This window comes from Mya arenaria, chromosome 9 (genome assembly GCF_026914265.1).
Source record: "Mya arenaria isolate MELC-2E11 chromosome 9, ASM2691426v1".
NCBI classification, from domain to species: Eukaryota; Metazoa; Mollusca; class Bivalvia; order Myida; family Myidae; genus Mya; species Mya arenaria.
The window spans coordinates 49642100-49930457 of NC_069130.1; the positions used below are offsets into that span (position 1 = coordinate 49642100).

General features: G+C 35.4%; 9 protein-coding genes, 3 long non-coding RNA genes, 1 other non-coding gene and 1 pseudogene across 19 annotated transcripts; 9 read left to right on the plus strand and 5 right to left on the minus strand.

Moving 5' to 3' along the window:
- Positions 1–14221: 14221 nt before the first annotated feature.
- LOC128202970 (2-phosphoxylose phosphatase 1-like) lies at positions 14222–28809 on the plus strand. Of its 4 annotated transcripts, none has more exons than XM_052904184.1 (4): positions 14222–14240; positions 18119–18234; positions 23724–23921; positions 27431–28809. In XM_052904184.1, exons 2-4 carry the CDS (start codon positions 18171–18173, stop codon positions 28645–28647), a joined length of 1479 nt encoding a protein of 492 aa, XP_052760144.1. In that variant the 5' UTR covers positions 14222–14240; positions 18119–18170; the 3' UTR covers positions 28648–28809. The 4 variants fall into 4 exon arrangements, with proteins under 4 accessions (XP_052760144.1, XP_052760141.1, XP_052760140.1 ...); XM_052904181.1 differs by having other exon boundaries at positions 14233–14366; XM_052904180.1 differs by lacking the exon at positions 14222–14240 and adding an exon at positions 14251–14401.
- A 1134-nt stretch (positions 28810–29943) lies between these two features.
- On the plus strand, positions 29944–34501 carry LOC128245429 (uncharacterized). Its single transcript, XM_052963566.1, has 4 exons — positions 29944–30157; positions 30816–30917; positions 32492–32596; positions 34114–34501. Exons 1-4 carry the CDS (start codon positions 30094–30096, stop codon positions 34386–34388), a joined length of 546 nt encoding a protein of 181 aa, XP_052819526.1. The 5' UTR covers positions 29944–30093; the 3' UTR covers positions 34389–34501.
- Positions 34502–38714: 4213 nt separating this feature from the next.
- On the minus strand, positions 38715–44042 carry LOC128245320 (uncharacterized). The gene is made up of 4 exons (XM_052963446.1): positions 43698–44042; positions 42488–42612; positions 40001–40097; positions 38715–39592 (listed from the first exon to the last, which is right to left on the minus strand). The coding sequence occupies exons 1-4, from the start codon at positions 43753–43755 to the stop codon at positions 39306–39308; spliced, it is 567 nt and encodes a 188-aa protein (XP_052819406.1). The 5' UTR covers positions 43756–44042; the 3' UTR covers positions 38715–39305.
- Positions 44043–49893: 5851 nt separating this feature from the next.
- On the minus strand, positions 49894–68647 carry LOC128203596 (uncharacterized). Its single transcript, XM_052905085.1, has 18 exons — positions 68475–68647; positions 67512–67557; positions 66538–66728; positions 65385–65467; positions 64615–64830; positions 63924–64037; positions 60682–60737; positions 60324–60409; positions 59256–59346; positions 58685–58787; positions 57921–58098; positions 55233–55373; positions 54432–54571; positions 53397–53609; positions 53008–53105; positions 52187–52314; positions 51937–51999; positions 49894–50890 (listed from the first exon to the last, which is right to left on the minus strand). The coding sequence occupies exons 1-18, from the start codon at positions 68569–68571 to the stop codon at positions 50502–50504; spliced, it is 2433 nt and encodes an 810-aa protein (XP_052761045.1). The 5' UTR covers positions 68572–68647; the 3' UTR covers positions 49894–50501.
- Positions 68648–70060: 1413 nt separating this feature from the next.
- LOC128246870 (anoctamin-7-like) lies at positions 70061–119638 on the plus strand. Of its 4 annotated transcripts, XM_052965371.1 has the most exons (23): positions 70061–70215; positions 73998–74114; positions 83950–84052; positions 91241–91368; positions 95920–96027; positions 96457–96593; positions 97858–98026; positions 98753–98921; positions 99631–99721; positions 102506–102672; positions 102917–102999; positions 103487–103624; positions 103962–104157; positions 104980–105091; positions 105754–105808; positions 106040–106137; positions 106791–106915; positions 108216–108421; positions 109225–109358; positions 109791–109881; positions 112255–112386; positions 113329–113400; positions 117797–119638. In XM_052965371.1, the coding sequence occupies exons 2-23, from the start codon at positions 74010–74012 to the stop codon at positions 117830–117832; spliced, it is 2655 nt and encodes an 884-aa protein (XP_052821331.1). In that variant the 5' UTR covers positions 70061–70215; positions 73998–74009; the 3' UTR covers positions 117833–119638. The 4 variants fall into 4 exon arrangements, with proteins under 4 accessions (XP_052821331.1, XP_052821333.1, XP_052821330.1 ...); XM_052965373.1 differs by lacking the exon at positions 113329–113400; XM_052965370.1 differs by lacking the exons at positions 113329–113400; positions 117797–119638 and adding an exon at positions 115256–117702.
- On the minus strand, positions 119554–125435 carry LOC128246872 (xyloside xylosyltransferase 1-like). The gene is made up of 2 exons (XM_052965374.1): positions 124903–125435; positions 119554–122689 (listed from the first exon to the last, which is right to left on the minus strand). The coding sequence occupies exons 1-2, from the start codon at positions 125314–125316 to the stop codon at positions 121997–121999; spliced, it is 1107 nt and encodes a 368-aa protein (XP_052821334.1). The 5' UTR covers positions 125317–125435; the 3' UTR covers positions 119554–121996.
- An 11683-nt stretch (positions 125436–137118) lies between these two features.
- On the minus strand, positions 137119–146206 carry LOC128245491 (uncharacterized). The gene is made up of 5 exons (XM_052963674.1): positions 145956–146206; positions 142354–143324; positions 141795–141953; positions 140325–140382; positions 137119–140039 (listed from the first exon to the last, which is right to left on the minus strand). The coding sequence occupies exons 2-5, from the start codon at positions 142894–142896 to the stop codon at positions 137686–137688; spliced, it is 3114 nt and encodes a 1037-aa protein (XP_052819634.1). The 5' UTR covers positions 142897–143324; positions 145956–146206; the 3' UTR covers positions 137119–137685.
- Positions 146207–148403: 2197 nt separating this feature from the next.
- Positions 148404–178590, minus strand: LOC128203388 (phosphoinositide 3-kinase regulatory subunit 4-like). The gene is made up of 35 exons (XM_052904793.1): positions 178507–178590; positions 176457–176556; positions 175575–175699; positions 175221–175276; positions 174698–174847; positions 173293–173394; positions 172404–172597; positions 171544–171670; positions 170475–170647; positions 169966–170086; positions 169138–169233; positions 168143–168237; positions 167707–167746; positions 167106–167188; positions 166622–166688; positions 165760–165910; positions 165104–165150; positions 164786–164887; positions 163583–163717; positions 163089–163226; positions 162363–162461; positions 161719–161796; positions 161084–161184; positions 160802–160939; positions 159608–159656; positions 158852–159071; positions 158060–158249; positions 157632–157759; positions 156659–156743; positions 156345–156436; positions 155588–155692; positions 154874–154999; positions 154314–154471; positions 153144–153319; positions 148404–150015 (listed from the first exon to the last, which is right to left on the minus strand). Exons 2-35 carry the CDS (start codon positions 176546–176548, stop codon positions 149814–149816), a joined length of 4041 nt encoding a protein of 1346 aa, XP_052760753.1. The 5' UTR covers positions 176549–176556; positions 178507–178590; the 3' UTR covers positions 148404–149813.
- A 7217-nt stretch (positions 178591–185807) lies between these two features.
- Positions 185808–187689, plus strand: LOC128246547 (uncharacterized). The gene is made up of 3 exons (XR_008263273.1): positions 185808–185911; positions 187008–187118; positions 187600–187689. It is a non-coding gene; the product is annotated as an uncharacterized LOC128246547 (long non-coding RNA).
- An 11632-nt stretch (positions 187690–199321) lies between these two features.
- Positions 199322–202640, plus strand: LOC128246137 (uncharacterized; annotated as a pseudogene).
- Positions 202641–216395: 13755 nt separating this feature from the next.
- On the plus strand, positions 216396–218006 carry LOC128245368 (galactose-binding lectin-like). The gene is made up of 3 exons (XM_052963502.1): positions 216396–216718; positions 216928–217325; positions 217558–218006. Exons 1-3 carry the CDS (start codon positions 216402–216404, stop codon positions 217698–217700), a joined length of 858 nt encoding a protein of 285 aa, XP_052819462.1. The 5' UTR covers positions 216396–216401; the 3' UTR covers positions 217701–218006.
- Positions 218007–247682: 29676 nt separating this feature from the next.
- Positions 247683–259378, plus strand: LOC128203552 (uncharacterized). Its single transcript, XR_008255973.1, has 4 exons — positions 247683–247820; positions 252164–252237; positions 257457–257579; positions 257978–259378. It is a non-coding gene; the product is annotated as an uncharacterized LOC128203552 (long non-coding RNA).
- Positions 259379–265670: 6292 nt separating this feature from the next.
- On the plus strand, positions 265671–275369 carry LOC128203693 (uncharacterized). The gene is made up of 4 exons (XR_008256010.1): positions 265671–265786; positions 269988–270146; positions 270388–270575; positions 271561–275369. It is a non-coding gene; the product is annotated as an uncharacterized LOC128203693 (long non-coding RNA).
- Positions 275370–279083: 3714 nt separating this feature from the next.
- Trnat-agu (transfer RNA threonine (anticodon AGU)) lies at positions 279084–279157 on the plus strand. Its single transcript has one exon. It is a non-coding gene; the product is annotated as a tRNA-Thr (tRNA).
- The last annotated feature ends 9201 nt before the right edge of the window (positions 279158–288358 follow it).

Sequence of the window (288358 nt, forward strand, 5' to 3'; positions counted from 1 at the left end):
TCCAAGGTGTACCCAAGACAAAATCAAATGGATGAAAATGAAGCAAAATCTTGGGAGGTATCATTAGTTTTTTCCGTAATGTGTCACGTTATAATTTTAATACGGCCCTCGCTTGCAGTCCCAAAAAAAGATTTCTTGCTTTTCTCAAGCGTCTGGTCGCAATAGTTGCTGATGAAATATAGTTGAAAATCCGTTTTAGTAAACGCTTAGCGTTTCACAGACGTAACCGATGTCAAGAATGGCTGATACAGATGCCATACAAGGTCTCCCCAAAGACCAAATCAATACAATCCAAGGATTACCCAACGATAAAATCATGCAAGGGTTACGCATAGACCAAAACAACCATCATCAAAGGTTTAACCAAATACAAACAAAACATATCTGTCAAAGGAGAAATATTGTACCAAAATTACCACGAGACCTCCGATGACCAATGCCATTTATAACTTTCAATGGGATTGATGTGTCTGTGATAACAAAGTGTGTCTGAAAAGACATAAATACAACATTTTTGGTCACCCCCGGGGAAAAGTAGGACGTTTTAAATTCATGATTTTTCTGTTACCGGAACACAGCTGCATGACCTCAAATAAGTATCTGAACATCACAAGCTTTGAGTATTCGTTTTTATTTCTTCTCTCTAGGGCGCATTGATTTAAATTATATTTCAATTAAACATATTATTAGTAAAATTACCGAAAACATTTTTTTAGGTAATTCATAGGATATTCTACAAAACAGCATTATAGTAGAGCATTTTAAATGTTGATAATGCAAAACAAAGCTTCGGTGACAAGCTAGGTGAACAAATCCGTGATGTTGTATTGTTTTTAAGTAAAACGGTATGCCCAAAGGAGAATGGACCTACTCACAGAAAACAGAAATAATCACAACAAACAATACAATACATAGACAATACAAGCTCGTCAGTAAATAACTGTAACAAAGTTTACATGTTCGTGTTTCATGCCAAAATTTCCATTTTACTGTTCCATGGCAAAGTTTTCATTTAACTGTTCCATGGCAGAGTTTTCATGTTACTGTCCCATGGTAAAGTTTGAATTTCACTGTCCCGTGGCAAACTTTTCATTTCACTGTCCCATGGCAAAGTTTCCATTTTACTGTCTCATAGTAAAGTTTTCATTTTACTGTCTCATTGCAAAAGTTCCATTTTACTGTCTCATGGAAAAGTTTCCATTTGCTATCTCATGGCAAAGAATCATTTTTACTGTCCCATGGCAAAGTTTTCATTTTACTGTCCCATGGCAAAGTTTTGATTTCACTGTACCATGGCAAACTTTCCATTTTACTGTCCCATGGCAGAGATTCCATTTTACTTTCACATGGCTAAGTTCCCATTTTAATGACTTATGGCAAAGTTTTCATTTTAATGACTTATGGCAAAGTTTTCATTTCACTGTCCCATGGCAAAGTTTTCATTTCACTGTCCCATGGCAAAGTTTCATTTCACTGTCTCATGGCAAAGTTTTCATTTTACCTTCTCAAAGAAAAGTTTCCATTTTATTGTCTCATGGCAAGGAATGCACACACCAAACCACACACAAGTGTATCTTTTAAATGCCTGCTATTCACTTCTCCATCATCACTATATTTATTCATGAACAATCAGTCAATATGGTATAAAAAGCAGCAAGTAATTTGTGACGAAGTTATAATTAACGGCTTATTTGTTTAAGTTCATGGGACTACTTTTTTACTTTCGTTTTAGTTCTTATTAACATGTTGACCGTTATTTAAACTGTAGAACTTGGTATGCTTGCAAAGGCAATATATGTTTGGTCAGTCGTTTTAACCGGGTTTTTTTTAAAATTTTCCTTTGCGATAAGACTGTCACAACTTTTCCAAATATCAATCAATTAAGACATATATTTTACTTTAAATCACAAGGTTTATGGATATAGGATTTAAGTAAGTCTTGATGTGTTATTCGCTGTGGTCTTCATATTTTGCTCTTGTTTCTAAATCAGTTTGACAAGATTTCCGATTGAAATCGAATAATTGCAGTGTTTTCCTAAGAACATCTTAAATGGCAGTATCGGCTATTTCTTCTTATGTCTGTTATCTCATTCTCCATATTCCTGTCTGGGCACATGTTAATTTAACTTTGCAAGGAACATATTGGCCAACATAAGCGCGAATAGTTTAGAGTGATTGAGAGATAGATAGTTAAAGCCTAAAGTACCTCATACAGGTAAGATTGTGTTATATTGTCATGTGAGTTTGTTATTTCGTGTATACTTGGAATGTTGTATTTATTTTTGTAGCATGATGTAGTATTTAAGAAATATTACACACCACTGAGGGTCATATGACATCATAAGGACCTGTCAGTCAGCCCCCGAAGGTGTATATGGACCGAGGCGTTATTATACCGAACATTTTATATTACCATTCAATAATTTTAAAGCACTTACGATGTGTTTTATTGAACATAGCTTATAATGTTTACTTGCGACAATATTTGCCGTTGTGAAAAAAGCAAGACACACTTACCAGTTGTATGACGTCAGCGGACCAAAAATATGATATAGACCGCTGGCGTCATAAAACTGGATTTTTATCAAAATACAGTGATATACAGACCGATGGAATTTATATGTATGAAGAAGGGGCACATTTATGTAAGGTATAATATTGTTAAATATTGCTTTCATGTATGATTATGTATTCATCCGTAGTCACCCAGAACTTATATTCATTTGATCATATCATATTGCTATATGTAATATGTTACAGGCTTAATAAATAATTCAGATCTCATATATTTTGTACTTGCTATATTTCAGGATCACGCTCATACTTTTCCCTTGTGAAATAAACTAAAGAACTCTCAGTACTAGACTTATCAAGTGTTATTTAACAATAGATAAGCGCCCGGTAACAAATTGATTCAACGTCGCGTGCAATATTGACTATAATTTAATTTTACGAGTTATTTTCTATTTCCGTACACGCTATTTTAAATTTGTTGGATTTTGCTGATGGAATCGGATAATAATTGATCAAATACATCTATTTAATATTTTATTACATACAGTTTATTGATAACTGAACTGGTAATCATTGAATCTTTAAAATGTTTGAAATAACATATCGGACATTTCTAGAGACTTTTTCGTAACTGTGTCTCGTCTGAATAATAATCGTTTATTATTTGTGTCTGTATGTAAAATGAATTAGAGTTAGCAATTGTGATTTTGATACGTTTTTCTTTTAAACGTTTTATATTGATTAACACCTTTAGTGCAAGTCATTGATTTTACTTTTAAAATGGTTCAAACCGGAAATGCTACATTTAAAGGAATAGCGTGTTGATACTTTGAAAGTGGTAAAATTTATCGAGTAAATAGAGCTCAAGCTCACAGTTTAATATTTTATTAAACAAATATATTTCTCGTTTCTATAAAATACAATTTTTCAGGAGTTTGATACTGAAATTTTAATACCAAAGTTTAACATAAGCTACCCTTAAAATCTAAACCTTCATTAAGCGGTCACCTGTTTCAAACAGTCAGTGTGGTCGTATCCCTTAAAAGGTTTGACATGTATGAAATAAGTAGGGATAAAAAAATTTCCTGCAACAGACATTTGTAATACTGGTACTAATTTACTGCATACATGTAATTGGCCTGAAATGAAATCGATTGATATTTTGAAAAATAAAGTATTCATTAGTATTCATTGAACGGATTATTTTTTTGAAAAGATTCAGTTGAAAGAATATATTAAAATTCCTCCGTTGGGACTCATTGACTGGGAAGAAATTAGGCCACAAAGCAGTCGTTTCTATTCATCTAATGCCGAAAGGATTTTAAGTTTTATTTTTTAAGAAGAAAAAACACGCAAAATTTCATCTCTTCTCTGTTTCCCAACTAAAGCAATGGAGCACGGGAATATTGTAATAAACTCGAGAACTCCTGGTCCCTTGTGACATACAACTGAAGCCTTATTGACTCGTGGCATGAATAATAGACAATTGAAAAATCCCGACGGGAAATTACTGTCGACTTTGATAGGCCACTGTGGTGGAATCTTAGCTCAATGGCTACATTATTTTCGTTTTTCTCGTACATAAATTTACTGTAACGATGCTGGGCTTGACACCTTTCGTTCCTTTAGCATGAACGTTTTATTGGTACCAATAGTTTATAAACGAAATAACACGAAAGCACACTTGTGTTTTTTTTTCCACAGAATAGGGTTGAAAGTGGAAGCGGCATTATCGAATCAGGTCAGTTTGGTATTTTATATTATTTATTTATATTAAGTAAACTGAAGTTGCCTTATATATATTTCTATTCTTATTTGAACCGCTTGGTTTCAGAAATTGTTTGTCTAATATACTCATGCACGACATTGGCTCTATTCTCGTGTTTAAAAGAAAAAGGTTTTTGAGTATAGGAAGAGGGCGTGCATGCAGACAGATTTTCCACTGTGGTATCAAATAAATTTCTCTGTTACTTATATGGCGACAAATTCAATTGTAATTTCAAGGGCAAGCATTTATTGTTTGATTTTTTTTCAAACGTTATACCATTATAAATGCATAATTCGTATAATGCTTAATGGTTAAATGGAACTTTGTTGCTTATCTAGAAATTTTGAAATGTTACATTTAAATCTAAAATGGTATATATTGAATGCCAAGTCCTAATGTCTATAGGTTCAAGGCCATCTTCCAATGAAAAAAGGTGAAATCGTATCGTTCGATGTTGAGAAATCCGTCTGTTGTTTTGTATTTTGTTGATGGGGATGTTTTACAATCTCTAATTAGTAAATATTTCGCTTACTTGGCTTACTTACTTTATTTCGCTGAGTTATTTGGCGCTATACGTCAGTATTGACTTTCGTCCTTTGGTCTCAGGCCAAAACAGCTGACCTCGGAGAAATAACTGGGCAAATATGAAATCACCTTGTTTACTAATAATAGCATTTTAGTATTTAACGGATCTCTCGTTGATAAAATATCCGCATCGTGCGGTCAGTGCTTGCCAAGTTTGTCTTAATAATTGATAGTAAATATACATATTTTCGACAGTCTAAAAGTAGCATTCGGAATTGTTCAGACATTAATGGATGAAAATCTTTACGTATCTTTGTAAAAAAGTTACAATGACATTTTTTCGCTCTCATTTGAACCGTAATGATCATGAAAGTAAATGAACCAAGTGTGTTATCTTGTATGTGAATTGTTTCTTTTTAGATTGTGTAATTTATAAGATACAAGATACACGAATCTTTGTTTAAAGTCAGGTATGTTTACAAAAAGAAACATTAGCACAATGAGCTATTTCCGACAAAGGGGGTACAGAGTTTTGTTATTATGTTAGTATTCACTATTTTTATGAATTCAACACTAGCTCATGCCAATCCCAGACACGAAATTTAGGCTGTTTGCACAAATTTCGCCATTCAACTGTTTATCGTGTGATCGAGTTGGAACCCGTGTGTACAAAACGGCATTGAAACAATTCTTAGGTAGCCTTTGAAGGAAAATAAAACATAGTCATAGTCACTTCATATTAACGTAAAATTATTGTTCAATATTAGACAAAATAAAGAGGATTCAAAACGCTACCTGCACATGTAACTGTGAACTACATTTTGTGCGCAACGTCATGTAGGTATGTGTATATACTACACGTGTTAAATGGCATGCATATATTTCTTTTTATATATAAATAGCTTATAAAATCAAGTAGGGGACAGCACCCTTGGCAGACGAACAAAATATGAATTTATATGTGCGTGTGAGTTTGTGCGTCCAGGAACGTGTGAAGAGTGCTTAAATATACAAATAGTTATTTTTCTTATTTAGAATTGAGTATGTATGTGTTGATTTGTCTTCTTATGTGAAAATAGATGTGAAAACAAATTCATAAATACTTGAGGAAAGTGATGTATGCGGTTATTATGATGCAGCCTTTAACAATATGGTCATCCATTTGTTTTAAAAACGGTTTGATCTGAACTGGAACTGTTACATTTACGTGTTGTTACAAGTTCAAATACACGGACATATGGTGGTATGCATCCTCTGTATTCAAAACTATTCGAACGGGTGACGATAGAGATGTGTGAAATCTGATTGGATGGGGTCGTTTTCAAAAAGCAACTTAGATTGAACTTAAAGGGACAATACACCATATGGTGAAACGTAGCGTAAAAAAGGTGAAAATTGTCGAAAACTTACATAAACTTGGTATCAGTGTGTACAATGCATTGAAACTAACTGACTGAAGTACCACATAGTTTACAATTGATTTATTTTTCGCAGTTTTTCAACATCAAACATAATCAGAGGACCACGAAAAGACCAAATCAAACACCATTAACCCTAACACCTAATCAAAGATCATCAGATGGACACACAAAGACAAAATTTAACATTATTCAGCGTTAACCCAAACACCAAATCAAACAACATCCAAGGTTTATCAAAATACCATCCAATGTGTACCCAAGACAAAATCAAATGGATGAAAACGAAGCAAAATCTTGATTGGTATCATTAGTTTTTTCCGTAATGTCTCACGTTATAATTTTAATACGGCCCTCGCTTGCAGTCCAAAAATTGATTTCTTGCTTTTCTCAAGCGTCTGGTCGCAATAGGTGCTTATGAAATATAGTTGAAAATCCGTTTTAGTAAACTCTAAGCGTTTCACAGACGTAACCGATGTAAAGAATGGCTGATACAGATGAAACACCATATAAGGTCTCCCCAAAGACCTTTAATACCATCCAAGGATTACCCAACGATAAAATCATCCAAGGGTTACGCATATACCAAATCAAGCATCATCAAAGGTTTACCCAAATACAAGCAAAACTAATATAAACAATTTGCTCTCACATGTACTTAACGTACGCAAAATTCGTTAGTTCAAAAACATTGTCGCTGATATGTTATTGTTGTTGAGTTTATATAGGTCTGCCCACGCCCTATAATGGCTGCATTTTTGCCCGTCCCGTCATATCCCAAAGTGTGACTAAAACAAAAAATAAGAATTCGAAGGAAGGGGGGGGGGGGGGTTCTCCCACCGGTTAATAGGATATTTGTCAAAGGAGTAATTGTGTACCCAAAATGCCGCGAGACCTGCGATGAATGGAATCTAGAATGTCGCCTGCATTTAAAACGTTTACATTGATACTTAACCTTGTTGCATCGATGCCTGGGTTGTGAAAGGCACCGTCAACATTTCATTGAATCTTGATGACCAATGCAATTGATAACTTTCGTATACGTCTCCGGATATGCCCTCTGTGACTTAATGTTCAGCAGCGACGTTGAGCGCATTAGACTTTCTAGGGGTTCTGCCAATGGGAGTGATGTGTCTGTGATAACAGTGTGTGTCTGAAAATACATTAATACAACAATTTTGGTCTCCTCCGGGGAAAATAGGACGTTTTAAATTCACGATTTTTTTGTTACCGGAACACAGCTTTATGACCTCAAATAAGTATCTGAACATCACAAGCTTTGTGTATTCGTTCATATTTCTTATGTCTAGGGCGCATTTTTTAAATTATATTTCAATTAAACATATTATTAGTAAATTTACCGAAAACATTTCTTAAGGTAATTAATAGGATATTCTACAAAACAGCATTAGAGTAGAGCATGTTAAATATTGATAATGCAAAACAAAGCTTCGGCGACAAGCTAGGTGAACAAATCCGTGATGTTGTATTGTTTTCAAGTAAAACGGTATGCTCAAAGAAAAATAGACTTACTCATAGAAAACAGAAACAAACACATCAAACCATACAATGCATAGAAAATACAAGCTCGTCAGTAAATAACTGTAACAAAGTTTCCATGTTCTTGTCTCATGGCAAAGGTTTCATTTTACTGTTCCATGGCAAAGTTTTCGTTTCACTGTCCCATGGCAAAGTTTTCATTTTACTGTTCCATGGCAAAGTATTCATTTCACTGTCCCATGGCAAAGTTTCCATTTTACTGTCTCATAGTAAAGTTTCCATTTAACTGTCCCATGGCAAAGTTTCCATTTTACTGTCCCATGGCAGAGTTTTCATTTTACTGTCTCATAGTTAAGTTTCCATCTTACTGTCTTATGGCAAGGAATGCACACACCAAACCACACACATGTGTATCCGAATATTGCCTGCAATTAACGTATACATACTAATCATATTTATTCGTGCAAAATCAGCCAATATGATATCAAAAGCAGCAAATATTTGTGACATTGTCATTTTTACGGCTTATTTGTTTACGTTCATGGGACTACTTTTTTACTTTTGTTTTAGTACTTATTTACATGTTGACCGTTATTGCACTCTAGAGCTTGGTATGCTTGCAAAGGCAATATTTATTTAATCAGTCCTTTTAACCGTTTTTTTTATTTTATTTTTATTTTCTTTTTCGAAAAGGCTGTCACAACTTTTCCAAATGTCAATCAATTAAGACATATATTTTACTTTAAATCATAAGGTTTATGGATATAGGATTTTAGTAAGTCTTGTTGTTTTGTTCTCTGTGGCCTTCATTTTATGCTCTTGTTTCTAAATCAGTTTGACAAGATTTCCGATTGAAATCGAATAATTGCAGTGTTTTCCTAAGAACCTCTTAAATGGCAGTATCGGCTATTTCTTCTTATGTCTGTTATCTCATTCTCCATATTCCTGTCTGGGCACATGTTAATTTAACTTTGCAAGGAACATATTGGCCAACATAAGCGCGAATCGTTTAGAGTGATTGTGAGATATATAGTTAAAGCCTATAGTACCTCATACAGGTAAGATTGTGTTATATTGTCATGTCAGTTTGTCATGTCGTGTATACTTGGAATGTTGTATTTATTTTTGTAGCATGATGTAGTATTTAAGAAATATTACACACCACTGAGGGTCATATGACGTTATAAGGACCTGTCAGTCAGCCTCCGAAGGTGTATATGGACCGAGGCGTTATTATACCGAACATTTTATATTACCATTCAATTATTTTAAAGCACTTAAGATGTGTTTTATTGAACATAGCTTAGTATGTTTACATGCGACAATATTTGCCGTTGTGAAAAAAGCAAGACACACTTACCAGTTATATGACGCATACAGGGACACATTTATGTAAGGTATACTATTGTTAAATATTGCTTCCATGTATGATTATGTATTCATCCGTAGTCACCCAGAACTTATATTCATTTGATCATATCATGTTGCTATATGTAATATGTTACAGGCTTAATAAATAATTCAGATCTCATATATTTTGTACTTGCTATATTTCAGGATCACGCTCATACTTTTCCCTTGTGAAATAAACTAAAGAACTCTTAGTACTAGACTTATCAAGTGTTATTTAACAATAGATAAGCGCCCGGTAAGAAATTGATTCAACGTCGCGTGCAATATTGACTATAATTTAATTTTACGAGTTATTTTCTATTTCCGAACCCGCTATTTTAAATTTGTTGGATTTTGCTGATGTAATCGGATAATAAATGATCAAATACATCTATTTAATATTTTATTACATACAGTTTATTGATAACTGAACTGGTAATCATTGAATCTTTAAAATGTTTGAAATAACATATCGGACATTTCTAGAGACTTTTTCGTAACTGTGTCTCGTCTGAATAATAATCGTTTATTATTTGTGTCTGTATGTAATTTAAAAATGAATTAGAGTTAGCAATTGTGATTTTGATACGTTTTTCTTTTAAACGTTTTATATTGATTAACACCTTTAGTGCAAGTCATTGATTTTACTTTTAAAATGGTTCAAACCGGAAATGCTACATTTAAAGGAATAGCGTGTTGATAGTTTGAAAGTGGTAAAATTTATCGAGTAAATAGAGCTCAAGCTCACAGTTTAATATTTTATTAAACAAATATATTTCTCGTTTCTATAAAATACAATTTTTCAGGAGTTAGATACTGAAATTTTAATACCAGAGTTTAACATAAGCTACCCTTAAAATCTAAACCTTCATTAAGCGGTCACCTGTTTCAAACAGTCAGTGTGGTCGTATCCCTTAAAAGGTTTGACATGTATGAAATAAGTAGGGATAATTTTTTTCCTGCAACAGACATTTGTAATACTGGTACTAATTTACTGCATACATGTAATTGGCCTGAAATGAAATCGATTGATATTTTGAAAAATAAAGTATTCATTAGTATTCATTGAACGGATTATTTTTTTAAAAAGATTCAGTTGAAAGAATATATTGAAATTCCTCCGTTGGGACTCATTGACTGGGAAGAAATTAGGCCACAAAGCAGTCGTTTCTATTCATCTAATGCCGAAAGGATTTTAAGTTTTATTTTTTAAGAAGAAAAAACACGCAAAATTTCAGCTCTTCTCCGTATCCCAACTAAAGCAATGGAGCGCGGGAATATTGTAATAAACTCGAGAACTCCTGGTCCCATGTGACATACAACTGAAGCCTTATTGACTCGTGGCATGAATAATAGACAATTAAAAATCCCGACGGGAAATTACTGTCGACTTTGATAGGCCACTGTGGTGAAATCTTAGCTCAATTGGCTACATTATTTTCGTTTTTCTCGTACATAAATTTACTGTAACGATGCTGGGCTTGACACCTTTCGTTCCTTTAGCATGAACGTTTTATTGGTACCAATAGTTTATAAACGAAATAACACGAAAGCACACTTGTGTTGTTTCTCCACAGAATAGGGTTGAAAGTGGAAGCGGTATTATCGAATCAGGTCAGTTTGGTATTTTATATTATTTATTTATATTAAGTAAACTGAAGTTGCCTTATATATATTTATATTCTTATTTGAACCGCTTGGTTTCAGAAATTGTTTGTCTAATATACTCATGCACGACATTGGCTCTATTCTCGTGTTTAAAAGAAAAAGGTTTTTTAGAGCAAGAGGGCGTGCATGCAAACAGATTTTCCACTGTGGTATCAAATAAATTTCTCTGTTACTTATATAGCGACAAATTCAATTGTAATTTCAAGGGCAAGCATTTATTGTTTGATTTTTTTTCGTCAAACGTTATACCATTATAAATGCATAATTCGTATAATGCTTAATGGTTAAATGGAACTTTGTTGCTTATCTAGAAAGTTTGAAATGTTACATTTAAATCTAAAATGGTATATATTGAATGCCAAGTCCTAATGTCTATAGGTTCAAGGCCATCTTCCAATGAAAAAAAGGTGAAATCGTATCGTTCGATGTTGAGAAATCCGTCTGTTGTTTTGTATTTTATTGATGGGGATGTTTTACAATCTCTAATTAGTAAATATTTCGCTTACGTATTTGACGCGATACCAGGACAATCGTAGAACTAATACATAAAGTGACACTCTTGCGGTAAATCTTATTTGGGAGAAATAGTGCATTTTTAACAATTAACAACAATATATTCAAAAACTCGCCCATTATCGAACACAGTCGGCTAATACGTGTTTCTGCTGTTTTAAATGGCTACTAAACTTGTCAAATACGGGATTAGAGGAATGGGCCATTTTCATTGGCTCTCGAAACTCACCCTAATATAATGCTGTTAATTACTTTAAACGGAGTCATATTACTTTTCCGTTTTACCGACTATTTTGAAAATTGTGTGCCTTGTTATATATCTTTTGAATTACTAGCTTGAAATAAAATTTGAACATTTATAATGTATTATTTATATTTAAATCTAAAAAAAAAAATAAGGGGCCGAGGGCGAAAACAATTTTGAACTATTGGCTTTCAATATACGAAATAATCACGAAACGATATAATTTTATGCTTTCTTAGACATTACAATGCTATCGGCTTTCTTCATTAGTCCGTATAATGTCACTATAACGTATGCATGTCAACATCTAATAACTCAAGTCTATAAAAGCATAATCCATCAATGAAAACTTCATAAAAGTTCAATAATAACTTAAGGTATAACTTAAGGTAAGGTATTAGAATTAGACGTAATAGTTCATTAATTAAATACTCCTTAATTACATATATAGTTAGTTTGATAATGGCTGAGTTATTTGGCGCTAGACGTCAGTATTGACTTTCGTCCTTTGGTCTCAGGCCAAAACAGCTGACCTCGGAGAAATAACTGGGCAAATATGAAATCACCTTGTTTACTAATAATAGCATTTTAGTTTTTAATGGATCTCTCGTGCGGTCAGTGCTTGCCAAGTTTGTCTTAAGAATTGATAGTAAATATACATATTTTCGACAGTCTAAAAGTAGCATTTGGAATTGTTCAGACATTAATGGATGAAAATCTTAAGTTACAATGACATTTTTTCGCTCTCATTTGAACCGTAATGATCATGAAAGTAAATGAACCAAGTGTGTTGTCTTGTATGTGAATTGTTTCTTTTTAGATTGTGTAATTTATAAGATACAAGATACACGAATCTTTGTTTAAAGTCAGGTATGTTTACAAAAAGAAACATTAGCTCAATGAGCTATTTCCGACAAAGGGGGTACAGAGTTTTGTTATTATGTTAGTATTCACTATTTTTATGAATTCAACACTAGCTGATGCCAATCCCAGACACGAAATTTAGGCTGTTTACACAAATTTCGCCATTCAACTGTTTATCGTGTGATCGAGTTGGAACCCGTGTGTACAAAACGTCATTGAAACAATTCTTAGGTAGCCTTTGAAGGAAAATAAAACATAGTCATAGTCACTTCATATTAACGTAAAATTATTGTTCAATATTAGACAAAATAAAGAGGATTCAAAACGCTACCTGCACATGTAACTGTGAACTACATTTTGTGCGCAACGTCATGTAGGTATGTGTATATACTACACGTGTTAAATGGCATGCATATATTTCTTTTTATATATAAATAGCTTATAAAATCAAGTAGGGGACAGCACCCTTGGCAGACGAACAAAATATGAATTTATATGTGCGTGTGAGTTTGTGCGTCCGGGAACGTGTGAAGAGTGCTTAAAAATACAAATAGTTATTTTTCTTATTTAGAATTGAGTATGTATGTGTTGATTTGTCTTCTTATGTGAAAATAGATGTGAAAACAAATTCATAAATACTTGAGGAAAGTGATGTATGCGGTTATTATGATGCAGCCTTTAACAATATGGTCATCCATTTGTTTTAAAAACGGTTTGATCTGAACTGGAACTGTTACATTTACGTGTTGTTACAAGTTCAAATACACGGACATATGGTGGTATGCATCCTCTGTATGCAAAACTATTCGAACGGGTGACGATAGAGATGTGTGAAATCTGATTGGATGGGGTTGTTTTCAAAAAGCAACTTAGATTGAACTTAAAGGGGCTATACACCATATGGTGAAACGTAGCGTAAAAAGGTGAAAATTGTCGAAAACTTACATAAACTTGGTATCAGTATGTACAATGCATTGAAACTAACTGACTGAAGTACCACATAGTTTACAATTGATTTATTTTTCGCAGTTTTTTCGTATTATTTCCATTAAAAAAGAATACTAGGTATGCATACCTAGTATAAATCATTCTTATGCGTGATTGGCTAATCGATGTTATCACGTGATATTACCAAGTCAGGTATATAGCTTAAATAGTCCAACGGTTCAGGGTAAGCCTTTGTAGCACAGTGGATACAACACTGGTTTGCCATTTTGGCGACACTGGTTCGAATCCGGTCTCCGACTCGATTTTTTTTATATTTCGGTGTGTTTGTTTTATAATTATGATATTAAGGAGTAAAACATTTTATTAAATATTTGTCCTGAGATTCGTTACTGAAAAACAAATTTTTTTGGTGCCAATCTGGTGTAAAATCCCTTTAAATTTAAGATTAGAAACTAAGTGTTTTGATGGACGATAAGTTTAAGTTCCTTATTCCTTATTCCGTTTTCGAATAAGGAATAAGGAACTATTCAAAATGCATTATTGTATATATGCATAAAATCACTTCTTTTTCCTGTAGTGTTTTGATTGGCTGTAAAATTAGCTGACCAATAGGCTGAATGAAATCACTGAGGCATGTCTAAGGGTAAGGAAAAGAATATTGGCCCAGCCGCTGATCTCCCCATTCTATGGCTATTATTTGAACGGGTTTTGTGAAGAAATAAACGTTTTGAACACATACACACTGAAAAATCAGAAAGTGAATATATATTGATCCATAAATACTCGTCCATTCATCCTTTTAAATGTTCAGGTGTTACAACGCAAGTGTCATTTATGTAGCAGCTTACAATGTACATGTGCATTCTCGTTAAGGTATTCTCTAATGGTAAAGCATTTGCTATATCTCGTGAGGTTAAATGATAACATGATGGTTGTTATATAGCTTTCCTTTGTTTAATTCATCAAGCTATAAGCACAGATGCTCAAGAGTAATGGATTTAACCGGCTCGAAGTGTGTAGTTTGTTTACAATGGTTTATTTATACAGGTAGTTTCCTTTTAAGTTTAAGGATAAATGTTTCTGTTCACCTGGGATGTAATAGTTGACATATAATGTAATTATACTGGGAGTTATATTTCAAGTTATGAACTACAAAATATGGGGAATAGATTTTAATCAGTTTGAATCATGTTAATGAAAAAATCGTCACTATTTCTGTATTGTATATATCATTACAAAATTAGAGTAATTTGTGTTCTATACCATACCATACCATAGTGTTTGCATTGGTTAATTATTGAATATAAAAATGTGATTTATTCGAACAAATCCGTATATGTTGATTGGGAATCGTGAAGCATTTATGGACATTTACCCACACAAGGTAAGCAAATGGAACCTAAATCATGCACAGGACCAAATAAAGACTTAAAGAAAAATATAAGGTAAAGGAATAATTTTATGAACCTAATGTACTACAGCAGCTCAAAACGTGTTTTACATTAGAAGCTAAGCCGCGCAAAACTTACTTTGTTACATTGGAAACTCAGCAGCCCAAAAACTGTATTACACTGGAAACTCAACAACCCCAAAGCTGTATTACACTGGAAACTCAGCAACCCGAAAGCTGTATTACACTGGAAACTCAGCAACCCGAAAGCTGTATTACATTGGAAACTCAGCAACCCCAAAGCTGTATTACACTGGAAACTCAGCAACCCGAAAGCTGTATTACACTGGAAACTCAGCAACCCGAAAACTGTATTACATTGGAAACTCAGCAACCCCAAAGCTGTATTACACTGGAAACTCAGCAACCCGAAAGCTGTATTACACTGGAAACTCAGCAACCCGAAAACTGTATTACACTGGAAACTCAGCAACCCGAAAGCTGTATTACACTGGAAACTCAGCAACCCGAAAACTGTATTACACTGGAAACTCAGCAACCCGAAAGCTGTATAACACTGGAAACTCAGCAACCCGAAAGCTGTATAACACTGGAAACTGAGAAGCCAAAAACCTATATAACACTGGAATCTCGACAGCCCAAAAACTACATTTTATTCGATGCAGAGCTGCACAAAACCTACTGTATTGGATTGGAAACTCAGCGACCCGTAAGCTGTATTGGACTGGAATATAACCAAACCAACTGTTTTACACTGGAAACTCAACCACTACTGAATCACACTAGAAAACCAGCAAACCTATTGAATTACACTGGAAATCAACAAAACTACTGAACTACATTAAAAAACAGCCAAACCTACTGTATAAAACTGAAATCAGCAAACCTACTGTGTTACACTGGAAACTCAGCAACCCGAAAGCTGTATTACACTGGAAACTCAGCAACCCGAAAACTGTATTACACTGGAAACTCAGCAACCCGAAAACTGTATTACACTGGAAACTCAGCAACCCGAAAGCTGTATTACACTGGAAACTCAGCAACCCGAAAGCTGTATTACACTGGAAACTCAGCAACCCGAAAACTGTATAACACTGGAAACTCAGCAACCCGAAAGCTGTATAACACTGGAAACTCAGCAACCCGAAAGCTGTATAACACTGGAAACTGAGAAGCCTAAAACCTATATAACACTGGAATCTCGACAGCCCCAAAACTACATTTTATTCGATGCAGAGCTGCACAAAACCTACTGTATTGGATTGGAAACTCAGCGACCCGTAAGCTGTATTGGATTGGAATATGACCAAACCAACTGTTTTACACTGGAAACTCAACCGCTACTGAATCACACTAGAAAACCAGCAAACCTATTGAATTACACTGGAAATCAACAAAACTACTGAACTACATTAAAAAACAGCCAAACCTACTGTATAAAACTGAAATCAGCAAACCTACTGTGTTACACTGGAAACTCAGCAACCCGAAAGCTGTATTACACTGGAAACTCAGCAACCCGAAAACTGTATTACACTGGAAACTCAGCAACCCGAAAACTGTATTACACTGGAAACTCAGCAACCCGAAAGCTGTATTACACTGGAAACTCAGCAACCCGAAAACTGTATTACACTGGAAACTCAGCAACCCGAAAGCTATATTAAGCTGGACAATAAGCAGGTCGAACCCTTCTGAATTACACTGGCAAATTAGCAGCCCAACACATTCTGTATACACTGGAAACCAAGTAGCATAAACAACACTGGACAATTAGCAACCTGAAACCCACTGTAACACTGTAAAATAAGCAGACTGAAATTTAATGCATTGCATTAGAAACTAGCAGCCCCAAACGAACTATATTGCACTAGAAGATCAGCAGCTATAACCATACTGTATTGCATTGGAAACTCAGCAACCTCATACCCTACTGTATTGTTCTGGAAACTCAGCAGCCCCAAACCCTACTGTATTGTTCTGGAAACTCAGCAACCTCATACCCTACTGTATTGTTCTGGAAACTCAGCAGCCCCAAACCCAACTGTATTGTTCTGGAAACTCAGCAGCCTCATACCCTACTGTATTGTTCTGGAAACTCAGCAGCCCCAAACCCTACTGTATTGTTCTGGAAACTCAGCAACCTCATACCCTACTGTATTGTTCTGGAAACCCAGCCGCCCCATACCCTACTGTATTGTTCTGGAAACTCAGCCGCCCCATACCCTACTGTATTGTTCTGAAAACTCAGCCCCCAAACCCTACTGCATTGTTCTGGAAACTCAGCAGCCCCAAACCCTACTGTATTGCAATGGAAACTCAGCAGCCCCAAACCCTACTGTTTTGCAATGGAAACGCAGCGGCCCCAAACTCTACTGCTTTGCACTGGAAACTTAGCAGCCCCAAACCCTACTGTCATGTACTGGAAAATCAGCAGCCCTAAATCCTCGGTATTACACTTGAAACTCGGCAGCCCCAAACCCTTCGGTAATGCACTGGAAACTCGGCAGCCCTAAACCTTCGGTAATGCACTGGAAACTCGGCAGCCATAAACCCTTCGGTATTACACTGGAAACTCGGCAGCCATAAACCCTTCGGTATTACACTGGAAACTCGGCAGCCCCAAACCCTTCGGTATTACACTGGAAACTCGGCAGCCATAAACCCTTCGGTATTACACTGGAAACTCGGCAGCCATAAACCCTTCGGTATTACACTGGAAACTCGGCAGCGCTCGATCAAACTGTATGATACTGGAAACTCAACAGCCCAAAACTCTACTTTTTTTGCACTGGAATCTCAGCATTCCCAAAACAAACTGTTTTTCACTTGAAACTCACTCGAGAAGTAAAAGGTCCGGTGAGACTCTTCTATGATTGAGACCCCCCCCCCCCCCCCCCCCCCCCCCCCCCCCCCCCCGGCACTAAACAAAAGTATTAACAGAACTGGGGTAAACACACGGATGTTTATTGGTCCTAATTATGTATTGCCTTCTGGAGTCATTCATCAGGTATCAAAACTCATATCAATGATTATTGTCAAAGCAGTCAAAGCATAGCCGGTGCAGTCTCTTTTCTTTGAGCCCAGCCCTTATAATGATCATTGTCAATACATAACACACTAAAAATTTGACTCCATTTTTGACCGGGGTTGAATAGCTGGTGATTTACAAGTAAGACATTCTTAAAACCAGACCTTTAGATACATATGATAATTGCACGGTGGTATACATCAAATATCGAATATTTGCATTGCTAGTAATATTGTATATGTATTTTGAATGGTATCGAATGACACGTCGTTAAGTATCTGGCAAATTGTGTTTCATTGTCATGGTTTCTTTTTTCCAGGTTTGCAGACAGATGTGGCCACTCACTCACACAGACTGGAATCCTCAAGACAATGATCAGACGAAAACGATTTGTCCTGAAAATAATCATCATTGTTATCTTGCTGGGTTTCGTTGGTAAGTGTCTAGAAGTAAATTATTGTCCCAAATGCACCAAGTCATACATATTTGATACATTATGCCTATCCAGAAACGAATATTTTACGTAATTTGGTCATTATGTCCATGCTTCTAATGATGTAGTGTGGTAGGGTGACGACATATCGTGGTGTTAAAGGGAGTAGACACCAGATGGTCCCAAATTCGGCAAATACATTATTTCCATAAGATAAGCCCAGAACTTTCTAGTATGTGTCCGATAATATATCATTTTACATGATTAAAAGAATATTTTATCGCTGTCTGAACTGAGTTAACCTGTTTAAAATAGACGCAAAATGAGTCCTCATGCAGTTTAAAATGTGTCTAAGCTTAACTTAATATATATAACTTTTCATAGAAAAACAACAAGCAAATTGCTTTACCAGACGTGTAATTGTAAACTTAGCCGGCATGGTACCATATACAATGAATATGAATATAACAGTATTCAGGAGACATACAGAGCCAGTTACAGTACCCTACAAAATGATATTCAGCTGTGACTCGAATCGCCCACGAAAAACCAGAGATAAAAACATAATGAAAAAATTCGCTCTGGAAACGTGTACCCATTTGTCCCTTTCTGCCGGTGAAAGGTTACGAGTCACAATGTCGGGCCTCATCTACTGAATATCTTAACAAAACCAATGAAAAATAATTTCAACAAATAAACATGATCAATTTCACATAAGAAAAATCAATAACATTTTATAAAATATTTCTTGGAAAATTCGATATGAACGGTATGCAATCGTCAGGTAGAATGACCAAATTGTCTAATATAATACTGCACGAAAATCTCGTGCATAAACCAATCAATATAAACCAGTACCGCATTAGACAATTTTTACTTCGCTATTCTACGAAACGCTCGTAAATACACGTATAATTAGCATGTGAAAGTCACGTGATTAGTACTGACACATATACCGACGCTTCGTTTTAAATAAACTTGGATAACGTGTTAGACAACCCCAGTAAATTTTGAATTGGACAAATACGCAAACACTGCGTTAGACACATGTGTTGTAAGCGATGTGATATACATGTAAGTAAGATTCAATGCGTTGTTCACAACGATGTCAATTCTATTTAAATTTTTGAAATATTTCCTTTTTTCTTGCAATTGTATCATCTGGTGTAGCCCCTTTAACAGATAGAACAATATTTTACCTTGGGCTTCTGGCCTTACCTCTACGACACGCGAGTTGAAGCGCGTATGAACGACATATAATGTACTCCTCCACGACACGCGAGTTGAAGCGCGTATGAACGACATATATTGTACTCCTCCACGACACGCGAGTTGAAGCGCGTATGAGCGACATATAATGTACTCCTCCACGACACGCGAGTTGAAGCGCGTATGAGCGACATATAATGTACTCCTCCACGACACGCGAGTTGAAGCGCGTATGAGCGACATATAATGTACTCCTCCACGACACGCGAGTTGAAGCGCGTATGAGCGACATATAATGTACTCCTCCACGACACGCGAGTTGAAGCGTGTATGAGCGACATATAATGTACTCCTCCACGACACGCGAGTTGAAGCGCGTATGAGCGACATATAATGTACTCCTCCACGACACGCGAGTTGAAGCGCGTATGAGCGACATATAATGTACTCCTCCACGACACGCGAGTTGAAGCGCGTATGAGCGACATATAATGTACTCCTCCACGACACGCGAGTTGAAGCGCGTATGAGCGACATATAATGTACTCCTCCACGACACGCGAGTTGAAGCGCGTATGAGCGACATATAATGTACTCCTCCACGACACGCGAGTTGAAGCGCGTATGAGCGACATATAATGTACTCCTCCACGACACGCGAGTTGAAGCGCGTATGAGCGACATATAATGTACTCCTCCACGACACGCGAGTTGAAGCGCGTATGAGCGACATATAATGTACTCCTCCACGACACGCGAGTTGAAGCGCGTATGAGCGATATATAATGTACTCCTCCACGACACGCGAGTTGAAGCGCGTATGAGCGACATATAATGTACTCCTCCACGACACGCGAGTTGAAGCGCGTATGAGCGACATATAATGTACTCCTCCACGACACGCGAGTTGAAGCGCGTATGAGCGACATATAATGTACTCCTCCACGACACGCGAGTTGAAGCACGTATGAGCGACATATAATGTACTCCTCCACGACACGCGAGTTGAAACGCGTATGAATGACATATATTGTACTCCTCCACGACACGCAAGTTGAAGCGCGTATGAACGACATCGTATGAACGACATATAGTGTTCTCCTCCACGACACGCGAGTTGAAGCGCGTATGAGCGACATATAATGTACTCCTCCACGACACGCGAGTTGAAGCGCGTATGAGCGACATATAATGTACTCCTCCACGACACGCGAGTTAAAGCGCGTATGAGCGACATATATTGTACTCCTCCACGACACGCGAGTTGAAGCGCGTATGAGCGACATATATTGTACTCCTCCACGACACGCGAGTTGAAGCGCGTATGAACGACACATAATTTACTCCTCCACGACACGCGAGTTGAAGCGCGTATGAACGACACATAATGTACTCCTCCACGACACGCGAGTTGAAGCGCGTATGAACGACACATAATGTACTCCTCCACGACACGCGAGTTGAAGCGCGTATGAACGACACATAATGTACTCCTCAACGACACGCGAGTTGAAGCGCGTATGACCGACATATAATGTACTCCTCCACGACACGCGAGTTGAAGCGTGTATGAGCGACATATATTGTTCTCCTCCACGACACGCGAGTTGAAGCGCGTATGAGCGACATATAATGTACTCCTCCACGACACGCGAGTTGAAGCGCGTATGAGCGACATATAATGTACTCCTCCACGACACGCGAGTTGAAGCGCGTATGAGCGACATATAATGTACTCCTCCACGACACGCGAGTTGAAGCGCGTATGAGCGACATATATTGTACTCATCCACGACACGCGAGTTGAAGCGCGTATGAACGACATATAATGTACTCCTCCACGACACGCGAGTTGAAGCGCGTATGAACGACATATATTGTACTCCTCCACGACACACGAGTTGAAGCGCGTATGAACGACATATAATGTACTCCTCCACGACACGCGAGTTGAAGCGCGTATGAACGACATAAAATGTACTCCTCCACGACACGCGAGTTGAAGCGCGTATGAACGACATATATTGTACTCCTCCATAACACGCGAGTTGAAGCGCGTATGAACGACATATAATGTACTCCTCCACGACACGCGAGTTGAAGCGCGTATGAACGATATATTTTGTACTCCTCCACGACACGCGAGTTGAAGCGCGTATGAACGACATATAACGTACTCCTCCACGACACGCGAGTTGAAGCGCGTATGAGCGACATATAACGTACTCCTCCACGACCCGCGAGTTGAAGCGCGTATGAGCGACATATAACGTACTCCTCCACGACCCGCGAGTTGAAGCGCGTATGAAGGACATATAATGTATGTACTCCTCTACGACACGCGAGTTGAAGCTTTGAAGCGCGTATGAACGACATATATTGTACTCCTCCACGACACGCGATTTGAAGCACGTATGAACGACATATATTGTACTCCTCCACGACACGCGAGTTGAAGCACGTATGAACGACATATAATGTACTCCTCCACGACACGCGAGTTGAAGCGCGTATGAACGACATATAATGTACTCCTCCACGACACGCGAGTTGAAGCGCGTATGAACGACATATATTGTTCTCCTCCATGACACGCGAGTTGAAGCGCGTATGAACGACATATAATGTACTCCTCCACGACACGCGAGTTGAAGCGCGTAAGAACGACATATGATGTACTCCTCCACGATACGCGAGTTGAAGCGCGTATGAACGACATATAATGTACTCCTCCACGACACGCGAGTTGAAGCGCGTATGAACGACATATATTGTACTCCTCCACGACACGCGAGTTGAAGCACGTATGAACGACATATATTGTTCTCCTCCACGACACGCGAGTTGAAGCGCGTATGAACGACATATAATGTACTCCTCCACGACACGCGAGTTGAAGCGCGTATAAACGACATATATTGTACTCCTCCACGACACGCGAGTTGAAGCGCGTATGAACGACATATAATGTACTCCTCCACGACACGCGTGTTGAAGCACGTATGAACGACATATATTGTACTCCTCCACGACACGCGAGTTGAAGCGCGTATGAACGACATATATTGTGAAGCGCGTATGAACGACATATAACGTACTCCTCCACGACACGCGAGTTGAAGCACGTATGAACGACATATAATGTACTCCTCCACGACACGCGAGTTGAAGCACGTATGAACGACATATAATGTACTCCTCCACGACACGCGAGTTGAAGCGCGTATGAACGACATATAGTGTACTCCTCCACGACACGCGAGTTGAAGCATGTATGAGCGACATATAATGTACTCCTCCACGACACGCAAGTTGAAGTGCGTATGAACGACATTTAATGTACTCCTCCACGACACGCGAGTTGAAGCGCGTATGAACGACATATAATGTACTCCTCCACGACAGGCAAGTTGAAGCGCGTATGAACGACATATAATGTACTCCTCCACGACACGCGAGTTGAAGCGCGTATGAACGACATATAATGTACTCCTCCACGACACGCGAGTTGAAGCGCGTATGAACGACATATAATGTACTCCTCCACGACACGCGAGTTGAAGCGCGTATGAACGACATATAATGTACTCCTCCACGACACGCGAGTTGAAACGCGTATGAATGACATATATTGTACTCCTCCACGACACGCGAGTTGAAGCGCGTATGAACGACATCGTATGAACGACATATAGTGTACTCCTCCACGACACGCGAGTTGAAGCGCGTATGAGCGACATATAATGTACTCCTCCACGACACGCGAGTTGAAGCGCGTATGAACGACATATAATGTACTCCTCCACGACACGCAAGTTGAAGCACGTATGAACGACATATAATGTACTCCCCCACGGCACGCGAGTTGAAGCGCGTAAGAACGACATATAATGTACTGAGTAAAATTGTGTAAAACTGATTAGTTAGAAGGTTGGGTCAAAGTTAGCCCAGATGTTTACTGATTGGTCAATACATGTACTTATACTATAATAGGTTGTAACCAATAAAATCACCTGAATGTGCAGACTACCCGAAAGACACTAATGTTTATGTTATTGTAATAACGATGAACTGTTTATATTTAAGTTAACAATAAATATTCTGTTCCGTTCTGTTCTGTTCTAATAATCTGAATAAACAATCCACTGCAGGCAATTGTCTGCGGCAAGTCGGTGTTGATTCATAAAGATTGATAGATTGACCCATATGATTTTAAAAAAGTCACCAACATTGTCTCTTTGAGTGACTCACTTTGCATGTGTTTTATTTTTCTTTCTTTTAGCATTATTCGCACTCGGGCCGTTATTTCATAGACATAGTGAACACGATGGGCCCGTGATGTACGTCGACACGGAGAAAACAAGACCCAATGTACATACTATGCAAGATGAAGGAACGTATGAGAATGCCAGCAGTGGTGACGTTGAATACATCGAGGATTACTGCAACTCCCCATTTAAGCCGCTTACTGGAGACGAAGGTATTCCACAGTTTCAGTGTCTGCTAGTGTTATGCAGTGTGTGTATACCACGTGATAAATTACGTCATAAATGCTACGTCGGGAGGCAACATTTTGCTGAAAAATGAAGACTTAAATCAAAGATAACTTTTCTTTTACAAAACCATTTCAAATGAAACAAATGGCAGTCTATGCTGCTTCAAAAGCTACGCCTTCGTTTTATTACCGGAGTTTGACAAGGTGATTAGTTTCATCAAACACTTCGACAAACCTGTTTCCAAATTGATGTTTTGACAGTGCTCCGTCAGACAACCGTATTGTGAAACGGTTTGTTAAAGTGTTTTAAGAAACTAAACTCTCAATCAATCTCTGGTAAAAGACCGAAGGCAGGGCTCCTTAAGAGGCATAGACTGCGCTGTGTTTCATTTAAAATGGTGAAGAAATAATGAAGTAATCTTTGTTTAAAGTCTTTTTTCAAATCAACATATTGCCTTCAAACGCAGCATTTATGACGCAATTTATCACGTGGTATACACACACTGTAGTGTTATGCCTAAACCGTGTGCCTCTTAAAGTGCCACTCATGTTTAAAGCTGCACTCTCACATACCATTTTTACAACTTTTTTTTATTTTTTTGTCTTGGAAAGAGCAAATCTTTGCGTAAATATCTGCAAACCAATGATAAAAGATTGCTGACAAAAGATCAGATCGCAGATTTTCATATTTCGGGTTGAAAATTTATTTTTGAACTTAAATATAAAAATCTGTGATCTAGTTTTTTTTGTGAGCAGTCCTATATGACTGGTTTCCATGGATTTTCGCCAAAAATGGCTCGTTCCAAGACAAAAAATAAAACAAATTGTCGAAACGTTCAATCTGTGAGAGTGAGTTTAAAAGTCAATTCATATACATGTATAACAAACATAAATATGAGTGATACATCTTTAACTACGAACTAAATTATGCATTTATGGAAAATATTAATACTGATAACAAGATTGTAACCGTGTATTTAAAAGCTGAAAAACGCACGAGAGTGGTTTAGTGGTATATTTGTTTGCCACTAACTAAAGAGGTTGTGGGTTTGATCCCCACCAGTGGCTACCCTATCACGGTCTCACAAAATTGAACCAGTACTTGTTTCTACATAAGCTTTCGTCACCATCGAGCTTAAATAAGTATAAACTTGTGAATGTGCCTAGATGATTAGCTGCTGGGCTCGTCCCTGTAGTTTAGCTCATGTTTGGCTGCTGGGCTCGTCCCTGTAGTTTAGCTCATGTTTGGCTGCTGGCTTCGTCCCTGTAGTTTAGCTCATGTTTGGCTGCTGGGTTCGTCCCTGTAGTTTAGCTCATGTTTGGCTGCTGGGTTCGTCCCTGTAGTTTAGCTCATGTTTGGCTGCTGGGTGCGTCCCTGTAGTTTAGCTCATGTTTGGCTGCTGGGTGCGTCCCTGTAGTTTAGCTCATGTTTGGCTGCTGGGTGCGTCCCTGTAGTTTAGCTCATGTTTAGCTGCTGGGTTCGTCCCTGTAGTTTAGCTCATGTTTGGCTGCTGGGTGCGTCCCTGTAGTTTAGCTCATGTTTGGCTGCTGGGCTCGTCCCTGTAGTTTAGCTCATGTTTGGCTGCTGGGTTCGTCCCTGTAGTTTAGCTCATGTTTGGCTGCTGGGTTCGTCCGTGTAGTTTAGCTCATGTTTGGCTGCTGGGTTCGTCCCTGTAGTTTAGCTCATGTTTAGCTGCTGGGTTCGTCCCTGTAGTTTAGCTCATGTTTGGCTGCTGGGTTCGTCCCTGTAGTTTAGCTCATGTTTGGCTGCTGGGCTCGTCCGTGTAGTTTAGCTCATGTTTAGCTGCTGGGTTCGTCCCTGTAGTTTAGCTCATGTTTAGCTGCTGGGCTCGTCCCTGTAGTTTAGCTCATGTTTAGCTGCTGGGTTCGTCCCTGTAGTTTAGCTCATGTTTAGCTGCTGGGCTCGTCCCTGTAGTTTAGCTCATGTTTAGCTGCTGGGCTCGTCCCTGTAGTTTAGCTCATGTTTAGCTGCTGGGTTCGTCCCTGTAGTTAAGCTCATGTTTGGCTGCTGGGTTTGTCCCTGCAGTTGGCTGATGTTTTGCTAGTGGGGTTCGTCCCTATAGTTTGGGTGCTGGGCTCGTCCCTGTAGTATAGCTGATGTTTGGCTGCTGGTTTCGCTCCTATAGTTTGGGTATTGGGCTCGTCCCTGTAGGAAAGCTCATGTTTGGTTGCTGGGTTCTCCCCTGTAGTTTGGGTGCTGGGCTCGTCCCTGTAGTATAGCTGGTGTTTGGCTGCTGAGTTGACCCCTATAGTTTAGTTGCTGGGCTCGTCCCTGTAGTATAGCTGATGTTTGGATAGTGGGTTCGTCCCTGTAGTTTGGGTGCTGGGTTCACCACTTTAGTTTGGGTGCTGTGCTCGTCCCTGTAGTATAGCTGGTGTTTGGCTAGTGTGTTCCTCCATATAGTTTGGGTGCTGGGCTCGTCCCTGTAGTATAGCTGGTGTTTGGCTAGTGGGTTCACCCCTATAGTTTGGGTGCTGGGCTCGTCCCTTTAGTATAGCTGGTGTTTGGCTGCTAGGTTAATCCCTATAGTTTGGGTGCTGGGATCGTCCCTGTAGTATAGCTGGTGTTTGGCTGCTGGGTTCATCCCTATAGTTTGGGTGCTGGGCTCGTCCCTTTAGTATAGCTGGTGTTTGGCTAGTGGGTTCACCCCTATAGTTTGGGTGCTGGGTTCATCCCTATAGTTTGGGTGCTGGGCTCGTCCCTGTAGTATAACTGATGTTTGGCTGCTGGGTTCATCCCTATAGTTTGGGTGCTGGGCTCGTCCCTATAGTATAACTGATGTTTGGCTGCTGGGTTCATCCCTATAGTTTGGGTGCTGGGCTCGTCCCTTTAGTATAACTGATGTTTGGCTGCTGGGTTCATCCCTATAGTTTGGGTGCTGGGCTCGTCCCTGTAGTATAGCTGGTGTTTGGCTAGTGGGTTCGTCCCTGTAGTTTGGGTGCTGGGTTCACCCCTTTAGTTTGGGTGCTGGGCTCGTCCCTGTAGTATAGCTGATGTTTGGCTGCTGGGTTCACCCCTATAGTTTGGGAGCTGGGCTCGTCCCTGTAGTGAAGCTGGTGTTTGGCTAGTGGGTTCACCCCTGTAGTTTGGGTGCTGGGCTCGTCCCTGTTGTAAAGCTGGTGTTTGGCTAGTGGGTTCACCCCTATAGTTTGGGTGGTGGGCTCGTCCCTGTAATATAGCTGATGTTTGGCAAGTGGGTTCGTTCCTGTAGTGCTGTGTTCATCCTTGTCCCTGTAGTTTCACTCGTATCGCTTTCTATCTGTTAGATATAAAGAGCAGTTCGCCAATGCATAGCAGATGAGAGTAACATCTTCCAACGATTAGTATTTGTTTAGATATTAATTTACTTTACAAAATAGTTCATCATCATAAACACATAATTTATTGTAACAGACACTCGACTAAAATACATGTCATCCCAAGTAATTTTTTAGCCCGTATGAGGACATTATTGTAATAAGATCTTTTACAGGAGCAGTTCCGGAAGGCTATAAATTACGATTGGTTCACGTTTTCACCCGACATGGTGATAGAACCTCCCTGCACGCACTGTCGGGATTCCCAACCAGCAGATACAGTTGTCACTTTGCGTCATGGTACAACGGTTCAGATCCGAAGATCAGATATTTCCCGCAGTACATGGATAAGATGGCGGGGACGCAGCGTTCAAGGAGTCATTTTAACAACTGGTCACTGTATCCCAACAAGGCCAAATGTGGTCCCTCAGAGCTGACCAGCCGAGGAGCTTTGCAACATATCCGCAATGGACAACATCTGTTTAAGAAATATATTGCTCGGCATGGGCTGATTAGTTTGAAAGAAAACTATTCCAGTCAGGTTATTGTAAAAAGCACGGCGTATTCAAGAACGTACCAAAGTGCTAATGCTTTCCTCTACGGATTTCTCCCACAATACAATGTTTCTATTTTAGGTATTCAGTATTCACAGAGTTTAGAATTTTGTTCATCTAACCCTCTTTCACCGGGGATGTGTTCCTGTCGGAGGGTGCAGACTTTGAGAAACAGACTGGGTCGATTTTCCAGTCTTATTTCTAGTAATAGAGAAAGCCATCGGATGGTGAAGCGGCGAGTGGCTAATGTATTGGCGATAGACTATTTAGCTCTCCCATGGTTATCAGCTATTGGCGATATATTGACACCTGCATATTGCCACAATCTCCCTAAGTATTGCTCTGGTCTCAAACAAGAACATTGCGTTTCTGGACCTCTTATAAACTCAATATGGAAAGAAGTTACAGAAACAGAAAACATCTTACAAGCTGATGTCGAGTCAAAGAGTATTGAATATGCTAATATATTAATGTATCCCGTACTGTTAGAGATAGCTCAACGACTTATTCTTGTGTCACAAGGAAGGTTAGATGTACGGTTTGTGTTATATTCCGGTCATGATGTCACCTTAGCACCTTTGCTGCAAGTACTAGGTATTCACAATGGTCGATTTCCACCGTATGCTTCAAGACTGGTCATCGAAGCGCTGGAGGCAACCAAAACTCATCTGTTTATGCTGAAATTTATATACAACGGCGTTGACACGACTAGAAGGATCCCATTTTGTGAATCGGATCTAGTAGATGGAATGTGCCCGCTAAAAGTATTCCATAGTTACGTGGTTGATGAATTGTCGAATCAATATGAGTTAAGTGGTTGCAAAGTTGAACGAGGTTGATTTACATGCGAAGAAGTTGTCACCCTCTAGCAATGGTCAATAATTTGTCCACTCCAGCCATGGTCAATAATTTGTCCACTTCAACCATGGTCAAGAATTTGTCCACTCCAGCCATGGTCAAGAATTTGTCCACTCCAACCATGGTCAAGAATTTGTCCACTCCAGCCATGGTCAAGATACACGAGATACAAGTACTTTATTTAAAGTCGGGTATATGATAACAAGAAACATTAGCTCAATGAGCTATTTTCCGACAGAACGAAAGAAATTTGTAATGCTGAAGAATATGAAACAGTAATTACGTTTTAGGTGAGAGGTCTTGCTAGAAAATTTAATTCAACGAAAGATCATATATATGCTATTGTAGTGATATTTTGCATCAGCATTATGTGATATGTATCTATTTTACAATTGTTTTAACAGTGTATAAGTGGTCAACATTATATTTTGTCCAATGAGAAGGCAGTATTTCTCAAGATACCCAATAAATTTATTTCAGTAATTCAGAAGCCGTTATTGATTTTAATCAGTTGAAGCGGTATATATAATGGCTGGCCCAGTTATTACGCATTTAAACAATTTAATGTTGACCGGCGTCGTATCAAACCATTTATTTTTGTTACTTCTTATTAACAATCTTTAACCATGGCTAAATCTTTCATTAATTTATATAATAGTTAACGAGAAATTTTACCTAATTAATATTTGATTTAAAATGCGTAATATCGCACTGTCTATACAATGTAAGTAATAAGTGTATTTTAAATTTATCATATTATTATTATTATTATTATTATTATTATTATTATTATTATTATTATTATTATTATCAATTTATTATTATTATTATTATTATTATTATTATTATTATTATTATTATTATTATTATATTATTATTATTATTATTATTATTATTATTATTATTATTATTATTATTATTATATATTATTATTATTATTATTATTATTATTATTATTATTATTATTACTATTATAATTTTTTTATTATAATTATTATTATTATTATTATTATTATTAATATTATTATTATTATTATTATTATTACTTTTATTAGTATTATAATTATTATTATTATTATTATTATTATTATTATTATTATTATTATTATTATTATTATTATTATTTGTTTCAAAGAGAGAAGATATATCATTGACATTTTCATATCAATAATATATTAAAATCGAAGTATATTAAACACTGAAACAGACTTTAGCTGTGGTTGTCACGCTCTGCGAGTTTTTAAAACTACCGGGTTGAATTGAATGAGTTGAATGGAACACTGCGCTTCAAACCAACCGGTGGCTTTCAAATACCTGAATGTACACTTATAATCATCGGGTTACACAGAATAATTATTGGTGAATAAAGGAAGTTCCCAAGTTTCAAAATGGCGTAGATATTTTTATGAGACGAAATAAATTTGAAAATGAAAATTAAGGCGATTATTGCTGGACTTTTAGTCGTCCTTTATTTTGCGGACAATTGCGATGGTAAGTTTTTATTTTAGTTTTCTTAAATATGTTCGACACTAGTTTAGTAATTCCATGATCACCTGGTGTGATAAGTTAAAATGTCATGTAGATGATTGTGTACACTCATTTAAATGTTAAATGATAAATTGTAAAAAGTATGTTTTATATATTTATATGTAGATTTATTATATTGAGATACTGCGAGTGATAACACAGTAAATGTAGTTATATACAAATACGACCTACTATAGTTCATCGGCGATATACTTGAAAGCCAAATCTAACAGATGGGTCGTTTTGACACATTTTTTTAATTTTATTTTTGTCTTGGAATAAGCCAATTTTTGCGTAAAGGTATGAACACCAGTGATGTAAGACTGCATGATATAAGATCGCAGTTTTACTTACATTCATGCCAAAAAAACACAATTTTCTTAAAGCGTTAGTAACGCGTTTAGCCATAAATCTTCATTTTTTAAATAAATGTTAAACTCTTCGATCTGATACTTTGTCACCAGTAATAAATCGCTTGTTTCCAGAAATTTGTACAGAAATTGGTTCAATTCAAGAAAAAAATGAAAAGTTGTCAAAATGGTCAATTTGTGAGAGTGCAGCTTAAAGATGTATAATAAAAAGTAGAATTCAGTTTTTGTATTGATCAATTTCCTACCCACAGGCCTCATGTGTTATTTCTGTGAGGATACGAGTAACGAAAGTGGGAAGAACCAGTGCCAGGCCTGGATGCGGACCTTGAAGTTCTACAGGAAGAAATACAATTGTAATATCACATTTACTCTTCCTACTCTCATTCCCTCGTCAGGACTCACAGAGATTGAATGGCTAATGCTTTTAAAATTCAACACATTTGTTGCCTGGTTTAAGTATACCATTTAAACAGTAATCTAAGAATATATAATTTGTCATACAATTTGTTCATGAGTGACTATAAATATTTTCCAATTATTACATAAAAAAACTAGTTCTATCAAGGGCAGGACATGCCCAACTATGTTTCTGTACTCTACATTTGATCTTGCAGCTAGCGTAACCATTTAACTTCTGTACAAAAACAACATTAAGTGATATTGTATGTAAATTTCTAGTATTCTCGAGTCCTACTCCTCCAGCCGTGGCCAAACTGTCTATGTTACATCTGCCCCCGTTGTCCTCTCCAGCCGTGGTCAAACTAGCTATGTTACATCTGCCCCCGTTGACCTCTCCAGCCGTGGTCAAACTAGGTATGTCCCATCTTCTCCCCTTGCCGCCTCAAGCCGTGGTCAAACTAACTGCCCCATCTGCACCCATTGCCGCCTCCAGCCGTGGTCAAACTAGCTTTGCCCCATCTGCTCCCCTTGCCACCTCCAACCGTGGTCAAACTAGCTATGCCCCATCTTCTCCCCTTGCCGCCTCCAGCCGTGGTCAAACTAGGTATGCCCCATCTGCTGCCGCCTTCAGCCGTGGTCAAACTAGCTATATATCATCTGCTCCCCTTGCCACCTCCAGCCGTGGTCAAACTAGCTATGCATCACCTGCTCCCCTTGCCGTCTCCAGCCGTGGTCAAACTAGCTATGCCCCATTTGCTCCCCACGCCGCCTCCAGCCGTGGTCAAACTATGTTCCATCTGCTCCCCTTGCCGCCTCCAGCCGTTGTCAAACTATGTTCCATCTGCTCCCCTTTACGCCTCCAGCCGTGGTAAAACTATGTTCCGTTTGCTCCCCTTTGCCGCCTCCAGCCGTGGTCAAACTAGCTATGTCCCATCTGCTCCCGATGTCTCACCAGCTGTGTTCAAACTAGCTATGTCCCATCTGCTTCCGATGTCCCGTCAAGACTTGGTCAAACTAAATATGCTTCATATCTTCCCGCTGTCCTTTTTTTTAGCCGTGACCAAACATTGTCAAATCTGCTCATGTTGTCCCCTCCAGCCCTGGTCAAACTAACCATGCCCCATCTGCCCCGTTGCCCTGCTCCCACTGTGTGGTGTTTAAAGTTGGACCAAGCAGCATCCGATCTTCGTGATAGCATTCACTGGGGTTGAAGTAGTCAATAGTTTAAACTCTCATTACAAAATCCAACCAAATGGCTTGCATGCATGCACAGGGTGACGGCAAGACCAGTGTTCCTTTAACACTTCAAAAAATTATAGCCTGGTAATAATTGAAGCCTAGTCTTTTAAGAGCGTTATTGGGATTTGAATGAGCAATTCTTTACTTAGATGCTATTGATTTTTAATGTAGAATATTGTCAGCCTGTAACTTGTGGCGCTTATTGTTCTCATTGTCTTGTATTTGTATAGAAAATCACGACTTTATGGAAATACGTATTTTAACTGTATCTAATATTGATGCATTTTAGCGGAAGGCCAATTCAAATCTGAAAAGTACGTGAAGAACTGTACCGGGTACGCGGATAAGCCGGAGGAGGAGATATACTGTGGCATCTTCGAAACAAAATCAAGGGGTAAGGTTTTGTTGATTCCCATAGGAAGTCCGAACTCGCAGTTGTTGTATTGTGTGTCTGTTTTTATTACATGTTGCACTGGCATTCGATCTTAGTGCCATTCAGGTGTCCGATTTTTAAATAAGCTTGTCAATACATGTATTGAGTTATTGGCGATAATGTTACATTTTGATGCCTGGTTACCCCATATAATGTTGGTGTCATTTGAAAGGTATTGGCGGCCATCTTGTATTTTGGCGGCCATATTGGATGAATTCTGAGTGAGACCTGAGCTTTTTTTAAAATCGTATTCACATTTGTGTCATTTGAAAGGTATTGGCGGCCATCTTGTATTTTGGCGGCCATATTGGATGAATTCTGAGTGAGACCTGAGCTTTTTTTTAAATCGTATTCACATTTGTGTCATTTGAAAGGTATTGGCGGCCATCTTGTATTTTGGCGGCCATATTGGATGAATTCTGAGTGGGACCTGACCTTTTTTTAAATCGTATTCACATTTTGCATGTATATCAAGTTTCAAAATTCTAACCCAATGTGCACATTTTTTCCACAGTATGACTCAACTATAATTTCATTTCTACGATATAAAACAATTCCCAAAAGAACATTTTACATAAAATTATTTCAGTTTGTAATTTGATCTTTATATCAACTATGTATTTCTTTCCTGCTCTTAGAAAACTTTCAAATGATACCTAAAATGTCAAAAATATGAGATCACCTGACATCCGAAATACACATAGTTGCGTATTGGATTCCTCAAATGAAACGATCCAATACACAGTTAGTCTTTGAAGTGTCCCTGGACCTTCCCTCGCATTGGTCTTTTAGGACTATGGACTAACGCTAGATAGATTATACGTTTATACCAAAGTTTCACACAGAATAATTCTTTCAGCTCTATCATTGTAACAGACTGCACCAATTACTATGGGCACCTCTCGCTCTGCAGGCGGACACTACCACGTCGCTATAAAAACTAGCTATATAGCCAGACATTATTGAATTGCGTCGTTATCAATTAAGCTGCCAACCTGTTCCAAAGTCTTTGATGTGCCTATTAATTTATTATCCTATATGTACAAAATTGCATTTTTAAGAGGAAGTACGTTTATTTATATTAACTGCGATTGGTACGCTTTGTTATCAAATGAAAAAAAAGTTTTATGTTTTGTTTAATTTCGTCGTTGCCAACTTATTCCATAGCGTTTGATATGCTATTTGATTTGTTACCCTACATGAAACAATTCTCACTTTTTTAAAGATTTATAAACGTTTATTGATAGTAATTGCGATTTGTAAGTTTTGTAATCAAATGAAAAACAAAGTTTTAAGGGTTTTTTTTACTTGCGTCATTGCCAACTTATTCCATAGTGTTTGATATGCAATTTGATCTGCTTCCCTAAATGTACCAATTCGCATATTTTTAAAGATAAAGCACGTTTATTTATAGAAATTGCGGTTGATAAGTTGTGTTATCTAATGAAAAAAATCGGTTTATTTTTTTTTAATTACAGGTACGACTCGGAGCTTTATACGTGACTGCAGTGATGGCAAAAACTTCTTCGACGATTCGCTCAATGTTCAATTTGAGAACCGAATCTTAGGCGACAACCAGACTACGTGTGTGTATAAAGGAACAAGCGATATTGTGTGTATAACTCTGTGTACTGGGAAAGGCAACGACTTTTGTAACGGTCCTCTTTTATCCTCCGCATCACAGGAAGGGCTGACCAAAATGTTTCTTCTGTGGATTTCAATGTTGTCTGTGTGTGCCTCGTTATTTAAGTGACTTTAGTGATATTTTCCTGTTGTTCTTAAATATTTATATACATGTGGATGTGTAATGAAAACGTAATTGTGATACAAATATCTGAAGTGTGTAATATAAAACAAATATCTGAAGTACTTTGTTGACTTTTTTGTATTAAAAAGCGATATTCACACAATTTCATGTGGTTTATACTTATTCTTATTAAATAAGGTACTCGGATATCTAATTAACGTACTGCAAACATTTATTTGTTGCATTCATGAGATAAAAGTACAGTATCAAAATTTGTGCAGGTTTTAGGTTAAAGGCCACTTTATTAATTTCCGATATATTCTATAATCAAATGACCAACTTGTACGCGGAATAATACTGATAACTAGAGATTCACGTCCCCAACATCATGTATGAGAAGAATGTTGTTCCATTTACATTAACACTCAAAGCGGTGAAAACAAACAAGAAGACAGTGCACTCAATTATACGCCAATTTGTCTTAGAAATGAATGCATTGAATAAATGATTTTATGTCCATCGAGGGCCATAAAATTTGTATTTAGGATAATATAGAGTTATGTAACCTGATTGTGTGAAATATGAAGTCCATTTAATGAACGGTATTGGATAACTCAATTTAAAGCCCGTAGTTGCCACAGACCTTACATTTAAACAAAACTTTCTATGTCGATCACGGCTATATGGCCATAATTTGGTATCATTTAGAGTTGTCCAACTTAATTATGTCATGGCCCTGACCAACTTTTTTAAGTATGAAGTCCATTGAATGAACGGTATTGGAGATCTGAGTTAAAAAACACAAGGTGCCCTTGATATTAACTAAACTGTTTAAGTCGATCAAGGGCCATAACTTGTATTCATAATGATATGGAGTTATGTAACCTAATAATATGTGATAGCCGTGAACTATATTATGGAGAATGTAGTCAATTTTAAGAATGATATGGGAGTTGTAAGTGAAATTCTCAACTAGAACTTTAACATAAGTCGATCTGAGTTAGTAATTTGTATTTAGAGTGGTGTGTAGTTATCAATTCTAATTTATATTTGATCACCTGTATGGAATACTAGTTTGTAATGAATTGAATGAAGGTTGTTCGAGTAATAAGTGAAAATGCTAATTTGCCCAAATAACTTTAATCCAAGTTTCTTAGTCAATCATGGGCCATAATTTGTATTTAGGATAATATAGCGTTATGTAGCCTTACTGTGTGATGGTCTGGAACAACTATGTGAAGTTTGAAGTGAAAGGTATTGGTGTTATAAGTAACTTGCCTTTAAGCTTTAACCGGACGAGGACGCCGGCGCCGGGGCGATTAGTATAGCCCTCCCTTTTCTTCGAATATTCGAGTTAAAGAAGTAGTTCAAGTAGACTCAGCACGTTAAGCACGCTTTTTAACAAATAATTTAGCTTCAAAATCTATGTCGAAAGTAGCTAATCGAAAGTAGCTAATAGTTTTAATATATAAAACAAATATCTGAAGTACTTTGTTGACTTTTTTGTATTAAAAAGCGATATTCACACAATTGCATGTGGTTTATACTTATTCTTATTAAATAAGGTACTCGGATATCTAATTAACGTACTGCAAACATTTATTTGTTGCATTCGTGAGATAAAAGTACAGTATCAAAATTTGTGCAGGTTTTAGGTTAAAGGCCACTTTATTAATTTCCGATATATTCTATAATCAAATGACCAACTTGTACGCGGAAGAATACTGATAACTAGAGATTCACGTCCCCAACATCATGTATGAGAAGAATGTTGTTCCATTTACATTAACACTCAAAGCGGTGAAAACAAACAAGAAGACAGTGCACTCAATTATACGCCAATTTGTCTTAGAAATGAATGCATTGAATAAATGATTTTATGTCCATTGAGGGCCATAAAATTTGTATTTAGGATAATATAGAGTTATGTAACCTGATTGTGTGAAATATGATTTCCATTTAATGAACGGTATTGGATAACTCAATTTAAAGCCCGTAGTTGCCACAGACCTTACATTTAAACAAAACTTTCTATGTCGATCACGGCTATATGGCCATAATTTGGTATCATTTAGAGTTGTCCAACTTAATTATGTCATGGCCCTGACCAACTTTTTTAAGTATGAAGTCCATTGAATGAACGGTATTGGAGATCTGAGTTAAAAAACACAAGGTGCCCTTGATATTAACTAAACTGTTTAAGTCGATCAAGGGCCATAACTTGTATTCATAATGATATGGAGTTATGTAACCTAATAATATGTGATAGCCGTGAACTATATTATGGAGAATGTAGTCAATTTTAAGAATGATATGGGAGTTGTAAGTGAAATTCTCAACTAGAACTTTAACATAAGTCGATCTGAGTTAGTAATTTGTATTTAGAGTGGTGTGTAGTTATCAATTCTAATTTATATTTGATCACCTGTATGGAATACTAGTTTGTAATGAATTGAATGAAGGTTGTTCGAGTAATAAGTGAAAATGCTAATTTGCCCAAATAACTTTAATCCAAGTTTCTTAGTCAATCATGGGCCATAATTTGTATTTAGGATAATATAGCGTTATGTAGCCTTACTGTGTGATGGTCTGGAACAACTATGTGAAGTTTGAAGTGAAAGGTATTGGTGTTATAAGTAACTTGCCTTTAAGCTTTAACCGGACGAGGACGCCGGCGCCGGGGCGATTAGTATAGCCCTCCCTTTTCTTCGAATATTCGAGTTAAAGAAGTAGTTCAAGTAGACTCAGCACGTTAAGCACGCTTTTTAACAAATAATTTAGCTTCAAAATCTATGTCGAAAGTAGCTAATCGAAAGTAGCTAATAGTTTTAATATATAAAACAAATATCTGAAGTACTTTGTTGACTTTTTTGTATTAAAAAGCGATATTCACACAATTTCATGTGGTTTATACTTATTCTTATTAAATAAGGTACTCGGATATCTAATTAACGTACTGCAAACATTTATTTGTTGCATTCATGAGATAAAAGTACAGTATCAAAATTTGTGCAGGTTTTAGGTTAAAGGCCACTTTATTAATTTCCGATATATTCTATAATCAAATGACCAACTTGTACGCGGAATAATACTGATAACTAGAGATTCACGTCCCCAACATCATGTATGAGAAGAATGTTGTTCCATTTACATTAACACTCAAAGCGGTGAAAACAAACAAGAAGACAGTGCACTCAATTATACGCCAATTTGTCTTAGAAATGAATGCATTGAATAAATGATTTTATGTCCATCGAGGGCCATAAAATTTGTATTTAGGATAATATAGAGTTATGTAACCTGATTGTGTGAAATATGAAGTCCATTTAATGAACGGTATTGGATAACTCAATTTAAAGCCCGTAGTTGCCACAGACCTTACATTTAAACAAAACTTTCTATGTCGATCACGGCTATATGGCCATAATTTGGTATCATTTAGAGTTGTCCAACTTAATTATGTCATGGCCCTGACCAACTTTTTTAAGTATGAAGTCCATTGAATGAACGGTATTGGAGATCTGAGTTAAAAAACACAAGGTGCCCTTGATATTAACTAAACTGTTTAAGTCGATCAAGGGCCATAACTTGTATTCATAATGATATGGAGTTATGTAACCTAATAATATGTGATAGCCGTGAACTATATTATGGAGAATGTAGTCAATTTTAAGAATGATATGGGAGTTGTAAGTGAAATTCTCAACTAGAACTTTAACATAAGTCGATCTGAGTTAGTAATTTGTATTTAGAGTGGTGTGTAGTTATCAATTCTAATTTATATTTGATCACCTGTATGGAATACTAGTTTGTAATGAATTGAATGAAGGTTGTTCGAGTAATAAGTGAAAATGCTAATTTGCCCAAATAACTTTAATCCAAGTTTCTTAGTCAATCATGGGCCATAATTTGTATTTAGGATAATATAGCGTTATGTAGCCTTACTGTGTGATGGTCTGGAACAACTATGTGAAGTTTGAAGTGAAAGGTATTGGTGTTATAAGTAACTTGCCTTTAAGCTTTAACCGGACGAGGACGCCGGCGCCGGGGCGATTAGTATAGCCCTCCCTTTTCTTCGAATATTCGAGTTAAAGAAGTAGTTCAAGTAGACTCAGCACGTTAAGCACGCTTTTTAACAAATAATTTAGCTTCAAAATCTATGTCGAAAGTAGCTAATGGTCTGAGATGGAATATCCATGCGTCTATTCATTAGCATGAGAAGGGACAAAACACATGTAACACTGAACTGTCACTTCCGAATTTGAGAATTTGCCCTTTAGACGACGCATGATTCAGAGAAGCACAACTGCCTAACTCAAAAGTATACATACACAGCGTTTGCATTAGTTTAATTACGTCAATATTCTTGCTGATACAAGTGTTCTGATGAAGTATTAAGTAGCGAAAACCCTAGAGGTCATTAGTACAGTGTTACAACACTCTGAAAATAGTGAATGCACAAATAACCAAAAATATACGCATACAGTCGAAACTCGCTTTGTCGAACTCTGTTTTCTCGAAGTTCTGGTTATTTCAAAGATTTTTAACGAACGTGCTTGGGTTTGGTTAAGTAAGACTTTTGTTGTATTTCGGTTATATCGAATTTTCGTTATTTCGACAAAATCCCCGAAGTCCAAACGACTTCGACATAGCGAGTTTCGACTGTATATACATTTACACGCATGTATTTTAAAATGTTCACAATATGGACATCGTTTCTGTTTCACAAAACATTTAAACTTGACTCCATTGATATTGAATTACTATAACAATCATTCATAAAATGTATTTAAATAATATTTTCTCTACTGAAGTATACTGGAGTTCTTCAACAATGATAACCTTTTTATAGAATCTGTTTATACATATCCACAACAATGTTTTTTATCACATTAAGTCGAATGTTTAATTATAGCCAAACACTTAGAACTGCAACAACTTTTGAAAGGTTTTCAGGACTAAACATAAACCAATCATCTCTAGCACTGTCATGTGACGTAAACGACCCCCATCTGAAAAGGGGCCGTTACAGAAGTTTGTATTACACACGGAGACGCACAGATTAGCGAAATGAGTGGGGCTGTATCCACATCCAGTTTGATTGTCAAGTTTGAGAAAACCCCTCTCCACGCTCAAGTGGGTGGCGTTACGGAAATCGGCGGAAAAGTCCGAACCGTTGCTGCAATCTCGGATGTATCCATTCACTTCACCTTCAAAGAGAAATGGAACTATTTTTCCATACACATAATCACTTATGGCAAAAAAGAACGAATTTAATGGAATTGAAAATCATTACATTTCAAAATAAACAGAGTTATTGTGTACAATATAATGTTTTTTTGTTGTTGTTTTTTGTTGTTGTTGTTTTTTAAATTCAGGACCAATCGGAACACCTTGGTCAGTATCCAACAGAATTGTCTATCTCGAAGCTTGCCAGAGATGGCCGAGTTGTTACGATTGATTCAGAACATGAACATCTTACCCTTCCTGAACATTTCTGTTTTAAATGAAATGACTACCGGATATTAAGTGCATGGATGTGTATACTTATTCAAAAAGAAAAGGTGAATTATCTTTAATTAAGCCTATACAGTTTGTGTTCAAGCAAGTGGCCTTACCGTATGAAGATATCACTTCTATTTTGCAGTAAGGTAATATTTCTTTTCCTGTCTTAGGATCCTTGTAGTTGCTACAGTTCTTCAGATTGACAAGTTTCTGAAAAATATATGTAAATAATACAGGCGCGTAGCCAGGGAGAATTTAAGATTACGCAGATCGATGACAGACAACATATTAGCCCCTTCACCCCTACCTTCCAACTTCTTCGGTTTTTATTTCAAATTCGGGTTTTTTGGTATGGCAAAAAAAATTATTACGCAACTGCGTATTTGCGTACAGGAAGCTACGCGCCTGTATTAAGTTAACTAGACTTCGTGATGGCGTGACAATCTTCTGAACAGGCCCAATGTACTATATACATATATATTATACCGAACATTTTTTCATTACCATTCAATATTTTTAAAGCGATTTAAATGAGTTTTATTGAACAAAGCTAATACTGTTTACTTTCGACAAGTTTTCGCCGTTGTGAAAATAGCAAGCCGCACTTACCATTTGTATGACGTCAGCGGTCCATATTTTATGTTTGGCGAGGTCCGGACCGGCCAAAACTATAATGTGAACCGCTGACGTCATTAAACTGGATTCTCATCAAAATACAATGATATACGGACCCACTTCGGGCCATATGGCATTATAAGGACCGGTCATTCAGCCCCAAAGGTGAATGGACCGAGGCGTTATATACACGTTCGGTGGCTGACTGGCCGGTCCTTATAATGGCATATGACCCTCAGTGGTGTGTAATATTTCTTAAATGATTACAGACAGTGCGGCACATATATAGTAACCTTCATGCTCTAGATAGAATGCGTAAACCATGCAAACAAATGATATTCATGTTAGTCACAGGTTATTACACATTCTGATAAGTTAATACTAACGAAACCTGAGTATTACAAGTGTATTCAGTCAGTTTGCTATAATTTTACACTGAAACCTATTCGTTTCGCTTAAACTTTGAGTGACTCGCTCATGGTTCGTAAAATGCACTTTTATAATTACGAAATAAAACGTGGCAAATCATAAGGAGTGTTTAAACAAAAATACTAAAAGCTGGAACGCTTCAGCAAATGTTGATATTTGCTCAACTATCGTCTTTGAAGACCACAATTTTCATTAGCGTTTATAACGCGATTGAAAATTAATAACGGCTGTGGTGTTGCGTGAATGGTTGATTGACATTATAAAGTGATGTTACCAATGTATCCTTAACAGGTCAACATATCCGCTTCTTTTGTTAAAGTAAAATACTTTTTTATACTATAACTGTATGTTACTGCAATTTCGATATAATCGAGTAAAATAATGATAAAATAAGCGTTTTCAGATGCATTAACGGGAAAACAAATTTTTGGTCCAAAAACATGAGCGAGTCACTTTAAACAATTGTGTCGACAAACTGAAATAATGCCTATGCGCAGTCACGGGTATTTTTATAACAATTACGTAAGAAAGGAATGACAAACAAGAGCCCAACATCTCGTCCTTTTTCTAGGTCGGTGAGTGGATGCAATTTGGAGAATGACTAGGCGCCGGGCGTGCTACCGTTAAATTGAGGTGGACATCTTCCGGTGATGAAAGTGTTCGTGCATTTTGACATGATGGAAGTTTAGTGTTATGGGTGTTTTATCATGTTCATACATGTTACCATATATTGCCACCTTGTCGACCTCGTTGTATATACTTAAAAACTGATTGAATATATTTAAAATGATAAAAAAGGCAAATCTCCCTGCACGAAGCATGCACACAGAGTGGCCAGGCAATGATGAAAAGTACGAGAACTCAATCATTAAACATGTAATTAATGATTCAGAGTCATGCAGTCAATTTCTTGGTATACAGCAAACCACCAGTTATCCTTCACTCCTAATAGGTTCTCGGCGATAAATCATAAACGGTGCTGAAGATGTGTGCTCGATCCTGGACGTATATGCTATTCTAACTAATACTGGCTTTTTCCCTATTGTAGGAACACCTACTTTCCATTTTGTCAAATGCACGCCATGCGGAACCCCTCGGTCTTTTTCCAGCGAAATCAATCGGATGTATGCGGTATATCAGTAGAAGTAGTTCGTAAAATTTAAAAAGTAATAATTGATTGAAGTTTGTCTTAAAGTTTTCTGACATTGTAAACTGTCCATATACATCCGAGGCTGTTTTTCATAGGAAAATGGCCGAGGGGTACAAAATGAATGCACGCACATCTCCATCACCGGAAGCCAAACATTTCAATTAAACGGTAGCACCGTCGGAACTGAAAATGTGCTTCGAGTAGGTATGGGATTGTTACGGTCACATGATAAGCTTATGCATCGACACGTTGGCGACGACACAAAGGTTATGGTACTACATGTACCTCGCTCCTCCCCCATACACCCTGCCTCCAATTTACACAACATAAACAGGTACTCTAGATAACATGTAATTTACAATTCAAGGACACATAGACGAGCTTAAATATATATTGACATTCGTACCGAAAGTGTTTTATTGGTGTTCTCATGACTGGATCTCTGTTTGGCGAGCGACCTGATGGCGAACTGACATTTAGCCTGGGCTCTGTCCCCTGTAGAATCTACGCATTGATAGCACAGGATTGAACCTGAAATACTTTCATAATTTTAGCGCCCCGCGATTCAATGTCAACGCTAGTATGATGCTTTTTTTTCAAGTCGAGTAGTGGTTTAAACCGATAGATACTAAAACCAGTTTGGGGCATTGTTACATATTGCACATTGTCTGACAACATATGTACCAACTTGCATAGGAATATCATGTTTTGTAAATTATGGCCAAGATAAAAGGTGTATGCGTGATTAAGTCGACGACAACATGGCTCGACAATGACTACGCTGGTAAAGGAAGGGACACATAGGCAATGGGCGTTTCTAATAGAATACTTCTATTATCGATTCAAGCTATTTATTTTGCTAAAAAACAGCAGAATCGAAGTGTCATTAGAGCGTTTCAGATATCTACTCTCTGAAGTAAGGATCTCTTACGGTTAACGTATATATGGTAATCGTCGGATTCTTACGACGGACCATTTCATTTACTGTACATCCCACGTCTGACCAATTCTCATACTCTACATCCCACGACTAACCCATTCAGTTACACAACCCACGGCTGACCCATTCCGTTACTCGACATCCCACGTCTGACCAATTCGCATACTCTTCATGCAAGCGCTGACCCATTCCGTTACTCAACCCACGGCTGACCCATTCCGTTACTCGACATTCCACGGCTGAACCATTTCGTTACTCGACATTCCATGGCTGACCCATTCCGTTACTCGACATTCCACGGCTGAACCATTTCGTTACTCGAAATTCCACGGCTGAACCATTTCGTTACTCGACATTCCATGGCTGAACCATTTCGTTACTCGACATTCCATGGCTGACCCATTCCGTCACTCGACATTCCACGGCTGAACCATTTCGTTACTCGGCATTCCACGGCTGAACCATTCCGTTCTGTTACTCTTCATTTTGTATGTAGAGAAGTGGAATGACCAGTCGTGGTCATTCGATGATGATTTTATATGTGCCGAAAACAATTGTTAAATCAACAAACTAGCATTTGTTTTCTTGATGTATACATGCTAAACCTAATGGCTACTTAATGTATCTCTTAATTAATAATCACATAATGTGAGATTATATAAATAAACATGCTTACCCACGACCGCTATGCAGGAGAGGAAATAGAAAATGGCCAAAATCAACCGCTGGTCCATCTTCAGCAGTAACAAGTAGTTCCAGTCTCAAAACATGGTGCTCCGTGGATAATAAATTGATTCTTTTTTTCAACTCCGTTAAATCTGTAGTTATCACAACACTTCCTTCATTTAATCTTCTTATCGAACTGTTTAAATAATGTTAAAATACTATATAAAATGTATTCCTTTCTTCCTGTTTGAACTAATTTATTTTTTAGTCAAATGGAGAACCTTCAAATAAATGTTCTTATTCAACAAATATTGAACGTTTCATGTTTAAAGAAGCATACATATACACACTTCGTAATTTCAGATAATGGTGTAGAATTTGATACGTCTACCTTTTCAATAGGTGCACTGAATATGGGAATCTATTGAATATAGCCCGTTTCAAAATTATAAGCGCGGTGTAAAGTACCTCAAGCGTTTATTTTGAATTGAATACTAATATGAGCTTAAATTTCATCTAAGTACATGTTAAAATTGGGTTTCACAACACTGATAAGCACATTAACGAATTATAGGTCTTGCTTCTTTTGCGAATTTGTTGAATGATGCCAACTTGTGTTGCATTGTTGTCGAATGTTGACAAATCGTACTGCACTGTTGTTGGATGTTGACAACTTGTGTTGCACTGTTGGTGTATGTTGACTACTTGTGTTGTACTGTTGGTGGATGTTGACTACTTGTGTTGTACTGTTGGTGGATGTTGACTACTTGTGTTGTACTGTTGTTGAATGTTGACAAATCGTACTGCACTGTTGGTGGAGGTTGACAACTTGTGTTGCACTGTTGTTGAATGTTGACAAATCGTACTGCACTGTTGGTGGATGTTTACTTGTGTTGCACTATTGGTGGATGTTGACTACTTGTTTTGTACTGTTGTTGAATGTTGACAAATCGTACTGCACTGTTGTGAATGTTGACAACTTGTGTTGCACTGTTGTTGAATGTTGACAACTTGTGTTGTACTGTTGGTGAATGTTGACTATTTGTGTTGCACTGTTGTTTAATAATGACTACTTGTGTTGCACTGTTGTTTAATGTTGATAACTTGTGTTGTACTGTTGTTGAATGTTGACTACTTGTGTTGCACTGTTGTTGAATGTTGACAACATGTGTTGCACTGTTCGTTGTTGAATGTTGACTACTTGTGTTGCACTGTTGTTAAATGTTGACAACTTGTGTTGTACTGTTCTTGAATGTTGACTACTTGTGTTGCACTGTTGTTGGATGTTGACAACTTGTGTTGTAGTGTTGTTGAATGTTGACAACTTGTGTTACACTTTTGTTGAATGTTGACAACTTGTGTTGAACTGTTGTTGAATGTTGACAACTTGTGTTGAATTGATGTTGAATGTTGACAACTTGTGTTGCACTGTTGTTGAATGTTGATAACTTGTGTCGTACTGTTGTTGGATGTTTACAACTTGTGTTGCACTGTTGGTTGTTGAATGTTGACAACTCGTGTTGCACTGTTGTTGGATGTTGACAACTTGTATTGCACTGTTGTTGGATGTTGACAACTTGTGTTGCACTGTTGTTGGATGTTGACAACTTGTGTTGCACTGTTGTTGGATGTTGACAACTTTTGTTGCACTGTTGTTGAATGTTGACAACTTGTGTTGCACTGTTGTTGGATGTTGACAACTTGTGTGGCACTGTTGTTGGATTTTGACAACTTGGGTTGCACTGTTGTTGGATGTTGACAACGTGTGATGCACTGTTGTTGAATGTTGATAACTTGTGTTGTACTGTTGTTGAATGCTGACTTCTTGTGTTGCACTGTTGTTTAATGTTGACAACTTGTGTTGCACTGTTGTTGAATGTTGACTATTTGTGTTGCACTGTTGTTAAATGTTGACTACTTGTGTTGTTCTGTTGTTGAATGTTGACTACTTGTGTTGCACTGTTGTTGAATGTTGACTACTTGTGTCACACTGTTGTTGGATGTTGACAACTTGTGTTGCACTGTTGTTGGATGCTGACAACTTGTGTGGCACTGTTGTTGGATGTTGACAATTTGTGTTGCACTGTTGTTGGAAATTGAAAACGTGTGTTGCACTGTTGTTGAATGTTGACAACTTGTGTTGTACTGTTGTTGAATGCTGACTTCTTGTGTTGCACTGTTGTTTAATGTTGACAAGTTGTGTTGAATTGTTGTTGAATGTTGACAACTTGTGTTGCACTGTTGTTGAATGCCGACTACTTGTGTTGCACTGTTGTTGAATGTTGACTACTCGTGTTGCACTGGTGTTGAATGTTGACTACTTGTGTCAAACTGTTGTTGAATGTTGACAACTTGTGTTACACTTTTGTTGAATGTTGACTACTTGTGTTGCACTGTTGTTGAATGTTGACAATATGTGTTGCATTTTTGTTAAATGTTGACTACTTGTGTTACACTTTTGTTTAATGTTGACAACTTGTGTTGCACTGTTGTTGAATGTTGACAACATGTGTTGCATTTTTGTTAAATGTTGACTAATTGTGTAACACTTTTGTTGAATGTTGACAACTTTTGTTGCACTGTTGTTGAATGATGACTACTTGTGTTGCACTGTTGTTGAATGTTGACAACTTGTGTAACACTTTTGTTGAATGTTGACTACTTGTGTTACACTTTTGTTAAATGTTGACAACTTGTGTTGCAGTGTTGTTGAATATTGACTACTTGTGTTGCACTGTTGTTGAATGTTGACAACTTGTGTTGCACTTTTGTTGAATGTTGACTTCTTGTGTTACACTTTTGTTGAATGTTGACAACTTGTGTTGCACTGTTGTTGAATGTTGACAACTTGTGTTACACTGTTGTTGAATGTTGACTACTCGTGTTGCACTATTGTTGAATGTTGACTACTCGTGTTGCACTGTTGGTGAATGTTGACTACTAGTGTTGTACTGTTGTTGAATGTTGACTACTCGTATTGCACTGTTGTTGAATGTTGACAACTTGTGTTGCACTGTTGTTGAATGTTGACTACTCGTGTTGCACTGTTGTTGAATGTTGACTACTCGTGTTGCACTGTTGTTCAATATTGACTACTTGTGTCACACTGTTTTTGGATGTTGACAACTTGTGTTACACTTTTGTTGAATACTTGTGTTGCACTGTTGTTGAATGTTGACAACTTGTGTTGCATTTTTGTTCAATGTTGACTACTTGTGTTGCACTGTTGTTGAATGTTGACTACTTGTGTTGCACTGCTGTTGAATGTTGACTCTTTTGTTGAATGTTGACAACTTGTGTTGAACTGTTGGTGAATGTTGACAACTTGTGTCGCGCTGTTGTTGAATGCTGGCAACTCGTGTTGCGCTGTTGTTGAATGTTGACAACTTGTGTTGCACTGTTGTTGAAAGTTGACAACTTGTGTTGTACTGTTGGTGAATGCTGGCAACTCGTGTTGCGCTGTTGTTGAATGTTGACAACTTGTGTTGTACTGTTGCTGAATGTTGACAACTTGTGTGGTGCTGTTGTTGATTGTTGACAACTTGTGTTGCACTGTTGTTGAATGTTGACTACTTGTGTCACACTGTTGTTGAATGTTGACAACTTTTGTTGCACTGTTGTTGAATGTTGACAACTTGTGTTACACTTTTGTTGAATGTTGACAACTTGTGTTGTACTGTTGTTGAATGTTGACAACTTGTGTTGAATTGTTGTCGAATGTTGACAACTTTTGTCACACTGTTGTTGAATGTTGACTACTTGTGTTGCACTGTTTTTGAATGTTGACAACTTGTGTTGTTCTGTTGTTGAATGTTGACTACTTGTGTGCACTGTTGTTGGATGTTGACAACTTATGTTGCACTGTTGTTGAATGTTGACAACTTGTGCTACACTTTTGTTGAATGTTGACAACTTGTGTTGTACTGTTGTTGAATGTTGACAACTTGTGTTGAATTGTTGTTAAATGTTGACTACTTGTTTTGCACTGTTGTTGGATGTTGACAACTTGTGTTGCACTGTTGGTTGTTGAATGTTGACAACTCGTGTTGCACTGTTGTATGATGTTGACAACTTGTGTGGTTCTGTTGTTGAATGTTGACAACATGTGTTGCACTGTTGGTTGTTGAATGTTGACAACTTGTGTTGAATTGTTGTTAAATGTTGACTACTTGTGTTGCACTGTTGTTGAATGTTAACAACTTGTGTTGCACTGTTGGTTGTTGAATGTTGACAACTCGTGTTGCACTTTTGAATGATGTTGACAACTTGTGTGGTTCTGTTGTTGAATGTTGACAACATGTGTTGTACTGTTGTTGAATGTTGACTACTCGTGTTGCACTGTTGTGGAATGTTAACAACATGTGTTGTACTGTTGCTGAATCTTGACAAAATGTTGTACTCGTGTTGTACTGTTGCTGAATGGTGCCAACATGTGTTGTACTGTTGCTGAATGTTGACAACATGTGTGCACTGTTGTTGAATGTTGACAACTCGTGTTGTACTGTTGTTGAAGGTTGACAAAATTTGTTGTACTGCTGGTGAATGTTGACAACTCGTGTTGTACTGTTGCTGAATGCTGCTAACATGTGTTGTACTGTTGCTGAATGTTGACAACATGTGTGCACTGTTGTTGAATGTTGACAACTTGTGTTGCACTGTTGTTGTATGTTGACAACCCGTGTTGTACTGTTGCTGAATGTTGACAACATGTGTGCACTGTTGTTGAATGTGGACAACTTGCGTTGTACTGTTGTTGAATGTCGACAACATGTGTTGTACTATTGTTAAATGTTGACAACTTGTGTTGTACTGTTGCTGAATGTTGACACCCAGTTGTAGTGGTGCTGAATGTTAACAACATGTGTGCACTGTTGTTGAATGTTGACAACTTGTGTTGTACTGTTGTTGAATGTTGACAACTTGTGTTGCACTGTTGTTGAATGTTGACAACCCGTGTTGTACTGTTGCTGAATGTTGACAACCCGTGTTGTACTGTTGTTGAATGTTGACACTTGTGTTGTACTGTTGTTGAATGTCGACAACTTGTGTTGTACTGTTGTTGAATGTTGACTACTTGTGTTGAACTGTTGTTGAATGTTGACAACATGTGTTGTACTGTTGTTGAATGTCGACAACTTGTGTTGTACTGTTATTGAATGTTGACAACATGTGTTGTACTGTTGTTGAATGACGACAACATGTGTTGTACTGTTGTTGAATGCTGACAACATGTGTTGTACTGGTGTTGAATGTCGACAACTTGTGTTGTACTGTTGTTGAATGTTGACAACATGTGTTGTACTGTTGTTGAATGTCGACAACTTAGTGTTGCACTGTTGTTGAATGTTGAAAACTTGTGTTGTACTGTTGTTGAATGTCGACAACATATGTACACTGTTGTTGAATGTTGACAACTTGTGTTGTACTGTTGTTGAATGTTGACTACTTGTGTTGTACTGTTGTGGAATGATGCCAACTTGTGTTGTACTGTTGTTGAATGTCAACAACATGTGTGCACTGTTGTTGAATGTCGACAACTTGTGTTGTACTGTTGTTGAATGTTGACAACTTGTGTTGTACTGTTGGTGAATGTTGACAACTTGTGTTGAACTGTTGTTGAATGTCGACAACTTGTGTTGTACTGTTGTTGTATGTTGACTACTTGTGTTGTACTGTTGGTGAATGTCGACAACTTGTGTTGTACTGTTGTTGTATGTTGACTACTTGTGTTGTACTGTTGGTGAATGTCGACAACTTGTGTTGTACTGTTGGTGAATGTTAACAACTTGCGTTGTTCTGTTGCTGAATGAAGTTACACACTTGGCACGCTCAAGTGAAAACTAAGTTACACCCTCAGTGAAAACTAAGTTACACCCTTGGCATGCTCAGTGAAAACTAAGTCACAGCCTCAGTGAAAACTAAGTTACATCCTGGGCATGCTCAGCAAAAACTAAGTTACACCCTCAGTGAAAACTAAGTTACACCCTCAGTGAAAACTAAGTTACACCCTTGGCACGCTCAGTGAAAACTAAGTTACACCCTTGCCACGCTCAGCGAAAACTAAGTTACACCCTTGGCACACTTAGTGAAAACTAAGTTACAAATCAATGCATCTGTTTCTTTCACCAATTATGGACTATACACACACACACACCACACACACACACACACACACACACATCACTCAACAAAATGTAAGAAATTGCAATAATTTTATTCTTTATTTCATTCATAAAGCCATTCATAAAATTGGCATTTAAAAGTTCAGTAATCTGGTAAAATAAAATGTCTGTCCTAATTAAAAAAAAAGTTCATCAACAGGTAGAATAATATTGCCCCAGTTGCATCTTAATATCATGGTCTTATTTATATACCTAATTAGATGCTTTAACACACAGCAAATGGAAACCCAAGACAACTAACAAACAGAGTTATGTTCTGTCAAGAATTGTTTAGAAATGTTCTTCAATAATTAGTCAATAACATTGACATTTCTAACCTGAGTAGTAGTAGCCTAACAAGAAAATGATCACATCTTTTAACATTAAATTTTACAATCTTCATATTAGATACAAGATACAAATCCATTTAAGGAACATGTGATGATACAGTTCTGATCAACCATGATTTTTGTTGCAATACATCATAAATTCCATTTGATATATACCTAGAAAGTTGTTCTTTATTTTAAGGTATGACACTATGGTGCTAAACATTCTTTCATAAATCTTAACTGTTTTTATAGTGCCTGTAGTTATAATCCTGACATCATCAACAACAAAGCTTAAATCTTTAACAATTTAAATCAGCATTATCAACTTTTTTTGCCCTTCCCCTTTCCCCCACCCCCTGCCTTGAACCTCTTAAACTGGCCAGGTTTAAACTTGGGAGGCCCTCCGACACCATTCCCCTTCTTATCACTATTCCATTTTTTCTTATTGTGATTAGATTCTTTCTTATTCAACTGTCCTTTTTCGCCTTTATTAGGACTGCCACCTTTTTGTATCTGTCCAGATTTTTTCTGTCCATCTTTAGAACCCTCATCAGCGTTATCAGATTTAGTGTTAGTCTCGTCCTTCTTAGTGCTACTTGATTTGTTATTGGGTTGTTTCTTTTTGTCTTTGTTTTTCTTTTCTGCTTTATCACTTGGTTTGTCACTAGTTGGTGATGTAGTCGAGTCTGCTTCTACTTCTTCTGCATTTTCTAAAATCACACTTTTTTTATTTTATTCATAGTACTTTAAGCAGTATTTAAGTGAAAAAAGGTGTGTGGATTGGTCTTAGATTAGCATTTACACAAAAGAAAAGCAACTTATAACTTCAATGTAAATTTTATTAGACATAGTTTTAATGAAGTAAAGGTTAAAACATGTTGTGTGAATCTGAATTGAGAAAGGCAGAGTGAGTGAGAACTTCTTAGTCATTAAGATTTTACACTATTCAAATGTATGTTCAAACTGACTCATATAACAGGCCTTCTGCAAGCGAGAAAACAAACTATGACGTTTTTTAAGTTGTAAAACTGCATGTCTTAACAATAAAGGGTGGTACTGATAAGCATTTAATTGGCTGTAAATGTAGTTCCTAATATAAATGCTACCAAGTAATATGCCAGAAAGATTTGACCACTTTTTATCATTAAGGCAATGTTTTATCTCATTCTTGCCTTTTTCCTACTGTTTGAGACCATAACATGGAGGAACAGTAAACAAGAGATGCAACACGTGCAGATGCTAACGCTCATCTTTTATTTCTTTATGTTTTGTCCATGCAGATATCTTTAATGGTTTCTTATTTAAGTCAGAGCAATTGGCCTTGCTTTATTATCAGGCCAAAAAAAAAAAATCTTTGTTTAGGGTAACCTTCCCAAAATTTTTAGGTAGGGTAGGTAGGGATTTTTTTTTTTTTTTTCAAAATCTGTTGTAAGTTCAGAGTGTTTCCTTGCACATGGCAGTCTTTCCTACATTACTGTCATTGCCTGACTTTGTTTTATCATATAAACAATAATTCTGATCGTCCAATTCGCATTTATCCGCCCTTCATAACTCTCTATTCGCTAACGAGTATTTTTTTCAGGCCTCACTGGCAACATGTGTACTAAGTCTTATGTAGATATCTTGAATGGTTTCTGAGTAATATTCAAGGTTACCATTTTTGCATGACAACACCACTGACAAAAAAAACTTGAGATTTTCCTTTGAATGACAGATGACTAATGATTACACAAAAACATTTACTTCCATCACATACCTTCTGTTTCCTCCGAATCAAAGAATCCTCCAAGCTCTCCTAGTTTATCGTCAGCCTTCTTGTCTGAAAATGGAATAGGATTGTTAAAACTAAATATAAGCAAAGCTTGATTTAATCAAATGTAATTGCTCTTTTTTATTTTGGCTCAACTTTCACAAATAAAAACCAAAATCCTAGTCAACAAAGCTAGAGTTCCTCTATTTTGTCACCAAATTTTGAACATTTTATTCTTAAAGTAAACACTAAGTACCATCTTTGCCAGGTATTTTGTTAGAGAATTTCTTCAGCTTGGCCACAAAGAACCCGTCCAGGTTGTGGGTGTGGGGGTAGAACCTCTTGGTCAGCTTAAGGTTTGGGTGAAAGTGAAACTTCTCAAAACTGAAAATGAATGTTAAATATTGGTAAAATGCAAATATATCACAGCCCCAGTTCAATATATATACCACTGTGTGTATGTTCATGTGCTAAGGACATGTGTTATTGATCCCATTCACTTGGTCAATTAAAGATGCACTCTTACCCAAATAAGATGTACCACAATTAATATAATCATTTTAATTTACTGAAAAGGATGAATAAATATCAAAAACAGTGGTTCTTATGATGGATACTGTTTACAATTTGAAAGAAAGGTACATAAAACACGGTATTTCTACCTTATGAGAAAATAGTTAACTGTAATTCAATTAGCTCTCACCAGTCATTTAATTTCTGTACATTTTCAGCTATTACATACACAGTTACAATCTTGTTATAAGTGATTAATATTTTTCATAAATGCACTAGATGGTAAGTAGTTTCAGTTTTATCACTCAAAATTTGTGTTTGTTATACATGTGTATGTATTGGTTTTAAATATGTGTGTCACTTTAATTTTTATAACCCCTGAAACACTCAATTTTGTTTACCTAAGATTACGATCTATCAAAGATAATTGTTGAACAAATATCACATAACATTAACAACTGCTCTTGACTGAAAATGAAAAATGAGGGCATTACAAAAAGCATTCAAAAGAAGCATGAAAAATTGGTTTGGCCACAAGTTGCTTCCATCCCCATGTCCACTCACTTGACGAATCCATCCTTGCCAAAGTCCAGCCCCGTAGGAACCAGTTTCACATTTCGCTTTTTCAATGCGTAGTCTATTACTCGCTCATTTTCTTCGACCTAGAAATAAATAAACAATATATATAAAACACCCTAGCAGTGCATGCTGATATTTTTATGTCATAAAGGGATATAACTTCAAAAAGATTTCTTTCCTTTATAAGACTCAATGTACGCATCTTTTCAATTTATACGACTCTTGTCTATTCACTAAGTTGAACAATATAGCTTTTAAGTATCTATGTAAAGATGGTAATATCTTTACAAAATAAACATTTCAAATTAAATTTATTGACAATCTATACCATGATCTAACACAAATCAAAAAAAAATAGATGACACTATACATACCATAACTGAACATGTGGAGTACACAATGTATCCCCCTGTCTTAGACTTGGCATCACAACAGTCTATAGCAGCCAGCAGTAGTTCCTTCTGCAGCTGAGAACAGCGCTGAATGTCCGCCTCATCCTTTGTGACCTTCACCTCAGGATCTTTTGAGATGACCCCTGTACCACTGCAGGGGGCATCTAGCAACACTCGATCAAAACCCTTGATAGTCTAAAAATAGATTTGGATTGTTGCTATGCTATTGTCATAAACAAATGTATATAGTTCAGTAAACTTTACCCCTACATATATATTTCGAGATGTAGCATCTACCATTGCAGCTGCCATTTAGCAAGTTACAGACCATATTGCACATGTGCATATTGTCCCTGGTAACATAATTATACGTACCAGTATCATAATTATATGTACTAGTAACATAGTAATATGTACTAAGTTTTATTGGAATATCTTGAACGCTTTTGCATTTAAGGCCAAGTTGAAAGTTTTAACCTATGTGTGCTAACATTCAAAACCTTAAACAAGAATACCAAAAGCTCATTATTTGCATATTTTTTTAGAAAAGTGTTATTACATGTTTTATTAAACCCGCCTCAGATACATTCTTTTTAAAGCAGTATGGGGTTGTGATGTATGCAGGCATAATCAATTTACTGTGGCATGTTGTTTTCTACTTGTTTTAAGTCATCCCTTGGCTATTAAAATAAATCTTGACCTTCTACAATGCAAACAAAGAATGTAAACCAAGGCCCAAGTTCTGGAACAATCTTAATTAAGGCCATCATAACAGGCTGAAGCCAAGCATAATATTTCTGTTTAGGTAAATGTATAGTGATAAATATTTTTTCTTTGAATAGATTTTTGAGACCTTTAAAGAAAATAATCATGATAAACTACTTCTTGCTTTGTAAAATCAAGTTTAGGCAAGGAAATGGCTAAATTAAACACATTACTTGAACCTGTTACACACAAGATATTTCAAGGAACTTTGGGCCACAATTTTTTACTATCTAAACTGCCATGCTCCTATACCTCCCCAAACTTTCTGCCATCCTGGTCAGAGATGACCGTGTTGGTAATACCCATTCTGTGTACGTTGGAGATGATCGCCTTAACTCTGTCCTTGTTCGCATCATTGGCAAACAGCATGCCTGTGTTCCTCATAAGGGCCGCTGAAAATGGAAAAGATTCAGTCATAATATAACTATCGTTCTTTGATATCTATATCATTTTTCATCTCAATGATAAACTTTTTTAGGACAGATTTTTTTTAATTTCTACATAATTAACTCACTTTGATATTTATTTAAAAATATGATGTTGTATTTAGGGATTTATGACCCTGATGCCAATAGTTTTAACCAGGAGAGATGCAACGGGCTGTCGGTGAAATTCATAATTAACCTAAAGGACACTACTCTAAAATATGTAAGTAAAAAATAAAACTTACTTAACTTATGGGCAATTACATTGAGCTTAGAATGAAGACTTAAAACAAAGATAAGTTTTCTTTTTCTACACCATTTTAAATGAAACAAAGGGCTTTAAAAGCCCCACCTTCCTTTTATCACCAGAGTTTGATTAGGTGATTAGTTTTTTCAACCATCTTGACAAACCTGTTTCCAAAATAATGTTTTGACAGTGCTCCATCAGGTAGCAGTTTTGCAAAAAGGTTAGTCAAAGAGTTTTAAGACTAACTTTAATCAAACTCTGTAAAAGACACACACTGAAACCTATAGGAAACACCAAAGGTGATGATGATTTACCTCAGTAGACTGCCGTCAGAGCCTTAAACATCAGGACTGTGACAATACTTGGAAATGTTATATATACCTATGTAAGTAGTTTTCCCTCCCGGTGCCGAGCACATGTCTAATACTCTCTCATTCTCCTGAGGGGCTAGAGCCATTACTGGAAGAAAACTGGAGCCCCCCTGTAGCATGTAGTGACCAGCTAGGTACTCCGGTGTTGCCCCTAGTAACAAAGGTTAAACTATCTGTTAGATAACATTCACATTTTCATAACAGTCACATTTTTTATTTACATTAATTTATAATTAGTTATCAAAAGGCAATTCTTTTTAAAAGATACAAAAACATAAATGGGGGTTATGAGTAATCACAATTTAATATTATGATTAATCACCATCAGCTATCAGAGAACAATCTTAATTTAAATACTGCATCCCTTAAAGGGACTCGACACTAGATCGGCAAATACAGTACTTCCTCGAAACAAGCCTTGAATTGTCATTACAAACTAGTATGAGCCCGATAATACATCACTTTACATGATTAAAAGAATATTTCGCTGCTGTCTAGAGTTTACATGTTTAAATATAGCGCATAATGGTTTCCCAGTTTATGGTATGTATATTAAAGATGTGAAAGTCACGTGATCAGTACAGAAACTTATACCATCGCTATTTTTAAATTGACTTGGATTTACATGGTAGACAAACCCAGTAAATTTAGATATGGAACAAGAGCTGTCACAGTATGTGACGAATGCCCCCGAATGTGACATTGACCTACGAACAAGGTCAGTACATGAAAAGTTGATCTTGCCTTTACATGTCAAATACATATGGCAAGTTATTTTAAATTGCCTCTGAACATAAAAAAATACCACCCATACTTGACAACTTACACTGTTATGTCCTTATATTCAGAATTCCCTTGTGAATAAACACTTAGTGTATCTTTCACCTAAGAGGTCTTGTCTTGCACACGACACGTTGTCTTCGTATGTGGAACACATGTAGCAAGTGATTTTAAAATCTGTCCATACAAGGGAAAGTAACAGCCCTGACACGACAACCTATACTCTATGTCCTTATATGCAGCACTCCATTGTGAATAAACACTAAGTGTGACCTTGACCTTTGAGGTAGGGACACGGGTCTTGCACGCGACACGTCGTCTTGGTATGTGGAACACATATGTCAAGTTTTTTTAAAATCTGTCCATACAAGGGAAAGTTACAGCCCAGACACGACAACCTATACTCTATGTCCTTATATGCAGCACTCCATTGTGAATAAACACTATGTGTGACCTTGACCTTTGAGGCAGGGACACGGGTCTTGCACACGACACGTCGTCTTGGTATGTGGAACACATGTGGCAAGTTATTTTAAAATCTGTCCTTACAAGAGAAAGTTACAGCCCGGACACGACAACCTATAGTCTATGTCCTCATATGCAGCACTCCATTGTGAATAAACACTAAGTGTGACCTTGACCTTTGAGGTATGGACACGGGTCTTGCAGGCGACATGTCGTCTTGGTATGTGGAACACATGTGGCAAGTTATTTTAAAATCTGTCCATACAAGGGTAAGTTACAGCCCAGACACGACAACCTATACTCTATGTCCTTATATGCAGCACTCCATTGTAAATAAACACTAAGTGTGACCTTGACCTTTGAGGTAGGGACACGGGTTTTGCACACGACACGTCGTCTTGGTATGTGGAACACATTTGGCAAGTTATTTTAAAATCTGTCCATACAAGGGAAAGTTACAGCCCGGACACGACAACCTATAGTCTATGTCCTTATATGCAGCACTCCATTGTAAATAAACACTAAGTGTGACCTTGACCTTTGAGGTAGGGACACGGGTTTTGCACGCGACACGTCGTCTTGGTATGTGGAACACATTTGGCAAGTTATTTTAAAATCTGTCCATACAAGAGAAAGTTACAGCCCTGACACGACAACCTATACTCTGTGTCCTTATATGCAGCACTCCATTGTAAATAAACACTAAGTGTGACCTTGACCTTTGAGGTAGGGACACGAGTCTTGCACGCCACACGTCGTCTTGGTATGTGGAACACATGTGGCAAGTTATTTTAAAATATGTCCATACAAGGGAAAGTTACAGAGTCGGACGGACGGACGGTGCGATTTTAATATGCCCACCTTCGGGGGCATAAAAATACGCAATAACTACTATGCTTGGCTTCAGCCAGAAACATGTGTCGTAAGCGATGTGGTACATCAATAAGTAAGATTCAATACGTTGTACACAACAATATCAATTTTAAGAAAGTTTTTGACAATTTTCATTTTATCTTGCAATTGTATCATCTGGTGTCTAAGTCTCTTTAAGGCCTAAAAAAAATATTGTTTGGTTAGGGTTACATCCTTTTCAAAAATAGGTAGGGTAGGTAGGCTTTTTTTTATTTATTTTTTTTATTTTTTTATTAGGCTTTGTATAAGAATATCATTTTCATCACGGAGAATGGTGTTAAAGTTATCTTCTGTATAAGCATTTAAGGTTAAACTACATATTGAAAAGCAATTATTTTTTTTTAGTTTTTCCTTCTTTTTTTTCTAACTGATTATAAAAACGGCAGGGTCAGCGCCTATTCCGTAGGTAGGGTCGGGTAACCCGAACAAAATGTTTTTTTTTTCTAGGCCTAAGTTAATGAATGCCTACATCAACAAGGTTGTGGACACCAACAATGCATCAACATTGTTCTTCTAATAAAATCATTGCAACAATTCTTACCAATAGGAACCTGTGAGTCATAGACAACCAGTCCCACCTTGGACCACTTCCCGATAGGGTCAAGATTTACACCGCGGTTTATCAACGCCTGTGCCAGGTCACGTCGACGAGTCTTTAGTGTGTTTGTACGGATGGTCACAGGACGTGGAACTTCATTGGATTCCAGGAAATCCAAGATCTGAATATGTGTTATGTAGTTGTAGCAAATATTTGATCTCTGTACATATAAACCTCACTTGATCATTATCAGTTGCATTTATAGTGCTGGTAACACAATATTGATGTCAAAACGATCTAATCAATCATATTCTAGCCAGATTGCTAGATTAGGTGGTGAGAACAGTGGGGAAATAGTATTCCAAACAAGTGATTTTTTATGGTGTTTAAATTTTGGCTTTGGAAATTGGTGTCGGCTTGTAACATTTCCTATGTGGTACATGTAGCACGAATGAGCTAATGGATTTAAAGCCGAATTTCGTACACGGCTAGCCAGACCACAGATCAGGAACAGCAAATATTTATACATATAGGTATATATTTTATTGTGATGTAATTATCCCCCATTGTCACTCTATTACCTATTCCTTGTTTTTTGCCTGTTTGAAAGAAATTTGGAGTAGTTTAAAACTGTTTATAAAAATACATGTACATATGCAGTAGAAAATTTCTTCCCACATTTGAAGTTTGCACATCTATAGTTATTATGATTATTCTGCCTAGTAAATGCTGTTTTATTCACAGTCCAACTATTCAGCCGTACAAACCTCTGTGGGGAAGAGTGCCATCAGCCTTTCCATGAGGTACTCATTATAGCTGTAGTACAGGCACAAGTCCCTTGTCAGGGTAGTCAGGTACTCCGAACGACTCCTGCAAGAACGAGACACCTGGTTAGGTAACTGTAGCACAGACATAGATCATAGTACTATAACATTCCATTTTGTTAAAGGCACAAAAAGCGACTGGTTAAATATAATAAATCAAATATAAAACTTTTTTGAAAATTATAAAAATACATATCAAGAATGGAAGTAAAGACATAAAATTATTCAATAAATATAATGATAAAAAGATACTAGAAATAAAAAGAAAGGCAGCAGGAATTGAAACTTGGTACTCTAGGCATGCAGTTGGGGACCATATCTATTACATGACTGGCCAGGCGAGTGCTGCTTTAAGTTTAACTTTACGTTCAGTTTACTTGAGCAAATAGGAAACAGACAAGAAAAATGATAAGAAATGGTACAGAATGGTACAAGAGAAATGTTTCGTATGGTACTGAATTTTATTCCTTTTTATAATTATCCATCTTAAACTTGTTTCGCCAATGATGCATACCTGCCCTCTTGTCTGCGGCTTTTAAAATCCGCCAACACATGAAGAATATCCTTGATCCTCTGTTGAACCAGAGCTAAGTCAGGCGCAGCAGGTATCAAACGTCAAGGCAAATTACAGATTAAATTTTTCATATCATTTACTAATATAAAGCATCAGTTGCTTAAAATTTGTTTCTAACATATTGTTGGTTCAAAACAGAATTGTACGAAGTCCACATATCAAGCAAACCAAAAAGTTTAAACACTTTATATTTGTTTAACATATTATACACTTTACAAGCTTTTTTTTTATATAATATCAAACAGAACTTTTTTTGAAACATACAAGTTAAATATTGAACCATTGTCCACACACTGTTTGTTCTAAAGTAAAGTCTTTATTCGTAAAACATTTCCTTTTACACAATTTCTGCTCTTCCAAACTGACAAACACAGCCAGTTTTACCCAACAGTGAGAGAGACTGAAACAAACCAGAGCATTGTAATAAGTCAAACTGACCATTTTAAGATTAGTGACACAATTTCATTTATGTTATACTAAATGTTTGTGGTTGAGTCACCAACAAAGTCAAGCCAGCAACTGTCACAACCATGAAACTGTTCTGAGAAAGGTTGTTCTTTGACTGTGAACATATTTGTTTAAAATTGATGGTTGTATGCATGACAGGTAATGTCAAACAAGTAAAAGAAAAACAATCTGAGTAAAAGAAAATCAATCTGAGCAATGAGGGTGACGTGGACTTTACACCCTCGCTGTATGGGTCTTCCATGGAACTTGTGCCCTTCTCATGGGTGAGCCAAAATACAAAGAATTTTGAATTTTGACCAATGATTCTCGAGCGTAACCTTGACCATTGACCTACAGACATAGGTTTTCAAATGACACATTATCACCTCATGGTGAACATTTTTGCCAAGTCATTTTAAATCCCCAAATTAATCGCAAAATGACAGCACAATAACCCAAAATAGACGGACAAATGCCCACATATACACTGAACCGCCATTGTGACGCCTATGTCAAGCTCACCACTAACTCACTCATCAAGAAAGTGTAAAGAAAGGATATCTTCCTTGTGGATCTCCTGTCCGCTGGGCAGTGTGTACGTCTCTGATTGGGCGATGTTTGTCTGTAACTCATCCTCTGCCAATTGCCTAGCAACACAAACAAACAAAATGTTGGTATGAAGCTTTTACCCAGAGCAGCTACATAACAAGAACACTTGTTCATCAATAGAGAAAGAATTTGACTACTGCGAGGTCCGGACCGGCCAAAAATATGATAAGGACTGCTGACGTCATACAACTGGATTTTATAAAAAAAACAGTGATATACAGACATATTGACCTTATATATATATATATATATATATACAAAGAAAGGACACATTTATGTAAGATATAATATATTGAAATATTGTACATACTTATCTTTTTTCTCCTTCTTTTTCAACTTTTTGGCTGCCTTCTCAACTGGTAACATCTGTATGAATGAACAAATGGACATTTTCTTCTATAACTTGGAAGTCTAAAAATAAGAGCTTAGCTGTATGATAACTGAGAATTACACAAATAGGTAAAACCTACTGAAAAGCTACATTTTCAATTTTTAAGGCCTAAATATATATATATATTTGGTTCGGGTAATGTGACCCTCCCTACGAAATAGGTGCCCCACTGTTTTTAAAGTCAATTGGTAAATAAATAGATTTTTTTTTAAAAATTAAATAAATAAATGAATTTATATGAATGTTTTATTAAAGTTATTATTGAAATCTTAAAAGCTTTATGCAGAAGATTACTTAACAAAAGCCGTCGTAAGACAGCGCGCTCGACTACGCCGCTTTGACTTAGAATACAATAACGATGTAATAATACCAAGTTTGGTCTCTTTATGTCAAACCTTACTAAAACTAGAGCTGTCACAGGAGTGACGAATACCCCCAAATGCCGCCTGGACACAGGAATGGCAAACCATTCCTTTGAAAAGAGGCCATAACTCCAAGGTTACTGCACACTGCATCTTCTTTTATCATGCATGTATTGTTTTATTTAAATCTGTTGAGTAATTTAGAAGTTACACTGCTGACAAGAAAATATAGCCTTTCAGGAGTTATCGTCCGGAAACCGTTTTTCTATTTTTTAGTAACAGTGATCTTGACCTTGGCCCGACCAGCCCCAATATCGAACTTGACCTGTATCTTCTGATGTTACACCTGTGTACCAAAAATTGTTCAAATCTGTCTAGCCTTTCATGAGTTATCATCCAGAAACCGTTTTTCTATTTTTACTAACAGTGACCTTGACCTTGGCCCCACCAGCCCCAATATCGAACTTGACCTGTATCTCCTGATGTTACACCTGTGGATCAAAAATTGTTCAAATCTGTCAAGCCTTTCATGATTTATCATCCGGAAACCGTTTTTCTATTTTTAGTAACAGTGACCTTGGCCCCACCAGCCCCAATATCGAACTTGGCCTGTATCTTCTGATGTTACACCTGTGTACCAAAAACTATTCAAATCTGTCAAGCCTTTCATGAGTTATTGTCCGGAAACCGTTTTTCTATTTTTAGTAACAGTGACCTTGACCTTGGCCCCACCAGCCCCAATATCAAACTTGACCTATATCTTCTGATGTTACACCTGTGTACCAAACTGTATCTTCTGATGTTACACCTGTGTACCAAAAAATTTTCAAATCGTTTAGCCTTTCATGAGTTATCGTCCAGAAACCATTTTTTTATTTTTAGTAACAGTGACCTTGACCATGGCCCCACCAGCCCCAATATGGATCTTGACCTGTATCTTCTGATGTTACACCTGTGTACCAAAAATTGTTCAAATCTGTCTAGCCTTTCATGAGTTATCGTCCGGAAACCGTTTTTCTATTTTTAGTAACAGTGACCTTGACCTTGGCCCCACCAGCCCCAATATCGAACTTGACCTGTATCTTCTGATGTTACACCAGTGTACCAAAAAATTTTCAAATCTGTCAAGCCTTTCATGAGTTATCGTCCAGAAACCGTTTTTCTATTTTTAGTAACAGTGATCTTGACCTTGGCCCCACCAGCCCCAATATCGAACTTGACCTGTATCTTTTGATGTTACACCTGTGTACCAATTTTTTTTCAAATCTGTCAAGCCTTTCATGAGTTATCGTCCGGAAACCGTTTTTCTATTTTTAGTAACAGTGACCTTGGCCCCACCAGCCCCAATATCCAACTTGACCGTTATCTTCTGATGTTACACCTGTGTACCAAAAATTGTTCAAATCTGTCTAGCCTTTCATGAGTTATCGTCCGGAAACCATGAAAACCGACAGACACACCGACCGACCAACAGACAGACAAGCTCACTCTTATATACACCTTCAAACTTTGTTTGTGGGGGTATAATTATTTGATACATAAGGTGACTTTGATGCTGCCCTCCCACCAGCCCGCCCAAACAATGACGCAAGTCATTCAAATAACTTGATTTCCCATTATGAAAATGTGGTTATGAATATACAAATATGCCTTTCAAAGGAAATAAAAAAATAATAATAAAAATTTCAAGGGCCATAACTTGTATTTAGGCTTAAAAAGGAGTTATGTTTCTTGTTGTAAGATGGTCGTAAATAATTTTGAATTTTATTAAGTGCATTTAATGAGCGGTATAGAAGTTTTTTTTATTAAAATCCCAACTTGCCCTTAACTTTTACTTGCCTAAAACTTTAACCTAAGTCAATCAGGGGCCATAACTTGTATTAAGAGTATGGAGTTATGTAACCTCATTGGGTGATGGTCCTGAACAAATGTGTGAAGTATTAAGTCAATTGAATGAAGGGTATAGAAATTATTAAACAATATCCCAACCTGCTCTAAAACTTTAACCTAAGTTCCATAGTCAATCAGGGGCCATAATTTGTATAAAAGATAATATGGAGTTATCTAACCTCATTATGTGATGGCTCTGAACATCTGTGTGTAGTATTAAGTCAATTGAATGAATGGTATTGGAGTTTTAAGTGAAAATCTCAACTTGCCCTAAAACTTTAACCTGCCCTAAAACTTTAACCTAAGTCAATCAGGGGCCATAACTTGTATTTAGGATAATATGGAGTTATGTAACCTCATTGTGGGATGGTCCTGAACAACTGTGTGAAGTATTAAGTTAATTGAACAAAGGATATAGAAGTTATTAATAAATATTCCAACTTGCCCTAAAACTTTAACCCAAGTTCCATAGTCAATCAGGGGCCATAATCTGTGTAAAGAATAATATGGAGTTATCTAACCTCATCATGTGATGGCCCTGAACAACTGAGTGAAGTATTAAGTCAATTGAATGTAGGGTATTTTACTTATAAGTGAAAATCCCAACTTGCCCTAAAACTTTAACCGGACGCCGACGCTGGGGCGAGTAGTATAGCCCACCTATTCTTCGAAAAGTCGAGCTTAAAACTATAATCCAATGATGACAATTATGTTCTTATATAAAGCCTAATAATAATAAAAAAAGCCTACCTGTTTTTGAAAAAGGATGTTACCCTTACCAAACCAATTTTTTTGGCCTTAGCAGTGTTACACATTAAAGACATAATCCAATCAATCATGTATCTATAGTTAGAACCTGAACAGAAAGCAAAAATTGCACATTAGGAAATAATTCACATGGTTCTGTACCTGTTCATCGTCATCTCCTTCTTCATCTTCCTCCTCCTCTACATCACTGTCATCATCTTCTTCATCGGAGCCTCCAAAATCGTCCGCCATATCTTCTTCATCGCTACTCTCATCCTGACAAACAGAAACAAACCTTTCAATCAGTTTGAATTATTTATTTCAAGCTTGAAGGTTACCGTACATTCACAGTGTTCTCAATAAGAACCGGCTGCCGGCAAAAATGGACGGTTCAAATGGCAATAGGGCCGGTTCAAATTTGGAAAATTTAATGAATTTTCAGTAGAATAAGTAGAAGCTGGTCGGTTACTTTACCATTTGAGACGGTATAACCGAAACTTATTGAGAACTCTGCATTCATATCATCATAGAGGTCATTTGTATGGACCACTTCATCCGTTTTTTCATAACTGCTAATCACAACCTTTCCAGAAAAAGAAATTATTTAACATATGGTACTTTGCATGCAGATTAGAGCCAATGATACTTACATAATCATATAAGTTTACTAACATTTGCTTACAACCTATTTTCGGAAGCAATTTTTTGCAAGTAATAAGCAGCTAGCATACATAAAGTCATATTGTCTTTAAGCTGTGTTTTCTTAAAAGAAATGTAATTCTGAAATCAGTACTTTGTATAAATATTCAGAGCAACATTCGTGATGGTAAAGAATGTCAGAATAAACACTAACCATAGGCAACTGAGACTTTGATTTCTTGGATTTAGGTTTCAACCAAGACTGGTTTTCATCTGTGTATCCTTTAACATCATCTTCATCATCATCCTCATCATCATCTTCATCAATGTTATCATCACTGTCATCCTCAAGTTCAGGGTCACTTCCAGATTCATCATCCATTTCAAAATCAGAATCATCAGCATCAGAATCATCATCAGATTCAGGTTCCTGAAAAACATTGAAATAAATGAAAACTATGTTTCCATAAACGCTATTTATGCTCTTTTAGATTAGAATAATTAATAATCCAGACTCCAGAGGGAAAACACATCGTCAGCAAAAGAAGAAACAGGAAATTCCCCTTTACGCCTTATTCATTATTACTCTTTATTTAATTTGGATATGCAATTAGATCATTTCTAATTATAACATACATTTAAGACCCACAATATAGATTGATGCAAAAAAGATGAATTGAATTTTAATATATTGTTATGTCTAACTCAATTCATTTAAATGATAAACAAAACAAAAAACATATGATTTAGCTAAAGATAAGAAAAATATAAGTATTTATAAACGTGTTTTTTTTGTATTAATAATTCTGTGGCCCCCTATTAAAAAAGCATAAAAACATTGCTAATATTCTTATATGTGTACCTAAAACATATGCATTTTTTGTTTTGAAAGTCAAATGCGTTCAATGCAATTATGCATTAAAATTAAAAATAAGTTATTTTGGCATCAACTTAGGTCATAAAAGAGAGTCAATTTAAAATTACCTGCACTTGCTGAGGTTTTTTCTTGTTCTTATTCTTTCCATTCACTTGCTTGATGATGCTGTCAATCTTGGCCCTCTCACTTTCTATCATAGAAAACGAAAAAAGGTAATAATAATGAATAATAGCAGCTAAGTAAGTAGATAACAAGAGTACCACAACTGAAAGCCAGTTCTCAAAGGTTTTTCAGTGTACAGGGGTACTTACACCTGATAATTGTCAATCCTGAAAAACAGCCTGATTGTCTGTTTGATTCAAGACCCCACAACACAAGACTACACCCTTGTGTAACATCGTGCCAACAAAAGTGATAAATATAATGTTATAATGACTCGTTTTATAATTGTTGTAATATAAATAAGTTTAAACTAAGCCCAAAGCAGGATAATGGGGCTTTGTCTTTTATTCATTTTAAAGTACTTCCTACTGTCTTCGATGCAAATTACCAAGCAAACAACAATCTTTATACCTGTACAACAGTCTGAAGCTAAAAGCTCTCAATCCTTAATTTGGGATTAATGCTAAAATTTAAAACCCAAAAGTCTGCAAATGGAAGTAATGTAACTCAAGGCATTTCATTTGAAAAAATTCCGGAAGACGACATCAGATTCTTAAACAAATGATTCTTTAACTACATTGTTGATAAAAGTGATTTTCTGTTAAACAAAATAATTATTTTTTACTTTTAAGCGTTGTCTGATAATTGATAAACATTAAATCTTCATTATTTTTTACATCTGGCCGTGAAAACTGTTGTTCCCATCACAAATTTAGTAGAACCAAGTCAAAATTTACCAGTCAGGACCATCGGTTTTCTCAATGTCTGGGCTATTATAATATCTGGCAAAAAAATTATTTGACCTGGATTTCCCTACCATAGAAAACTTGAGTCCTGAAACAATTTTCGTGCTAGTGACCACCAGCAAAAAAATCCTAAGGAAAACCCTGCAGTCATCGAAAAGTAGAGTCGTAGGTGAACAAGCCCAAATTATTTTAGTGTGGTACCAACACTGTTCAACAAGCCCTGCTATATAAAACCCAGAATTTGAGCAAGGAAACAAAGCTTTTTACCAAAACTAATTTTTCTCACTGACTCTGATTCGAGGTTTGCACATTAATGCAAAATAGATAAAATCATGAAATCAAAATTACAAACCATCTTCAACATTGTTCTCCTCTGCATGTTTACGCTTATATTTATTCTTCCCCTCCTTCGCGCCTTTTGCGGCTGCTCCGACCACACCTTCATCTTTTGAAGGAGTGGCTTTCTTATTCTGTTTTTTCTGTACAAGCTGTTCTTTCTTCTCTTCCTTCTTCTGTTCAGCTTTTTCCAATCTCTTCTTCAGTCTGTAAATGGGTAATTCTATTATAAAGTCAATCATTGAAATTAGAGTTTGGATTAAAATGTTTGAGCTCTAACGATATATATATAGTGCTTGGCATCAGATAATTTCAACAAGCCCTTCTATATAAATTATTCAAGAATCGCTACTTTCAACCAATGTTGTTCTATAAGCAATGATACTCAATATAAAGCTGTCATATTTAAACTGTATTTGCATCAAAAGCAATTGAAAAGAATCATAAATAAATGCTTAAATATGAAGTGCTATAACAAAGTCACAAGAGTATTGTCAAATATTTGCCCAATATATATCTTAAAGTTTTTTTTAATAAGTTAAAAGATCATTCACAGAAATTTGAAATGCATTTATAAATGCACAATATTTGGGATTGTTTTTTTTTCATTTTTGTTAAACATAACACGTTAACAACAATATCGCAGAAGTAAAAAGTAGATGGAACCAGTGCTTCATCAGTGGCTGAAATTAGCACATAAGTAAGCTGGCTAACCATGCACAAGTAAAATTCTTTTCATGCATTTTATGGCAAGCACAGCTGGGTCTAATTTTGATGACTGGTTTATTCACTAGCTGTGTAGCATGCAGATAAATTACAACACTTTTCACTTTTACAGCACACTAGTTATTGCACGTTGTCTATGACAACACGGTACATAACATGGTACACATGTACTTCAACCACTACAAGCTTATTAAAAATAAAACTACAACAATAAATGAAGCTGTTCATTTACATGTAGCAGTTATGCGACCTTAAATACTGTACCTTTTCTTTTGTCTACTGCTGAACTTCTTTTCTGAGCTTTCATCATCTGAAACGAGGGAATTAATTCTCATACAGTTTTAACACTATGAGAGATTTAATTACCATACAGTTTTAACACTCTGTCACATATAACTATTTCCTTGTTAAGTTTAAGTTGTTACCTTAAACACTAGACATATAAACCTTAAAAAAAAATAAAAGCAAGTGAACAACAATTTAAAAAGCCATGCTCTACATGTGCTTTTTGAGTTTTACAACATGTGTACCAAGTTTCATTTGGATATCTAGCGGATTATCCAGTTATGGCCAAGGTAAAACTGTTAGCTCAATGGCGCCAGTGTACATGAAAACATGTCAGACAGCCGGACATTGCTAGTAGATTTTCAAACTAACGTTGAATGTTCAAAGAACTTGGGACAGAATTGCCCAACGTATTTCTCACGGTAAATCCAATACATATCCATACTAGAAATTTCCATCACATATGAAGCCTTTTGATAACAAATGTTCATAGTCCAAATCTGTGTAGAGAAGACATGCACACAGACCAACCTCAAATACAGCATCCCAGTATTTCCAGACGTCAGTTTAAATTTTATTTATTCTGAGTGCACCAGAACTCGCAATTTGTTCCTTGTTTCTAAAGCATAAAATGCTACTGCTTTTGTTCTAATTATTGCTCGGTCAGACAATAATTGCTAGATCATGCAATATTGTCTGTTGGGTGAGGTTTCACCAGCCTGTTAAGACCATACTATGAAAATAAGGCTTATACATAGAGATACACTTTTTAACTTGAACTGTTGAATATCCATTTGAAAACGATGTTGCTGTTGTAGGAAACTTTACTGTTGTAGTAAACTTGGAACGAAACTTTTTTGTATTTATTTATGAGCATACCGTTAGGTCGGATTGTCCGAAACCAATCCTATCCGAAATTTGACATTTTTTTAAGAATATTACCTTTCACAGTTTTAGGAATTGTTGGCACGCTGTACTTTTTCTTTCTCTTGCCTTTGTTTTGCTTCTCAAGGGCAGCTGGATCTCTTTTTCTTCCCATTTTCTTTAAAACGGATCAAAATACCAAAATTTGACAAAACAATTCACCACACGTGTTTACATTTAATAAAACGCTACCCAACTGGCTTTGGTCAAAGTGTAGGAACTGGTTTTGATGATGAAGTACAGCTCCTCGTTAGCCTGGGTTATCTGCCCTTACCATTTCATTATCACTCTTGTTGTTACCAGACAAAGTTCCTGGACGAAAATGGATTTGGGGGATTATAACAGGTATCGATGTGGATAAGTAAATAGTAACGTACACAGGAAATAAAATAAAAACACCACAACTACGTTTTTTCCGTTCCTAAATTCGAGGCCTATATAGCTTACCGACCGCTCCACCATAAGGTTCATTGTTGGCAGATTTTGGAGGTTTTAAATGCAATTACACCAACTCGGAAGTGTCTACACATTGTTACATGCCTTGTTATATAGTTAGAGAGTCAAATCGGCCCCTTACCAAAGTAGCCCCTGAAACATTTCGGCCCGGCTATTTTGGCCCCTTGAAAATAATATTGAATCGATAATTTTCGACCCCTTAGTGATTTTTAACTGAGACTTTTCGACCCTTATTTTATGTATATAGTTTACACAGTAGAAATGTTCAAATAACACCGGATTTGGTCACTTAATCGAATGCAGAGTGGTTACGCTAGACAGTCTCCGAGGCATAGTGGTTAAGGCTTCCGCCTACGGAGCGGGAGGACGTGGGTTCGATCCCTTGCCGCCTCATACCAAAAGACGTAAAACGTTGGTACAAGTAGCTCCTTGCCTCACGCTAGGCATTTAAAGGGTAGTGCTTTGAAAAGTGTTGTACTCAGTACTGGTTTAACCCAGCAAAGTTGTACTCCGTGGGTCGGTGCTTCACACCGAGCACGTTAAAGAACCAAGGGTTCTCTTCGAAAAACAGCTAGGATATCCCACCCGAACTTCCTTGTGTCCCACCACAGTCTGATCCGCGCGCTGTCCATTTAGCAAAAAAGGAAGCCAAATAAAAACACACGCACGCACACGCACACGCTCGTACACGCACACACGCACGCACGCGTGCGTTTAATAAATAAGAAAAATGGCTTTTTTCTATCGATGTTTAATGTTTAAGTATACATGTGGAACTTTTTCCTCATACAGTATATGTGTCTATAGAATATATAGGGAATTGATTTAGCAGTACTGGGTGAGTACTTAAATCGGAACACTTTCGGCACTATTTTTGAAATATTTTTAGTTAGACTTGCACCACGACTACAAAATTTTATAATGGGTGTTCCATATTTAGGTACTGTTCCTATTTAGGAACTCACCCAGTACAGTACATCCTCGACACCCAGTGTATTATAACCTATATAATATAGGTTATAATACACTGGGTGCCGAGGATGAGTACAGTATCGATATGTGACCTTTAAGTGAGAACCTTGCATACGAAAATGCAACGCAACATTTCCTATACTGTGACCAATATGCGGTGCAAGTTGTTACTCAGCGGTGCAGTGTTTCAGTCAGAAGCAAAACACGACAGAAATGTTGTTGACATTCGATACGAAATAATTTTTGTCTGATATTTTATAGCGGTTATTGGATATAAATATGAGAACATCCATGTTTTTCCTTTACTTCTAGCATAAGTGAATCGATACAGGTGAGTTGCTATTGCAAATGCAGAAGTTCAATCTACTGTAAGATTTGTTTAGCTAAATAAAAAAAAATTGTTATTTAACGGTCAAGCTGTTAGGGTGCAGCTTTAATTGAAGTTCTTTTTTTTCATTTGTCACATTTTCCTTGGATCCATATGTCGGTGATATCATGCGCTTTGCACTGTTTTTCTATTTCATTTTTTGAAATCTGCTTTTGTATCTAAATTATTTGCATTTTTGGAATATAGCTAAAACTATTTTTTCTAATATTAAAATCAGACATAAGCACCCCGTCTGAATAACCTTATAATTATAGTATTAATGAACAAAGCGTCTTGACAACAGTGATAGTTTTAATTTTCTCATATATATATATATTTAAAGCGGCAGTCTCACAGAATGAACGTTTTGACAACTTTTTTATTTTTTGTCTTGGAACGAGCCAATTTTTGCGAAAATCCATGGGAACCAGTTATATAAGACTGCTGACAAAAAAATAGATATCAGATCTTTATATATATATCTAAGTTTAAAAAATGATGTTTTATCATACATGTGATAACGTCCCGGACGTCTGGGATTCTCCCGGAAATCGTATCTCTGTCACAGAGTCACGGAGGGTGCATATTTGTCCCGGAAAGTCATAAAAAAGAAACGAAAAAAAAATCTCCAAATAGATTATCTTAATTTTACCAATGTAAGTCAGCTATTTTGCCTGTCCGGGACACTGGTCGTTAAACACAGGACATGTTGACACTAATCTGTTAATTGGTACGTGTGTTGTCGAGGTCATCGTCAATCACCCGATAATTGATCTATTGGCCTATTGTTGTGCTTAACGAGTCGGGGAGGGTTTTTGTATACAAATTCATTGTTTTCATATGGATTTGTTTGGTCTTATGAATGATAGCTTTTAATTGATGAATTGATATTTTTCACACATTTTACCGACCATCGAGCATGAAGGTAAGTTCAAAGAAAGTGACAAAATGAGTAAAAAAACAAAATTAAAACACCGAAAACATCCCATATTCCATTCAAATTTTAAAGTCGATACGTCATTATACTTCAAACAACTTTAAACAACTTACGCGTCCATAAGGAATTTTAGTGTTTTGAACTTTTTTTCGAACTATCGTTGCGGTTATCGTTGTGTATTTTTCGGTTTACAGGTGGTTTATAGTGTTTTAATCACGTGACCATGGTAAGTCAAGTGATCGCTTTATACAGCCGATTGTTGACACGTCTCTATCAAAATTGTATGCATCTCCAAACGGAAAAAAGCTCATCGACTGGAAAATATTCTTGATCGTCTGGAAAATATTGTGTGTCATAAATTGCAAACGTTTTAAATGTGATGAAAAAATAAATATTTTGTACCGCATGTTCTCAAAAGCACGGGAAAACAGGTGCCCGTATAGTTGTTTATTTCCTGTTTTGAAGAAACCGAAAGTAGACTGCATAATCCTCCTGGTTAACACTTCATTTAGAGCCTGGGAAAATATCTGGTCATTCTATTTTTCAAGAAAATGCAGAAAAAAACAAACCATGTCAAGTAAAAAATACGTCTTGGCAGTCAAAATAGGTACATTTTCACGACGTTATAAACGACTAAAATAGCCCCAGATATGCTCTAGAATGCACCACAGACGTTCCCCATTTAAAAAAAATCTGGGGGGCATGCCCCCGGACTCCCCCTTGTGTGCATTGACATTACGACGAGTGTCCCGGAATCGACCCAAGAAATTATCACATGTATGTGTTTTATGCATTTTTCTTAATCCGTTAGTAATGGTTTAAGCCATAAAACATTAATTTTCGAAAGGAAATATATGAAAAACTACAATCTGAATTTCTGTCAGCAATCTTATATCATTGGTTTGCATATATTTACGCAAAAATTTGCTCTTTCCAAAATAAAAAAAGTTGTAAAAATGGTAAATCTGTGAGAGTGCAGCTTTAAAATGTTCTAGCTGTTTAGAATTGATGTATTTTTAATCATTTAATACAAAAAAATACAAAATTATTTTAAGCCTTAACTATTTCGCTAATACTATTTAAATTTAATTTTATTTGAATGCATTTATTTATTATCTTCCAATTTCTGTGTTGCATTATTGATAATTTTTTGTTATTTGATTTGCATTTTTATCAGAAAATAGCTCTGCAAGCTAGTGTTTTAATTTCTATATATCTGATGTGAAATAAATTTTCTTGTATCTTGTACTAATATGCTAAAAGTATCCTTTATATATTGTCAAATCATGATTTTTTTTAAGGATTTAATCTTTTTTATCCTTTATGGATTTATGCAAGGGTTACATCATACTTCATTCATATTAACAGGATTTTTTCCCCCGTTTTTTAAGCATATTGAAAATAATATTCTTGTACACTACATTGCATCCTCAGAAAATGCATTTGTTTGTACTTTTGGGAGAACAAAAGATTTGTTGTGCTGACAGTGTAACAGATGGTAGGTGCCGAAGCAAAAAAGCCCAGTACCGGAAAGGTCAGATGAAGAAAGGCTTGGTCCAGCAGGCATGTGATTGACATGGCAGCTGAAATCATTCTGCATGGTGTTTGGGAGAGTGGGGATTGCCCCCTTCTCCATATGAAAAATGGCTTTTAGAAACCCTTTTGAGGGCTCTCCTTGCTTCTGTTTGAAGCAAATTGGTGTGTCTTTGGTAACAAATAAAACAACAACCATATTGATTTCCATTCATCATCAAATACTTTTGGTCACGTTTGAGCCATTGGCTAAAGTCAATCCAGAGTCCAGAGTTATGACCCTTGAATTGGCAAAAACTGAAGCAAATTGGAGTGTCTTTGGTAACTTACATCAAATTAAGCAACAACCATATTGATTTCCTATCATCATCAGATATTTTGGTCACATTTAATAACCAGCCATGTCACTTAAGTCACTCCAGAGTCCAGAGTTATGACTCTTGAATTGGCAAAAACTGTATAATTTACAGTGTCTGCTTTCAAAACTTGGTTTAAGGTACAACCTCTTATCACCAAACTTGGTATCCTAAATTAGAATGCACAATTTTTGTGACAGTTGGCACTCTCTAAATGTTAATATTAAAGATTGATTTCTTCAACTACTAAAATCAAGAAAGTCCAAAGTTAAAAACAGTTTTTAACATGTTGAGTAATAATGTTGAATATGCTTGATGTAACCGTGGATACTCGAATGCTGGGGATTATCCCAACAGCAGCTTTTGCTGGTGTCTCCGAGCTGAGTGTTGTAGCTATTAGAGCCTGTCTGGTCTGTCGATCTAAAATCAGAAATTAGATAAATTAGTCATAATTTTATTTATGAACATCATGTTGCATCGATTCAAGTGCATTTGTTTACCAAAAAAGGCATTTGGAAATGTTTCTACTCTCTAAAGACTCTTAACCCTTTGCATGCTGGGTAAATTGTCGTCTGCTCAAAAATGTCGTCTGGTTTATTCTAAAAAAATTTCAATTTACTTAAAACTTTGGGCATATATTGACTGAGTGGCAAACAGCTTGGAACCTGACCAGGCGCCGAGTTACTCGGCGTCTGGTCTGGTTCCAAGCTGTTTGCAAAGCCTTTAAAATCGCCATCAGCAGTCTAAGGGTTAATAATGAATGATATTCTCTCTGAAGCTTTTACTTTTCACTTTGTTGACGGTGATGTAGTTGACAGCTCTTTATATAACAAGTACATAAATAGTTGGTGCAGATCTTATGAAGGACTTACCAACTGAACACACTGCTACAATTTGCAAATATTTTTTTGTATTTTTAGTCATCCATCACCATGTCAGAGAAGTACTCGCTAAATGGACGCACATATCCATTGGAGACCTATGGTGCGACTCAAAAGAAGCATGAGGATCGAGTTCGGATTATCCCTGATGAACAGGTAAATAACACTTGTTTTACGGAATAACAAGCTATTTCTATAAGGTCCTGAATTGTGATTGGGTAGTTTCTAACTGTTATGCTTCTTGAAGAATACAGTGCTCCTGCCAGGATTTGTAAAGGGTTGGGTTTTAGATCAGAAAGGGCACTTTTGATGCAAATTGAATGGGCCTTATGGGGCACTAGGCAAGGGTCAATGTTCAATTCTTATTTTGTGTTTGTGTTGTAACTACTTTCAATAAAAATAGTTTGCTCTTTTTACTTTAGTTTAGTGTCAAAATTATGTCAAATTATTATCTCTATGCTTACATGTATTTCTGAAAATTGACTCTGTCAAACAAAAGGGTACATCAGAGCATAGTAAAAAGGGCAGCAGGGTGCTGGAAAAGGGCAGCGGAGTGCTCCATCCTGCTATTTAGGCCTAGCTGGAGCACTGGAATAAAATGTGTTGTTATAGCCTTTGTGATGGCCTTCATCAATCATTGTAGGCAGCATAACTTGGATACCATTCAAGATATGAATATATCATTTTGTGCACTTGAATAACAAGCACAATACACAGACATGCAATAATCGAAATTATCATAAGCCCTCAAACCTTGTGCAAGTTATTAAATGCTTTCCAGACTTTTAATGTTTATATTTTACATATTTGTTGTTAAAATGTTAAAACACTAGCGTAACAATTAAGGTTTTGAAAAGTCTAATATTATGCAATTGCACTAGATAAAAAGAATGTCTGCGTGCACATTTTTATTTTATTTCTTTGCTCTCTCTATAAAACTTGTAAGTAAATCATGCAGCAACATATATATTGTAGGTGTTTTAATGATGCAAAATTGGTCATGAAAGCTTCAGGTATAACTTCACTGCAGTGGTAACTGAACCGGAAACCATTCTGTATCATACACTATACATTAACTTTCAACCAGGGTTTAAGTCGAAGTCTTCTCTAAAGCTTAATTTATTCAATGTTAAATTCACTTATATCATTTTTAACCTCTGAATTGCAAAGTGTGCCACCTTCATGAATGTATTATGAATGGAAATACAACGTTTTATCATAAGGAAACAAGATAATTTGGAAGTTTAGATATAGCAACATCTTAAATATTTGATTTAAACAACTCCATCATGGCAGGTATTGAAGACAACATCCAGATTCTCCAACAAGACGTCTTGGTAAGCTCATTGCAGCAAGTTAAATATTCTTGAAACATACTGAACTTATTTTCATTTTAATGTTGCTATTTGTGATATGCTACAATACACACCATGAGTCACAGTTACCCACATTCAGCAGCAATCCCTGACATGCATGGGCTCACACTTTTGCTAGGCCAAAAAAATATAATGGTTTGGTTAAGGTAACATCATTTTCAAAAACAGGTACTGGTATTAGGGTAGGCTTTTTTTATTGTATTTTTTTATAAGGCTTTATATAAGAATGTAATTGTTATCATTGGAGAATGGTGTTAAAGTAATCTTCTGTATAAAGCTTTAAATGCTTTAAATGCTTTTACTTCAATAAATAAAACTTTATTTTTTTATTTTGTTTTACCAACTGACAATAAAAATGGTAGGGTCAGTACCTATTTCATAGGTAGAGTCAGGTAACCCAAACAAATGTATTTTTGTTAAAGGCCATATATGTCTCACTTTATTTCAAGATTTCAAGTTATAACTTACACTTTCTTTGAATATAGCATAATTTATTATCTATACTAGAAATTTCAGTTCATGAACAGAATAAAAACAAAAAATTATGGCGTTCATAAAAAATATCTCTCAAGTAGATCCAATCCCTTCAAAGCTATACAATATCAAAAACTATTGCTATATATATATATATATATATATATATATATATATATATATATATATATATATATATATATATATGTATAGGTTGTCAAAATCAGCATTATATCTCATAAAACCAGAGCATTAGTTTCTGGTACATGTGATTGTCTAGAAATGTCTTCAGGCTTTCCACCGCTGTTGATCGGTAATTCCAATCCAGAACGTATGATTATGACACCATTGATGTTCACAGTAATAGAATTTCCATCGACTGTTTCTTGTCTTGGCAAATTTCCATTTGTCTGAACGGTAAAGTGACAATTTCTGTCACTGGATTAAAGTCTATGCATTTGTTCATTATATTTGTGTTGAAGTGAAAAAGGGCAATATGCACACAAATTTAACAGTTGTCAATTTTAATTTATATTTATTTCTTTTTTCTTAAAGTGACACTCTTATTCAAAATCAATACATACGCAATGATGCATAACAAACATCAATTTTGACTGATAAACCTTAACTACTTACTACCTAAATTGCATTTATGGAAAATATAAATTACTAATAACAAGATTGTAACCATATTTGTTTCCAAAGATTTACTGTGCTCAGCCTATGCTATAGTCTCATAAGGTAAAAATACTGTGTTTTATGTTAATTTCTTTCAAATCAAACTTGGTATCCTTCATAAGAACAATTATTTTATAGTCATTCATAGGAACCATTGTTTTCGACATTTATTCATCTGGCCTTTTGGAATATTCAAACAATATTATTAATTGTGGTTAACCTTATTTGGAAGTAAGAGTGCATCTTTAATGTAATGAAAGCTGATACATAATTATTAATTGTCAGTATCATCTTACTCAAATTGAGGCCATTTTCTAGATATAAATCAGTAATCACACCCAGTGCATCTTACAGTTACACAACTTTTTTATAAGAGTTCAGATATTTCTATTCAATCAATCACAATCACACTTTTTAACCAGTCAGCACATATTTTTTTGCGGAATATCCCATAGTACTTAATGACAGAAATGATGAATGGCGATTTTCCTATGTAATGCTTTAATGGAAAGGAAATGCCACAAGAGGAAAAGTTAGAAGACATTTTGATAGATTCTTTGAAAGCTTTTTTATTTATATTAATGCAAACCTTTCAACTTATCAACCTTATATCTGTTTCTGGAAAAAAAAACACAAATAAGATGTAATATAGTAGCCATGAAAAAGAATACAGAAATACATCCAAAATGCACCATTAGGAACTAGAAATTGTTAAAATTTTCTTGGGTGGTACCCAAAACCCCCAAAATGGATGAGCTTGGACGTGTATTACTCATATTGTCAGACCCTTTAGAACATCCACAATTATCTGTAAAAAATGGTGGTGAGTTTCTTCAGAGTAGTTAATACTGGGTACAGGTTTTGGTGGTATGTTACTTCAGTGTATTCAATAGGGTATAAGTTTTGGTGGTGTGTTACTTCAGAGTATATGATAGGGTACAGGCTTTGGTGGTGTGTTACTTCAGAGTATACAATAGGGTACAGGTTTTGGTGGTGTGTTACTTCAGAGTATACAATAGGGTACAGGTTTTGGTGGTGTGTTACTTCAGAGAATACAATAGGGTACAGGTTTTGGTGGTGTGTTACTTCAGAGAATACAATAGGGTACAGGTTTTGGTGGTGAGTTACTTCAGAGTATACAGTAGGGTACAGGTTTTTGTGGTGTGTTACTTCAGAATATATTTAATAGGGTACAGGTTTGCCAAAAAATGTCAGCCTATGCACTATCAACAAAATAGCTAGAGATGGAAAAATACAATAAAGATCCATGTACACTTATTATATATGTTTTGAATCAGGATATGACATTATAAAACATCCTTTACTTAAATTCAAACCCTATGTGTGTTTTGCATGGTATAAAATGTTCTTGGATAATTTATCAAAATGAAACTAACTATTTAATAACTGTTTGTCTGTACATGTGGAGATTTTCTCTACCACATAAAATGCAATTGTGGACAATGATTTACTCCTTACATTGATCACAAACCTCTCCTACAGTGTTCCTGACAGTAGACTGTCCCCAGGGGGGTTATATATGTCTAGAAATATTGGAACATGGCTGTCCCCAGGGGAGTTATGTTTGTCTACAAATATTACTGATATATGAGACATCAGTCTGTATCTCTCCAATTCAAATTCAGGTACCGGCCATACTGTAGAGTGGTTCAGTTTATTCAATAATGTAGTAAAATTTTGCAAATTAAAGCCTTTCCTTAATCATTAAGTTAATAATACCTATAATGTTAACTGAAAAGATATCTGGATTTTCTATTATCATGAATGTGACACAAATACTTAATCTTTCTATTATGGAATAAAAGCAAATATTGCAATACAAAAAATGATAGAAAATGAGGAAATGAAAGCAATCTGCAATAATAATTGATCGAAAAAAAACCCCGTCAAATTTGATAGAAAATATCAGGTCAAATTCATCCCCAAAACCCTCTCAGTAAAGTTGTGGAAAATCAATACTCTCCAGAAGTACCCTGCTTTTGTATGTAACACTCCAGTATCACATGGTTCTTGCCTTCAGGTCCTTATATGTCACATTCCAGTTTCACACGGTTCTTTTCTGCAGGTCCATGTATATCACACTCCAGTATCACACGGTTCTTGCCTTCAGGTCCTCATATGTCACACTTCAGTTTCACACGGTTCTTTTCTGCAGGTCCTTGTATGTCACACTCCAGTATCACAAGGTTCTTGCCTTCAGTACCTTGTATGTCACACTGCAGTATCACACAGTTCTTGCCTTCAGGTCCTTAATTGTCACACTTCAGTATTGCACAATTCTTGCCTTCAGATCCTCAATTGCCACACTTCAGTATCGCACAGTTCTTGTCTTCATGTCCCCATATGTCACACTTCAGTATCGCATTCTTGCCTTCAGGTCTTGGTATGTCATACTCAAGTACCACACAGTTCTTGCCTTCAGGTCCTGAATTGTCACACTTCAGTATCGCAAAGTTCTTGCCTTCAGATCCTAAAATTGTCACACTTCAGTATCGCACAGTTCTTGCCTTCATGTCCTCATATGTCACACTTCAGTATCTCATGGTTCTTGCCTTCAGGTCCTCATATGTCATACTCCATTATCGTTCTCATATGTCACACTTCAGTATCTCACAGTTCTTGCCTTCAGGTCCTCATATGTCACACTTCAGTATCTCATAGTTCTTGCCTTCAGGTCCTTGTATGTCACACTTCAGTATCTCACGGTTCTTGCCTTCAGGTCCTCGTATGTCACACTTCAGTATCTCATGGTTCTTGCCTTCAGGTCCTCATATGTCACACTCCAGTATCTCACGGTTCTTGCCTTCAGGTCCTCGTATGTCACACTTCAGTATCACATGGTTCTTGTCTTCAGGTCCTCGTATGTCACACTTCAGTATCTCATGGTTCTTGCCTTCAGGTCCTCGTATGTCACACTTCAGTATCACATGGTTCTTGTCTTCAGGTCCTCATATGTCACACTTCAGTATCTCATAGTTCTTGCCTTCAGGTCCTCGTATGTCACACTTCAGTATCTCACGGTTCTTGCCTTCAGGTCCTCGTATGTCACACTTCAGTATCTCACGGTTCTTGCCTTCAGGTCCTCGTATGTCACACTTCAGTATCTCACGGTTCTTGCCTTCAGGTCCTCGTATGTCACACTTCAGTATCTCATGGTTCTTGCCTTCAGGTCCTCATATGTCACACTTCAGTATCTCACGGTTCTTGCCTTCAAGTCCTCGTATGTCACACTTCAGTATCACATGGTTCTTGTCTTCAGGTCCTCGTATGTCACACTTAAGTATCTCATGGTTCTTGCCTTCAGGTCCTCGTATGTCACACTTCAGTATCACATGGTTCTTGTCTTCAGGTCCTCGTATGTCACACTTCAGTATCTCATAGTTCTTGCCGTTCTTGCCTTCAGGTCCTCGTATGTCACGCTTCAGTATCACATGGTTCTTGTCTTCAGGTCCTCGTATGTCACTCTTCAGTATCTCATAGTTCTTGCCTTCAGGTCCTCGTATGTCACACTTCAGTATCTCACGGTTCTTGCCTTCAGGTCCTCGTATGTCACACTTCAGTATCTCATGGTGCTTGCCTTCAGGTCCTCATATGTCACACTTCAGTATCTCACGGTTCTTTTCTTCAGGCGTGTATGTCACACTTCAGTATCTCACGGTTCTAAGTGCCTTCATTTCCTCATATGTCACACTTCAGTATCACATGGTTCTTGTCTTCAGGTCCTTGTACATGTATGTCACACTTCAGTATCGCATGGTTCTTGCCTTCAGGTCCTCGTATGTCACACTTCAGTATCACATGGTTCTTGCCTTCATGTCCTCATATGTCACACTTCAGTATCGCACGGTTCTTGCCTTCAGGTCCTCGTATGTCACACTTCAGTATCTCACGCTTCTAAGTGCCTTCATGTCCTCATATGTCACACTTCAGTATCGCATGGTTCTAAGTGCCTTCATGTCCTCATATGTCACACTTCAGTATCGCATGGTTCTTGTCTTCAGGTCCTTGTACATGTATGTCACACTTCAGTATCGCATGGTTCTTGCCTTCAGGTCCTCATATGTCACACTTCAGTATCTCACTGTTCTTGCCTTCAGGTCCTCGTATGTCACACTCCAGTATCACACGGTTCTTGTCTTCAGGTCCTTGTACATGTATGTCACACTTCAGTATCGCACGGTTCTTGCCTTCAGGTCCTCATATGTCACACTTCAGTATCGCACGGTTCTTGCCTTCAGGTCCTCATATGTCACACTTCAGTATCTCACGGTTCTTGCCTTCAGGTCCTCGTATGTCACACTTCAGTATCGCACGGTTCTTGCCTTCAGGTCCTCATATGTCACACTTCAGTATCTCACTGTTCTTGCCTTCAGGTCCTCGTATGTCACACTCCAGTATCACACGGTTCTTGTCTTCAGGTCCTCATATGTCACACTCCAGTATCACACGGTTCTTGTCTTCAGGTCCGCAAACATCACACCTTCAGTATTGATCACACAGAACTTGACTACAGGTTTTCCACCAGAAATTCTGCTGGATTCAGGAAAACACCTTTACACCTGTTGCTTCATATACTTTTTTGCATTCAAACTAACAAAGTTTTACATCAGCAACAATCAGGATGATGATGCAAATATGAGTGATACACTTTATACCATATCAAACAAGTTAGAAATAAATGTAGTACAGATATATGAAAGTTTTAGCACAATGTTATGATATTCTAATACGTTTTTATCCTTGCCATTTTATTGACCTTCAAGGTGTAGGTCATGATACATTGTATATGTAAATTGTGGTTGGTGCAATATATTAAGTGGAATGACTTTAAAAAGAAAGACTTAGTGTTAGTGTGATTTTGAGACTTGTATTTCTTATCAAATTTGTTTCTTAGCCTTATATAAACGCATTAGTAGAACATTGGTACATGTATATGAAAAACGTGTCATGCTATTGATAAAGCAGCAGAAAGAGACATCTGCCTAATGATTGCTTTTTTGAAGAGTAAATCAACAAACTTGATAGTGAATTGAATATATACAAAGACGGAGACAGTTCACAGTACAGCAGGAGTGATTATCATGGAAGTCAAAAAACAGTTGTGCATCTTCTCTTGTACCAAAAATAGCTCCTTAAATTAGATTCCCCAGACTTTATTACTTCAGACTAATACGATTGTAGGTTAAGGTGCTTGTTAAGATGGCTTCTTTGACAGTTGCTGAAGGGAAAATGAGCGCCTTTTTATGTTCTGTTGGACCATTAATGAAGTGTTGTAGAACCATGTGGTGCCCAACTGCTCTCTGAAATGTTAGGGCAATTAAAGTTAATGCTTCACTATTATTTTGGCTTCTGACCCACTACTGATTTGGTGAACATTGAATTGAGTATTAAACAGTAAAAAGTTACAACACATTTATAAGAGTTGGTAAAATGTTCATGCAGCCAGCTTGGGCAGTTTGCAAACAATATTCAAGGCAAAGGTTAGGTCACCCAATGAGGTCCAATATCACAAGCTCGTTATAAGGATGATTTAGATTGTTTCATCTCTGCATGAATTGAGCATTATGCAGATAGCATGCTTCTGCCAAGGTGAAGGTCATTAGAATGACATCACTTTGTTAAGCATTTCAATGTACAATGTAACCTGTTGTACAAGGCTATGGAGATTTGATGATTTGATTTGGAGTTTGATTAGTTTATAAACATTTTTAAGCTTGATTGCTGCAAGTGTTGATAGCTAACAAAATCACACTCTTAAAAAAAAAGTATTTTTCTTGGTAAAAAACAGTTATGTCAGCAATGTGTGCAGAAGAACAAGCATTTACCTAACATTATCAAGCTGTTTTGTTTTGTATCCCTGTTGCAATGCATCACATACACTGCAAGCGGGGGACCAAAAAGAAAATGTTCACCACAAACATGTTTAACTTATGGCTGGTGTCCATTTTGAGAGTTCTCCTGGTGGTGATTCTACCCATTTCCTCTTTGGTTAAAGGCGGACAACAAATACATGTATTTACCCCTTCACCCTTGTGGATTCCGAATATAGTTGGCATAAATATTTGCTCAATATAAAGACTGCTGCACAGTGTTAAAGACAGAAAATGTGCAATAAAGCAAATTCCAACATGGGCAGCAATAGAAACTCTAGAATGCTTTAATCTATTAGCTTTTATTGATTAGATAAAACAGCAACTGCTGTGGTGAAGATGTGTATGTTTTTTCATCCCTGGCTTTCTCCTGGCTCATACAAACCGCAGGAGTGCATGTCATCTGATCCCGGGGTAAAAACATAGTAATTGGATCACTGTCTGACAACTTGCTTCATTATTGCGTTTTAAGGCTGTTTGTCTTGTAATATATTGTAGTGTCTGACATTCCTGTTTCTGCAAACTGACTGAGCTTATGTTTTTTGCATTGCTGGTATCAAATTGTGTGACTTCCCCATGTATAAGCTAGATTTGTAACAAAAAAAATTGTTACAGAAACTGACATTAATTTCACAAATTATTTACATCCTGTTCAATTTAAACCTTTTTCAGAATTTGCGTTATTGTTGAAAGTATAAATTGCAGTTAGACTCCGACTGGTTAAAGTATGTGTGGTGTCCAAAGGACACCACACACCTTAACCAGCCCAACTGCATTCATACCCCGATAATGACATCACCAATAGTTCATTATTTCATTTAAGAAATGTTGAAAAAAAATCTGAAGAAAACCTGACAGTAATTCTTTCTCACCCATTCTGTAAATAGAACAACCCAACTGAAACCAGAAACAGGTTATCAAATTACATCACATTAACATTGGAAAGAGTGTCATTCAGTACAAATAACTTTCAAACGTAAAATTGAAACACTAATTACAACAATACATTTAACATATCATAAATTAACACTGTCTATGATGTTGATTTAAGTTTTTCAGGGCCTGCTGACTAACAAGATTAACAATTTTCAATTTACATGTTTATTGCTGTGCGATAATTCGCGAGCCGAACATATCCTAAGATGTTACATTTATCTGAAAATGTTCACAATTGCCAAAAGGCAGTTCATTTAAGGATTGGAAGTTGAGGTGTAAATATAATGTGATGGAATCCAATTCCAGTACACAAATTACCAGTTGGCAGAATATTCAATCTTTAAGGGCACACAAAGAATGCCATTAAGATTATAACAGTATTAAAAGAATAGTTATTGCAACAAACACATTTTTTTCAAATTGTTTTGTTACTCACTTTTAGAAACAGGCAACATCCGAAGCAAATATTGCCATGGAAACACATTCCAGAATCCGTCTCTCCAGATTAAGGACAGCATAATTACTTTCTAGGGACACTTTGAAGGAGTTATTATTATTGATGGCTATTACTTGAATTGTGTTTAATTTATGTTAAGGTATCAACCTAAAATTTCATTTCTGTGTATGTATTTTCAGAGTTCTGCAACATCTGACGCAGATATTGCCATGGAGTCACACTCCAGTACCCGACTCTCTGAGGAGAAGGACAACTACTTTCAGGATGGAGAAAGGAAAATAGGTACAAACATGAAATGATATTTTTCAATTTTAGCATTGTTGTTGTAAAACTTAAAGCCGCTGCCCCTCACAGATTGACCAATTTTGTCAACTTTTTTAAGCCCCCCTTCAAAGAATAGGGGTATATTGCTTTGCACATGTCAGTCTGTCGGTAGGTTGGTCCGTTGGTAGATCAAAGCTTTCCCGAGTGATAACTCAACAATTCCTGGATGTATGGTCATCAAACTTAACATGAAGGTTGGACCTGACCAGTAGATGACCCCTATTGATTTTAGGGCTCATCAGGACAAAGGTCAAGGTCACAGTAACCTTAATTGTAAAAGAATTTTAAAGCTTGTCCGAGTGATAACTCAACAATGCCTATGGTCATCACACTTAATATGGAAGTTGGGCCTGACCAGTAGATGACCCCTATTGTTTTGGGGGGTCATCGGGCCAAAGGTCAAGGACACAGTGACCTTGAATGGTAAAAGGTTGTCCGAGTGATAACACGACAATGCCTGCACTCGTGGCCCTCAAACTTGACTTGAAAGTTGGGCCTGACCAGTAGATGACCCCTATTGATTTTAAGTGTCATTGGGCCAAAGGTCAAGGTCACAGTGACCTTGAATGATAAAAGGTTGTCCGACAATGCCTGCACCCATGGCCCTCAAACTTGACTTTGATGTTGGGCCTGACCAGTAGATGATCCCTATTGATTTTAGGGGACAAAGGTCAAGGTCATAGTGACCTTGAAAGCAAACTGGACAATTCCTGGGCCTATGGTCATCAAACTTGATATGAAGGTTGGGCCTGACCAGTCAATGACCCCTATTGACTTTGAATGATAAAAGGTTGTCCGACAATGCCTGCACCCATGGCCCTCAAACTTGACTTTGATGTTGGGCCTGACCAGTAGATGATCCCTATTGATTTTAGGGGACAAAGGTCAAAGTCATAGTGACCTTGAAAGCAAACTCGACAATTCCTGGGCCTATGGTCATCAAACTTGACATGAAGGTTGGGCCTGACCAGTCAATGACCCCTATTGACTTTGAGGGTCAGCCGGCCAAATGTAAGAGTATCCTTTAACGCAATTAAGTTAACAAATCTATTCCCAGTGATATCTCAACAATGCCTGAACCTATGATCATCAAACTTTTTAGAGTCATCGGTCAAAGGTCAAGGTCACAGTGACCTTGAATGCGAAAGTGTTGTTCCAAGTGATAACTCGACTATAATCTTAAAACTGCCTCAACGGCATCCAATGTCAGTGACAAATCAGCTGTCATTTCGGTCCATGCATATTTCATTCAATTGTCCATATAATCCTGACAACATGTCGCTCAGGGGGGCATTATGTTTGACAAACGCCTCTTGTTTTAATTATTTTGTTTTAGAATCTGTCAATTTTTGCGTAAATGTCTGAGTACAGTGAAATAAGATTGCTGACAAAAGGCCAGATGGCAGGTTTCATATTCACTGTTCTTTTTTGTCCCAAAACTCATTTTTCTTAAAGCAAATGTAAATAAGAAAATCGCCATCTGATCTTTGTCAGCAGTCTATAATCAATGGTTTTCGGACATTTACGGTACATGCAAAAAGTGGCTCATCCCAAGACAAAAAATTAAAACTTGTCAAACTGGTCTACCTGTGCGAGTGCAGCTTTAATAGGTTGGCTAAGCAAAACTATCACACTAAAGAAAGAGCCCATTGTTTAGAATTTGTTTAAGTTAACAATGTGTACAAAATAGTTGTTAACTTTTAAAAGAAATTTTCTTTATGTGAGCTAATATATTTAAAAAAACTGAAATAGATGTCTAAAATATCAACTAAAAAACTGATCATCATACTCCATCCATGAAACTTTCAGGAAGATAAGATGCGGTGACATTTAACCTTAACCAAGTTCTGAACAATCAGCCCAATATCTTTATAATGATAAATGATTGATAAGATGCTAAGTTGGATTGTGACAGCTTTCCATAATAACTTACTTTTGTTGAATTAACATTGTTTCCAAGTCCACCAGCATTTTTTTCTATTGTTATCATATTATTTGCATGTCTATGGTTTTAATTACTTTTGAATATTTATATCAAGATGGTTTGGTGTCATGGTGATGTCTGATGTAATCCATTCTCAGACAATACCAGCTTGGAGTGAATAAATTTTGAAACGCAAACCATGTTAAATCATGCAAATACTGCAGCAATGCATCAACCATTAGCTTAGTGTCGGTTTAAAATATCTTTTTCTAGAAAATCTTTCCGTGAATGTCAAAACCAATTTCCCCACTTACAGTTCCTATGGGAGTTTTATCTGACAAGCCATTCTTTATTTCTGTCTTTATAGGCATTTTCGAACTGTATATAAATGCCCTAATCCTGGTTAATGACCATTTACAGACTTCTTCTGAGATTTAAATATCAGGAATGTGCATGTTGAGTGGACAGAAAATTCTTAGGTGACTGCAAGAAATGTATCCATTTGGTTGAAAGCTGCACTCTCACAGATCGACCAATTTGACAACTTTTTCATTTTTTGTCTCAGAAACAGCTGATTTTGGCTTCAGTTTTTTCAAATTAGTCATATAACAACACACAATAGAACAGACCTCAATGGTTGGAAACTATCAACATATTCATTTTTCTGAAAGTGTTTTGCCAAAAAACATCCATTTTCGAGCGTAAATATTAGAAACTGTGATCTGATCTTATCAGCTGAGTCTTTTATCACCGGTTTTCTGACATTTACCCAAAATGTGGCTCATTCCAAGCTAGAAAATTAAAAAGATGTCAAAACAGTCAATATCTGAGAGTGCAGCTTTAAATTCGAATTAAAAATTTAGCTCACCCGATTTTTTAAGAAAATTAATCTCAAGGTATTTTCATAGTCGTGGTTTCGTTGTTGGCAATGTTGTGCAATAATTTGAAGCTTTAATGGATGATGACTCATTTTTAAACTCTTGAAAATACTTCACTTGAAACTTGGTACACATGTTGCCAGAGAAAATATGCACATGTACAGCAAGGCCAATAACTCTGGTTTTAAAAGTAATTGAGTAATGCCCCCTTTTTTTTGACTGAAACATAATAGACATGCATTAGTATTCATTCATTCAACGACTGTTCGGATTTACTGTAGATGGGTGTATGTTCTGTGTTGTGTTTAATAAGAACATAAATTAACAGACCCTTGTGTATGAAAAAGGGGTAAGTCAGACCTTGATTCTTTGTATACATGAATATAATGCGTGAATTCTATTTGCTGACTACTAGCTGGTAGGCGGAGCTTATCAGATCCTCCAGAGGTTATCAGAGACCACTACAATGGATATAAATTCATAGGCAATTAATTTTTGTATTTTTCTTAAATAAATGGGGTTGCAAGTGCCAAACCTCATAAAGTTGATATTATGTACTAAATCTTGGAAATTACCGGAAGGTGGGTACTCCGATTCTACTAGAGTAAATACTTTTATTATTTGTGAGGCTTGCGGACTCATAAATAATTACTAAATTAATCAAGTCTTGTGAATAGTAAAAACAATTAAATGACTGTTTTTAGGATTACGTTACTGACAAATTAAATCATTTTAGTGACAAATTTCACGTATTAAATTTCATTCAGACTTCTTAAATTTACTTGTGTGAAACTTGGAATGGAGCTTAACTTGAAGATAATTTCGTAGACTGAATGTACTGCTGTTAAATGTCTGTGTTTATGTATAATTGATAAACTTTCTGAAATCTGCAAAACTTAAAAAAGCATGAAAATATTCTGGCAAAATTTTCTCATAACTTATCTACAGTAAACAATAACGATTGCTCCCACGGCCTCCTCCCCACAATGAAATGCATAGTTTCGTAATACATTGTATATCAACGTTAACAAGACTCAGTCTTGGTAAAAGACATATTTCATTCATATACAAATTTAAAAAATACACAACAGTTTTATTCCGCCACTCGAGACAAGTCATCCTTCTTCTTATTAGTTTTATTAAGCTTTTATTGGTACTGTACTGTTGACCTATTGATACTGTTGACCAATCTTATTTGTCCTCATGTTGTTATGTATGTATGATCTTAGTGTCATGTACGTATGACCTGAGTGTAATAAAGATTGTATTGTTACATTTAAGACATAATCTGTATATTATTTTGTACATTGTACATTGTTTCATAGACAGCCATAAAAGGGAACACAGATTCCATTACATTCTTATTCCAACACAGTCTGATCATAATAATACTGGGCATGGTTGTTTTTGTCATTATCTGATGCTTGAACTAATCCATCGGTGAAACTTCTGGGGGAAACTTCACACCAGCAATGTTTTACGATGGATGGATATTCTCCAGGGATCAAGGTTTTTCCGTTTTTTCTGTTCAGACAAATCAAATGAACTCCAAACTGTTCATACTGCAAATCATCGGCGCTCATTTCTTAGACATTAAGCGCTGTCATCAAAATCTCTATGGAGGAATAAGCGAAAAAGACAATTTCCTCCTCACAGAAAATGATATTTGTATGTTTGCTAATGATTTTGGACCGTCATTTTTAGCTTGACTATTTGAAGAATAGGTGGGCTATACTACTCTCCCCGGCGTCGGCATCCAGTTAAAGTTTTAGGGCAAGTTGGGATTTTCACTTATAAGTCCAATACCCTTCATTTAATTGACTTAATACTTACACAGTTGTTCAGGGCCATCACATGATGAGGTTAGATAACTCGATATTATTCTTTACACAGATTATGGCCCCTGATTGACTATGGAACTTAGGTTAAAGTTTTAGGGCAGGTTGGGATATTAATTAATAACTTCTATACCCTTTGTTCAATTGACTTAATACTTCACACAGTTGTTCAGGACCATCACACAATGAGGTTACATAACTCCATATTATCCTTAATACAAGTTATGGTCCCTGATTGACTTAGGTTAAAGTTTTAGGGGAGGTTAAAGTTTTCGGGCAAGTTGGGATTTTTACTAAAAATTCCAATACCATTCATTCAATTGACTTAATACTTCACACAGTTGTTCAGGGTCATCACATGATGAGGTTAGATAAATCCATATTATTCTTTACACAGATTATGGCCCCTGATTGACTATGGAACTTAGGTTAAAGTTTTAGGGCAGGTTGGGATATTTATTAATAACCTCTATAACCTTTGTTCAATTGACTTAATACTTCACGCAGTTGTTCAGGACCATCACACAATTAGGTTACATAACTCCATATTATCCTTTATACAAATTATGGCCCCTGATTGACTTAGGTTAAAGTTTTAGGGCAGGTTAAAGTTTTAGGGCAAATTGGGATTTTAACTTAAAACTCCAATACCATTCATTCAATTGACTTAATACTTCACACAGTTGTTCAGGGTCATCACATGATGAGGTTAGATAACTCCATATTATTCTTTACACAGATTATGGCCCCTGATTGACTATGGAACTTAGGTTAAAGTTTTAGCCCAGGTTGGGATATTTATTAATAACTTCTATACCCTTTGTTCAATTGACTTAATACTACACGCAGTTGTTCAGGACCATCCCACAATGAGGTTACATAACTCCATATTATCCTTTATACAAGTTATGGCCCCTGATTGACTTAGGTCAAAGTTTTAGGGCAGGTTAAAGTTTTAGGGCAAGTTGGGATTTTAACTTAAAACTCCAATACCATTCATTCAATTGACTTAATACTTCACACAGTTGTTCAGGGTCATCACATAATGAGGTTAGATAACTCCATATTATTCTTTACACAGATTATGGCCCCTGATTGACTATGGAACTTAGGTTAAAGTTTTAGCCCAGGTTGGGATATTTATTAATAACTTCTATACCCTTTGTTCAATTGACTTAATTCTTCACGCAGTTGTTCAGGACCATCACACAATGAGGTTACATAACTCCATATTATCCTTTATACAAATTATGGCCCTGATAGAGGTTAAAGTTTTAGGGCAGGTTAAAGTTTTAGGGCAAGTTGGGATTTTAACTTAAAACTCCAATACCATTCATTCAATTGACTTAATACTTCACACAGTTGTTCAGAGCCATCACATAATGAGGTTAGATAACTCCATATTATCTTTTATACAAATTATGGCCCCTGATTGACTATGGAACTTATGTTAAAGTTTTAGCGCAGGTTGGGATATTTATTAATAACTTCTATACCCTTCATTCAATTGACTTAATACTTCACACAATTTTTCAGGACCATCACCCAATGAGGTTACATAACTCCATATCCATATAAGTTTTAGGCAAGTAAAAGTTAAGAGAAAACTGGGATTTAATAAAAAAAACTTCTATACCGTTCATTCAATGCACTTAATAAAATTCAAAACTAATATTTACGACCATCTTACAACAAGAAACATAACTTCATTTTAACCCTAAATACAAATTATGGCCCTTGAATTTTTTTATTATTATTTTTTTTAAATTTCTTTTGAAAGACATATTTGTATATTCTTAACCACATTTTCATAATGGGAAATCAAGTTATTTGAATGACTTGCGTCATTGTTCGGTAGGGCTGGTAGGAGGGCAGCATCAAAGTCACCTTATGTATCGAATAATTTTAGTAAGGTTTGACAGAAAGAAACCGAACTTGGTAATATTACATCATTATTGTATTCACTTCTAAGTCAAAGCAGCGTAGTCGAGCGCGCTGTCTTACGACAGCTCTTGTTTCTACAGTAGTTGAAGAATAATGATTCAAATCGCCATAAGAAGAATTAAAGAAATAATCACCAGCCTTTAGGATAAGTTTGTACATCAAATGAGAGAATAATGGTTATATTTAGTTTAAATCTGAACTCTCACAGATAGACTGTTTTTACAAATTTTAAATTTTTCGTCTTGGAATGAGCCAATTTTGCGTGAATGTCTGGAATCCTGTGATCTGATCTTTTCTCAGCAGTCTTATATCACTGCATGGTTTCCAGACATTTAAGCAAAAATTGACTGATTTCAAAACAAAAAAAAAAAAATATAAAAAAGAATTGGACCTTGACCTTATTCATTTGTTGGTTGCAAACTTAAGAGTTTGTTTGTTTTGCAGTGTTTTCATATTTCTTGTGTTGCTTACCATATTGTGTCCATGTCTATCAATGATTTCATGCTAGTGTTCCCTTCTCAAATTAACTTACATTTTTGTACTGGTTTCCTGTTTATTGCAGACTTTGTGCTTGTGTATGAGGAAGAATCTGGAACACAGAAGAGCCTGGAAACACAGAAAGGATCTGTTGATCACAAGAGATACAAGTTTCTCGAGAGTCTAAGAAAAGCAGGACTGCAAACAGAAGAGGTTTGTATGAGCTTGTGGTCCACTCACTTCTTTAAGCTTTTGAGAGTTACTTTTGAAATAATTATTGACAATTCTAAACATTAGCATTGACAGCCCTGAACATGCACATTGACATTTCTGCAGGTGAGCATGCAGTCTTACTAAAAGTGTTTAGTATTACAGCCTTTGAAATAAGCCTTTTGTAAACTGGCATTAAAACTGTCTTGTAAACAAACATTTGCTGTCTGGTAAACAGACATTGACTGTCTTGTAAATGGACATTGACCATCTTGTAAACTGGCATTGACTGTCTTCTCATCAGACTATCTTGTAAACAGGCATTGACTTGTAAACAGGCATAGACTGTCTTCTCATCAGACTGTCTTGTAAACAGGCATTTACTGTCTTGTAAACATCCATTGACCGTCAAATAAACAGGCATTGAACATCTTGTAAACAGGCATTGACTGTCTTGTACTCAGGTATTAACTGTCTTGTAAACAGGTATGAACTGTCTTGTAAACAGGCATAGACTGTCTTGTAAACTGGCATTGACCATCTTGTGCTCAGGTATTAACTGTCTTGTAAACAGGCATTGACCATCTTGTACTCAGGTATTAACTGTCTTGTAAACAGGCATTGACTGTCTTGTAAACAGGCATTGACTATCTTGTACTCAGGTATTAACTGTCTTATAAACAGGCATTGAATGTCTTGTAATCAGACTGTCTTGTAAACAGGCATTGACTGTCTTGTAAACAGGCATTGACTGTCTTTTACTCAGACTTTGACTGTCCCGTAAACAGGCATTGACTGTCTTGTTAACATTTTCATTTGCACTTCTTTAGCGTAATTTTTGAAAAGAATAGAGCAACATACCAGGATATTCGATGAAATTAATTTGTCAAAATAAGCAATAGCTTATTTTATAATATTTGTTGTTTAAATGCCAAATTGCAGGCCTATGTACTGTTGCAATGTGAAGGTTTTGCAATAACTTCTCTATGTTTGATTGATATCTGATAGCCCGGAAATGCAGGGAATATATTTGATCATATCACATTTCTATCACTTGACTCTAATTGGTAGGAGTGGTAGGAGGCTTATGAAATTTTAATGGCAGCTTTTCACATGGCTTCTGACGATCAATATTTCTCGGCAACATTGTATTGGTGATCCTTATACAAGCACAGTTGAAAATTGGAAACGTTGGTTTTTAATTTATATTAATCTGTCAAGCTTAAATTTTGCTTTTCAATTATGTTGAAGTCAGACTACATAATGAAAAGAATATAAAATGTAAAAGTTTCTTGTTTTTTTCAGTGGTTGTTATTTATACATTTTTATACTGCCTGTGTGATTGTTTGCTTACAAGATTTGTCAATGTTTTGTGATCCAGTTTCAATGATCAAAATGATAACAAAGGCCTAGTTTTGCATCAAATTGCCAAGATCCTGTTTCCTAAATGGGTATATCACCTTTATGTAGCTCTACTTTTACCAAATAAACACATTGTCATGCTGAGTCTTCTAATTACCACTAATTATTTTCAATAACATAATCATGAAAGCCATTACAAGCTTTGGAAAAAATCTGTAATTTCCTGCAGAGTTAATTGTGAGATCATGCGACACTTAGTTGACATTTCTATTTCATTGACTTGTTATGGAGATTGCGTGTGGGTGAAGCAATTTTCCTGAAAATTTCTTTAGATCTTGGTGTATGTAAATGAAAAAATTATTTCTCTCAGCTTTTTATGATGGATGATCACAGAGAAAATTCTTTATCACTGTAAATTTTCACAATTTTTTTCTATGTTACTTTTTGGGGCATGCAATTAATTTGAGAGAAATAAAAACATAATTCATTTCATTTTGCCAGCATTGTTTTCTTTTCTTGAACAGACATGTCTTGACTTCATGTTTTATTAGGCTTGTAAAAAATGTAATTGTCATCATTGGAGAATAGTGTTAAAGGTATATTCTGTATTAAAACACAAACTTAAAAAAAAGGAAAAAAAAACTGACTATGAAAACGATAGTGTTGGCGCCTATTTCATCAGTAGGTTCAGAGTTTTGGGCCTATTAAGTTAAACGAAGATTTTCTTAAAATGGCAGCAATTCGGAACATTTCTATTTTATTGAGGTTCTGTGGTAGGATTCCATTAGATATTTATGGAGTTACATTTTCTCAAGGGAAATAAACCTACCATAAGCAGGGATAACATTCACATAAAGTGTCAAATCTCAATACAGATATCGATATAACCTTGACATACAGAGCGATTTACTGGTAAGGAAGCTACAGATTCCACAGAGATTGTGGTTCATACAGTCGAAACTCGCTATGTCGAACTCTGCTATCTCGAAGTTCAGGTTATGTCAAACTTTTTTGAATATTGTGGAGTTAGTTACACATATTTTGTATTTCTGTTATATCAAATGTCTGTTATCTCAAAGTGTTTCCCGAGGTTACAAACAACATTAAATTTTGCATAGCAAGTTTTGACTGTATGTGAATATAATTTTTTTTGTATACTCATGTTTCCATGCAAGAGTTTTATTGTGTCACCTAAGAAAAACAAGACATAAAGACATTATTTGATTTTCTGGCATTATTTGTAACGTAAGTGTTGTCATTGTCATTGTCAGTGCTTTTGGGTATAACGTCTTGGTCGAGCTCAATTGTGAGGTAACACAATCATCATCCAATCATAGTAGAGCATGATGACAGTGTTTATAATGTTCTCACAATGTCCAGGTCAGGTTTGATTGTCAGATGAGTACTTCCCAGTAACATTAGAGTTCTAGCCCTTTTACAGTGAATCTCTGTTGGCTCGAACTCCCTGGGGCCAGCAAAAGTAGCATCGAGCCTCGGAAAATTTGAGCCGAGCTGGAATGCTTACCTTCAGTATAAAGAAACCGGTACTTTACATCCTGAGTTCGAGTCAACGAGGAATTGGAGCCAAGCAAGGTCAAGCAAACGGGGTTCTACTGTATATTAAAAAAGCAGTTGCTTATTTCTTGTTCGGGTATAACTATCAGACATAGTTATACATTTTAAACACAGATTTTTCTTTTACATTAAAATTGGTATTATATTTGGTTTGACAATGATGGGCGCTACCATTCAAATAAAATTCCGCAGAATTCTTGACGATGAATTCAATCAACTTCCTGTTAAACATCAATGAATACCACAACTCACAGGTTATATGCTGCATATAATGTTGCTTCCCAGAGGTGAGATTGTAATGAAGAGTATGGGCAGTTTAATTAATTGAATTAATTGCTTAAGCTCATTTGGTTATCATATGAAAAATAAGCTTACTCATCAATGAATTGACCTCTAGGGAAGTAGGGAAGCTGAGTACTAAGAGACAGGAGTTTAAAGTGACACTCATATTTAAATCAATACATACACATGTAAAACAAACATACATTTTGAGTGATAAACCTTTTACTGCTTACTAAATAATGCATTTTTGGAAAATATTAATTACTGATAACACCATTGTAGGTATGTAATTAATAGCTTAAAATGCACAAATATAAAATGACTGGTGGGTCCTAAAAGATTTACAGTGATCAACTACCATCTCATAAGTTAGAAATACCGTGTTCACAGGACCAGAAGACGTGGGCATTTTTTTTTTATTCTTTTAGTATGAAAATTAAAAACCCATTTGGCATTACAGTACTATAATATTTTTGTGTTCAATTTCATTAATGTTCTCAACATGAAGTTAACAGATGGGCATGATAATAGGAAAATGCATAATGCTGTTATGCACCATGGGAATTTTAAGTGCTGGCTTGTTTTACACAATTAGAGTTTTAATAGGAACAATTTAATCCAGAATTCAATCTTTGCATGAGATTTTCCGGTAATATGAGAATGCTGATGAGAACGCTACTTTATTCTATTTACACTACATTTAACTACCTTGGGAAAACCAACTTTCATCAATTTTAAATATGAATGAGTTTTGGGAGAAAACTACAAATGTTATTTTTCAATTAAATACTAAGTATCTTCAACTTAACAGATTAACCATCACATCATACAGTAGTTTTGTTAGTAAATACGAAGCAATCAATTTGGTCCATGCCTTAGTCTCATGCCTCCTCGTCACCCCAGCGTATCATAACCTTGATGATATCCTAGGAAAATCAGCTGTAAAAATCTCGTACTCATGAATTATTAATAAGGTGAAATCCAGTCGCTTGATTGGTCGCATGAGACACACCTCATGCGGTGCAGAAATGGCTGTGAAGTTACGGATGTAATCTCAGTTTGAAATGATCCAATGAGACCACGACTTACAAATCGATTTAGGCAGGATATTTTAAATATGCCCATAGCTCTTCACAAAGGAGATTCTTTCCTTTTTGTTATTGGCTATTTCATTGGTCGTGAAATGCTTATGAATATTCAAGATTTACGAAGTTTCCTTAGCCAATTTGCCCAGGGTATCATATAGGTTTTGATACATTGGGGTGCCAAGGATGAGTCGCATGATGAATCATGCTTAATGCTAAAATACCAGAACTAGTAATGCTTGTTTTTCAGGAACGGGTTACTACAGAAAAGCGTATAATAACGTACATCAAGCTGTTTGCTCCGTGGGAAGTGCTTATATTCTATGCGGAAGATCTGTGTATGAGGGCCCCGCTACAGGTGAAATGAATCCTCAGTTTTCTTCCCCATCTGCTTCATCATTGTAATGAAAACATTTATCATTATGGTTGATAGTAGCATAGACAAAGTGTGTTAGCTCACCCAAGAAGAACTACATGTATCCGTACATTGACCAAATGTTTTTGTACATCAATGAAAAGCAATTTTGAAAAATTATTTGTTAATATTTATGCTTATTATTTGCCCACTTTCTTTGTGATAGCTCAAGTTGCATTCGTCAGAATGAAAGTATTTACGTTCGTCAAAGAAAGTGCAGTAGGAGTGTTAATACACAGTCTTGTATTACTTTAACATGATTGTAAAATGTGTTAAATGATTAGGACAAAATGAGGCTTGTGTCATAATTTAAATAATCATGTTTTCGTTGAAATTAACAAAATTTTAATGATATATAATCATGTTTTTCAGGCTCATCCAAATCCCTCGTCAAACTGGTCAGACAAGATTCTCCGGACAATCCATGTTCCCAACATGCTCCATGAGGATGTTCCCAATAAACCACTGGATTACTACACATGCCCATTCAAGAAATCAAAATTAGACAGGTATTCTTCCATGCTTTTCTTCACTCTGCCCAAGAACCCACAGGCTCAAGGCTTGCAACTAGTAAAATCTCTTCAGGGGAAGTATTCAATATGCAACTCAGAACAATCTTGTGGTTATACATGATTGACTTAATTCACTCTATTGGTCAGTTATTAATAACTAGTATTCTGATTAGCTACATCATTCTTAGATTCAATTAAGACCAATATTGAATACCAGCCCAGGGCCTTAAGAAATTCCTGGACCAAAGGCCTGATGGGGTTTGTGGTTTTTAGCTCACCTTACCATGAAGTGCTTAAGGATGAGCTTTTAATTGTGATGGGTCGCTGTCCATCCTCATCCGTTGTCAACATATTCCAGTAATTCCTTACTAAACCCCTGATCCCCTTTCAACTAAACTTTAAAGGCATGTTCCTTGGTTGGTCCTCTTTCATATTCCTAAATAAACATGTTTTCATGCAGAACTGTTTGCCATGCCAAAAACTAATTGGAAAATCTTCTCCTTAGAGATTGCTTGCCCGATTTCAAAATATTTCACAAATTTTTTGTTTGAGTAACAGATTTCTTCAATCCATTTTGATTAATTTTGTAAAAAAACATGGCTGTCAGGGGTGGGGCTAGTTTTCACTCTTTGACTGACTATGAAAATCTTCTTGTCAGACACTACTCACATGATTACACAAAATATGCACAGAAATGTTCCTTGTGAAGTTGTGTGACCCTTTACCAAGTTCCTTCATTTGTTACTAGTTTGTAAAACAACATGGCCATCTTTTTTCTAGGTGACCTATGACTTTTTAAGCAGCAGCATTGATTCAATAGCAACCTTCTCTCCCCTTAACAACCATGCATCTTCATAGCAACTATTAGCTTTCTAAAGCAACCATATTTGCTCAGAAAGACCATTTACTATGGTACCTTGACGATGGCTTGCTTCTCCATTAACCATCACATACCTTTGCAACCATAGACTTCCTTAGCAACAACCTAAGCATTCACCTTTTGTCTTTAAGCAACTAGTGACTTCCTCGGCAATAAGTGATTTTTTTGACAATAGCTTGCTTCCCTAGTTCTCCAGGTACTCAGGTGAGCAATATAGGCCCATCTTGGCTCCCTTATTTAAAGGCATTGTACCGTATAAAGCTGTTCCGGCCTATAGATTTCTATTTGCCCACTGAAATGTATGCGTACGGTTTTTCCACAGCTGGCCAGTGCTTTATTCTTATATTAATTATACATTTATATACAATCTTTTTTTTCCAGATTTCTAGGCAGTAACAACCGTGACACCTACTTTTCGACGACACAACGCAGCCGCATCGTATGGGAAATTCTGGCAACAGCCGCGTACGGGAAACGGAAACGAGCAGAAATTGGTATCGAGCGGTTGATAGAAGAGGATGTATATGCAGCAGCATTCCCTCTACATGATGTGAGAAATTAATCCTGATTTTTTTATCAATCTTAAGTCTCTTAATAGTGAATCAAACTCAGCACACAGTTTTATTTGGTATGTTTACATCTTGCATAATTTTTAAGATAAGCATGATAATTTTAAATAAGTTTATTGGCAGAATAAATGTTTTTTTCTCATATACTTGGTGCCATTCACATCTAACAACTGACTTGTGTAAAGCATAACCTTAATAAAACTGTTTCCAAATTTTACATCTGACCTCAATGTTTTTTATTGTCTGGTTAGTGCAGTGGTAATCGCACTCGTTTATCATCAAGGCGACCTGAGTTCTATTCCCGGCCTGGGGGCATGTGAGTTTGGTTAGTGGTCACCAAGCTGGACAATAGGGTTTTCTCTGAGTACTCTGGTTTCCCCCACAACACAAGACCACACTCTCCCGCAACATCGTGCCAACGAGAGTGATTGATATAAGTTGTAATAGCTTGTTTCACAATCCTTGTAAAATTAAATAAGTTTAAACTAATGTTTTTTATTGCTACGAGACAAAAAATTGACTGTTACCGGTATATTTTTTTATCATTTTTGGATACATATTGGTAATTTCACACATGAGTAAGACAGGTAAATATATACCCAGGGAAAATGGTGAGAGTTTTCAGTGTGAAAATGATAGTCATACACAACTTTACTAAAAAAGATTGTTTGTCTTGTTCATTCTAAGCTTTTATAATCTATTTGCAGGGTCCCTATGAGTTGCCTAAGTTCTGTAAGCTGGACCCAGATCAGCTGAATCCCCGCCAGATCCTCTATGAATACTGGGCGAGCTGGGGGAAATGGAACAAGTACCAGCCCCTAGACCACATAAGGGAATACTTTGGAGAGAAAATTGGGATCTATTTTGCATGGCTTGGTATGGTTATAATTTTAATTTTTGGGCCTTGAGGCTCCTTAGTGTCGAGCTAAGCTCACTATTTTTGTTTTGATAGAATTTATCTTATATTCTTCTTTTTATAGAAATTTAAGATAGTTAAAATAATTTATCATCATGATCATCATGATAAACTCATTTTTTGGGGAATTAAAAGTTTAAGTAAGTCATTTTGCTGATCGAAATAAAATGGAAAGCTTGTTAATCTTAAGATTTTTTCCGTGAAATTGAAGCCAAGGATCAACTCAGTGTTGTTCAATACAAAATTATTACATTACGTAAAACTATGATAAGTACAAAGTGTAACCAGTGATGCTTCAAGAGTCTTTAATCTTTAAATGGAAATGATTGGAACAAAATGAACAAACTACTAACACGACCCACATCAATTTTTTCACCATTTACTTGGTAAAAATGTGCTGATATCTTGTGTTGTGTAATTTGCGTAATTATTGCATTATCTTCAGTTACAGTGAAACCTTGTTGGCGTCAACTCCCAGGGACCACCTAAAATACCTCAAGCCTTGGAAAATATTAAATATTAAGCTGGAATGCTTACCTTCGGTATAAAGAAATTTGTCCTTTACATCAAGTTTGAGCCAACAAGGAATTTGAGCCAAGCAAATTTGAGCAACCGAGTTTGACTGTATATCCTCTGACCTTCTGACATGATTTGGTGTTTTGGTTGCAGGTTTCTACACAGCCTGGTTGTTACCTGCTGCAGTGGTTGGTGTGATTGTTTTCCTGTACGGCGTGTTCACCATGTACGACAACATTCCAGCGTAAGTAGTGTACAGAAGGTGGTTGGCTTTTGGTGGAATGCGGAAGGTCTTTGGCTCATGTAAAACATTTGATTCTATCCTATTATTCTTAAGCTGCACTCTCACACGTTGACAGTTTTGATATTTTTAAAATGTTTGTCTCAGAATCAGTTGATTTTGGTATCAATGCATTCAATTTATTCATATAAGATTACCCACAATAGAACAGATCTGAATTATTTGTGAAAGTGCCGAAAATTCCATTCTTTCTTAAAGCTTTAGTAAGGCTTTTATCCATAGAACATCAATTCTCTAATGTAAACATGAAAAACTTTGATTTGAACTTTTGTCAGCAGCCATGTTTCAATGGTTTCCAGACATTTAGGCAAAAATTGGCTCATTCCAAGGCAAAAAATAAAAAAGTTGTCACAACGGTCAATCTTTGAGAGTGCAGCTTTAAAATTTGAAAAAAAAGAAAGATTACTATAAATACATCTGAAGTTGAAACAAATACTTAGCCATACTGATTGAACCTTACATTCATTAAAACACCAGGTAGACAAAAAAAATATATAAGAGTTTAAAAACATGAGCAGGCCAAATGTAAACTATTTGTATTTGTTCTATATTCAGAACAAAAATTTCGCAACAATAAAAAAACAAACATATTTGTACCCCATTAGATTTCATTTTATAGAAATACTCTGCAAGTCATTTATGACTGTTTTAATCTTCACAAAACTGTGAAAGCAATTTCTGCATTGTTTAAAGCAATATTGCTAAACAATAAAGCAGTGTGTGACAAACTATGACAATCAATCGGATTGGCAATATTTGTGTTTATAGAAGTAGGAGTGACCGTTTGAAGATATCAAGACAGCTTCTAAAATTTAAGTGTAGTAAATCAGAAGAACAAAATATCAGTTTGGTGTGGCTGTATAAAGCTACACTTTTTGATTACTAAATTTTCAAGCATTTTCACTGAATTGAAATCTACAGGGTAAAATATGTCATGAAATTTATGTCAAGTCATGTCAAGTTCACTGTAATGAATATCACAGACCACTTAAATTATGCGGGAACATGAGCAATTCACTACTCAAAACAGTATACGTATAGTATACTACAGTCAAATTTTCATGATATGGCAATGTTGATTAAGCATAAATAGGAAATTCCTAACGCTACAGGTGGGGAGAAAAACAAAAGCAAATGGAAATATTCTAAATCTAAACAAACATCCATTTCTATTTTAATCTACATATGAAGTATATATGGATTGGGAATTTTGTTTTACATTTTCACTGCATTGAAATCTACTGGGTTGTCATGATATTTATGAAGGGACAGGCTGTTGTTTGTCTAGACTGTATAACCTGATCATGTTGTTCCATTGTTTGATGTATGTGTCAGCATTATGTCTGATAAGGATGACTAAACTCGAATATATTTAATATCTTATCAAGATGTTGCTTCCTTAAAGCTGCACTCTCACAGATTGACCTATTTGACAACTTTGTTATTTTTTTGTCTTAGAATGAGCCAATTGTTGTGCAAAAGCCTGCAAACCAGTGATATAAGAATGCTGACAAAATATCAGATTTTCATATTTACATTACTAATGCTTTAAGAAAAATCCTATTTTCGGCAGTTTTACAAACGATTGAGATTTGTTATATAGTGACTTATTTGAATACATTAAGGCCTAAATCAGCTGATTCTAAGACAATTTTTTTATATATTTTTTGTAAAAACGGTCCATCCGTGAGAATGCAGCTTTAATGATAATGTAAAATGGATAGGCTGAACTGTTTTTGTGAGTTTACTATTGAAGATACAAAATACAAGAATCTTTATTAAGAGATATTTTCTGGCATGAATAATAAACATACTTGATTACATATCACAACATATCCATGAGCTGGTGACCTGGAAATAAAAGCAAATAGTTTTAAATAGGTACACTATTTGAAAAAAATGTTTACAAAAGCTGTTTCTTGCATACAAAAGAAGATCATCTGTTGATTGTTCAAACCCTATTGGTATCAAACTAACATGATCATTTTCAGAAGGCGTCTATAACATGCATGATTTCTACCTTCCTAATGTTTAGAAGTACTGTATCATTTTTTTATTAATGAAATATTCATCATTTCCCACTAAGATATAAGCAGTGCTCCAGCTTGGCCGAAAATAGCAGGGGGGAGCACCCTGCTGCCCTTTTCTGGCACCCTGCTGCCTGTTTACTATGCCCATTTTTTTCGACAGCTAGAGTCCACTTTGATGATTATAAATTATATTTGATATTTATTGGACATATTGTAAAGTCAATTTTCAGAAATATTTAGTAAAATAGTCATACTTATAGATATACAGAATTTGACACTTATATTAGTAAAAATAAGAACTAAGGTTTTCATAATAAACTATAAGTATTGAAAGTAGTTACAGCACATACCCAATATAAATTGAACATTAACCCCTGCAAGTGCCGTAATACAGCTCATTCAATGTGCATCAGAAGTGCCCATGCTGATCAAGCTGGTATCCATAAAGCATCTTAAGTCATTTTCTAATTTAAGTACTTCATTGAGAAAATGATATAAATATATAATAATTTCTGAAATACATTGTTTTCATTCACCTTTTAAAAAAAAAAGTACATAAATTTTAAAACACACATATATTTCTATTAATTTGACAATAAAAATTGACATAAGTTTTATGAAGACGGCCCCTGATAAGCTTCTTTTACAGGTACATAAGTTGATTTTGAATGTATTTGTTTTATCCATTCTCCTGCAGAAATGAGATATGTGAAAGCAACAAGACGTACAAGATGTGTCCGCTGTGTGAGGAAACTATCGGCTGCCCATACTGGTACCTGTCCGAAGTCTGTATATACACTAGGGTTGCCTACCTGTTTGATCATCCAGCCACTGTGTTCTACTCTATATTTGTGTCATTCTGGGGTATGTAATGGACACTTGTTACAAGCAAATTGATTTAAGTTTCAAAACGCTTATAGCCATAAAACCTCAATTATCAAACGGAAATGTTAAAAACTTTGATCTGATATTATGTCACCAGTATTTTATCACTGATTTCCTAACATTAATGCAAAACTTTGCTCATTCCAAGACAAAAAATAAAAACAAGTTGTCAAAATGGTAAAAATCCGTGAGAGTGCAGTTGAGAAGCAAAATCTATTTCCAGCCGTGACGTTCCTGGAGTATTGGAAACGTAAGAATGCTAGCCTGGCTCACCACTGGGACGTGTCCGATTATGAGGAAGAAGAGGTCTGTTACTTTTTTACATTTTGCCTGGACCAAATCGAATTGAAGTGAAAAAAAAACACCTTCAAAACTGTAAACTTGAAAATGCCAGCCTGACCTATAAGTAATATGTTTCAGATTTTGAGAAAGAAAAATTCTTTTAATTTTGCTATTCACATGCATATGTTAAAGGACAACTGTGCAAAATTCGTAGGTGTTATTCAAGTCCATTAAAATCCCTGATTTTTGGCATTTATTATTTGCCTAGTTAATGGAATTCTGGGAATGATAATGGTCCTCTTTGTACAAAATATCTCTAAAGAAGATCTTTTTTATTTCAATGACAAGCGATAAACAATACAGAAATCATGAATCTTGTTTGCAAGCAAGCTATTTAAAAAACCTACATATATATATGATGTCATTTTCCTAATTGTTTTACTTTAATATTGAACATGAAATATGATATGTTCATGAACTAACTAATACTTATACCTGAACCATTAAACAGGAAAGACCCAGACCAGAGTATGCAGCCAAGGCCCCTACCTATGAAGAAAACCCTATCACACGAGTGAAGGAGCCTCATTTCCCTCCAAGGAAACGTCTACCAAGGATCCTGTCTGGAATTGCGGTCATTGTAGTAATGGTAAGCTTTGGTCAAAATAAGCACAAACCTGGCATTAGAAAAGTTCCTGTAGGGAATAATATGCAAAGTTTATATGCTGAGTGAGTTTTTTTTCAATTTTCCAATATTTTTTTTTAATGATAGTCTTGATTTCTTTATTTTATTCCCCTTAATAAATAAAAAAAAAAATTCTCTCACCAACTGTCCAGCAATTAATGTAAGTATTTATGTATACTGTCTTATTAAGTGACCAGTGCTTGATCCACATTAGCTTATAGCATCCCTATAATGGTAGCATAAAATAATATTAATAATGTCATTTCAATGCTACACAAAACTGCCAAATGAATATTTTCAGATGACCCTCGTCATTATATTCATTATCGCTGTGATCATGTATCGTGTATTGGTGAGCATTCCACTGTTTGAGAACGACACAACGAGAGCCCGGGCACAGATCATAGCGTCCATGTCGGCAGCTGTCGTCAACTTGATTGTCATCATGATCCTGGGTCGGATTTACGAGAAACTGGCTTTAAAAATGACGCAATGGGGTAAACTCATTTTTGTAATTTTTCATAAATGCCTTTCTTCCAGATTTTCCGGTTTCCCTGACAATACTCTTGCAGGGCTTCCTTTAAAGGAAGTTTGGAAGTATATTACTCCCTAGAAATGGGTTAAAACTTCCAAAATTGATTCCTTGAAAGTACAAAAACTTCCATAATTTTGAAGAAAACTTCCAAAGTTGAAAGCTTGGAAGTACAAAAAATCAAAACCTTTTGTCAATATTACTTTTATAGTCATGATTTCAATCAGTTTAAGTGTTTTTAAGTAAAAGGAATTATAATAATATAAGTTAAAGTGAAAATTATTTGATTTTTAATATATTTGTTGAAAAATAGTTGAAAAGATATTGTATTATGGAAACTTAAACTTCCATATTTAAGTGTAAAACTTCCAAAAGTGATTTACAGGAAGTTCATACTTCCAGTTTCAAATTCTTAATGGAAGCCCTGCTCTTGTGTATCATTGCAACAGAGTGATTTATATAATAATGTTATAACTTATTTTCTCAAACGTAAATAATTCCATAGATAATACACATATACCTCCCCTGTTACACACACATATAGCAAGAGCTTTCAACATTTTTTCTGAGTATTATCTATCCTTGTGTACTATGTATAAAACTTAAAGTAATGTTGTTATACATTGTGTAGCAATATCTGTTAAAGATGATAAGTATAAGCTTAACTAGCGTTATTCAAGTTTTGAGGATATGATGTAACTTCAAACCGCCCAGCACTCACAGACAGAGCTCTTGTTTTACACATAGATCCTATATGGCACAATAACACATTCTCCCACCATTTCAGAGATGCATAAGACCCAGACAGAGTTTGAGGACCAGCTCACCTTCAAGGTGTTCATCTTCCAGTTTGTCAACTTCTATTCTTCCATTATCTACATTGCCTTCTTCAAGGGCAGGTAACTGACTGCTCTACATACTATTTTCTGCTTAGTTTTAGCTTTTCTGTTTATGGAAAGCTTTTGCTTTTGTTCTTGTCATTGAAGTGAAAGAATGATCTCTGAAGTTTCATTTTTTTTCATATTCCGAGAAAGAAAGAATTTCCAAAGATGGCCACCAGAAATGAAAATATCCCAATTGTTATGAGTTTCATCTCAATTTATTAAAGGAAAAGAGATACATTCAGATATTGGTGACAGCACTGTAATAAATCCTTTAACCTGGCTATAATTCAGCACCGTTCAAGATTTATTTTCAAATCAGACTTGGTACACCTGTTGCAAGAAAAAATAGGCATATGTATAGCCCATAGCTCTTACTTTAATAATTGTCTAGTTACCCCCCTTTTTTGACAGAAAAAAATAATACTGTTGCTCTCTTATGTAACATTGAATTTTTGATTTCTGGTTGTTTAAACTAGTTATTGAATTTCACAAGATTGTAAAGACAGCTAAACACTGATATGAATCTTTTTTGAGTTGGCTTTCTGGGTAAAAACCAATGTCCATTTTCAAAGGCCCGGAAAACTTCCCTGATTGGGCTTGAACTTAAAATTGACCCCTTAGGTGAGAAACTGACAATACAACTAGACAACTTTCACATTGGCCTTTTGTCTTTTCAGATTTGTCGGGTACCCCGGCCATTACACAAAGTTTTTTGGTCTTCGAAGTGAAGATGTAAGCTATTTCCTTTCACATTTTTTTCACAACATTACATTATTATTTTCAAAAGTGTGAAGAACCCCCCCCCCCCCCAGTTTTCATATGATTGATTTACCACTTGATTAATTTTGCTTAAATGGAATAAAAAGTGTTGTTATTTAGTAAATGAACTCTCAGTAAATAAAGATGTATAGGAAAAGACTTCCACCAATCTGAAATTAAAATTTCCATGTGTGTTATTTTCAGTGTAACAATGGTGGTTGTCTGGTGGAGTTGGCTCAACAACTGGCCGTCATCATGATTGGCAAACAGATTATCAACAACGCACAGGAAATAATCGTACCGTATGTATACTTTGTAATATCCCAAGTTCCTGAATTTCAATTGTTTAAGTAATGAATGCTTAACATGTTGCTCTCATTAGGTTTTGAGTCATTAAAATCAAACCAAGAACAGTTCTCACAGTGTCACTGCTAGCATATCTGATGTCTTTAAAGGGGCTAGACACTAGATGATACAATTGCAAGAAAAAAGAAAACTGTCAAAAATTTAAATAAAATTGACATTGTTATGAACAAAGAATTGAATACTACTTACTGCCTATAACACATGCATCTTTCACAGTTTTTGCATATATTACCAATTCCGAATTTACTATGGTTGTCTACCACATGTATCCCAGTAAGTTTAAAAATAGCGTTGGTATATTTATGATTTTATCTGTACTCATATACAGATATGGTTTAAACTGGGAAACCATTATGTGCTATTTTAAACAGGAAAACACAGATGAGACAGCAACATGATTGTTGTGTTTATTATTTTAACTATGTAAAGTGATGTATCATCAGCCTCCTACTAGCACATGTTTACACAGATGATACGCAAATTCACACCAAGACCCATAACTCTTGCTTGTGTTGAGTGATGCCAACTTTCTTGTCGTAACAAGACAAGCATTGACATTAAAGGTAACATAACCTTGTTTGTTTTTCAGTAAGGTAAAGGCATTTATCCATCGTATGAAGATCCAAGTGGATCGCAGCCACATAAAGGCCAGATGGGAGGAGGACTACAATCTCATCGAGAATGAAGGGCTCTTTCAGGAGTACCTTGAAATGGGTGAGTAGTGAGTACCTGACATAAGTACCTTCAAGATGAGTACCTTGGATATGAGTACCTAAGACTTAATATTGAGGAAACTAGGTTAATATGTTGTATAGACGTTTACCACTATAGCTTAGACATGGTGGAAAGAAGACTTTCATTGATAGACTACCTATGAATTGGGGAGTACTGGAAATGAGTACATAATTAGAAGTCAAGTGAGGTTGAATGAAGATTTAGGTAAAAAAGCCTTAATATGAGGAGGTCTACAGTCACTGTCATAATGAGGGGCTGTTTCACGTGAACTTAAAAATAGGATAGGATTTGAATTACTGCCTAACCTGACATCCAATGTATGAAGATCCAAATTAATTATATCACCATTCAGGGAATATTACTACAGCATCAGGTACGTCTTTGAAATTTTATGGCTGTTTAAGGCGTAGTTGGCAGTATTTGTCAGGGATGCCTCTTTAATATCAATATATTTAATGCCCTCCCTGACCCTTACTGCCGAAATATATTAGTAATGAAGAGTTTGTACAAAACATTTCGGCACAGAATAATAATAACACAAACAAATCTTTGTATTATGTGGGTTAGGTCATGAACAATCACTTCATTTTGCTCTGCATCACATGTCCTATACTATTTGTTTTTCCTTAAAAAACATGTGTTTTTTTAACATGTACATCAGCAGGAAACCTTTTTATGCTCTATTTTGAGTTTTAGATTAGGATGGGGGCAGTGAGAGGGCATATAGATTCACCCTTGTCCGCCCTTTCATGGTTGAAATTAAGTTGTACCATACTTGAGTTTGTATTCTTTGTTTTTAGTTATGCATTATCTTTTATTAGCAGAATGGTAACCATAACACTACTGTGCAGTAAGTAATGTGGAGGTTAAATACAAGGCTATTCACTTATATGCACTCTTATGTATTGAATGCTGCACAGTCCTTGGTACGCAAAGGTTGATACACCCAGTGGGCAAAATTAGCACATGCCGTGCACTCAGTCTGGTAAAATGCTTTCTGGCCTTGCTAAATTTTTGGATTTTATACAGCAGGGCTTGTTCAAAAATGTTATGCCAAGCAGAAATAAATGAACTCGGGCTTGTTCATCCAAAAGACTTATTTCGCTGACTGTACACCTGTACACCCTTGTGATTGAAATTATAAATTTGTTGTTCTCATGTATAATTTTAGTAACTCCTGTTTTTGGTGCAGTAACTACTACTTACTACTTGTGTTAGTGACTTGTTTAAAAACGATGAAAAACAACCATGTTAAGCCATACTTGTATGATATTTCCAGTGCTGCAGTTTGGTTTTATCACCATATTTGTGGCAGCGTTTCCCCTGGCTCCGCTGTTCGCCCTCCTTAACAACTGGTTGGAGATACGTATAGATGCACACAAGTTCACGTGCGAGACCCGACGCCCAGTCGCAGACCGTGCCCAGGACATTGGGGTCTGGTTTTCCATCATGGATGCACTGGCCCAGATAGCTGTTATCAGCAATGTGAGTGCTGACCAACAGTATGATAATAATATAAGGCGATGGATGCTATATTACTTCTTAGTGTTGGTTTTTCTCAGTGTTTAACATAATTGATCAGTTGTAGAGTTGGAAACAGCATCAGATTTATAAAATTATCCATTTATTATTGTAAACAGCATTTGTGATCTAGTGGTTTTTTAACTTTTTTCACGGGCGCCAGTGCCTTGCAAATTGGGAAAATGGTCGACTGGGAAAAATACAAAAACCAGGCCAAAATATCGTATATAATGGCAAATATACATGTTTTCACCTTTATATGCATACATTATGCTGTGAAAGAGTTAGTTTTGGCAAGAAATTCATGGCTTTTTTATTCATTAACATAATCTGCATTTATCACAGTGGGAAACAAATCATAAATATTTAGGAAAATGGACATTTTTTGCAAGGGGAAACAGCTTTTAGAAGGCAGTAAATCGCACAAAAAAATCACTGTGATCAGACATTGGCAATAGTTTCAAACTACAATCGGAAGCGTATATGTAGTCAGACGCTGATATTCCTAAATGTTGATTCAGATACCCCAGTTCTATATAGTAATTTACCGTATATACTACACTTGTTTATATCGGTTAAATCAGGTAAATAATAATAACAATAGCGTTGTTAGATGTGCTGCACTAGCTAGCAATGGATCACTGCAGGTTTCCTCTGAAGGAAAAGGAAAAGGCTTGAAGCCAAGGAGGCATTTACTTCTCCGGGGAAGATGTGGCAGCAGCCATTCAACACAGTTTCATCTTGGAGTGTGTTTTTGTGTATTTCAGGCATTCCTGATAGCATTTACATCCGAATTCTTGCCCAGGCTACTTTACCGGTATCAGTACAACTGGAACCTTGAGGGTTACACAAACTTCACCCTGGCAACAGCCCCCAATGGCACACTTACTCAGACTTGCAGGTTAGAGCCCACTAAATCTTGATTAAGTTTTGAGTGAGTTTCCATTCCTTATGGCATTCTTGAATCCTTCCCAAGTACAGCATCTCAAATAGTCGCTTTTGAGTGTCTGCTGCACTTCGTGTCACTTTACTGATTCGTTTATTGTTATGCAGTCATGCAAGATAACTCAAAATAGAACAATAGAACAGATCTCAGTTGTTTGAAAAACTGCAGAAAATTTCATTTTTCTTTAGCCGTTAGTAACGCTTTTAGCCATAAAACATAAATTTCAAACATACATGTGATCTTATATTTCTTTAGCAGTCACATTTACACAAAAAATGGTTCATTCAGAGATAAATAATAATAAAAAACCTGTCAAAACGGTCTAAATGTGCTAGTTGCAGCTTTAAAAATGTACTATGAATTGACTGTAGAGATGTTCTTTTTCAGGTACAAAGCGTTTCGTGATGATGAAGGGAGCTACACAATGTTTTTCTGGCATTTATTGGCAGTGCGGCTAGCATTTGTCATCATATTTGAGGTTAATATTTTTTCATTATTTTCGTTGTATTAATGTGAAACCAAATTTTATTTTAATTTTCATTGAATTAAAAGTGTACAATTTCAAAATCAAAAATCATTAAAAAAGATATGTTCATGATTTTATTTGACAAATTCCGTTCTAACAACCAATTTTTGCAAAGACAAATTCCCCCTGATCAACAAAAAATGCATACTTTAGACACAAAATTCCCCTACCAACAAATACTTGCAAAAATTAGACAGACAAATCCCCCTTCCAACCAATTATTGAATAGAAGGACAAAATATATATATATACCCCGACTGTCTATTTTTGCATAGATGGACAAAATTCCCCTGTGCTTAAAACTTTCTTTTATGAGGTTTGTGAGTAGAAATGTTATGAAATATAAACTTAAATGAAAAATTGTGAATCTTATTTCTCCCACCTCAGATAAGTAGATAAGTAAATTTAACCATGCTAGAAATTCTTTTCTCCGACCTCAGATAAGTAGATCCAATAATTTAACCATGCTAGAAATTCTTATCTTGCCCACGGGCGAAGATAAAATGCCCATATGGAACTCCTTTTTAATGGTCACCACATTGTAATTACCTCCCTTGTTGAAGACTGTCTGTAGCATCATGGAAACCTTGTCTTGTGGCAATATTTAGAACGCTAATAAATGATTTCTCGCTTCAAATGTCAAGATAAAACAGTTTTAACGCACCTTTCAAGAAATAATGCTTCACTCTCCATAGAACTATTTAAAGACCGATTTGACTATTAACATAATCTGAATCACTGCGCACATATCCATGACAACCAGGAATTATCGCATATCCATACGCAATTATTTTCTCTAAGCACAAAAGAGTTCAAGCAAAAAATACGTTTTTAGCTCGACTATTCGAAGAATAGGTGGGCTATACTACTCGCGTCAGCGTCGGCATCGGCGTCTGGTTAAAGTTTTAGGGCAAGTTGGGATTTTCACTTATAAGTCCAATACCCTTCATTCAATTGACTTAATACTTCACACAGTTGTTCAGGGCCATCACATGATGAGGTTAGATAACTCAATATTATTCTTTACACAGATTATGGCCCCTGATTGACTATGAAACTTAGGTTAAAGTTTTAGGGCAAGTTGGAATAATTATTAATAACTTCTATATCCTTTGTTCAATTGACTTAATACTTCACACAGTTGTTCAGGACCATCACACAATGAGGTTACATAACTCCATATTATCCTAAATACAAGTTATGGCCACTGATTGACTTAGGTTAAAGTTTTCGGACAGGTTAAATTTTTAGGGCAAGTTGGGATTTTCACTTAAAACTCCAATACCATTCATTCAATTGACTTAATACTTCACACAGATGTTCAGAGCCATCACATAATGAGGTTAGATAACTCCATATTATCTTTTATACAAATTATGGCCCCTGATTGACTATGGAACTTAGGTTAAAGTTTTAGGGCAGGTTGGGATATTGTTTAATAATTTCTATACCCTTCATTCAATTGACTTAATACTTCACACAATTGTTCAGGACCATCACACAATGAGGTTACATAACTCCATATCCTTAATACAAGTTATGGCCCCTGATTGACTTATGTTAAAGTTTTAGGCAAGTAAAAGTTAAGGGCAAGTTGGGATTTTAATTAAAAAACTTCTATACCGTTCATTAAATGCAAATGAAAATTCAAAATTATTTACGACCATCTTACAACAAGAAACATAACTCCGTTTAAGCCTAAATACAAATTATGGCCCTTGATTATTTTTTTTTAATTTCCTTTGAAAGGCATATTTTGTATAATCTTAACCATATTTTCATAATGGGAAATCAAGTTATTTGAATGACTTGCGTCATTGTTTGGGCGGGCTGGTGGGAGGGCAGCATCAAAGTCACCTTATGTATCGAATAATTTTAGTTAGATTTGTCATAAAGAGACCAAACTTGGTATTATTACATCGTTTTTGTATTCTAAGTCAAAGCGGCGTAGTCGAGCACGCTGTCTTACGACGGCTCTTGTTGCTTTATTTTGTTACACTGAGGTTGGAGAAAAAGCATCTACCATAGCCTCTTGTGTAAGATAGGTCCATCCCGACCCTCGCTCAGGGTGTTTTGCGGAAACTCGGTAAACCTCGTTTCCACAAAACACCCTACGCTCGGGTCGGAATGAACCTATCTTACACTCTCGACCATGAAAGATACTTATAATCTTATCTTATATCTGGTAATTAAACTTATAAAAGGGCAAGGGAAAAATGAATATTGCATGGTGAGAATTTTGTCTGAATATGCATAAATTAGCGGGGGATTTTCTAGGGTGGATCTCGTTTGTCTCTGAAAGACCTGCATTTCCCTGTGTTTCAGCATGTGGTGTTTGGGGTATGTCGCCTGATCGACATCATGGTTCCAGATGTTCCCGAGTCTCTCTCGCTCAAGATCAAGCGGGAGCGTTATCTGGCAAAACAAGCCCTTACTGACACAGATACAATAATGCAGGTAATTGAAGCAGATTGAATCTGTTAATTCTGTTTTAAATTAATTTGCTTTTCTAATTTAGCAACTTTTTAAGTCCTAATCATTTGACAGGAGACAGATGCTGACACCTTTTTACCTTTATTTTTCACTGAGCTTTGTGTGCGATTTTTATATCTAGCTTATCAGCAAATATTTCTGTGGACATCACTCTTAACATTTCTTTATGATATCTTGTTATTTGACCTTCTTGGACCAGAGTGGTTCATTCAATTAGAAACAGGATATTTGGTTAGTGCAGTGGTTAGCACACTTGCTCCACACCTAGGCGACCAGATTTGATTTGGTACTTTGGTTTCCCCCACAACACAAGACCACACTCTTACGCAACATTGTGCCAATGAGAGTGATTAATATAGTTTGTTATAACTTGTTTCACATTTGTTGTAAAAATAGATAAGTCTCAACTAATGAACAACATGTATGTTTCAAAACTGTTACTATAAACATATTGACTGGGTTTTTTTATTGATCACCAGGCCCAAATTTATAGAAGCTTCTTAAACTGAACAGGCTTAAGTAGTTAATTACAATAGTCAACATTGAAACTTAAATTAGACTTTGATTAATGAAAAATGGCTTTTTGTGATAATCATAAAAATAATTCCTATCTTAAGTATAAAAACTTTTAAAGAAGTAAATATTACACATTGTTGAAAGACAAAAATAGTGAGCTTAGTGTAGCTTAATCCTGTTATAATGGACTTAAGAAGTTTCGAGAAATTGGGGCCAGTCCTCCATTATTAGTGGTTTTCTTAAAACATTTTTCTCTGTTTGTTTCTTTTTGTGTTTTCATATAATCAACACGATTAATTTGAAAAGGCATTATATGATGATTGTATCACAGTATTATATTAATATTAGCCATTTTAAGACGTTTATTCCATGTATACATGTTTGTGTCAGAAAATTAAGGCTGAATGGACAAAGTATGACAGTGATTCTGAGAATGACGGCGATGATGATGTTGAGGCAGCAGTGAGTAACAAACAACAACAGTCCAACAGCTTGCTGTGCACCATATATCATACATGATAGCATGCCATAGATGGTGCAGAATAATGGTGGCCTAGTTTTGTGGATAACATCTATTGTCCTAATGTAAACGCTCATTTTGAACATCATCTTTATGATTTGTTCACTTGTCTTGCATTCCTCATTTATAGTTTTTTAGAATTTTGTCTCCAATTTTCACAAAAGTTGCTCAAGTTGCAAGACTAAGCCATCTGAGTTAAGCCAATTTGTAAAATTTGGCATTATATAAACATAGTAATAAACTTACTAACTTACTGAAATATTCTTACTTTCAGCGACTAACAGCTGCATTTGCTATTTAGCCCATATAACAGAATGTATCAAAATGCTTTTTACTTTTGTATATGATTAATCATACCATTTCAACCAAACCAACAGTCTTGGGGACTTTTCAGACGCTGTCAATTGACCATATTTAGCCCGCCTCCAGATGTTTATTTATGACAGTCAAACCAGTAAGATTATTGGTTCATGTCTGACTAACAAAAAAGGCATGGTCTCTAGTTTCAGTCAATCTTTAAACTCACTTATTTCATTACATATATCAGCCAGTCTCTGAGAAAATTGCACCAATGACTAAAAAACACATTTAGAAAAAATAAGTTAAAACAAAGTCAAATTCTTTATAAATTCTATAATCCATTCCTGAATGTTTGAAAGAAAAATTTAATTCACTTTTTGAGATGTTTAATTTTGAAATAACCTTCTGTAAGTTTTTAAAACATGGCATCTGAAGACCATCATTGAAGAATTTTGACAAAAGGTTTGTGGTAAATGTGAAACTTGAACCTATGATGTTCTGATTCGCAGCCAAGAGTGTCGTTGTCTGAGGTAATCCAGATTACACATATCTATAAAGCTTTATTTTCGAAACAGTTTTTGAATTTTGGATAACTTAAACTTCTCTGATCACTTTCAAAAAGCAGAAGAAGGTCTCTGATTGGCTGACAGAAAGGTCGTCAGAAGATGATGTTCTATGTCCCAACTTCAGATCCACATGCAGACCTACTGAGGCTATGATTTTAATCAGATTGCAGTGACATTTGCTATAGCAACAAACATAAGATATTTAAAAGAATCCTAGTCATTGTTGATCCAAATTTACATAATTGTTGATCCAAATTTACATAATTGTTATGAAACTGTCATTATTACAGGTTTCTCAGAGACTGACTCAAAGAATGTCTCAAGAGAGATTTGTACTAGCAATCACCATCAGACAGTATTACAACACCTATATCCAACTTGTGTAACTCTGGTTATGGTGAATTCCTAACAAGGCTTGGTTTTTGTTTTAGATAATAAACAAAGACACATTTCATTTCAGGAAATACAGTTACATGAACACATATATTACTGTATATTATTATCATTTCCCCATTTTAATACACCTTGTTTGCTAAAATTGAGCAACTACAATTTCCTGGTTTACAATATTAGTGTTCTGTTAAATAATATCCTACACTTGTAAAGTGTATAGAAACTTGATGTCTGCAGATGTATTCCCAGTGTCAAGAGCACCCACAATTTTCTAGTAAAGGTCACCATGACCTAAACCTTTCATCCATCGGCAGTGGTCGAAACTAGCTAGAGAAATGAATCCCTATTTGTGAGCCATGCTTTATAGGGGACAAAAAAGATCAACAGGTGTGCTGTATACAAAATGGCAAATGATATCATGTTAACTGCACCAGAGCAATAAATATCATAGTATACAGCTTTTGTGCATAACTTAAGGCATTGTAGAACGAATATCCCTTTACAATGTTTCTCATATCATTCATACTCTTTACACAAGGGTCTTGATAAAAGCCCTCTTAATGGCAAAGATGGAGTTGCTGGGCCCAGCAATGCTGATGATGACGATGATGATGATGATGATGATGAAATTATTGATGTGAGTGGTAACCCTGTCTGACCTTCTGTCTATTTTATTAATAGTGTCAGTAAAGTTGTGTTTTCTTAATTTCATTGAGTGCCTGTGTAGTCCATTGTAAGATAAAACTTGTTATAAGTTTCGTCAAGTTCCTGTTTTCTCTCAATCTGATATATGTGTAGGTTGTTTTTTTGTGTACTGTTAATAAAGGTAGTAGATGTATTTGTTTCCATACAAATAAACTTGTGCATGATCCAGACAGAAACAAAACAGGTCAGGCAGGGTTTAAGTCATAATGTTGTCATAGAATGTCCTATGTTCAATTATACCTGTATTGTCATCATCAGTATCACGTTCAGAATTGTTTATTAGATATTGTATTGTCATCAATAAGTACAACTCTGAGATATGTGTACTCCCCTCCCCAGAATGATGTTATATTGTCAATGTATAATGTAATATCTTACATGATTCATCCTCAGAATTGTGCACTCATAGTTTTAGATCCTACCATACTGTGTTCGCATTAACTGCCCATTTCCTGTACACATAAGGCGTTGTGCTGTCATCAGCAGTCAAAATGTGTCTACCTATGTCTAGCGTTGCCATCAAGAGTTCATACCTCCTTTTCAACCATACATTATTATGGTGTTACCATCAATAGGTCATAAATTGTTCACCTATAGATAGAGTGGTGGCATTAGTATTTCATACCTTGCAGTTGCCATCAATAGTTCATAAATCTTCAGTTGCCATCAAAAGTGCATACCTTGTTCAGTTGCCATCTAAAGTGCATACTTTGTTAAGTTGCCATCAATAGTTCATACCTTGTTTAGTTGCCATCAATAGTAAATACCTTGTTCAGTTGCTGCCAGTAGTTCATACCATGTTCATTTGCCATCAGTAGAGTATATCTTGCTCAGTTGCCATCAGTTGAGTATATCTTGCTCAGTTGCCATCAGTAGATTATACCATGTTCAGTTGCCATCAGTAGAGTATATCTTGCTCATTTGCCATCAGTAGAGTATATCTTGCTCAGTTGCCATCAGTAGTTCATACCATGTTCAGTTGCCATCAATAGAGTATACCTTGTTCATTTGCCATCAGTAGAGTATTTCTTGCTCAGTTGCCATCAGTAGATTATACCTTGTTCAGTTGCCATCAGTAGATTATACCTTGTTCAGTGTCCATCAGTAGATCATACCATGTTCAGTTGCCATCAATAGTTCATACCTTGTTCAGTTGCCATCAGTAGATTATACTTTGTTCAGTTACAGTCGGTAGATTATACCTTGTTCAGTTGCTTTCAATAGTTCATACCTTGTTCAGTTGCTATCTATAGTTCATACCTTGTTCATTTGCCATCAATAGTTCATACCTTGTTCAGTTGCCATCATTAGTTCATACCTTGTTCAGTGTTGCCATCAATAGTTTATACCTTGTTCAGTTGCCATCAGTAGATTATACTTTGTTCAGTTACAATCGGTAGATTATACCTTGATCAGTTGCTATCAATAGTTCAAACCTTGTTCAGTTGCTATCAATAGTTCATACCTTGTTCAGTTGTTATCAATAGCTCATACCTTGTTCAGTTGCCATCAACAGTTCATATCTTGTTAAGTTGCCATCAATAGTTTATACCTTGTTCAGTTGCCATTAATAGCTCATACCTTGTTCAGTTGCCATCAGTAGATTATTCCTTGTTCAGTTGTCATTGATAGTTCATCCATAAATAGTGTGTTCTCATTAAGAATTCATACTGTGTTATGCCCATTATAAACACATGTATTGTGATGCCATCAAGAGTTCATACATTGCTCACCCATAAATAACATTTTATCCTCAAGTGGTCCCTTCCAAATCTAGATCATCCTAGGTGTTAAAAATCAAAAGGTTCCAGATTTTCACTGTAATTTAAAATGTTATCATTTTCACCCCTCAATTCTGGACTGGTAGGTTAGTTAGTGCAAAAGCATTTATTATATTTTCAGCTGCAAACTATTTAAGCATATATAATGTCTAAACCATTGACATTGCATGCATATATACTTAAAATTTTAATGTGAAGTTGATGACTTTGGTCATGGCTCAAAATAATCATACAGTGAAAAGCATAATCAATAGAGTTTAAAACTTACGGTTACCAATTGGATTCATTTTTAGAATAAATAATATGACTTTCCAGATACATTTTATTTTCATTGATGTGATTAAATGTTCAAGAGAAGATAAAGAGTGCTGAATAAATGTCAAGCCTAGTTATTGTATAGTAAGTGGAAAGATAACCAAGGAAGCATGATTTGCCTTCAGATAGTGTTCAGTTTTCGAAGTACATTTGTACATTTCTAGGGATGAAAGCGACATTAACAATATAAATACTTAATGAATTTTGGTTTTTATCCCTCAGCATCATTATTGTTTTCTTCATTTGTCTTTAATAAGTGTAATTTCTGTATTTTACAGATTGCCAGGAGAGAGGACGTGAACCCGGGGAGATAGCAAATGACATATTCACAAACAAGGGAAGCAACTCTAACCTAAATATGGCCATAAATGAAAGAAATACAGATACTACTGCATATAGAAATCCAAAAAGATTACTCAAGTCACATTTAATTAGTCATTTTACAAAGAGCAACCCAAGTTAAGGTTTTGTATATCATTCCAGTTATCAAGAGGACCATTCAGCCACTGCAATGAAAAACCAATGACTGTTATGCATACTCAAAGAATTGAAAACATGGCTTTTCTTCTAACAAGGGAGACAATTTGGACTTTACTGCATTGGACCAAACAGCTGAATATTGTAATTGTTAACCATGGGTCTTCTTAAATATTTTTGGCTCATAATGATGGCCTCAATGTGTATTTCAGCCTATATTAAAAATCCTTATGGAGCTAAAACATCCTTTACCACACATAAGTTATGATTTTGTATGCATTTTTTTTATAAAACTGGTATGACACAACAACATAAACTTGAGCAAAATCTTATATATTAACTAAAATTTGCTTGAAAAATACAGAAATCTTGCAACCTTAAATCATGCTCACTGCTATGCATAGCTATGGTCTCTTATAATGTACATTAGTTTGGGTTGTGGAATTCCATTTTTATAAATTGTAGTGTTAGATTTTAATAATACTTTAACACAACATATTTTAAATACCAGCAAATGTCAGTAAGTATTTGCATAGATATATGTTAATAATGTATTCTACACTTGATAGACAGTTGGATATATTTGTATATATATGTATATACACAAGTTAATTTTATTGTTACATCCTTTTGGTATTTATATTGTGATTCACATGGTTGTCATCTATTTAAACAGTTGAAAAAATAAACCACTGAATAAGTTTAATTATACCAGTGTATTTATATCCTAGCTTTATTAGATGGGGGTGTAGGAGCATTTGTTTTAATGCTATTCTGTTGGACATTGCATAATGTCTGATTTCCATTGAATGGGTACTGTATATTCCTGCATGAAATTTTATCGTTTATCACTACTCAAAATAGTTGCAATAAGTTTGTCATGTTTTTATCTTGCAATATTTATGTCACTTTGTATCAGTTAATTGTTAGCTTTGTTTAAGCATTTGTGTATAATTAACTATAATCAACCTAAATTTTACTAGTTGTCATTTGTGTTTTAAATGTTTTGTAAAACTCCAGTAAAAAGAAAAACAGTCTTGTTTAAAATGCTCTGAACTTATTTTCAAACTCACAATATATCATCTTTTGATCTTTTAAGCATTTATATTTTGCATTTTATTTTATAGAAGATATAAATTATCAATCATTTTATGCCACAGAATTTCAACAACAATATTATATACTGAATGTAGAGGTTTATAGTAAATAGTTTAACCTTTACTCTGGTGCTTGTTTCATCTTGGTTGTGACTTCTGTTTGGAATACTATACAGCAAGCAATATTGTACACTCTCCATTTTTGTAGACTTATAACAATAGCTCATATATGTGACAACGCCTGTAAAAAGGGCACCAAAGGTGGAAAATTCACAATTTAAGTGACAATTTAAATTTTTAATTGAATCAATATTCTCTTAGGAGCAAATCAGTGGAAAGAAAATCAGAATATTTCATCTTTTGGCGTTGCTATGACAATCTTCACTTAACTAGGTAGGGTACATGAACAATATTGTGAAATTGCTTGCAAAACTGAGGTATTTATCAACCATTAAGTCAAATGATGTTTCACATTTTATTACGAATAATTAAAAAAAACACAATCATACTTTTGAAGAAGATAAAACAAAAAGTGCAATGACAAAAAAAAAAACCATTCATCAATAAAAAATATGTTACTATGGCAACTGATTTCTAAAACCATCCTGAAACAACTAAAAGCATTCTGGTCTCAATAAAAACTAAATTACTTTTGATAGTATTGACACTGGACTTATCTGTAAAATAATATTCATTAAACAAGACTAGTGTCTAGTGTAATAACAAATTTGTTCGTAATAAATCAATCGTACAGGAAGAAGTTCACATGCTACATGTGCATGTGGTGTTTTTTTTTGCTCATGTCTGAGATTATAATTTGTGTAGATTTTGGGCATAAAATTTCTAGGTTTAAGCATGTACTTACGTTAAATTGAATTGCGTATTATTAGCTATACAGCTTTTTTACCGAGGACTGTAATACTATGAGGGATCTGTTTATTAACAAGAATTATCCTAAAATTTTTACACAAATTAAATATAAGTAACACTTACTACAATGTTCTATGTATAGCCATTTTATTTTCACTAATACTCATTTATGGCGTACATAGTATTGGCATTTAATAATTACTAATTTTTGAAGGTTGTCTTAATATTTTTATATAAGAATCTCATGTTTGTTACATTTTCTATTTCTTGTTATTGTCAATACAAATTTTACTATTTAATATTATAAGATTTTGTTGTGCATTTATTAAAGTTTACTATTTTTTCTCTTGTTATCTTGAAATACATTCTATCAAACCCTTAATTGGCTTGTGTTAAATTACTATTCCTATGTGCATGATAACAAATCTTCATTCGGAGCACCTCTGCCATTTTCCATCGAAAACATCGGTAAATTAGTAGTAGTCCGTAAGATTTCAAATACTATAAATAATGAAATTAAATGTTTTAACATGTATTGTTTATTACTAAGTTTAAATTGATTGCCAGTTAAGTGTATTATTGCATAAATAATTAAGATTCTCAAGAGTAAAGTCATTAAGTTTATATGCTCTATTGAAATTACTACTCTATCTACTTGCAGCGTGGTTAAACTGTTAACATTTCTAAAATTGTAAACCATCCATATCCAAGGTTGTTTTCGATGGAAATGGCCAAGGTGTTCCGAATTTAAAAACTTGTCATTGACAGAGCAGGGACCAAATCTAGGACCAGTATGATTTACAGACCAATACCTGTGGCCAACATGAGACATCTTACAACATTTTATGATCTCTACTATTTTGGGGTGGGTAACTCAAAGGTTCTGAAGTGGTATTCAGTATTGAACTTAAGTTAATTATATGGTCACAGGTCATTGACTTCATTCATTCTATTGGTGATTTATTAATAACAGGTAATCCGATTAGCTACATCATACTTAAATCCAATTAAGACCAGTATTGAATAACCAGCCCTGGTCATTTATCATAAGAGTAACATTGAACAAGCCATAAACATGATGTCATATGATAGGATTATCATGATTTCATGATATTTATTACTTAGCATCAAACAAAACCAGGCCCTCTACATTTTTCGCTTTATGTTCAGCAGGTCACAAAAATAGGTAAATAAGAAACTTGCCACGGCACAAAAATTTCATAATTTATGTGTATGATAGAGTTCATTTTGTTGATATACAGAAAATGGTGCAAGTGCACTTAAAGATGACCCTCTAGCTGTGCCCTTCATGTAGTCACCTGCAGCCAATTGTATAAAGTTGGTTAGATAAAACCGCTGGTTAGGACTTATCCACGTTTATACAATTGGCTGCTGGTAATTTGGGGCTTAAGTTAAATCGCCCTGCTGGCACCAATTCCTCGAAACTTCTTAAGGTTAACAGGCTGAAGTAGCTTATTTCAATTAGCCAAAATGCATACTTAAATTTGATTTTGATAATTAAAAGAGGGTTTATTGTGTTTATTATAGAGCTAATTACTATTTAAAGTCTAAAAAAGCTTAAAGAAGTTGATATAACAAATTAAAGACATTCAAAGATAGTGAGCTTAGCTTAATTCTTGTTATAAGAAACTTAAGAAGTTTCGAGAAATTAGTGCCTGGCGTTGGTTTCATAAATGCGTGGCAGGCAATGGTAAATTGTAGCAGCCTTGTAAATATGTTATAAAAGTGAATAAAATGGATTGACGTTTGTACAAAAATGGAAAAGCACGGGGTATAGTAATCTATGAAAAATAGACATCTTGAACAAATCATGTAGATTGACAAAATACGCTCTATGAAAATAAATGCCTCCGCCTTTTATTCACCATAAAATCTGGTCTACATGATATGGAGGTACAGAAAATTTGAAAAAACCTTGATTGTCATTAGCCCACACAAAAGTGCAAACACCAAACGTTGTTAGTCTATACATTCGGAAGTTTGATCATTTTAAATGATGATAACTGCTGCCTGTCATGAGCTTCTTTCCCAATCAAGTTTTGGTATTTCTGTGTTACAATTTCCATGGTAGATATTGATATGGCCTTCACATTTAAAGTACTGATCAAACACGTCAGCGTAACCATGGTCGCGCCACCACGTGCACAGCTGTCTATTCCAAGTGCACGGAAGGACGTAGAACAATTCTTCGTGATCCAAAGAAATCAAAGCATAAAAGTCTTGATCCCCGAGATGCCCTTTAAACATATATTTTTCTGTCAGGTTTTTTATACTTTCTGCATTTATAAGTGAGTTATACAGCCGAGACTTTCGCATTCTGTCAAGATCTAGTAGCAGTACTCCACTGTTGAAGCCTGTAAGCCCATCTGGTGGTGGTCCCCCAGCTCTTGTGTTTTTAAACTTATTCCGGTACATGTGCAGATTATGTCTGTAAACCGGTTGGGCATCTCGTGCAATGCCCATGACATTATTTTCATCAAACTTTTCAAAATGATTGTACAGCTCTAAAATATCCGCATTAAATTTAAGGTCACAGTCTATCATGATCACTCTGTGAAGGTCCGGAATAACCTGATGGACCACTATGGAGAGGAAGAAGAGTGAGTCACTAAAGTAAGCGCCAGGTTTGTAGCTGAAGTACTTCTGCATCTCCGAGACAATTTCATGTACCGTCTTCACTAGGCTGGCAATCTCAAGATGCTTTAGCTGAAAAAGAACACAAAAAATTAATTCACCATTACTATAGTAAAGAATGCACTAAAAATATACACTGAAATTATCCAAATCTTAAAGCTGCACTCTCACAGATTGACATTTTTGACATTTTTTTAAAGTTTTTGTCTTAGAATCAATGCCTTCAATTCCGTCATATCATCTAACTCACAATAGAACACATCACAATTGTTTGGAAAACTGCCAAAAATATCATTCTTCTTAAAGCATTAGTAACGCTTTAAGCCATAAATTTTGAAAGTAAATATAAAAACTGCAATCTGATCTTTTGTCAGCATTTTTGATCTTGTATCACTGGTTCCCAGACATTAACCCAAAAATGGGCTCATTCCAAGATAAACATAAAAAGTTGTCAAAACAGTAAATCTGTGAGAGTGCAGCTTTAAGGAACATGTATTTTACTATTTTTTCTTTAGAATTTCATTTTCTCATATCACCAACGATACAGAAAATCACCAACTGATGATACAGCACATACAGCGAACCCTGTATCTCTTAAAGATAAAATGTCCTAGGTAAGTGGACAATACTGCCAAGATTGAAAATAACCCGGATCTTTAAAAAAAAAAACCCCATCCCAGTTCAGAAGATCTGACAAGGATCTCGGCTGTATAGTCTGGATCTGTGCATAATGGTCTTCAGTCTGAGTTTATCAATCACAGATATACTGTTTTTCAACTCTGTGTAATACTGACACATATCTGGGAGACATCAATGATTGTTAAAAATATATCGCAATGCAAAATATTTTTTTTCTTCAAATTTATTGATTGTTAGAAAAAGTCTTACTTAATCCAATAGATACATACCACGATTTATTCATATCAATTATCACAGCCTCTTGACAAGGCTAAATGGATTCATGTGCCCCCTTTTATATTAATATCAGATAAACAACAGCTGTTGTACGACAGCGCACGACTATACGCAGCTTTGTCTTAAAAATGCATACAATAATGTTGTAAAATGTGCCTGGCCCTATCGAAAGCAATAAAAAAACATCAAATTAAAAGGTAAACAAGATTAGTCAAGTGAATGAATTGTATAGAAGTTATTAGTAAAAATCCCAACTTGTCCTAAAACTTAGACACAATGTGCCCTAAGACCCAAGTTCCTAATGCAATCAGGGGCCATAATTTGTATTGCCAACTAGCCCTTAAACTGGACTCAGTTGCGTAGTAAAGCTCCTTATTCTGTGATTAGTCCAGCTAAAAATGATAAGATTATCACAGAATGCACCGTTTTACACTAGCAATACCCCCCCCCCCCCAAAACCACATTTAAACCATGTGTAAGTTTTCATGTATGAGTAGGTGCACATAAAAAGTTTAACTCCTGAATTATTGCTCCCAAACTTCCAACACAAAATCATGGATCTGCCTTAGTCCAAAAAAGTAGATGCCCATGAGCCTAAATATTAATATTTTTAGTATTTTTAGCAGACTCAAAGCGTCCATGCTCACTGCTGTCAATTCAATTATGAATGCAGCACAACAATTTTAAAACCCCACCATTGGTCCCAATTTTTCCTTGTCTCTTTGGCTAAATGTTTCCTCAGGAAAATAATATAAACTAAATTTAAAATCTAATATAAGGTATAAAAAATTGCAGTCAGCAATGAAGACAACTTAAAAAAAGTCTGTACTTTAATAACTAACTGTATTATAGTCAAGAGTTAATATTATAAATTTGTAAGTTACACGGTTACCATTAGTACACACGTAAGTGACCTGATATGGGATATAAAGGGGAAAGGAACCCGTACGGTTTCCTGCTCCCTGTATACATGTACATGTGTATATCCCATATCGGGTCATCTTCATACCCTGTTATGTATATATCATGATGCGTCAACAAACTGTTTCATTGGTTTTTTAATGGAAATGATTTAATAACTGATCGGAAATAGCCATTTTGGTACTATACATGTACATTGAATAAAGATTAGTGACCCAATATGGAAAATATTTGGGGGCACTTTGTGACCAGTCCAGGACCAACCGTGTTGCATAATGGAGGTGTGATATATATGTATTTGAAAATAACTTATTTCTGTTTTTGAAATTAAATTAAAGCTGGCGGGGGATGGATGCATGGAATTTCCAGTTGAGTTGTGGCATTATAAGTACAATATTAATTTAAAGCAACAATAAACACCAAACTAAGTAGATTAAAGATGTAACTACCACATATTTGCCAGGCTGAGTGACTTCAGCCAGAATGTCCTTGGCAATGGCTTCACTGTGTTCATCTCCAAGAATAAACAGGTTCACAGGCTTGGACGTAAAGTGAAACAGGGACCTCACAGTGGTTCTAAACTTGTTCTGAAGATTACCATTTTGTTTTGCATTTGTAAAAGTTATCATGATATTCACTTGGTCTTTTTCTAAAACCGAAAGCAGATCACCGTCGCCATCACTAACAACAAAACTTGTTTTCTTGACTTTCGTTTTAGTGATTTCACTTTTTAGCAAAGCTGTTATATTCGGTGTGCTTCCAACATTATAGAAATAAATACAGACGAGTAATACCAAGAGTGCAACTGATATTTGGAATAAAAAAGAATTGAAAATTCGTTTGCAACTTCGCAACAGACTCATAGCGAAGGTAAATACAAACTGTCACGTTCTGAGTAAACAGCCTAACCCCCAATGTCACAATATACTGTCAATATCAACTTTCATGTTTAAACTTGATGCTATGTGCACTACCAAACCGAAAGTGCGATACTTGTAAGCCTTAAATCTGTATACTCAATAGCCTTTTTGCTTAGTAAGGGCTATTTAGAATACCGATTTTAACTCTTTAAAAGTATACTGATCTTGAGTCGACGAAATTGTTGTCTGCCGCCAAATGTATCAAATTACAAGAGAATATAGCCTTTACAGAGGAGAATACAGTAAGCGGGGAAAATGGACCGTGTTACCTTTCAGATAGCCAGCAGTGCCGAGTGAATGCGGTGGTTTTGTTTTCGCACCGAAAATAGCGGGGAATGGGCCTTACCTAGGTATCCCAGGGTGCGGGAACATTTGCGGGAATTTTACCAGCAGTTTGTTCCCACAGGGCGGTGATTTTACCCGGGATTGGATGGACTAAAAGTCCCCGCTATTCCCCGGACCTTGGGGAAGGGCGTGGTTACAATTGACTGGTGCATAAATAGAGAAGCATTTAATAATTCAAATCGGCTCGTTACAAAATTTTACATTGTAATACTGAAAATTGCCTTACGTTTATTGGAACTCTATCAATACTGTCAATACCCACTTTCACGTTCTGAGTGACTGTATATATCCTAACCATCAATGTTACAATAAACTGTCAATATCCACTTTCACGTTCTGAGGGACTGTAAATAATACTTCTGTCACTTAATACTCAATACTGTCCATACCCACTTTCACGTTTTGTGTGCCTGTAAATAGCTTAACTGTCACTGGTACTCTCTTTATAGCCTAAACCATCAGTGTAACAATATATACTCTGAATACAATCATTCACATTCTGAGTAAAAAGCCTAGAATCACCAATGCTACACTATATATTATCAATATCCGCCTTCACGTTCTGAAGACTTGATGATGCAAACTTAACAAAGAGACATCATGATACTTTAAAGCTTTAAATTTGTACAATCAATAGCCTTTTTGCTTATTCGGAACATCTCTGCAATTCTCCATCGCAAACAACTGCCGGTACTCTGTAGAAGAAGTTCGTAAAATTCTTAATAATAGCATACATTAATGGACGTGTTTTAATGTATATTTTGTATATATCTAATTTTAAATTGATTGGCAGTGAAGTGCAGTGAAGTGCTTTTGTTGCATGAATATTTAAGATTCCCAAGAGTAAAGTCATTAATTTTGAACAGTAACTTAGCTGCTAAATTGAAATTATTATTATCTACTCGCAGCGTAGTTAAATGTAAAGATTTCTGACATTGTAAACCGTCCACATATATAGGTTACAGGCCACCAAAAGAATCCCCATCTATCACATTAATATAACAACATCAACTTCGCTTTGCTTCACGATCCCCAGCGCCACTGATACATGGATGATTCCCCACCACTAGCTGCTGATGCTCCTCTCCAAGGCCTTTGGCTGCTTACCTCAGGATTTATTGTTAAATACGTGTAAAAAGAAATTGTGGCATTTCTGAACAGTATGAACTTCTCAAAAGTTATCTTTCTAACAGAAAGCAATGTGTTGACATTGGAAAGGTATGTAGTGATAATCAAAACATTATTTGTTAAAGGTGTTCTACAGGGCGCAATAATCGGACTGATACTTTTTAATAATTTTATCGATTATATGTTTTACTTCATTAACAGGAGTCAGTTAAACAATAGTGCAGACAACACTCTTTCTTGTTGAAGTCCCTATTTGACATATTTACTATTTAAGTACATAAGAAACTATGATAATAGCGTAAAACCCTTATAGACCGGTTTTCTAACACTTAGACACAGGCAAACCCCTAGAAATTCAAGGAGATATCTCTTGGCAAGAATCACATCAGCGGAAAATTAAATTAAAATTCCATAATAAAGAAATTTCATATGATGACGAGGAGAAGTTGCTTGGTGTTAATTTAGACTTATTGTTAAGTTAAATTCACATGTACACATGTATCAAGAAAATGTAGAAAAGCTTCCAGGCAACTGAATGTTTTGAAAAGAAGAGGTAAATATATGAATATATATGGTAGACTAACAATTTTTTTGTGACATGTAATAAGGACTATAACATCTGGAAAATAAGGCATAGATTCTCCTTTTTTAGAAGCATAGCACAGTTTTTAATTGAGTTGACCAACCACAGAATACTGTTTCTTTTATTGTTGAAATTACTCCCTAAAACATAAAGTTATGGAGAGAAGAAAACATATATCATATTCCCCGTCAACTTCGCCTTTACAATGAGCAATAAAAGGTCCTTATTTTTTTATATAGTACATGTAGTAGGACCATAAACTTAACTGATGCCTTCTCACCGACATATTGCATTCAATGCGCATAAAATATTACAATCTGTATATTTTTGAATCGAAATGCATTAAACTGATATTAATATTATCCAAAATGTTTTGATCATTAGATATGTTTGAGATTCAAGATCAAGGTTTTGTTTGTAATTGTAATTGTGTAATTTTGCTATGCATATTGTGTTTACCAGTTTGTTCTAATATTGCCGAACAAATGATTTTACATTTTCTGATGTTTCATCAGTTATTTCTTTTACACATTTGTATACTTTGATGCGTGGTGACTTCATATAGTTTTGGTTTCTTTTAAAAGGGTATTATTTGCTGATTTCTAATGTGTAAATTAAACAACGGAAAATACAGTTTATATATATATTTATAAGTTATCTGACTCGATTGGAACCAGTCTGGGCACACACGGGAGGCACACATGCGTGTAAAAGGGTGTTCCAAAATGCCTTTCTGGGGCCTATCACCCGGCTGTTCCCAAATCAAAACGCTTTTGAAACCGGCTTGAGGTCGGACAAAGGTGTCATACATAAGGGGATCGGCCACACACTCAAACAGAACTGGTCCGGACATTCCTTGGTGCGCGCATACCCCCGTTTGAAATCGGTTTGATGTCAAACAAAGGAAACAGTCATTCATTATTATTCATTAATAATAGACCGATATTTCTGTAATACCATGTTAATTCATTGGCAGATCAAAACCTTGATGGTATTTTATGTTCATCTCTATTTATCAAGGAAGTCGAATAATTAATAAGCATAATCACACAGAGCTCTGTGAACGTAATTATTACGGATTTAGTGTCAACCTGTGGCACGTACATACAGAAAAAATCTCATGTCGCGAACAGTGTAATCTGTAGATTACATCAAAATAATGTTCAAAGTATGCAACACATGTCCATAGAAACGCATGTAAGTCATCATTAATAATTTCCATCAATCAAATTTGTGCACTTACATACATTTTTGCACATGCTTTTTTAACTATGATCAAATAGGAACAACAACAGCAATAGTCTCTGATATACTTATATCATCAGTTATGAGTTGAAAAATCAAACAAAGAGTACATGTAGTTTGAAAGAAGAAATATGTTATTAAATAAGACGACCTAAAGATAAAGCCATATTTTGATATCAGATTTTTTTTTTAGAGTGTGTGCACATGTGCGTTTTTGTGTGCGTGTTGTGCGTCCATGTGTGCAACAAACTAACCCTAACCCATAACCTTCGGTTATGGAATAATACTTTAGTTTTTATCCTCAATCAATTTTAACGAAATGCCTTTTTGGAAAGCAAATACTGATGTTACTAATTTCTTTGTCGATAAAATATATTCGAAATTTAAATTTTGAACAAAAATAGTTATAAGGTCATAACTGCAAGAAATATTTATTTTTCAAACGTCAGATGTTCACTTCAGTTTGTAATGCATTCCTAAAGTTATATAAATGTCTAGGATTTAAGCTCTTAAAACAAAATAATTTATCCTGTTATGTTTTACCATTCATTTAGCCGTAGTAAACAATATGGCACTCTCGATGTATCTTCGTCGTCAATATGTCGCTTTTTACGTGGATTTGAAGATAAGCAAGTACACATACATCAGTTTTTATGCATACCAAATGGTTGATGCAACCGTTGCTCGTAAATACGTTTGACATTTTGTTTATTTGTTGTAAGTTTTAAGGTTACTTGTTTAATGATAAATACCGCTTTCTACCGTACTCAACTTAACTGTTGCCATGCTAATGTACGGCTTAAGGCGTTGAAAGGCTTCCGGCCTGCTACGTTTTATTTGTGAGGTCATGTTATTTTTAAAACAAATTAACATGTACATTTTAAGATGATATATACATGCTCATAGATTCCTTCGCACAGTCACTTTAAAAACTAATTGGAAATGTGGGATACCCAAATAATAACATATGTATGGAGGAACACTCAATTGCGTATGGCATCTGGAACTTTGATTTAAGAAACACTGCACTGTGCCATGGATGAAGCATTTTGGCATTATTTTTAGTAAAATCTACTATACCTTTCAAATTTGAGTCGTATTTTTTAATACTAAAAGGGTATACCCGCTGAACCAAATGCATCCAACAAAATTCATTAGACATAATTATAAAGTTTATGTTTAAGGTCTCTTTCTACAATGACGGGATCTTCATGCAAACTCTGGTTCGAATCACCCAACTATTTACTCCCTATATGAATTAATATGGCTTAATATTTCCTTTAACCTATGTTACTCGTGAACAAAATGAACATATTTATATCAATGGTTTATAAATGCATATGTAACAAGCTCATGAATCTGGGCTGAAGTTATTGAGACAAACTCAGAATTTTTCATACACTTTCCGCTCTATGCGACTCCATGATTAAACTCACAAAACGTAGCAGGCCAAAAGCCTGCCAACGCTTTTAGCGCTTTGATTAAATTATAGACTTTGACAATTAAAATCAAAGCGCTAAAAACTTTAAACGACACAGTCGCGAGGTACCTGGCCGCCAGTATTCCAAAATGAAAACACCGGTACGTACAAGTACTTATCCTGATTCAGTACACGTTAATTTCGATACTAGTTGGGTGTTCTACTTTTCATATTATGAAATTATTAAGATGGGGGGCGAGAGATTTGTTGAAAAAAGTTCTGATGATGTTGCCGAGCGTCTTTTTAATATTAGTTGCGCGTAAGGTGCATGATTCGGTCAAGTTCGTGTAAACAATTCGGCCTCAGATATGAACAAAATGATAAACATAAACAATTATAGCCTTAATTGTTTTTGTTTTTTTCTTTTGTAATGAATAGATTCTTCACCCAAACGAGAGCAAGCTAGTGCTTGAAACACGATAGCTTATACTAGTAACAAACGTTAAGTTTTGTTCATTTACAAACGACATTCAGTTTTAAAACAATTTAAGTAAGAGGGTGTTTTTTTATCTTCCGAGTAGGTAGGTTTTCAAACAGTCTTCTGAAGCTCGACATAAACATAACATGATATGGCTTTATTGGATAACAAATACCAATGAAACAGGGGAGTGAGCCGAAAGTAACACATCGGCCACATAAAACAATATACACATAAAACACTACAATTTAGTGATACTATTATTTAAAATTTTACGAACTACATATACCGATCTACCGGCACACCTCCGAGATTGATTTGGATGAAAGAGTTCCGAATGGTGATTGAGCGCGTTGATGCATAATTAATTAAACAACATATTTCTGGCGTAAGCCGTCTCAGCTTCATTACCCACAGTATAAATATCAGTGCTGATTAAGTCAGAGCGCAAAGTTCCGTGATATATTAACTGTGACATTAAAAACCACGATGCATCAAATTTTTATTTTAACACTTGTTATCATCATACAGGGTGAGTTGAAATTCAGTTTACGATAATGCAAAAATGCAATTTTCATTTTATTTGGAATATTGTCAATTTGATTTTGTTGAAGTAGTAAAAAATAAACACATTCCTGAACGTTTTAAGCCGATGAATATCGCCCGTCGGTGAACATAGTAGTTTGATTAGAATGAACTCCTGCTTTGGTGTCATATGACGTGTAGAAATTTAGCGACATTTAACCTTAAATATTTTTTTATTTAGATTTATGAAAGGGGTGACTCCTACCAACGATCTAGCATAACATGACATCACGCGGCATCTGCAATTTCGAATCATAGGATTGTATCGGTCATGAATGTAATTTTATTATGTTATTATTTCATTCTGCTTTAGCTCTCTGCTGGCAGCCATCTTATGCCGAAAATGAAAAGCAAATAGCTGTTGAAGCCCCGTTTCAGTTAACAGACAACGTATTTGACATTCCCATTCGAAATCGAAGAGATACTCGCGGGGAACAACCACAACCCGAGTATACTGCACACTTAATTGATGGTGTATTTGACAAGCACATTCGAAATCGAAGATATGTTCGCGGGGAACAACCACATCCCGAGGAATCCGTAGACTTGATTGATGGTGTCCCTGTCAAGCACATTCGAAACCGAAGACAAGTTCGTGGAGAACAACCACAACCCGAGGACACGACACACCCGATAGATGGTGTACTTGAAAAGCTCATTCGAAATCGAAGACTAGTTCGTGGAGAACAACCACAACCCGAGGACACGACACACCCGATAGATGGTGTACTTGAAAAGCTCATTCGAAATCGAAGACTAGTTCATGGAGAACAACCACAACCCGAGGACACGACAGACCCGATAGATGGTGTACTTGAAAAGCTCATTCGAAATCGAAGACTAGTTCGTGGAGAACAACCACAACCGGATAAAAATGCAGACTTCATTGATGTTGTATTCGAAAAGCTCATTCGAAATCGAAGACAAGTTCGTGGAGAACAGCCACAACCCGAGGACACTGCAGACATCATTGATGGTGTATTTGACAAACACATTCAAAACCGAAGATACGTTCCAGGGAAACAACCACTACCCGAGAACACTGCACACTTGGTTCATGGCGTATTTGACAAGTACATTCGAGACCGAAGACAAGTTCGAGGGGTACCACAATCCGATGATACTGCAGACGTTGGTGATCGTGTATTTGACAAGCACATTCGACATCGAAAATAAGTTCGTGGAGTACCACAACCCGATAATACTGCAGACTTTGGTGATGGTGTATTTGACAAGCACTTATAAAACAGAAGACAAGCTCGGGGTTGACTTTCCAATGAATATTGTAATTATTTATAAGTTCTTAAATAGCTATACTTTCAGATCGTGTACAAATGTAAATTGTGTCCAAATTCGATACAGTTTTGAAAAAATGAATAATATAGAACCTGTTTTTCAATCCACTGAAATTTATTTGTAGGACTATTACTTGAGAATGCTTAAAGTAAGACGTAGAAAAAGAAATGTAAATGGTTTACATCTCAAATCAGCTGCATTTAAACATTTCGGTAAAAGTAATTTTAGAATATGACGGTTTATTGAATATCTACATAGTTATTTGTATTTTTTACAAACTTTTTAAACGTACCACGTACAAATAATCGCAGATTTCATTCCGTTGAAAACATTGCAAATTCCATTTGTACATAAATTAGTTAATTGCATTGCCTGTATATATCTGACACTATCAGGTCACAAGCAACACAATCAAGGTGCCGTTTAAAACATGTTTAACCTTTAAGTCACATTCTTTAATATATTGTGTGTCCGCATGTGTTTTCTGTTCGCCGAGATACAAGAGACGTTCAACCAGGCTACATTGCCTTCCAGTTCATGCAAGCACCGATAAGACTGATATTTCTAATAATGTTGGGACAAGTGCGATTTTGATAGTTCAAAAATTAGTTTAAAACCCATTGACCCTCTAGCTGAGAAATTGAAGGCGACAACCCCAACATTTTGATGAGCGTGTGGTATGTTTGTGGTATTCTGTACGGTACGTTAAAAGTCACTCTCTTTGTGTCTGTTAGAACTTTAAAACGAATATTCAAGACGAGTTACGAGTATTTGGTAACGGGGCTTGTTACTGTATATTCCACTATTAAATCCGTTGATTACTCTGGCCTAGGCAAAACGACAGCAATGCTATGACCTAAGTCAAGTGAATAGCGGACGTACATGTCCAGCCGAAACGAAGAGTCGTTCGTGTATCTTGGTAGAAACAGCAGAACGTGGGGTTCGAAAACGTCATCATTGCAAGGCTGCGCACTCAAATTTTCCTCAATCGGAAGCAAAAAGTATCGTATGGTGCCGCGTGATACCGACTCACACAATAACACTATATCCGGTTAATGAACTGCATTATCTTCCTATCGTTTCCAAGCCTGACGTAGCCCCTCGTGGCTATCCACCCTGTCGGTACAATACAAACATAAATTATATTACTTTAATATTATCTTTATTTCAGTTCAACAAATTAAATGATTAAAATAGATATTGCGTTATGATTGCTTCTTGCTTTGTCAAATCTAGCTCGGTTATTGGAAACATAGCTTGCAATTTATATAGTCTGCACTTTCTCATATATTTTCACTATATATTTGGTGGTATATAGGCAGACGACAAGTGTTACTATTAATAGACATTTATGTTGTGAGTGTCGAGTTTGTGGCTACACTGAACAGGGTTGAAAACAACCCTGTTCAAAAACTGTCCCTACACTACAAGAACTCCACCAACCGCCACATTTACGTCCGGGGACAGATCAGCAGTCCGAAATTGAGAGATCCGGTAGTTCTTCTGTATTGAAAAGTGAGTATAATTATGACTTTGACACATTTACTCACGAATTCTTTGAATACGAACAAGGTTAAAAACACTATTGCTAGGGGCAGAATGATTAAACATGTTAAATTATGGCGAGATATTGGTTGTTATGATTTTATATTATTAGAGAATGGGTATAAAATTTCCTTCTATTTGAAACATTTTCAATCATTCATTAACTATAAAAAAATCTGCTATTTTGGAGCCTGATTTTTAACTGAGGCGATTCAGAACCTTTTAGATATAAATTTGATCGAAGTGTCCTAGTTGAATTCAGAGATGTGAATAAACATCTCTGGCAGTAGTCGGTTAAGTACGAATATGTCTCATTTCTGCGCAAAGGTTATTACACAATAAAATTTGATTTGACTAGCACGTATCATTTTATAGAGATTTTATAGGCCACACTCAGAATTTCTGAGGCTCTCTTGGACTGGTTTTTAGTTTTTGTTCTTCCGTTTGGATTGTCAAGCGAAAGTAACATTTTTTTCCATGGTAACACCTGTTAGTTAGCAAAAAGAGGGGATAAGGAAAATTGTGTCCGTGTTCCTTGATGACGGATTTGGGTGTTACTATAATGATGATAAAGTATTGAGTATGGGACAACAAGTTAAAGGTGATCAGTTGAAGTCTGGATTTGGTAGGAAATATATCGGGGTGCCAGTTCAAGAATTAAAATTGTTGGGGGTCTTATTGAACTCAATGTTTGGGGATTTGTATATTCCTGATCGGCGATTAAATAAGAAAATATAACACGATATCAAATATGTTATAATCTGTCCAACATCATAGGAATATACACGTCAGAAAAGGTGCCAGTTTAAATGGCCAGTTAATATCTATGTCCGTTGTCATAGGTCACGTTTCCCAAATCACGACCCGTAATTTGAGTGAAGACGTTTTCAACACTCTTAATTGGTAGTCATATATTCGTTCAATTGTCTGCTGAAAGCATCGAACAGTTGAAGTTTTGGCAAGCTAACATGCATTTACTAAATGGTAAGAATATGTTCAAAGATCGTTTATTCAGACGCTAGCTGTGTAGGTTACGGATGCTACGAGGTCCTCGAATGAGTGTCAAAAGTACATGACGGGAATTAGTTGCAGTGTATAGAGTACTGCTTTCAATCTTGCACATTCTTGAAAAACAAAGGATAAATTGGTTAACCGACACTCAGTCTTAAAGTTCGATAGCCGCCAACGGTTCTATAAAACCTGAGCAACAGGGTGTTGCTGATGAGTTTTCCAAGATATGTATGGAAAAGTCCATGTTTCTCGCGATTGAGTGGGTTCCATGGAAGTCGGCTGTATTTTGGCCATGTCCGAATGGAAACTTCATTAGTAATGTAATTGACTGGTTTGATTTTCCGAAGAAGAAATATTATGTAAAGAGTAAGAATGGAATTGGCATTTTTGGCAACAAAGATTTACATTGATGTTTTAAATACTACTAAAGGTATGATGTCAGTATTATGAATTGTGTGGCGACATCGCCAGTTATGTGATTATATTGATTATGAACAGTTTGTTTCGATCAAATATGTTTTGAATATTTATTGCATTTTGACAGCCTTGTTTTGCTGAGATCAATATTGTTTTACAGTTGTTTTTATACACGTTTTTTTCAGGTTCATAAGCTTAGGATGAGATGTTCAGGAAGATACAGTGGATCGTCTCCCGGACCTCCTACAGAAGACCAGAGCGGATAGTACTAACAATAAATACGAATCTGCATTTAAACGATTCAAAAAGTGGGCATTGTGAAATGGGATCGGGATTGAAAACGCTTTACCTGTAAAGTTTCACCGGTCGTTTTGTATTTAATGTCTTTAATTGAAACCGTAAAATACTCCTAGCCCTTCTACTTCTTTATATTCGATTGAATGATTTTGTGAAGTGGTAGGGCTACAATCATCCTACAAATTTCAATATGGTTTCTAATGTTCTTGAATCGGCTAAAAGGATTCTAGGAAAGGTTAAAGATAGGAATGGAATCTTTAAATGTCGATATTTGAGGAAAGATTTATGATACGTTGTTTGTACATAAAAATATCAAGAACCAACGTATTACTTGCGCTTGTTTGGTGTCTTTTGCGTAGTTCTGAATTACTATAAGCATTAGAATATTTGATATTATATGTTAGCAAACAAATATGACAATGTTAAATCCATAGAGATCAGTAAAAATGGAATAATATATAGATGGATCATGGGTTATCATAGCCCGAACTGGAACAAAATTGTGTCCTGTTGAAAATGTTATAAAGTCTAAATATTTTGAGAGTTTAAGAATGATTATTTTGTATTGTGCGATTTGATTAAGATAGAGCATGGTTATACACCAAGAAATACAAATGTAAAAATGTCATATTCTTATCTGCGTGAATTGTTTTTGACGCTTTTAAATCTCATGTCACTGATGTTTCGAAATACTGTTTACAATCATTAAGGTCGGGCGGTGCAATAGCTGCCGCGAATAGAGGAGTAAAGGTCAAATGTTTACGAAACATGGACGTTGGGCGAGTGAAGCTGCTAAGGATGGATACGTTAAGGACAATTAAAATGAAAGATTATCAGTGTCTTTAAGTTTGGGACTATGAGAATGTGCATTATTTAATCGGTGATGTTGTATTCATTTTGACATGTTCTAAAGTGTTTTATATCAACCGATAAAGTATTTATTTCCCCCGTTCTTTGATTTTCATTTGGTCGCCCATGTGCTTAAACCAGCATTAAATCAGAAATGCTTGAAATGATATTGGCGTTCTTAGATGCTTTTGACGTTAGAATATGTTCAAAAGGTGTTCATGAAAATTTTCTAAGTTTGAATGTATATGAATAAGTAGAAAAGTAATTTCCGTTCGAATGTGGCGGATAATAGAAGGTTTCGTGCACGAGGAATGAAGTGTAACTGTCATTCAGCTTTGGGCAGTCGACGTGTTTACTTCAACTATTTTAAAGTTTGGATTTTTATATTGAAAATTACTCATGGATTGGTAGAAATACTCAATTAAAAATCAAATATCAGGGTCTGGACACCATTTCAACGAAGTCCTTCCGAAATGACGTTTCGTTCGCTTACAATTTGGCGGGCTTTTCAGAAACAACAACAATTAAATATCATTTTATACCCTTAATACGCATATAATTAAAAGAAAATAAGTTTGTTTCAGTATACGATCACAATATAGTTCACCTCGTGAGCACCAAAGGTACGCCACTCGTGTTAAATAACCCTTTGGCCACACACGGATATCATCATCAATTATCTTCTATTTATTACAAGCTTTTAAATAGATTATTATTATTTAACAGCAAAAGAGATATTTCATTGTTTCAAACGGTGAAAATATTACTGTAATAGTTTTCTTGTTAACACAATTCAACCTGGTCTCACGAAGGGCGCATAAGGTGGGACACAATTTAAACGAAATCATGTCTGAAATGGCGTTACGATCGCATATAATTTGGAGCGCTTTTCTGAACAACTATGGTAAAATGTCACGTGGTATTCTTTTAAGGCATATCATTGTTTCTGCCTTTTAGCACTTCATCTTAACGTACCGACATAAATGTTAATATTTATACCACATGATAAACTTTAACAGTTGCTTCGTAGACTAGATATACTTGTTCAGTGTCTGCGTAATCATTATGATGCAACGGCATCCTTGTTGCAAACATTTTAATGATGTTTCAAGTTCATTCTTCTTCCTCCATCAAAATATTGAAGGAAAAATTGTACGTATTTTCAGTCTGCTTATGTGCTCCTTCCGATTGTTCATATTTAAGAACCCTTAATGTAGCTGAAGATCCCACATGATCTCTGATGGTGTCCATCTCATTGTCAGGTCTCACAACACATTCATCTAACACACATTCAGCATTATGTTGCAGGTTTTCTAACCGCTCGACCAATTTCTTCACAGCTATAGCTGTCATCGTCACCTCCCAAAGTGAAATATGCTCGATTGAATCTGCAGGAATCAAGTGGAGTTCACCAAGGTCTGTTCTATGAATGTGAATGAACTGTACCTGGGAAAGACAGGAAAGTACCTTGCAAAGTAATTGAACATTCTTCACCTTTCCTAATATCAAATGATGTAAATTGCAATTCGTGTGCATTTGCCCGAACAAACTCAGCACGTCATGTTCTACCTTTGGTAACACGTCACATAATTCACATGTTCTGATCGTTGTAGCGTGTAACTGAAGTTGGTCAGTTTTGTGCCCTCCTATAGAGATATACTCAAGATTGTGGCACTTGGAAATATCATAATGACCATTACGTTTGCTGAGTATAACTGCTGTTAGTGACGATGAGGAATGATCGAAAACATCTTGCAAGTCTTCCTCACTGATTGTGTCATTGCATCCAAATATGGACAGTGTCTGAATATGAGACTTGTTAAATACCATTAACTCTCTTAATGCCCATTCATCTTGGTGATGTTTGATCATGAAATGCTTGAGAATCAGACGCGTGTTATTTTGACTACTAGCCGCGGCCTCAGTCTGTCCTGCGACCATTAGCTGTTGAAGTGTTGAAACAGTTTCAGGGTCTGGGAGTGAGATCTCGTACATATAATTTCCAAACAAAGCTTCTTTGCATGAACATTTTGGAGTAAGTGTGTTTATCCATTCAGACATGTCATTGGCAAGATCCTGCTTCATTCCACACATGAGAATAAAGACTCTAGATATTTGCAATAAAACGTCTCCTTTTTCATTAAAGTGCCTTTGCAACTGGGCAAACAACTTTTCATTGATGCATAGATACACAGCCGCTAGAAACTCCTGGACCGTTTTGTGTATAAATGAAAAATGTGATCGTAGATGTATTAAAGAGTTTGATGTTTTCTCAGTAAGCAACCCCGACTTCAACAGCTGAGTTACTTGTTTGCATGAAAACGTTTTATACACAATATCACTGCTAAATACAACAGAGCACACCCTTGATTCTGCAAATAAGGTCTCGTATGCCAACTCGGATAGTGAACTCAATATCGGAGGAAGGTTATTTTGAACAATATGCTCCTTCGTCAAGGACGGCAGGTCTGTGTTGATATCTCCTGGAATACTTCTCTGATTAACGCAACCTCTGTGAAACAGCATTTGTATCAATCCAGCATTAATATCGCAAAGGGAGTTAGTCAAAGCAATACCTTCAAACCACATGCAAGCCAACTGTGTCGTAAGTATAGGTACTGACAGTAGATCATGAAGCCTTTTTCTCTCAATAACCTTCATGAAATCTGTGAACACCGTATCTGCGGAGGAACCATTGTGAAGAATTTCCAGGACGTTTTTGACTAAAATTTCTTGATCCTCAACCCCTTGTATTTCTAGGTATTTGTCTATCTTTGAGTCACTGATACAAAAATGCGACAGTCGCCATGGACGAGTTGTTATCAGAATAGTGGCTTTGTTTGCCGAGTTGCGGAATGGAGTGGCTTTCTCTTCTCTTTTGCAGCCGCAATGTCCTTTCATTGGGTGAGACCATTCATCAAGACCATCAGCTATTATCAAACACGTGTCACTTTCAAGCACTGTCTGTGCTATTTTGTAACTAGAGTTGGCATCCTTTTCGTGGTAGATCTTGTTGATGATTTGATCTCTGATCATCCTGGTTAAATCACATATTTGACAAGAATCTCTCAATGTTATATAGAACAGGAAAGAGAAATTTTCGAAAAAATCAACATCTTTGAAGCTATTGCCGTCTGATTTTTGTTCAGTAGACAAACATCGATTACTCCATTCCAGTGCACATTTTCTTGCAAATGACGTCTTCCCCATACCTGGTTCGCCTACCAGGTACACGTTTCTATGAAAACCGATATTTTGGTGATAAAATATATCACTGAAACTTGAAACGTCCATCGTTCTGATATTATCTTCTTGTTCTTTCTTTACAAAATTTCGATGCTTCCTTTCGACAATTTTCGGTACCACATACAATTGATTGAGTTTCACATCTCTGTTAGGCAGTAAAGGAGCTATTGGCAAGTCACCTAATGTATCTTGGTAGTGGTTTGCCAATCGTAAACGTAGTCCTGAAATTAATACAGAAGTAAATAACTGTGGGCATCAATTCCTTTTTATTCTAGTCATGTATCAACACGTGATTTTCATCAAATGCAATATCTTATGAATATATATATAGACGATATCTTAACGTTAAATGTGCAATTAGATTTCCGTTGTTTATTTCTAGTAAAATGGTATCGGATTAAACAGCGGGTACGTTTCCTTAAAACATACATAACGACCATCATAACGTTTCCCTACAAACAAACAAAGGAATATGAATAACTAAAACACTGTTTAGCAAACATTACCATCCTTCAGCATATCCCATTCATCCTCTGCACTTATGGTAAGCTTGTCCATTTGAAGCTAAAACACAAATAAATAAGATTGCAACACAAACTATATCTTCATCTTTCAACTACTAGAATTCTACATGTAATCCATATATATTACTTAAGTTCGAAAATTTCTTCTTTAGGATTTCAAGCTGTACTCTCTAGTGATGGGCCGATGATCGATTATAATCGAAAATTGATCGGAAAGCTTCAAAATCGGCGATAATCGATTGTAAATTATCATAATCGATTATCGCGGAACATCATACAAATTTATCAAGGGAGGTTACTCAGTATTCATTTACGATTTTTTTTATCTTGCCGACATTTCCGCTCATTTTTCTTTGGGTACAATTCGTAAGAATGGCAGACGACAATGACGATATGCTGTACAATTATCCGGGTGGGAAAGCAAAATCTAAAGTCTGGCTCTTTTTTGCATTTAGAAAAATCAAACCAGGGCCTCCAACCAAAGAAAACCTTGACACAAGCAAGGCGTATTGTTGCCTTTGCAAAAAGGCTTACGCAAAATAGGTATACAGTAACTAGATCACAGGTGATGATCAAGAAGAGATGTAGAATGAACCCATATCTCATTGACCTGACAATATTTCTAAACAAACATTTACTGGTAGATTCATACTGGTGACTTTGAAATTTCTGATGTATACATTTCAGTTTAATGTTTTTTTCTTTTTAACTTAAAAATATAAAAAAAATATGTTTTATGTTTGTTAGTTTCCTGAAAAATGAATACGTAAGTTCTATTGTTTGGTTTATATATTCAATTCAGCTTACATAGACGAAGTGATACCCATTACCTTCAAGTATATCACTAGCAACCACTGCTCTATAATATCCGATTATAGCCGATGTCTAATCGGTTGATGGTCTCCGATTGTAACCGATTATCGATTGTAAAACTCAACCGATTGCCCATCACTAGTACTCTCACAGATGGACCGCTTTAACAATTGTATTCATTTTTGTCTCAGAATCAGCTAATTTTGGAATCAATGCTTTCAAATCTGTCAAGTAGGGTAACATACAAAATAACATATCTCAGTTGTTTGGAAAAATGCAGAAATTTTCATTTGTCTTAAAGCATTACTAACGCTTTGAGCCATCAACATCAATTTTCGAGTGAAATATTAAAAAAAACTGATCTGATCTTTTATCAGCAGTCTTATATCACAGGTTTTCAGACATAATTTTGCTAATGCAAAAACAAAAGAAAACGCAAAAACAAAAGAGAATGATCCATCCGTGAGAGTGCAGCTTCAATCAAGTACTAAGATATTTTCTTAAAATATTTACCCTTTTGGATTAACATAGTTGCTTATACTATTTTCATCAATAACCAGTCTTAACTTCCAAACAAATAAGCTTTGTGTTTCCAACGAGTCACTCTTCATATGGCAATAAACAAGAAACGAAATGTACCTTTTTCAGCTGTTCCACAGCAACTTTTGAGGTTGGAAGATTTGCAAGAGCGGTCGGATCCTCTAATAATTTACTAAGTTTGTAGAAATAGTCAACAAGGTCAGAGTCCTTGACCTTCTGGTCAGGAGAATGACGTACATCGCGTCCTATCTGTCGAATCTGAACCGAAAAAAACAACACAAGATATTTAGTGTGGTGTTAAGAAATACCGCTACTCTTAAATAAAGATATCAAACAGTTTTCTTATCATATAAAACAAAACACATAAAAGACAATATATAGTGAGTTAATTGCAGTTTAAGGTACGTTTATATGTAACTTAGCGACATAATATGTAAACGGGCAATAACAATGACCTTTCTAAACAATGAAATGGATGACTATATGCGCATGTTTGTTATGGCGTAATTATTCCATAAACTGTACACAGAATATAAAGCAATTAACGCTTGCAACATAGGTCGAGTATTAAATACTAATTAGAGAAGCAGCATAAAAGTTTGCAATAGAACGATGGTTTTCTTTTGCAAAAGAAAATCAAACAATAAAAATTGCTTACCTCGGACAGAAAAGCTGATTTGGTGGTATTGCATAAGATTTGCGTATCAAATGCTTCACAATTTATAAGGATATTTATCAAGCCATTGAAATCACAATCGCTGATGGTAGTGACATCTGAGTAACCATCTTTCGGTAAGAAACATTTGCCAATTTCCCATGGATTAGTCCACCAAAAATGAGCATTCGTATTCTTCCATGAAGGCCCTTTATAGCGATGCAGTTTTATGATTTCATCACGCACTACATCACAAATACCCTTTGAACAGGGCTGGTATTTACGTGTATTGTGAAATTTGCAGTTTCTGGAGCATATTCCAGGAGTGGGACACTGCAAAACGTTTTCTGTCGAACAGGCGATACAGTGTTCATGAGGTCTTGGATGCCTTGCAGTTTTAACAGTTTGGTAAATATTGCGATGAACACGTGTTAAAACGTCATCAACAAAGTCTATCAATCCAGTTTTAGTAATTTTCAAAGCCATAAAAGCTTTGAACCAATTTCGAGTTTCTTTGTCCCTTATATATGTTCGATACGAAGCCATTTTGTCCTTTTTCGGAATTTACAATAAACTAGATAATGTATATTTTAAATACATTTACTGCCAACTAGTGAACTATTAATAACTCTTAATATATGTTATCATTCCAAAACAATAGCGTGTTGAATTTCTTCCTTTGAATGAGCTCGTCAAAAATTGGAATACTCAAGGTACTTCTTTTAAGCATAGAATACACATATTAAATGCTTGGTCAGTCGCATGAGCTCCCACTAAGAAAGTCTAAATGAGTACTTGGATATTCGCAAATGCTGCAACTAAGGTGTCTGTATTAACGCTTGGACAGTCACAAAATATTCTTCTGATATTCTGCTAAATGCTTGGCCAGTCGCAAAAACGTCCACAGTTTGCTTGCATGAATACTCGGACAAAAGCTTCATAACATGTATTTTTAAGTATTCCGGCGAGATTTCCTGGAAGCAGAAAAAAGGAATTAAGTAATATATTTTTATAGGATTATATGTGTATTAAAATTCCTACCAGAGAAACTATTCAACACTTCCTTCGAATAATAGTTTGTTTCCCAAACCATATTCCTACTGTAATAACTGTTCACAAGCAAAGTAAATAACATGCCACTGATCACCAATTGACTGGAGACAGTGAGCTTACTTTAATGACCTAAACATCAATATGCTGGTCAATGGCAATCTATAACAGATACATAGTCTAATATTTCACCGGTCTTGATTTATTATGCGGACAACGTTTTCATATGACCAGTGTTCATGGCCTTTGACATAATGATCTCTTAATTAATATGGGTCATATATTGGCCAATGACAAACTACCAATGAAGTTTCATGGTCAGAGATCAAATCGTCCTCAAGATATCAAACCGTTCCCAAGATATTGTGCGGGCAACGATTTCGTAAGACTGCTGACAGTGACCTATGACCTACTTACTCCAAAAGTAATAGGAGTCATCTACTGGTCAAGTACAACCTATTACTGATGTTTCATTGTCCTCGTTAAGACCATTTTAGAATTAATGTGCAGACATTGTTTTCATAAGACAGTTTACTATGTCCTTGCTTAGTAAACCCAAATAATAGGGGTGATATGCTGATCATTTACTGTTCAAGGGAAACTACCACTTTAGCTTTGTGGTCCAACGTAAAACCGTTCTTGTGTTATTGTGCAGATAAAGTTTGTTCCAGTCTGACGCACACCCGGATGGACAGACAATACGAATACTTATATGCCACCCTTCGTGAGCATACAGAGATTACTTGCTTGCGTACTGCGTATTGTGTTCATATGTATCATATTTTAAATACACATAACGGACATCATAAATTTACACTACATGTATTAAAAATCCTTCTATATATCATTTGAATGTGAATCCGAATGGTCATTCTTGGCTGAAGCAAACAATATAAGGGCTCATTCGTACATGAATGGATAATGTGATAATTAACCTTATGCACAAACATAGAAAAGTACATTTTACAACTATACTTGGCATGTAGACCACATAGGAAATACATTTTAAAGCATTAAGAGTTACAAACAGGTGTGGTAAATTTAAATTTTACATATAACATAGACCTGCCATAAACTAAGACAATGGTAGGCACAGCGAACAAACTGCACAGAGGGCAATACAAGGAGTGGTCGAAACTACAAACACATACATTTGCATTTTTAACCACTCCAGGTATGGATAAGTCTTTCGAACTCTTTGACGTCTGTTGGTATTAAGTAATTAGTTTGGTAGACTTTTCCATACTTTGACGGCTTCAAACTGAAAACTGTTCTTACCATATCTTACTGTATTAACACTAGGTACTGCTAACATGTTACTCTTTCTTGTACAAGAGAATTACATATTGTAAACATTTGAAAACTTCAACAGCGATGCAATACGGTAGGGTTGGCATATCAACCATTCTAAAAGTTATTTTCAACCGGAGGAGAAGACATTAAATACATTTGAACCGACAAAACATCTGTAAATAAACATTTTTTGTTTACACGCTTGATAGACGTTTATTTGTCTTGCGGTTTTTAAACAAAATATAACTATGTCAGACTTTACACATCTGGATTTGCCTGCATAAGATTATTTTCAAACCTCTTGATTAAAATATCAGTTTCAAATTATATTTTTATGTTAGTAAAACAATTTAATGAGACAAATTAAGTGTTGTCTTCTGCATACTGTTATAAAGTTTGGCTTGATGGATGAGGTTACATTATCGTATGTTTGGGCTATTAAATATAAATTGCCCTACAATGGATTACTGAAGAAAATCTTTCGTAAAATTCACCCATTCACCAATATTTACCAATGCTTGCGGTATAATAGATAATCCTGTATGACTTAAGCAGCTTGATCAGAGAGCCCGTATGCACAATTGGATATAATAGGAATAATACGGACGGGTCTATATTTTTTGAAAGGGTCATCCTTTTTGGATACAACTTTAGGCAAGTTTTAGGGCATTGGGGATTTTTTTGGACAATCTTATGACAATGTAATATAGGGTTCCCTCAGTGATTCTGCACATTCTTTTACATCCCTAGGTAGGTAAACTTGGGACCATTAACACACCTAATCCTACTCCCAGAGTACATATAGTGAGATAAAAAAAAACTCATATAAGGCCACGTTACATATAATGCTTCCAATACATAAAAGGGATTCGCTTATGTTTTCGGACCCTTTTTCACTCTTTGAAACCGAAGTTGCAGATTCTTTTCTTTTTTAAAAACCTGGTTTTAATGGGGTGCGCACCAATGCCGTATAGTCAATAAAAATCGAAATCTGACAACAAAACCGCTCGCCCACAAGGATTCTTGAGCTAATTTAACCTTTAAGCCTTTTGTTGAAAAGCGTTACTGACGCTTTATTCAAAATAGTTGACTTGAAAGACAATATTTGAGCATTTGTTGAAGTGTTCTGGACAGTCGTCAGTTTCTTAATTGATTTACAATACGTATTTTGGAGTAATTTACCGAACTTTATTTCGTCATAAAAATTATGCATTTTACAAATATGTTTTGAGTGTAAATAATGAGGTATCATTCCATTTTACCATTATGTGGTGAAAGATAGAAACGTTTTTTGCTGGATCCCAAACGTCACCGATCCCGCATACCGGCAAATGTACACCGAAACCAACACTGAAGTTTAGTACGTATTGTTAACTGTTCTTCATATGACATCTATGAACATTTCTTCCAGCAATTAACAAAAGTTAAAAATAAAGTCTATACATATTTTTAATTCCTCTTGTTTATAGTTTATTTAAAAGCATTTGTGAGTGTTTATTACACGTTGCTGAAGGTCAAGGTAATATTACTGTATACTGCATTCGGAACTCTTTGTTGTTTTCGATAGAAAATGGTGCGATACTATTTCCCGGTCTCTCACCATATTGCCCGTTTCACTGGTGTCAAAAAAAAAACGAGAATATGTTTTCAGCGAAAATAAGATAGAAGGGAATATTTAAGATCAGTGTCGAAAATAAATGTTTTGCATAAATATAGGAACACATATAAAAACGGTGAAGCGCTTAATGGTTTGAATTGCTTTTAATATTATTCATATTATGAAGTAAATTTACCATTTCTTACTCATGTTACTAAATGTTTCTATGTATGATCGGCACAAAAATTATTATCACGAATGTACGTTTCATGTGTTCCATATTAACTTAGAAAAATAGCGAAATTTAACAAAGAATAACAATTATTCCGCATAGTTATTAATAATTAAAAGCTAGCTATAGGTCATACACCACTAAATAGGTGTCCTATATATTTTATAGTAATTTGACCGATTTGCATGCAAGATGTATCACTGATGTCTAGTGCTTCACGACCCTTAACACCATAGATAGGGAGAAAGCTCCATGTGTGTACTTCACATTTACATACGTTTATAAAAGTTTAAAAATAAAATTGGCTGAACGTGTATTCGGTGTGTTCGAATGACCATATCCAGTGTACGACGACAAACGTACAAAATGCAGTAAAAATGTAAACAATAGAGTGTAGCTCCAGCAAATTCAGCCTGTTTTTGAAATCACAAACTATTCAACTTTCACAATAATGGAGGGTAGCCAATGGTCTTAGATTGTATAACCATGTTTTAATTCACTGCTCACGTGTGTAGATTAAAATAAATACTTAATTAAGGCATAAAACAATGAGAAGGCACTTCCGTGTAATTTGCGCTATACAATCGATACCTTTCAGGGTCAGCAGTTATTTTAACGATGTTCATGTAAGAACGTTATGGCGATGCAGACCATAGCAAAACGGATCAAGAGGGACAAATCAATTGGAGTTATTGACAAAACCGAGTGTTAAATATTTTAAAGGATTAACTGGTATACAGTACATATATTTTTCCCCAAAAAGCAGTTGGTGCATTTGTGGGGTCCAGTAGCAGGTCCAGAGCCCACTCTTAAAAAATCGTCCAAGAATACTTTTTATGTGAATATCAGAGAAAAGAGTAATACATCTACATACACGCACGCACGAACGCACGCACGAACGCACGTGTACACACGCATGCACATACACGCGCACACACAACGCACATAGTACTGTAAAATTGTTAAACTTCATCGTTTTTTAACCCAATCATTTAACCCTAACCAATAAATGATTGTCTTCCAGATTATCTAGTTGATATCCCCGGTAATAGTGCACCTACAGTGAATGCATATGATTTAAGTATGCTAGGGCTATTATGCCAGTCAGGATTTCGGTTAAAATGATGGAAAATCTAATGTCATACGTTTGAGTCAAGTATGTAGTAAAGTAAGTTTTTAGTTCTATTGAAATCAAAATAAAACTTGCTATTAAAGGTGCGCACCACCCTCTCCCTGGATCCGCGAGTGGTATGTTATTTCACGTTTCTTTTATTTGCTGATCACATTTCCTCACAAATATATGAGTCATTTATATTTATTATTTCAGACAATTACATATTAATATACGATGTAAATATACCAAGGGATACTGTAAAAACCAGGAATGTTAAAACTGTTCATTTGTTAAAATCTAATAAAGCAAATGTTGTGAAGAAATTAGCTATACTGTACTTATATTTAAAACGTTTGAAATAAGAAAGACACATACCTAAATCAAGGCCAATTAAAGTAAGACCTAAATTGCTTTCATTTTGTTGACCAAACTATTAAACCAGTCTCATAAACAGTATTAATGTGTGTGCGCGTGTGTGTGTGCGTGTGTGTCTTTTTAGATGAGAGCACAACTAGTATTATGTTACAAATGAAATAGAGTGTATAACTATTTTATCTCTTAAAATAAGGCTATAACCATACAAAATTTAAAAGCAAAAGAATTGCTTTATATATGTCTGCTGTCAAATACACTTCAGAAATACATTAATTTCAATGACAAGATTTCATGACGGTTACAATAATAACAACCCATTTTTCGATTTATTCTGGAAAAAAAACCAACAACTTTAAGTTACATTCTTTCTACTTCATACCAACCAGAAAAGATACATTTTTACACATATTTATTCAAATAATATTGCACTTGTTGTATCATACAATTAGATCACATTTCAGGATTTGTGGCGCTAATATAATACAGTAAATAAGATATATACACTAACACACACTTTTCTTGAATCATACAATTTTCTTCAGTCATATAATTTATTATGTGAACAATTAAGATTTCTCAGTAATGAAAAACAACATTATTAAATATAAGGATCATTAACCATTATGATTAAAAAAAGGAGAAAAAAGTAAGAACAATATTTTTCTTAAATGATTTTGATTCATCATCATTAAAGCTGCACTCTCACAGATTATAAGTTTTGACAACTTTCTTATTTTTTGTCTTGGAATGAGCCAATTTATGCGAAAATGCATGAAAACCTAATCAGTGATATAAGACTGCTGACAAAATATATAATATATAAGATATTTATTATGCAAAAATTTGGCTCATTCCAAAACAAAAAGTAAAAAAGATGTCAAAACCGTTAATTGTGCTAAAAGAAATAAGTAGAAACTATGTAGATAAATTAGCATTGCTGGAGTGAAACATTGAGACCCAGCACAAGATATCATAGGTTTAACAGAAACAAGTAAGGTAATTTTATCCCTTTGTTCAAATAAAAACAACCCTATTTCATTACTTTAACAATCACATTCCTGGAGACAGTAAGCACATGACAATGAGAGGTTTGAAAATTGGGCATATAGAGGCAAAAAAGACATAAAAAATCTAATAGTCCACAACCTCATCCATATACTTGAAAAATCCCATACCTAGAGGGTGTTAACACAAGATATTGCTAGACCTTGATAGTTATTGATAGTTAAAAGTAACCCTATTAAATGTCGTTAAAACATATGCACCCAATTTTTGCACATTTTGTTGGTAACAAAGTTTTACTAAAGGTGAGTCTTAGGTAGGGTTTTAGCTAAAGAATTATGGTAGGGTGCTTAGGTAGGGTTTTAGCTAAAGAATTATGGAAGGGTGCTGCACCCTGTCCTTTTTTGGTAGCACTCTTCTGCCCTCATGGGCACCAACATGTGCATCCTTCTGCCTCAAGGAGACCAACATGTGAACCCTTTTGCCTTCATAGAATTCAATACTGATGGCTGTCAAATATTTTTGTTGTTTTGATTAAAACTAATACTATGATAACAAATACTTACAAAATTTACGTATTTGGCCGTTGACACAAAATACTACCGTACTTCAATTTAACACATTTTCTAACACTTTCCATCAAATAAAAAAATGTTCAAGTTCTTCACAGCCCTAATCAATGTGCCCTTTTCTTCATTACCACCCTGTCCCTCTTCTGCAGCACCCTACCCAGTCCTTCATAAAACCTGGCTAAAACCCTTAAGGAAGCAACTCCAGAGTTTTTTTTAAACAAGAGTGGCCTATTTCCACACTTTAACAATCCCATTCCTAGATGCCGTAATCACAAGACACTGTGAGGCCTGACAGAGGGACACATCTGTGATAATATCATTGTGACCCTGTGGCGGGGCCTCTGGACCTCGTTTAGGAGTGTCATCATTGGTTGTGGGCTTCTTGGAGTAAGTCTCCTCGATAACTTCAGTGCCTTCAATAATCCTGGATCTGAAAGAATGAAAGGCATCATCTTAGAACAGCAAACCCGGATTTTTTGCAAACATGTTTTCTTTGTTTCCAACTAAGTTTTATATTTTTGCATCATTGATTTTGCTTCTGTAATACAAATAAATATATATATATATATATATATATATATATATATATATATATACAGAGAGAGAGAGAGAGGGAGAGAGACTGAGAGAGAGCGAGAGAGAGAGAGAGAGAGAGAGAGAAAAAGAAATACCCAATGGGCTTGTTCTTCTTGAATCAGTCACTGAAAATGAATTGAATCTGTGAATCTGTTTTTTCCTTTTCTCTGGTTGTCAGAAAGAGGCCTTTGTCTTCGTACTTTTGAAAATCGCCATATTTTTGGATTCATCATCTTTTATCTAGAAATATTATAATTTTGTTTTCAAAGTCAACTTTTCCAATGGGAATCCAATGGGGAAAATGGCGTTCCCATTGGAATTTGGCTTTTTCTATCTAGATGGGTTTGTATTTAATTGAACCTGGAAAATAGTAATCTATGTTTAAAGTTACTGTGGATCATTATGCAACTATTATGATTAATAACAGGGTGTTTGTGAGTTTGGTTTGTGGTCACCATTCTGGGTACAACACTCTTGCATAATGTAACATCAAGCAAACCAGTGTGATACATATAATGTTGTAATAACTTGTATGACAATTATTGTGAAATAAAAGAAGTTGAAACAAAAATAATAATACAGGTAAATCATTTTGTGCATCGTCTTAAACATAACCCAGTATATATTGAGGTGTGATCCTTCATTTCTTACTTATTTTCAACTTAATGTATTGGAAAAATCTAAAAAAAAACTAGAGCTATCACTGAAGGTGATTAATACCCCCGAACGTTGCCTCTCATTATGATTTATCAATGTATGAAGTTTTATGCTATTCCATCTAGTAGTTTTCAAGTTACTGTCCGGACAAAAGTTTGACCAAAAAAAAAACACAGAAAAAGGCAATAACTCTGTAATTTGCTAAAAAAGTGTAGCGATTCATGTACACTGAACTCCTCATTGTGCTGTACCATTGTATAAAGTTTTATTACATTCCATCCGGTAGTTTTCAAGTTATGCTCCGGACAAGAAAAGAGTAACAAAGGGCAATAACTCTGTAATTGGCTGAAATAAAATTGCGGGTCCTGTACACTACACTTCCTCTCATTATGATCTATCAAAGTATGATGATTTATTAAATTCCATCCAATAGTTTTCAAGTTATGCTCCGGACAAGAAAAAGTAACAAAGGGCAGTAACTCTGTAATTTGCTGAAATAGAATTGTGGTTCATGTACACTGCAGTCCCTCTTATTATGATCTATCATTGTATGAAATTTAATTAAATTCCATCCAATAGATTTCAAGTTATGCTCCAGACAAGAAAAAAGTAACAAAGGGCAGTAACTCTGCAATTAGCTGAAATAAAATTGCTGTTCCTGTACACTGCACTCCCTCTCATTATGATCTATCACTGTATGAAGTTTTATTAAATTCCATCCAATAGATTTCAAGTTATGTTCCGGACAAGAAAAAGTAACAAAGGGCAGTAACTCTGTAATTTGCTGAAATAGAATTGCAGTTCCTGTACACTGCACCCCATCTCATTTGGATTTATCACTGTATGAAGTTTCATTAAATTCCATCCAATAGTTTTCAAGTTATGCTCCGGACAAGAAAAAGTAACAAAGGGCAGTAACTTTGTATTTAGCTGAAATAGAATTGCGGTTCCTGTACACTGCACTCCCTCTCATTATGATCTATCACTGTATGAAGTTTTATTAAATTCCATCCAATAGTTTGCAAATTATGCTCCGGACAAGAAAAAGTAACAAAGGGCAGTAACTCTGTAATTAGCTGAAATAGAATTGCGGTTCCTGTACACTGCACTTCCTCTCATTATGATCTATCACTGTATGAAGTTTTATTAAATTCCATCCAATAGTTTGCAAGTTATGCTCTGGACAAGAAAAAAGTAACGAAGGGCAGTAACTCTGTAATAAGCTGAAATAGAAATGCAGTTCCTGTACACTGCACTTCCTCTCAGTATGATCTAGCACTGTATGAAGATTTATTAAATTCCATCCAATAGTTTTCAAGTTATGTTTCAGACAAGAAAAAGTAACAAAGGGTACTAACTCTGTAATCAGCTGAAATTGAATTGTGGTTCCTGTACACTGCAGTCCCTCTCATTATGATCTATCACTGTATGAAGTTTTATTAAATTCCATCCAATAGTTTGCAAGTTATGCTCCGGACAAGAAAAAAGTAACAAAGAGCAGTAACTCTGTAATAAGATGAAATAGAGTTATGGTTCTTGTGCACTGCACTTCCTCTCATTGTGCTTTACCATTGTATGAAGTTTTAATAAATTCCATCTAGTAGTTTGCAAGTTAATGTCTGGAAAAAAAATTGACAGCAAAAAAAACAAATAAAGGGCAATTTCTCAGTAATAAGCTGAGGTAGAGTTATGGTTCTTAAACACTGCACTTCCTCCCATTGTGCTTTACTATTGTATGAAGTTTCAATGAATTCCATCCAGCACTTTTCAAGTTATACTCCGGACAAAAAAAAGTAACAAAGAGCAATAACTCAGTAATAAGCAAGAATAGAGTTATGGTTATTGTACACTGCACTTCCTCTCCAATTCCATCCACTATTGCAACGGACCGACCGACAAACCGACGGACGGACGGACCGACCGACCGACCACAGGGTGATTCCAATATACCCCCTTCAAACTTCATTTGTCGGGGGTATAATGATTTATTCATGTACATTCAATAAATTATGGAGTGTGGGACATAGAAACTTACAAAAGCATGGCATTGCTCATAATGATAATGAGCGTGAGTTGTTCTTTACTTATATCAAAGGTCAAGTATTATATGACAAGCTTTTCAAATTCAATGTCATTATATTAATCTATAAAGATAACAACAATGTACAAGTACATGAACTTTTAGATATTTCAAAATAAAACATTTTAAAGGGGTCCACAGAGAAAATATTCTACACTTCATGAAACTAATCAACCTCTATTTACTTTTTCATACAATTGAAAGATATGTTTGCAACATATACCAAAGGTCATTAATATATATACCTATAGCTGACAGCAGTTTGCTGGGTGGGGTCCCCGGCCGCATTGGCCATGATGAAACTGTTGGCGGGATAACTAAGGTCCCAGAACCTGACCCTCATATCTGAGCCGCCTGTGAGCAGGAATGTACTGCTGTCTGTGATGCCCACATGCATGCCGTACACCGCATGGGGACTCTCCTGGAGATAGAAATGACTTTGTTAATGACACATACAGCATTGCCACTCTCCTGCAGATAAAAATAACTTTGTTTATGAAATATTAGGCAAGTGTACTCTCCTGCAGATAAAAATAACTTTGTTTATGCCACATAAGGCAAGTGTACTCGCCTGCAGATAGAAATGACTTTGTTTATGCCAAATAAGGCAAGTGTACTCTCCTGCCGATAGAAATGGCTTTGTTTATGCCACATAAATCAAGTGTACTCTCCTGCTGATAAAAATGACTTTGTTTATGCCACATTAGGCAAGTGTACTCTCCTGTGGATAGAAATGACTTTATTAATGCCATATTATGCAAGTGTACTCTCCTGCGGATGGAAATGACTTTGTTTATGCCACCCATAGAAATGACTTTGTTAGTCATATACAGCATCGGGCTTTCTGTCTGGAACAAATGACTTTTTTTATGCAAATTGTTTATGCCTGTCATTTAGTTTCAAACAGAACCTGAATATACTAGGTTATAAATCAATTGTGCAGCATCTAGATAGTTATAAATCAATTGTGCAGCATCTGGATAGAATAGCAACCTTAAGTTCATTAATTGCCAAATGGTATATCATCCTTTGATTGGCAAATCAGAAAACAGTATATGAGAAAAAAAAAGATATTTAGCTGTCAAACTATGATTTGAAACTGTCATTTTAAGTTGAGACATTGTATTCAAAGTAGGAACCACCTGATCTTTTACCAGTAAAACTCTGGAAGTAAAATCAAAATTAACAAGCAGAGTTATAATGCGATGCCATATTTCAAATCTCAGTCTCTTAAACTAAAATTTAAATAAAGTAAAGCATTTACACAGCTTCTTTATTTTTGAACAAATAAATAATTATGTCATTTCTGAAAAATCAATCAAAATCATATTATGTATGCCAGTCCAAAATTCCTTAAGATTTCAAATGTGTTTTTTTTTCTTTTGTATTACAGAAAACTCAATAGTTCCCTTTACCTGTGTCTTGGAGAGAGTGGGGACAGAGCTGGCCCAGAGTGCCTTCCTCCTGGCCCCTGTTTCAATATCCCACATAGACACCTCGTTGTTTCCCTGCACAGCGGATATCATCCAGGACTGCTCTGTCGGGTGGGGAACCAATCTTCGAACTCTTGACCCTGAAAACAAGACCTAGGTTTTAAGTAATAGTTAGATGGCCTGGAGTAAAATTTTAATGATTTAGAATACAACCTCATTGGCTGACACATTGTTAACGCAAAATCTGATGCAGGGATTGTGTATCAGATGAGTGACAGTTGGCGGACCTTTAAACACCCACGAAAATTGATGATTTATGATTCTTTGAAGAGAAGTAATTATATTCTATTTTTTTTTCACAAGGTCAATTTGTCTCCATTTATCCTACTAGAGGTGTATTAATAAAACTTCTTAATTAATTCCCTATCTCAAGTCAGTTTCATAAGTTAAGATTGGCTCGATATTAGCGAAGCTCGAAGTATTTTTGCCGGTCCTTGGGATAAGGAGCCAACGTGTTTCGACTGAACAATAGCTTTTCACACCTGCAGGATGCTCTATGGTTGTTATAGGAAGCTGAAATCTCAGGTCCCAGCAGACATGTTTACCGCTGCTAGTACCGACCCCCAACCAACACTGAGACTGGTGAACAGAGAATGACGTTATCAGTCCTGAAACATAGAATTATATTACATATTTGTATCCATGTACATTTCTATAAAATTTCTGGTATGTCCATATTTTTTCTAGGAAATATCATTATGACCTTGATCTTAACTATTGATACTAAAATCATCAGCAGTGGCGGCTCCAGGAATTCATAACAGGTGGGGAAGGGGGATGGTGGTGGGGTGGATGGGGGGGCGTCACAACCATAAAACCCTCTCAAAACTTTTATAAAATGGGTGATGCATTTCAACTTTTTATTTATGAATACTTTTATATATGTTATCAAATATATATCAGCTTTTCAGTTTTTGAGGTATCACTATTATTTAAGGATAAAATAAATCCATATGCTTGCGAACTAGATTCCGTGATTCCCCACTTAATAAGGGATCATCCATTGACATGACCAATGTTCATACAAAGTTTGAACACTCCTACATTCTTCGTATCACCGCTTTTAAGTATATATTGTATTGCTTGTTTTGCCATCCAGCCCAAGGACCCCTAGTTAAAAGTATAAAAATTGGCAAAATTGGAAGAAGTAACTACTGCTTTTCCCAGCAAAATGGCTGAAGCAAACAATGACTAACCAGTTTTGGGGTCATTTTTGAGGACCCAAGCCACGTCTCTGCATCTCAAATCCCAGCCCACAAGGTCCCCGTTCACTGTCGCATATGCCAGGATCGACTGGTTCCCTGATAAATAAAAGAGTGTGAGAGTGACCAAAGGGTATAGGTGTCTGCCTTTCGTCCAATATGTTTTAGGGTCAAGCCCACCAGGGAAATGTTCTGTTAGTTTTTCAAATGGACACTGGTACTGTTTCCCTAGAAACTGACTCCAGAGTTGTTCATATAAGCTTACAGCTGGCCCTGATTTCTCGAAACTTCTTAAGCTTAACAGACTTAAGTAACTTAATTCATTAAGCAATATTTCCTACTTTTAACTAGTTTTGATAAATAAAACTTAATTTGTTATTTTCAGACAAATAACTTAAATAAACAGTCAAAGAACTTCCAAAACAGTAAAAAATCCACAAACTTTAGAAGAGCAAAATCTGTGAGCTTAGCTTAATCATGTTCTAACATATGTTAGTAGTTTAAAGAAATCAGACCCTGCCCTTACAATAGACTTTAAATTAATTACTATGTGATTTCATTTAAACAATATATTTCTTCACTTATTCACCTCAAATTAATTTGCAAGTTCTAGATGCCGTTTAGTAACAGTTTAATGCAAAAGTTTTGCGAAGTATTTCAGTACTTTCGTAACATTGCAACAAAAAAGCATACAGTTTGCTTTGAGATATTTTACATGCAAACTAACACAATGAGTATGTATAAAGCATACCTGTGTCAAAGTGAGCCATGTCTACGATGTGACCTTGACCCTGAACATTGACCAGCTGGGTGTCCACTTCGCTGGGCTTGCCTGATTCTACACTGTTATAATATTGATCAAAATTACTTAAATACACAATCATGTATGAACGTCAGAAATTAACCACTCAATTTAACATACAAAAAAGTATTTCCAATTAAAGCCTTACAGTTTAAAATCTTTATAACTGGACTTTATTTAAGGAACAAGATATAGTCTTATTGCAAACAGTTCACACAAAATTGATCATTTAAAAGCGCATGAGTATTAAAATTTAATCTTACTCATAAACATTGAGTACTCCTTTATCGGAGGAGGCAGCCAACATGTGTGAACCTTCAAAGAATGTGACTAGCTTCACAGCTCCATCTGAATGCAGAAACAGTGGAATGTTATTACGAACGCAACAAGCTTAACAGAGTTATTAATGATATCAATGTTCACTTAAAGAGATGAAATATTTCATGATGTGCATTATATATATTATACACAAGAACAGCTAAAGCAGTTGTCTCAAATCCTGATAGAAATACTGCAGATCATAAGTGTATCAAAGAAGAACAATACAGATTTGAAAGTTAAAAACGATGACGTTAACAATGTTGTGAACTTTAACAAAGTTCTGAATAATGGGCCCCAATGTCATTGATACATTTAAAGCAATACACTTTTCATATAGTGGTCAAAATTATCACAAGTGTTCAAGCCCTACAACGGTACATTCTCAAATTTTGGTTTTTATATTGAAGGGCTTGTTAAAGCTGCGAACTCACAAATTGATAGATTTGATATTTTGTAACCTTATTGCATTAACTCAATAATTTCATATAGAAATAGAAGCAGATATTGAGATCTTGCATTAAGGTGACAATTTATTTTATTTTTTGGCTCAGAATCGGCTGATTTTGGTATCAAAGCCTTCAACTCAGTCATATAAGATAACTTACAATAGGACAGATCTCAATTGCATGTAAAACTGCCAAAAAATTCATTTCTCTTAAAGCGTTAGTAATGCTTTTAGCCATCAAAAATCAATTTTCAAACCTAAATATGAAAAACTGTGATCTGATCTTTTGTTAGCAGTCTTGAAACACTGGTTTCCATGCATGTACGCAAAAATGACTAATTTGAGGACAACAACTACATTGTATAAAAGCTGCACTGTGAGAGCGCAGCTTTAAAAAAATTAAGGTGACACACTAGTGTAACAGTTTGGGCACGTTTATTGAAAAAGCTAATTTTGATGACTGTTCGTACCCATAGCAATGGAGTGTTTTGATCGGTTGGCCATGTTTTTCCCCTCTAGTTTCCCGCACTCCCACAGTCGAACCATACCGTCATTTGAACAGGATGCAAAATAACTGTGGTCATAACAGACTGACAACCTGGAGAAAAAAATCATAATCAACACACAAGATTTTTTAGGAATGGCTGATTTTTTCAGTAAAACAAGGTGATTACCGTAATATTGCAATTATCAAATCCACTTGGGCTTGACTGCAACTGGGACGCTTTGTTATCAATAATATATTTTTAAAGATTCAAGGGAATATCTTGAATGTTTATTAAATTATGGCCAAGTTAAAAAAAATGAATTTCTCTTTCAAACTATCAAGGGGCATAACATGACAATTAAGGTCAGATTATGTGCCTTGCTGTATATAGGCTCAAATAAGCCATCTTACCTATTAACTGGCCCCCTATGCTCATGCAAGTGAGCCACGAGTAGACCACGTGGTTTCCAGTTTGATGGTGGTGGTCTGCTCTCCCAGGCTATTCCTTCCAGTAGGTCCCGTGTAGCGAGGTCCGCTGAGTATTGGCCTCGTCGCTTCTTCACAAGGTCACGTAACTCCCACTTGCACTGGGCATAGCGGGCTGGAATATGGAAATTCATACTACCAGCAATGCTTTAACATAATGAAAATGGCAAGACTTTGTTGTTGTGTTAAACACTATATTGATTTTCTTTATAATCTTAAAAAATATAAACATAAGTGCTGCGGAGCAAATACCAGCGCTTGTTTCTTGTTGTTTTTTCAGTAAAAAATAGGAGCATAACACAACAAAAATTAAAGCTATAATTTTATGGCCTTATTTCACATTTGCAACCATCTCTTGTGCCATGTGTACCAAGATTTGAATATATTGAATATATATGGAATATTTTTCGGGTTTATGGCAAAGGTTAAGGCCAAAGTTTTTGCACTCTGCCAATGTTATAAACACAAAGGCTAAGACAGAAGATCCACCTGTTATCCTTGAAAAACAGATGACATAAAAAAGGCAAGGGGACTTTGTTTAAAAAAAAAATAAATTCACTACATGAACATTGAAAGCATGCTATGATTCAAAATGGTTAACATTTTGCATGTGTTAATTGATCATCTCGCATAAATAGCACTCTGTTATCGCCTATCCTCAGGTGATGTCATCAAAGGTCAGATAATTTCAAACATGGTATAATTAAAAGGACTTACTCTGTTGTGCCTGCTTTTCCCCTTTACCGATACCCAGCGAGCGCATGGAACTATCTATAGAGAGCTGGGACACGGCAACAAGACTTCCTGTAGAGCTGGACTGGGAACCGGCTGGAGTTACAGGCCTTACTGCACTGGTTTCCGGCTTATAGGGAGTTTTAGATCTAGGTGAAGAGCCAAGGGATGATGTGGAACCAAACATGCTTTTCCATTCAGGGTTCTGAAATTAGGTGCCGAAATATGAGTGGAGATGGGAGATAGGTTAGCGTATCAGACTCTGGATCACAGTCTGTGATTTAAACCTTGTATTTAAGAGTATATTAAGGTCTGCCAGCATCCATATGACATTATTTAGATGTTAAAGAAATTTCTAGTCACATCTACATATTAGGTGGAGTAAAGTAAGTAGTAAGATAAAAGGAAATCTGGGTGTGATGGGTATGGAGGAGACTGCTAGTACCATATTTAAACATTTTTCATAATGACATGGTCAGGGACTGAACCTGAATCATTTAAAGTTTGATCCCGAACAGGAATGGTAATGAGTTCTAACTCACATCTAATGTTGCTTGCTACCTTTTGGCGCTTATCAAATATTGGTTGGGACAATATATTATTTATACCTTTGTACAATTTAACTCACCATTTCACAAACAACATAAAATTTAGTTTTAAGAATGGGGAGATAAGTTTGTCCTACATCCAGATATTATAGTAAAATTTTGCCATGTCCATAGTCAAATAAGCATTCTATACCATGTTTTTGGACTGTGTTTCTGGTCCAGGGGATTTCTTTTTCCTTCTCCTGAAAGAAGAGAGAAGAAATTACCTTCAAAGATACATAAAAAAAAATGTTAAAAATGTGAGGGTCACTAAAGTTAACTAAGCTGTATGCTATTATTGCACACGGACATAGATTTCTGGCAAAGTGACCAGTGCATTGTTGATAATGTATGGTTCTTTAATTCAGGTGAATCAAAATATGGAAATATGACAGGTTGATTAAATAAATGGAAGAAGTGTTTAACCATTAACAACCTCCGTATCTTAGAAACAATATTTATTTATAATTTTTGTGCATTAAATAATTTTGCACCCACTATAATCGCAAAACGTACAAAAATATATTTTTGACGTAGACTTTTAGTAATATTTAAAGATGCACTCTTACTCCCAAATAAGATGTACCACAATTAATACAAGCATTTAAATTTACCCAAAAGGATGATTAAATATCAAAAACAATGGTTCTTATGAAAGAAAGATTGTTTAATTTAAAAGAAAGGTGCATAAAACACAATAATTCTACCTAACGAGTTGATACTTGATCACTGTAAATCTTTTAGGACTCACCAGTCATTTAATATTTGTGCGTTTTCAGCTATTAAATACGTGGTTACAATCTTGGTATCAGTAATTAAAATTTTCCATAAATGCATTACTTAGTAATGGTCAAAATTTATGTTTTTTATACATGTGTATGTATTGATTTTAAATTAGAGTGTCACTTTAAGTGTCTTAGGTATGCAATAATAAACAGCAAGCCTTGTTTCCACCTTTCCCACATGCACTAGCATTTGATTTTTAGATTGGACTGGAACCACATGTAAGGTACATAATTTTACAGCTCTCACTAAATTCATTATTTATGTATAAGAAAAAAAAAGAAATCACTTTCTGTAAGTATATAATTATGTTACTCTTAGCGTCACACCTATGAATTCAGAGAGCAGTAAGACACCTTCCTGTGTGCCAGTGCTATACACTGATGCAAGTAAAAGAATCAGGAGTAACTCTTACTAGGTAAACATCCTTTCTGTGCTTTTTGCCAAACAAAATCACAAGAATGATACTCTCACTAAGTCCGACATAGGGCCTTGTCAGGTGGTGTTGTAAACATACACACCAACCAAAGGTCATTTTTGTTAAATCAGATAAGATCCCACTTACGAGTTAGGTGAGCTATTGGAATCACCCTTGGTGTCCTTGGGCTTGTAAAGGTCAGCATGCCTTCTGGTTGATCCAGCCAGCAGACGGATGTCTAGTTGTCCTGGCTTTGTTTCGGAATGACTATTCATGTCCGTGTTTCTGGGGAAATACAAAAACAGCATAAAGTGAGCACGAAATTGTGTTGGAAAATACACCCTGTGGAGTTAAAGGACAGTATGTTCCCTACCCTAGTGGAGTTTAAGGATGGTTCCTAGCCCTGTGTAGTTAAAGGATGGTACCTACCCTGCCCTGGCCCTGTGGAGTTTAAGGATAAAGTCCTTCATTGCCAGTAGTTTATCTTCATGGCTCTCCACACAGCCCAGGAATGACAGCCTCTTGAATATCTGGAACGATAAACAACAAACTAAATGTCCATTCAAGCTCACACCTCTCTCTTTATATTCAACAATGACCTTCCATGGAATGATGGTCAATTACAACATTGGTTCCAGTTCATTTTTACCTTTTTTCTATAAAAAAATACCATAGCTAGATAAGTAAGACATACAAGTTAATTGTCTCATCAGTACAAATGTAAAAAGTTTTCCTCTATTGTGAACACAATTTGTGGGCAGAATTAATTAAAAAGACATGTTTTCAATGGGTAAGATGTCCACCTCTCACAGACCAGAATGTGGGTTTGAGCCTCACCAAGGTAACTTTTACATGGCCTCTCATAATGGACTACCATACTGATTTTTTTACCTAAGAAACAGACTGGAGCATGATTATATAAAGCATGACTTATGGTGTACTTTTGGCAGAAAATAGAGAGTATGTTTTGGGTGTGTTTTGTGCTGGGAACTTTTGGTTTGAGTTTTCTTTTCGTTATTTTACAAGAATATTCAAACATTTAAAGTTAGGGTTATTTCCCTGACCTGAGACATGGTTTCATCCATCTCACAGTACGGGGGTGTGGTGTTTTGCCTGCTCAGTTCTCGTATGGAGTTACGGCTCTATTAGAAGAAGAAATAAAAACATACATGTACATATAATTCATGTAGCATAAAATTAATACGACATTTTAATTCATTTTATGATGACAACGTAAGATCAACAATTTAAAATCAACATAAAAACACACACAATAAAAAAAACAGAGGATTCACAAAGCAATTATATTAAGGAAATGATCAGAGGCTGTATTCAAAAACCACCTTAGACTGAACTTATTTTTCAGATTAGAATCCAAGTCTTTTGATTGGACTGTAAATATAACTGGCCAATGGCGTAAATGGATTCAGTAAAGGATTTCTAAGGATAAGTATTATATTGAATATGGCCCTAGGGGCTGTATTCAATAAGTTACTTAGATTGAACTTGAATTTAAGCTTAGAAACTTAGATTGTTTTGATTGGCCTGTATATTTAGCTGACCAATAGGCTAAATGGAATCACTTAAAGACATGTCTAAGGTAAAAGATAAGATCAATATTGAATACTGGCCCAAAGCTGCAACTTGTTAGTTTCTTAAAATATAGAAATAGTTTAAAAACAAATACATTTTTTTCTACAAATATTACCTTCAATGTGTTGAAAATTCTCTCGACATGCGTTGACCGTAGGATGTAGTCGAACACCTGTCGAGGTATGGGGTCTTGCAGGGAGTTCAATAACAGCACCTGATAAAACAAAGACATTATACTTAACAAAATAAAATGCTTAGGAATCCAACCAACAACTCACAACCTAGTTATCTGATATCACTATCAAACATGATATATGAAATGGTAAATTTTAAAGTAATACTCGCATTTAAAATCAATACATAACATGTATAACAAACAAAAAATTTGAGTGATAAACCTTCAACTACCAACTAAAAAATGAATATATGGAACATATAAATTATAAATAAAAGATTGTAATGGTGTATTTAATAGCTAAAAACGCACAAATATTAAATGACTGGTGGGTCCTAAAAGATCTACAGTGATCAACATTTACATTAAAAGTTAATTTAGTACCTGAACAATGCAAGTGGTTGCCAATGATAGTCTCAAGTTTCAGTCCATGAAGGGGCATAACATCAATAAAGCAACAGTTATGGACCTTGACACACAATGAATATTATCACAGGTAACATTAGTACTAAGTTTCATGTCAATCTTTTGAACAGTTTTAACAAACTGGTTAAAGTTTTTGCAGGCAAACCATGACACCACGACACCAAGGCTTTCATAATCATTTTTTCCCACATAAAACTGCTTATTAAGGTAGCTTCAAAATATTATCTTCCCTGATTTTACCTCTTTTTCAATCTGTATAATACTTGAGGTGAGGAAAGGCTGAAGGTTAGGTAGCATGTTACAGTGTATATCGGCAATGTTAAGCTTGCCCGCCACGGCTGATATAAACCCTGCACTGCCTTGTCGAACCCAGATACCCTGTAAAGGGACATACAAATGGTGTTATTGTTAATCATGAAATCTACACAAAAAAATATTGAGAAATTCATCCTCTAAAAGTGTCTTTGTTTTGAAATAAAATGACAATTAAACTCTCAACACATACATCTCTTTCCAGATTAAATTCTAAAAACCAAACAAAAACTTCATGAATAAAGGTTTATGTTTAAGTATTTTTAATTCTGCACACAATTCAAGCGTGAAATGCTCCATGTATTTCATTCCTGCAAAAAAGCCATCTATAGGGTGGGCCAGAAGTGGGATGACAATCATGATGAAATAAACCTACAGGGTGGGCCAGAAGTGGGATTACAATCATGATGAAATAAACCTACAGGGTGGGCCAGAAGTGGGATGACAATCTTGATGAAATAGTGCAGCATCTGCTTCTGCAGCAAGCCCAACTCTGTCAGTGACTTGATACAACCAAGACTACGGTGGACAATGTACTCCTCCGGGTCTGACAAGCCCTGCAAATAGAAGAGACACATTTTTGAACTCTTATTTCAAGAAAATTGTTTCATTTTCCCCGATTCATCACTGTCAATGACTTTAGACAATCTATACTACGGTGGCAAGGATGCCAACGCAAATTTGCAAAAAGGGGAAACTAGCACAAAATAAGTGTATCCCCGTCACGTTTGATACAAAAATATTTTTTTATACAGATCAGGTAAAAGGCATCAATTTTAATTAAAAAAAATTGTAACCAAAAAAAGGAAATAAGCTGAAAAGAGGAACATTGCCATAACTGTGGTAGGCAATGTACTGACAAACCCTGTGAGACAATTAGTTCGTAAAGAAATCATATTTAAATCCAAATTTAATCCTATTGTTTCTATCAAAAGCCAAGCTCTGTTAGGGACTCCTGGCTACCTAGACCTCAGTGTGACTATGTATTTCCTTGCTTCGGACAGGTTCTTGAATGGAAATAAACTAATTCAATACCTAATTAATATAAGATTTATTTGCTAATTTCTAAAACTGTTAAGTTTTATCACACTGGCTGACACAATTTTGGAGATAAGCAAGACACAAATTTGTGTTGGCCAGTCAGACCAACAGATGTAAAGATATATATATGCAAAAACATTTGTCTTCATATGAAATAAGAGACATACTTATATATTAAGTTTATAACTAAATAAGGCTAGTAACCTAGGCTGGTTTTTGAAAGAAACCGAGCTCTAATGGATATCTAAATATTGTACAAGTTTCATCGAGATACAATTTAAACTAAAGACTGTATCGTGTTTACAGATGCAGGGATACTTTCAAGGCCCATAATCTAGGCATGCATGGGGGGATCTGGCTGGTTTTCGATAGAAACCGAGCTCTAATGGATATCTAAATACTGTACAAGTTACAAGTTACGAGATACAATCAAAACTGAAGACTGTATCGTGTTCACAAGCAATTCTTTACAGACGCACGGACGCACATACTACGTACACATGCCTTTGGCCAGTAGAGCTAAAAACTGAAATGAACATATTTTAGAAAAAGTTGATAAATCGATTTTTTTTATTTCTAATTACCTGTTCTATAAGAGGTTTGATGATTTCGGAGCTCTGCCAGCCAACGTAGGCTGCTATCCCGACAATGTTGTCAAAGAACGCTGCTCTTAAGTGCCAGTCAGCCTGGAAAGTAAATACAAATACATCACACAATACAGATGCCAACACTAGTCTGTACATCAATGCTGATCAAAGACATTTATAACTCAAGAAACATGTATGCCAAAAAGACGGGACTTATATAACAAATGCATTGTGTTTAAAGATTGTACAAGCCTGATTAAAAAATAATAATATCAAAACCCAGATTTTTAAGCCGAGCTTCATACATCACCATACCTTATCATTGAGGAATGTAATCATGTGAGACAGGAGGACATCATTTGCTGGAAAGAAACAACAGTTCATATCATACACACAAAACAATAATAATTAATGAATGCACTTTAATTAGCATATTTAAGGAAGGCCCATTGGTAAAGACAAGAGCATGGCAGACACATGACGCTTTCCTCCATAAATATCAAAGATAACTCAACAACTATTAAAGTCAGTGATATTGGCCTTGCTTGCACATAAGCAAATTTTCACTCGCGCAAAAAAATAAAATTACATTTGGTTCCATTTACCCGAGCCTACCTACTAAATAGGAGCTGACCCTACCATTTTTATAGTCGGTAAGAATTTTTTTTTTTTATATTACAAAAATTAATTAAGTGTGTGTTTTAATATGTAGTTTAAAACCTTTAAAGCTTAATACAGAAAATATCTTTAACACCATTCTCCAATGATGGCAATAACGATATTATATAAAGCCTATTAAAAAAAGAAGAAACCTAATCCTAACCAAACTATTTTATTTTTTTGGGCCTTGTAAAATGTGCTTTAAATTACTTGTGAATGGTTTTTGAGTTACAGTCACAGTTTAAGATTTTACACTTAACCAAACAATCAAGCTAACTAGCATCACTAGTTAACATAACATCTAATCTTACCTTTCTGTCTACCAAAGAACACACAGAGTCTGGTGATACCGTTGTTATCAAGAAGTGAGCGTTTCACTGAGTTGTCCAGGTCGTTCAGCAAGGCAACAACTATCTCCTGAATTATCTCCTGTAAGGCGTGCAGTTCCTGGTCATAGGTGGACTGGATTTGCAAACAATCATACATCAACAATTAGTATGGAATGTATTGCTTCACAAGATACTGTGTCTTCAAAATCAAGTTGCTGCGTAAAATGTTCAAGCTTGCTAAACACCCTTTGAAATTAATCGCTAAATTGGCGCAGAAGAGTTGCACCCCTTACCAGAAATGTAGTAGGTAGAGGATTACAAGTTTTATCGCTTAACACTACAGAAAATCAATCATATGCCCCTTACTTTTTGTCGAGAATATGTTATTTTGTATTTTGCTTTTATGAAGCTGGATATATATTTTTGGTATAAATACAATCATATGCATTTTTTGTATCTAACATACATTGCTTATATTACCTTAGTCCATGATTAATTTTACAGCCATGATGCTAGCCTGTACTACCGCCATTACAACGCGGACCACAACGCTGCAGGGAATGTGGCAAAATCTATTGTTACACTGAATATACACGTGCTTATTATCTCAGTGCCAAGTTTCCATTAAAATATGTTGAAAAGTTCCGGAGTTAAGGCCAAGATTCAAGTTTTTGCCCAACAATGCAGACAAAGACACCAAGACTTGTACAATACCACAACTTCTTTCCTCCCAAAACGGATAGCCAAGCCACAAGTTTTTTGCAAAATAACACCATTCCTGTGACAAGTAAGACAATACCTCGACTTCATTTTCGTTGCACAGACAAGCTAAAGACAAACTTACAAAGTTGGCAGCCTCGTCTTTGACATTCTGGTCATCAATATCTCCCAGCTGCATCATCTCTAACACTCTGTATAGGGATACATATCAGCAATGTTTTAATAACAAATATCAGAAAGCTCTTTTAAGTCAAGTTTCTCTACTTCCATTCAAATATTTAATCTAATCTTTACTTGGTGAGTAATATGGGGGCAATCAGGTTAATATCATACTCTCACAAATGCTGTACAGAGTCAGAGTCAATCGATGTGAGTAGTGTCCTTTGAAGTGAAATTTAAACAAACATATTTCAGACTTTGGAAAAAACGTCAAAACGTCTAATACTATATATATAAGATGCAGGCATTTTATTTATAAGAATTCTGGGGGGGGAAAGTGTGTCCTATACTCAAAGATTTAAGGTATGTAAGCTTATTCAAGTTGTATCAGGTCCCTTTCAGAGATTTGGTCAGGCAACTGAGAACAAACTTGTGAAAGAGGGCTTTACCTGAGAGCGGACTCTGCCAGCTGGGCGATGTTCTCGGCAAATGCTGCCCTCACAACTGTAGAGGAGTCATGTACCAAGTGGGACTGAAAATACCGGGATTAAGACAAAGAGGTTATTTTCAGTATAAGATTCTCAAGCATGTGAATTTGAGATGTGTTGGTGACCTCGTATCATTTGAAATGACTTTACGAGGAGAGGGAAAAATAAACCACAAAAATATTACAGGTAAAATGTTTTGATTGCAAAGTATAAAGATAACATCAGAAATAAGTTTAAATGATTAACAAAAATGTCAACTTCAATAACTTTATATGTGATTTTTTTTACCAGTGGGTAATGGTTTCTACAATGTACTACATCTACTTCTATTTAGTATTTTAAATTCAGTGTTTTAGAAACTGAATCTGCCAAAGAAAAAGAATGCCAGTGAAAACAAATGTTATTGTCTTTGACATCAATGTTAAGTTTTTAATTTAGCAAAAGAAACAGAAATCTGCCATTTTGAGATTTTGTTTAATGACAAATGGCACAGAATAATCCTAAAATGTGAGGACACAAAAAATGAATACCTTATAGATATTCTAGAAATCAGAAAACTCACCAAATTGGAGAAGATGTACTCCTGGAAAACATTCACATCACTGGAACATAACATAATGGCTCATTAGCATAATTGATAATAATATACATTATAGGATTATGATGACTTATAATTGCTGACATAAATCTCCTTAGTCCAATCTAGACCAATCTCATTTTCTGATATCAAATGCTAAGAATTCTAATACAAAGTATGAAGCATGTAATTTACACTTATGTTCTGTAGTCAGAAATATAACAAAAGGAAATGAAAAATATTTGGTAAGATCGTTGATCATATAAAATGTGTATTTTTTCTATCAGAAAGCCAAAACACCTATTAGTCCACTGACACTAGACATAGAAACAATTGGTAAGGCCTTAAACCATTTTCACTAAAATCAGATAATAATAAGTAACCTGTATGGTAAGAAAAAAACATAAATTTAAATCCTGACCTTTTTGGTACATTCTGGATGTCTTTGAGGCAGCGTGTGATACAGTGTAACATCTCAGCCCGGACCCTCGCCTCTTTGTCCTTCGACATGTGAATCTGGAGAAAAATAGTTCAATAAACTCAAGCCTTCCAGGAATCTTTGCATTTATAATCTGTTTTATACACACTACAGGGGCTTCAGAGCCATAGCCACATGCCCCAATATATTCAGAAGTATTCTCAAATATATCCAAGAGTCACACCTATCATTGTCACACGTCCTTTCAGAACAGCAGAGGATGAGTCAATTAGCGAATGTGTCAGCAGCATTATCAATGGTATTTGATGGTGTACTAGTGCATTAATTTATGAATTAGCAATTTACTAACAGCTTGAAAACTTAAACAGTACACAAGACAGAATGAAAACATTGAATTCTGTGTATCATACGTGTATGTTTGAGGTTATTAAATGTTTTTGTTGAGTCAACGATAACAACTGAGCACATCCGAATGTATAAATGAACTCAAAGGGGAAAGTTTTACTGAAAGCAAATAACGAGACTTGGGGGAAAGAAGAAAAACAATTCGCCAGTTAAATCGCTAATTGATTAAGACCAAATACATTTGAGTCATAGTCGCCGATTTCAGGAGCAACCAATCAGTTTTCGATTATAATGGATTATAATGGATCATCAGAACATCAACATGACCGTCTCCGTGGCCTTGTGGTTAAGGCGTCCGCCAACGGAGCGGGAGGTCGAAGGTTCGAGTCTCACAAGGGGCTTGTTCTGACATGGCCGGTTGCCGACCCAGCAGCTAGTTAAATCGAGGGGTACCGATTGCCTTCCTGCCAGGCGCCTGGCATTTGGGATAAGGAATCGGGGTAAAGATGTTCACGAATGTAGGTGTCTCATAAGCCCAACGGGCTGGCCCTTAACTGAGAGGGGTGACACTATAATAAACAAACACTTTACACACTTTACTCAACATGTACACCATCAATGAAGTTACTCACTACATATGGCAGAAGTCTGTCAAGGATTATGTCCGCTGTGACATACTTGGAAAATTCTGTCATCAGGTTGAGGGCCACCAGCTTGGCATTGCAGTACTGGAAATGAAACAGTGAACAGTTTATCTTCATGTACAAAACTTGAGAGTAAAAATACATTTCAAAGTGTCACTCAAAAATTTGAAATTAAAATATGAAGAGAGATTTCAGTTAAATCAGTATTCTTTAGTGAATGATGTAAAACTAGCTCATGTTAAAGTCTTTTTATGGCACTGCACAGGTATGTCTACATTATCTTGATGGGATCAAATTCTTTTGTAGGTGGACACCCTACAGCATGGCTATAAAAGCAAGCTCAACAATAAGACAGTATGAGAGCTGCTATGTATGCAGAGCTAATCTTAGAGAGCCATTTACGTGATTTCTTGCTTAAAAATTGTATTATTTGCATTGAAAAATACATAATACTGAGATATTCTCGCGCTCGCTCACAGTTTGTGTAGTTTGTGCCTTTTTGCCTTTTTTTATATCAAATTACAGCATCTTGGGATTATGGATTACAGCATTGCTGTCGACTATGGTCTACCTTTACCTTTATGAATTATTGATATCATCATGAATTACATTACTGTTCAGCATTGATCTATCATTGCATTATCCATTTCTTATTAAAGCTAAAATTAAAATTCTCTCATTAATTTTGGACAAAAGAGAGCAATTCTCTCATTAAAAATCTGACACAGAATTTTCACTGTATATGAAACAGACATTCACATATAAACTTGTGAATATCATAACAGAAAGACAGCATTCATACAAACAAGGACTTACAGTTGCCTGCCGAGAACTGGAACCAACCAATGAAATAATGAGGACCAATGCACTGTTGTTCTCAGGGTGGGCAGGATCAATTTTCAGATTTTCCTTGATTAAGACCATATCTCTGTTTACTCTGCAATAGAATCAACCCAATCAATGTAAACATAGAACAAAAACATTAAAGCTGCAATCTGTTTGTGAATCTGTTTTTAGAATGCAAATATTAAAAACTGCTATTAAGCAGTCTTAAATCACCGGTTTTCAGACTTTTACACAAGATTTGGTTTATTCCAAGACAAAAAAAAGTTGTTAAAACAGTTAATCTGTGAGAGTGCAGCTTTAACATATAACATACATATAACATTATTGTTGATGACCAATCAAAGATTCCATTAGCTACATGTATCTTAGTGAAAAATGTAAGATTTGCATTTTCTTATTCATTGTTTCTGTACAAGTTATGGAGGCTTATGCATAAGTTTGCAAAAATGATATAAATAGTAAATGCTCTCAGATCTTACTTGAAGATCTTCTCATCTGGCGGCATAATGGGTGTGGAGGCAAATCTCTGTATGTAGAGTTTGAGGAATGTGTAAAAGTAGTCCGGAAATGTTTTCAGCCGCTGTTGGATCAAGTATTCCTCCGCTGACAGTCGGTGACTTGGCTCCTTCTGCATCATGTGGCGAACAAGGTCCTGAGGAGAGGTCAAGATTTATTTGCAACTATACTGTAATAATCAAGGATTCAGATTCTTTGTTGACCTATACAGCAGGCAACTGCCACATTTCTAGATGTCGTCTTCTCTCAACCGATATTGTGTGCCCTTTTATATAATACCGAAATTAAATGAGATGACCAGGCATCAAAATATGACACCATTTTTTCATCAGATACCTCATACATAATGATCTCAAATTGATTATTATTTTAATTGAAAACAATTTTTATAATAATTTTGAAATATTGGATTAAAATACATCCACAGAAATATCTTCTGAATGAGATATATTAAGATGATAATACATTTAATTCAGATTGTCATCATATAATTCCTAATTGCTGAATACAATGTAACAACCCAACATGTGAATCTAATGGTTGACTATAAAGCATCCAAAGGAATGTCAATCAGCGCAGAGTGTGTGTCCTTAAAGACCAACATACCCAGCCACTTTGGTCATCCATGTTTCCAGGTGCCGTACTTCCGGGGTTTTTTGCAAGCAACTGAGACAGGAATTTCAGTGAAAAGTGAGTGTAAGACCTTTTTGACAACTTTTTTTATGTTTTGTCTTGGATTAAACAAATTTTTGACTAACTGTCTGAACACTGGTAAAAAAAAACTACTGACAAAAGATCAGATCACACTTTTCTTAATTACTTTAAAAAGATTATGTTTTATGCCAAAAAATTCATTAGTAACACTTTTAGCCATTAAACATTAATTTTCGAAAATAAAAAGTGCCATCTGATCTTTTGTCAGCAGTCTTAAATCATAGTTTCCAGACATTTACTTAAAGATTGGCTTATTCCAAGACAAAAAATAAAAAAAACTGTCAATCTGTGAGAGTGCAGCTTTAAAGTTGACCATACCCGAACATTTTGGTCATCAATTTTCTCGAGGACTTTCCAGGGGCTGTATTCCCTGTTTCTGTATGCCAGCAGCTGAGAAAGGTCAAATGGGGGAGTCCCGTCAGTGAACAGCTCTGATATCACACACCTGCAGAGTAAATAAATCATGTATGTATGTATTTCTTTAGACCTTGCGATCAAGGATAACCCATAAAAGTGCAAGCACTTATTTCCAACGGGGTCCTTTGTTTTTGCTGAAGGGACAGCACGCTGAAGAGACAGACAGTGGTGGGATACAAGGAAGTCCAGGTGCGAGACCCTAGCTCTTTTTCGAAGAGACCCCTTGGTTCTTTTACGTGCTTGGTGTAAAGCACCGATACACGGGGTACAACTTTCCTGGGTTAAACCAGTACTGAGTACACCACTTTTCCAAGCACTACCCTTTAAATGCCAGCGCCAGGCAAGGGAGCTACTTTTAACGTCTTTTGGTATGACGCGGCCAGGGATCGAACCCACGACCTCCCGCTCCGTAGGCGGACGCTTATCCACTAGGCCACGGAGACGGTCTAATATCCGATATCAAACCAAAAAGTGTTCAGCGCTGGTACACAATTTAAACCTAGTAATTATTAAAATGATGTTTGGTTTACATATAATTTTGGAAGTATAAAATCAAGGTAAATTTCACCACGTGAACACCAGGAGTAATAAGTTCACTTATGTTTATGCCGCTAGTGAAATATAGCTTTTGTGCTCAATGGTTGATATATATGCAATCTCACACTGAAATAAACAACTATCCTCTTTACCATAATCAGTTGGGTGTATGTTTAATCTACTTCTAAAACATATAAAAACAATGGGATATAACTCTCTCTTACCCTGCAGAGAAGATATCCATGGCAGGAGTTAGCTCCCCTGTCTTTACTTCTCCCGATGCTGTGAGATCAACATTGTTGCCTTGGTTACCAGTATCTGAGTTCTTCGTACCACTGTCAACAAACCGCTCCGGGGCAATGTAGCAGGTGCGCCGCCGAGAAGTGTCAAAGAAGTAGGAGAAATCTGACGGATTGTCCTGAATGGAATGTAAATTGTATAAATGTTGTAGTCCACTCCCATAACATATCGAAACAAAATTCTAATGAAGTGATCAGCGCTCCCGCTACCCAAGATGATCACTGCCAAAACACATACATAATGACATAATCTTAACCAAAATTTGAATTTGATGTTTTCAAGTGCTCCCGCTACCCAAGGTGATCACTGCCAAAACAGAATTTTAACCAAATTTTGAAATGGATATTTTCATTTTTTCTGTATTACAATGTGATCTTTTTGTATTTTGCAATCAAAACATTTTGCCAGTTATGTTTTAGGGGTTTATATCTCCCTCTACTTGTAAAGTCATTTTAAATGATGCCATATTAATATGAGGTCACCAACACATCTCCTATTTACATACAGTCAAACCCCATTGACTTGAACTCCAAGCGACTGACAAAAATACCTTGAGTCTCGGGAAAATCGAGCCAAGCGGTAATTTAGACATTAAATAGAACAATGTCGGTCCATTTCATCCAGTTTGACCCAACGAGGAAATCGATCCAAGCCAGTTTGAGCCAATGGGGTTCGACTGTACTTGGGTATGTAATGCACATGTCGATATTTAATTTAAATTTGTTCTTGATGATTACTTTGTACAGAAAAGTGATGCAAAAGTATTCTTTCATAAGGTTGTTGCAGTCTACCTTTAAATGCTGTACAACTTACATCAGGAAGATAGGTGGGTTTGAAGCTGGCAAAGTCGGTCAGCAGCAACCAGTTCCATCCAGTGATCATCACATTCTCAGACTTGATGTCACCATGGCATACCTGGTTTGAGGGACAATAACATAAACAACAAACATATCGAAGCTTATGTCCTATTCTCTACCTTGAGTGATCGAAATAAACACAAGCCCACAAGCCCTGCACTGGTAAAATGCTTTCTGGGCTTGCTGAAATTCTGATTTTTATATAGCAGGGCTTGTTCAAAAAATTGATGCCAAGCAATAGTATAAGAATTCGAATGTTCATCCAAAAGTCTAATTTCGATGACTGTAACTTCTAGTTATTGAATCACACTGGACTAATTTCTACTCTTTTTTTATACAAAAAAATGTTCAAAAACACATTATAACAAAGAGATTTTTCTTTTAATGATGAATTTTTCCATATGTGTTTAAGCCCACTACTTTCCAAACACCAAAAAGAATTTGCTTTGCTATATGTATGAGCATTTGTAACAAGTTTCATGTGAAAATTTTAACAGCTTTTGAGTTTTGTCCAAGGTTTAGCCAGTTTTATGGACTTTGCTTAACATGTATGTATGAGCATTTGTAACAAGTTTCATGTGAAAATTTTAACAGTGTTTGAGTTATGTCCAAGGTTTAGCCAGTTTTATGGACTTTGCTTTATGTTTGAGCATTTGTATGACGTAAGATTAGGGTCTTTATTGCCGATGCAGCATCATGCTAATGTAAAATAAGCCGGTGCTGCATGGGCAAAGCCCATGCACCATCGGCAGGCTGAAGCAGAATCGGCAGAGTATCATGCGGCATCTGCAAAATAATAATTGAGCATCATGCTCAAAAACAATAAAGACCCTTTCGTACGCGCTAATGTAAAATAAGCTGATGCTGCATCGGCAAAGCCCATGCAGCATCGGCAGGCTGAAGCAGCATTGGCAGAGCATCATGCTGCATTGGCAAAATAATAATTGAGCATCAGTTATTATTTTGCAGATGCAGCATGATGCTCTGCAGATGCTGAATGGGCTATGCCGATGCAGCATCGGCTTATTTTACATTAGCATGATGCTGCAACAGCAATAAAGACCCTAATCGTACGCCATACATTTGTAACAAGTTTCATGTGAAAATTTTAACAGCGCTTGAGTTATGTCCAAGGGTTAACCAGTTTTATGGATTTTGCTTTATGTATGAGCATTCGTAACAAGTTTCATGTGAAAATTTTAACAGTGTTTGAGTTATGTCCAAGGTTTAACCAGAGTTATGGACTTTGCTTAACATGTATGTATGAGCATTTGTAACAAGTTTCATGTGAAGATCTTTACAGCTTTTGAGTTATGTCCAAGGTTTGTCAGAAGCTACAAATCCTAAGAAAATTCTCTCACCTTGAGTTTATGGCACTGGTTTAGAGCACACAATAGCTGACAGGCGATCCATTTCTTCTCTATGGGAATAAGGAAAGGTCGGGTGCTGATACGATCATACAAACTGTCTTTAACATATTGCCGATACAGCAACGCTGCTTTGTCTTGTTGCTGTAAAAATGGAATACTGTACAATTAAAAAACATTGACAGTGTACAATGTAAATTAAGCCAAATGAGATTAAAATAATGGTAAATTTGACTTTCATGAAACTTTGTATAATATAACATATCAAGACTTTTGACACAGTAAACCATGACTTTGAATGACATTTGGCCTACATGTACTAACCTAAAAACAATAGGGGGTATCGACTGGTCAAGGGCATTTAACCACCAAAGTTTCAAGGTCAAAGGTCAAATCAATTTTAAGCTATTGTGTGGGCAAGACCTGGTGTACTGGTACCAACAGACTGACCCACCTTCCTAACATTTGCAAGCCTTTTTATGTAATTGTTTTCAAAGGGGTATAATACGACTCTTACCACTGCCTTTTGGAATGGAATACAATTGGAAGTACCCTGAAGGGTTGCACAAATCTCTGAAATGAAAAATAAAAGCAAAATTATCATTAATACCAGTCATCGAAATTAGACTATTAGATGAACAAGCCAGAATTCGTATACTATTGCTTGGCATCAATATTTTTAACAAGCCCTGCTATATAAAATTTAGACTTTTAACAAGCCCTACATTTTACCAGTGTAGGGCTTGCAGGCTTGTGTAAATTTCGACCACTGTAATATATGAAAGCTTAAATGAATAATACCATGTGAAGTTTGGACAAATGCAACATTTTTCCAAGCCAAAATGGGTATTGATGAAATACCAATGCTTACCCTCAAGCCTTGTTTTGTAGCTGGACAAAGGTAGGGAAGGGTCATGTATCACAAACACTTTAACCACAGTCAGGCCTTCTTTAGTCTTAGCACGCGCAACTTTGAAAAAACGGGTGCTACCAAGACTGAAATATAATGTGAAATCCATACAGTAAATAATTATGTGTTCTGTATAAACTTTTTCATTGGTTTAGAGGCTGTTGGGTGACATACCATAGGAGGTGGTATTCATCTGCTAAAATGCTATTTTTGGTAACAATATCTAGTACAAAAAGAGGACATGATGTTATTCAAGTTGTGACATATGTTTTAATAAACAATCTGAAAATAACTAATGTAAGTGACGTCAATTAGTGAAAATAGTTTTTCGACAAAATACACAACTTCTTTGATTTTAAATTTAGGATTATTGGTAAAAGCATATAATCAAACACTTTCAGATTGATGATATTAGTATTATCATTATCCCATGTTATGAAACACATAAACTTATTACCAGATATTCAAATTTTTAACGTTCTAAGGTCCATAAAATGGGATATCCACCAGACCTAATTGTCAGTGAATAAGTGTACATGAATAAGACTGCTGACATAGAGCAGATCACATTTTTCATATTTACATTCGAAAATTGATGTTATATGGCTAAAAGCATTACTAATGCTTCAAGAATTTTTACTTTTTTTGCAGTTTTCCACATAATTGAGATCAGGTTTATTCTGTGTTATCTTATTTAACCTAATTGACAGTGTAGCCCAGTGAGATTTTAGTGGTTTACAACCATCAGCTGAGACATTTTTTTAAAAGGGTCAAAACTATCAATCTGTGAGAGCGCAGCTTTAAAATAAAGAGTTTCTACTCCTGTTACATGGTATTATATACCTGATGTCAAACTCTGCCTCTGGTGTGTCTGTGAGATAGTGCTCCACAGGCAAAATCTGCGAGGGAGCTATGCCTGTCAGCTGGTTCCCCATGCTTGTACCTTAAATGAAAGTTAAAAGCACTGCATTCAGACACCTGAGCACGTCTGGTAACCTCAGATGAGCAAGGGTCATAGGGAAATTTTTAATTATAATTATTGTTTTTAATTCACTGAATTCAGACACCAGCACATACTTGGTAAGCTCAGATGAGTAAGTCAGAGGAGCAAGTGTCATTTAAACAGGGAAATTTGTAATTATTATTTTTGTTTTGAATCACTTTTTGCAAAGTTGTTTTTGTAAGTACATGTTTTTTCATTTTTAGTTGTGACACATTAATAGAGTAATTTAAACATTCAGACAGATTCAACAGCGTTTTAACTGTAAATATTTATGCTGTAAATATGAACAATTAAATGAAGTGTGAGTTGGTAAGAATAGGGATTTCATTTTGCTTGATAGAATTAGGATAAATTTTGAACAAAGCCCAGATGTTGGGACCTCTCCCATGAAATTTAACAGGGGCAAATATAAGTTATTCTGGTGCATAGTCCATACAAATAGCCGCTCCAGTCTTTTACAATTATTGTTTTGGTGACTCTGCACATCCATATCCCACCTGTTGTTTTCCTTAAGCCAAGAATGACAGATCCCTGCGCTAAGTATATTGAGCGGAAAGGTAACGGGCACCTGCTAGGTAGTTCAAATATGGCAATGCTTTGTTGACAGATCAATCAGAATTTTTGTTTCATGAAACAGTAAGTATAATAAGAGAAAAATATTGGCTCAAAATATATTATTTGTTACTTTTGTGTTTTTATTTAACAATGCAGTGTTAAATATTGTGGAGTCACAATTGAAAAATATGTTTTACATTGGTATGAATCAGTCTACTTGTGGCGTTCAGGGAAATAAACGAATATCCAAATGATAAAAAAGTTCCCTAATTTTAATACTAGCTACAATAATGAGTGATCATGCATACTTTTTTTATTATTTTGACATTCTTATGTATCCCTGTAACGCTACAACTCTCTGCCATTTAACAACCGGCGAAAGACTAAATAGTAATATTATGCATCAATGTTCAATAATAATGAAAAAATTGTACAATATATACCCAACAGTTATCTAAACAGGATTGAATTTGTCATTATAAGAGTAGTTATTTTCACATAAATATATTCTGGGTCACGGAGACCGTTATACATGTACACAACCTGTCAGATTAGTCCCAGATTTACAGCTATCGGGATACTTGATAAACAATCGACATAAGTAAGTGTTCGATGTTATCTGAACATGTTTTTTTGGCATAATGACATAGATAAATATGTGTTTAATAGTAGGCAATGATATTTTCAGAGAAATTTGAATCTATTACGGAGATAATTTCAAAATTGTGGCCACGAGGATTCTCTGTGCAAGGACCGTTCCCTACTTTTTGCTGGGATGGTGGACGTCGTGAGTCTGCCATTGTAAAAAATCGTCAAAAGACTCGTTGATGGCCATTTAGGTGGACTACCATAAATGCGCATTAATTTATTGTGGCTACCTGGGGGAAGAAACTTTAAATTGCCAAATTGTTTTAACCAACAACCAGCTAATTTTCAAAATCCTTGTACCAACCAGAAACTGGGTAAGCTCATTCAGTTGGAGGGCTGTGCTTGTGTTCCAGCGGTCATAGGATCGATACCGACACAGGGCGTACTTCTCCTCCCAAGATTAATTTTTACTGGATATCACAAAACAAACATCGAGAAAGGACAGGCCTTACAATAGGGCCTGGCTGTATCCCTCATGAATCAGATAAAAACCAGATATTGTTGCATTTTTAATAATTGAGCAAGAGCATGTTTATGTGAGTATTTCCTAAATTTATCCGAATATGTCCGAATATTTATAAGACACATATGCGACGTGATTGATTCTGATTTCTAGTTCAACAGCATAGATTCAGAGATAGAATAAATCAATATAAGCGATGTAGGTTATCATTTAAAAAAGAGTACCTTATCCTCAGAGCATCAAAATGTTTACATAAATTTGAGGAAATAGGTGTCAAAATAGTAGCACACAACAATTTATTTATTTTTTTCTAAACAAGCAGTGACAGTCAACAGTTTACAGCGTTTGAAAACAATCGTTACAGTACATAAAGTTTTTTGTCATTGTGGCACGGACCTACAGTACCAGGATTGTGAATAAATAACTATTTCTTATCGTTTCACCGATATTGGGGGAGTTTTCAATCCATGATCTATGATTGTGGGAACACCCAATTTTCATTATATACTGCTTAATAAACCAAAGCGTTTTCAAAACAGTGATTCTTAAATGAAACTCTCTTGTATGTATGTATGTATGTATTTGTTACACCTTGCGATCAAGGATAACCCGTGAAAGTGCAAGCACTTATTTCCAACCGGGTCCTTTGTTTATTTGCTGAAGGGACAGCACGGCGAATACAAGGTTGGATACAAGGATGTCCGGGTGCTATACCCTAGTTCTTTTTCGAAGAGACCCCTTGGTTCTTTTACGTGCTCGGTGTAAAGCACCGATACACGGGGTACAACTTTCCTGAGTTAAACCAGTACTGAGTACACCCCTTTTCCAAGCACTACCCTTTAAAGCTGCCCTCTCACAGAATAAACGTTTCGACATTTTTTTTTATTTTTTGTCTTGGAACGAGCCAAATTATGCGAAAATCCATGGAAACCAGTTAGATAAGACTGCTGACAAAAATTATATCGCAGATTTTTATATTTAAGTTCAAAAAATGATGTTTTATGCATTTTCTTAGTTAGTAACGGGTTAAGCCATAAAACATTAATTTTCGAAAGGAGATATGAAAATCTTAGATCTGATTCTTGTCAGCAATCTTTTATCATTGGTTTGCAGATATCTACGCAAAAAATTGGCCTTTCCAAGGCAAAAAATAAAAAAGGTTGTAAAAATGGTAAGCTGTGAGAGAACAGCTTTAAATGCCGAGCCCCGGGCAATGGAGCTACTTGTACCTACTTTTAACGTCTTTTGGTATGACGCGGCCAGGAAACGAACCCACCTCCCGCTCTGTAGGCGGATGTTTAATCAATAGGCCACGGAGACATTCGCAATAAATTGATAAGGATGAAAAATGTTACAGAACGCTATAATTGTAAATAAACTTGTAACAGGTTGTAAGTCTAATTAACATGACATCCGACTTCGAACGGGAACGGTCCAATCTCTCTACTCGGTCGGGAAAGGGTCGAACGAGGCGCACACAGTTTTTAACAGTTAGCCAGTGGGCGGGCGACCCCCGGTGACGCACAGGCAGTCATTTGGCAGCCTAGCGACATCAAACAAAAGTCTGGCTAACATGGCATTCGCCTTAAGACCAGCTCTCTATTCTCTCGAAAAATTGAACATTGCGCACGATGTTTCAAATTGTAACTCAGTTAGTGACACCCGGTGATGCACAAGGACGCCCATAGGCGATCTTGCGACGTCCAACAAATGTATGGTAAACATGACACCCACCGTCTGTGACGAACGGGCCATGTCCCAGCTCTCTACTGGGCCGATAAAGGGTCGAGCGAGGTTCACAAATGTTCCCATTAATAGCCAATCACCAGGCGGTCCACGGTGTCGCCAAGGGACGTCCATGGGCGACCTTTGGACGTTCAACAAAATTATAGTTCGCATGACATCCACCTTTTAAGACGAAAAATGTTTGTCCCAGCTCTCTACACGGACGGTAAAAGTCGAACGAGTCGCATAATGGTTCCCACTGTTAGCCCTTCTCTCTAATCAGTCTGGAAAGTATCGTATTAGGCGCGCGTATTTTCCCAATGTTACCCTTTGGGCGGTCTAAGTGACGCCCAACAGCGGCCGAGTGACGTTAAAACAAAATACTGGTTAATATAACTTCCGCTTTCTAAAACGAACGGAAACGGTCCCAGCTCTCTAAATGGTCAATGAAGTATCTTACTAAGCGCATATAGATTTACATTGTAACCGAATGGGCGGCCCCCGGTGACGCACAGAGTCGCCCGTGGGCTGCCGAGTGACGTCAAACAAAAGTTTGGTTAACATGACATCCGCCTTCTAAGACTGTTTAAAGTGTTGGCAGACGGGGGGGGGGGGGGTACTCGCTGAATAACAATTTGACTATTTATTGTCCGAAATGGTGCATTTTGGGTGTATCGTATTACCTTTATCTTCTATATTGGATGACTTTAGGGGGGTTTGCTTCGGGTGCGCGCCTATGGATCCGCAGTAGTGGACAAGCCAAGAAGCCCACAACCGACGATATATGATCTTGGATCGTTCAATACTGACCGTCTGTAATATAAATCTATACAAAGCTTTGTCTGAATACAACTAACGGTCAAATGAACAATTCCCATCAGATAGAAAGCGCTATCTAATAGGCAGGAATGGGATTTGTGTGTCAATACATCTCACTATTCACGGGCTGAAAGCGTGGATTGTCCTAATACAAAATCAATTTATGTTTTGACCATTCGCGGAATCATGTCAATTCTTGCTTAAAGGCCTTGTTTAATCCTTCTATACGTGACCCCCCCAAAAAAACACAACAACAACAACACAAAAAAACACACACAAAAAACAAAACAACAACAAGAACAACAACAACACAAAAAAACCCCAAAAAACAAAAACAACAACAACATAAAACAAAAACAAAACAACAACAACAACAAAAGTGCACAACCTCTGTGTACTGATCTTTATCTAATTGCTTAATGGTATTATCAGATATCCGATCTGAATATCCTGCTGTGCAGTTTTGGAGGTTTTATTATAGAAATGGACCCCAAATGGCCTTGAACCAATAAACAATTAAACAGGAAACTGGCCCCTACTGTAACAACAGTGCAATTAGCAGGAGATGCACAACAGGGGATTGTCATGCCAAGCATTCCTTAAACTAGGCCTTCAAACTAAGAAATACTACAGATCCTGTATTTTATCTGGTTGTCAATTTTCGACTGGACATTTTCAAACGCCCGTAGTGTTTTCATCATTTGTCTATAGCTTGAGCAATATAATCAGTCCCCCATTCAATGTACTATGTAATAAATCAAACAATTTATAAATAATAAATTAAATTTCTGACAAAAATCTATCACTATAAACAATATGTGTCCATATGCATAAAGCCATTAAGCGGTAATCATTATAGGGTAAAACTCTGAACATATGGTTACAAGGGCAGCAACGTCAGGTGCGTCCAGGTTTCCTAGTTCATAGTTTGTGTGTTTTCTTTATGATACAACGATAGTTTTTAAAAACAACATTATGCACCGAATGAAGAGCAATTGCTTGTTTACGATGACGCTCGTTTTAGATGAAAATCATGTCTGTATTAAAATATCTCGTGAAAACAATGCACCTTCCTACTAGGCGTCCAAATCTCATCCGATACCTTGTTTGTTCAATGAAAGGTATTGTCATTGTTTTCCGAGTGCAGCTCCCCAGTTTTGAGGATAAATAGGTACATTATAGAAAATGCTTACTGGTTCATTCTGTACATTTTCAGAACAGGGGTTCATCCTAAATCTGGTAAATCTATGGCAAACTAGAATAACGATTAAAAGGCGTCAATTGTTTTTCTTAATCCATATATGTGTACTATAACACGCTTAAGAAGGATCATTTTGATAAGTATCTGATAACAGTAAAACTGTCATTTTATTTTGGCGGTTATATGGTAAGTCGAGACAGGGTTAAGTCTTTAACTGAAATAGTGTTTACTTAATTTGTGACAAGCTACATTTAAGACGTTAAATTGTTGACTTCTTCCTGAAGGTTTTCTCTATTTTTATTTTTATTGTCAAAACATATTGCTTAAAGACAGCTGCATACTCTGTAAGGTAAAGTCTTTGTTTCTTTCTATTGTTTCAGGTCAGATATGTGAACTGTTGACAACATTTTTGTTTTTACATGGTATTATTTATCATATATTGAACAAAGGTAAATTTTTATATTATGCTTTCATAGACTACACAAAAAGCTTTTTAATACATTTATATTGTTAGAGAAAATCTTTGGTACAAACTAATTAAACATGGAATTAGATTTAAGATATTAAATATAGGTAAATCAATGTATGAAACTGTCAAATCGAAAGTTAAACATAAGAATATGCTATTAGAAGGGTTTGACTGTATGTTAGGTTTACGGCAAGGCGAAGACTTGTCGCCCTTCCTATTTTCAATGTTTTTAAATTATTTAGAAGATGCTTAATACACAAAGGCCTAGATGGCATAGGTGTTGATATGTTTAAAGTATTTCTTATTGTATATGCTGATGATATAGTAATAGTTGCAAATTCTGAAAATTAACTACAATTGTTTGAATATTATATGGAAGCTCGTAGTAAATACTAATGAAACTAAAGTCATGATATTTCATAAGGTTGGACGATTAAGAAGGGATATTAAGTTGTATCACAGCAATGTTGAAATAGAACTTACGAATAAGTTTCTGTACCTTGGCATTGTGCTTAGCAGTGGAGGATCGTTTTCTGATGCTCAAACAACATTAGCTGGTCAAGCACTAAAAGCTATATTTAAAATGAATAAATATCTTTATAAATTTACTAGCATATTAGTTAAACATAGACTTGATTTATTTGGCACACTTGTTGCGCCTATTTAAATCATGCAGGGGAGGTTTGCGATTTGCTTAAGGCAATCAATTTGAACGGGTTCATTTACAATTCTGTAAACGTCTTCTCGGTGTAAAAAGAACGACACAAAATGACTTTATTTATGGAGAGTAAGCAAGGCTTAGTTTTAAGACAATTAGATACATGCGTATAATTAGATACTGGTTTTTACTGCTGCATAGTAATGTAAGTAAGTATTATAAAAAGGTTTATAACATGCCGAAAACAGATATGGACCAGCATCCTAACAAACCAAATTGGTGTTCACTTATTAAAGACCTACTTTGTAGTTAAGGTTTATATGATGCCTTGTTTAATCAAATATTAGAAAGGTTAAGATATTTTGTGTCGTGTGAAACAAAGGTTAAAAGATAGTTTCATTCAATATTGAAAAAGTAGATTAGACATTTCCAGTAGGGTTAGGTTTACAAAAATGTGTAAGGATTTTAACCATATCTCAACATAATAAATATTAATAAATTTAGAATGTTGGCTTTCAAACTGCGACTAGCTTCACATAGATTAAGCATTGGACGGGCTTATGGAATAGATCGCAATAATTGACACAACTATATGATCGTATACTGCTTGTTCCTTACTAGACGATGAATACCACGTTCTTCTAGAATGGACATTGTTTAATGAACTAAGAGTGAGATATATATCTAGGTATTATATACAACATCCTAGTATGTATAAAGTAGTTGAGTTGATCAATATAGAAAATGAAACTGAAACTATTTAAAAAAAAATCTGAGTATGTTTACAAACAAGCTTTTCGAACTTAGAAATATTGCATTATATCCGACATAAGTATGTGTGTGTGTATATGTGTACATGTATGTGTTTATGTATATGTATATGCAAATAAAAGATATAATGACCTAATATGTCGTTCATATGTATTGTTATAATTTTGATTATTGTAATTTTTGGTATGTTATATTTTTTCTGTAGTGCATGAAAGTGCATACATATGTATGAATATGTACACATGTTTGTACTTGTCGCCATTTTGTATGAAATTCGGCCACATTGCTCTATGATCTTCTGGTAAATAAATGTTCTGTTCTGTTCTATGTCATTATGATAACTTTTACCATTAATTTTACTAATTATGGAGTGGGTTGGACCATATATAACAGCTATTAAGTGATATTTTTTTCAAAACAATACCTTCAACTGTTTTCGTTAACAATGCCATTAACAGAATGAGCAGGCGATCAGAAGGGCGGTGCAAAGCTTGTCAGCTTGACAATTATCGAAAGCAAACAAGCATCATCGGTGACCCGAATACGAAAATAAAATATATTAAATACCACCAGATATATATGTAACTTATTATGATTTAGTCTCGCAAAACAATGCGTTTCCAAGTAAAGGCTTGTACAAACAACATGCGTTAACATGGCTAACATAGTTGTTAACACAATTTTGTCGTCAGCAAGATGCAGACATCTCGTTCTAACGAAGTTTAGAGTTGTGTTTAACAATAAGAATTAAGTAAATATAATTAAATAAATATGTAAATAATCACAGCCAATTAATAATTAGCCAACAATAACAAAATTAATAAAGTTGACACAATAAACATAGATGAACAAATAGTTGATTAACAAAAGCAATGTACTTAAATTTCCTTGACCTCTAAAAAAAACAATTATATCCAGGAAACGTTTAATCGTTGACGAAGATATGTGTACAACGTATACAAAGCGGGACATGGAGTTATAATAACCGTGATTTATTTAAACGATTCCTATATTTCATAAATATATCAAATCATATCAAAGGAATCGTTTGAATAAATCACGGTTATCATAACTCCACGTCCCGCTTTGTATACGTTGTACACATATCTTCGTCAACGATTAAACGTTTCCTGGATATCATTTATATGACATATGAATATGAAATGGCTGTGGAAATTGCTAATAAAACTAAACAATCGATACTCGATTAAATTCGTGTATGTATATTTAGATAATTTTGGCCGGTTAAGCTGTATTCCTTATACTACCGTTTCCAAAATAGTTTAATCATTTTTCTGACAATGGCCACATTTAGGATTGTTGGCAAATTTTGAGTGTAAATATATTTGAGTGTCAATTTATAGAGATGCTATTCTATAACATTTGTGTTTTAAAAACATAAAAATCTTACCGCATTACACACAATTTGAAGAAAAAGCAAATTTCCGTTCGTTTATTTCATTGCTTAATGGTTGGACACAAAGCATTGTAATACTAATTCAATTGTAGAATGTTATATCTAGTATTTACACTAATAACATGGCATATCTTTAGATTAACTACTGTCATTTGTTATGTTGGTACAATGTCACGTTGTAAATTCTTTGCAGAATGTTATGTTTGATCATATGTCATCCTTGAACTATTAAAAACAAAATGAATAATTTGTAAATCCGTCTTTATTTAGTTGTGGTTTGATCTAAAATGTTCCAATTAACCACAAGGCATGTAAATAGAACGTGAATATTTTTAATTGGCCGTTTACATTTAATTGTCATTAAAACGCTGTTACTTTAATGTAAACATGAACATTAATATGTGAATGTTTCGAAACATCCGGGTATTTCCCGGATTTGCTCGCTTATATAAGAGCCATCGCTTTTCCTGGAAAGTATTCACCACTCCAGTCTCCAACCATGAAGCTTCTCATTGTTCTCCTTCTGGTCAGCTGCCTGTCCATGACACTACTACCAGCAACCGTCGAGGGTAAGGAAACAACTTGATAATTTGTATTAAATTGCATTAACAAGTTCCAACGGTTTAAAGTATAACTGCTAGGTCAACTTTACTTCTGTTCTGATCACACGTTTATGGCTTAATGTATGGGACAAGTTTGACGTTATGTGCATCTAAACTAGTTAACACCCGAAGTGAGCTCGTGTTTCACTGAATGTATCAGGGTTGTTAACCTTACATTTATTGGTAAAGCTATTTTGATGTGATGTCTGTCTGTGGTGTTTGTACGTTATGTGTGTGTCTCTTAAACAGTGTCTCTTATACCCTAGCCTCTAAACCACTCTTGGACCCTAACTATATGATAAAAAGTTTTTTTTTCTTTGTGATGTCCAAGGTATTTTTGATAGATCTTTACTAATTGATGATCAAAGACATCTAGACATCAATAATTAAAGATGCTCTATTTCCCCCAAAGAAGATTACCACAATTAGTACATTTGCTTTAATATACCGAAAAGGATTAATAAGTATCGAAAACAATGGTTCTTATTAAAGATATGGGGTTTAAATTGAAAGCAAAGTGCTTAAAACATGGTATTTTTACCTTATGGGACGATAGTTGATGACGGTAAATATTTTAGGACCCACCAGCCCTTTACTATTTCTGCGTTTTCAGCAATTAAATACACGGTTTCAGTTATAACTATTTTTCATGAATGCATTATTTAGTAAGTAAGTAGTTAAAGGTTTATCTATCAAAATGTATGTTTGTTATTGATGTGCATGTATTGATCTTAAGACGACTGTCTCTTTAAGTATTCATCCTAAATGTGAATACTTATTGCTCCTGACTAGATTTGACCGTATGGTCGGACTTAAGTATTCATCCTAAATGTGAACTTTTACTATCAATATTTTGAAAAAATGTTTATGTGGAACAACACACTATTATTTAAACCTTTGATGACAATTTACCATCATATTTTCATTTATTTCAACTATATCCAATTTATTTCTTGTTCAATATATTCTTCACAGATTCCATGTTCGGGAAATGTTGGAACAACTGTAAGATCTTTAAAAAATGTTATAGTTGGAAATTTATGGTTAAGCGCATTGATTTCAGCCCAGCACGGCGGATACTGCCAATGCAAATACCGATGTTCCCGATGGGAGAGAGACGCGGGGCGCTGTGGATACCAAAGGAGGTGTTGTCCGATTTATAGAGGCTAATGAGGTACAACATTAATATTTATGATTTTGTTTTTAGAAATCGCTACTTTGATAATCGGGTTGCGTTACTTGTAAAAAAGAAATATAATATATGAGAAGAAAGCACCTGTAAGCCTCTTCAGCCAAAACTATGTGTAAGACACTATTCATGTACTTTGATATGTATGTTGTCAGTATTTAGCATTCATAATTTGACATACAAATACTTTTGGTATATGTTTAATGTTAATTCAACTTTAGCAAGCTTTAAAAAGCGTGATTTTACTTTTGTTTAGAGTTTGCAGGTTTAAGAGGTTTAAGTTTCACTTCTTTTACCAATTTGAATACACCTTTTTGTAGAAATGGCTCTTTTTTAATAAAAAAAACAACAACAACCTACGAACCCCATTTAAACAATCGATACTAACTAATCCCGACGTTGTAATGTAAAGTAGAACAACGCACACATTTAGTATTGTCTCATGACTGTTTGTTTTCCTTTCCAGACGGTGAATGACAAATCGCAAACAGCTTAATACATGTATCTATACGATTCATGTGTTGTTCGTGGTGAAAATAAAGTATCGTTGAAACTAGTGCGTGTTTAGTTCGTTTGGCTCCCATTGATTATTTTGCAGAGCACCGTTATTGTTATGCATTGTTCTTCTTCTTTTTCATCTTCTTCTTCTTTTTCTTCCTCCTTCGTTTTCGCTTCCTCTTCTTTATTCCTCTTCTATGCCTTCTTCTTCTGGCAGGCAAGACACTAACTCCGTATATAAGCATTGAAACATGAGGTTAGACCAAGCTTTATCCCAGAGACATCATTTCAAAATGGGTAAATTATTAAACACCCGACCATCACGTCCTCGTTCGGTCATATTTGGCGAGTTAAGCAGAGCAGAGCAATAAGCAGAACAACCATGGTTAGGTAATATCAGAATATCCATGTCTGACAAATCGCTTTCGTTTCAGTTATATATCAAGTCACAGGGGTGTTCTTAAAGGTTTTGCATAAGCGTAACAAGAACATTTTAATTCGCCAAGTGTTGAAAACAAACTTAGTAGACGGCCATTGGTTGAAGGCTGCCATGAATTTAGGTTATTACTTGGACAACAGTTTCTCATGAGAAAATCCGTATGTTTAAGTTTTTTCTTTATCGTTTACACGGCAAAATACTTTTGCATAGTCTATACTCACTTGAACAATTTGAACAGCGGTTCAATCATTCCTGTAAGGTCATTTGATAGTGTTACGTCAGCAAGTGCTCCTCCAGCAAGCATATTCAAAACATGCTCCTGAAGCCAAGTTTCCGTAATGGTACACATTCGTAAATGCTTCGTTTGCCGGTCTAGAAGGATTGTGCTAGATCCAAAAGAGAACATTTTAATAATGCAGAGATGCACCTCTATTGTTTGTTAATACATCTGACAGTTTCGACGTTGTACTGTTCATGATTTATTCATGATATTTGTATTCCGATTTATTATTGTGGCTTAAGGCAAGAAGAGCCACACAAATCTCGTCCGTGATGAAAAAGGAGATGCGTTCGCACAAAATATTATTGTTTATACCTTTCAAAACAACATGGTGCGGTAAACCGCGGAATAAAACATAAATTAAGTGCGGCCTAAGAATGTCTTAAAAGCGTTCAAGACGAAAGTACGCCTTAGTTATTGTGTGAATAGAGAGAAAAATAGATATCAATGTCTGTCATCAACATGTCTGAAGTGGTTTAGAGAAGAAATAAGATGGCTTACATAGATACAGAGAACCTTTTACTGGCGGGTCTTAGCCGAATGTTGCATCAATGTTTAAGACGATTCGATGTTTAAGAAATATTATGAATAAAGGCTTCAACGGCCATCAATGTCTGGCAATAATAGTCTGAACATTGTAATTTCAAGCCTCCGACTGATCTATGAAAGATAACGCCTTACTTAATGTCATATAACCATTTCCATGTTAATGATCAAGTTTGGTCACTTCATAATTGTCTTACATTTTCTTCAATGAAGTAATCGAAACTACTAGAACAACCCGCATATAAAAAAGAATACCATGTTAAAAGGCACAAAACTAAGGCCTTGTGATAGTGCCTATGAAGAAACCGTCTTCGTAAAATGTCTGGCTACTAGGCATAGCCCTGTTGTTTTCATTTCATAACGGGCATAAACACAACGTAAAAAAGATAACAGACCGACCATACATCGAAATATTGCTTTTGAGGTAGTTGGTCCTTAATGTTAATTCACCTGTTCAGAGCGGTAATTCAAACGTTTAATGTGATACTGCACTCAAACTATCATAGCGCAGTATGCATTTATCACAGTCATGCAGTGAATATAAAAATATAGGTAACACTTTAAAGATGCTATATAATGACAACCTTTTGACTTCGCCGCTGTTATAAAAAGATTTCACCTGAAGGACGAAATACATACTGCATATTGGCATTTCAACATTGTGATGATTTATACAGATTTAACAGAGGTTCAAGTAGAATGTGTTTGTCGGCAAAACTTTGGAGTTTTAAGTATAATAAACCCATACGCGAAACTAGTGTTGTATTATATACACTACACAAGCACTACAATAGACAATGCGTTAAATTACATAACTTTCCTTTAATCATTAACTCTATTGCATGTATTGTTTATTATAAGCTGATGTTGTAAACTTAAATAACACTTGTTAATCGGACCACACAAAGTAAACATGTTACCAAAACTTTGTATCCTTGTACATCTCACACCCATCCCAAGGCATACAACATCCAGGACGTTTCATACCATTAAAGTTCGGTTCCCAGTTATATATTTGATGTTTTGTATCAATCAAACCAATATTTTCATTGTAGTTTTTCAGACAAGCGCCCCAAAATGTTTGTGAACGTAACGCCATTACGGACATGAAGTCGTTTTCCTACAGTTTTCTCTTAACTTTATAGCATTATCACATTTAGTGTACCACCATGGGACAATTTTCTTTACTTTTTTAATTTTTGGTTTAGATTTTGGCATGGTTTTATCGACAAGTGTCTCATAATAATGGTTGAAATGATGTTTAATATCATTTTCAGTTACACCATCGTTTAGTTCGGTATGGCAGAGTTGTTGAAATTGATCCATGACTCAGCTGAAGCTTCTTTTTTTTTCCATTTATTTTGTAATATTGATTATTGTTTTATTTGTGTAATATTCAATAAACGTTATTCATGGTACATTGACACTGCAAAAAGTGTTATTTATTGCATAGCATTCATTTGAGGAGTGCAGATGAGATGTGTGACAAGCCAATAACACTGTCTAGTTCTTTCCTCTTTTTTGAATTCTCGTTGTTTGTCCATCATTTAAAATTGTAATATCAATGTACATGAGAAATCCAATTATAGAGATGCTTTTTATATCTCCTAAGCGATACATTGACCTCGGAAAGTCATCCTGATGTCTACTGTAACAGAACCAACCAACCGCATCAATGACGTCTTTAACAGGTAGGCACTGTAAATTAACTTCATTTCCTGTTGCCAATTTCTTTTTTAATTCTTTATGAAATGGTTTGATCGCCATTTTCATTTTGCATAATAGATCTAAGGATACAAACGGTTTTGCAAGCTTAAACCAAAACACTAAAAGTCCAAAATTGGTATGACTCAAAAATGACTCAAGTATATTAATCCTGCACACATACGCAAAAACACAAATCACATGCACACGCACACGCACACGCACACGCACACACACACATGTTATTTATGATATTTCTCATCAAATACATAGTAAAACTTTTACAGTAAAGAGAAAAGCACCATCCAGAAAGAAATCTAGCTAGTTTATAATGATTGTAAAACAGCTAAAGATAATTTTTATCGCTGCAAGAGATTATTGTCTATAAATCAAAATGAAACTACTCGCCTATTATTTTTGCAATCTAGAAATGAATATTGTCACGCTAAATGTTTAGCAAAAATACGTACTATAGTAAAGAACGTTACTTCTACGATGCCTTCGAAAGTCGAACTCTCGCAAGTTTTGGAAGTACATAAACATACAAAAATAAGAAGCCAAATGTTAAATGTCAATGTTAAAGATTTGTAAACCATTTTAAAATACAGTCGAATCCCTTTGGCTCTAACTCTCTTGGCCCGAACTCCTTGTTGATTTGAACTAGATTTATAGGAACGATTTCTTTAAACTGAATGTTATCAATCCCGTAGGCTCGAATTTTCCGAGGTTTGATGTATTTTTGCCGGTCATGCATAAGTGGTGTGAAAGTGAATATAAATTGATGGTGCTAAATTTTGATCTAGAGACAATCGTAGTACTGTTGATTGAATTTTTATTCTTCATACTGTTATACAAACTGATTAGCAAATAAAATACAACTCTTTTATGTCTTTATTGACTAGAAAAAGGCATTTGACAATGTCATTTACGGTGCTCGTGAACCCAAAATCAATAGGGGAAATGTACTGGTCAAGGCCAAAATACCCGTGGAAGCTTATAGTCCGAGGTCAAACCACTGTTATATTAAAGTGCTGAACAAGAGTTCATAAGACTGTTTGCCTTGACCTTTCACTTTCTTATTCTAAAAGAAACAAGGAGCTTATAACTGCCAAGGGAATCAGTCAAGTGGAACTTCATCGACCTAAGAAAAACTGTTTACAAAGTATCATGCGGACATAAGATTGTTGACCTTGACCATTGATATAATGGCCTTAACACCAATAAGGACATCCACAGGCCAATAGTCAAACCGCTATCGTATTATCAAGCGGACATAATTTATCAAAAACGTTATACTGTAATCTTGATCTTTGACCTTCTGACCATAAAATCATTAACGGTCATCTTCAGGTAACCTACAACCATTCATCTAACCTAACTTTAGTTAAGTACAAGTCTATCGACCGACCGGTTGACCAAATGATGATTGCAAGATCATATATGTCCAATCTTTTACAAAGGAGGCATAATGATATAAAAGATTGCTCGTTTGCATGCGTGTTAGGAGGCCCATGTTTTTTTAAATCACGAAATTCGTTGTGTGTGCCCAAAGTAAAAACTATATTTACAAACTTACACTTTAATTTGAGCTGAGATATACAGCTTGACACCATTTCTTAAGTACAATTTAGAATCATAACTGTTTCGGCATTTGAAACAGATACAATATTTTATAAGTTTTAAAAGACGTTTATTTCATAAATTATAGAATCTGATAGTACATCATGTAATAATCGAAAGAAAGCCTTGTTTACAAAGCAGAAGCTTTTTTTCTTAAGGTAATTTAAGTTTTAACGCTATATTTGGTGTAACTAATTTCCCATGCTTGCTGTATGGTGTCGATTTTTTAACAGAACATGCCTGTCTAACAAAGAATGTAATGGCTCGTTATCATAAGTGATTGTGCAGATCCGTAGTCGAGTGTTATGGCACTTGACTGTCGAGGTCTGTTTCCCCGCCCAACAATTAAGAATGCAGATCTTTTTATGTTAAACAGGTTTTCTCCTAATTGCAAGTTCGAAAGGGTGCTTTAACCAGGATGAATGCCTCACTACCTGACAAGACTGAATAAACTAGCTGCGGACGAATTCTATTGACAATGAAGAAACCCTACACTGTAAAATGATTATTCATTCATATATAGAGTTTGATTAAGTGCCAATTTGCATGGGTAAGCATTTTTGTCAAGGGTGGCGTTCATGGAACATTTTAAGTTATTTCTTAATATAAGTCCTCAGTCCTCAGTTAAGTTATCTCATTGGTCATATGATGCATGACTTAATAAGATCAACATATTTTATAGAAAATTCAATACATTTTAAATTTGACTGTTAATAAATTTTAATAAATTGACCTTGGTTAAGAAATCATTTAATTAGTATTTTGAATACCAGCTCTGTGGTGGTATTAAATATTAGTCTTTATTAGATCTTAGCTAACGAATAAGCTATCCGGATTGTGTGATTAATGTGATTATAGATATTGTAAATGAAGTCAATGGTGCATGACTATAAGATTGACTTAAGCTGCATACTGGGCTTCAAATACCCCGGACACGAATTATGATCGGCAATGATAATCAGATATGAATACATTAATCGTCATTACAACATGAATGCCATCAATTTGTTATGTGCAATTAAGCAAAAACCTGATTTTCACAAGCATTTTTCAAATACATTGTGTGCACGCTAAATGAGTCAATGTGACTTTGAAGCATACGGTAATGAAACTTTAAACATTCTTCATTGATATGTTTACCCGAGGCCAGACGTTTTACTAAACAAGGCTGCAAATGAAGTTAAAATATTTTAAGAGTCTAATTTGGCCACCCGAATGTTCGCACGTAATCGCCCTCTATGTAATCAAGTTGTACTTTACTTTGTAGCGACTGTCACCACGACAAGCGTTATAGCGCTTAATAATTAGTTTATGAATGTCGAGCGATGGTACAGTGTTACTGGTTTGTGAATATTTCATAATAGCAAATACAATGAATTGTGGGTTGTACAATAAGGGAAAAGCACTGGAAGATGAGCTTTTGGGTAAATCTTATTAAAATCAGCAAATTATAGAAATTTGGAGTATCAAAATTACCTCGATACGACGTTTGAATAGTTCCTTGGATGACATCGTTAATTTTGTCATTCATAATGATGTTGTGATCTTTTCAATTACGCAATTCTGATGTCTTTTCGCAAGATGATACATTTTAACATCCAAACGCAAATTTTGGTACTGAATTAAGATTGCTTGGTTGTATATTAAAAGGCTTGGTTGTATATTAGAAGGAGAAGAAGGAAAAAATCTAAAGTAAATGCTTTGAAATTGTCACATTACTATTTTAAAGGTGACCTGAAAAGTTTTCAATTCGATTCGATAGCTGATTAGTGATTACACATCTAATTTAACATCTACAAATCGGGTCTATGACGTTAGCTCCAACTCCCACCAAACAAAGGCACCCAGCTGCCAATCATAGCATTTCGAAAGGTAACTATTGACTTTGGAAAAGAGATGACTGTTTCAAATTATGCAGACTCTCTACGACAATAACTGTTTGTAATCACTTTCAGATTAACTCTGCATGATAAAGAGCTTAATTAAATGGGATAAATCATCGATTGTCATTAGCCAACAAATAGGAGCGGACACCAAATTTAGACTACTGCAGCCCAGAAGCAATTTCAATTCTTGAAAAGTTGGCTATATGAAAACAATGTATATGCTTTTAATCCGAAACAAATGCATACGACTGGTATAAGAAAATACGAAAATGTTCTTCTGCTAAAGGTAACCCCCTCTCACAATAAAAGGGTATAGGTTTGAGCCTCATCAGATTCGTTTCTCATGACATCTTCAATTTCATTGCACAATACTGGTCACTTCGAGCGTGATGTTATCATTAATTACTTCACACTCAAACTAAAGTGATTAGAATAAAACAGTGGCATGAGAGTGACAGTCTCTGATTGATTGAATTTATTAATTGACAGTTATGACAATGCACTATTTTCAACACCGATGTCACCGGTTTACAGCATTCTTGGTATGATTGAAACTGTTGACAGTTATGACAGTTATGATAGTCCATACACTCAACATTCACGGCACCGGCTTACAACAGCCCCGGTGTGATTGAAACTGACCATTGACATAATGATAGCCAGTGGCATACAACATCCTCTGTATGATTGAAACTGGCCATTGACATAATAATAGGTGCACCACTGTCAACAACCCTGGCACCGGCTAACAGCAGCCCCGGTATGATTGAAACTGGTCACCGACAGTAATGATAGGTGCACCACTGTCAACAACCCTGGCAGCGGCTTACAGCAGCCCCGGTATGATTGAAACTGGCCATTGACATAATGATAGGTGCACCACTGTCAACAACCCTGGCACCGGGTAACAGCAGCCCCGGTATGATTAAAACTTGTCATCGACAGTAATGATAATTCACCACTGTCAACTTTCATTGCAGCGGCTTAAAGCAGTGTCGGTATGATTAAAACTGGCCATTAAAAGTAATGATAGGTGCACCACTGTCAACATTCATGGCAACGGCTTACAGCAGCGTCGGTATGATTGAAACTGGCCATTGACAGTAATGATAGGTGAACCACTGCCAACATTCATGACAGCGGCTTACAGCAGCGTCGGTATGATTGAAACTGGCCATTGACAATAGTGATAGGTGCGCCACTGTCAACATTCATGGCAGCGGCTTACAGCAGCTTCGGTATGATTGAAACTGGCCGTTGACAGTAATGATATGTGCACCACTGTCAACATTCATGGCAGCGGCTTACAGCAGCCGCGGTATGATTGAAACTGGCCTTTAACAGTAATGATAGTTGCACCACTGTCAACAACACTGGCAGCGGCTTACAGCAGCCCCGGTATAATTGAAACTGGCCAATGACAGTTATGATAGGTGCACCACTGTCAACTTTCATGGCAGCGGCTTACAGCAGCTCCGGTATTATTGAAACTGGCCATTGACAGTAATGATAGGTGCACCACTGTCAACATTCATGGCAGCGGCTTACAACAGTTTCGGTATGATTGTAACTGGCCATTGACAGTAATTATAGGTGCACCACTGTCAACACTCATGGCAGCGGCTTACATCAGCCTCGGTATGATTGAAACTGGCCATTGACATAATTATAGGTGCACCATTGTCAACACTCATGACAGCGGCTTACAGCAGCCTCGGTATGATTGAAACTGGCCGTTGACATAATGATAGAGGCACCATTATCAAAATTCATGGCGCTGGCTTACAACAGCCTCTGTATGATTGAAACTGCCCATTGACATAATGATAGGTGCACCACTGTCAACAACCCTGGCACCGGCTAACAGCAGCCCCGGTATGATTGAAACTGGCCATTTACGGTTATGATATGAGCACCACTGTCAACATTCATGGCAGCGGCTTACAGCAGCCGCGGTATGATTGAAACTGGCCATTAACAGTAACGATAGGTGAACCACTGTCAACATTCATGGCAGCGGTTTAAAGCAGCCTCGGTATGATTAAAACTGGCCATTGATTGTAATGATAGGTGCACCACTGTCAACATTCATGGCAGCGGCTTAAAGCAGCGTCGGTATGATTAAAACTGGCCATTGACAGTAATGATAGGTGCACCACTGCCATAACTCATAACAGCGGATTACAGCAGCGTCGGTATAATTGAAACTGGCTATTGACAGTAATGATAAGTGAACCACTGTCAACATTCATGGCAGCGGCTTACAGCAGCCTCGGTATGATTGAAACTGGCCATTTACGGTTATGATATGAGCACCACTGTCAACATTCATGGCAGCGGCTTACATCAGCCTCGGTATGATTGAAACTGGCCATTAACAGTAATGATAGGTGCACCACTGTCAACATTCATGACAGCGGCTTACAGCAGCCTCGGTATGATTGAAACTGGCCATTGACAGTAATGATATGTGCACCACTGTCAACATTCATGACAGTAGCTTACAGCAGCGTGGTTATGATTGAAACTGGCCATTGACATTAATGATAGGTGCACCACTGTCAACATTCATGGCATCTGCTTACAGCAGCGTCGGTATGATTAAAACTGGGCAGCGGCTTACAGCAGCGTCGGTATGATTGAAACTGGCCATTAACAGTAATGATAGGTGCACCACTGTCAACATTCATGACAGCGGCTTACAGAAGCCTCGGTATGATTAAAACTGGCCATTGACAGTAATGATAGGTGCACCATTTTTAACACTCATGGCCGGCTTACAGCAGCCTCGGTATGATTGAAACTGGCCATTGACATTAATGATAGGTGCACCACTGTCAAAACTCGTGACAGCGGCTTACAGCAGCGTCGGTATGATTGAAACTGGCCATTGACATTAATGATAGGTGCACCACTGTCAACATTCATGGCATCTGCTTACAGCAGCGTCGGTATGATTAAAACTGGGCAGCGGCTTACAGCAGCCTCGGTATGATTGAAACTGGCCATTGACATTAATGATAGGTGCACCACTGTCAACACTCATGACAGCGGCTTACAGCAGCGTCGGTATGATTGAAACTGGCCATTGGCAGTAATGATAGGTGCTCAACTGTCAACACTCCTTGCAGCGGCTTACAGCAGCCTCATTATGATTGAAACTGGCCATTGACAGTAATGATATGTGCAGCACTATAAACAACCATGGCAGCGGCTAACATTAGTGCACGTGTGGTTAAAGCTTTGATCGACAATTATGACAGATATGACAATGCAACACTGTCATCCTCATAAAACCTGCTTACAGCGGTTTCGGTACGATTAAAACTGAGAATTGACAGTAATGGCAGTTCAAACATGTCAACAATCACGGCACCGACATACAGGAATATTGGTGTTATTGAAATTTTGAATATGCGGTTTGGACAGTGTTACCTTATTTTTTTGAATTACAGGACACAAATCTATTCACCTGAAAAGATACACCCTTTATATAGTGCTTTTTTTATTTAAAATTGGCACATTGTTTAGAATACATATACGCGTACATGTGAACCAAGATCCTGAAATGGTTCTCGAGCTAGTCATATCGCATAGGTGTACTGACAAATGTCCAGTCCTCAATTAACTTGACCTTATCTCTTCGTACAGACATTTTCACTGATTATAATCGTTTCAAACTATATAGACTGCATCAATATTTGCAGCCATTATGCAAAGATGCAATGTTTTGCACGTACTTGGCGTTTTGACATCCACTGAAGCCATTTTCTACTCCAGTTGTATTATGTCGATTTCTGTTGGTGAACATATCCTTGCAATCAATATCTTTTTCATTAGATATCAAAAAATGGTTTTGATAATTGAGTATGCACTTAAACGCCCCGATTTGCAGATAATATTTATTGTCACGGTCAATTCGATGCTTGTGGTTCAATGGCTTGAAATCAGTACGTTATGGTCGGTATTGAACACAGTTGACCCAGTCTTGTCCTAACAGCATGCATTAAGATAAAAAGCGCTTGTGTGATGGTAAAGATTTTTCTAACATTTGGATGGTTGAGGTTGGTGAACACTCTTCCTACCACTTTGTCTATTTCAGATAATCTAAATATATGTTTTGTTCATGTTCAAAAACGGGAGTGACCTTGACCAAGTATTTTTACGAATAAACAGAAGCAGGTGCACTCATTCTCGATGCTTAATAATAGCATTAACAAAAGAGGCCATCATTTTACAAAAATGCGTAATTAAACATTTGAAGCGGCTGAGAATGGCATGTTTAGTTATTAATTTATCATGTTATTTAAATACTATCTGATTGTGCTGATATCATCAGAAACTGCAGCGTAAAAAGGCATGGCTGCTCCAACGATAGGGCAAATCCCTACCTACAGGTAACCATCCAAATCTCTACCAAGCTCTCAAACCTACACATTATTAAAAAGGCTGATACGCACCTAGACATGTCCCACTTGAAAATAATTAGTGTGTAGATAATGTATCAAATGTATCACTAAAAACAAACAGTGGTAGGTGCTGTTATTGTCAGAAGTGTGGGCTGGCAGAGGTTTGGGTTGTTGCCTGCATGTAGGAATTGACCTAGGAAAATGTAAACCATATCTTTGTAAATTTACTGTTTCTAAGTATGTCAGTAAAATATATTAGCAATCCAATTACCTGATCATGTAGTTCACTTCTTTGCAAGATATTTTCTAGAAAGCTAAAGTCAAATTAAGTAATGACTTTTTTTTTACAAACAACACATAACTATACAATAATGTATATACCATGTACTAGATAATGCTACTCACAACTTGCTGCTTAAAATGTATACTTGTTGAAAAACTGCAGTGTTTTAACCCATCTTACATCTTCAGCTTTTGCAAATACCTATTGAAAACTATATCCTGTTATTTCCAGGTCATCAATTCATTGTTATATATTGTTATATGAGTCATGAAAAGTCAGTCATAAAAAATCAATGATTGACTCAAGAAATTTCCAATAAAACAACATCGAATGGCTTTGATTAAAAAATAAAGTTTACAATGCAGTTATGATCTTCTTTTAAGTTACATATAAACGATAATCCAGACATCAAATTTAGTTTACCCTTAAGATATCCACACGAGTTGAAACAATTTCCGCTTGTGCCTACTTGCTCGAAGATAAAAAAGTGGTGTCCTGCTTATGATTCTAGAATACCCAGACAATGGCAAACCCTCTACCACAAATGTCACAAAGCCGGAGCTACATTATTCACATGCCTCCTCCTTTCTCGCTACCATGGGCGGTGTACCTTGAGACAAAATTGAGAATAGAGAAGGTAACATTTTATTACAGACACATATTGTAAAATGACCTATTTGTTTAAACCACATATATACATCGATGACAACAGTACCGTTTAGTTACTGTACTTGTACTATATAATGTTATATAGAGGAAGGGATATCAATGGCCATATACATATGTCGGCAACCGACAGTGTTAGACTTCGCATTACCGTCAATAATTATTTATGTAATTGGCATCATTCAGTTTGCCGTCAAAAATAAAGACTCAATCGAGACCTACTCCGGAAACATGTTCTGTACTCATTGTTAATACCTACTTGTTGTTATAATGTATAAAATAGATTTGTAATCAGAAAAACCAATCACATAAACGTCTCATTGAATGACGTTTTCGAAATTGCCAAGAAATGGTTAGCCTTCTTTATCCACTAATTTTGATTGTCTACTTTATTACATATTGAATAAAAATATTTTCTTACTTCTGTTACTCTCTAGGGGAGTAAAGTCTTTTCTGTTTTCTTTTTAATATCATGTCGACCGGTATATTAAATTAATAGTTTATTAATTGCCTTAGGGTTGACACATGAGAGGAAATATGCTATGACACGTAATGTAGCAAAGTATGGGGACAATGGCGATAACAAGTATACCCACGTGTCAATGGAAATGGACCCTACCATATTGGCGTTACAGTGTGACACAATATACTGATACAACCTGGAAATAACGAAAAATCCCGGTCCTGGTCGACTTTGTAGACGGTGGGTTTCTATTTAATCAAAACCGTGGTCAAATATTTGGCAGTCGTGACCACCTACGCATTATAAATAATACCATTTAAACAACAGGGTTTTAAAAACCAAGTAAAACGACGACATCTCAAACATGATTTGTAGCGGCGTTCCACTAAAGTGTCCGAGAAGTTTGCAACCTGGGAAAAGTATTCATACACTCGTTTAAAAACGATAAAGGACGAATTAGGTAATTAAATTTGCACATGTAATAAGTCATTTTACGCGAAAAACATTTTGTTGAGTAATGACCACATGGTTAATTTATCTTCATATATTTGCATTTCCCTAGAGTTTATAAATAAAATATGACGTTCATACTGCAGGTCTCGATCGGCGTCGTGGATCGGCGTCACGACGCCATATTTTTGTTGTACCATTATTAGAAAAAAAAACACTTCACAGGTGATGAATGCCCAAAAGAAAAACGTAACATGGGGTTACGATGCATTTACGATTACGATTTACGCTACGACCGTTGATAAGACGCTCCCATGGTATTTTTTATATATTAGTGGCTGTGTGCGGAATTCGTCAGTGGCTTGTCACCTTGCAAACGTTAACACTCTGTCGTTGTTTTTAAACATTTAAAGGCACTAACAGGTGATCAAGTTAAAGCAAGGGATTTAATTAAATTTAATTAAATTCGAGCTATTGTGCATAAATTAAATATGGTTTACTGCATATGTGCTGCGTATTTTTTGTGTAGCTGATGTTAAATAATTTTGATCGACAATAAACTAGTCGAGAGACAATTACTTGATTGTTTTCGCGCGGTCGTCCAATATACTAATAACATTATTTTTAACTTGTTGCTGATAAACTGTGGTATTTAAGGTATTCCATGTTATATTGGTATAGTTTGAAATAGTTATGTGTGCAAATAAATGATATCACCAAAAATAATATGACAAACAATTTGTTTTTGATTTCAAAAATTGTAAAATATGTCACAAATATTTGATTTAAGTTGGAATAAAAAGCATTTGTTCAAACGTTTTATAATTGTATGGCTTACTTATTTACGACCAGGGTTTTATATTAGCAATCAGCAAGCCTATTTCTTCCAAATAATGCTTAAACTGTGTGGGGCCACTAGGCACCAGCATATAAAAACGTTGTAAGTAGAGTGTCAAATGGGAAGTTTTTCCATCCCTATGGTGGAAAGAGCAACCCTGGCAATGACACAAGTTTCGTTCTCCACAGCGACATACACGACAACATGCACTGGCGCTTCTGTAAAGAAACAGACTACTGGGGCTACATCGAACACGTCGCCAGTGGCAATGCATCCATCCGAAAGGCGGCAGTCTGACACCCGGGAACGATAGGCTGGTCCTCCACAGCGACCGCCACTATGGCGCACTTTTTGCTCTCGATAGCAAAAACGACCACATCATTCACAAGGGCGGTAGGTTGGTAAAAATAGCTTTGATTCGTATACTTAAACACTGGATGTTAATAGTGGTTAATGTGATTCTTGGTGTTTCAAACATTACACAGTAGCTTATGGAAATGTCTCTCATAATACGTACCCTTTATTTGTGATTACAATGATCTTATAGATACGTTCTTAGGTATTCGTATGGTTCTTTATTTGTTTCCTTTCAAATCTACTTGTCAGATATGCGCATCCAAAAGGTGGACGACCTGAACCAGGAAATAATACCAATGTCGTCCTCCACTCTACATACACGACGCCATGCACTTCCAGTTCGTGTCACCAAAAGACCCTAGTAAAGAGATCCTTGTGTACGTTAGCCCAAACGTTATCGGTAAGTGGGAGATAATCAACGCCGTCATCAACCCGAAGGCCGAGCATAAGAGTACAATCTCTGTCAAAATTGGCAAGTCCAAGACGTTTGAATACAAATGGGAGTCTTCATTTGGTGTGGAGATTAAGGCAATCACAGCCTCCGTGAGTCAATCGGTGAGGTTAATGATTGAGAAAACCTCTTCTGAAACGTGGACAGAAGAAAAAAAAGAAAACAAAGGAGATCACCGGTAAGTCTTTACGATGTTAACGAACATTTGTGGGTTTTTTCAATCCAATTTCTTAAAGCTTCGAAAAGACTCCGAACGTTATCTTTATCTGTGATTTTTGTGTTTTCAAACAATTACCAAATCATTTAAATTGATAACTAATGAGTTGACTATTCGTGTATGATTGTGACACGGAGCAATATCCAAATGGTTTTTTTTCACCGTCTTTAAAATGCAAACGTCACGTTTATGTATTTAATCCCGATTTGAGACAAAATACTAATTGGTTGGCACATTGTATTATTATTATGTTGCATTTTCACAAGGGCAAACTGTCGTAACCTGGCAGTACAAGTTTGCCGTAGAGCAGAATGATTCACGTGCCTTGTTCAAGAGTAATCGTTTGGCTGACACAGATAGCGAGACCACCGTTCCACGTGGCTTCAAATACCGTGTCTAATCAGCGTAGACTTGTTGATAACGAGCCTTTTACGCTTGGATAGTTGATAGGCATATCAAACATTTACATAAAGCTGTATATTAATTCATTTCCAACATTCGGGCGTCGAAATTGTCATGTGACCGTTTTAACGGTGAACGGTTGATGTATACACACCGAAGATTCACTGACTACAAGACATGGCGTGAGACCACAGTTATTTTTACTATATGTTTCATATAGACACTAACCTGGCTTTTGACTTTATACACATCCCAATTGAAAAACAAGGACATGGCATCTCTAGAACAATTCAAGACACAAAATATAATCACAAGAAAACACCATGTTGACCATTGACCCGACTGTCAAAATTGAGTTCAAATACAGAACCCTTCCGCCAAGGAGTCAATCGGCTACAAACAACTAATTTTCAGACTTCCACAAGCAATGAATTTTCCAATATTTACACTGAAAACTATCAATTTCTGCAATAAAGTGTCAAATTCAGTCAAGTTCTCTGCAAAAACCGCATTTTTTGCTTCCTTTCATTCAATTTTAATAAAATATTGATACTTGAACACAAGCACTCTTTTTTCTGTATTAACATCCGGATCTTGGTCAACGGGGGGCAGATAACTGTGGTCTTGAGCCACATATGTAAACCTAGTAAACACACGTTTAAGACATATTTGGACTGACCACATTTTATAAACCTGTAGAATATATAATCAGAAGTACTAATCGCCGAATGGCATCGCACGAGTGAGAATATAAAGACTCTTACCTACACACATTTATTCTCTACAAATCGCTTTTGCACGCATTCTTTATGTAGATGTATTTACATTAATAAAATATCTTTGAAAAATATTAAGCATACTATAACATTTAGTGAAATGGACACGGACATCTGTTTCATTTATATGTAGTCCAGGGGTTATCATGATAAGATACTTTCTCAATGATTCGGCCCCTCCCCTTTATTGTCGAAATACCTTATGTTTCACACAAGGTTTAAAAAAATGTCCAATGAATACACAAGAATGCATTATTTTTGACCAAATGTTCTGGAACGAGAACCACCCCCATACTTTTTCGAGACACAATTAGATAATTTGAGAGTCCGTTTCGCGGAAGGGACGCGCTATACCCCGAAGTTTCGCCTTCTCCAAATACACTCCTTTATACCCAACTCCCTAGAAACTGTGTATTCTTAAATATGTATTGCTTTTTGTGATGTTTAGATAATGTTTTAATAAAGCGGGCATAATCGGCTTTTGTGCATTCGTATGCTTTTATTTAGGGAAAGGAAATAAATATCAGTACCCAGCTTCTTGATAGGCAAAAGGCTCCGACAATCAAAAATGTTCAAATCATTTAAGCAACAACCCAAAACAGTTCTGAATAATACCCCCCCCCCCCCATAAAGTTTCAAATGTTGACAACTTTCATTTCCATGTTGACAGTTTTGTTGCTGTTGTCGCTGTTGTTGTTGTTGTTGTTGTTCTTTAAATTTTTGTTTAAAAGTTTTATCAAACTTGTTAGGCGGAAAAAACTGTGTAGGAGCTTGGTATATTTTACTAGTGAATATGTGTTTCACGTTCCGTACGTGTAACTAGAATTACTTTTGAATTTTTCATGGACATATTATATTTCCAATCGATGGAAAAGAATTATCTTTATTCATCTGACCTTGTCATGAAAATTAATTCATTATACACTTATTAGCTTTCTTAAATGAGAAATTATAAATATAATCGAAACACTATAAGCAGTGCAGGTGACGGTTTACTAGATGCCACTGTACTGTATTATTTGCCTAGAAGGTAAACCGGTCAAACGTCAAAAAAGGTTAAGATTGGATTAGGTCAATTAAGTCTGATTTTGACAAAGGCATACGACAGAAGAGTTACTTAACCTTCCAGGGACCGTTTCAAAAAGCATACCGTAAATGTATTGTAAGGTGCGTTCGTAACTTTCCGATTTTCTTTCAGGAAAAGGAAAGAAACAACTCTGAACTTCTATGCATATCATTGCAGATACTATGCATGTGATAACGCGAGGTTTAAACACTAATGAACCAATCCATCAACACTGAAATATAAATCAATAAAATGCAGCTTTAGTTATCGGAATTTGTCAATCAGATACGATTTAATATAAACATATACTGAAACAAACTTCTAATGTACGAGTTCTATTAAAATAAATAACATAAATACAATGACAATGAAGGCAACAACCATCGTTTATCAATCGATATGGAATGTATAAAGCACTGGAAAATATTGCATTTACTTTTGAATGAACTCTGTAATGTGGGAAATCCTAATAATATAGTCTGAGATACAAGGTGCAAATTTGGTTAAAATTGCATAACCAACTGCTTGATTCGGTCAATACGTTTTGCACACTGATACGAATATCAAGAGAAGTATCACTTATTCATTTGTCAAGGATGGTGTGAGCATAGTTATCAACACAATTAAAACACTTACGTAGTTTTTCACTTTATCAAATGCCTGTTATAAAACAAACAAATGTTTAATCTGAAAAGTTCAATCCCAAGGTTAAGCAAGTGAATAAAGATTCTCTCTTTTATCAGGTGATTGCCCGAGCAACCAATCCAAAAATATGATTATTCATACTTAGTACAATCCGGATGTTTAAATAAGCATAAACATTGGAGTATATGAAACTATTTTGTCAAACAATGATCAAATGCAAATAAGAAATACGAACACCAAAAACACATCGAGTGATAATCAGATCATGATCGTAACCATTATGCATTTTGACCAACTTTTATTAAACGCCACTCGGAAATTTAATTATTCCTCTGGTTAATTAGGTTATCAAGCAACTATTTTCTTGAAATTCCGAATAATATCGATTTCTCTCATGGCAAACGTCTCAGTAAATTTCATGAAATACAGGTTATGTGTAGAAAAATTATGCATGATAACCCCCGACTTCCTGACATTGAGTAACTTTGATGTCGGCATACTTGTTAATGTTTCGTTAAATATTATTTTTACAAAACTACATTTCCATAACATATATAAACACGATTGTCAATATATCTCAAAAACGAGTGCGCGTAAGGAGTGCTATGCTCACAAATGAATATATATTCGCTTTTCTTAATGAGGCTCAACAAGTACTATTATTATTTATACAGTTTATAACATAACCAAATTTGCAAGCATACAATAAATGGTAATACTATTACTAAGAATATAATTCTTTCTTTCTTTATTGAAGTGTACCTCAGGGACATCACGTATATTAATTCTTACCACGGGAATTATTGGCCGATTTACGTGTCCCTCAAGGACAATTGACTGATATTTTTGTTATCTTAGGGATAACTGGTAGTTTAATACGTTTGCGTGGACAACTTGCCGATAAAGTCGTTACTCACGGACAAATCGGTCGAAGTAATAGTTCCCCAAGGACCACTGGCCAACAAGGTCTTACATCAGAGACAGCGGGCCAATTAAGTCGATCCTCAATAAAAAAAAAACTATTAATTTATTTCTTAAGGACAACTTCATAATTATGTTGTTCCACAGGGCAACATAAAATAACACGAAGTTAAATCGCTGTCAAAGTCTTACACAATGACATTACACATAGTCATACCCAAAATATATACTTACTGTACTGCTTGTATTAAAATACAGGTTTGTAAAGCAAAACGACCTATATCAGTTTATAGGCCATGATTCTAGAGCCGTGATATTCTTTGTCCATGGGAATCTTTTTTAACATTCATTAGTTGCTTTAAGATTTTTGATATTGCAAAATTGCATGGTTGCAACCGTTGGTCTCAAAAGTCTAAATAAAGAAGTTGTTAATAACTGTAGCGTCTTTTGAGCCAAAAATTATTCTTATGCTATTATTTATTCCTATGAACACAAACGAAAACAAATAGCATGTGCACAAGATTTGTTTTAAGCTGGTGAAAAAAATGAGCAGGTTGCTTGGAGAAGATACTTAATGATCATATAGCCATCTTAAACAAACTTAAGGCTGTCCAGAAGTAATATAACAACGGGTCTTCATTTCTATCGTACTGTTGCATTCTTCCAACCGATTCAATAAAACGGGCAAAAATGCTCTTTTCAACTCAACACTATTCATTGCCTAAGGTTTTACAAAAAGCGCTTTTAAAAGAATGCTGTTCAAGTATTCTGTCTCCAAAAATATTCAGACTATTTTTAAACACCGACTTTAAAGTACATTAAAGAAAACATCAACTCCATATTTTGCACCGATCAGCAGTTTCTGCATTTATTTGCATGTGGGGTAAAGAGAGAGTATACGCTGTAATATTTTTTGTGGGGTAGGTGTTATACGAAATATGAAACATCAATCACTTAGACTTCGTCTTTCTGTGATTACATTATATTACTAGTCAATGCATTTTCGTAGGGATGCATTTCTTTATAGTTGTACAGCGAAACATGTGAAGAATGCTTGAAATAAATAATTACTTTGTATTCGTGACTTTGACATCTCCGATTTAAGAGTTAAACATGTACTTCTAAACATTAGGCAATATACCCATGCGTATACAAGCAGTAAAACGCATATGTGATATATCATAGTCTATGGTCATTCAAAATTGAAGTTATATAAATACCAGTTTTAACCTTTTATAAGTTTATATAACATAGTACAGCATTAAATATAAAAAAAAATGTATTGATGCAGACTGAATTTTTTTCAGAGGTGAAAACTGCTACGAGTGATATCCTCGTATATCACTTCTAATCTATAAGTGTTTTGTCAACATAAATATGCATCTGGCTGGTTTTCAAAGGAAACCGAGCTCTCATGGATATCCAACTAAGTCGCATCAGGATACAATCAAAACTAAAGACTGTATTGTGTTCACAGCCAACTGTTTACAGTCACACAGACGCATAAACGACGTACAACACACCATTGCATAAACTCTTTTCTATTTCAAAATCTAAAGAATCTAAAAAATGTAAATATTTCTGACAATTTTTTGACACTTTTTGAAATTGATAATTATCGGTCTGGCGTGGTCAAAATTGGCCAAAACCTACATATAACTGGTTTTAAGAAGCCCTAAAAGTAACATTTAATTTGTACAATAAAGTTGAAGATGTATAGAAAATATTAAACACAATATCTTTTTCAGCTTTATTTTTTGACAAAACCTCCCCAAATTACAATGTACCAATCATCCGTTGTCAAGATTCTTCGACCTTCCTGGTAAATATTTGTAAATTACAATAATTTCAAGGAAAATTGGACCTCAAAGTTTTATATATTTAATAAGCTGATTATTATTCAACTTTAAATGCGAAATTGTGAGATGAACGACATAAAATGTGAGACAAAAAAATTGTCTATGACCTTAAGGGTGAGTGGTTTTTTTGAAGAAAAACAGTTAAGATATTGGCAAAGCCTTGGTGTTATTGTTGTTGTTGTTGTTCGCATCATTTGAAAACGTAAAGGTATCCAAATGAGTCTTGATGTACACATGTTGCGAGAGACTTTGCAAAACAAATTGAACCGGGAGCAAATGCATGAGATTTATATGGTAACATAGGCGAACCGACGATTATTTTTCTCAATTGTAGACTGAAGATAATTGTATAAATATTAGCATGTATTATCTATAATCGAATGATCATTGTTTGGAAAGCTTGCCAATGCAGGTCGGTGTATTGCACTGTAACAGTGGATTAAACAATGCATTAAAGCAGAGTACTTTTCTCAGACTCCAAATATTTTTTTTAAAAACCGTTGAATTACAATTTAGTAAATATTAATTTTTAAATAAACATATATACATATTAAAAGTACGTATTTTTTTGTTAGATCACTTCTTAGATATCCGAATGGTTCTTTATTTGATTATTTATACCTCTACTCTTCAGATATGCGCATCCAGATGGTGGACGTCCTGAACCAGGTAATGATACCAAGGTCGTCCTCCACTTTGACATACACAACGCAATGCGCTACCAGGTCGGTATAAGACCCTGGTGATTAAAGAGATCCTAGTGTACGGAAGCCCAAACGTCATCGGTAAGTGGGAGATAATCAACGCCGTCATCAACCCGAAGGCCAAGCATAAGAGTACAATCTCTGTCAAGATTGGCAAGTCCAAGACGGAAAGCACGACTTTGACGTTTGAATACAAATGGGAGTCAATTCGGCGTGTTGATGTTCGGTTTCAAGCCACCCTTTCATGTGGACATGGATTAATGTAGAATTTGTCTTGGACAAATGCCTTTCTGCATACACTTCCCATTCTCCAGTGTCAAAACATCATCTGTGAAACACTCATGGTGCACGCAGCATTTCATTAACATGACGTCATTTGTCCAGATGATCGTATTCTTCGGTTTATTGGAATTGTTTCTTTAGTACGCGCTTTTCATCGATATATTTCTTCTTCAAATCTTTACGGGCTGATATTTTATTATTCTTTACTTAAACAATGTTATAACAATGCATTTTATTAAACAGCAACACTGCATGCAGTGAACAGTGTGTGTAAAGGGACAATGAAAATATAGGGTTTGGGACATCTTTTTCCATGTAAGTACAGAACCTATTATTTTATAATATTGTGACGAGACTACTCTGTAATTGTAATGTTTCTAGTATATCTTTTAGTAAGAATGTATTTTATAAACGCTATATGTATTGACTGTATAGTGATAAAGGAACTACAAGCCGGAGCGAACCGTTTTCAATTATTGTGTAAAGGAATAATTGTGTTTAAATGTTTTAGCTAAGTTATATTGTATTGTATGTACTTTATGAGAGAATCACTTTAGCACGTCTCAGGGAATATATATACAGACCCAGAGCTTTGATGTATAGAGCGTATAGGGTACAGACGAGCGAGCATTGCTAAGGCAGTCAGCTAGTAGTATTTTTGTGTATATCACATGAATAAACATTGAAAGTAAAAAGACCAGTTTTTTGTAGAACCAACTGAGCTAGCAGGGTTTCAGTAGATTTATTCTTCCTGGGGGGTTGCGGCAATTTGCTGGCAGGCTGCATCCTTGCTGTTTCAACTAGCGTCGATGCCGTCCGACCGCGCAGCCTGGCTTCCATGGACTCCTGGGTTCACTTGCTTGAAGTCATATTTGAAAGTTCCGGATAACTACTGCGTGGTGTGACATCAGCGTCACGATTATTTCCTGATATCTCCAGCGTTTTCGGAAGCTGGATTACCCCATTATAGATGAATGCACTTCCAGTCCCACGTCTTGAGTCGGAAAGCAGTGTGCAGTTATTGGCCGTGACAACGCCGTGGATCCTGATGATTATTTTTGTATATTTATCTGTTTTGGTACCGGTATTCTCGTGTATTACTTTTCGTACTCCTCTAGTGCGGCTTCAGAGATTGCACTCTGTTTCTAACGTAACTGTTGTTTAAGCCCGAGGCCTTTACGTTCAGGATCAAGTCTTAGCAGCTTGTCGATGACGCGTTTTGCCTTATTACTCCTTATCCTGAATAACTTCGATACTGAAAACGCAACACTCGTATGACGAGTTGCACTTGGACTGTTCGTCATCTTCTTCGGTTGATTCCACTTCAGCCAACCACTGGGAAAACCTGTCCCGAAAATCGACGAAATTCTTATAGCAACTATCATACGTTGTCATCAAATAGGAGACGCCAGGCTCCGGACATACATCTAGGCACTGAACATGGACATTTATAACCATTCAAATCTGTCGCACACCTTGCTTTACAAAGAGTTTGGTATCATTGTAACTGTGTGATTTTACATTTTTTCTTAACTACTTAGTCATTGTGTGAGTTTGGTACTGCTCAATCTGTTCGAACTTGTGAAGTCCTTGATGGTTATTTCTTCCTTGGATTCCGCCATGACGGATAAAGAAGAATTCTACGGGCGTAGGGACTAACGGATGAATTTAATATACGTCTGATCTTTTTTCTCAATTATTCTTGACGAAGTACATAAAATATTTATTTACAGTACAGCATATATTGCCTTAGTTGTATGGGAAGCAAACTCGACTTATTTCAATTTATTGGCTATTATTCTATAGCCATGATATGCTTTGTCCATGCGAACTGTTTTTCAAACATTCAACAGTTGATTCATGATCTTTGATATTACTACAGTGTAATTCTTTAGAATAACACACAAATATTCATTGATATCTCAATTGTAATGTGTACATGGTTTAGTGTTTACATATGTCCGTGACAATTTATTATATAATCTCATGTATTAAGGTATCAACCGTTGTTCTCTAAATAAAGAAAATTTTTATGAGAAATAAGAAATAAGGTTTATGAGTACTCTCTTAAAAGTATGAGTAGAGTTTCGAGAAATTGAAACTAGGATGGTATTGAAAAATGTCATTTATTCACATTAAATGACGTATATCGTCAGAAAACAAACGATATACATGTCCGAAACAAAGTTGGAGGTAAATTAAACGCCCTCCAATAGAACATATCAAAGAATACAAAATGTATGATGTCAGTCAAAAAGGAGATAACAGTGTAGCAAAAAGTAAAAAAGGCATGTCTGATAGTGTGAAAAAGAAAATATGTACAGCATGACTAAAAATAATTAAAAATAATATGAGCACAAACAGGCATGGCTTATAAGCGCAAAATGAAAGGACTATAATTGGTATGATACTGTGAAAACAAATTGGCCTATTAAGTGGGTGAGATTGGGTGGAATTAAAAGCTTGTGAAAATACTGCGTAATCCGGGTATGCAGTTAGATCCCTTGAAAGTATCATAAATAAATTTATTTCTTAGGCAATAAATTGAATTTTATGAGTACTCTCTTTAAAGTATGAGTAGAGTTCATTTGTTTCGAGAAATTGAAACAGGGATGGAACTGAAAAATGTCATTTATTCACATTAAATGGCGTATATCGTTAGAAAACAAACGATATACATGTCCGAAACAAAGTTGGAGGTAAATTAAACGCCATATCATCATGATAACAAAGCGTGGCGAATATAAAGATAGTTTCCTTTCAAAGGAGCAGATAACACTTCTGTCAGTGAAACGACCACCACTAAGTACAATAGTCCAATGGACAGACCATGAGTCAAATGAAAAGCATCTTCCACCGAGCTGGCATCCTCGAGTAGAAAACGAAATAGTATTTTCACGTGGGAATCGCTCAAAATCAAGACATCCATTGTCTTTGTTTACATCCGAAGTTTTTGTTAGGAAAACACACAAAGAATGGATGAAATATGTTCGTAGCGGGACGATTCTGCCCAAATTCTTGTATCCGTAATAGATAAAACAATCTATCAATTGAAATCACTTAATACCTTCAGTCGTTAATAAACGTGATATTAAAAGCTTGTGAAAATACTGCTTAATCCGGGTATGAATAAATTATCTGTGAAACTATTACGTTGTGAGATCAGCGAGACGAGACAGTTAAATAATACTATTAAAATTGGAAACTCGGTACTTATAATTTACGGAGTGATGAGTTAGATCCCTTGAAAGTATCATTTTTTTTTTTTATTTCTTAGGCAACAAATTGAATTTTAATATTTGAAGCATCATAATTATGTGACAAAAGGGTGTATTTCTACTTTTGAATAAATACAAACAAAAATGTGTTTCTAAAATAGCTATTTGCACAAGATATTTTTAAGTAGATGAAAATCGTTGACAGAGCTGTTTGATTGGAAGGAATAATCAATGATCAAATAATTAATACAAGGTAATCCTGAAATAGTATCATGTAACAACGCGTCTTTCATTCTACCGTACTAAAGTATTATATCAACTAGTTAACCTGTGTGTGTCTTTTTAACGATTCAATAATTTCGGCAATTTGCACTTGTTTAAAGGCTCTTTTAAGCTGAATATTTTCTCTTCAATGTCTACAACTTTCAAGGGAATGTTATTCGAAATTTTTTACCTCCAATAATATTTATTATGCTTATAACCCGACTTTAAAAGTACATTAAAGTGGATATCTAAGCTCTTCTTTTAAACGATCAGTAGTGTTTGCGTTTCTATATGTGTGGGCTAAAGATAGGCAATACGCTGATATAGTTTATTTTGGGTATGCGTTTTACAAATATAAAACCACAGAAAGCTAGCCTTTAAATTAATCGTCTGGCTTTCATAGATATTGACATTGAATGCATTTTCGTCGGAGTGCATTTTTTTATGGTTGTGCAACGAAGCATTTAAACTGTTTAAAATAAATGAATACCTTTTATTCATGTATTTTGACATCTCCGATCGGTAAAAAAGTGCCTGGTTTAGTACAAAAAAAAATTGTTTATTTACCAAGTCGAGCCTTACACTTTATTTTGATTAACTATTGTCTGTTATATACTGGCAGTACAATTTTATCTTTAAAGTTATCATTTACTATTCAATATATCTCAATCAAATTTGGAAGAAATGTGTATTATTAAACTAGATGCTTTGACTTGTTAAGCTTTGCTCAACTTATAAGTAACAACTCAAGTACATGTTACGTGTAACAATATTTTTTTCCGGGTTTAAAGTAATCCATCATGATTTCACTTACCATTTTAACAAAACGAGATAAAAGGTAAATTAAAAAAATAAATAAATAATGACACTGTCTTAATGGCAACAATAACATTTTCATGCGCGAACTAACAGTACGGAACCATCTATATTATCTTCACTTAACAAGGAATATTTAAATCTCAACTTCAATTACTTAAATGTGTCAGCAGGTCCCGCAAAATATAAATCACAATTTTAGAAAGCGTTAATTCATTAAATTTTATATGTATTGTTGAAATAGGTGTTTCAATTTTACGTTTAAAAGTGATTTCAAGTGGTTGATCTCCCGCGTTATTGTGACGTCATATGAAAACAATGTTCACGGTTACAGTCGGGTCGTTCTATTTACAGAATGGGTAAGAACGGGTAACTGAAAGGTTTTCTTAAATGAAATTAAGATTTGTTTTACAATTCTTGAATAAAATAATGAACTATTGGTGTAAATATAAGTAATGAATTGCGGGGTTGATGTCATTATCAGGGATATGAACTCAATTTGGCTGGTCAAAGTACGCGTGGAGTCCTTCCGACTCCACACACATTGACCAGCCCAATTGCGTTAATACCCTGATAATGACATCAACCCCGCAATTCATTCCTTAATTATCAAATCATTTTGATCATTCGGCTTATGCATAAAAAGCCCGGAGACAAATGTGAAGACATTGCCGAAGTATGGCGTCCTGGGTCGGCCATTTAGATTGTTCTGTAGATGGCGTAGATCACGAGACCCCTGGCCACAAATTTCGCATACGAGCTGGAACCCCAAAGTGTCTTGCGTATTAGATTTTTAGCCCCCACTATTAACCTTTATTAAACTATTTTGAGACAGGTCACCTCCTTTCTCGCGCATTTGGCTTTGTGCTTAATTGGTGCCTCTTTGAAACGAGGTGTATTAGGAAACGCTGGACTTAGGTTGCATATTGTAGGCCGAGTTTTAAAAAATAACACTTAATAAATCGTACACCGTGTTTGTCAAAGTTTAATGATGAAAAGTTTCGAGACGCAGCAAGAACACTTTCAAGAGTGTTAAATGTGTGTTTTTGAAATTCGTTTAGCAAGATAAAAGAAAACACACAAACAAGCTGATCAATGTGTTTAACAGCTTTTCCCCGTGTTGTGATCTTGAGAGCAATGACGGCATCATTTTTATGATTTAAATCAGAAGCGTTACAAATAACATTTAAGGTGTGTGACGTTATCTCTGCCACATACACGGCAATTACTCCGCTTTGCAGATTTGTTTTCAAGCTTTTATATAACAACATACGATGTCAGACATTATGCAATCTCAATTGATAAAAAATGAAGCCAAGACAGGGTTCGATTATAAACAGATTAATGTATTCGTATAGTGCACAACTCCGTTCAAAATAAGTTTCGTATTTAAGTGTAAATTTTAGTTGCCTGTAAGCCTGAGTAATGTAATGTTTTCCGTATTCATCAAATTAATATTTTTACTGTTAAATACTATGAGATATTTGCAGCTCAACTTTTATCCATAAATGAAATGCCTTTTGGCCGTTGCGTTTATCAATCGATGAACGCAACATCTTCGGATATGTTCGGATCGCAATTCATCGCATAACAATATACATGAACATTTTTTATCTTGTTATTGTTTGTATTGTGCCAGCAGGTGCCGTAAAATATAAATAAGCATTTTAGAAAGTGTTTAATAATGATATGTTAAATGTTTCGTTGCCATAAGTGTTTCAATTTTACGTGTAAAAGTGATTTCAAGTGGTTGATCTTTTCCCGCGTTATCGTGACGTCATTTGATAAAATGCTTCCGGTTACAGGCAGGTCGTTCTATTTACAGAGTGGGTAAGAAAGGATTACTTAAAGGTTTTCATACATGAAATAAAGTACCTCTTTAACAATTCTTGAGTGAAATAATGCACTATTGGTGTAAATATAAGTAATGAATGGGATTGATGTCATTATCGGGGATATGAACGCAATTCGGTTGATCAAGGTACGCGTGGAGTCCTTCGGACTCAACACACTTTGACCATCCCAGTTGCGTTCATAACCCGATAATGACATCAATCCCGCAATTCATTCCTTAAATAACCTTCAATACTAAGTGTTGTCACGGATGAACCTTATTTATTTAAAAAATGTATATTTTACTGCAGGGCCTCATTTGGACATTAATAACAAAAGAAATGGTATCTAATCCAGATCTCATTTTCGTGCATTGTTCTTAATATCGATAAAGGAGTCTTGTGTTTTAGAAAAAGTGTGTTCAACATTTGTTGTTCTTATTATTTCAAGCATGTTCCTTTTTATTTGACTAAAATCCGATAGGAATTGACGAAGTTAAGTTTATCAAAAATCTTGTAGTTTTGACAAAATATATGAATGTAGCTTTACGGGCCTATTAAGTAACAATATTTTGCCGAAATAAAAAGGGTGAATGCATGTTTCATGCGTATGCAGTTTGTTTGCTTAAGGGCAAAACTGAATTTGCGAAATTTGATCCATAAAGCAAGAGCTTGCCATAGAAACTTGATCTACACTGAACTACAGATATGTGAGCACGATATGATTGCGTGTTTTCATCATGTTATTATATCAATTGTCTGAATATTCTGTATCTTTTTCAATGACCTTGACCGACATAGTATTTGAATATCAACTCAAAACCATTCCATCCGTCCGCCAATTTCATTGGCTGAGTTATGAGTGCATATTAAGAAACAAATGGCCTTTGCATTTTGTCGAATCGTCGTGATCATTTAGTTAATCTTATGCGAAGTTGTCTGCGGGATTCGTAAGTGAATTGTTTCGTTGCGACTATAAAATGTTTGATTAATATAAGTGCATTGCAAGGTGATCAAATTGAAGCATGGGATTTTTTAAAAATCATTTGATATAATTAAGACTGTTTACTGCAAAGCTGCTCTGTTGTTGAGATGCTCATTTTGATTTATTTGTTTCTGTGATAACAGGATTGGCTTTTTCTTGCTCGGACAATATACTTAAAACTAAAAAAATAACATATTTTTGTTGATAAACTTTCGTATAATGGTATCATGCACACGTATATGAGGGTTCTGGATGTCTAGTGACTAAATACTGTTTTGGTATCATAATCAAAAGATTTGTGTGCAAAAAAAAAGAAAATTTAAATTTACTGAAAACAATATGAATGATTTGTCTTACATATCCATAACGCTTATATTGTAAGTAATAGATCATGTCTGAGCCATTCCTGATCAAACACCGTTCAAGTGGGAAGTTTTTGCATCCCCATGGTGGAAAAGGCGACCCTAAAAATCAAACGAGTATCGTTCTTCACAGCGACATACACGATCGCATGCACTGGCGCTTCCGCAAAGAATTAGACTATTGGGGCTACATCGAGCACGTCGCAAGTGGCAAGTGCATCCATCCGAAAGGCGGCAGTTTGACACCAGGGAACAACAACAGTCTGGTCCTCCACAGCGACCGCCATTATGGCGCACTTTTTGCCCTCGATAGCAGAAACGATCACATTATTCACAAGGGCGGCAGGTTCGTAAATATAGCTTTGACTCGTATACTTAAACATTGGATGTAGTTTGTGGTTAATGTGATTCTTGGTGTTTCAATCATAACACAGTAGCTTATGGAAATGTCTCTCATAATACGTACCCTTTATTTATGATTACAACGATCTTATAGATTACTTCTTAGATATGCGTATGGTTCTTTATATGTTTCTTTTCAAATCTACTTTTCAGATATGCGCATCCAAAAGGTGGACGACCTGAACCAGGAAATAATACCAATGTCGTCCTCCACTCTGAAATACACGACGCCATGCGCTTCCAGTTCGTGTCACCAAAAGACCCTAGTAAAGAGATCCTTGTGTACGGAAGTCCAAATGTCATCGGTAAGTGGGAGATAATCAACGCCGTCATCAACCCGAAGGCCGAGCATAAGAGTACAATCTCAGTCAAAATTGGCAAGTCCAAGACGGAAAGCACGACTTCGACGTTTGAATACAAATGGGAGTCTTCATTTGGTGTGGCGATTAAGGCAATCACAGCCTCCGTGAGTCAATCGGTGAGGTTTATGATTGAGAAAACCTCTTCTGAAACGTGGACAGAAGAAAAAACAAGAACAAAGGAAATTACCGGTAAGTCTTTACGATGTAAACGAACATTTGTGCTTTTTTCAATCCAAGTTCTTAACGCTTTGAAAAGACTCCAAACGCTATCTTGATCTGAGATTTTTGTGTTTTCAAACAATTACCAAATCAATGTTTTTTTTTATCATTTTTATAATGCAAACGTCACGTTTATATATTTAATCTCGATATGAGACAAAATACCAACTGGTTGTCACATTGTATTATTATTATTTTGCAGTGTCACCTGGGACAACCGTCGTAACCTGGCAGTACAAGTTCGCTGTGGAGCAGAATGATTCACATGCCTTGTTCCAGAGTAATCTATTGGCTGACACGGATAGCGAGACCACCGTTCCACGTGACTTCAATTACAGTGTCTAATCAGCGTAGACTTGTTGATAACGAGCCATTTACTCTTGGATAGTTGATAAGCATATTAAACACTTACATAAAGCTGTATGTTAACTCATTTCCATCATTCGAGCGGGAACAACCGAAGGCGTCGACATTTGTCATGTGGCCGTTTTAATGGTTAACGGTTGATATCTACACACCGAAGATTCACTGACTATAAGACATATGTTAACCTAGTAAACAAACGACACTTTGGACTGACCACATTTTATTAACCTATAGAATATATAATCAGAAGTACTTATCGCCGAATGGGCATCGCACGAGTGAGAATATAAAGATTCTTACCTACACACATTTATTCTTTACTTGTTTATTCATCAAATCGCTTTTGCACGCATTCTATATGTAAAAGTATTTACATAAATAAAATATCTTTGAAAAATATTACGCATTCATCAATATTTAGTGAAATGGACACGGACATCTGTTTGATTTATATTTGAATATGTAATCTAGGGGTTATCATGACCAGACACTTTCAAAATGATTCGGCCCCTCCCCGTCATTGTCGAAATACCTAAAGGTTGACACAAGGTTTAAAAAATGTCCAATGAATACACCAAAATGCATTATTTCTGACCAAATGTTCTAGAACGAGAACCGACCCCCTGACACTTTCGGGCCACATTTAGACAATTTGACAGTCCGTTTTTGGGGAAGGGGCGCTCTGTACCCCGAAGTTTCGCCTTCACCAAAATCACTCCTTGACCCCTAACCCCCTGGAAATTATGCGTTCTTGAATATGTGTTGCTTTTTGTGCTTTTGAGGTAATGTTTTAATAAAACGGGCGTAATCGGCTTTTGTGCATTCGTATGTTTATATTTAGGGATAAAATCAGTACTCAGCTTCTTAAAAGGCAAAAGGCTACGGCAATCAAAGAATGTTTAAAGCATTTAAGCAACAACCCAAAACAGTTCTGAAAATTAAAAAAAAAACATCAAGTTTCAAATGTTGACAACTTTCATTTCCATGTTGACAGTTTTGTTGTTGTTGTTGTTGTTGTTTTTGTTATTCGTTAAAATTGTGTTTAAAAGTTTCATCTATCTTATAAAGAGGATATGTCCACAATGAAACAGTACTTTCAATGGTGGTTTCGTACATGGCAGCACAGATTACCACTGATTGTCAGGCAAATGAATATAATATCAACGCTTTACTTAATGAGGCTTGACAAGTACTATTTTTATTTATACAGTTTATAACATAACCAAGTTTGCAAGCATACAATAGATGGTAATAATACTTCTAAGAATATAATTATTTCTTTCTTCATTGAAGTGTAATTAAGGGACATTACGTATATTACGAATTACTGACCGATTTACTAGTCCCTCACGGACAGCTGACCGATATTTTTGTTGTATTAGTGATAACAGGTCGATTAATACGTTTCTCGTGGACAAATTGCCGATAAAGTCGTTCCTCACGGACAAATCGGTCGAAGAAATAGTTTCCCAAGGACCACTGGCCAACCAGGTCTTACATCAGAATTAAGTCGATACTCAATGAAAACACAAAACTATTAATTTATTTCTTATGGACAACTTCATAATTATGTTGTTCCACAGGGTAACATAAAATAAAACGAAGTTAAATCGCTGTCAAAGGCTTACACAATGACCTTACACATAGACATACTCAAAATATATAATTACTGTACTTCTTGTATTAAATTAGAGGTTTGTAAAAGAAAAAAAATCGACTTATACGAGTCTATATGCCATTATTCTAGAGCCGTGATATGCTTTGTCCATGGAAATATGTTTTAATATAACAACGCGTCTTTTATTCTACCATACTGTTGCATTCTTGCAACCAATTCAATAATACAGGCAATATGCATTTCATTTCAAAGGCTCTTTTTAACTTAACACTTTTCTTCATTGCCTAAAGTTTACATAAAGCGCATTAAAAAGAATGCTATTCAAGTAGTCTGTCTCAAAAATTATTTAGACTATACTTAAACACCAACTACATTAAAGAGGACAAAAACGCCATATTTTGCACCGATCAACAGTTTCTGTATTTGTATGCATGTGGGTTAAAGACATACGCTGTAATATTTTTTTGAGGGAGGCGTTTAACGAAATATGAAACATCAATCAGCCAGACTTCGTCTTTCTGTGACTATTATATTACTATTCAATGCATTTTCGTAGATATGCATTTCTTTATAGTTGTGCTGCGAAAAATATAAAATATTTGAAATAATTACTTTGTATTCATTCATTTGACATCTCCGATTTAAGAGTTAAACATGTACTTCTAAACATTAGGCGATATATCCATGCGTATACAAGCAGTAAAACGCACATGTAATATATCATAGTCGATGGTCATTTAAAATTCAAGTAATATAAATACAAGATTTAACGTTTACAATTGTATATAATATAGTATAGAATAAATATAAACAATGTATCTATGTACAGAGGTGAAAACTATTACGAATCCTAGTATTATACATCACTTCTGTCTACAATGGTAAAATCCCATTACCCGAAAAAGAGATGTTTTGACTGTCACAAACTTTTTCAACCTTGACACCTGACCAAGTAAAAATTCACTGTCAGTTCATGCGACCGCAATGACATTTTTAATGTCATATAAGAGCAAACAACTGCTTTAATATTTAAGCTAAATCATGACGTGATTGCCTCCCTTATACAAATACAGCATTGGTGTCACTATTCAATGTGTACAAAAAAACATCAGACGAGAAGCACTGTCTGTTTTTTAAGGAATTTTAGCATAATTAACATTGGAATTTAGTTCCAGATATTATTTTTTTATTATGTTATATTTTGTTAACCTTGTTAATCGTGTTTAATTAAATGAATTGAAAACATTTTACAACTTTTTATGTAATTTTATAAGGCTTACGTCTCGATGGGACATTCTGCTATCGGGTTGACAATATCAATATCACACATGCTGCCATATGATATTTATATAATACTATACATCTAATCTATGTGTGTTTTGTTAACATAAATAAACATACATATACATTTAAAGGCAAAATAACTTGCAACTTCGAGAACATAACCACACGTTAAATTATGACTATATCAATATTACCAACACCTTGATTTCACCGATTATCATTTAATAATTAGTATCAAGGTTTTCGACCATATACAACTATAATGTGAGTCTAGTTAATTCTATACACAATTTTATCAAACACAGTTAGTTTATATAATATATACACTATTTCCAACCAGTGTCTAATAACATTTTCAAAACGTTTTCTAAACATCATAAACGAAGTTTGATATCTTACCTCTTATGTTTTTTTTTTTTCAAATTATAGATAAACCCTTTCTTTTTTCGGACTTTCAAATTGAACCTTTTCTTCAGAGTCTTAGCTTTAGACACGCCTGTCAATCTCCCGACCAAGTAGAAAACCAACTTTCTACAATGTCGACCAGCGCCCCAAACAGGTTTGTTGCGTCATTTTTTAACAACAATGTGTTAGGGCCAATTCCCCCCTTCATGACTGTCTACGTTTTTGTTTGGCCATAAATAATGTAGTTTGTAACATCACGGCTGCCTGCCAATCATGTGACCATTGTCTAGATAAGATAGAAAACTAACTTTGTGCAAATTCGACCAGTGCCAATAAGTTTTCATGTTTAAATGCTTAATCAGTTTATTGTGTCAAATCTAAACGCCCATTTTCCTCGACATGTAGGTATAATTGTTATAGCCGTATTCCCAAGAAATTGAATTCCCGAGCTTACGATAGACACGAAACGCTTAATTTTGCTGTAAAAATGATATTAAATTAATAAGGCAGCACCAAAACAGAACAATAATTTATTGAAAAAAACCACACATGAATTCCCAAACATCGGTCTGTTTTTCTGAAATTTCAACGGCAAAACAAATAGTGAATATGGGTCAGCAGTAACTCTGATTGATACTCTCCCGTATTTGAGGTACATGGGCGCTCACGCATTTCTTGTTTTTTATGATACATGTTTGACTTACATTTAATTAAATTGTATGGTACCCAGGGTTGAAGAGCAATAGAGCAATAATGAAAATTTAAGTGAAGTTAAAACTTGTGATACATAATGCTTGTTGTCACTCCTTGTACCCAAAACCCCTCATTTTAATAAGAATTAAATAAACATACTAACCTCATTGTAGCCTAAGAGATTTTATATGGTAACGAACTGACGATCTCAAATGTAGATTGAAGATGATTGTAGAAATATTAGCATGCATTTTCTATAATCGAATGATCATTGTTTGGAAAGCTTGCCAATCCAGGTCAGTGGATTGCACTGTAACAGTGGAATAAACATTGCATTAGAGAAGAGTACTTTTCTCAGACTCCAAACATGTTTTTTTAAAAACCGTTGAATTACAATTCAGTTCATAGAAGTATTAATTTTTAAATCAACACATACATATTAATACTTTCACTAATAATCCTTTTATATTTGTTCAATGTTGTTTATTAGATCACTTCTTAAATATTTGAATGGTTCTTTATTTGATTCTTTATACTTCCACTCATCAGATATGCGCATCCAGATGGTGGACGTCCTGAACCAGGTAATGATACCAAGGTCGTCCTCAACTCTGACATACACGACGCAATGCGCTTCCAGGTCAGCATAAGACCCTGGTGATTAAAGAGATCCTTATGAACGGAAGCCCAAACGTCACTGGGAGATAATCAACGCTTATTTGTGCCAATAAAATCGATGATATGAAAGCTTTGAAATACTTCAAACACTAACTTAATCAGTGAATGTGTTCATACAAGAACCAATTCAATTAGATTTAATCGTATCTAAACTTAAATGATATGAACGATTTAATGAATGCAGATTTCTGTTTTATTTCATGAACTAATGTATAGTTATGAACAGTTTAAGAATAATGAGGTGGACATGGCATCAAGTAGAATTTGTCTTGGACAAATGCCTTTCTTCATAAACGTCCTATTCTTCAGAACATCATCTGTGCAACACTCACGTTGCGCGTGAACTGAAATGACGTCTGTGGCTTCTCGTAGTTTGTCAACTGTAAGGTCTACCAAGTTGAAATGCAAATCATGCTTAAGCGTTGCTAACAATACATACCATATGCATAATACGAGCAATAGTTCAAATAACTATTCTCAAGCTCGAGTAACGGCATATCAATTTGTCAACACTTTTGCAAGAAATCGCGTTCAAATAAACTTCTCTTTTGACATCAACGTTATCGTTGACCCAGGTTTGAGTCGTTTATGCCTATGCATTTGCGTTTCCATCAAAAACTGTGGTACATTTAGCAATATGTTCAAGTTCCCTGAATTACTATCGTCAATACCCCTTGAAGCTATGTCTGCTGAGTTCGATTACGTGTCAATATGACGTCACTAATCCTGTGACGTTATTTCGTATATGATGCTCAGTCTGTTCCAAACAAAGGTTTTTAAGCGCCTTGATACAATTCGTTTACCTAAAACTATCGATTCTTCGGAGAGAAAATCGCACAAACAACAGGCGATGGCAGCTCGTGAGAAATTAAGACTTGGTATCGAGATCTGTTGTATTTCCTCAAGACGAAATTTTCCTAAAACTAATGAGCAGTTGACATTCTCGTTTACTTTGGTTAAACGTAGATATGCGCCATGTTTTGAGTCGTCGCAAATTGATAACTTGAATAAATGTATTTTGACATCTCCGATTTATAAAAACGTGCGTGGTTTAGTACATTTTTTATTCACCAAGTCAAGCTATATACTTTATTTTGATTAACTATTGTCTGTTATAAACTCGCAGGACCATGTTATTTTTAAAGTTATTATTTATTATTCACTATAGCTCAATCAAATTTGGAAGAAAGGTGTATTATTGAACTTGCTTTGACTTGTTAAGGCTTGCTCAACTAATGAGTTCCATTCATAAATTTGGCCAATAAAGATGAAACTATCTTTCAATAGGCAAAATCCTTTGCATATTATTTGCCTTGTAACAATGCTAACACAATAGAACATATATTCAAACGGAACACTAAAGTGTATTTCTCATATTATTCATTACACCTTTATATTTAAGTAACAACTCAAGTACATGCTACGTGTAACAATATTTTTTTCAGGGTTTAAAGTAATCCTTCATGATTTCACTTACCATTTTAACAAAACGAGATAAAAAAGTAAACAAAACAAAATAATGACACTGTCTTAATGGCAACAAAAACATTTCCATGCGCGAACTAACAGTAGGTAACTATCAATATATCTTCTCTTAACGTGGATAATCGAATCATTTTGAACATTCCGCATAATCATATAAAGCACGGGGGCAAATGTAAAAACATTGCGAAAGTATGGCGTCCTGTGTCGGTCATTTAGATTTCTATGTAGATGGCGTAGATCTTGAGACCCCTGGCCACAAATGTCGCACACGAGCTGGTACCCCCATGTGTATTGCGTATATTTTTTTTAAATCCCACTTAAACTTTTTTGGGACAGGTGACCTCTTTTCTCGCCCATAATGCTTTGTGTCTTAATTTGTTTCTCTTTGAAACGAAGTGTCTTATTAATCACTGGACTAAGGTTGCATATTGAAGGCCGAGTTATTAATAAAAACCGTTAATTAATCGTGCACCGTGTTTGTCAAAGTTTAATGATGGAATTTAAGAGACGCGAAACACTTTTAAGAAAATTAAGTGTGTGTGTTTTGTAGTTCCTTCAGCAAGCTAAAAGAAAACACCCAAACAAGCTGTTCAATGTGTTAAACAGCTTGTCCCCTTGCTGTGATCTTGAGAGCAATGACGGCATCATTTTTATGATTTAAATCAAAAGCGTAAAAGATAACATATTCTATAGCAACATACGATGACATACATAATGCAATCCCAATTGATAAAAAATTAAAGCCAAAACAGGGTTCGATCATAAACAAATTAATGTATTCGTAAAGTGCACCACTCCGTTCAAAATACGTTTCGTATTTAAGTGTAAATTTTAGCTGCTTGTAGGACTGAGTAATTTGATATTTTCCGTGTTCATCAAATATATATATTTATACTGTTAAATACTGTGAAATAAACATGGTAATGTTCAGATGCTTTTTTTATACAATAAAAGAAATACGATATTCGGGTTTTGGATACATTTCAATACTTTGAATAATAATGCAACCCGAGCATCGACAATAAATTAGCCAGTTGATATATAGACATATATACCAGACGAAGCATCCTCAAAATACTGTCTTGTCAATTAATAGACAAAGAGTCCTATTCCTTTTTTAAAAAAAAACATTATCTTTAGAAACTCATGATTTTAAGATACAATTAAATTCAAACTTCTAAATTAAGTGTAGTCAAGAGTAGTGATGAAGGACACTATCAAATAGCCAGAGCTATGGGATCAAGCAATATATCGCAGGATCATCGCAGGTATCGCATAGGTTTAGTTACACAATTACACTATTTTTTTAATCATTGTCTACACAGTTGAAATGAATTGAACAAAAAATGTCATTCAATATAACCACCTCAACTTCCATTCCCTAAATGAATTGCGTTTATAAATCGATGAACGCATCATCTTCGGATATGTTCGGATCGCAATTTATCGCATAACAATAGACATGACCATCTTTTTTCATCTTGTTATTGTTCGTATTGTGTCAGCAGGTGCCGTAAAATTACAATGAACTTATAAGAAAGTGTTAAATTATGATATTTTAAATGTATCGTTGCCATAAGTGCTTTCAAGTTTACGTTTAAAAGTGATTTTAAATGGTTGATCTTTTCCCGCGTTATCGTGACGTCATTTGATAAAACGTTTCCGGTTACAGTCGGGTCGTTCTATTGCAGAATGGGTAAGAAAGGATTACTGAAAGGTTTTCTTAAATGAAATAAAGTATTTCTTTAACAATTCTTGAATGAAATAATGCACTATTGGTGTAAATATAAGTAATGCATTGCGGGCTTGATGTCATTATCGGGGATATGAACGAAATTCGACTGGTCAAAGTAAGCGTAGAGTCCTTTGGACTCCACACACTTTGACCAGCCCAATTGCGTTCATAACCCGATAATGACATCAATCCTGCAATTCATTCCTTAAATAACCTGAAGTACTAAGTGTTGTCACGGATGAACCTTATTTATTAAAAAAAAGTAAATTTAACTGCAGGGTCTCATTTGGACATTAATAACAAAAGAAATGGTATCTAAACCTGATCTCATTTTCGTTCATTGTTCTTAATATCGATAAGGGAGTCTTGTGTTTTAATAAAGTGTGTTCAACATTTGTTGTACTAATGATTCCAAGCATGTTCCTTTTTATTTGACAAAAATCCGATAAGTATTGGCGAATTAAATAATTTATCGAAAATCTTGTATTTTTTTGACAAAAATCTATGTATGTAGCTTTACGGAACTATTATGTAACAATATTTTGAAGAATTAAAACAAGGAAGAGGACGTAATTTCGTTTTATGCAAACATTAAGTGAGATAAATGTTTCATGGCAAACAAAATGGTGAATTTAGAATGAAAAGTACCGATTCTAGTAAGTTGACTTTTTCTTTTGATTTCTTTTGATTTTGAAAAATGTATGCGTCCAGTTTGTGGCGCGAATAACATATTCTTCGATCGACATTTTAGTTTGGTATCATAATTTTAAAGATAAAAAAGCAATTGAACAGATTGTTGCTTACGAGGCAATGTTTATAAATAAACGTGTTGATTTCATCCACATTATTCGTATTTTCTCGGCAAATATGGCATATCTGTGCATGTTGTAACTGTGCTTGCTTGTATATATTCCTATTTTCCAAACCGCATGTTTATTACTCGACTGTACATGATTCCAGTCCGATTTTTGTACCTTAACCCCCTATTATGTTTATTGCAAGCACATTACACATATTTTGGAGAAATGCGAACAAACTTCGGCACAATTGTTTAGCCTTGAGGGGATACGTTTTTAGTTCTGAGAATCGCTAATGATCACGAGTCTTTCAGTTTGGTATATGATGTGTATCATAATTTGAAGTCAACGCCTTTTTCGCTTCAGGAACGGACGAAAATAAACTAGACTATGCATTGCACACTAGGTGGAATCGTCGCAGTTCATAATTTCAACGTAAGTGTGTGCGGAAATCGTACTGGATTGATTATTATGGGTTAACTTACAAAATAAGTGTTCACAAAGAATAAATATTTAGATCTACTAAAAATAATATGAACAATTTGTCTTTACTATATCATTTTAATTTTAATCAAAGTAAATATACAACCTTCTATAACATTATGCATTATCTACTTACAGCCATGTATAATGTAATAGAAATCAGCAAGCACATACCCTTTGAAATACCTATATTGTATGGGTCCAACAGGCACCAACATTCAACAATGTGGTCAGTTTATATACAGAGAAATATTCATTTATGAATGTTGTATTTATGTAACAACGGTAAAATGTGTATTTTTACTTCATATCGAGTATATTTATTACGGTCTTGCACATTTATCAATGACGACAATAACATTTCAACAGATCGACTTTTGACTCCAAAAAAACCAAAGTTAGACAAAATAGAACGCGTCAGCATAATCATCGAAATAAGTAGAAAAACGCAGGGTAAATTTTAATGTCTAAATAGCGGTCCGGGAAATATCATATTGTAAAAGGATTAGATGGGCGTCATTGTCTGCCGCCAAACGACTGATAAGAGTGATTTACAGCCGACATAATATGTCAAACATAGAATTTTACACATTTACGGACAATTATAGGACAATAACGGATCAAACTACCAAAGAATTCTGCCATCTCAACGTCTGTAAAGTGTTTTCTTCGAGACAAGAAATATTCCCTTTCGATAAATGATCTAATTTCACAAATTTGTGAAAAGATTTGCCATTTTTTAGCCCATTTCCTCTGGTAAGTGTGCTACAATCGAGCTGCATATCTATTAGTAGAAAAAACACAGGGTGATTTATAATTGATAGTATCTAAAGAGCAGTCTTGGAGATATCGTATTGTAAAAGGATTAAATGTGCGTCATTTTCTGCCGCCGAATGACTGATAAGAGTGTATATAGCAGACATAAGAGGGCATATATATATTCTAGATAATCACATTTACGGACACTTATTAGTCAATAAATCAGCTATGATTAGGAAATTTCTGAATAACGGATAAAAATACCATCAATGCCTGCCACCAAGTTATCTTACTTTTTTGGAGACGAGTAGAATTCTTTTTGTAGTGAAATGATCTAATTACTCCAATTTGTTAAAATATTTGTCCTTTTGTTGGTCAGTTTCATTCGGTAAGTGAGTAACAATCGAGCTGCACATCTTTACCATTAAATTCATTTTTTAATCATTTTAAAGTTTGCTATTTGTTTGAGCATTGTTCATGTGTGCACGATTTTGATTATTTTTTAATAACTAGAGGTAATCCTTATTAAATTTTAAATGATTTGCAATCTGTATTTTTTTTATTTCTCAGTTAATTTATAATTATGAATGTTTGGTGTAATTGGTTTCTAGCTTTCGTTATTTGTACAAAAATATTATTTGAGATCATTTGTGTATATAAAATAACGATAGTCTTCACCATTAGTATACTCCTGGTTAATGCTTATGCACAAGGAAGTTACCTGTTAACCGTTATATCGAAATATATTTTATGCATCCTTGACATGTTTGCATAAACAATAGGCCCATGAGGGCCTTTGCTCTACTAAATCCTATCATGTATGCATGGTTAATAGGCAACAAACATATAGTTCAAGTTTTGTGCTTGAGTTAGCTGAAAACGTTGCACGTTCAACATCTGAGGACAGAAAGTGTTGTAAGCAGATAAGTTGCATGAACTATTATAATATGTGCCAAGTAGAGGTCATCTGAGGAAAAAAGCTTTTAAAACTGTACTCATGGTCAAAAATTTTGTAGCTTTAAAAATAAAAATGTTGGTTATAAGGTTAAAGTCAATGTCATCCAAGGACAACATTGAAGCTCGTTTGCAAAACTGAACACATGTCCCCCCCAAAAATTTTTAAATAAAAGGTAGGTCAAAAGGGTTTGAAACAAGAATATTTTGAAAGTATTTCTTAATTAAGTCTCTAGGAAACTTGTAACCCCCGGGGCTGTGCCAGTTTTGACCCCAGGGGCATAATTTCAACAACCATGGTAGCGGACCACTAAATTATGCCTTATTCAAAATAGCAAGGGTCTGCATAGCTGTTTCAGTCAAAAGGATTTTCAAACATTCCCAATTTAAGAATACCAAACCTGTGAAACCCAGGGGATGACCAGTTATGACCCCAGACGCATAATTGGAACAAACATTCACAAGCAATTGTGTTAAGATGGATTCGGGAACACACAGAAAGATTTTCAAACATATTCCAATGTAGGTGTACCAAACCTATGAACCCACAGGCAGTAATGACCCCAGGGGCATAATTTGAACAAATATTCACAAGCAAATGTATTAAGATGGATGCGCGAACGACTGACACTTTGGCCAATAAAGCTAAAAATGGCCTGTGGCCTTTCCACAAGAGCAAGGGAGAGTAAGACACAAAACCAACTGTACATACAAAAATCAAGTTGTCTCCTTTTAATACTAGACTTAACTTTACATGTAATAATACTTCGCTCATGTAGACTTGGCTAAAAATAGACTTAGCTAAAAGCAACATTTTTTTTTTATACTTTCAAGGCCCATTACCTAGGCATGCATGGGCGAATCTGGCTGGTTGTCGAAAGGAACCGAGCTCTGATGGATATCTTAATACTGTACAAGTTTTATCGAGATACAATTAAAACTGAAGACTATATCGTGTTCACAAGCAATTGTTTACAGACGCACGGACGCACATACGACGTACACATTACCATCGCATAAGCTCTTCTGTCCTTTGGCCAGTAGAGCTAAAAAAACGATTTCCTTCGATTGGCAATATTGATGTGACTGGGGCATCTGTGCGCTTATTGCTGCTTTATTTACTTAACTAAATAAAAAAAACACAAATGAAATGTTTGGCTCATTGAACGGTCATGAATCGTTTCCATGGTGATCCCGAGATTATATGTAAATCGGCAGAAATCAGATCAGCGCTACACGTTTTGTATATGTCATCCTGTTTATAAACATAACCCATGAAGCGAAACAGAAACTGGTAAACTGATATATGGTGCAACTGGTATATGAACAGCATGTGTATGCCATAGTGTTTATGAGAGGACGGACACACAGAAGAAGGATAAAAACATCCTATATGCCCTTATAAAAGTGCAGATACAAAACCCCAATATATCAATCAAAGTTACTGTATGCATAATTTGCACGACAGTCGCTGGTATAAGCTTTTTCGGACATTTCCATATACGAACTGAACACCTAAGATATATCATTTACAGTAAAGAACACACGTTCCGATTGTCAGCTTTCCAGTATGCTGTATCAATGTTTGAATTGCACAATTTGTCAAGCTGTTACAACGGTGACACATACAATTATTTTCATCATATAAATCACAAAAAGCTAGCATTCGTGAAATAAGATACGATATAGCCCTTTCCTGGATAACCATATAATATTAGACAAAACAAATGACAATCAATCATAGCGCTACGAAATTTATTTTCTATAAATATGGTAATATTATTCTTGCTTATCATCATTATCATCGAACTGTGAACTGGAAACTTGATTAACATGATATGTGGGACTAAACAAATAATGAAAACATTTGTTATCGGAGAAATAAAGAGTGAGAATTACCTCAAAAACTCAAAACAAACATGTTAAGTACTACGTTTGAGGATTTCTCCAGAGTCTTCTAGATATGAACACTAGGTATTCTCCGCTGGACCACTGAGGCGTCAATATATATAATAGGAGTTACGTTACACTATAAATACAATTCATGATTATATTGAATTAGTTCAACATGAATATTTGCTGTTGATATATAATTCATTTGGCATATTTTTGAAAATCTGGATTTGAAAGCAATAACAATTTCTTCAAGCCAAAATCGTATCTTATTCACAATTTAAATGCGTTCAAATTATGTGTTTATATTGCAACTTATAGCATAAAAGGTAGGCAATGGGAAACACAAGATCGATAAAACCGACCACAGGGAGTATTTTTAAGCGTCGACAGTTCCATAGCGGTAAACCCAAAATCTATTGATAACGGTAATTGTATATTTATGTAGTCCGCGTTTGTTGTTTTGTAGCGATGTGTGTTTCGTGTGGAGGCTGTTGGGCTTTGATCATCGTGAACATTTTGAATGCTTGACTTTTCCCTAAAATTTCCATTGTATGACTTAAATGTGAATTCTTAATTCTTAAACCGTTTAGTACCAATTTTTAAAAGAAAAAAGCAAGCACACGCGTTTAGTGCGACCTGCCAAAAATCAACATATTTTTTCTTCGGATAATTCGATGTCATCATTTTGGTCATTGAGTATATCTTGAGGTTTACGTAAACCAAAGTTTGAACCACTTATTAATACAAAAGAGGTAATACATCCAACTGTTGCAATTCAACTCATACACAAGGAACGCGAATAACTCTGACAGTGAGTGCCTATGAACAAATAGGAAAATTAAATGCATTTATTACATTCGTTTAACATGACGGGACCAGGTTGCCTTTAATAGGCCGAGTGAATTATCATGATCAGAAGTTTACTTTAGGTATATTACTCAAAATTTGAAAGGGATCATGTTTTTTTTAATGTAAAGTTCATACGTATTTCAACAAAACGATATATCAACACTAAATGTTATCAAATGACATTGTTTCAGGTTTCAAATGTCATAAGATATCAGTACCAAACCAATTCCGTTCAAGCGTAACGGACTCCTAAACATGATAGGGGTCAAAAGCCGGCGTATATCAGGTTGTCAACAAATTTGGAAAGTCAACAGAATATCTCTGAACTTTTCTTAGACCATGTTAGTAGCGTGTGTGATGTCCACGAGCGTCAATAAAAGCTTGACATCGCCTCCGCATGTTGCTGATAAGCTCCGGAGCTGTTGCTGAGGGAGTCTGGCCCATTCCTTCTGTAGCGCTGTTCTGAGCTGAGGAACCGTTGTTGGCTGGGCCGGACGAGCAGAAACAGTTTCTGAAGAATGTCCCAGGCATGCTCGATCGGGTTCACGTCGGGGGGACGAGCTGGCCAGTCCATTCTCTCGATGGTAGTATTTTCCAGAAATTGGTTTGTGATGTTTGCTCTGTGTTGGCGCGCATTATCATTAATGAGAATGAAATCAGGACCGATTGCACCTGCATACGGTCGAACATAAACGTCCAGGATCTCGTTACAATAACGATCAGCCGTCAACGTACCGTTTTCAATTACATGTAAGACTGTTTTCCCGTGCATGCTGATTCCGGCCCATACCATGACTGAGCCCTTGCCATAATGGTCATGTTCGGCGACACAAACTGGAGCAAAACCTTTATTACGTCCCCTCCACACTCCAGAACGTCGATCTGTAAAGTCAATACAAAACTTTGACTCGTCTGTGGTCCATTCGTTTAACGGCCATCCAACGTGTTGACGTGCCCATTCCAAACGGTCCTGGATGTGGTATCGGGTCAATGGGATGCGAATTGCCTGTCGTCGTGCCATCAAGCCAGCACTATACAAACGATTTATGATGGTTTGCGTTGAAACTCTTACGTTTCTGGCGTTCTGGAAGTCATAACGTAACGAAGTGGCGTTACGAAAGCAGTTACATCTGGCTAAAACCGCAATGTAACGATCCTGAACGTCAGATGTAGCCTTTGCAGACCACCACCATGTCGATGTTGAGCATTTCCATTCGTTTGATAACGATTCCACATCCTGCAAACTACACTTTGTGACACATTCAGGTGTTCTGCCACAGTCCTCTGAGACAACCCTGCCTCCAGCATTCCAATGCCAACATGCATTTCATCAGGAGTTAAACGTCTTCTGTTTGGCATTTTGAACAAAATGTGGTAGATGTTCCGAGTAAAAATCAAATACACGAAGCGAAAAACAAGAAATGACTACATTTTAAAGTTGTTTCATGTATTCCAAAACGCCTTATTTCGTGGGTATGCAGTTTTCCGTGCCGCCCATGGACGCGCTGGTAGCAATACAATCAAAATCATCGAACATTCTGGAGGCCTAAGAAGGGATAAAACTAATGCTTTGAAATTAAATAAGCATGCTTATTTGGTTAAGTTATTACAAATAACTAATCAAGTGATCCTTATCAAATTTTGAGTAGTATATTATTCACTAAAAATATCAAAGCAATGATGTGAAGTTCTGGAACTATTTGAGTTACTGAGTTAAGTTTCTTTCCACAAGAATGATTTTGTCTTTATGCATTTTTTCAATGATGAACACTTTCAAAGTCTGCTATAGTTTTGATAAGCAAGCTGAAAAGTCCTTTGCATCGCAACTGTTGTTGTATAATTTTGATTATAGTTGATATAATTGGAGCGATTTGTCTCGTGACACACTTATGATAAACGTTCTCAGTTTAAAAAAGGTTAAACGCCCTTTAGACCATACATCATTTACTGTTCAAAGACGATATGTTGCAATGTTGTGAATTGGATAAAAATGCTGTAACAATGTGATAAACGTTCTTCCCCACAATGTTATACATGTCTTAATATCTAAACGACCGGTGCCAAACTCCCAAAGCGAATACGTCCCCGTATACCTCATACAATGTGATGCTATTAACTATTTTTATCTTTATTGTCGTATTCATCAGCAGTTCATGGTATACGTCGACAGGGAAAGGTGCCGAATAGCTATTGTATAATTTTGCTAATGAATGTGCAACGAACTTCCAAATTTGGATTTGCGCTCAAGTCGGATGCTAATTAGAACATTGACGACACCTAAATAAAAACCTGAAAACATAAACCACATACATATGGGAGATTCAGTGTCAGAACTCAGACCAAGAAATGCCTAACAAGGATCAAATACCCATCTTAGAAACACCACAGATGCTCCTTAAATATACGAGCAGATGGTGTCAAGTCATTGTCATGATCTATGTGTAGTTCATCAGTATTACCAGGGAAATTTGAATACATGAATACGCTGTATCTCTGAATATTTCGATTCGATGTTCTGTTTTTTATATGACCTTTTTATATAAACCGACTAGACGTTCATACGAGCAGCCCTGGTATAATGCTGTTTTCTAAATAGGGTTCAACATTTGGTCGGATAATTATGTTTCATTATAGGACGTCGAATGCTTTACTCTATACAAACAGAACAGAAGTGTCGAAGGCGTAAATAACCTGTTCGTTATAGGTTTAATGTTTAAAATGGTTATACAATGGGGTTATTAGTACTGCGTTTTGATCCGTGAGGTTGTTTTCGACTCGATTGATTTTTTTTTGCAGATTCGGATTTGACGAGGCGCAAGCCGAGTGAAATCAAAATCTGCAAAAATCCACGAGAGTCGAATACGACATTCTGGATCAAAACGCAGTTCTAGTAACCCTTTAATTATATAAATGGCTGGTTTGATCACTTAATAGCCACATGATTTCATTATACGTGTCATTTTAACGACGCACTATTTTGTTTTATGACGTCATTTTAACATCGCGCAACGATACTTGTTATGACGTGACATCACAAGAGTGGAATACGGCCTTATTGCACTGGACTACGTATTTTGCGATATGTTTTACGTGTGAATTTATAATGAGTGTGTAATAAATGTACGTATATTAATTTTAATTTAGTGTAAACAGATTCTATTCGACAAATGTATATCAAACATTGCAGTATTGTTATACAACTATATACATGTTTTTTGCAACAGATTAAAATGAACGTAGAGCTTATAATGTTTCTCCCCGGATAGTTTCTCTTACACTTTTAAGCGGTTGAATGCCCACTTTAAAGGATAACATGTATGTCAATATGTATTATATATTCTAACAATATTTAACAATGAACTGAATCATGCTGTTGAGAAAGTTGTGAAAAGAGACTGAATGTTATCAAGGGAGAGAAAAGGGGCAGTTTAAATGAAATTCTGAACAATAGTCAACATATTGCAGTTGTTCTCGTGGTCGACGGTGGTATTTTAATTGACTAGAAAATGAACTTAATATTAACTTCTGTAATGTCTTACATGTCACGAATATGCGTTTTTCTGATGATATTGTATTAACACATGAAAGTAAATTTCAACTTCCCCACAAGTGCATAGTGGTGAATGAACTCTATATTAAAATTAAATTTTTGCAGAAACTATGATAGTTAAGGGCACTGCATTTGTGTAAAGTATTTCATGGATTAGGTGTTAACGTCTCATTCCGTGGTAGAAGTGGGTAAGGATAGTTGATAATAGACAATCAAGAAATCGTTTAAAAAATAAAAATGTATTTGACAACCTTGTACGGGAAGGCTCTATAAGATTGTTCCACGCACGTAACTTAAAAGGCAAGATGAAAACACAATTCTTATATAAGAGGTATTGCGTACTTTCCAGAACTAATAGATGATGGTGTGATGGAAGAAACAAAACAAGAAAGTATGGGCCTATACCGTAATTTATTTGGTAAATTAATGACTTTCATACAGAGTGGACCAGCTTAGCTCTTTATGAATGACAGAAATAGACACAAACTTTGTCGCTCCGCACACATACTTTCAGGCTTATTTTTATGTAATTCATTTTTGTCGATGTCATCCCAAACTATATCCGTGTATAAAAGAGCGGGATGTATGTAAGATATCAAATCTATCATTTCTATGCATCTTATTTCAAGAAAGAAAAATCAGTTGTCCCATAATGCATCTGCTTTGGGAGCTTTATAACGGATACACTCGGATAAACGGATATAAAGTGTTCATGCCACATTACAGTCACTGTAATGCACCAGTCAATTTCAAACACGCCCCCACCCAGGAATAGCGGGGACTTTGACTTTCGGTCCAGCCAAGCCCGGGTAAAATTCCCGCCCTGCGGGGACGAACTGCTGGTAAAATCCCCGCCAAATGCCCCCGCACACAGGGACCCTAGGTAAGGACCATTTCCCGCTATTTTTGGTGCAAAGAGAAAACCACCGTATTCAACCGGCACTGCGGGGCCACTTGAAAAGTAAAAACACGGCCAATTTCCCCCGCAACCCCCGGTATCCCCCCGGACCTGGGGTCGTGGATACAAATGACTGGTGCATAAGGATATTAAGTCAAGGCGCTTATCAGAATAAGTTTCGAAATTTGTTGGTCATACACAAAGATATATTTTGATAGATACGATGTTGATGTATTCTAAAGGTATTTTAGGACTTTGCTTTGTAAAATACATCGCTTCTAGCATTGCCTAGACCTTCATTCACACACTATTCTCGTACTCCGAGCTATGTTAAGCTTTTGAGCGTATTGAGTTAAGTTTCTTGTGCCCCAAAAGAAAGTACATTAATTTAACAATGACATCTCGGGGACTTGCTGATTCAGTAAGCCGCGGACAACCGCTTCGGTAAGTACTCGATCTTATCAAGTGGCACAGTTCCACCTAATCTGACACAAGCCTGAGTACACTACCAACGCTGTTTCCCCCGTTATTATCAAATCAAATCAAATTTTATTTTGAGTCGGTATGACATAACAGAAAAAAACATTAACTATAAATAGCTTTTGACCGACTAAATATGTATTATAACAAGCGTATATATATATATTTTGAACGCCTTCATTTGAAGATTAATGAACTATCATAGAAAAAAGAGACGTCATCTTCATACTATGATTAATAACAATCTTCCATTATTAACCTTCTTTTTACCATAGTTGAGGATATTTTTATTTAACTTTACATTGCAGTTTATAAATATGTACAAACAATATGGCGTTGAAACATGCGTATACAGACATGCCAATTTGTTCTTTATTTTGTTGGCCCTTTGGTTACATTAAACCATCTGATGATTAAATAGTTGAAGTATACAAATAATGAAAGTTAGCTTCCAAAATGAATATCTCTCTCTCTGTTTTAATGTTATCATAAGATGAAACAATATCAAATGTGTTTGTAAAACAGCCAAATCCCGTTGGCTCGAACTCTCAGGGACCAGCGAAAATACCTCGAGCCTCGAAAATCGAGCCAAGCGAGATTTGTTACCTTCAGTTTAAAGAAAGCGGTCCTTTACATCCTATTCAAGCCAACGAGGAATTCGAGCCAAGCAAGTTCGAGCCAACGGGGTTCGACTGTATCACAGTCCTACAATGAAATTTAGCACATCCACCCAAGACCTCTTTGGTTTGGTTTTGCAGAGCCTGTTTGTTCTAAGCAGATAATAATGTAACACTTTATAAAATAATAAGAAAGCTATATGATACGTATAGACCTCTTTCAATACTTTCTATATGAATTTCCTATTTGCCTCTCACCTAGGTAAACAGGTTTAATTCTCGCCTAGGCCATACCGATTGTGAAACAAGCTATTGCAACTTACATCAATCACTCTTGTTGGCACGATGCTGTGCGATATTGTGGTCTTGTGTTGTGGGGCAAACCGGAGGAAACCCATTCGTCCGACTTGGTGACCACAAAACAAACACACATACGCCCAGGCCGAGAATCGAACCCGGGTTGCCTAGGTGAATATGTGTTCATTTTCCCCAAAAGTTAATAATATTTCCCCAAATTATTGAATACAGATCCTGTGAATGAATAAAAGGAAGCAATGAACTTATTAAAATCAAACACAATCTAAGACTTGCTAATTTGCAGCATAATGTTTGCCTTAAAAAGTAAAAACATGTATATTTGAAATAAATGCATACATACATATGCAAGTCTGTTATGTTTCTTCAATAAATCTTGAATACTTTTTTAAAATACACTTCCGACCCTCCGGCCACTTAAAATCACATAATAAGAATAAAAATACCTTGATAATTTGTTTTTGATTGGGAGCAGAACAGACCGGCATGTTTTGTTTGATCTAGCCTCACCCCTCGATGCGGTATCTTGAGAAGTCCCTAAAATCGGTATCAAGTAAGTTACAATTACAGTAAAGCCGACGCCGTACGTAGGAACACATATCTATCTGCAAGTGGTTTACATTACACTCTGCAACTATAAAGATTCAATTAATAAAACATGCATGAATATATTGCACACAAAAAGGAAATGCTGTATAAAATATAAAACATGCTAATTCAACTCCACCCCTCTAGGACAGCTCGCACTAGAGCAGTATAATTCATGTAATCCGTGCCGGACCAGCGCGTCCACACTCTGAATGAAAGTATCGAAACAAAATAGACTGAGTAATGATCATATGCCTTCTAGCCCCTGGACATGTGTACATTTATGTGCGAATGCATGGAGCGATAAATTATGTGGTCAGCCTTGCATTTACCGTTTAAATTGGTCAGTTGAAGGCGGGAACCGAGACGAGACGGACGTTTCACAATGGATGTATTCGAGATTGCAGGTATGTTGTGTGTGTTTTATATGCACTTTGCTTGCTGATAATTGTAATGATTTGTGCGAATATCCCGAACTGTTTCTACTGGTTTTTATGCTGTTATGTTTTGCTCTCAAATGTTGTCAAACAGCAAAAAGCAAAATGTCCACAAGTGTGTTACTTTTATCATGAGACCTCTTAACAAGTCTACAAGTCTTAAGCTGTGCCTGCGCGGACTCGTCCCTGGCAGTGATATGCGAGCTGGATAGTTCAATATTCCAGTCTCAACCGGGTATCACTGCTGTGTTTTCTTTTCCATCATTAGCTATGGCTTACCCATGACTGTGTATATTTTCTCTCTATTTTTCTCTTGATTTTTTGTATTCCAGCGCATCATAATATCTGGTCAAATTTGACAGTTTTACGTAAAATTCAGATTCAAATCAGCTTGAATATACACGACCATGAATTTTCTGCTTGTTCGTTTTACAATAAACATTCTTATATAGGCGTTTGCTTCTTTCCCAAGTCAAGTCAAGTAAATTTAAGTTACAAAGTCGAATTGTGTAACAGGACAACATAAGCTCTAAAGAGCTTCCCAATATATATTTTTAACCGAACCCGAATAAGTATATATTTGTTTCATTTTCGTGTATACATACATATGATACTGCAAATTGTTACATACATTCCTTTCAATGAGATTAATGATTATATTTAGAATTTGGTTAACAGTTTAATTAACGGTAGAAAAGGCATAAAAAGAATAAAATGTTTAATGAATATAGGAGCCGCATTGCGCGATGGTAGGCCTTCTTACAAAATTATTACAAATGAAATTATAATCAATAAAAATGACAAAACAGATACTTTCTCAATACATATTAATTTCTTCTAAACTTCTTTTCTTTAAAGGATTGTCATTGGCGCATCAATTTCTTGACGAATTATGACCATTAATTTACTCTTGTTTCCATAGCAAACACGGATTTCGTCTCGACATATTTTGACTGAATTCATAGTCTGTGTCTTAAACAGCCCTAGGTATTAGTGGTACAAAAATGTTTCTTTACCTACGTTCCAGAAACTTTCCGCATAAAGAAAACAACTAAGATTATAAGCCATATGTAATATTGATGCGTTAATGCTGCAAATCATTTCAATTATGTACTTTCGTAAGCCTGTCATGTGCGTGACGTCAAATGTAGTTTTCTAAATGTGGAATACATGGTCTTACTTTTAAACACGTATCTTTCGAAATATATGTGATAACATCATGAGATTTTAAGAATTGCTTTCTGAAATGTCACTTAATTCAAATATCCAGTCAGATAATAACAGTCAACGAGATGACCGTAGGCCCCATATCGCGCGATGCGGCTCATATATTTTACTTATGTGTTACCACTTTAATCATCTTAAAATGCCTTATTAATGATGTAAGTAGTGTTGTTTGTGTCGACTCTAAATCGGCATTTTAGAACATACATATTGGTTCAATGTTTCAGGGCCAACGGTACCGGAAGTGTCGCTCCATCCAACCGGAAGTGAAACCTTTCCAATGAAGTTGGCTAAAAAGACGCAATAAGTGACACTTAATTGGGGGCGCAATGGTGGATAATTTAGGTAAGCTTTTTATTTAAACGAAATGATTCAACAGTGGGCCGAGTGTTCAAAACTTGATTAAATTTATAGAATATGATTCACTACTTCGTTTTTAACTTTTAAACGCGAAGTAGTTAAAGATGCGCTCATATATTTCAATAAAACTAGTTCAGCTGAAACAGCTGTCCAAAGCTTGATACAAAAATCGATAAGGTGGCAAGTTTTGACACAGTATGATACTAAACATTGTTGACCGCCTCCCTTTTCACATCATTCGGAACATCTCGGCAATTTTCCATTGAAACAACGATGTAAAATAGCGGAGATGTTCCGAATATTTCACCTGAGAAGTTTCATTCGGAACTCTTCGATAAAAAATGACGAGGAATTCCGAATGGAGAAGTTTTTTTCTGCCATTCTTGAAAAAGCACACTTGACCCCAATTATTGTAGTGTTATATGAATTAAAAGTTCTACAATTCTGGATGGTCTGTATTTTTTGCTTTTCTTGTTTTTAATATTTGCAATTATTTTGATTGTTTAGTTCAAGTTTAGTTGAATTTATGAATGCATAGTCACTGTACAAGGATTAAATATGTAATGGATGGTAATAATGATCTTGATGATGATGATGATGAAATAAGCGACTGCATCTTTTCCATGTTTCAGTGACTATTTGACCGGAAGTGTCCAACCATCCAATAGGTAGAGATGCCCCTTGCAGTGGAGTTGGCTATGGGTGTTCACGCATTTAAGACGCAATGGCTTCATAGCTGAACTTGACCAGGTGAACAAAGTCAATATAATGAGTATGTAATGGACTGTGAATATGGTATTGCTTTTAGATGATGATGATGATGATGATGATGATGATGATGATGATGATGATGATGGCGGTAGTGGCGATGATGGTGATGGTGCTGGTGGTTGGGTTGATGGTTGTGGTGTTGATGGTGATGTTTGTGGTGGTGGTTGTCATGGTGTTTGTTGTTGTGACCATGCGATGATGATGATGGTGGTGGTGGTGGTGGTGGTGACGGTGATGTTTGTGGTGGTGGTGTTGATCATGGTGTTTATTGTTGTGGCCATGCGATGATGCTGCTGCTGCTGCTGCTGCTGATGATGATGATCCCTGACACTAATTTTTCCCTAAGCTTACCATTGAAGTTCTTTTAATGTATTTGCCTTTGTATCTAAGCTGTTTTATTTAGATTGGTGGTATGCGGCTACATTGGCATGATGATGATGGTGGTGGTGGTGGTGGTGGTGGTTGTCATGATGATGGTGATGATGGCTGTCATGTGGCTACATTGGCAGACTTGTTTGCACCAGATGCTGTGGAAATCATCATAAACAAAGATATGTATTTTTGCTCATATCTATGTATTAAAATTTGTTCAAAGTAAAAATAATCTATTATGCATTTTAAGTCATGGAGAAAGTTAAATAATATGCAATTTTTGGATAAATGTTATATACTTAGATGAAAAAAATAAAATACTTTGAAAGAAATATTTTCACTTCATACTTCATGAGCTTATTATTCATAAATTAACATTTATGGACAATTTTTCAATTTTTCATAATTAGATCAATAATTTTGATTTATTTTCTAAAATGTTCTTCGTATTAATAAATCAAATTTATTTTTAAGAAATACACGAAAACTGAAATAGGCATTTTCTGATGGTTTTCGAAATCTTACAGTGAAAATGCTTAAAGGCACCAGCATTCTTTCCCAAGATTTCCTTAACCAAACTTGGGTAGCAGAAAAGGTTTATTTTATATTCGTGCCTATAGATATATAATACTTTTATATAAAATATTGCATATTGGAGTGGCTTCATATGTATAAGTGTGCACGTGGCTTGTAATAGACTGGTAGGAAAGGCTCATGAATTGAGAAGTGAAAAACAGTTTACAAATAATTTAAGCAATGTTAATATATAACTGTTATGAACATATTTAAAATTAATTTTGAACGATATTAGTTAAATATAAGCACATTTATTATTTGCGTCTTTCATTATGTTATTTGTTTCAATTATGTATAAGATTTTTATAGCAATAAGTGACTGCATTGGTTCCATGTTTTAGTGTCTATTTGATAGGAAGTGGTCAGCCATTCAACAGGGAGAGATGATTATGATGGTGGTGTTGCTGGTGGTAATGATGGTGGTGCTGGTGATGTTGATTATGTTGGTGGAGGTGGTGGCGGTGGTGATGATGATAGTGGTGGTTGATGGTGGATGTGGCCATGATGATGGTGGTGTTGGTGATACTGATGGTGGTGTTGGCGATACTGATGGTGGTGCGGATGCTGGTTGTGGTGTTGATGATGGTAAAGGTGATTATGATGGTAATGATGGTGACTGTCATGATGGCAGTTGTGGTTGTAGTGGTAGTGGTGCTGGTGGTGGTCCTTGTGCTGGTGAAGGTAGTGCTGGTGGATGTGCAGATGGTTGTGTTGGTTGTCATGGTGCTGGTGATGGTCATGATGATGGTGGTGGTGGTGCTGGTGGACGGCCTGATGGTGGTGGTGCTGGTGATGATGATGGAAGTGATGGGGCTACAATGGCAGTATTTTTCGCACCGGATGCTGTGGACAACATTATCAACAAAGTTATGTATTATTTAGGTCACTTCAGTTTTTAAAAAAATGTTGAATGTCAATGATACATTTTAAATTATGGAGAAAGTTAAATGGTTTGCGATATTTGGATCATCGTTGTATTTTATTTTTATAAAAAAAGCCTTAAAATAAATGTTTTCACAAAGTATGTCACTTTATAGTTCATGAGCCTATCATTTATTAAGTAAATTTTATGGACAAAATGTTAATTGTTCATTATTAAATTTTGGACAAAAAAAGAAATATTCTTTGTATTGTTAATTCAAAGTTGTTTTAAAAGAAATACATGATAACTGAAAGGGCATTTTCTGATGGTTTTTGAAATCTTACAGTGAAAATGCTAAAAGGCACCAGCATTCTTTCCCAAGATTTCCTTAACCAGTCACGGGTAGCAGAAAAGGTTTATTTCATATTCGTGTATATTAATATATAATACTTTTTTTTATAAAATATTGCACATTGGAGTGGCTTCATAATTATGTACAATTTTGCACGTGGCTTGTAATGGACTGGTAAGAAAGGCTCATGAATTGAGAAGTGAAAAACAATTTACAAATAATTTAGGCAATGAAAATATATAACTGTCATGAACATATTTTAAGTTATTTTGAACGATATTAGTTAAATATAAGCACATTTATTAATATCTTTGATATGGCGTCTTTATTATGTTATTTGTTTAAATTATGTATAAGAGTTTGATTGCAATAAGTGACTGCATTGGTTCTATGTTTCAGTGTCTATTTTATAGGAAGTGGTCAACCATCAACAGGAAGAGATCATGATGGTGGTGTTGCTGGTGGTAATGATGGTGGTGCTGGCGATGTTGATGAAAATGTTGATAGAGGTGGTGGCGGTGGTGATGATGTTGGTGGCGGTTGATTTCGGATGAGGCCATGATGAAGATAGTGGTAGTGGTGATGATGGTGGTGCTGGTGCTGGTTGTGGTGTTGACGATGGAGAAGTTTTTTTCTGCCATTCTTGAAAAAGCACACTTGACCCCAATTATTGTAGTGTTATATGAATTAAAAGTTCTACAATTCTGGATGGTCTGTATTTTTTGCTTTTCTTGTTTTTAATATTTGCAATTATTTTGATTGTTTAGTTCAAGTTTAGTTGAATTTATGAATGCATAGTCACTGTACAAGGATTAAATATGTAATGGATGGTAATAATGATCTTGATGATGATGATGATGAAATAAGCGACTGCATCTTTTCCATGTTTCAGTGACTATTTGACCGGAAGTGTCCAACCATCCAATAGGTAGAGATGCCCCTTGCAGTGGAGTTGGCTATGGGTGTTCACGCATTTAAGACGCAATGGCTTCATAGCTGAACTTGACCAGGTGAACAAAGTCAATATAATGAGTATGTAATGGACTGTGAATATGGTATTGCTTTTAGATGATGATGATGATGATGATGATGATGATGATGATGATGATGATGATGATGATGGCGGTAGTGGCGATGATGGTGATGGTGCTGGTGGTTGGGTTGATGGTTGTGGTGTTGATGGTGATGTTTGTGGTGGTGGTTGTCATGGTGTTTGTTGTTGTGACCATGCGATGATGATGATGGTGGTGGTGGTGGTGGTGGTGACGGTGATGTTTGTGGTGGTGGTGTTGATCATGGTGTTTATTGTTGTGGCCATGCGATGATGCTGCTGCTGCTGCTGCTGCTGCTGCTGATGATGATGATCCCTGACACTAATTTTTCCCTAAGCTTACCATTGAAGTTCTTTTAATGTATTTGCCTTTGTATCTAAGCTGTTTTATTTAGATTGGTGGTATGCGGCTACATTGGCATGATGATGATGGTGGTGGTGGTGGTGGTGGTGGTGGTTGTCATGATGATGGTGATGATGGCTGTCATGTGGCTACATTGGCAGACTTGTTTGCACCAGATGCTGTGGAAATCATCATAAACAAAGATATGTATTTTTGCTCATATCTATGTATTAAAATTTGTTCAAAGTAAAAATAATCTATTATGCATTTTAAGTCATGGAGAAAGTTAAATAATATGCAATTTTTGGATAAATGTTATATACTTAGATGAAAAAAATAAAATACTTTGAAAGAAATATTTTCACTTCATACTTCATGAGCTTATTATTCATAAATTAACATTTATGGACAATTTTTCAATTTTTCATAATTAGATCAATAATTTTGATTTATTTTCTAAAATGTTCTTCGTATTAATAAATCAAATTTATTTTTAAGAAATACACGAAAACTGAAATAGGCATTTTCTGATGGTTTTCGAAATCTTACAGTGAAAATGCTTAAAGGCACCAGCATTCTTTCCCAAGATTTCCTTAACCAAACTTGGGTAGCAGAAAAGGTTTATTTTATATTCGTGCCTATAGATATATAATACTTTTATATAAAATATTGCATATTGGAGTGGCTTCATATGTATAAGTGTGCACGTGGCTTGTAATAGACTGGTAGGAAAGGCTCATGAATTGAGAAGTGAAAAACAGTTTACAAATAATTTAAGCAATGTTAATATATAACTGTTATGAACATATTTAAAATTAATTTTGAACAGCATCCGGATTAAGTTTGCAAATCCGGAATTTTTGCAAACTTATTTTTTTTATTTTTCACCCAATGTTTTTTATTTTTGTATTTTTAAAATGTGTTAGGTAATACTAATAAGAGATATTTTTTGTTTCCTGAAATTTAATTTAGAAATATGTTTTTTTGGCATTTAAAGTCAAATTTTCCAATGGGAGTCCCATTGGAAAATGGCCTTCCCATTGGAAAAATGGTTTTTCCAATTGGAAAATCAGCCCAACATTTTTTGTTGGAAAATTCTCCCACATTTTCAAAAAAGGAATTAGTGATTAATAACAATCATTATCATTAATGGTTATAATGTTATCTAGAAAAAGTGCGTTTATAGTACTTTTTATCATTTTTTGTAAAAAAAAATCCCGTGGACCATTTTTTCCAATTGGATATTTCCCACAATTCAATATGGGAAAAGTCAGGAAATTGGAAAACTCCAATTGGAACATTGTCCCATTGGAATCTTCCAATTGGTAACATTGGCAATGGGCTTAATCCAATTGGAGGTTCTGGCAATAAATTTTAATGGGAAAATATTTCAACTTTCCTAAATCTCTTAAAAGAACACCTATTTATTTATTTAGGAATATATTTGAAGTTTTGTTTAATTGTTTACCTGTGTCCTGACATTGTATCCATCCAATTCCAAGCTAATACTTCTGTGCTGATATCTTAGCGATAAGATTTAAGCATCTTTTAATGAATTTGAATGCAATAAATCATATCAAAAATTACCTGAAGTATTCTTACTCAACCAGTGACACAAATTCCATTTTTTTAAATATCTTTACACTAGTTTCATCTCCTCAGACGCCATTTTTAATCGATTAAGTTGTGGTTACAAACGACTAAGAACTTATTCATTTTTTCAAAGCTATACTCACTTTTACGCTTGAAAATGTTATTTCGGTTGTCAGTACCTTTACACAGAAAATGTACCATTTTCTTGATTTTTAATGAAGATGTAATTAATTGATGGAAATCCATATGAAATGTTTTACCTAAGATAATAGTTTATTTCATACACACTGTTCTGCAGGGGAGCAGGACCTTTCAACCCTAAGAGGCTTTTTAACCCTTCTAAAAAAGAACACTTTTCAGTTTTCAACCCTTAGACTTTTAAACCCCTATTTCAAAGACTTTTCAACCCCTACCTGTTTGGACTCTTTAACTCCTATAACAAAGACTTTTCAACCCCTAGTTGAATTATTTTAATAACCATATTAAAGACTTTTTAACTCCTAAACCAAAGACTTTCCAACCCCTATTGTTTGGTTTTGAGCTGGTCCAAGCTAAACACCATTAAAAATGCTGCAAGGCATTTTAGAATGTTAACATGCATCATGTGCCAATGCCTTCCTCAAACAGTAATACTAGTATATGTTTTAGAAAAAATATCGAACTGTACAAAAATGTAAGGCTGGTGAATTTTGCATTACAAAATAAACGCTATTGGTAATTAATGCCATGTTGTCACTTTACTACATACCCGTTAGTAGTATATAAGCCAGTCATCCTACAAGATAGCAGTGAAGCAAAAATACACATATGATGATTACTTGTAAATCATCTTGTATATGTGGAAAAAATGAACTTGTTATCTAGCTGATTGTAAAAACACTTTGTCATTCTTAAAGGGACTCGTACCTCATTGGCACCAAATAATCATTTTTCAGGTAATGTGTCTGAAATAATTAGTTAACTCATTGATACTGAAATTACAGAACAAAATACAATAAAAGTATGAAAATAAAGTCTTGTTTTAATCAGGGGTGAACCTACGCTTTTTACGTCATGGACAAATAAATAGCATAACCACTCAGCAAAAGGGACTCATACATAATTTATGGATATTTTGATCATGCATACCTTGGAAGCAACACCTTTAATTCGTATTTAAAACAAATTTGCTAAAGAACCACATTTTACAAACTACGAGCTATAACTTATACAATAAACTCATACCTGGTTGAGCATTTTTGATGTAGAAATGAGGCACCCAAAATGCCAACAAGCACATATGCATGCATAAATATTGAAGCAATGGTTAACATCGTCGCTTAAGTATATCCCTCACGCATCAAAATTAATTTTGCAATTGCACTAGTGGCCAGAAGGAGGGGGTGACCCCCCCCCCCAACCACAACGTACCGATGTCGTCCAAGTTAACTTTTCGTTTCGAGGCAGGGGATACAGGGTAATCCAGAAGTACTGGAAAAAAGGTTGTGAAATTGCGTAAATTTGTTTATTTTTTGTTTAGTGACACTGTTATTCAAAATCAATACATACACATATATAACAAACATCAATTGTGACTGATAAACCTTTAACTACATACTAAATAATGCATTCATTGAAAATATTTATTACTGATAACAAGATTGTAACCGTGTTTTTAATAGCAGAAAGCGCAAAAAATATTAAATGATTGGTAAATGCTAAAAGATTTATTGTGGTCTACTATAGTCTCATAAGGTAGAAATACCGTGTGTAATGCTCATTTCTTTCAAATTTAACTCGATATCCTTCATAAGAACCATTGTTTTCGACATTTATTCATTCTTTTAGGAATATTGAAACAACATTATTAATTGTGGTAAACCTTATCTGGCAGTACTTAAGAGTGCATCTTTGACTTTATTTACTCGAGTGAATGCACCTTTAAACCGGTTTAACACAAACATGTCACAGTAATCAATACCATCTGTGTTAAGATGTCGGGAATGTGTTAGACGAATGATTTTGTTTTATGGAGCTTTGAAGAGCGATGAATGGCACTAAAGTGGTGCCAAATGGATATCTCAAACACCCATTGGTAAGTCATTTATTTTTTTCCATTTAATTTTTTGTCTTGATTTTTGAATATATAAACAGTCAATAAGTAGGACATCTCGTAAAGAACGTTCACTTGAAACAGTCCTCTTCTTATCCACACTTCGACAGGGAGTGGGGCTACTCTGCCTAAATAGCCGTCAACGAGTATTTTAAGAAATATCAAAATAATAAAAAATGGTGTCCCAGTGGTTGCACCAGTCAATTGTAACCATGCCCCCCCCCCCCCCCATAGTCCACCTAAATGACCGTCAATGGGTCTTTTGACGATTTTAAGACTATGGCAGTTACAGGGATACACATGAAATGTCAAAATCATAAAAAAGTATCCCTAATCGCTCATTATTGTAGCTACCCCCCCCCCCCACCCCCCCCAGTCTAAAATTATAGACGTGTAATACATTCTTCCAATCCTTACTGGTTGACGGTACATTTCCTAACAGGGCACAAATCCTGAACACCGGCTAAAACACGCGTTTGTTTACCGTGATCGATTATTTGATGATCTAGATCAATACAGAGGCTTGCCTTGGTCACACTTGCGAAGTTTCATCTTGTTTTGTTAAGCATTTTTCTAAAAAATGCCATTTATTTAATATAGCATACTTTTTAATTATAATTGTATGACTATGTATTTTCGCTTTTCAAGTGTTCGGTATTTGTGCCCTCCATAGCGTATTTTGAAGGGTGATTTACTATCCATAAAATTGAACGATTTTCGACATAATATTGACGAGATCGTGAATCTGTACTTTGACAGCTGTTTTCACATGAACCAAAGATGTTTCATACGAAAGTTTAACTTACTACAACATAAACTCTCCAAGATAATTGTAAAAAACATCAGAAAGTGTTCGGATTTGTGACCTTAGCCAGTAACGTCTAAACGGGTTTGTGCAAAAACCGGGGGTGTTTTGAAAAATATTGAAATTGTATTAAGTGAAGTATTTTATGGTTTAAATTGATCATAAAGGTTTATATTCATACTTTACCATGTAAGTGAAAAGTTATTTTGCATTAAAACACATTATTTACCTTTCCAATAAAACAAAAGTTGACTGACACAGACATCAATTATGCCAAGCGGAACAACTCGACCCAATCATAATAACTCGGCCACCACTGACAAGCTTCTAGATAGACCTCGTAAATACAATCGTAACAACTCAGCCATGGCCGAAATGTTCCAGTTGTTTAAAAATTGTGCCCTGAAGCCTTGCAGGTGCCCTTCATGTATATATCGCTATGTTTTGACAGCAAGAAATGAAAAATAAACGTCAAACTCATAATTATTCATAGGATATGACATTTTTATGTATGGAACTGATATAAAATTATATAATCTGGTAATATTTCTTGTTTTATGATATTTTTGAGATGTTAAATGCTTTAACCCAGAATCCCGATCGGAATAACTACCCACTTTTGATACTAAACAATTTGTATGTGAAGGATTTGCCATATCAAAAAAGATACAAAAATCCGTAAACGTACAATTCTTTGGTCTACTAAGATTTAGCTTGTGAATGTCATTTTACAGCGAAATCAACAAGTTAAAAAAATACTCATGACCTGTTCCTTATCAATATGAAATATCTTTAAACTTTTAGGAACATTATGCAAAAAAAAAACAGTATATGTTTTACCTTCGGTATAAGAAAATAACGTATTTTCTAATAAAACTACTGTTGAAAAATGTAAGCTAATGAAATGGAAAATAAAAAGATGCTTCCAAACATGCCATATTTTCTTGAGACCATTCAGGGGGATTAATGTTCAAAAGTCTGAAAATTCAGGGGGATTTTGGTAGTATTCAGGCGTTTTTTGTAGCAGGTCTAATTCGACAAAATTTCAAAGTATTTTAAGACGCAAGTACAAAAAAACAAGACTCCCGCGGGGATTATGTCCAGAATTTAAGGGGATTTGGGTCACATACCAGAGAATTTTCATCATCGCCATGTAGCATTACGGGCATGACACACGTGCCAATTTACCTTGTCTTCCCCTTTTTCCAGCACTTCATCTATATTTTAATGAGACACAGCCATATTGCATAATAAAAGCACTCACTTGCAAAATAGAATACTTCACAGAAAAATATGTTTCAGAGACAATTTAATGGGCTTACCTTCCTCTAAAATTGGATACAAAATCTGCTCATTATGATCATAAATGATGACTTTCAGACTAATAGAGAGAATGGAATGATTTATCAATATTTTTCATTTCAATTCCCAAATAGTCAGATTTGTTTGCTTCTGATAAAAAGCAAATGCATAATTTATTGTTTAAGTTCATTAACATATCATCTTTTGGCATTCATCAAAAAATAAAAACATCACCACCATAATATTAAAATAAATAAAAGTCATTTCATCCGAATTGTCTACTTTTAGTTTCTCTTCTGGAAGTTCTGTTATTTTCCGATATTTGAGATGAAGGTCATGTCATGTATGTAAACATATTAGTGGGTCATAACAAAGAACAGCATTGTCTATTAGTTATTTTAATCCTTTTCTTTACCAAATAATGTATTGTCACCTTTAAATCATAAATCATTTTGATGACAATGACACATGTTTAAACACTTTAATTTGTTACATCCTCTCTGATTGGATAAAACCTATAGTTTTAACCAATGAAAATCGTCCTTTTATCTGACCAGTCTAATTGACATTTCTTATGCAAATTCTGACAGTTTCAATCAAAACAATGCATGAAATGTGCCCTGCTGACTTATTAAGTGTCACCCTATTGGTGTTGTTAAAACAAGAAGGGCATTATAACTGTAAACAGGCATATATAATTAAACCCTGTGATAATTTTGCGTAATTTTAAACACACTTTTTTTAATTCCGGGGGATTTTCATCCCCCTCCGGGAGACCGGGGGATGGGTCGAAATTCCGGGGGATTTTTCCCCCTCCGGGGGATATGGCATGTATGTCAGCTTCTGGGTTGCTTTGAAGTTGAACTGCTCACATGAACCCACAAAAGATGTGTAGGTATGTGCTTAACAATAAAGGATAAAACATAAAAATGAAGCATTTCAAGTGGAGGTTTTCATTAGGGTAGTGCTACCTTAAACACACACTAAATACAATTATTTTTTTCTCTTTTTTAATCTATTTTCTTTAACCAATGGACTATACAAACAATAGGGTCAGTCCCAGTATACAGGACAATTATTCAATAAAATGTTTATCCTTTTGATATCATAATTGGTAAAAAAATATCAAAATGTAAAGAAAAAATAAGAGAGACCGGGTTCAAACTGTGGTCGCCAAAATTGCAGTCCAGTGTTGTATCCACTGCTATGAAAGTTTACATTTGTTTATTTGATTTAATATATACCTAGCTTGGTAACATTAAGTGATAACATCGACTAGCCAATCACACATAAAAATTAATTATACTAGGTATACCCACCTAGTAATCTTTTTTAATGGAAAAAAAATGTGAAAAATCAATTAATTGTAAACTATGTGGTACTTCAGTTAGTTAGTTTCAATGCATTGTACACATTGATACCAAATTCATGTCAGTTTTCGACAATTTTCTCTTCTTTCGCTATTTCATCATACGGTGTATAGCCCCTGAATAAAGTTTCACTCTGTTTCATTGAGTATATTTCTTAAAAATCCTTTCTTTGTTCTAATCTGCTAAAAGGTCAAAATGTCACAGTCATGTGAGCATCTTTGAGGCCTCTCAGTTATTATAACCAATGCACCAGTCAATTGTAACGGTTACTAACCACGCCCCCCCCCCCCCCCGGTCCGGGGGTATACTGGGAATAGTCGGGAAATGGGCCGTGTTTTTACTTTCTATGTGGCCACGCAGGGCGGGGTGACCGCAGTGGTTTTGTCTTTGAGCCAAATTTAGCCGAGATTGGGCCTTATATAGAGTCTCTGGTGTGCAGGGGCATTTGGCCGGGGTTTTACCATCAGTTCGTTCCCGCAGGGGAGAGGATTAGACCCAGGGTTGGCTGGACCGAAAGTTAAAGTCCCCGCTATTCCCTGGACCTGGGGGCGCCAGGGTTACAATTGACTGGTGCACAACATATAAGATATTTATAAAATAAATAAAAGTACAGTTAATCAATATATTTTAATTTTAATGTGGTAAATTAACAAAGAATTAGATAGATGCTTTATGCAAAATCTCACAAAGATGTAAAAAAAATACTAAAGAGTTCAGGTTTGCTAGTTTGTAAAAATATTTCATGGAATCATGGTAAATTGTTATATTATATGTCCAATGACAGCCCATATATTTTTTAACTACTTGAACCTTTCTTGTTATAATTCTTATTATTTTTATTTATTTAGTTGATGTGTGATGCTGATAATACAGAGACAGCTAGAGTGACAGAGTTTGATGAATAAACTTAAATTAAAAAACAGTGAGTACAATAATCTATATTAACATGTCTTGTGTGTAAAGTGTGATTCCGAAGCAGTAAATATATATATATATGTATCTTTAAGTTTTGAATCACAAATTTAGATCAAAGATCTATTATCACACAAAACTTAAAGGATATATATGAAAAGTCATGTGAATTGTGCAAGTCATATAATATAAAATTTATATTGATCAAGTCAAGCCATGCCATGTAAAAAAAACTGACATCATATCAAAGATTGTATGAATCATTCTCAGAGCTATTGAAAATATTTAATTGGTTGTAAGCTGACCATGCACGGTAATTTTGAGTAACCCCACCAGCCAATACAATATGGCTAAAAAGGCTTTGATAATATTTTTTATCTAATGTTTATCTTTCCTAAAATATTTATATTTATAAATTTATTTACCAGTATAAATCTGTATTTATTTATTTATTAATGCATTTATTTGCTCACTAATATATACAATTACACTTATCGTTGTATATTGTCTAGCTAATACATGTATACAAATATGCATAATATGCATAATTATGGGGGGGGGGGGTCATAATTACCTATGGTGTACTGTCTTGTTCTTACGAAGATATGATTTTGACTAAAATCCTTACTGAAAAAGCAGTGCAGACCGGCCTGTTTAAATAATTAATTAAATCTTAATGGGTTTAAATGTATTTTATTTTATTTTTAAAGATATTTTAGAGTTTAAAAGGAAGAGAGTCTGTTTTAAAGACTAAATAATTATATAGTCAGGATAAAAAATAATTATTTTTCAAAATCAAGTTCAAATAATTTTCCATTATTTGGCAAATGGAAAAAAGCTTTAAGAATGTTTTACTGATAGAAAGTAGGCCCAGTATCTTTTGCATTGCAACACTAAGAAAGTAAATATTTATTTTTTGTCTTTTACCAATTCCATCAAAGTCTGTGAGTGGCTCATGATGCTTAGGCCTGCCAATTTAATGGTTTTCGAAATCATAAATTGAGACAACTTATAACTTTTGTATAAAATCTTCAAAGCTTTCGATAACTTAACATGTCATCCACCTTATTGTCTCAATTTAAAAATAGTTTTCACTCAACAACTTACTTATTAATCAGGATAATAATTTGATAATGACTATCACTATCATTCTGTAAGATAATGTACTGGTACATAAATTTAATCCCCAATATATCAGATGAGTGTGATAGTATATGCTCTTAATAGTTGTAGCCCGGAATTATACGTAGGAAACAATAGAGTCATTGGACTGTTACACGAATTTCAATAGCTCGAAATTCGCCTTTTATTTGTACCAGCATGGGAAAACCCTGTTATGTTAATACATATAGCCCGGAAGTAACAAATAAAAGGTGAATTTCGAGCTATTGAAATTCATGTAACAGTCCAATGACTCTATTGTTTCCGAAGTAATGTGTGTATATTACAACGGTTTAATTTTGTTTGTACCGGAGGATTAGGTCGGAAAAACCAGAATAGCTATAATTCCGGGCTATATGTATTAATATATATATATATATATATATATATATATATATATATATATATATATATATATATATAAATGCACGAAATCAATGTGGGATTTTCATTAAGTTTTGGTTAAACCATCTTTGTAACAAATTACAGTTACTTCCAAATTACATCTTATTCTACATAATACAAACTGGAGGACAGTTCTTTTTATTTGGTAATGTTAAGAGACTTGAAGAGAAAAAAAAATGTTTAAATTCAGAAAACCTTACACAAAATAGAAACCTTCTATTAATGTCATTATCTTGAAAAAAATGAACATGCCTTTTAGCAATTGTTTCAATCTGTGAAAATCTACATTTTGCCTTCGACATGTTATACAATTTAAGGATATTTACATGGAAATTAAGTTCAATTCTAAATTGACAGTCATGTATTTCTTCCATAATTTTCATAGTATAAGGAACATGAATTTTTTATTAATTTAAGTGCATAACTGCAGATAATGATCATTATCTTAAATCAATTACAAGCCAATTCATAGTCATGCATATAGCCCCCTTTTCAAAATATGATAGTGATTGTCTCAAATGACCAGTCTTTCTCTGTGGGGGGTTGGGGCTGTCAGTCATAAGGAAACCTTTAAAAGGCATATTCATTCAGCCAATCAGATGTCAGGTTCAGTGAAAGGGGCGATGCCAGGTCAAGTAAAAGGGGTGGAGCTAAAATAAATACTGACATTCAATGAAGATAGATCCCCCTTTGGCCTCACAAATATGTTTCAGTCACACTAGGGGGTGTGACAGGGTCAAGCCTTAATGGAGCCATAGGCAAGCAGACTTTTATTAACCCAACAACAACAACAGGTGTAATTCTTACCAACTGAGGAAAAAACTTTAGAGGTTTTATTATTGCTCATTTTTTTATACAAATTAAATATCTAACAATGACAAATATAAACTATGATAATTCAAGCATAATATTGACACCAAACATGACACATCTTGCAAATGGTCTTGAATAAAATTCCTACACTTTTTATAATGATAATACATGGGACCAATATCAAAACCATTCTCCTGTTAAATAGGACAATGGATTTGATATTGGTAATTCGCAGACAATACAATGTAATTAAGTAAAAAAATACACGGTATGCACATCTGGCTTCAAACAAAAATTGTTGCTTAGGCCAAAAAAAAGTATTCATAGTTTCCATTTAAATATCAAAAAAGGTAGGCATACGGTAACTGTTGTTTTTTTTAGGACCATGTTTCTTTGGCAAACTGACCTATATCAGGGAATTATTAAGGTCTTTACTAAAAAAGCACATATTGATCAAAACACCAAAAACAAAAAAGGATCAGAAGGATAAAAATAGGGTCAGTTGGGCGGAAACAAAGATTTTTGAATCCTTATTTTGTCAATGATGTCATGTCAGTGATCAAAATGATAACACAATTTAAGCCCTGCATTCTGGAATGTGGGGCTAAATTCTTGATTGTGTTATAGTAGGGCCAAAAATAAAATGATTTGGTTAGGGTTACATCCTTTTTAAAAACAGAAAGAGTAAAAAGTATAAAGGATTACATTTTTAAAATACATAATATATATATGCGTTTTCACTTTAAAATACATGCATTGTTACAGTCTTGTTTTCAGTAAGTAACTTTTCCTTAAATGCATTCTTTGGAAAGTAATTTAAGGTTTATTATTCAAAATATATGTTAGTCAACTTGTGTATGTATTGATTTCCAACTTTTTTATTTAAACGTTATGTATTAGAATTTCTTTGCGTAAATACCTGCTTATGTGATAAAAGACTGCTGACTAAAGATTAGATTTCAGATTTTGATATTTCCATTCCAAATTTAATGTTTTACAGCTTAAACTGCTACTAACAGTTTAAGAAAAATGCATAAAACATCAATTTTGGATGGAAGTATGAAAAGCTGCAATCTGATATTTTGTCAGCAGTCTTTTATCGCTGGTTTGCAGATATTTACGCAAAAATTCGCTTGTTCGAAGACAAAAATTTAAAAAAAAGTTGTCAAAACGTTCAATCTGTGAGGTTGCAGCTTTAATATAAGACTAACGTAAATATTAAAAACACATGAGGCCCCTTTAATATTAACATTTCAATATCAAAAAGAAGATGAAAACTGAAAACTATGAGAAAGTGTTTTTATAATTAAAAATAAATTGCTTAAAGCAAATATCTGAAATTAATAATTGTCATGCAAAGCAGCCTGTAATGAATATGAATATTAGATTTTGGCCTTGAACACCTTTTTAAGAAGAGTGTTTTGAAGTAAGGATTATCATAATGCTGAACTTAATATTTGTACTGTAGCTTTGTAGCAAATCCTTATGATTAAAGTCACTGTGTCTTCCTTATGCTGTGATAAAGATCTCCATAGTAACATTTCTAAACCTAATAAATTAAGTGAAAAAGGGTGTTTATTGGGGGTAATAAAACACATCTTGATAATGGCCAATTAGTTTTAATCTTTCAAGTGTTGGTAGAATGGGAGGGGGGTCTTAACTTTTTGAACTGCCAATATTTTCCTGGTTATTTTGTCCACCATGTCAAAATGATCTGGGTTGTTTTGTCAACCCTGTCTAAATGGGTTGGACGTGTTTTGTCCCCTTAGTCAAAAATGACATGGGGTGTTTTGTCCTACATTTTTATAAAGGAGTTCAGAATAAATAACACATTAGTTTTCGTGCTTATATAAAATAAATGCAAATGACTTTCATTATAAGTTTAAAAAATACTCTTAACGCTGCATTCTCACAGATTTACCATTTTTACAACTTTTTTATTTTTGTCTTGGAAAGAGCAAATTTTTGCGTAAATATCTGCAACCCATTGATGTAAGATTGTTGATAAAAAAACAGATCTTAGATTTTCATATTTTCGAAAATGTTTTAGAGCTTAAACCCTTACTAACGGTTTAAGAAAAATGCATAAAACATCAATTTATGAACTTAAATATAAAGATCCGCGATCTAATTTTTTGTCAGCAGTCTTATTAACTGGTTTCCATGGATTGTAGCAAAAATTGGCTTGTTCCAAGACAAAAATTAAAAAGTTGTCGAAATGTTTAATCTGTGATAGTGCAGCTTTAATTATGGTAGCTTTTCAGTCATTTGCCTATATATGTCTATTTGATTCAGTAAATACTTCATATAAAGCTAGGCTTATTAGGATATGCTTATTTTTCATTGGGTTCTATTTTTAGCACATAACAGCTTCATTACAAGAATATATTAATTATTATTAAAGCTGCATGCACTCTCCCAAATTTACCGTTTTTACAACTTTTTTATTTTTTTTGTCTTGGAAAGAGCAAATTTTGGGGTTTAATAGTATCTGCAAACCAATGATAAAAGACTGCTGACATAGATCATATCGCAGATTTGCGTATTTTCGTTTGAAAGCCAATGTTTTGTGGGTTAAACTATTACTAACAGTTAAAGAAAAATGCATGATCTAATTTTTTGTCAGCAGTTTTATATCACTGGTTTTCATGGATTCTTGAAAAAAAATACTTCCTCTGTTGGCCAATTGAGAACAAAATCAAGAGGTTTTGGGTTTTGCTGTTTATACGTTCTGGAATTTTTCAAAAGCATTTATTTATAGGACTTATGAATTTTATGTACAGCATTCTGTATATTGTCAAGTGTCCTTTTTTTAAATTATATACAACATGTATAAATTTAATGTTTCAGGAAATAACCACCATCTCTCTCAGAGGTCATCTTTCTCATTATTGTGGGGAAACCTCAAAGGGCATCAGGAAAACCTTCATCAACCTCTTTGTGCCCAGTGGCTTGTGCAACAGTGTTTCAGAAGTATAAATACCTTTTTAATTTGTGTATATCAATTGTATAATGACTTGTTTTTATATATTAAATATATATATACGATTTATTATATATATATAGATGGTTAATCTTATGACTTCCTGATAGTATTTAAGTTATTAAATAATCTAATCATAAAAAATGCTTGGAAATGACAATAAAAAAAGATATTTGTCGAATAGGAAGTTTCACCTGTCCTGTTTATATTACAAATCATTTTAAATCAGACAGAAAATTCAATGTACTTGTTGTATCTCACTGTTTATTTGTCTTCACATTTTGTATTGTCACATCAAGCCTGTTTGAACATCCTAGAGAAGATAAGTGTATGGAAGCGGATATGATATAATAAATATGCATATAAATGTGCTTGGGATTATTTTCAGATTATCATTAAAATGGGGATAATGGATGACTGGCCACACATATGGGGCTATGGACAAGCTTCATAGCAGGCTGCCAGGTGGTGGTGTTAGTAGTTTATACTCCGGGTCCCGGCGTGAGCACATTGAAGGGTCCCTGAGAGTGACAGTTCAACCACCGCACACCTATCCTGGGCAGAACCAGTACTAGGTGCCTTCACCTCTGCAAGGAACTGACAACTTCTGTACATGCCAGGTGCAGTGGTACAGTGCGAATGGTCGTAGAAAGGATTTCATAACCAATCACAACAGAGGTGACCTGGTCCGCCCGGGAATCAAACCCGGGTTGTCCAATTCAGAGTCCAACGCTCTACCGATTGAGCTGACCGGGCGGACATATTAGCTACATTAGATGACAAGCCATCTATGCTGGACATTCTTCACAATAAAATGTGATGTCACAGGAGCTGTCTATCTCAACAGCTCACACTGTCCGTATTTGACTAAAGGAATGAATGAAGTCACTGCAGAAGTTAGATTGAGGAATGTCCATGTCACTACCCATCATTTGGAAGGAGTTGGATAAAAAAAGTGTGGCCTATGTATTGAAACAGGTCCGATTTCCAGTTACGGACAGTCTTGATTTGTCTTATTACATTTTTGACCAACATGATGGTCTAAAAGAACACTTACTGGTAACTGGTAAAATCATGGCCCAGTTGTTCCAAGAGGCAGGCGAGTGGGAAGTTACTAGACTCCATTTCTTTATGGGTTGATCTGAGGTTCCAGTTCAGTTAAAGTACTGATGGAACACCAAGTGTTTGCCATAATACAGCAATAATTGATTTGTAACTATGTATTTGTTTGAATTGTTGAAACAGTACTGTTTACTAAATAATTGTGTATGTATATGAAGAATAATATTATAAATAATTTGTACGAACTTTTTGATATTAAGTAAAATGTCGATAAGTCTAAATATGTATCTGCGAATCATTTTTGTATATCTGTAAAGATTACATTGCCTATATTCCTCAATTTATATTTTTCTTTTAGCCAATCAATAACTTTTCCTAAGTTCTATCTTCAAAATTGTCGGGACAGGTATAATAGCCCTTAATTAACCCAAATATGTAACATTCAATGCAAAATTTCTAATTGGCTGCATTTAGGCAGTTCAGATGCAGGAACAAACATCACTTGGGTCCTTAATAATAGCTTTCCATCTGACATTGAAGATCCAATAAAAGGAATTTGTCATGTGACTGTTTATTAACTCTCAATTTATTGAAAGTGAAATTACTTACATGATTTGTAAGAACTAAATTATAATGATATCAAATGATTGTTTAAATTAAATAAAATAGATGATTACATACATGAACTATTTTTATTTCTTGTTTGTCAATATGAAGAGTAATGCAATGGCTTTTGAATTTCATAAAAAAGGATGGAAAAATGTATGTTTATTGTTTAAGCAATTCATTAAGTAATAAAAGTATTTTTATTTTTTTTTCAAATTGTGCTATCTTATAATACAGATCGTTATTTGTTTAAATTTGGTACAAATGAAGTATATAAGGTATGTCTAATGTTACAAATAGCAAAAATTCAAATGCAAATCATGGTGACTTGACTAAATGTGAATGCTAATTGAATCAAAATAGTTAATAAATAATAATGTTCATTTGAAACAATTGAGAGTATAAGTTTGGTTTGTGTATGCCAAATATTCCCGGGGGGGGGGGGGAATGAAAAAATGAAAAGTATATTACTATGCGCAGTGCTATAATAATTAATAAGTAAATGTTTTTAGCTCACCTGTCACATAGTGACAAGGTGAGCTTTTGTGATCACAATCTGTCCGGCGTCCGTCTGTCGTCCGTCCGTAAACTTTTACTTTAAATGACATCTCCTCATAAACCGCTTAGCCAATTTCTTCCAAACTTTACAGGAATGTTCCTTGGGTGGTCCCCTTTGAAAATTGTTCAAAGAATTGAATTCCATGCAGAACTCTGGTTGCCATGGCAACGGAAAGGAAAAACTTTAAAAATCTTATTTTTCAAAACCACAAGGCCTAGAGCCTTAATATTTGGTATATAGCATCATCTAGTGGTCCTCTACCAAAATTGTTAAAACTATCCCCCTGGGGTCAAAAATGGCCCTGCCCCGGGGGTCACTTGTTTTACATAGACTTATATAGGGAAAACTTTAAAAATCTTCTCAAAAACCACAAGGCCTAGAACCTTGAAAATTGGTATGTGTCATGATGTAGTGGTCCTCTACAAAATTTGTTCAAATTATTCTCCTGGGGTCAAAAATGGCCCCGCCCCAGGGGTCACTAGTTTCATTACATAGTGTTATATAGTAAATCTTTAAAAATCTTCTCCGAAAATGTAAGGCCCAGGGCTTAGATATTTGGTATACAGCATCATCTAGTGGACCTCTACCAGATTTGTTCAAATTATTGCCACAGGGTCAAAATTGACCCCGCCTAGGGGGTCCTTGTTTTTACGTAGTGTTATATAGTAAATCTTTAAAAATATTCTTCTCCAGAACCGTAAGGCCAGGAGATTAGATATTTGGTATACAACATCATCTTGTGGACCTCTATCAAAGTTGTTCAAATTATTGCCACAGGGTCAAAATTGGCCCCGCCCTGAAAGTTATTTGTTTTTATATAGTCTTATATAATAAAACTTTAAAATCCTTTTCTCCAAAATATAAGACCTAGAGCTTTCATATTTGGTATATAGTGTTACCTAGTGGACCTACACCAAAGATATTCAAATTATTGTCCCGGGGTCAAATTGGCCTTGCTCAGGGGTCATTTGTTTTTACATTGTCTTGTCACTGAACATCTTTTCCTCTGAAAGTAAAGGTCAGAATGACTCCATACTTGATATGTAGCATCCTTACATGGTCCTCTCTCAACTTTGTTCAAATGGTTTTGTTTGGCCCCTTTTAGGCGTCACCAGAGCAAAAAATAGAAAAACCTTTAAACAACTTGATCTTATTAACTGCTTGATGGATCTTCAAGTCTGAAGCATCCTAGCATGGGCCTCTGTCAGGTCTTTTCAAATAATTTTGTTTGGCCCCTTTTAAGGGCCACCAGAGCTAAAATTAGTAAAAAAACTTTACATTTTCTTCGCATGAACCCCTTGATAGATCTTCAGCAAATTTGGTTTGAAGTGTCCTTGCATGGACCTCTCTTAAATTTGTTCACATAATTTTGTTTGGCCCGGTTGCCATGGCAACCTAAAGGAAAATGTCAACAATTGGTTATAATCATCTTCGTCTCCTAAACCGCTTTGACAATTTTGATGAAACTTCATAGGAATGATCCTTGGTTGGTGCTTTTTCAAAATTGTTCAAAGAAATTAATTCCATTTAGAACTCTGGTTGACATGGCAACCTAAAGGAAAAGTGTCAACAATTGGTTACAATCATCTTCTCCTAAACCGCTTGGACAATTTTGATGAAACTTTATAGGAATGATCCTTGGTTGGTGCTTTTTCAAAATTGTTAAAAAAAATTAATTCCTTGCAGAACTCTGGTTGCCATGGCAACCTGAAGGAAATTATAGGCTGTCGTGTCCGCGCTGTGACTTTCTCTTATATGGACAGATTTTAAAATGAAAATGCCATATGTTTTCAACATACCAAGACAACGTGTCGTGTGCAAGACCCATGTCCCTACCTCTAAGGTGAAAGATACACTAAGTGTTTATTCACAATGGAATGTTGAATATGAGGACATAAAGAGTGTTGGCTGTCATTTAGTATGATTGTTTTTTTTTTGCTCAGAGGCAATTTAATATAACTTGCAATATGTATTTGACACATAAAGGCAAGATAAACTTTTTATACGCCCGAAGGGTCGTATTATGTTATGGCCTCCATCGTCTGTCCGTCTGTCTGTCCGTCTGTCCTTCCGTTAGCAATTCCGTGTCCGGGCCATAACTTGGTAACTAATAAAGCGATTTTCAAATAACTCTATACAAATCATCACTACATTAAAAGGATGTGTCACGCGCAATTTCCAGGTCCAAACCTTAAAGACTAGAATCACCATGGGGGTGCGTTAGCAATTCCGTGTCCGGGCCACAACTTTGTCACTAATAGTCATTTTCAAATAACTTTTTACAAAGCATCATTACATTAAAATGATGTGTCGCGCGCAATTTCCAGGTCCATACCTCAAAGACTAGAATCACCATGGGGGGGGGGGGGTGGGCGTTACAACTTTGTCACTAATAAAGTCATTTTCAAATAACTTTATACAAAGCATCATTACATTAAAAGGATGTGTCGCACGCAATTTCCAGGTCCATACCTCAAAGACTAGAATCACCATGGGGGGCATTAGCAATTCTGTTTCCGGGCCATAACTTGGTAACTAATAAAGCGATTTTCAAATAACTTTATACAAATCATCACTACATTAAAAGGATGTGTCGCGCGCAATTTCCAGGTCCATACCTCAAAAACTAGAATCACCATGGGGGGCGTTAGCAATTCTGTGTCTGGGCCACATCTTTGTTACTAATAAAGTGATTTTCAAATAACTTTATGCAAATCATCACTACATTAAAAGGATGTGTCACATGCAATTTCCAGGTCCATACCTCAAAGTCTAGAATCACCATGGGGGGGGGACATTAGCAATTCCATGTCCAGGCCATAACTCAAAGACTAGAATCACCAATGGGGGGCGTTTGCAATTCTGTGTCCTGGCCACATCTTTGTTACTCATCCATTAGCAATGGGGGGGACGTTAGCAATTCCATGTCCAGATCATAAATCAAAGACTAGAATCACCAATGTGGGGCGTTAGCAATTCTGTGTCCTGGCCACATCTTTGTTACTCGTCTGTTAGCAATTCCGTGTCCAAAAGGATGTGTCACGCGCAATTTCCAGGTCCATACCTCAAAGACTAGAATCACCATGGGGGGGCGTTAGCAATTCTGTTTCCGGGCCACATCTTTGTTACTCGTCCGTTAGCAATTCCGCGTCCGGGCCATAACTTGGTAACTAATAAAGCGATTTTCAAATAACTTTATACAAATCATCACTACATTAAAAGGATGTGTCGAGCGCAATTTCCAGGTCCATACCTCAAAGACTAGAATCACCACGGGGGGGGGGGGCGTTAGCAATTCTGTGTCTGGGCCACATCTTTGTTACTAATAAAGTGATTTTCAAATAACTTTATACAAATCATCACTACATTAAAAGGATGTGTCACATGCAATTGCCAGGTCCATACCTCAAAGTCTAGAATCACTATGGGGGGGACGTTAGCAATTCCATGTCCAGGCCATAACTCAAAGACTAGAATCACCATGGGGGGCGTTAGCAATTCTGTGTCCGGGCCACATCTTTGTAACTCGTCCGTTAGCAATTCCGTGTCCGGGCCATAACTTGGTAACTAATAAAGCGATTTTCAAATAACTTTATACAAATCATCACTACATTAAAAGGATGTGTTGCGCGCAATTTCCAGGTCCATACCTCAAAGACTAGAATCACCATGGGGAGGGGGGGCATTAGCAATTTTGTGTCCAGGCCACATCTTTGTTACTCGTCCGTTAGCAATTCCGTGTCCGGGCCATAACTTGGTAACTAATAAAGCGATTTTCAAATAACTTTATACAAATCATCACTACATTAAAAGGACCTCAAGCCGAATCTTCTTCGGGCGTATAATGCTCTGTTTCGCGGTGCTCTTGTTATGTACTTGTTCATAGATCAATGTCACATTGGGGGGCATTTGTCACATACTTTGACAGCTCTTGTTCAATATTCGTTGAAAAACAAGCTATATTAATAACAAAGGTTAAACTCTTTTACTCAGGTGAGCGTTTTAGGGCCATCATGGCCCTCTTGTTTTATGTATTATTTATTTATCATATGCATTGACAATTGATTATAATTTTATAATATATTATTTATTCTTTTACTGTATGTATTCTAGATCATTAAATAAATATAAGTAAATATGCATTCAAATTTCTGTATTTAGTCTTAAATAATAAATGTTGATATTGTTAAGACCAAAATCCGCTGGACTTTAGATCAATATTCCCCGGAATTCAGACTAAAATCCACTGCAAAGCCTCTCAAAAGTATGGCATGCATGTATTTGTGTCTGTCTTTTACCTTAAAGGTTGTACCCACCAGGAATACTTTTTGTATCCTCTCAAAATTCAGACTAGGAAACTGACTTGAGGTTGAATATATAAGATTTTCCCTTCATCCATACGAGTTCGACCCGGCCTGTGACTTAGTACCTTGACGTTGAGCAATACATAAATAAGATTATGTTTTTCATCATCTTCAGACAAATAGGAAATAGCTATCAGCTAAAATCTTATTCAACAATAAATGTTTGAGAATGCTAAATATTAGCAGTACACTGGGTATAAATCTCGTGAAACACATAGCAATAACGTGCTAAATAATGCACGTGAATCTAGGTAACTTGTAGTAGTAGAAGTCAAGTATCATCTTGGTTTATTACAGCAGAAGCAGTGATTACGAACTTCGTAATTACAGCCCCAGAAACAGAAGCGTTTTTATTAAATCTCCCAGGTTGCGGAAACATGGCACATCGCAGAGGTTAGATGTTAGAGGGGTAGTAACTTAGGGGCGCAACTTTTGACATGTGCTCCTCCCTCAGAACCGAAAGTATATGGCATAAACTGTTACGGGAATTTGGGGTTACTCCCTCATGTATGTAGTCGGAAATGGTGCATTATGAGCTTATTTGATTACCTTTGTTTCTCCGATATTGATGAAAACAGTAAACTTTGATTATTTTAGAGGTGCCGCACGCCGGGCGCTTAAACCGCTAGCGCTTCGACCAAATTCCTAGAGCTACACAGTCGGTCCAAGGCCAATTCCCCGCTATTTTGGCGCGAACACAAAACCACCGACTGTCCCCCCGGACCTGGGGTGGGGGATGCTTACCATTGACTGGTGCATTACTTTAGCGACAGCGATTGGTTTTCATATTACTTTTTCCCTGTTTGAATGTAATATCTTAATTGTCTGTTAATATGTTCACTGATAAAACTTTTGCGGCCTGGCACATTGCATCTCATTAGTCATGGCAGTATTCTTCAAGTTCAGGCTTCTTTTTTTCAAAATTCAAAATGTTTATTTTCTAAACCATTCATTGATTTATCAACACCATATTCACACATTCTCATTTACAAGAGGTTTGATAGTGATAAATCAAATGTGTAACGCATGGCACCATCACTCTGGTGAACGAGAATAATTTCATATAGCACAATGTACATGAAATAATGACAGTATGGCGAGTCGTTCCTTCACTATTTTTACCCATAAATACCATAAATTAAGCTTTTTCATACAATAGATCTCCATCACCTCTCCGACTCCTTTATAATTTGTGTAAATATATGAACATAATCATGTGGTCTTTAACAAAGATAGCAGTGTAAAAAAGTTTATATCTTCGACTTCAAAGAACTTCATTAATGCTAATTCTTGACCAAATTTTAGTTGCCTTTAACCTTGAAAATAATCGGTTAAATGGCAAGATGTTTGTAATCAAGCTTAACGACAGCGTTTTTGTGCGTAAAAATTAAATACAGTATGGATTTTGATAAACGACAGTGTGGATTTAGGCAGGTGCGTGTTTACACAATTACGTCATTGATATCTGTGTAAAACACATGAGTACACCACAGCGAACAAAACTGCTGGTTTGTAAAACCTTGGAAGAGGCTTTAAGGAAAATCCAGGAGCTGGAAATGCAAGATAATTTGTGCCTGACTCTAGTACGAAGAATTTTGGGAAGACGGTATTAAATATTTCCATAATTTTATGCATTATTTAACTATTGATGCTTGCAAATCATTTTTTTCAGCAAAGCACACAGTGATTTGGTGGGAATGAGCTGAATTTTGACCTTTACAAAATTTAATGACATTTAACCTAAACTAACCTAAACAAGTTAAACAAATGACAATTGGCTTTATAATGGTAGTCCTAGTTGGGCCTCATGTTCTACAGCACTGTAGTTTATCAAATGACCATATATCTTTATACTGGTAGTCATAGCTGGGGGACACCTTCTAAAGCACTGTAGTTTATCAAATCACCATATATCTTTACACAGGTGGTAATAGCTTTGGGACACGTTCTAAAGCACTGTAGTTTATCAAATGACCATATATCTTTTAACAGGTAGTCATAGCTCGGGGACACGTTCTAAATCACTGTAGTTTATCAAATGACCATATATCTTTATACAGGTAGTCATAGCTCGGGGACACGTTCTAAAGCACTGTAGTTTATCAAATGACCATATATCTTTATACTGGTAGTAATAGTATTGGGACACATTCTAAAGCACTGTAGTTTATCAAATGACCATATATCTTTATATAGGAAGTCATAGCTCGAGGACACGTTCTAAAGCACTGTAGTTTATCAAATGATCATATATCGTTATACTGGTAGTAATAGCTTTGGGACACGTTCTAAAGCACTGTAGTTTATCAAATGACAATATATCTTTATACTGGTGATCATAGGTGGGGGACACATTCTAAAGCACTGTAGATTATCAAATGACCATATATCTTTATACTGGTAGTAATAGCTTTGGGATACGTTCTAAAGCACTGTAGTTTATCAAATGACCATATATCTTTATACTGGTAGTCATAGCTGGGGGACACGTTCTAAAGCACTGTAGTTTATCAAATGACCATATATCTTTATACAGGTATTCATAGCTGTGGGACACGTTCTAAAGCACTGTAGTTTATCAAATGACCATATATCTTTATACTAGTAGTCATAGCTGGGGGACACGTTCTAAAGCACTGTAGTTTATCAAATGACCATATATCTTTATACAGGTAGTAATAGCTTTGGGACACGTTCTAAAGCACTGTAGTTTATCAAATGACCATATATCTTTCAACAGGTAGTCATAGCTCGGGACACGTTCTAAAGCACTGTAGATTATCAAATGACCATATATCTTTATACTGGTAGTAATAGCTTTGGGATACGTTCTAAAGCACTGTAGTTTATCAAATGACCATATATCTTTATACTGGTAGTCATAGCTGGGGGACACGTTCTAAAGCACTGTAGTTTATCAAATGACCATATATCTTTATACAGGTATTCATAGCTGTGGGACACGTTCTAAAGCACTGTAGTTTATCAAATGACCATATATCTTTATACTAGTAGTCATAGCTGGGGGACACGTTCTAAAGCACTGTAGTTTATCAAATGACCATATATCTTTATACAGGTAGTAATAGCTTTGGGACACGTTCTAAAGCACTGTAGTTTATCAAATGACCATATATCTTTCAACAGGTAGTCATAGCTGGGGGACACGTTCTAAAGCACTGTAGTTTATAAAATGACCATATATCTTTATACAGGTAGTCATAGCTCGGGACACGTTCTAAAGCACTGTAGTTTATCAAATGACCATATATCTTTATACTGGTAGTAATAGCATTTGGACACGTTCTAAAGCACTGTAGTTTATCAAATGACCATATATCTTTATACTGGTGATCATAGGTCGGGGACTAATTCTAAAGCACTGTAGATTATCAAATGACCATATATCTTTATACTGGTAGTAATAGTTTTGGGACACGTTCTAAAGCACTGTAGTTTATTAAATGACCATATATCTTTATACTGGTAGTCATAGCTGGGGGACACGTTCTAAAGCACTGTAGTTTATCAAATGACCATATATCTTTATACAGGTAGTCATAGCTGGGGGACACGTTCTAAAGCACTGTAGTTTATCAAATGACAATATATCTTTATACTGGTAGTCATAGCTGGGGGACACGTTCTAAAGCACTGTAGTTAATCAAATGACCATATATCTTTATACTGGTAGTAAAAGCTTTGGGACACGTTCTAAAGCACTGTAGTTTATCAAATCACCATATATCTTTATATAGGTAGTCATAGCTCGAGGACACGTTCTAAAGCACTGTAGTTTATCAAATGACCATATATCTCTATACTGGTGGTCATAGCTGGGGGACATGTTCTAAAGCACTGTAGTTTATCAAATGACCATATATCTCTATACAGGTGATCATAGCTGGGGGACACATTCTAAAGCACTGTAGTTTATCAAATGATCATATATCGTTATACTGGTAGTAATAGCTTTGGGACACGTTCTAAAGCACTGTAGTTTATCAAATGACATATCTTTATACTGGTGATCATAGGTGGGGGACACATTCTGAAGCACTGTAGATTATCAAATGACCATATATCTTTATACTGGTAGTAATAGCTTTGGGACACGTTCTAAAGCACTGTAGTTTATCAAATGACCATATATCTTTATACTGGTAGTCATAGCTGGGGGACACGTTCTAAAGCACTGTAGTTTATCAAATGACCATATATCTTTATACAGGTAGTCATAGCTGGGGGACATGTTCTAAAGCACTGTAGTTTATCAAATGACCATATATCTTTATACTGGTAGTCATAGCTCGGGAACACGTTCTAAAGCACTGTAGTTTATCAAATGACCATATATCTTTATACTGGTAGTAAAAGTTTTGGGACACGTTCTAAAGCACTGTAGTTTATCAAATCACCATATATCTTTATACGGGTAGACATAGCTGGAGGACACGTTCAAAAGCACTGTAGTTTATCAAATGACCATATATCTTTATACGGGTAGTCATAGCTGGAGGACACGTTCAAAAGCACTGTAGTTTATCAAATGACCATATATCTTTATACGGGTAGACATAGCTGGAGGACACCTTCAAAAGCACTGTAGTTTATCAAATCACCATATATCTTTATACGGGTAGTCATAGCTGGGGGACACGTTCTAAAGCACTGTAGTTTATCAAGTGACCATATATCTTTATACTGGTAGTCATAGCTTTGGGACACGTTCTAAAGCACTGAAGTTTATCAAATGACCATATATCTTTATACAGGTAGTCATAGCTGGGGGACACGTTCTAAAGCACTGTAGTTTATCAAATCACCATATATCTTTATACTGGTAGTCATAGCTGGGGGACACGTTCTAAAGCACTGTAGTTTATCAAATGACCATATATCGTTATACTGGTAGTCATAGCTGGGGGACACGTTCTAAAGCACTGTAGTTTATCAAATGACCATATATCTCTATGCTGGTGGTCATAGCTGGGGGACATGTTCTAAAGCACTGTAGTTTATCAAATGGCCATATATCTTTATACTGGTAGTCATAGCTTTGGGACACGTTCGTAAGCACTGTAGTTTATCAAATGACTATATATCTTTATACAGGTAGTCATAGCTGGGGGACACGTTCTAAAGCACTGTAGTTTATCAAATGACCATATATCTCTATGCTGGTGGTCATAGGTGGGGGACACGTTCTAAAGCACTGTAGTTTATCAAATGGCCATATATCTTTATACTGGTAGTCATAGCTTTGGGACACGTTCTAAAGCACTGTAGTTTATCAAATGACCATATATCTTTATACAGGTAGTCATAGCTGGGGGACACGTTCTAAAGCACTGTAGTTTATCAAATGACCATATATATCTTTATACTGGTAGTCATAGCTGGGGTACACGTTCTAAAGCACTGTAGTTTATCAAATGACCATATATCTTTATACAGGTAGTCATAGCTGGGGGACACGTTCTAAAGCACTGTAGTTTATCAAATGACCATATATCTCTATACTAGTTATCATATAGCTTTGGGACACGTTCTAAAGCACTGTAGTTTAACAGATGACTGTATATACTCCGGTACATATCTATACCTAACACTGGTTTATATGGCAGGAAGTATATTGTCTTCAGCTGTGTTCTTATTCCACTGACCATACACATTTATATTAGAGATTTTGACTGGACTTTACCTTAAAAGCTCTGTTTTTTTATTAAATTCTCTTACCATATAACTCTATAAAGGTGACTTTCTCATGCACTGTAGGTCAATTGACAGATGTTCATTTTTTTTAGATTTGGCCTAAAAAGACCTGTAGCAGTTAACAAGCTATTAGATGCACAATAGCACAAAATGACCACCACCACTATCACCCTAAAGTGTGTGCTTGGTGTCTGTCTACACGTGCTTGCTTCTGGAATGTTGAAGAACAAACTGTGTTGAAACGCCAACTGGTAAGACTGTGCTTTGTGTTTGTAATTTTGTATGATAAGACATTTATTGTTTCCGCCAGGCCTAAAGGAAATGTCCATGAACAAGTACAGGTCTATACACAAGTACAGGATTGAAATATAAACAACGATTTAAAGAGTATTGAGTTGATGAGTGAGAACAAAAATGATATACCCATGTACATTTACATGTTCAATAAATAGTGCATCTCATACTCTGAATAATAATTCATTTTGCTATTAGGAGTTGGTCATGGACCTTTGCCGCCCTTCATCCAGAGCCTTCCACAGAGATGGCAGATATATCGCTGCCTGGACCAACAGTTGACCATGCCGTTGAGTCCATGATATCAGTAGCAGCCATGAAAACATCTACAGAATTACATCTGCGGCCGTGGCTATTAATGGATACATTCTGCACCACTTCCATGTGTAAGAATAGAACTTTCCAAGTCCTCAGCATAAGCATTTCTGTATTTAAAACGAAAAATAATTAAAAAAAAATAAATATAGTTTTAAATAATTATATACAGGCAAAGTAAATTATATAATTTGTTTCATGAATGTGTTGTTTTTTTAATTGCTGTTAAAGCAACAGTGTGCACCAGATGATCAAATTGCAAGTTTATTAAGTTTAGCAGTTATTTCATATTTTTCCGTTCAAAAAGATTACTGGGTATGTCTACCTAGTAGAATTAATTTCTTATGCGTGATTGGCTAGTCGATGTTATCACATGGTATAACCAAGTTAGGTGTATAGCTTTAATATACCACTTGATTGAAGTAAGCCTACGTAGCACAGTTGATACAACACTGGACTTCAATTTCGGTGACACATTTTTTTTTACATGTTTGTACTTTTTTTACAATTATGACATAAAAGCGTAACACATTCTATTAAATAATTGTCCTGAGATATGTTACAGAAAAAAAACTTTTTTAGTTCCAATCTGGTGTACAGTCCCTTTAAGGCCTTATACCGTACTTGTAGACTTATTGTTTATGATAGTCTGTTTAATCATTTTATTGTATATGGGCAACATTTTATGTAACATCACTTTATGTAAAAAGTAAGCCTACGTAGCACAGTTGATACAACACTGGACTTCAATTTTGGTGACACATTTTTTTTTACATGTTTGTACTTTTTTTACAATTATGACATAAAAGCGTAACACATTCTGTTAAATAATTGTCCTGAGATATGTTACAGAAAAAAAACTTTTTTAGTGCCAGTCTGGTGTACAGTCCCTTTAAGGCCTTATACCGTACTTGTAGACTTATTGTTTATGATAGTCTGTTTAATCATTTTATTGTATATGGGCAACATTTTATGTAACATCACTTTATGTAATTTTTTTTATAAAAAGTCACTGTGAATATAAACAGTTTTCAAATATGTACATTAAAATTGCAGGCTGTCAGTTTGAAACGTCTCTACTCTGACAGAAGGAAGGGAATGAATACCCAGGATTGTTCCTCAGGAAAATCTCTTCAACAGGCTGTTGTCAGTTTGCATGCTCTTTGGATGGAATTACCCTACCTTGGCTTGCAGAGAATCTGTGATATAAAAGACCTCTTTTGTGCTGCATTGTGTCATTGATTTATTGTATTTTATATGTATTATGCCACTATTGTAAAAACAAATGGGCATATGTTTTAGCGTATGTTTTCAAACAGACACATTTATATTTCAAACAGACACATTTATATTTTTGAATAATTTGAAAATACATTTTGTAGGTTGACTTCAATCCATAAAACATTAATGGTAGGTTATATTTGACCAGAACATGACAAGTATTGTTTTCGGAGTTTTTTGGTCGAAGGTGAAGGTAATGGCTAACAGTGGTTATTCTGCACAATGAACCTTGAATTCTTTGACCTAGGACCATTAATATTTAGTGATTGATATATCAGTCCAACTCATATGTGAAAGGGACATGATGAAATTGAGCAAGAGCTTATTAGCATTGCAAATTATTATTTGTTCATTTTTAGCTCGACTATTCGAAGAATAGGTGGGCTATACTATCATTAACAATTCTGCGTTAAAGTTTTCATTTTATGTAATAAAATCAAGAGTTTTTATCCAATGGTAATCAAACTTGGTCAGACTATTTGTCGGCATGTTATCTTGAAGATGTATGAATATGGGTCATCCCTGGTCAAATTCTAGGTCACTAGGTCACATCTTAGAGAAAATATTTCCATGTCATAAATTCAACATTTTTTTTCATATCTTTATGAAACTTGGTCAGAATATTTGTCTGCATACTATCTTGAAAGTTTTTTAATATGGGTCATCCCGGGTCAAATTCTAGGTCACTAGGTCAAATCTTAGGAAAATCATTCCACATCATAAATTGAACAATTTTTGTCAAATCTTTATGAAACTTGGTCAGAATATTTGTCTGCATAATATCTTAAAAGTTCTATAATATGGGTCATCCCCGGTCAAAACCTAGGTCACAAGGTCAAATTTTAGAAGAAAGAATCCCAGTCATAAAAATTCATTAATTTTAGTCAAATCTTTTTTAAACTTGGTCAGAATATTTGTCTACATGTTGTCTTAATCATTTGTGAATATAGGTCACCTCAGATCAAAAACTAGGTCACTAGGTCAAATCTTAGGAAATACTTTCCTGATGTCAAATCCATGCTTACCAAAGCTATCCATATCAGTTAATAACTAAATTCAATTGTTATTTTATAAACACACATCCCAATCATGAATTTCAGATCTAACCATATTTTTCAAAAATTTAAATTTTAATTAACTTTAAAAATATTTGTGTACATGAAATCTTAGATGATAAAGTGTGTCATCTAGGGTCAAAAACTAGGTCTCTGGGACAGATCTTTTTGGAAAAGCTGATGTATTTATAAAATGTTCGTTTTTCCTCACACAAATGGAATAGTTTCTGTTGATCAGGTTATTTGTATGAATGATATCTCCGATAAATATAAATATGGGTCTTTTTGGTTAAAAATACTAGGTCATTAGCTCAAATCCTAGGTTTGCAAAATTGCATTGTCAAATAAAAAATCAAGCTTTATGCGGCGTTGCCGCGTTGGCGTCTTGTTATTTTTTTATTTTGACAGGCACATTTTTATAATCTTAACCAAATCAAACCTTGTTTTGTCACATTGTGATTCGTATTCACTTTTTTTATTTGATTGTTTTATTGCTTTTTACAGGCACATCACACTATTATTGTATTTACGTCCAATTCCAAGAGGCGTAGTAGAGCGCACTGTTTTACGACAGCTCTTGTTAACCTGTAAAGTGAAACCTGGTTATAAAAATGACATGACTGTGTCATTGTGTTGGCAGGCCAGGAGGAGGGCAGCATCAAATACATCTACAAACTTAGTATACAAAGTATTATAGAATTGCTTTCGGGGCCCATAGGATCAAGGTCACTAAAACAAAAAAATATTGAAACTTAATCGCACAACAAAGGCTTAATTAATTAGGTTTGTCTGTCAATCATTGAAAACTTGTTGGTTTTTTGCATTGCAGCATTTCATGCTTAATTTTTATTTTGTCTCTTTATTGCATATTACCTTTATCATTATTGTATTCATTTCTAAGACAAAGCAGCATATAGTTGAGGGCACTGCCCCATGACAGCTCTTGTATATCCTAAAAAGAATACAATAGTGATATACCCTGATATAGGTAGTTTTGGTACATTATCACGGTTTTAATTTTAGCTTTACTGGCCAAAGATCAGAATATCTGATGTGATGGTAATGTGTACGTAGTATGTGCTTCCTAGCGCCTGTAAACAATTGCTTGTGAACACCATACAGTCTTTAGTTATGATTGTATCTCAATAAAACAGTATTTAGATATCCAATAGAGCTCGGTTCCTTTCGAAAACCAGTCAGATCTGCCCATGCATGCCTAGATTATAGGCCTTGAACGTCTGTGCGACTGTAAACAATTGCTTGTGAACATGGTACAGTCTTCAGTTTTAATTGTATATAGATGAAACTTGTACAGTATTAAGATATCAATTAGAGCTTGGTTCCTTTTGAAAACCAGATCTGCCCATGCATACCTAGATTATGGGCCTCAAAAGTAAAAAAAAATGCAATTTTTAGCCAAGTCTACATGAGCGAAGTCTATTTTTAGACAAGTTTACATGTAAAGTCACAAATTCATGTGAAAAATTGTTCAAATTAGGCCCCTGGGGTCATTATTGGCCACGCCACTGGGTTCACCGGTTTGGTATACTAAATTGGGAAATGTTTGAAAATCTTTATGTCTGAAACAACTATGCAGACCCTTGTTATTTTGAATAAGGATTATTTTATTGGTCTGCTACCATGGTTGTTCAAATTATGCCCCTAGGGTCAAAACTGGCACTGCCCCCAGGGGTCACAAGTTTTTTAAGAAATATTTTCAAAATCTTCTTGTTTCAAACCACAAGGCTCATATCTTTGATATTTGTTGTGGAGCATTATATGTAGACCGTCTAGCAAAACAGTTGAAATTATGTGCCCTGGGCCGGGGCCACCATCCATTTTGTCCTTTTAAAGTTACAAAAATGAAAATTTGACCAATAGTACAGTTTTGTAGCAAATTTTATTCTCCTCAGATGACCTTTACTTGGCACATATTAGAATACTAGTAGTTCATGCAACTAATCTGCTTACAACACTTTCTGTTCTCAGATGTTAAATGTGCAACGTTTTAAGCTAACTCAAACACAAAACGTGAACAATATGTTTGTTGGCTATTACTCATACATACATGCTCTGGATCAAAAATAACCACATGAGCCATGCCACTAGAGCATAGGCACTCATGGGCCTCTTGTTTTTTTTAGAAAAAAAGCACACTGACCAACCCTATTTATTTTAGAAGTTAGCTGAAACTAAGAACTTTTTTTACCTTACTTTTATATTAGATTGTGTATTGCTAAGATTTTTGCTTAAAGCTCCATTTAAGGTAACTGTTCATCTCAAATGTAACAGCTTTTGCCTTCAAACTTTTAAAATTTCATTGAACCAGTGGGTTCATCATGATGCACATCTGTAAATGTTTCTCCCTAATATGGGCTTTTATGTATGCAAACAGAACATTGAACAATTGGCTTTCTGTGTAAAGTAAACCCTGTCCAGAACATTTGTCAAATTGCTGTGTCAGCACTTGTTTGAATGGATTTATTTTATTTTCATATTATGATTTCAAATAAAATATTTAAAAATGTTGATTTCTTGTATGAAGTGATTACTATAATCCTTATAAGGTCAACAGGAAGCTTGAAAAAGTATCTGTTACATGTATTAAGGCATGATTAAAATCATTTTTCCATTTTGCAAAAAGCAGATGGTTAATTTATACCACCTTCAGGTAGTCATGATGAACTCTTCAAAGATATCCCAGGTAAAGGTAGTCACGATAAACTCTTTCAAGTTATCCCAGGTATGCATGGTCACCTCTTAAAAGATATCCCAGGTATTCATGATCACCTCTTCAAAGATATCCCAGTTATTCATGATCACCTCTTCAAAGATATCCCAGTTATTCATGATCACCTCTTCAAAGATATCTATCCCAGGTAGTCATTATCACCTCTTCAAAGATATCTATCCCAGATAGTCATGATCACCTCTTCACAAAGATATCCCAGGCAGTCATGATCAACTCTTCAAAGATATCTCAGGTATTCATGATCACCTCTTTAAAGATATCCTAGGTAGTCATGATCAACTCTTTAAAAATATCCCAGATATTCATGATCATCACCTCTTCAAAAATATCTCAGGTATTCATGATCACCTCTTCAAAGATATCCTAGGTAGTCATGATCAACTCTTTAAAAATATCCCAGATATTCATGATCACCTCTTCAAAGATATCCCAGGTAGTCATGATCACCTCTTCAAAGATATCCCAGGTAGTCATGATCAACTATTAAAAGATATCCCAGATATTCATGATCACCTCTAAAAGATATCCCAGGTAGTCATGATCCCCTCTTCACAGATATCCCAGGTAGTCATGATCAACTCTTAAAAAATATCCCAGATATTCATGATCCCCTCTTCAAAGATATCCCAGGTAGTACGGTAATGATCAACTCTTAAAAGATAACCCAGGTAGTCATGATCAACTCTTTAAAGATTTCCCTTTGTAACCATGCAGTTGTTGCAAGCATACTTTAAAGCCCTGGTGAAGGGGAGATCAATGCAAACTGAACATGGATGGTTTGTGTGGAAATGAGCCCACTTTTTTGGTAGAAAGTTCTATGTGATTAGTTAAACAACAGGTCAAATTGCAGATGATGTTAGCAAAATGATGCATGAAGTTAAATGACAGGCCATAGCTGTCAGACTTGAAAGGAAATTCACTTGGTGGTTTAAGCGTGAACAAAAGCCAAGATCAATCAATGCTTCAGACCCTTGATCTATGTATTCCAGGGTGATTTGCAAACGAAAGTGTATAATAGTTACTGTGTACTTTCAGGAGAATTAATTTGTGGCACAGTTCACATAAGTTCCGCTTATGTTGATTTTTCCATGCAGATAAGTAACCATACTTGTATGAAAAATTATTTCTCAATTTCACCAAGCATAGAAAACTACCAACAATGGAAGTGTTTTTTGTCACAGACTCAATCATGTCATCTAAAATCCACACAATTCTTTCATATTTTTTCAATCTTCTCTTCAACTTTGGCCCATTTCAGATGAACTTTTTTCAAAGCACAGTAAAAAAGACCTTTATCATATAGTTTCTTGTAATTCCTCAGGTGAATCCAAATCCGTTTAACTAGTAGTTGCTTCACATAATCCAACCTATTTTTGTATATCTTCTTAATCCAATGTTCTTGTAACTCCTCAGGTGAATCCAATTGTTGAGCTAGTAGTTTTCTTCACATAAACCTATTCTTGTAGATCACTTTCTTAATCCAATGTGACCTTTTTTCTCTAATTCCATGTCTTCATTAAACCAAAAGTTACCTATTTCTTAACACATCCAGTGAAGACTTTCTTTTAAGTCTTTACTGATTCTAACCACATTTCTTACACTTGTATAGATCCTGAGTTTTATCTGTAGACTTCAAATCAAACAACTTTTTTTTCATAGTTTTCCAAACATAACATGACCTCTTTGCTCCTCAAGTGTATCCAGGTGAACATCCAATTTCAAGTCATGATTCCAGGTGATCAGTTGACAAACTGCATTGCTTAAGATTTAGAACTTCACATCAGCTGTCACCGCCATAACTACTCATATGAAGCATTGAAGGCTGGGGCGTAGCCAGCATTATGCACTTACGCATGTGTGTAACATCAATTTGAAAAATGAAAAAATAAATATGGCAAAAAATGGCATCAAATTCAAGGGCTAAGCTAAATATTGATATCAGAATAAAGGGAAGATCAGCTATAGTAAGCATTTTTTCTCTGTGTTGGATAGCTTACTGAGCCTAAATCAATCACTTGGTTACTACAAGGTCGGCGGCCCGAACCTATAAATCCCTCCAAATACACATCAGTGCCCAACATGTTAGTTCTATATTTCATTTTTTTTCCTTGGGGAGCCCCCCTACAGCTACAGGGATATTCCTCCTTCAACACCATCCCCCTTTCGTGCGTAACATTCAGTAAAGCCTGACTACGCATCTGGAAGGCATATACCAAGTAAACTGAATGCAGTACTTAAAAGTGACTCGCTTTTGTTTTTGGACCAAATATTAGTTTTCCCGGTAATGCATCTGAAAAAAACTATTTTTATCATTTTTTTATGTTATGAATAATGCAGAAAAAAATCCAGTGCATAAAAATTTATTTTGGTTTTTGTGGGGTTCAAACCCACGCCAGGAAAAACCAAGTGAACAGTAAAAAAAACAGCCGGCTAGTCAACACAGCCACCGGGACTTTAACAAAAATGGTGGATATGTTGGCCCCTTATGGAAACATTCATTATATCACATGATACATTGTCAATCAACCAATCAAACAACACATCAGCCGTAATTAATTTTGAATACACGTTTGAAATTGTGGTCTTCAATATTATTTTGCTAAAGGGTTCCAGCTTTTGCTATTTTTGTTTTAACACTCTTTTCCTTATGATTTAACACTTAACAAATTACGTGTCCCCGAGCTATTACTACCAGTATAAAGATATATGGTCATTTGATAAACTACAGTGCTTTAGAACGTGTCCCAAAGCTATTACTACCAGTATAAAGATATATGGCCATTTGATAAACTACAGTGCTTTAGAACTTGTTCCCCAGCTATGATCACCAGTATAGAGATATATGGTCATTTGATAAACTACAGTGCTTTAGAACGTGTCCCCGAGCTATTACTACCAGTATAAAGATATATGGTCATTTGATAAACTACAGTGCTTTAGAATGTGTCCCCCAGCTATGATCACCAGTATAAAGATATATGGTCATTTGATAAACTACAGTGCTTTAGAATGTGTCCCCGAGCTATGACTACCTGTATAAAGATATATGGTCATTTGATAAACTACAGTGCTTTAGAACGTGTCCCCCAGCTATGATCACCTGTATAAAGATATATGGTCATTTGATAAACTACAGTGCTTTAGAACGTGTCCCCCAGCTATGACCACCAGTATAAAGACATATGGTCATTTGATAAACTACAGTGCTTTAGAACGTGTCCCCCAGCTATGACCACCAGTATAAAGATATATGGTCAACTGTTAAACTACAGTGCTTTAGAACGTGTCCCCCAGCTATGACCACCAGCATAGAGATATATGGTCATTTGATAAACTACAGTGCTTTTGAACGTGTTCCAAAGCAATGATTGCTACAGTCATATGATTTACAGTCAAAATACTTCAAAACGTAATGGATGTCTTAAATTTCAGTGTCAAAGTTGGATGCTTTTCATGATGAACATTGTAGTGTGTGTGGGTAAGAACCAGCCGCCCGGTTAGCTCAGTTGGTTAGAGCGCCGTGCTAGTGTTCCGGCGGTCGTGGGTTCGAGCCCCACACCGGGCGCACTTTTCCTCCCAGGTTTACTTTAACATAAATAAAGGATTGATAGGTATTAAAATTAAAGGCATGGACCTTTGTTTACACCTTCTAAAATACTAGGCACAATAATGCGATTATAGGGAACTTTCGCCTATTCAAAAACCGTTAAAGACTCAGAAGCAGCTGTTTATATGGAGTACTAAAATACTAAATTATACTGTATTAGCTAAATCTAAATCAAAGATAAAGTACAGTGTAGATCTTCCTTTATTTCTTAATTGTTTGATTTACCCAAATTATTTCATAAAATAATCATGGGAAAATGTGGCAACTACTTACATTATTATTTTATATAAACACAATCAAAATTGAGTTCATTTTGACAAGAGAAATTTATGATAAACATTGTCAACCTTAATACTTTGCTGCAAAGGCAAATTTTTCTATTTACACAAATATCTATGACGTAAATAGACCATCCAAGCACCTGCTGAAATCCGAATGTAGGACGAAGTGAACCACTTCCCAAGTGAACCAGGACTAAGTGAACCACTCGGTGAGACGAAGTGAACCATCTATATGTTATATAGGGAATATTCTCTTAATGTAATGTTATGTTTCAGAGTTTATTTTCCTGAGTATAAATGATTTAATAGATAATATGAATACATTGTTAATCATATCAAAGTGTTTATTTATTAAAATTATGTATTTTGATATAACAATGTTTTGAAAAAAGGAAAAGAATAAAGAAAAACAAAATACCTTTTTATTTAATCCTTATAATGAATATATTATCAATACATCCTACTTTGTTGAATTTTATTTCATATATGTTCAAAAAATTATCTATGTTTGTTATTTACACCTCAATCATGTCCCAAAAACAAATAAGTGTGGGTGTAATTAATGGATAATTGTACTTTAATTTTAATTGGCCTTATTAATTGGTAATTACTCTTGAGTCTTGCATTCAAATGGCGATAATTACTAGTTATTATCACCTTTCAGACAGTGTGCCATCACACAATAGCCACTATATAATACATATGTGGTTCACTCGGTCCTGAAATGGTACACTTAGGAACTGGTTCACTTGTGAAATGGTTCACTTCGTCCTGCACCCCTGAAATCCGTACTGTCGTTTATCTGGCAATACTACAATCCGTACTGTACCTTAGGCTAACCGTTTTTGTGACATTGATGAAAGATGGATTTGTTTTGTTTGTCTTTTTTTTTCAATCGGATAAAAAATTGTACTAGTATCTGATACAGGGTTAATGAAGCAATACGATGGTTAGACGTCATGCTAACCATTGTATAGTATAACAGCGATGAGGAATATGGATAAGTCGACAGTTGACAGGTAAGGACATTGTAAGAAGTGTAATTTTGCTAATTTTTGCTTTAAATATGGCAATATTTTTCTTTATTCCCATTTCCTACATGTTCCCATTACAAAATCTTACCTGTCCTTCCAATTGGAAATTTCCCATTTTAAAACTGAACTTTATTCTCCAATTGGAATTTTCCCATTAACCAAATATTCCAATTGGAATTTTCCAATGTTCATACTTTCCCACTTTGAATGTGGGAATCCTCCAATTGGAAAGATTCACTCATGGGAAGGATTCGCAAACAAATGCCTTAAATGAATCTATCGGTTCTTCATTTTTAATGAATATATTATTTTTCATGTAGTGAGTGTAAAATATTCTTAATTAAACAGTCAATTTCAATTTTAAAAATTATGTTCCAAATTCTCCCACAATTTTAATAGAGCCAGTTTTCCAATTGGAAAAGCTTGAAAAAGCCATTTTCCAATGGGAAGGCCATTTTCCAATGGGACTCCCATTGGAAAAGTTGACTTTAAATGCCAAAAAAACATATTTCTAAATTAAATTTCAGGAAACAAAAAATATCTCTTATTAGTATTACCTAACACATTTTAAAAATACAAAAATTAAAAACATTGGGTGAAAAATAAAAAAAATAAGTTTGCAAAAATTCCGGATTTGCAAACTTAATCCGGATGCTGTTTTTGAACGATATTAGTTAAATATAAGCACATTTATTATTTGCGTCTTTCATTATGTTATTTGTTTCAATTATGTATAAGATTTTTATAGCAATAAGTGACTGCATTGGTTCCATGTTTTAGTGTCTATTTGATAGGAAGTGGTCAGCCATTCAACAGGGAGAGATGATTATGATGGTGGTGTTGCTGGTGGTAATGATGGTGGTGCTGGTGATGTTGATTATGTTGGTGGAGGTGGTGGCGGTGGTGATGATGATAGTGGTGGTTGATGGTGGATGTGGCCATGATGATGGTGGTGTTGGTGATACTGATGGTGGTGTTGGCGATACTGATGGTGGTGCGGATGCTGGTTGTGGTGTTGATGATGGTAAAGGTGATTATGATGGTAATGATGGTGACTGTCATGATGGCAGTTGTGGTTGTAGTGGTAGTGGTGCTGGTGGTGGTCCTTGTGCTGGTGAAGGTAGTGCTGGTGGATGTGCAGATGGTTGTGTTGGTTGTCATGGTGCTGGTGATGGTCATGATGATGGTGGTGGTGGTGCTGGTGGACGGCCTGATGGTGGTGGTGCTGGTGATGATGATGGAAGTGATGGGGCTACAATGGCAGTATTTTTCGCACCGGATGCTGTGGACAACATTATCAACAAAGTTATGTATTATTTAGGTCACTTCAGTTTTTAAAAAAATGTTGAATGTCAATGATACATTTTAAATTATGGAGAAAGGTAAATGGTTTGCGATATTTGGATCATCGTTGTATTTTATTTTTATAAAAAAGCCTTAAAATAAATGTTTTCACAAAGTATGTCACTTTATAGTTCATGAGCCTATCATTTATTAAGTAAATTTTATGGACAAAATGTTAATTGTTCATTATTAAATTTTGGACAAAAAAAGAAATATTCTTTGTATTGTTAATTCAAAGTTGTTTTAAAAGAAATACATGATAACTGAAAGGGCATTTTCTGATGGTTTTTGAAATCTTACAGTGAAAATGCTAAAAGGCACCAGCATTCTTTCCCAAGATTTCCTTAACCAGTCACGGGTAGCAGAAAAGGTTTATTTCATATTCGTGTATATTAATATATAATACTTTTTTTATAAAATATTGCACATTGGAGTGGCTTCATAATTATGTACAATTTTGCACGTGGCTTGTAATGGACTGGTAAGAAAGGCTCATGAATTGAGAAGTGAAAAACAATTTACAAATAATTTAGGCAATGAAAATATATAACTGTCATGAACATATTTTAAGTTATTTTGAACGATATTAGTTAAATATAAGCACATTTATTCATATCTTTGATATGGCGTCTTTATTATGTTATTTGTTTAAATTATGTATAAGAGTTTGATTGCAATAAGTGACTGCATTGGTTCTATGTTTCAGTGTCTATTTTATAGGAAGTGGTCAACCATCAACAGGAAGAGATCATGATGGTGGTGTTGCTGGTGGTAATGATGGTGGTGCTGGCGATGTTGATGAAAATGTTGATAGAGGTGGTGGCGGTGGTGATGATGTTGGTGGCGGTTGATTTCGGATGAGGCCATGATGAAGATAGTGGTAGTGGTGATGATGGTGGTGCTGGTGCTGGTTGTGGTGTTGACGATGGTGGTGGTAAATGTGATAATGGTGGTAATGATGATGGTTGTCATGACGGTAGTGGTGGTGGTGCTGGTTATAATGGTAGTGGTGCTGGTGATGGTTCTGGTGCTGGTGAAGGTGGTGCTGGTGGATGTGGTGCTGTCAGGATCTCAGGCTTTCAACTGTACGCTGCCACTCTGTCAGGCTGCTAACTTCAACACTGTCATCTTCACGTTAAAAACAACATAATATTGTTTACTGCCCACATTTTAATAGATATACTGTAACAACGTTTTAAATACCGCTCCTCTTATACACCAATTCCCCCTATCAATACATATTTCAACCGACCGCGAAACTCGAGGACAATAACAAGAGGTTCACAACCATACACACTTTTGTTCTGTGAATATATCTGTAAGACATACTCATTTGTGTGTTATGTGAGATGCAATTCTTAGGAAAATAACATGAGTCATATATCTTTATTATTGATAACCTTACGCTATTATGTGAAAACTCAAGTATCGACAAATCGACTCTTATAAACCAAAAACACCTATGGTGTCCCTTTTAAGATAAATGAACTATACAACATGGTATCCATGCAAAACCTACTGATAAACTAACTCTAAAATAAAAAAATATCTTAACATTTGAAATTTGTTTAATAATAATAATAATAATAATAATAATAATAATAATAATAATAATAATAGAAATAATAATATTATATTCACTTTAATTCATGAAGATAATTCAAGTTGTTCCTTTAAGGATAACTTTCGTTATTGGTATCTTTGTAATGCATTTAATTAATGGTGCTCTATAACCATATCGCGAGAAATTGCATGACGTAACTTATTTTACTGATCTGATTGGCCGCAGTGCGCGCCCTCTACACAACACATGGTTATACAGACCTCTTTGCTCCGACCATCGTATGAGAAAGGTCAGCCTTTTGCAGCTCTATTATTATTTTTTTTTTTTTTTTTTTTTTTGGAATTTCATCTTTAACAATCTGGCAAATACATTATCTAGTTTTATAGTGGCACTTTTATCTTATAGTCAGCGATAATAGGTACTTTTTTACGAGTCAACATGTAATTTCTGATTTTTAGTACAGAGAGTGTATTTTTTCGCGTACTGGCAGTAGCTATTTTGCTTCAAATTCTAGACTTTAACAAAATGAACTTATTTATTCCTCCATTGTTTTAAGTGTATTAAATGTTTATCTTTGTTTCGTTTTAAATGTGCCAATTATGCTACGTAGCGTTTAATTAAACCAAAATCATGTCCGTCAATCATTAAGATATCCCCTCAAGGGTCATGGATGGACGCTTTCTTTAATTATGCGGCTATCTGTTTAGTAATCCATCCACATATAACGGCAAGAAAATCTTAAGTATGGCAGAGACATTCGGCTTGGGGCTAAAAATGGCATGGCTTCTCAAAAATCGATTACGAATCAGTCATCAGCAAATTTAGCGAGAACCTTGCTCAAGAAATGCAATTATTTTAATTTCAGACAGTGAACACGATATTATTGCAACTACGTGCTTGATTTGTAACTCAGTTTAACAGCTAGTGTCGAGTAACTCTTATGTAGACACACCAATGATTGTGTTATATTAGTCCAGCATATTCACTCGCAAATACAAGAATAAAACATGTAATTATGATACGATGAAACCATATTATTATTCCAGTGATCTGCGTACTAAAGCATATAGTGTAAACTCGTATTTTACAATAATAATGAAAATTTACCTTATTATATATAGTCCAGTTTGTTTATACATATCTGTCATTTAATGTTATCCAAGAAAGAGTTTATTTGAATTTATAGCACAACAATTTAAACTCTTCTTTGGTTAAGTAATAACATACCACACTATAAATAATATAGTATATCTAGTATCATTCTTGTTGTAAACAATTATGTAAACAACCCGGCACCGTTTCACTATCAACGTACATACGCAAAGTACTGTTATTTATTATTATTCATGTAAATGCATGTCTGTATTAAACTTAAAGTTAAAATCGATATGCACATTCCATTTTAATCCAGCTTTACATCTGAAACACTTTCTCATTGTAATTGTTTAAACACGAACTACCTAACAAAACTTGTAAAAAGCGATTTGCACGATATTTTGACTTCAATTTCAGAATCAGAACAGTTGGGGTAAACCGAGGGTGTTAACAGGTGGCTCATTAAATAAGTATCCAACATTTTTCAAAGGTTTAGACAAACCCACACATGTTAATGTTCCTAAAACTTTAAAAGTTGGTATTGACATGATTTGTCTTTCTCTAGAGAATAGCACGGTTATACTTTTCATATTAATCACAAGTGTAAGTTGTATGAAAATTGTCGATATTATAAATGTTCTGTTCCTAAAATACTTGTCATGGTATCTAAATAATTATGTAGATGGACTAATTATGTCTTCATCAAATTACGGGTGTCTTTAAATCGTTATTCATCTATGATAATGCAACACTGCATATCTGATATTCAGTTTATTTATGACTAGTTAATTACTAGTTTTCTACCTATTCATTCCTTTAATATGTTATCTATCTTAAACCAAATTGTCTTGTTTCAACAGTTTATTTCTAATTATTTCTTTTATACAAATCTCAAGTGACTTCAAAGAAACGTATTTTAGTAGAAGTACTTATTGGGTAGACAGTACTTTGTCGATATTTAGGTATGCATAAGTATTTGTTCATTACTATATTATTAATCGTTTTAACGAGTTGTACAGGATCCTGGGCCGATAACTGAAGAAGGGAGTGGTTCAAAATATTCGCAGTATAAGAAATAAATTATAATACATTAATGCATTAATGCATTAATGAACAAAAACGAGATTAGTATACATGTATTATGTTTTACTGAAACCCAGCTTTCAAATGAAGTTTTAGACTTAACTGAAATATCTTGATAACTTCAACACTGTCGAAAATATGTAAGTACTTTCTCTGGTGGGATAACATTACGGGACAGATTTGAAACTAGCCTAGAAAGAGCCCTTGGAATTTCCTCACGATAGGTAATAGTCGGTACTTTGAATGAAATTTCTTAACTAGATATAATAAAATCACTTTGACAATTACGACAATATATCTCAAATCATTTATTTTTTTACTGATAAAGATAAGCCCTTAATGAATATTTGGCATACATTTTAACAATTGACAAAATTAATAATGGAGTTACCTCCGTTCGAATTATGGTCTGCTGAAACTGTTAGCAATTCTTAAATAACAGAACCAGATATAACCGATAAACTCAGTAATCTAGATGTAAACAAGCAGCTGAACGAGATTGAAATAAGCCACTTTATACTAAGAAATACTCCGAATTCAATTTGCAAGCCATTATGCCATTTTTTTTAATAAATCACTGTCGAAAAGTCAGTTCCCGAAAAATTGGAAACTAGCAAATATTATCCCAATGTATAAAACGGAGACAAATCAACGGCATCCAACTACAGATCAAGATCATTGATATGCTGTTTTCGAACGGACAATACTCAAGTATATTTGTAACCATTTAGTAAGAAACAAACCTATTTTTAAAATCAATTGGAATTTCTTCCTGGGCATTTTACCATGTACCAACTTATAGACATATATCATCAACTAAAATGTACATTATATTGCGTGTTGCAAATTACTTACTGTGACGCCAGCTTCATATATTTATACAATAACCATGATTGAATTATTTTACTTTAAAGTGCCTTGTATTGAAACCCTTTTTTTGCAAGAAACAAACACAATAATAATCATGCAAATAGCAGATTTGAAATCAATGAAATACTAGTTGTTTTAACCACATATATACAATTATGATCTATACACGGCCTTCGTAATTATTAAGGCCGAAACGCTTCAAGACTATTGTCACTATATACGCTGTAGCGTAATGCTACTGTTCACTTAACTTGTTGGAAGTCTTTAAGCTATTAAACAACAACCGTTCGAATGTTAGTTCTTTATTGTTCCACGTTCTTTCTAAGTATAATAATCAGTTCTAAATACAGCATGACATTTAAGGTAATCCCACATCCTAACTGTCGTCCATTAAGGACCCAAGGCCGTTTTCCTTGCCTTCTCTAGCCCCTCTAGCCTTCTCTGTCTTCACATCGAAAATCATCCAACTTAAATACTACTTTGTTGTATAAATATGACAGCTTTACCACCCAAAGCATACACGTTTTAGTAATTAGCATGGCATTTTATGAATAACTGTACATTTGCATCAGGTCGGCTGTCAACCACTTCCATATTCAAATGACAATCAGATATATATATGCCCTACATTACTAAACATACAGTATGTAGACACATATCCATTTAATTAACAGCTAACTATATCTGAAATATAACCTTAATAAACGCATTATTTGACATTCGTCTATTTCTTTTTTAAAGAAAATCTTCGCTTCAACCCCAAACAATGGTGAAATTGAATAGGTAAACAAAACCGTTAGAAAATGTGTTTTTCAACCCCAAAAATAAAAATAAAAATATTTTCAACAAAGAAAATACGCAAAGAAAATCTGTGTTTAAACCCAGAACAATTATGATCAAATTGTATAGGTATGTAGATACCGTCCCTTTTTAATGCAAGACTTTTTTTTCGTAAACAATAGAAAGTAAACTGACACGTTATTTGTCAAAATGTCTGACATAATATAAACTAATTGGAAATTAGCCCTCAAGTTATTAATAAACATTGTTAATAATTAGAAGATGATACTGCAGATTGAGTACAAATAATAAACACTGACAGTTAGTTGTCACGCTTGTATTTAGTCAATGTTTTATGTAGAGCTGCTTTTCATCGTTATTAATATGAAGACAGGGAATCATCGTTGTTGTTGTTGTTGGTGGTGTTGCTGCTGTTGTTGTGGTAGCTGTAGAGTTTATAGCTAAAGGGCTGTTTGATTGTAGAATGTCCCCTACAAATCTGACCTCGTTTCGAAATGTTCTGCCATTATACGACTGCTTAGTCTTGAAGATGTGTGCAAGTGTTCATGTTATTGAAGATACTAACGATCCCAAGTTGGTGTTGTCCATCACACAGGAATCATCACGGTCCTAAAGACTTAATCATGTGACGTCCAGCCGAGCAAAGGTCATACGAGAGTGTGTGCTTAGCTCCTCTGGATATTCCCAAGTGAAACCAATTGGTTAGCACATCACATACGCAGTACCAGAATATAGTTCGATCCTTTATGAAACACCGATGACCACTTAACACAGAATCGCCACAAGGTTTATTATCTTGATATCCGCTGACGAAATTATGATGACATTGACTGTTCGTATCACGTGACATATCACCTGTACTTCTAAAACCTTTCATTGACATAGGTGTTGCTATTACCATGAAATTTTGTGTTGATATTTTCAAGCAGGCTTATATTTTGAAAGCGGCCCCATTTATAATTAATTTCTGTATCTGCGCGTAAGTGTTTGTATGTTTGATTTAATCAATGTTTGACCTTAGTTTTTTTTTTATAACACGTTTTATTTTCTTCAGAATCTTTTTTATGCAATATTTTACAAAGCTTAT

Excerpts from the sequence above, each read along its gene's own strand:
- LOC128202970 (XM_052904180.1), top strand. The coding sequence starts at position 14,334 with ATGCTCAAGAGTAATGGATTTAACCGGCTCGAAGTGTGTAGTTTGTTT. Across the intron at positions 18,235-23,723 it reads TATCTTGCTGGGTTTCGTTG|CATTATTCGCACTCGGGCCG; the intron begins GTAAGTGTCTAG and ends TCTTTCTTTTAG. Across the intron at positions 23,922-27,430 it reads GCCGCTTACTGGAGACGAAG|GAGCAGTTCCGGAAGGCTAT; the intron begins GTATTCCACAGT and ends GATCTTTTACAG.
- LOC128245429 (XM_052963566.1), top strand. The coding sequence starts at position 30,094 with ATGAAAATTAAGGCGATTATTGCTGGACTTTTAGTCGTCCTTTATTTT. Across the intron at positions 30,158-30,815 it reads TTTTGCGGACAATTGCGATG|GCCTCATGTGTTATTTCTGT; the intron begins GTAAGTTTTTAT and ends TCCTACCCACAG. Across the intron at positions 30,918-32,491 it reads CTACAGGAAGAAATACAATT|CGGAAGGCCAATTCAAATCT; the intron begins GTAATATCACAT and ends GATGCATTTTAG.
- LOC128245320 (XM_052963446.1), bottom strand. The coding sequence starts at position 43,755 with ATGGACCAGCGGTTGATTTTGGCCATTTTCTATTTCCTCTCCTGCATA. Across the intron at positions 42,613-43,697 it reads CTCCTGCATAGCGGTCGTGG|GTTCAATCCTGTGCTATCAA; the intron begins GTAAGCATGTTT and ends AAAGTATTTCAG. Across the intron at positions 39,593-40,000 it reads AGAAGTGATATCTTCATACG|GTGAAGTGAATGGATACATC; the intron begins GTAAGGCCACTT and ends TTCTCTTTGAAG.
- LOC128203596 (XM_052905085.1), bottom strand. The coding sequence starts at position 68,571 with ATGGGAAGAAAAAGAGATCCAGCTGCCCTTGAGAAGCAAAACAAAGGC. Across the intron at positions 67,558-68,474 it reads AATTCCTAAAACTGTGAAAG|ATGATGAAAGCTCAGAAAAG; the intron begins GTAATATTCTTA and ends CCCTCGTTTCAG. Across the intron at positions 52,000-52,186 it reads CAAAATACCTGGCAAAGATG|ACAAGAAGGCTGACGATAAA; the intron begins GTACTTAGTGTT and ends TTCCATTTTCAG.
- LOC128246870 (XM_052965370.1), top strand. The coding sequence starts at position 74,010 with ATGTCAGAGAAGTACTCGCTAAATGGACGCACATATCCATTGGAGACC. Across the intron at positions 96,028-96,456 it reads GTATGAGGGCCCCGCTACAG|GCTCATCCAAATCCCTCGTC; the intron begins GTGAAATGAATC and ends CATGTTTTTCAG. Across the intron at positions 98,922-99,630 it reads GATCTATTTTGCATGGCTTG|GTTTCTACACAGCCTGGTTG; the intron begins GTATGGTTATAA and ends TTTTGGTTGCAG.
- LOC128246872 (XM_052965374.1), bottom strand. The coding sequence starts at position 125,316 with ATGAGTCTGTTGCGAAGTTGCAAACGAATTTTCAATTCTTTTTTATTC. Across the intron at positions 122,690-124,902 it reads CTCAGCCTGGCAAATATGTG|CTAAAGCATCTTGAGATTGC; the intron begins GTAGTTACATCT and ends GTTCTTTTTCAG.
- LOC128245491 (XM_052963674.1), bottom strand. The coding sequence starts at position 142,896 with ATGGCTTCGTATCGAACATATATAAGGGACAAAGAAACTCGAAATTGG. Across the intron at positions 141,954-142,353 it reads AATCAGCTTTTCTGTCCGAG|ATTCGACAGATAGGACGCGA; the intron begins GTAAGCAATTTT and ends TTTTCGGTTCAG. Across the intron at positions 140,040-140,324 it reads ATGGGATATGCTGAAGGATG|GACTACGTTTACGATTGGCA; the intron begins GTAATGTTTGCT and ends TATTAATTTCAG.
- LOC128203388 (XM_052904793.1), bottom strand. The coding sequence starts at position 176,548 with ATGGGGAACCAGCTGACAGGCATAGCTCCCTCGCAGATTTTGCCTGTG. Across the intron at positions 170,648-171,543 it reads TTGATGACCAAAATGTTCGG|GACCTTGTTCGCCACATGAT; the intron begins GTATGGTCAACT and ends ACCTCTCCTCAG. Across the intron at positions 157,760-158,059 it reads CATAGGGGGCCAGTTAATAG|GTTGTCAGTCTGTTATGACC; the intron begins GTAAGATGGCTT and ends TTTTTTCTCCAG.
- LOC128245368 (XM_052963502.1), top strand. The coding sequence starts at position 216,402 with ATGTCTGAGCCATTCCTGATCAAACACCGTTCAAGTGGGAAGTTTTTG. Across the intron at positions 216,719-216,927 it reads ATTATTCACAAGGGCGGCAG|ATATGCGCATCCAAAAGGTG; the intron begins GTTCGTAAATAT and ends TCTACTTTTCAG. Across the intron at positions 217,326-217,557 it reads AAGAACAAAGGAAATTACCG|TGTCACCTGGGACAACCGTC; the intron begins GTAAGTCTTTAC and ends ATTATTTTGCAG.